The sequence below is a fragment of the Rhineura floridana genome, chromosome 1, assembly GCF_030035675.1.
Source record: "Rhineura floridana isolate rRhiFlo1 chromosome 1, rRhiFlo1.hap2, whole genome shotgun sequence".
NCBI lineage: Eukaryota > Metazoa > Chordata > Lepidosauria > Squamata > Rhineuridae > Rhineura > Rhineura floridana.
In genome coordinates, this window is record NC_084480.1 from 12508547 (window position 1) to 12747154 (window position 238608).

Consider the following 238608-nt stretch of genomic DNA (forward strand, 5'->3'; position numbering starts at 1 on the left):
TTACGATCTTCGTCACACCCCCTCCCTGACAGGTTTCCGCCAGGCCTTAAAGACCTGGCTATTCAGGCAGGCCTATGGGGTCTCCGGGGATAGGTCAGTTTTTAATGTTGTTTAGTGCTGTTTAATTTTAATTATTACATTTCTGGTTATATTGTATTTTATCATGATATTGTACGTCGCCTAGAGTGGCCGTTTATTTGGCCAGATAGGCGACTCACAAATAAAATTTTATTTATTTATTTAGAGCCAGGTTTAAGGTCCTTTTGTTGATTTACAAAGCCCTGAACAACTTAGGTCCAAGATATCTTAGGGACCGCCTGAACCCTTATATCCCAGCTTGATCCCTGAGATCATCTGCAGGAGTGGCTCTGCTCATCCCCCGAGGGCGAGGCTCGTTTAACATCGACACAAAATCGCACCTTCAGTGTCATTGGCCCAGTTCTCTGGAATGCTCTGCCAACAGAGATTCAGCAGGTGCCTTCTGTTTTAACTTTTAAACACCTCCTGGAAGCCTTTCTGTTCCACCAGGCTTATGCAGGCAATTAAGAAGATGCTTTTCTTCACAACAATTGACTTTCGTTTTTATTGTATTTTTCATGTTTTTATTCTACGGTGGTTGGCTTTTTTGTTAGCATGTTGTAAACCGCTTTGGTGCTTTTAACAAATAGCGGTACACAAATATTTTTATAAAATAAAATAAATAAAGATAAAACCGTGTATCACAGAAACATCACCAGCCTTCAGTGACCTTCATCCCAAACAAACCAGCACACACACACACACCACGTTTGGGACTCCAAGACCTCTCATCATTCAGGGATTCAGGTGTATACGCAAGACCTTCAACGTGTGCCTCTCAATTCATCCCTAAGTTGGGAAAACACCCTAGAAAAAGCTTCAGACATCTTTTCCCACAACAGATACACTGGAAGGCAGGGCCCCTCCAGACTGGTATTTTAGTGTGGATGTATTCTTCAGTGAGCTCTTGACACAACAGTAGTGCATTAGTGGTAGATTTCGTCTGCTTTAATTTGTTCTGCACAGTTTCCCTAATGCTACCATATTATTGCTGTCTGGAGGGGCGGCAGTTCAACAAAAGCAGGGCAAAAATAAACCATAACTTTTGTGGAACGAAAAGTGACAGGATTCCAGCAGGAAGTTACAAGATAGACCCTGACTGGAAATGAAGCAGAGTGACCACCCCCAAAACTTTTGCAAGTTTCTAAAGTGGGATCACGTGTGACCATCCCATAGCATTGTGAGCACAAAGCATCATGAATGTGCAATAAAAAAGCTATCTCCATTTCACTGTATCTCCTCCTCCCCACCCGCAACTTTTTACTCCCAGGATAACTAGCTTTCACATTGGCGTCTCACATTTCCTACAGAGTCCAGGACAACATAATGGGATCATCTCATTTAACCCTCACAACAACCCTGCAAAGTAAGGTCAGGTAGACAGATTGCAACTTGTCCAAGAACATCCAGTGATTTCCTCAATTATGTAACGATCTGTACTCAGGATTGACACACTCAAATCACTTGAGACGTGACACCCCATCAGCCGCTGAGCACTTAAGGGTATTTCTTCCCCTTTCCTTGAAATGAAAAGTTCCGTCAGTGGGATTTGTTGAAAGAAAGTTTTGTGCTGCTAGTTCTGTGCACATCCTCCATTGTGAATACAATCAACTCTTCTGTTAGTCTTGTTTTTAAAAAGTCCGGCCAAGAAGAAAACAAAATCATGAAGGGGGGTGGAAAAGGCCACAGCTTTTGATATGCTGTTATTTTCTTACTTGCTTTCCTCATGGAGGTAAAGTTGGGCAAAATGCTTCAAGTTCTAGAGAGAATGATATAATAGTGAGCAAAGTATAATGTATTTTATTTATTTATTTATTATTTGATTTATATCCTGCCCTTCCTCCCAGCAGGAGCCCAGGGCAGCAAACAGAAACGCTAGAAACACTTTAAAACATCATAAAAAGACCCCAAAATACATTAAAACGAAACAACGTTAAAAACATTTTTTAAAAAGCTTTAAAAACATCTTTTTTAAAAAAAGAAAAAAGGGTTAAAAAGTATTATTAAAGAAAACATATTAAAAGCAATTCTAACACAGACGCAGTATTCCCAATGTATTCCCAAAGGGCTCCTGTACTCGCAAGTACTGTTACGTTTCATTGCATCTAAACCAAATAAAATTTCTAAGCTTGTGTACAAATACCACCTATCAGACTCCTTCAAGCTTCACCTAGTGCAGAATGCTACAGCCCAGCCTCCTGGGGACTGCTGAGAGACAGGAACATATTCGACCCATTTGGTGCCAAATGAATTGGCTTCCAATTTGTTTCTGAGCCCAGCTGAAGGATTTATATACCCACATTGCAAATGGCAGAGGGGTGTGTGTGACAGAAAGTGAATTCACAGCTGTACTGAAATGTGATCCACAAACTACCCAGCTTAAAACATTTGCAGCTACTAGACATCTTGATTTCAAGAGCTGGCAAAAAAAAAAATCTTAGTATTTGAAATTTTATTTCTTTTTAGCTGCACCTTCACCCCAAAAAACGGATTTCAGGGTGGTGTACATAAGAATTTGAAATCTAAAATGCAATATTAAAACAAAAAAGGCTGCTCTTTGGAAGGCATTGTCTCTGATTTCACAGTCTACTTGACCCCCCAGTTTCAAGATGTGGGTGGAAGTCCCCCCCTCCCCACAGACAAGAACATTTATGAATGATGGGAAATAAACTGGGCCCAAAACAGTGGCAATCCCTCAGGCAGCCCACCCCAAAGAAGTCTCTTTTGGAATCTAGAAACTTACACTCTCCAGTTTAGGGATGATGTAGTAAACTATAACCATCCACGGTTGAATACTCAGGGTCCACTGAAAAATACCAGATGACAATAAATTAGCATTGCAAAAGATAAAAAGGTTATGTACACTTTGTTGTTGTTATGTGCCTTCAAGATGATTACGACTTATGGCGACCCTATGAATCAGCGACCTCCAAGAGCATCTGTTGTGAACCACCCTGTTCAGATCTTGTAAGTTCAGGTCTGTGGCTTCCTTGATGGAATCAATCCATCTCTTGTTTGGTCTTCCACTTTTTCTACTCCCTGCTGTTTTTCCCAGCATCATTGTCTTTTCTAGTGAATCATGTCTTCTCATGATGTGTCCAAAGTAGGATAACCTCAGTTTCATCATTTCAGCTTATAGTTCTGGTTTAATTCATTCTAACACCCAATTATTTGTCTTTTTCGCAGTCCATGGTATGCGCAAAGCTCTCCTCCAGCACCACATTTCAAATGAGTTGAGGTATGTACACTACAAACTTAAAATGGCACAACTGTCATGAATCCCCACCTCAGCTCAGGAATCTTGTAAATGCAGTTCTGAGAGAGGAATCTACTGGACTATAACAGAGGTTCCTCCCGATGACCTTTTTATGGAGGATTCATCCTGATTTGCTTATGCATTTATTGAGCATTTGTTTGGATTTGTTTGCGGGTAGGTTATACAACAATGACCATTCGTCCTGATTTGCTTTTGTGGCAGTTATACATCTTCCCAAAAAGAAATAATTCATTCTATACTTTTTAGGGCATTTCCCCGTCACCCTCCTAACCCTTTTTAACAAGTGGATTCATTGCACTAGTGCGACAGAGCACTTTTATTAACTTTTAATTGTGCAAACCCAAGTTTCCTGCATGCACTTGAATCCCTCCCACAAAATAGTGATTGTTTGGAGGCAACCAGAGAATTCCCAGCACCCTCATTCTGCAGAAGTTATGAGAGTTTCCAGGGAGGGGGAGGGAGGGAGAGAGCGGGGGAGTTGAGCTACAGAATATAGGATCATTTCACACATTGCACATCAACCAAGCTAGGTTTTCTATAAAGTACTCTTGTAACAAAGAGTCACAGCCAATCCTGGACTTCTGATTAACATGCCTATATATTGCACGCGTTTTCAAATGCCCACCTGCCACATTCACACTTAAATGTTTAGGTCCAAACTAGACATTACATGGCCGACTTTTTTTAATGAATGAAAAGCAGCTGCACAAGGTTCCAAGTTCAAGCAGGGAAAGGGGAGGAACAGTTTGACCAGCAGCAACCAGCATAGTGCCCTCGAGGTGTTTTGGACTACAACTCCCATCAACCACACTCAGCATGGCCAATCATCAGGGATGCTGGGAGCTGTAATCCAAAAATCTGGAGGGCACCATGTCGGATACCCCTTGTTTAACCACTCCCCTCGAGCTGTCTTTCCACTTCCCCCAATTTTTCCACACTGGGGAAACGATATAGTACCCTATCTCTGGGGTAGGCAGAAGATAGGCTGGGATCCACTGGTACATCTCTGGCTAATTTGGAGTAGATTCACCAGTTCTGACACCAAGTGGTTTTACAACAGCAGCAGCAACTAAGAGACTCTCCCTCCAATTATGCTGCTGAAATGAAGAAAGGAAGTAATCAGAAGAGGGTTTTTGTGTGGTGGGACACTTGGGTGAGCTCCATTCAGGTCTGGTTCTCAAAACAAAATCCTGGGCTCAGAACCCTTCAGTTCTAAGTGTGTGTCTTTTGCACCAATCTCCAGTTAGGGCATCTCAAAATGGAAATGGAAATGGATTGTCCCCAAGTCGATTCCGACTTATGGCGACCCTATGAATAGGGTTTTCATGGTAAGCGGTATTCAGAGGGGGTTTACCATTGCCTTCCTCTGAGGCTGAGAGGCAGTGACTGGCCCAAGGTCACCCAATGAGCTTCATGGCTGTGTGGGGATTTGAACCCTGGTCTCCCCTGTTGTAGTCCAATACTCAAACCACTATGCCAGACTGGAATGATTTCTCCTGACATAAATGATGCTGGCTTCCTACAGTTTGGATTGCTGTGCCCAAGGTCTTTTTCTTTTCTTTCAATTAACCTTTTGCACACACAGGTCTGCCCAATCTTATCTTCACAAGCAGGGGGCAGGGGAGAAACAGCTTATGGGGCTTTGAAGCAGAAAAATGACGGGGGAGGGAGTTGAGCTGCCCCTCCCCCTGCCACCACCTTTCTTCTGCCCAAGCACAGAGTCCATCACAGGTGCTTTTCACCAAGAACATCCGGAAAAGGTTGCTTACATCTGCGACAAAGTGCCTAGCTTGGCCTGTCAGAGTACACTTTTAAAAATGTTCTTGAGAGTCATTCAGGAATGGCAGGGCAGAAATGTCTTGATAAATAGTACAATGGCACTCTTAAATGGACTTAAACTGGCTTGAGTGTGCTACTATACTGCATCTCCTTTGATCAAGAGTGTCATCTCTACCATGTTCAAGGTTATTCTAACTCTAAATCCAGGATCACCCTTTTTTTTTTCCTTTAAAGATACATCAATCTTTCTCACCACTTACTCTTCCATTCTGGTGTACATGCAATATTTCAATATTTTTTTTTAAAAAAAATAGAAATTAGGAGAAATTAGAAATTAGGAAGGGCAGGATATAAATAAAATAAAATAAATAATGATAAATAAATGATCACACAGGAAGTACAAGGTCCTGGCGTAAGCAAGCAACGCAAAGGGCCATACTGGATAAGATGATGGAGATCCTTAACTGGACTTCCAAACATTTTTTATAAAAAGATGTGAGGGCAAGATTCAGATCTTGATTCACACAAAGGCATTTGGGTTGGACAATAACTGTTTGGTTGCTTACATGGTCCACTGGAAGGGATGGGTAACTGCGGCCTCCTGCAGAGAAGAAGAAAAAATACTTAACAAAACTCAGCGTTTGGGGGGGATGTTTCTGTCCAAAGTACGTGCAACTGAACTAGGGATGGGCAAATCTCTTAATTTTGATTTCTCTCCGTTTCCCATTTTTCCAGTCCTAAATTTGGTTCCCCAAATTTCCACAGCAGTTTGCATATTTATCGGGTTTTTTAAAAAAAGTTCTCATGAAAATTCATAAGCACTTCAGTGCTAATTAATCCTAATATACACAATTTTGTATACAATTTCTTCTAATATACATGTTTTTACAAAGCAGTTTGCTCTAGTATAATGCAATTTGTATATTAGCTTTACTAATATCGAATTTTTTATGCACACTTTACCCTACTATATGCATTTTTAGACACATTACTTGGTTGGAGAACTACATTGCAAAATTCAGAGAAGTGTGAATTTCTAAGGATAGCTGTGGCTTGGTTCTTTTATTGTTTCGGAAAGTGCAAATTATGTAGGTCCGCCTTTAAATCTGAACTGACTCGAATTTTCCCCCATCCCTTAACAGAACAGAATACTTCTGTCTTGTTTGTCCTCAATTCTCTTCCTGCTGTCCCAATATTACTTTTCCTGAGTGGAATTTTTGAAGTGTAAGCCCCTTGGGGCCAGGGCCTGCTGTTTTGTCCTTACTCTATAACAATCATCTGGGTTGTGAAGGAGTCGGATTTGCAGGCAGTTGGTGTTGGGTTTTTGGTTCAAATCAAAGTTTATTTGCGGTCAAAGACCCATAAAATTGGTGGTTAATATACAATATTTGGAAGTGTGCGAATAGAATTAAAAACAAAATAATAGCTAATACAGAGTTAATACAAGAGTATAAAAGGAATTTAAAGTATTTGTTACAAGAATAAACAAAATGGTTGTTCTCAAATATCATCAAGAAATCTGGTAATTAGAATTTCAATGTTAATACAATCACTTTAAAAGGTTTGAACGTTTAAGCTGAGCTACATACAGATATTTGGCTACTGCTCTCGTATATTGTTCGTTCAGACCGCTCAAGAGGCATATTATGAGCTCCCTAGAAGATTTACTAGAATATTTTTCTATAATTGGAAAAATATAGTCATGACGTTCCCAAGTATATAATGGGCAATCCAACAAGGTATGCGAAAGCGTTTCCAGTACCCCCTCATTACACAAACATAAGCGTTGATTATACGGAATTCGCTTATATCTGCCATCCATTATTGAAGAACTTAAGCAGTTAAATCTAGCTTTTATGAACATATGACAGTATTTAGGAATTAACTGATAATTAAGATAGCTCGGGTACTTAAGAGGATCAAAAGATAAAGCATGGGACAAGGGTGAGCAAGTTTTAAAGGCTGCTGCTGTATCAGTTTGTCTGTCTATATCTTTTAGTCTGGAGCATATGGTATTTCTGGCAGTAGTTATGTCAAGAGAAGCTAGATATTGTAAGGAGAGACCTAAATGGGAGAGTTTATCAGAGTAAGATGACATCCATCTGGAAGTGAACGAGTCTTCCCAGATTTTAGCTAAGTATCCTGGTATTTGGTTGTATGCAAGTTTACACCAATAATTAAAGGCTAGTATCCAGGCCTTACAGCCGATCGAATTTAAGCAAACTTCCAATCTCATCGCTGCACTCGGGACGCAATTTGGTAGTCCTAAAATTTGGCGCAGAAAGGTCGAAAGCACTGCTTCTAAGGATGGTTTAAAGGCAGCAATCCAAAGAGGGACCCCATATAACAATTGGGGAATGATCTTTGTATTAAACACTTGTATGGCCGCCAAAATACATTGTCCCCCTTTAGTGAAAAAGTATCGAATGATATTTTTTGTTGTGTTTCGGGCTGTCATCATTGCCCCTCGTATATGCGTAATCCAGGAGAGGTTTGACTGAAATGTAATGCCCAGATATTTATAAGAGGGTACCTGGGCAATTCTTTGCCCATCTATTAACCAGTTGAATATTTTTAGTGACTTGGAGAAGGCTACAATTTTTGTTTTACTATAGTTAATGGTTAGTTGGTTTTGTGCACAATATGCCATAAAAGCACGGAGCAAGCGTTTTAGGCCGATTCTGGAGAAGGATAGTAAGGCCGCATCATCAGCATAGAGCAATATTGGACATATATGCTCGCTAATCTTAGGAGAATGGAAGGAAGGGGAAAGACAACTATTTCTCATATCGTTAAGGAAAAGGTTGAAAAGCAGGGGCGCTAAAACACAACCCTGCCTTACACCTTTCATAATAGGGATGGAATTAGACAACCCTCCTTCTATGCCACAGCGAATTCTGAGGGAGGTGTTTTTGTGTAGATTGTAAATAAGAAAGAGCAGTCTTTTCTCGATCGTTGTACTTGCTAATTTGTTCCATAGGATATTCCTAGGTATCGAGTCAAAGGCCGCTCTTAGATCCACAAACGCTGTGTATAAGCCACTGCCCACTTGGTTCCTGTACTTTTCCGCCAGATGGAATAATAGGGCGCAGTGATCAATTACCGAGCGACCCCTTCTAAACCCAGCCTGTTCGCAGCCTAGAATGTTTTCTTCCTCTATCCATGAAACCAGTCTGTTTTTCAGATAGATAGCATATAATTTTCCTATAACGGAAAGCAAACTGATTGGTCTATAGTTATTAGGGTCTTCCCTGGGACCTTTTTTGTAGATTGGTATGATTATAGCTTCACTCCAAGCCGGAGGAATAAGTCCTGAATTGTTTATTAATGTAAATAGATTGGCCAAGACCGGAGCCCACCAATCTTGATGATTTTTAAGTAGCTCTGGCGGTAGGTTATCTCCTCCCGGTGCTTTTGACGCTTTAAGCTGAGAAATTAGGTCTATTATTTCAAGATGGGAGACTGGATTCCAAAGTGGCACCGATTTTAGATCAAAGATGAATGGGTTATTTGATGTTGTGTGTAGTTCATTTTTCTGCGTTGCTATATAGTGTTCTTCCCATATATAGGGGGGGATATTACAGGGAATGTAGTTTGTGGGCCTAAGGTTTCCCGATACTAAAGACCAAAACTTTTTTGTATTTTTAGATTTAACTGCTTGTATTAGAGAATTCCAGCCTGCCTTTTGGAATTGTCTCTTTTTGTTTGCTATTATTAATTTATATTCATTTTTGGCATTATAGTATTCCGAAGGAAGCTTTATTGAATTGCAGTGTCTGTATTGTAGGTATAATTGTTTTACATGTATTTTTGCTTGTTTGCATTCCTGGTCGAACCAGTGGGGCAAATGCATATTAGATTTCATTTTTTTACCATAGGAATTGGAGACAACGGAATTTAAAGTTTCCGTAAGTGAAGTATATGAAGATAGCGCCTTTAAGATACTAGTGGTATTGCTTAGTTGGGATTGTAGTGCCTGTGCAGGCAGGGAAACAAGAAACTCTGCTACTTTGGAAGCTACAAAAGAGGACCATTTGTGTCTTTTATGATATTGTTGTGCGGGATTAAATGACAGATTATAATTCCGCTCTAGTCTTATTTTCTCATTTATTCGAATTGCGCAGGTTAACGGGAGATGGTCACTGTCTTGCCTAGTGCCTATTGCAAAATTATCTATAGCCTTGAGAAGTCTGAGAGGAATTATTATGTAGTCTATGACACTACTTCCTCTGTTGGAAATAAATGTGAATTCATTAGAAGACCCCCAAGTTTCTAGTCCATTTAGTGTTACCAAATCACGATTCCCTACCATACGGGTTAAGCAAATGCCTGAATAGTTTACTCTGTTGTCTTTAGAGGATCTAGCTGGGTGGTTGACAAACCGTTCCTTATCCTCACACCCCCCCACAGTTTAGATGAGAATGAGGTATCATTATTGGAGCCAATTCTGGCATTAAAATCACCCATAAAAATTGTTAAAGCCTTCGGGTAGCGGATCTCCAATTTTAGTACATAGCTGTCTAGTTCTTCCCACATTTGATCAGTTTCTGCCCTTGCTGTGGAAGGGGGAATATAAACATTAAACAATAGCAGAGATAAAGACTGAAATGTAAGTATTACCGCTATAGCAATATTTTTACAGGGAGTTTGTTTAACAAATTGCATCTTGAGTGAGATAGAGAGTAGGATTACTAGGCCACCCTTTGCTCTGCCTTTTCCTTCCGCTGATGCGTGGTATGCTGGGAGTTCTATAGAAATGTATCCATCCAAGGTTATTGCTGACGTGATCCATGTTTCTTGGAGGCAAATGACATCAAATTTATGTAAATAGCTATTCATGTCAGGGTTGTTAAATTTTGAGGCCCAACCCGCAATGTTCCATGAGATACATTTTAGGGGTAAATCCGCCCCAGATCTTTTTCTAATAAAGAATGCAGAGGGAGGACTAGGAGATGGCATTAAGTTCTGTGGCCTAGCTGCTGTCTCTAAGGCGGGTCAATGCATTACTTCTATTTGCTCCAGGAAGCCAGTGTGATCAACAAATACTACTCCTGACTGGTTAACTGTATGTTGTTTGATGTTATTTCTTTCCTTTGCTTGCACTGGCATTATATCCGGTGAGCTGTGTGGGGACTGCCTCTGTGTTCCTATGCTATTCCTTTCATTTTGGTCACTCAAAAGATGATGAATTAATTGATAAAGTTTGTCAATGATCAGCGTGCGTTCAGTGGTTGGTAGCTGAGAATATAATTCCTTAAAATGTAGTTCCTCAGGGATTAATTCACTTAATAAAGAGGTTGGAGATTGGGGCACCGCAGGCAATACCGACGAAATTGGACTCAGTGTCTTATTATGTTGTCTGTGAGATCCCAAATTATCTGTAGTGATGGAGGAGACAGTCACAAGCGAAGAGTCTTGAGGAGAATTGATTTGTATTAGAGAAATAGGCGAAATTGAATTGATGTAATATCTCTGTAAATATAAACCTCTTTTTTCAAATTTTTCTCTTATTGAATATATCCGGTTGACATCTGCTGTAGAATGAAAGGTGATTAACATGCGAAGGTAGTCAGAGTCCGAAGATATATTAAGCAATGACCTAATGTAATTTGTATTGTGTAAAGGTTGCATCAGTTGGGAAAACCATTTATCCAAGAACGCTATACTTGGATTTATAAGGTTACCTCCTGAATATTTGCGCTTATAAGACGCTGCTAATTTGTTCCTTTGCAGAACTAGATTCCATGGTTGTGCTTGCGTATTAATAGAGAGTACTCTTGGGTATGTTCCTGGCATTTGGAGTGACGACTCCAGGGTGTTATCTGTGTTATCAGTTCTGTTCGGTGTGTCCGAGCTGATGTTATTGCTCTCTTGGGCAGTTATTTTCACAGTCTTATTTGAGTGACGTTTGTTAGAAGAAGTTGAACTTTTTGAGTCTATAAGTTTAAATAGTGGCTTAAAGTTCATTTTGTTGTTAAATGAAGATTTGGTATTTGTAATGTTCTTAGTTTTCTTAGTCTTTCTATTATGGTTTAAAGTTCCATTTTTAGTGTGCTTTTTCTTTGCTGACTTCTTGTCTTTTTCCTTTATGTCTTTCTGTTCTGGTCCCTGTTGTTTCAAGTTGTTAGCAGGAGATATTAAAGACCTCAGTCCGTTTTGCTCCTGGGAAAGATGAGGACTTAATGCATTCACTAACGTCGTAAGTAGGTTGTTTGTTTCAACGAGAACACCTTTGACAAGACGTAATTCTTCTGAGATGAGGGCATGCCAACCTAAAATGGCGTTCCTAGAAGCCGGGGGAGGGGGAGTAGATGATTGAATGTTTGCTTCAGGGCTCAATGTAGGCATGGATGTTAATTTGCTTTCAAGAGAGTCCAGAGTAATCATCTCTATTATTGAGCTCTCTGACCCCTCCTCTGAGACACATTTAAAACCAGCGTCATGAAGTTCGTCTGCTAAGGATTTGGCTGCTATCTCTGCTGCATATGCTTGCACTGAAAAGGTATTTCCTAACGTCCATTCATGTGGGACAGTTAAAGCAGGGTCGTTTTGTATAACTTTTTTAGTGGGAGCTGAAGTATAAGATACATCTTTTTCACAGATGAAATAGTCCGTAATTCCTGTTTGAGCATTACTCTTCATTTTATCACCCTCCATTACACTCCCACCTCCGTTGGTATTTCCTTAATGAGTTGTCTAGCCAGGGCTTATCAGCCTTTCGAGACTGAGTACAAGCTAAGAAAAGCAGTCTAAAGTTTGTTTGATATATATACTGGTGTGGCAAAAGCTACTAAAAGGAACCAGCTATAGAAAAAAGGTAACAGATTGCTGTCAGTAAAATTAATTAGCGAGTTATGTTGAGAATAACGGAGCAGCAGAAAAACGCCTCTTACCGGAAGAAGTACCGTTCAATATATATCGGGTTTTTGGTTGCAAAACTTGGGTTGTAAAATGGTTGCAGGAAGGTTTAAAGTACAAGGGGATGTTTTACTCAGGACGTTGTTCACGGGACGATCAAAGGTTCATCCCGGGAACCTGACAATCAAGGGGAAATAGAATCTTAAGCCCCAGACTCACCTTTCCTCCTAATTGGCTGGGACAGGAGGTAAAAATATTGTGCATACGCCAAAATCAGTGGTGGGACCCAGTGGAGGCTGGTTTGTTAGGGCGAACAGGGAACTGCCCCACCAGCCCCCATCTTCCTGCCTTCTTATTTACAACCAGGCCAGGGGGTAGCATTGCTTGATACCATTTTCCTCTTTATCTCTCAGTGTTGCTCCTTGTACAACTCATCAGGAAGGAGGATGTGGGCAAAGCTAGAATTAGTTGGCTCTGCCTGTCATTGATTGAGGCTCCATTTACTGTTTGGGGCTCCCTGCCTTCCCCCCCCTCCTGTCCCTATGGACACTAGCCAGCGCCAGTCAGATCCTAAAGTTCCCGGGTCACCCTCATCGTAGCATGCCCATGGGTCAGCCTGCAGGGCCTTGGGACGCACCCCTAATCTATGGTACACTTTGGGGTTTGAATGATAAACTGCTTTTGGAGCCAACCTTAGCTGAAAAGTGCCATATGGAATGAATGAATGAATGAATGAATGTGCAATCCCTTTAATCCTTACCTCCCAGTTACTGGTGGTTGATTTCTTCCCGGCACTGCATTCTTCTGCGAGTTATAATAGTTTTCATAGACCACTGGAGCTGGAGAAAGTGGGCAGAAGGCAGGCAGATTGTAAAGGGTTTGCGTTTTGTAAAATGTGCTGCAAAATCATTGCCAAAAGCCACTCGCTTCCTGGCCAAACATTGGGTGAGAGAGCAGCTACAATCATTATAGGTGGCATCCAGCAGAACATCTAGAGAAACTGCAGGACAATCTAGGCAAGAATCTGTTCGTGCAATTAGTAACTGTGTGAATATTAAGTAAATCACTGCTGAACGGAGGAGATCCAGATCAGGACTGTGGCATGGAAGGGGAGGCTTTGACCTTCTCCTCCCCACCCCCTATCTGCATCTGGGGGAAGGTTCTCTCCAATAAACCTCCTGTACATTTTGGCCATTACCGGCTGCCACATCCGGAATAATAAAGGTCAGAAACCTTGTTGTGAAGTAACACAGTTTGCTGGAAGTGGAAGTTGGGTTTTTCCTATGATAACAGCAGTCTTCACTTTGCTTAACCCAGTCTTTGGCAATCTGGTGCCCTCCAGATGTTTTGGACTACAACTCCCATCAGCCCCAGTTGGCATCCACATTGGCTGGGGCTGATGGGAGTTGTAGTCCAAAACATCTGGAGGGCACAAAGTTGGTGAAGGCTAGCTTAACAGATATTCCTCTGTCTGGTAACTGATTTTTGCAATTGAAATAATTCCATAATGGGCAGTGCTTGCTCAGGCTAAAGAAATTTAGGAACTTTTCATGGCTTCTTTGCACAAAAAAAGCAAAGAAGGGCCCACTCACCTCAGGCTGACTCACAAATAAGTTATTGGGGGGAGGCAGTGGAATCAGGAATAACTTTGGACAATAGCTTATTTTCTGAAAAATGATACCTATCTACTCTGCCACTCCTTCCCAAGCCCCAAAACTCGCTTTCTTCCAGAGCCCTGCTCTTTCAAACACCTTTCTCAACCCTGGTGCCCTCCAGATGTTGCCGAACTACAATCATCCCTGTTTTAAGGTGTAAGAGTGGTGGAAGCCTAGTCTTCCCACTAGGGCTGGGGGAGAAATTCAATTCAGTTTGCGTTTAAAGCCAAGTCTATCAAATTTGCACTTCCTAAAACAATATGAGAACCGAAACTCAGCCATCCTTCAAAATTTGTACTAATCCAAACTCTGCAATGCACCTCGCCAGCCAAACAGTATTTACAAAAATGCATATATTGGAGGAAGTGTGCATAAAAATGAAAATATTATTGAAAGTAACACAAAGATGCACTGTATAAGGAGAAATTGCTTGCAAAAATGCTTACCTTGTCAAAACTACATAGAAAAATGTGTTTATTAGGAGAATTTTGCACTAAAACACTGAAGAATTTTCTTTAAAAAAAAAAGGCAAATTGCTGCAAAAATTTGGAGAACTGAATTTAAGATTGGAAAGTGAGAAACAGAGAGAACCAAATTTGACAGATTCTTCTATCCCTACTTAGCACTCTAGTCTATCCCTCCAGGGGCTTTTTTCCTAGCCAGGCTCCAACACCAAAAGAGAGCCTGGTCAAAATGACAATGACTGGGGCAGGGGTGGAGAAGGTGCTGGGCAAAAACATGAATGGGGAGAGGCTCAGAACCTCTCCGCACCTGTGCAGCTTTTTGGCCCATTGACAGTCACATTCCCCAGCCCTCCCTTTACACATGAACGGGCACTGAAAAAAGACATAGATTAGCCCCCATACCCGTCTCCTTTGGGCTTCTGGAACCCAACAAGACAAAATTCTATTATAAAGGGGGCCGGCCACTTTAATTGTTTTGCTTTTTATTATACTGTGATTAAGAAATGAGCTGATTTGTTTAATCTATTGTGTTTAAAAATAAGCTTGTTTTAACTTTTCATTTTTTCCTCAGTTTATTATGCATATTATGGTTTTTTCCTTGTATTTCTTGTACTTAATTTTATATGCAATGTCTACATTGTATGTTGATACTAAAGCGGATGTTTGGTTCAGTGAATTGTATTTTATTGATGTTTTCTGTAGTTGATGTTTTGACTTCTTGTAAACCGCTTAGAATTTTATTTAAATATAAGCAGTATAGAAATGGTATAAATAAATAAATAAAACACAGGCCCACTTACCTGGGGGGACGGCGCCTGTTTTGCGGAAGTTTACAAAACACTCGATGTCCTTCTCGATGCTGCACTGCTCAAGGCTCTTGCGGATCTCCTCGTAATTCTGTAAAGTCAACAACAATAGGGACATTGAAAGCTGCCTTATATGTTGGAATAAGCAAGCTTGCATGCCGCCCCCTTTGATAGGGAGATGTTCCCTCTAACCCAGCCTTTCCCAACCAGTGTGCCTCCAGATGTTGTTGGACCACAACTCCCATCAGCCTCAGCCAGCATTGCCAATAGTCAAGGAGAGATGGGAATTGTGGTCCAACAACATCTGGAGGCACACTGGTTGGGAAAGGCTGCTCTAACCAATTTTGGGGATATCTCTATGTTTGTTTACCATGATGTAACTTCCTTAAAGGGTGGGGTTATTTAACTTCTTCTTCCTCCTCCTTTGTCAAGGGATTATATAAATTCCTGCATATTCTCCATTAACCTCTAGCAGAGGGAGCAGGCAGATGCTCCTTCCAGGAGCATCTTCACCAGTGACTGAAAATGAACTGAGACTTGCAGATTATTTCTGTCTAAGCTAGAGCCTATGTTGTCTTAAACATATGAAGGTCATGAGTAAATATTCTTTTATTCTTTTTACCTAAGAAGATTGTGAGTTATTTGATTAACAAATGTGTCTGAGGGAAGGTGTGGGACTGGTTATTCTCAAAATCCGCTGTTGCATTTATACTTTGCTTAGAAATAGGACTACATATTGTTCCTATTTCATTTAAACCAAACATTATGCTGAGTCAGAGCATTAGTCCATCTTGTGCTAGTCTTACTGGCAGTGTCCTTCCAGGTTTTTATACAAGGAAACTTCCCAGTTCTATCTGGAGATGCCGGGGACTTCCTGCACGCCAAGCAGATGCTCCGCCGTGAGCGATGGCCCCTCCCCCATTCCAATGACTCCAAACAAAGGTTCTAACAAGGGACTGGGAAGAGGAGAACGCACCTTCTCATCATCACAAGAGGATTTTCTTCTGGAAGGTCATAAGGAAACACCAAATTCTTTGGGGCCAATTTCAGCCCCTGGCAATGAATATCCATTGGGTTATATTTCCCATGAACACTTCTGATTCCACCAAGTTTTTTTAAAAAAAGCAACTTAAGAACATAACATAGGAAGAACCCTGCTGGATCAGGCCAGTGGCCCATCTAGTCCAGCATCCTGTTCTCACAGTGGCCAAACATGCGCCTTAATGAGAAGCCAGCAAGCACAACCTGAGCACAACAGCGCACTCCCCACTTGTGGTTCCCGGCAACTGCCATTCATATGGCAGCAGAGACAGAACACAGGCAGAACTTATTGGCACTGAACACCGATGAGCAAAGCAGACAGGATGCAGGGGTGCACAATTGTGATCTCTACACATTTTCCCCCTCCCACTGTAAGGGTGTTTAAATCATTAATGTCTTTCCTGCTTCCCCCCGTAGAGCTAACAGCCTTGAGAGGGCGGTAGAATTTAGATTAGGGAAATGACACCAGGATGGAAAGGTTTAACATCTCCTCCCCCAGCACCACTGCTCTGATCAAAACTGTGCCCTCCGTGGCAGATTTACTGTGAGCCCCGGGGCAGGTAAAAGGCTGGGAGAAACAGTCCTGGATTTCCCTCGTTGTGTCTGTTTGGGCTCTTTTGTTGAGATTCTCCTTTGAAATAAAACGATTTCCACCACCCCAGGAGGACAGTATGGAAAAAAGGCAGCTCTGCCCTCGTCATCCATTTCATTTCCCATCCCTCTATAATTGATCAGGACTCCAGGTATGCCTCACAAGAACCCAGGCAAGAGCCGGGTGCTATGGCAGGGGGAGACCCTCTGGCCGCCACATCGGGAGATTTATTTATTATTTCTTTATTACATTTCTACCCTGCCTTTCTTTTCATGATCGAAACCCAAGGCGGCTTACATATGGTTCCCAGGCGGTCTCCCATCCAGGCACTGACCAGAGCTGACCCTGCTTAGCTTCAGCAGGGAGCTGGATTCACGTGCCTTCAGACGATAACCTGGGACCTGGGATTTAAAAGTCATATGAAAGTTCTCCAGCTTTCAGTCTGGCAACCCCTCATGTAGCCTAACAAGAAGCAGATGTTGGGAGCACAAGAGACAGCCTCTCCAGCTTCCCACATCTGAGGCCCCTCCAGACATCCTTTATCTTGGGCGTTCATGATGATCTGTGCTCATGATCACAGGAGGCTAATTATAACTGATCTCACTTTCGACACTGTTCATGCCTGCAAAAGTTTCAGGGTGGACGTACTGTTCCATTTCCAATCGGGGCACGTCCCAAGCTTCCTGCTGAAGTCCTATAACTTTGCATACCATAAATGTCCCAGGCCAGAGGTTCTGGGTTGTCCCACTTGTGTTGCACCATAGCCCAAAAGTGCCCCTCCAGACAGTCATAATGCGATAACACCGAAAAAGCATCATGGGATGATTAATAAAGCGGAATGATGTGTGGATGGCCTGCTATAAATCCATCATGAATGCATTATTCCTGCATCAATAGCATGTTGCAGAACACACACACCCCACTCCGCAAAGCACCAGTGTGAAGGCCCTGACAGAAAAGCATAGTTGAGGCCACCATGAGGTCTTCAGGTAGCACAGGCAGCAAGGGAAGGCTGAAGAATGCAGGAAACTGAAATGATCAGGGCCAGGGCCAGTAATGGATTGATTCCATAAAGGAAGCCACAGACCTGAACTTACAAGATCTGAACAGGGTGGTTCATGACAGATGCTCTTGGAGGTCACTGATTCATAGGGTCGCCGTAAGTCATAATCGACTTAAAGGCACATAACAACAACAACAACAGGGCCAGTAAGGAGCATGCATGAGAGGCTGAGAGATGGATGTGGAGGAGACAAGACTGGATCAGACTGTTAGCAGTTAAACACAGAAAGAGAGACCTGGCTTTTATAAGATATCACACCAAAGCTTCCAGACTTGTAGGTTTCTTTGGCATAGGTCCAAAGCTTAAGACATTTCAAAGGATTGGGCCTTCGGAATAGGTCTGTTCTGTTCCTCCGTGCTTTCCTGATTACAGCCGCGGCTAGACATTACGATAGCCATGTGGTGTGGGCGTCTAGCTCGCCTCACCCCCTTCATAATCTTGGGCCAGTCACTATCTCTCAGCCTAACCTACCTCACAGGGTTGTTGTGGGGATGAAATTGAGAGGGAGGAGAAACACGTACGCCAGCTTGAGCTTCCTGGAGGAAAGGTAGGATGTGAATATAATAAAATAAATAAGTAAATCTAAGTCTAGATTCTCAACGGACCAATTTGGTTGCCTATTCTTCAAGGTTGCCTGGTTTACAAAGCCAGAGGCAGGCACCGGGGCCTTCTCCTTCTGTCCTCACAGGCCACTTCAGAGCTGATCCTGCCTTGCTAAGTGGCATTAAGCTCATGTCCTCATGTTTGGATGAAACAGGAAACTCTGGCTTATCAGAAGCCAGAAATTATGCTCCAAAGCAGCATGAGAGTTGAGGGGGAGTGTGCTTGGTCCTGACACTCCTCCCCACCTTCACAAACCAGTGATGGGGAATCTGTTGCCCTCCAGATATCGTTGGACTACAACTCCCATCACCCTAGCATGGGATGATTTGCATTTGGAGTTCAGCAACAAGGCAAAAGCCACAGGTTCCCCATCCCTGTTATAAGGAGACACTACTCATTAGATGTTACCAGATGAGTGTGGAAACTGTCCCAAGCAATGGTCCTTTGCCAGTAATGTACAAATTAGGCCTCAATTGAGGGATGGGGAGCCGGTGGCCCTCCAGATGTTGTTGGACTACAACTCCCATCATCCCTGATTACTGGCCACCTTGGCTGGGGCGGATGGGACTTGGGCTCCCCATTCCTGTCAAAAGCCATAACTTCAAATACTCCAAGTGACTGCCTGAACTGAGCACATATCTCCATGCCAAGGAGGGGCCTTTGGTCTGATCCAGCAGGCCCTCTTCTTATGTACCTTCACTTGCTGTACTGCTGCAGGGCAGGCTGCTTTCAAAAGGCACAAGAAAACACCAATTTAAAAAAAAAGGAAAGAAAGCTACCCCAAGTTGATATAATATGAACTTCTCAGAGCAGGGATTGGGAACCTGAGCCTCTCCCCCCACACTGCACCACCACCACCATCTGAGATGGTCCCGTCATCCTTGACCATTGGCCATGCTGGCTGGAGCTGATGGAAGCCAGAGTCCAACAACAACTAGGTCCCCAGCCCCATCCTAGAGACTGCAGAGAATGCCAGCCCTTTACTCACGTCGTCATTCTTGACACACTCCTGAGAGAGCTGGTTGACGTGGAGCCACAAGGCATTCCGGAAGTAGTTTATCCGTTCCGACTCTTGGCTCTCGAAGAACTGCGGGAAGAGCAGCAGGAGCAGAGGAAAGCATTGAAGCCAGAGGCAAAACAGGAGTATCAATTTTCTAAAAGACGTTTGCTTTATTCTTATTAATTCATTTTGGATATTGATAACCTTAATTATTATTATTATTATCTAAAATTTATTAGACGCCTATCTGGCAGGTAAATCCTGTCACTCTAGGCAACGTACAGTAAAAATAAAATACATATCAAAATACAAATTACAGCATACTAAAACAAATTACAGCATATAAATAAAACAACGTAAAAATCAGAATGAATTATGACAGCCAATCCACATCCTACACTGAATGGCTATAACAGATAACCCCACCAACTTAATCAAAAAGCCAGGTCTTCAGCTGCTTCCGAAAACACAAAAGTGATGGAGCTAGGCGAACGGCCACTGGCAGGGTATTCCATAATAGGGGAGCCGCAATAGAAAAGGCTTTGGACCTAGTGCCGGCTAGTTTAGCCACTCTAATTGAAGGAACCAGGAGAGATCTAGCTGCTGAAGATCTGGTACGACCACCTTCTCCGAGAAGAGAAAGTTTATTCTTCAAGTAAATCGGACCAGCATCAGAAAAAGACTTAAAGGTTATAACCAGTATTTTGAACTTCACCCTTGACACTATCGGAAGCCAATGTAGTTCCCGAAGGATTGGAGTGATATGTTCTCTCCAATGGCAACCCTTAATGAGTCGTGCCGCCGCATTCTGGACAAGTTGAAGTTTACGCACAGATCTCAAAGGTAAACCTACGTACAAAGCATTGCAATAGTCCAGGCGTGAAAGAACCAAGGCACTAACTACCGTCGGTAGAAGATGCCTGGGGAGGAATGGACAGATTTTACGAATAAGGGACAGATGATAAAGAGCGGTCCAACTTACGGCCGCTATCTGAGCCTCCATCGTCAGCTGAGAGTCCAAAATAACACCTAGACTATGGACTTGGTTACTCAAGGGTATAGAGACTTGATTAAAAGTCACATGAGTTATCCCTAAATTCGTCCGATCGCCTACCAGAAGGATTTCAGTTTTTTCAGGATTTAATCTCAATTTATTTTTAGACATCCATTCCCCTATTAACTCCAGCCCTTTGGTCAATTCAGTTACAGCAGCCTGTGGAGAGGATTTAAAAGACAAGTAGATCTGGGTGTCATCTGCATATTGATGGAATTGTAGGCCCGTACTCTGAATGAAATCACCCAGCGGTCTCAGATAGACATTAAAGAGCATTGGGGCAAGAATTGAGCTCTGTGGCACGCCACAATCCAGCGGCCAAGGCTCTGAAACCTCATCCCCTAGTGCTACTCTCTGAGTTCTCCCGCTGAGGTAGGAGCGAAACCAACATAGGACATTTCCTTGAATGCCCAAGGTCATTAATCGATCCAAAAGGATGTCATGATCGACCGTATCAAAGGCTGCAGACAAATCGAGAAGACCGAGGAAGGTATATTCTCCTCTATCTAAAGCTCTTCTCAAGTCATCGACCAATGCGACCAGGGCAACTTCAACCCCATGATTTGGCCTGAAGCCTGACTGAAAAATATCTAGATGTCTACCTTCATCCAAATAGGTTTGCAGTTGAATTGCCACTGCGCGCTCAGTCACCTTCCCCAGAAAGGGTAGGTTTGAGATCGGTCGATAGTTATTCAGAACCAGAGGGTCCAGGGCCGGTTTTTTTAGAATTGGAGACACCACAGCTTCTTTAAGTGCCATGGGCAGCAAGCCCTCTTCCAAAGAGGCATTAACTATATCCTTAATGTTATTGCCCAGATCAATTTTAGCATCCCTCACCAACCAAGATGGACAAGGGTCTAATAAACAAGAGGAAGGGTTGAGAGAGCCAAGAATATTATGAATTTCAACAAGGGTTAGAGGTTGAAAGTGATCCCAAGTAACAGCCGCATACTGATGGAACTCTGAGTCGGCAGCCGATGATGAAAAAGTGGGGATAGAGTCCTTTATCTTGCTGATCTTGTCCGCAAAGAAGTTTGCCAATTCATTACAATTTGCCTTTATTGATGTCACTGGGCGGGTGACAACAGCACCCGCAAGATTTCAAACCACTTGAAACAGTCTGCGAGAGCAGTCTTTGGCCGCCAAAATTGAGGTCGTAAAAAAAGTCCTTTTGGCTTTATTTAACTCCTTGCGATAAGTCCCCAATGCTGCCTTCAATTTTAAGCGCAGTAGGGGAGCGTGGAATTTTCGCGAGGATCGCTCCAGTTGTCTTACCAATTGGCGAAGTCCCCTCAGATGTGCGTTGAACCAAGAAGATCTGGTTCGAATTAAAGGAAGTGGGCGTCTTGGGGCTAAACGATCCAAAGCTTTCACAATCTCGGTATTCCATCCCTCCACTAATGATTCCACAGAGGATTCAGTCCTACCAGATAATGAGTTCCCAAGTTCACGAACAAGTAGGGTTGCCATATTGCCCGGTTAGCCGGGTTTTACCCAGATTCTTTGCATGCCACCCGGCGCCCGGCTAGCCCCGTAGGTGGCCCGGATTCTCACCTTTAATTTAAAAAAAAAAAAAAGTTTCTAGGTGGTCCGGTTCTGGAGATATACAGAAAAACATCAGCCGCTCCCCCGACTGTACTGTATACAGTACTATAGCACTTCGTAGCTTTAACCCCACCCGTTCAGCATTGCAGCCAATCAGAGAAGCCAGGATTGTTTCAGTTTCATTGACCTGAGGCAGTGTCTAGAAAACAAAATGGTGGTTCCCCCCCTCCTGTTTATCTGAAAATCTCATAAATTGGGTAAGTATATACATTTCAGTTTCTTTTCCTCTTGTGTGCAGGAGTCAGATCTTGGGCAGTGTTTTGAAAACCTTCCCAATACTTGCTTTTTGTAAAAGCAATGCTAATCCCATATGTTGCTTATCACTTGAGGTTGCATTTCTGTCCCTGTTTGAGTAGGCCCCACTGAATACACTGGGACTTGCTTCTGAATAAATAAACCTAGGATTGCACTATAAATATATTTACAGTTTGTGTAAATAATAAATATATTTGATAGTCATGCTTATATAAATATTTCTTCATTTATCATGTTTTTGGTTAGGAATCCTGACTGGTTGTGAGATGCTTAGTTTTCTGCCTTACTCATAGGAATCTTATGGTTGGTATGGTATTACATTTAGGAAAGTGATACTGCCTTTTGTGTTGTTGTTTTCCTATTTGCATTTCACTTATCTTTAACATCACTCCCTTACAGCCATAGAAGCAACAGCAGCATATGCAAGATAATTAACTCCCATTAGTGATAAGAGCAAGAATTTATAATTATTATTTCAATTAAAACAAGAGGCTTATCAATACTTTGAAGAGGACCAGATATTTATTTTCTTTCTGAACCCAGGACTGGGTCTTTCATGATGCCTGGTGGGGGGGTGGAGCAGGAGAGTAGTCGATAAGACAGACATCCTGGCATTGGTAATCTAATTAGCAAGGTATGTGTGGGGTTGTTGCACACTTCCAGGCCCAGTTTCATTTTGAGTATGGAGGTGGAACCTGTGTAGATGTGGTTGATCAAAGGGAGAAGAAATTTTGAGTTAAGCAAAGCTCTGCTTTTATAAAACCTAAGAAACATACAGATACTTTGAATGTCTGAGTGCCTGCACCAGTGGAATACTGGAGGAACTTGTAAAACTTGCTGCAACAATGTTTTGAACTGAGCATGTGGTGTGAAAGACTCCTTTTCCTAACATTTTGACTTCTTGTTTTTCTCCACCCACCACATCTTTGAAATATATCGTATATGGTTAACCGTACTGCTGCCCTGACTTACTTTATGTTTGTTGCTATTTTGTGTTTTTATTGTTTTTATATTGATTGTGTATTTTTATTGTTTTTATTATATTTGTAAGCTGTGCTGAGCTCTGTTTTTAACAGCAGAAGGACAGGATATAAATCCTCTTAATCAATCAATAAATACTCCATAGTGTTGGAAACTAGAGTCTAGGCATTTAAGGCTGAAAATGTTGCTTTTAAAAAAAAGATTTCTCACATCTTTCCCCAGTTTTTGGTGGTAATTCTTAGGCACAAAAACAAAACAACTGGACAATCCAAATATTAACATGCAAATAATATGCATAATATGCAAATAATATGCAAATAATTTGCCTAATATGCAAATTAGCCTGCCCGGATTTGTGGAACTGGAATATGGCAACCCTACGAACAAGCCCCGCCGAAGTCATCAATCGTCTGGGGCGGGAGAGCCGTAACAGACCTTTGGTTTCAAAAGGAGGCAAAAGAACCCCAATATCCACTTTCATGAGGTAATGATCCGTCCAAGAGATCGGTGTCAATTGTACATTTTCCAAAGATATGTTGGAGCCGTCTGCTGCAGAAACAAAAATCAGATCCAGAACATGACCCGCCACATGCGTAGACCCCATCTGTAATGGGAAAAGCTCCCAGTCCACCATCGTGGTCAAAAAATCCTTTTCTACTCCAGAGGAGGGGGCTTCAGCGTGCACATTGAAATCCCCAAGAACTATTAAGTTCGGGGAATGAGAGCGGGCTTCCAAGACTACATCCAACACCTCCAATAAAGACTCCAAGGCACATCTAGGAGGACAATAAACCAGAAGAAAACCCATTTTATTGTCCCGACTACTTTTACAAAACAAGCAGTCAATGATCTTAGTCTTTTGTAGAGGGTATCTGGTTAGACATAGAGACCGCCGGAAGATAAGTGCCAGTCCTCCACCTCTCCCTCCAGTTCTTGATTGAAAAATAAAAGTCAGAAGGGCACATAGCTGTTAAAGTGGGTGCAGCAGCAGCATCTAACCAGGTCTCCGTTGTGCCAATAGTATCCGCTTGTTCGGATAATCACAGAGATCCACGAGGGAGCTAATCATCATAATACGGGGGGGGGGAACATCTTTAAAATGTCAGCAAGTAAAGCAATCAGCATCAGAATTCAGAAATAGCATTGTTGTTGCTGTTATGTGCCTTCCAGTAGATTTCGATTTATGGTGACCTTATGAATCAGCGACCTCCAGTAGCATCTGGGTGTGTGGCTTGGGGATTATTATTTGTATTATTATTGAATGAATTTGTATCCCACCCCTCCTCCTGAAGGGGTCCAGGGCAGCAAACGTAAACAAAACAAGAAAAGCATTATTTGTTGTTGTTATGTGCCTTCAAGTTGACTACGACTTATGGCGACCCTATGAATCAGTGACCTCCAAGAGCATCTGTCATGAACCACCTTGTTCAGATCTTGTACGTTCAGGTCTGTGGCTTCCTTGATGGAATCAATCCATCTCTTGTTTGGCCTTCCTCTTTTTCTACTCCCTGCTGTTTTCCCCAGCATTATGGTCTTTTCTAGTGAATCATGTCTTCTCATGATGTGTCCAAAGTATGATAACCTCAGTTTCATCATTTTAGCTTCTAGTGATAGGTCTGGTTTCATTTGTTCTAACACCCAATTATTTGTCTTTTTCACCATCTATGTTATCCGCAAAGCTCTCCTCCAACACCACATTTCAAATGAGTTGATTTTTCTCTTATCCACTTTTTTCACTGTCCAACTTTCACATCCATACATAGAGATCGGGAATACCATGGTCTGAATGATCCTGACTTTAGTGTTCAGTGAGACATCTTTGCATTTGAGGACCTTTTCTAGTCCTCTTTTAGCTGTCCTCCCCAGTCCTATCCTTCTTCTAATTTCTTGACTAAGAAATAGCATTAGAATTCAAAAATGGCAGAATTCAGAAAGAGCAGAAAGTTGTAAATGTAACTTTTAAAACAATCCCAAAATTGTGCAAACAGCTGGAATTGCGCAGGTTCTGATGCTCATCACGCCTGTGATATCACGGTCAGTATGCAAAAGGTGCCCTGCGACACTATTGCGAGCACATTTCACACTCTACACACCAGCTCAACAGAAGCACCCACAAAACTTGCCAGACGGCCAATATTTTATTGGCCCAACCAGTAGAACTGTGCTACCAGAACTAACCAGAAGGGGGTAGTGAAGTACCAATTCCAGATTCTGAAGTGGCTCCACCCACAGCCTCTTTGATCTTAGCTCTGCTCCTGGCCTGAACTAGTTTTGTTTGTTTATTTATTTATCATTTATTTGTCCAAATAAATACTTAAGCAGTGAACAATCGTTTTTTTAAAAAAGTAACACTCAATACTGCATCCTGTGCAAAAAATACAACACTGAAGCCTGTGCAAATAAGAACATCTTCAGCAAACACCTAGAACACAATACATTCATTCATTCATTCATTTACTGAATGTATATCCCTCAAGTCCTCCATCCTGGCTCAACTAGGGCTCAGTCAGCCTACCAAAGCAAGTCCCCAAGAAAGGGGTGTGGCAGGGGCAGGGCGAGACTTACCCTTACCCAAACTCTGTTCAGCTCGGTCATGTGACCTGGCAACCCAGCACACCTTGACCCTGGCAAAAAGGGTGGTGCAGGTCAAACTCTATTTTAAAGGTTTGTTTCCCCTCTGCTAGGCTTGGGCCTGAATGGAATTTGGAATAAGGGTAAATCTTGTTCCGGAGAGCCTTTGGGAGGGACTGAAGGTAGAGCCTGACACTGATTTTATGCCTTCTACGTTAAATTTTACCTTTGTAGTCCCTTTAGTACCAATCCCTATATATATGTGTGTGTATGTGTGTGTGTGTATATATATTTTTGTTGTTATGTGCCTCCAAGTTGACTATGACTTATGGCGACCCTATGAACCAGCAACCTCCAAGAGCATCTGTCATGAACCACCCTGTTCAGATCTTGTACATTCAGGTTTGTGGCTTCCTTTATGGAATCAATCCATCTCTTGTTTGGCCTTCCTCTCTTTCTACTTCCTTCTGTTTTTCCAAGCATTATTGTCTTTTCTAGTGAATCATGTCTTCTCATGATGTGTCCAAAGTATGATAACCTCGTGTATATATATATATATATATTGTATTTTATGTATTCTATGTATTTTAATTTATTTTAATGTTTTTGTGATTTTACTGTTTACAATTTTATTATGTACATGTTTGATTTTATTTTTGTAAGCCGCCCTGAGTGCCCTATTATAGGGTAGAAGGGCAGGATAGAAATATTTAAATAAATAAATAAATGATACTGGCATAATTTATCCTGGGGCAAATGATGCTGGTTTCCTAGCACCTGGATTGCTCTGCCACACTATTTTCAGTCCCCTCGAAGGAGAATGCAGATATTCAAAACGCTCCTGAGAACCTGAGGGCATTTGGAAAACATTTTTTCCCCTCAACAAACTGTTTTCTTGCACCTCTTTTGACTTTGTTCACCGGTTGTCATTTTCCCACAGGGTACTGTGGGTCTCCTCCTGGTAGCTTTTCAAAGAAACCTCACCCGCTCAAGGAAGTAATTCTCAACCCACTGTTTCGTTACAGTTCGCGTGCAAATGGCAAGCCCACACCCAAACCCAAAGGGCAATCTAAAGGCTTTCACACAACGCTCAGAGATGAGGGAGGAAGTTTTCTCCATACAAATATTTCTACAATATAGCTGTTGCTGGCTCATCTGGACATCTTCCCCATTTTTCTTTTCTACATTAAATGTTCACAATTCGAACCCAGGATCCAATATTTAGAGTAAGGGCAGAGGACGTTTTTCAGACCAAGGACCGCATTCCCTTCTGTGCAACCTTCCGGGGGCCACGTGCCAGTGGTGAGCCAGACCAGGGGCAAGAGTGGGTGGAGCAATGCATGTAAATGTTACCTTTGTGCAGCAGGGCAGTTTCTACACACACTCACACACCCTCTCTATCCTCTGTCCAGACAAGCAAGAGGCATGATCCCAGTTCAAGGATCAGGGATGGGATCTGCAAATTTGCTGCTGCCACCCCCCTACCATTGTGGAGGAGACGGCAGGAGCGGAGAGGCCCCCAGGCTGAATGGCGGAGGAAGGAGAGGAACAGGAAGCAGAGATGCCCCACCGCAGCAGGGTGCAATGGGCGAATATCTGTTTAATTCCAACACACACACGCACAGTCGGAATTAAGCGGCTATTCACCCATCCCAGCCTGCAGCCTCGCTTTCCCCGTGGCGTTCTGAGAGTTCTGAGGGCCAGACAGAGAGATCTGAGTTTCTCCACCCTTGAGTTAAGGAAATGCAAATCTAACCCTGACAAAACATCCCCGTGAAAATGCCTCTCTCTGAGCAATACCGGCTGCCCCAGCGTTCCATCGCCCGAGGAGGGGCAGCTGAACCTTTAGCATTAGCGTTATTACCTCACACGCCTTGACATGCTCATTCTCCCATTCTTCCCTGATCTTCTCGAGAGCGCCGATGGTCATCTGATACACCCTGTCTGCAGTTGGATAAACAGAAAGAGTGACCAATCACATTTAGAGAAGGAGGGTTCCGCGTTCCAAACATACCCCTGGGAGGTCAATTCCCAAGCAAACGGCCTCAGAAACTAGAGTCAGCCCTAATGGTGAGGTGGTCCACCTCAAGAAGCAGACGCACAATGCCGCAAAAGGGAAGCAAAAGTTTGGTTATTTAATTGCATTGTTATTGATACGTTTTTACCACATTTAATTTTTCTGCCTTCTACACTACATGTGGGGAATCTTTGGCCCTCCAGAAGTTGCTGAACTACAGTTCCCATCAGCCCCAGCAAGCATGGCCAGTGGCCAGGGATGATGAGAGTTGTAACTCAGCAACAGCTGGAGGGCCAAAGGCTCCCCACACCTGTTCTACACCAAAATGTTTTGAGCTCTCTCCTGCTATAACTTTCAAAGCAGGGGTAAGGAACCTCAGGCCTAGGGACCCAATGTGGCCCTCAGGGCTCTCTCCAGGCCATTGACCTTGTTTTGTACCCTGAATAATTAACCTGGTTGGGATGTGTCCCCTGAACTCTGACAATGCTTGTTGCTTCTAGATGGAGAATAGAGAGGAGCTTGTGTAGATAGGCAACATTTGCATTTATTGCTCCACCCACTTTTGCCTCTCGCCCAACCCACCACTGTCATGTGGCCCCCAGAATGTTGTCCAGAAGGGAATTTGGCCCTCAGGCTGCAAAAGGTTCCCCACCCTTGTTTTAAAAGAGCAGGCACCATTTGGGGGACAAACCCCTTGCTTCTTTACCTAGCATGGCAAATGAACAGCAACGTCGGCAAAAGACAGGTCTAAATGTAAGCCAGGGTGTAGGGAAGAGGGCAGAGTCAAGGAGTCATAGTGGTTAGGAGTAGGGCAATGTGGATTCAAATCCTGATTTAGGGCACAATCCAACTCATGTTTCCCCCAGGCTAGGGGGATGCAGCGGGCCCCGGCTGAGCTTGCGGGTTTCCAGCACAACCAGGCTCCACCAGCAGAAGCCTCCCCTGCACCTGATCCATGCCACTGCAGCAAGCGGATGCCGCAGAGCTTTCTGCCAGCTCCTGCTCAGCCAGCCCCCAACTCCGCCGGCTTCCCATCATTTGGATTGCTCTGTTGGCCATGATGTTCACTGGTCGGCCATGAAGGCCAGTTACAACTACTATCTCACAGGGATGTTGTTGTGAGCATAAAAATGCCTGGGAAGACTTTGCTTTCCACTTCAGACTCCTTAGAGAAGAGATGGGATGCCAGGAAAAAGGGAGAAGTGCACCCACACACACACTGGGATTTTTAAAAACATGTAAATAAAAAAAGAATAGCTCTCAGCATCAGTTGTCCCTTACATACCTAAGGAATGCACCACCATTTAGGGTTGCCAGATGCCCAGATAGCAAGCTCTGGCTGGCTCTCATGCCTTTCACAGCAGTTCCATCTGTGTGAATTAGCCCTTTGTGGCATGGAGACGTCTGCTACCGTCTGCAGATCACGTTGTTGTTAAGGCAGAGGAGCAGAGGTCAGTGCAAATGTTGGCAACCTTACTCCACATGGGCAATGCAAGTTAACTCACCTGAGTCTTCTAGGGCTGTCTTTGTCTGAGCCAACTTTACAAACAGCTGGAAAGGAAGAAAATGAAGAGCACCCATTGTTAGACCGAGCAAGATAGCAACTCTCTGAAGAAGGGTTAGCCTAATGGGTTTCCAAACAGCCTGTCCGTCCATCCATCCATCTATTTCAGCCTTCTCCCCACAGACCACTTGAACATTGCTGATGATCTTGGTGGACCACCAGTAATGTAGTGGCAAATTCAGAAGAGCAGGGTTCCTTCATGTTGGTCACAGCCATGCACTTCCCGCCTTTTTGCTGCAGGGTTGAGAATGAGATCCTTGTTAATGCCTTCTTCCACAACAACAGACATCCCTATGAGCCAATATGCATTAAAGAGGAGAGTGTTAGCAACTGAGAAGAGTCTTCTCAGTGGCCGACTCACCTCCTTGCACTGTGATTGGCTCCAATCAGCAGGAATGGACAAAGAAGTATCTTGGAAGACTCTTCTCAGTGGCTCACACACTTCCCTTTCATGCCGATTGGCTTGTAGGATACTGGAGACATAGGGACTCTGCTGGGACCCTGCTCCCCAAAAAGTACGGGGTCTAAGCCCCCTGAGACCCTGGACAACTACACATCTGTGGACCACTTAAGATTCTTTTCCTGCCTGTTGTAGCAATTGTAATGCCCTGTGCTGGATGCTGTGTGATTTTTAATTCTGTTTCGATTGCTTCTTTCATTTCTTATGCTGATTTTTACTGTATTACAATTTGAATTCCATAGAATAATACAGAATTCACATTGGAAGGGTTCTTCACAGACATGCCGCAGACCACCTGAATGAGGCTCACGGACCACTGGTCCATCCAGTTCATCTACACTGACTGGCATCGGCTCTCCAGGATTTTAGACCAGGAGTCTCTCCCAGCCCTACCTGGAGACGTCAGGGACTGAACCTGCAACCTCTCATACACAAAGCAAGGGCTCTGCCCCTGAGCGGCAGACCTTCCTCTCCATTTCTGCATAAGGTCCCGCCTGTGCCTTGCCCAGGCCACCCACTCTGCGCCTTCGTCACCTTCTCCTGCTGCTTTTGCGTGACCAGGTTGGCACTCCGGTGGACCGCCTGCTCCGCCTCATCTTTGTCTCTGCACCGCTGTTCGTAGATCCTCTTGGCCTAAGGAAAAGGCACAACAAAACAGGTCACAAAGGATGCACCTCAAAATACTGCTACAAAACGGAGGAAAGATGTGCGAATTTGTTATTGTTAAGTCCCAGCGGGGAGGGTAGCCCTTCTGGTTGACAGGAATTGAGGAGACAGTTGGCATTTTTAAACTTGGAAGTAATTATAAAAGAAGTGAACAGTGAAGAAGTTATTATTATTATTACTTCTGAACCATTAATTTCTATGGCACATGAATAATCATTAAGAGTAACTTCTAAGCTTACAGCTAAAGACAAATCTCTCCATTTCTAAACCAGGAAACTTTTTCAGCCAAAGGGCCACATTCCCTTCTGGGCAGCCTGCCAAGGGCCAGTGGCAACAGTGGGCAGAGCAGCTTAATGTTACCTTTATAGAGTAGGATGGTTTACACACACACACCCGTCACCATCCTCCATCCAGGGAAGCAAGAGGCACGCGCAGAGTTCAAGGACATGTTCCAGCCAGGCGAAGCATTCAAGGGCCAGATACACAGGCTTTCTGATTTGTTTGCAGGGAGGTCAGACAATGGCCACATTCACACCAGACATTTAATTCCACTTTAAACACCCATGCCCTCCCCCAAGGAATCATGGGAAGTGTAGTTTGTGAAGAGTGCTGAGAATTGTTAGGAGACTCCTATTTTCCTCACAGAGCTACAGTTTTCCAGAGTGGGTTTAGCAGTCATTTCCTCTTCCTAGAAAACTCTGAGACTTGTAGCTCCATGAGAGAAACATGAGTCTTCAGAGCTAGGAAAAGTTACTTTTTTGAACTACAACTCCCATCAGCCCCAGCCAGCATGGCCACTGGATTGGGCTGATGGGAGTTGTTGTTCAAAAAAGAAACTTTTCCAAGCTCTGCTTCCAACAGCTTTCAGTACACTTCACAAACTACACTTCCCAGGATTCTTTGAAGGAAAGCATGACTGTTTAAAGTGGAATAATAGTGGAATAAATGCCTGATGTGAATGTGGCCAATGTTGCTTCAAAGCAAGCGCTATCCCACACTTTCCAGTGCATTTTCCTGTCACATTCCTGTTACTGCAAAAAGTCCAATCTTTGGGGGAAATGGGTTTATTGCACAAGGCCTCCCATTCCAGCCAAATTTGCTGGTATGTCATTAAATTCCACCCGAAAATAGCAGCAGCCTGGAAGTGCCCAGAGTCGAAAGAGGTCTGAGAGAGGATTTCTTTCCCATGAAGTCCACACATTGCTTTTTTCCCCCCTCACAGTTGTCTCTGGTCAAACAGGTTTTGAAGGCTTAAAAAAAACCCAACTTACAATACCTGTTTACCAGAAGCAGAAGGACAGAAAGGTAGGGGTAGGGGTGAAATTTGATTCAGTTTGCATTAAAAGGCAAACCTACATAATTTTCACTTTCCAAAACAACACGAGAACGAAAACACAGCCATCCTTCAAAATTTGCACTTCTCCCAAATTTTGCAATGCAGTTCTCCAGCCAAGTAGTGTGTGCAGAAAAATGGATATACTGAGGTAAAGTGTCCATAACAATGTACATATTCGTGAAAATAATATACAAAAATGCATTATGTCAAGGAAAATTGCATTGCAAAAATGTGTACATCAGGCAAAATGGCATACAAACATGTATATATTAGGAGAAATTTGCATTAAAATACTGATGAATGTCCACTGAGGACTTTCAAACAAAATTTCACGAACCGATGGGAAAACGTGAAGAACTGAATTTAAGATGAGAAATTGAGGGGAACCGAAATGGCCAGGTTCACTCCTCTCTTCTGAGCAGGTGATCCCTCTTTGAAACCGCTCTCAACTCTCTGGAGCAAAACAACAGCACGTTTCCTTTTGCTAGCCCTCACTGGTGTCTTGATAGAAGGTGGGAAGAGAATGAGGAAATGGAAGGTGAGCCTGCCTGTGCAAAGACTTGCACGGCTATGCCACGCAGCTGTTGGGTGATCTGCACTAGGGTTGCCAGGCTCAGGGCCTGATCCTGTATCTTTAGGAGAAGAGAAAGTCAGCCAAGTGCAGGTGTTCTTGCAACACTGTAATGGGAAAAACCACAAAGTGGGATTCTCCCTTCCCCCTGCACAACTTTTAAAGATACAGAAGACCCCTTGGTTGTCAGGCCCAGCCTCCAAGAGGTCTTCTGTATCTTTAAAAGTTGTGCATTGAGAAGGGAGAATTCCACCTTGTGGTTTTTCCCATTACAGGGTTGCAAGAACACCTGCACTTGGCTGACTTCCTCTTCTCCTAAAGATACAGGATCAGTCTCAGGCCCTGAACCTGGCAACCCTAATCTGCACAGATACAACAGCAATATTTTAAGAACCAGATGGGACAGATAACTCACTTCTAGGGTTTTCTTGTACTGCAAATTCCGGTTTTTATGAATAGCGTCCATCATAAGCTCAATCTGTGGAAAGAGTAGCAGGGTTAGCAGTCCATTTTGCTCTGCAGAAGGACAGGGAAGGAGAGAGGGAACTGTTTTCCCCTTCTAAAAATAGAAGGCCACACACACGTTAACAAGGAAAGGAAATATTGCGACAGTCTTCCACTTCATCTTGCCAAACAGAATCGTCACTTCTTTGCTACAGGCTTCTGAGCCAGACGTGCAAAGATTCTGATATCTGACAGAATCTGAATTCCACAGTGTTTCTGTTTTATTTTTTAAAGGGTTTATGGTTCATGACAACAGAAGCAGAGCACCAGGGCGGGACATTCAACCATGCACAGCGCAGCAATTCTACTTCACGTTCACAAGTATTGTGAAATAGCTCTGCAAACCCATTAGGGCTAGAAACTTGGTTTTGTTTAACAAAAACTGAGGTTCTGTGTAATCCAGGTTCTGCTCCAGATGGCAGGTCCTACATGGAATTCCACGTAGTATAGAACAGGATTGTTTTATAGGTTGCATATATCCAACTAAATCAGCATGCATGCAGAACAACCTCTGCAAGTACAACATCTCCTCACTCCTTGTGCCTCCCAAGTCTGCTCTGAGTTTTCCCCCAACCCTCTGGAAAGGATTTGGGGTCAGGTGTTGAGGCCACATGGGGGCAGGAGGAAAGGGACAGGAAGTCCAGTTGCATTCATGGAAGTTGTTCCAGGAGCGCTGTGACTCACTTGGCTAATATCTATGTTTTTCACAGGGAGGGGATAATCACTGTTGCTCTCAGCTTCTAACTGAAATTAACAAAGGTCTGCAATGCAAAACTACAAGCACGAAAGAAGGAGGCAGAATGGCCTATACCACAATTCCCTATGTGGTAAAAACACACTTTAAATTTTTAACACATGGATGAGGCAGCTGTAAAAGGAATGAGAAAATTAAAATACGCAGTCAAGAAACTCTGTCAGACTCGAAGGCTGCCTTGGAGGAGCTCAAGAGTTTAATAAAGCTGGGGGGGGGCATCTACTCTGAGCAATGAAGAAAGCTGTAACAGTTTACGGCTCATGAACACAATGGAAACAGGAATTGCCATATGTGGGGTGGAGTCCCAAATGTACAAGAGCACACTCCCCAGTACAACCTGTTATTTGTACCAAAAGACAGTGAAGATTGTTAGAAGGAACTGTATATCACATATTCACAATGAACGTATGTGCGCGTGTACGTGTGTATATGAAGGTATCTGAGTTCTGCAATCCTTGTGTTGTATGTGGACCTGTGTTTACTATCAGCCTGTCACATTACAATATATAGTTGACCTGTTGGTCACATGACATGTTGGACCAGGCTTCCCTAACTTGGTGCCCTCCAGAATATTTGGACTGAAACCTCCATCAGCCCCACCTGTCTGGGGCTGACGGGAACTGCAGTCCAAAACATCCAGAGGGCATCAGGTTGGGGAAAGCAGCCTTAGACTGACATACAGTGCCATGCAAAAGTAATCAGACCCCTGACCAATGCTCTCATATTACTGAATTACAGCACTGAATTTTGAGGGACGGCCTTTTCTTGGCCGTGCCTGGGTGGTGTGATGCAGCTTCCACTTCCTGATTATTGATCCAGCTGTGCTCACTGGGATATCCAAACACTTGGATATTAGTTTGTACCCTTTTCCTGATCTATGCATTTGTATTACATTATCTCTCACTTCTGTAGAATGCTCTTTGGTCTTCCTTTTCCTTCAGATGCACAGCCTGACCAATGATCCTTCAACAGAGGGGTTTTTGTCCTGACAATGTGACAGCAACTTTTAATGGTTCACAGGTGGAGGCCAATGGAAAGGTAACTGTGTCCTCGACAGAGCAATTTCTTTCATCTGTGTAAACTGGGAGCTTCCACAGCACAGGAGTTGAATACTTATGCAAGCAACATGTTTCAGTTTTTTACGTTTCTTACAAACATTTCCCATCATAAAACCAATGTCACCTTACAATTTTGAGTTTCAGTGTTTCAGAACAAAATATCATACAGAATGAAATTACAATGTACCATTTGTAATTCAGTAATATGAGAGCATTGGTCAGGGGTCAGATTACTTTTGCAAGGCACTGTAGCCTGCAGCTGACTTCAGGTGAGTGAAAAACCAGCTGCTTGATGGGAACCTAGAATGGAGGAATTTCAGGGATGGAGTCACTGAGTCTGCACAAACCGGGTTGCAAGGTTGCCCCAGCCAGACAGGAGCAATTGCACCTTTTATTGCCTACAGATCAAAAGACAGTAATTTTATGACTCATAAAGGAAAAGACTGTGTAACTTGGCACCTGGTTGGCCACTGTGAGAACAGGATGCTGGACTAGATGGGCCACTGGCCTGATCTAGCAGGCTCTTCTTATGTTCTTATGTTGGACAGCTGTTTTTACCTGGTTGAGGGATACTATAGGACATGTATGTCCATAATTAATGGGGACTATTCTGCCATTCTTTGCCTTTATTCTCCAGGGTGAAGTCCTTGAAATAAAGCTCATCCATTTTAACTGTAAAACCTGAAATCCCTGTATTTGTTCTTCCGTGAGGAAGGAATCCTCTGCTGAGCTGGAAGCCTTTGATCCTGGAGCAGGGATACCTGGATGTTGTTGGACTAAAACCCATGGAGAATAAGGCTACCAATGTCTACTAGCCATGATGGCTATGCTCTCCCTCCATAGTAGGGATGGGATCCATTGGCTGGTGCTGGTTCGACAGCATTCCATTGACTTAACACTCCATTGATTTGAGTTCGTCTTGTATCCACTAGCCACTGTTTTTACCGATCCATTTTTTCACTCAGAAAAACATCAATATTAATATTGATGTTTTTAAAGGAAATATCAGCATTTCCTTCACAAATATCAGCATTTTGAAGAAAATATATTTTGAAAAGAAATATCAATAAATCAGCATTCTTACAATCAATGTTTTAGAGGCAGATTTTTTTCAAAAACAGCCTGTTTTCAAAAACAGCTGCGGAAATTTGATACATTAAAATCAGATCCTCGGCAGTTGACAATAAGGAAATTAATGGAAAATTCGGTGCCAAATCCAGATTGGGTGGATTTCTAGAACATCCCTGCTCCATAGTCAGAGACAGAATGCTCCCGAGTACTAATTGCTGGAAACTGCAAAAGGAGAGAGTGCTCTTGTGCTGAGGTCCTGCTTGCAGACTTCCCATAAGCATCTCGTTGGCCACTGGGAGAACAGGATGCTGGACTATGATGGACCACTGGCCTGATCCAGTAAGGCTCTTATCTCTCATGTAAACTCTCATCTTCCCTGACCAATAGCCATTCTGACTGGGGCTGATGGGAGTTATAGTTCAAAACATTTGGAGAGCACCAAGTTGATACAGACTAGACCAGAGCAAGATATCACTCTCTTTTCTTTCTGATGTCCTGCACTTTTTAAGAAAACCAGATGTCCATCCCACATCAGAGATTAAAATGAACAAATATTGCCTCACATATTTTAAAATTTGCTTCCTATTACAGATATTCAGATTCTGTATCTTTTGTAGACACACACACATCTACCAAAATATTAAGCTCTCATCCCTCTGATAGGTTAAACATGGACTGGAATCCACAGGCCAGTTATGACAGAGCTTATATTGAAACCACTGAAGTTCTGTTGATAATACTCACGAGGGCCTGGTCCTCAAGTCCCTCTGCATTTTGGTTAGACATATACAACCCCACCAGAGCTTGGAAAAGTTATTTTTTTTGAACTACAACTCCCATCAGCCCAATCCAGTGGCCATGCTGGCTGGGGCTGATGGGAGTTGTAGTTTAAAAAAGTAACTTTTCCAAGCTCTGAACCCCACCATATATTTAAACCACATTTAAAGCACACTGCTTCCCTCAAAAAATCCTGGGAACTATAGTATACCCTTCACAGAGCTTCAGTTCCTAGATCCTTAACAAACTACAATTCCCAGGATTCAGGGAGAAGTAACCATGTGCTTGAAGTGTACGAGTTACCATGAACTTGAATTAGCTGCAGTTTAAAGCCAAGCACACGTTACCAAACCATTGCATTCATTCTGCTTCTACCAAGGATATTTCAGCCCCTCTCTTCCTCCTGACCTTTTTACGGTGGAATTTCTGCTTCTCCCTGAAATCCTCCATTTTCTTTGCTTCTTCACGCAACGTCTGGGCCAACTGGATATGGCTCTGACCTACACTGTCCACCTCTGAAAGCAAGAAACATTATAACCAAAGGATCACTGGAAGGAAACACAGATTGCAGCCTTTAATCCTTCTGGCCAACAGCTCTGGAAAGAATGTCACTTTATTGCCATTTTACAGAAAGGAAACTGAAGCTGAAACAACCACAACACCCGCAAGATCATCTAATAAGTCTGTGACTGAGGTGGAAGTTGATTCCCAGTCCAAAACTAACTCCCTGGCCAACCAATTGCACACATTACCTAACAGCACAACTTGGGAATATACTCTTAAGAGGAAGGACCATACATTTATTCCACTATTATTCCACTTTAAAAAGTCATAGCTTCCCCCAAAGAATCCTGGGAAGTGTAGTGGGTGAAGGGTGCTGGGAGTTGTTAGGAGACTCCTATTTTCCACACAGAGCTACAATTCTCAGAGTGGTTTAACAGTCAGTTCTTCCTAGGGAACTCTGGGAATTGTAGCTCTGTGAGGAGAATAGGAGTCTCTTAACAACTCTCAGCACCCTTCACAAATTATACTTCCCAGGATGCCTTAGGGGAAGCTATGACTTTTAAAGTGGAATAATAAATGTATGGTGTGAATGTGGCAGAAGTTGTGTCCAACCCCCTTTGATGAACGTACCTGCTGCTGTGTGAATCTCACTATTTGTTATGTTTCTAAACACACTGAAGAGGACCTGGCTGTCCTATCCTTAAGAAGAGACAGTAGCTACAGTAATGCAAAACAGTGAGATTCACAGAGCAGCAGCCAGAGAGGGGATCTAATGCCTAATCCGGAAGCCGCCGTGAGTTCCAATTTGGAAAAACGGTGGGGTATAAATAAAGTTAATAATAATAATAATAATAATAATAATAATAATAATAACAACACCCACAGCAGAGGTAACCAGTCAGCTGGGAAAGTCACATAAGTGCTCTTACACAGCACATCCGTTAAGGTGGAGGTTAGACAACATTGCATCAAGCATTTCTCCATCACTTTTCTTACTGCAAAATACCTGATTTTTCTGGAAGCGGGTTTACAGCACAAGAGCACCAAAAGAGAGATAAAGGTCAACTGTTTTAAGGAAATGTACTTGGAATCCATTTTAGATAACTGGACTGCTACTGGGAGAAAGGGTGGGATATAAATATAATAAATAAATAAATAAAAATAATTGTGGTAGAGATTCTGCATTTTAAAGATACACGTTCATTTTGACAAGTATCTCCCCTTTTCAGCTTTATTTTATTTTTATTTTTTTAGCAAACATATACATTTCATTTTTTATGTATACTTTTATGTGGCATTTAAATGTATTTCATTCTGCTCTCTTTGGATATGGTCTGCAGACTAAGGGTCCCTCCAAGCATCATTTTTACTGTACATTCATATCGATTTGTGCTCAGGATTAATTGTTGTAAACCGCCCAGAGAGCTTCGGCTATGGGGCGGTATACAAATGTAATAAATAAATAAATAAATGATGGTTTCAAGGTGGTTATACGTGATCCCGCTTTCAACCTTGTTTACACCTGCAAAAGTTTCAAGGCAGACCTACTGCTTTGTTTTCAATCAGTGCGTGTCCTATAACTTCCTGTTGAAATCCTGATACTTTTTATACTACTAATACTTTTTGGGAGGGGGGTATTTACGCCTGCTTTTGTTGCACTATAGTGCCAGAGTGCCTCTCCAAATGGCACTAATGAAACCATGTTGGGAAAGCACCGCAGAACAATTAACAAAGCAGAATGATGTGCGGATGGTCCAGTATAAATCCACCATTAATGCACTATTATCGAATCGACGACATGTTGCAAAACACGCATGCAAACAAAATCACCTGTCCGGAAGGGCCCTAATTCAATAAAATCCTATTCGAATACAACATCACAACAGGTCTCTGTCCATTCATACGCCTGATAAAAAAAATAAAAGAGTCCTTCCTTCCCACAGGACTTTCCTCATGCTTCCCAGTCATGTGTTCATCCTTGTTCACCAACTCTTCCCTGTGACGAACAAGGCAGGCCTGGGGAATTCCAGGCTCAGTCCAACTGACAGCAAAAACACCACCAAACTGGCAGGGTAGGAAACTCCCATGCCACATGCCCTAAGGTTGCCCGTAAAGCTGGCATCTTTCCAAGGCTGAGAATTTCCAGCAGCCCACAAATTGCACATTGCTAGCAACTCCGTTTCCTAGAAACCCACAGACCTCTGAGGAACTGCAGACCAGTCCCCACACACTCATTTTGAAATGCAAGCGTGACCACTGTTGCTTCACCCTCGTTCCAGCTAAGGACGCTTCCCAAATTCCAGTTTTTCTAGACATGCCTCTCATCACCTGTCAAGCATGGCATGGGTGTTTATTTTGCACTGCATCTCCAGGACAGAAAGTCAGGAGCAAGTCATCCTAAAAGGCCTGGTGGAGTCATCAGATAATCCAAGGCAACTGCAGAACCAGAGACTGTGCAGACTCATGCATAAAGCACCTTTGCCTTTCTGAAGATAGGTTGCCGCCTTACACCAAGTCAGTAGGTCACAGGGAAAGGCCACAACTGAGTGGCAAAGCACATGCTTGGCATGGGCAAGTTCCCCTATTGACTTCCTGTGCTGACATCTCCAGGTAGGGCTGGGAACGTCTGAAACCCTAATCTATTAAACCCCATGGGGGCTTGCATGGCTTGATCAGCAGGTACTGTTTGGACACCGTTCCACAATGCTCAGAATTATGTCAAGTTTGGGGAGCCTTTCATAAAATCCTCAAGCCCCACCTCCTGATCTCCTCCCCAGTTTTAGCTAAACCATAACCTTCTTGACAAATGAAAAAGGTTGCCTTCAAGTCAATCCCGACTTATGGCTACCCTATGAATAGGGTTTTCATGGTAAGCGGTATTCAGGGGTTTACCATTACCTCCCTCTGAGGCTAGTCCTCCCCAGCTGGCCAGGGCATGCTCAGCTTGCCACAGCTGCACAAGCCAGCCCCTTCCTTGTCCGCAGCTGCCAGCTGGGGGGCAACTGGGCTCCTTGGGACTATGCAGCTTGCCCACGGCTGCACAGGTGGCAGGGCACGTAACCCCTGAGCTACTCCCTGTGCGGGTGATCTTTAGCTGGCCCTTGTCACCCAGGAGACACAGCGGGGATTTGACCTCGCAGACTCTGGACTCCCAGCGAGGCTCTCCTCCCCCCTGTGCTATATCAGCTGTTTTACCTTCTAAAAACATATGCTAAGAGGGCTGCGATGAAAGGTAAAGGGGATGCTCCCTCCCCCATAATCTAAGCCCCACCTTTGGAAAAGTGTGGCAGTTCCCAACAGTGAAATGGGAAGGCCATTTCACGACTACCTGATTAGACTTTGCAATCCATTGTAATGCTTCTAAGGAGGAAATGGAGCAAAGGAAATCAAACTGCCAAAGAGATCAATACAGGGGGAGCGGAATAAAAAATAGATGACATTTTCCAAAGGTAACCTGCAAATATAAAAATATTCTGAACCAATGATTTCACTGTCCGCGTGTGTGCTTGTGTGCCTGTTCGCATTAGCTTCACACACAACCTAGAATTATTCTTGTACATTCCAGAGGCCATCAAGTTACTTACGTTGCTTAAAAACCTCAAGGGCTCTTCTCAGGGTGCTGGAAGAAAGAAAAACACAGAAGGGGAGAGAGAGAGAAAATAAGCACACAGTCAGAGTCTGGGAAACCTTGGAGGAAAAAAGTAATCAGCTTTATTTGATGTCACTGCAAGGTGAAAAACAAGACTTCCCTGTGAACTTGTAGAAACTGGTCTTGTTTTAACATCCAGTGACACAACCTTTGAAATCAAGGGCACAGAATTTGCAGCTGAGCATGAGGGCCTGTACTTTCTTCCATTGCCAGTGACCTGCTGAACAGTCATGGTGGCTGGGCAAAGATGCTAAGATTTCCCAACAGCGGCTGGCCCAAGACATTTTGGTGCCTGAGGCTCAAAATCCAAAAAGCAACCCCAGGGAAACAAACACACACACACACGTGGGTTGTACTCCATAGGTCAGATCCATCCATCTTCCATTCTGATGCTTGCAAACATAGCTGTTCTAAATGTGGGAGGGGAACACATGACCTTTTTGGCTCCACGGGCCAGGTCATTAGGATCGACCTTGCATGACAAATTTGACAGGTGAGCAGGGCCACTCACATGTCAATCAGCTGACATCACAATGACGTCAGATGCAAAGTGCTTTGAAGTCCCAAAGTTGGGACTTAAAAGCACCTTGCAAGCCACTGCTAAAATGGAGTGCTTTCCCCCGTTCATTTTACCAAGGGTTTCCATGCAAACCCCTTCCTGAATCAATTAAAACCTCCTCAGTTTGACTGCACACCCTGTTTCCTGCAAGATTTAACCCCACCCTCCTGCCAATCAGAAGGCATCACAAGTGATGTCAGCTGATGGGCATGGTTTAGGGAAAATGGCCTTGCCAGCCAACTTGGACCCTCTAGCAGGCCGAAGGCTCCCCACTCCTGGCCTAGATAGAAGCCAACCTAGATCTAGAAAGAGGAGATGGCTAAAAACGTTTTTGTTTAGGCACGCCTACCCAGACATGCAATTTTGTTATGTATGCTTGCTTTTTAAACAGTTGCTTTAATTTACATTTCAATAATTGTATTATGTCTACTGTTTGTAATCACTGTTTTAAAAAAAGAATCTTTGATACTACTTATGTAAACATCTTAGAAGGATGGTTGTCATTTTGATGAAGCGATATATAAATGAAACAGTGACAAATAAATTGTCGTACTGCTGCTATGGGTTTGTGGCAGCCACGTTAAACTTCCTTGAGATTGCCCTTGATAAAGGGTTGTTTCCACCTGAAACGCGTCGGGCAGTAAATAAAAACACTTGCGTTTCCACCTTTGGCTTTTCACTGGCAAGGCACTTTGAGGGTTCCCTCCTCTTCTTGTTACCGGTACTTTTGGGTGCCTCCCTCCTTGCTTTCCTGCTTGCCAAAATAAAGGACTTGATCGTGGTGCCCTCTGGAGAGCCGGTCACATGTGATGGAGAGCAGGTCACAGGGAAAGAACACCTGACAGCTCTTCCCATGGCCACCAACGTGTGCCCTGATGGTCACACAACTAGGCCCTAAGTACGCTAGAGATTAAAAATACAAGACAACCCAGAGAACATAAAAAGATCCTGCTGGATCAGGCCAGTGGCCCATCTAGTCCAGCATCCTGTTCTCACAGTGGCCAGCCTATTGCCCACGGAAGCCCACAAGCAGGACCTGAGTGCAAGAGCACTGTCCCCTCCTGTGGTTTCCAGCAACTGGTATTCAGAAGCAAACCGCCTCCACCTCCAAGGTGACGGACAACGGTTACAGGCACGTCTGAGCCCAGAGAAGCAAAGGAATTCCCACCCTCTTTTACCTACTGCTTACAAAGATGGCTGTCTCACTGTATGGTAACGCCACCCACTTGGAGCAAGTTAAAGCAGCCTCAACACCACGGACATAACAGAGTAAGTTTCGCCTAAGCTACAGCCGTTGCTCGTTATTTCCACTCAACCAGGAACTAAATTCTGGGCATGAGGAAGTTTGGTTACTGGCAGGGCCCACTTGAGCAGACTTGTAGGAAACTGGAGTTACACCACTCAGCTTTTATTCATCTCACTTTCACTACCGCTTTATGAACTGGGGGCAAACTCTCATCTGAATTCTAGACTAAAAAGAGATGTATCCAGCAAAGTCGCTCCGTTAGCGCAAGGGCTTCTGGCTGCGCAAGGGAACTTCCCCTCCCTCTCCTCTCCCTGCGAGTCCCCCACAATCTCCTCAGATTTAGGGGGCACAGAAAGATGCCCTGAGAGAGGGAAGGAGAGGAGACATTGTCTTGCGCAGCCAGGCGTCCTTGCACAAACAGAACCGCTTCAGTGGATGCTGCCCAGAATTTTATTTCAAACAGGTACAGAGGTCAAGTGAGAAAAAGGTTTTTAAAAATGCACAGTTCTAGCGACTGTGGTGACTCACTTCAGCTCCGTCTGTCCACAAGGTTTCTTCCGCGATAAGTTGATGAGGTCCTTTCCATATCTTTCTTCTATAGAAGCCCTGTTGCATTGGAAGAGAGAGGGTTGAAAGGAATCGGTGTCAAAGCAGGGAAGATCCACAGCATACATTTAAAGCACACCCAACGCACATATAAAGCACACAGCTTCGGATAGAGAATTCTGGGAGCTGTGGTTTTCCCCTCACGGAGCTACACATTCCCAGCACCCTTAACAAACTACAGTTCCCGGGATTCTTGGTGGGAAGTCATGAGCATTGGATGTGCTTTCAGTATATGGTGTGAACCTGGCCCAGAAAGGGGCATTTTGGTCTAAAAGTGGCCAAGCCGGACTGTGAAGCCTGAGGAGACCTCCTTGGAGGCAACTGGTTGCTATCTTGGTTGCCCTGAATCCAGCAGCAGCCTGCGGGACAGGGTGATGGCACTTACGTGACCTCCCGTCATCAGCATCACTGCGGCTTACTGGGAGAGGGCCAAGATGGCAGTGACGTCAACATGATGTAAATACACTGGCGGGAGCACCAGATTGGCTCTCTGATGCGATTTCACTGTGCTGACCTTACCACTGCCTCACCCCTCCTCCTCTCCCTCCTGGGAAACCACAGCAATGCTGATGGTGGGAGGTCAGCTAAGAGCCACTGCCCTGCCAACCGCTCCTCCCTGAGGACGTCGTCAGCACATGGGACGACTATAGCAAAGGGAGCCTGGAAGTGGTTTGTTTGTTTCTTACCAAAGCTAGCCAAGACCCAAGCAGGGAAGGGAACACACCAGTGGCGGAATGGAGCAGAGAGAAAGCATTACAGATGAACTGAGAACAATATTATCAACAAGACCAATTGTACTTCTAAGATCCACGTTAGGGCGGAACCTTTATGAGATCGACCAAAACACTGCAAAATATTGTGCAAGCTCCCAAGTTCTCCAGAACTCTCAATCAGGTGGCAAACAAAGCAAAGAGGAGGACAGGGGCAGAGGAAAAAAGTTGGGGATGGGGAAGTCTGCAGCCACATCCTCACTGTACATAAAAAGTCCTGTGATATCACTTCAAACAGTCGGGGCTTCCCTCAAAGAATCCTGGGAACAGTAGTTTGTGAAAGGTACTGAGAGTTGTCAGGAGACTCCTATTTCCCTGAGTGGTTTAACAGTCAGTCCCTCTCCCCTGGGGATTCTGGGAATGGTTATTTAAACTAATATATGCATTCGTATGCACATTTTCCACCAATATGCACATTCTGTTTGTTTGGAATCCTGCCTGGCAAAACTCAGAGAAGTGCAAATTTCAAAGGATGCCTGTACTTCAGTTTATGTATTATTTTGGGGAGTCCAAATTAAGAAAGCTTGCATTAAAACGCAAAGCAAACCCAAATTTCTCCTGCACCTCACAATGAAATACAAAGCTTAAGAAGGCCATGTCTCGCTGCAGAGCCAAACGTCCCTAGATGGCCTACTCAAAAGAAAGTGGTTTCCAGACTAATACGCCCTCCACCCCCTGCAGGACAAGTAAGCATGAAATGTGGCAGCCTAGGCCACAAGATCCCCCATTAAAATGTGGGGCGGGGGGATGAAGTGTGAAGCCCTCCAAAGAGAGATGAGGATCTTACTACATCTTCAGCCTCCATGGAAAAATCAAATGACAAGGTCGTTATTTCTCTCTCTTTCTCTCTCTGACCACTGATAAAAGTAACTATCACTTAGAGTTCTAGCAAAGTCTCTGGATCAAGAATATCTGAGAATGAAAACAAAACCGCAAGGAATCAACGGAGCTGGGCTGAAGCTGCACCTTTATTCCCAAGGTCCACCTACAACTATATTATTAGATGTTAAACCAGTCTGAAACTGAGAGAGGATCAAAGAGGCTTCTGTTCAAGCACAGAGAGTTATTGTGATCAAGGCTGACAGCCTTCAGCACAGACCTTTCCTTCAAGAAGTCTTCAAATTCCTTGCAGTTCTTCCTGCCATCGTTAAGGTGTTGGATGATACTGTCATATCCGACTGTGCTGATCAAATCTGTAGTCTGAGAAAAGGGTTTAAAAAAATTACTGAGAATAAATATAACCTTGGGGGGGGAAGCCCTCCAAAAAAAAGTCCAATGAGGACTGAGAAGTCTGGGTGGGTGCAGAATGCTGACTGACCATTGCTGCTATGGGGGGGGGGGAGATGATGGAAAAACAGGAAGGGAGATTGAATGGAGTGACTGGTAACTTGTGACAAGAGTACTCTAGGCTGCAAAACTTTGTTGCAGGTCCCAGTTGTATTATTAAAGCCCCAAACCCCTGAATTATAGAGATTCTGCTTCAAATCCACCCTTGCTTCCCACGCTCTCCAGGGCCACTGTCCATCTTCAAATATCAAATCTCCATCCAATCACTTTAACCACTGACTTTCAGTAGTCCTCTTACAGCAGGGGGTGGGGAAACATGTAGCCCTCCAGATGTGCAGAGCTTGGAAAAGTTACTTTTTTGAACTACAACTCCCATCAGCCCCAGCCAGCATGGCCACTGGATTGGGCTGATGGGAGTTGTAGTTCAAAAAAGTAACTTTTCCCAGCTCTGGATGTTGGTGGGTTGTAACTCCAATCAGCACCAGCCAACAAGGCCAACAGTCAGAGATGAAGGGAGCTGTAGCTTAGCAACATCTAGAGGGCCAGAGCTTCCCCCGTGCCTTTATTATATGGTCACTCCCAAAAAATATGAAGGAGATAGAATCATAGAACAGTAGAGTTGGAAGGTGCCTATGAGGCCATCTAGTCTAACCCCCTGCTCAGTGCAGGAATCCAAATCAAAGCATTCATGACAGATGGCTGTCCAGCTGCCTCTTGAATGCCTCCAGTGTCAGAGAGCCCACTACCTCTCTAGGTCATTGGTTCCATTGTCGTATGGCTCTAACAGTTAGGAAGTTTTTCCTGATGTTCAGTCGAAATCTGGCTTCCTGCAACTTGAGCCCGTTATTCTGTGTCCTGCACTCTGGGACGATCGAGAAGAGATGCCAGCCCTCCTTTGTGTGACAACCATTCATGTACTTGAAGAGTGCTATCGTATCTCCCCTCAGGCTTCTCTTCTCAAGGCTAAACATGCCCAGTTCTTTCGGTCTCACAAGGGTTTGTTTCCAGTCCCCTGATAATCTTCGTTGCCCTCCTCTGAGATTAGCACCCAACCAGATTTTATTCCAAAGAAGTCCAGCACATTTCAACCTGTAGGCACCTCTTCACCCAGGGAAAATTAAAATGCAAACACTCTGGATCCCAAAACTATGGCTGTGTAGTTACCATACCTTTAAAGCACATGGCTTTCCCAAAGGAGGAATCACTTCACAGAGCTACGATTCTCAGCACCTTAACAAACTCCAGTTCCCAGGATTCTTTGCGAGGGTGGAGAGTCATGCCTTTTAAATGTGCTTTAAAGGTATGGTGTGTACACAGACTCTGCGATGATTCAGAAGGCAACTCCTCCAAAAGGCAAAGGAAAGCTTGCCCCTGTCATCAGGGTGAGCAAACTCCAGCTGGTCAGCCCTGCTACTCCCTTGCCACAGAGGTCATCAATGATCTCTGCTGCCTAACAGGCACAGGCCGAAAGGCAACACCAGGGATGACCGCACCGACAAGGGCAGGAAATGCCACCTGAATAATCCTGGCACAATAGGGATCCCACATTATCTCTGTTCCCAGTGTCAAACTCGAATGAGATTTTTATTGTGAGAATCTTGTCCAAGTCGCTTTGAGAGTCTCTTGCGGCTATAACGTGGAATATGACAGACACAAGATAAAGGAAGAGGAGAAGTGGGCGCTGCTTCACACACGCACACACGAAAGGGATTTCAACACTGGAGATGCAAGTCAGCCTGGGAGGAGGAAGTGAAAGTCAGAGGTAGCGGAGACAGAAGAGACCTCTCAGGAATTTTCTCTAAAAATGATCTGGAGCGTATGCAGCGGACCTGCCAAAGGGCGAGGAGTACACATAGCAAGAGATGCAGGCACCCTGTTCAGCGCAGACCAAAGTGCTGGACATCCACACGGGAAAACCCCGCAGGCCTTCAGATTAACACTATATGGTTACATGGGAACGCAGGAAGTTGGAAGCAGCATGCTTCTGAATACCACTTGCTGGAAACCCCAGCGGGGAGGGAGTGCTCTTGCGCTCAGGCCCTGCATGTGGGCTTCCCACGCGCATCTGGTTAGCCACTGTGTGAACAGGATGCTGGACTAGATGGGCCACTGGCCTGATCCAGCAGGCTCTCCTTATGCTCTTATGCCTTCTAACAAGTCAGACCGTTGGTCCAACCTGCTCAGTATCGTTCACGCTGACTGGCTGTGGCTCTCCAGGGTTTCAGACAGGGGGACACTCCCTGCTCTGCCTGGTCACTGAACCTGGGGCCTTCTGCGTGCAAAACATGGGCTCTACCACTGAGCTGTTTTATTTGCCCTAAACATAAAGTAAGGTTCCAGTCCTCATGGTTCTGAATAAAGGGCTGGTTTAAACAGGAACTGAGGAAGCTGCCTTACATTGAGTCAGGCCCTTGGTTCAGCTAGATCGGCTCTACCTGGAGATGCCAGGGACTGCTGTTTTGAGCTGATATCACTCTGGCCGCCCTGAATACCTGAAGCCTCACCACACCACAAATGTCTTGGCTACGGCTTTGCTGCCTAACTCTAACACTCAGCTGGCAAAGAGGGGACTCACATAGGGATGCAACAGATTAGATGCAAGGCAAAGGGTGGCAAAGCTCCATGTCATTTCCTCCCTCGCAGGGCCTCTTCTGACTTTTGCCTTGACGCTTTGGCTAGAATCGCAAAATGAAAAGGACAAGTGGCACGTCTGAGCCTTTCCTTCCAGGCTTGTCGGTTTCATCTCCCACGAAAGTCCCCATAGGAGGGAGAGACCTCTCCCACTTTTGCACATCTGCGCGGAGCCGGCTCTACCATTAGGCAGAATAAAGCAATAGATTCTGGATGGACTGAAAGGGTAGGAAACTGTTGGGTATTTGATCTTTTTATTATTCTGCTTTTACCACCAGGAGAGGAAAAGGCTCCTGTGGGATTTTCTGCCTCAGGTGCCAAAGTAACTTAGTTGTCTTTAGGTATTTAGCTGGCACCTTGACTTAGGGGGAGGGACACCACGTGCTGCTCCACCTCAGACTGCAAAATGTGCTGGGCTGGCCCTGCGTTGAAGAACCCCAAATGCGTGGATGAAAGCGCAGTCAATTTGGATAATTTTTTCATGATAACTACACATCCACACCATGCATTTAAAGCACTCTTATTCCACTTTAAACAGCCATGGCTTCCCCAAAAGAATCCTGGGAACTGTAGTTTGTTAAGGGTGCTGAGAGTTAGGAGACTCCTAGAGTTCCTGGGGAAAGGGACTGACTGTTAAACCACTCTGGGGAATTTAGCTCTGTAAGAGGAATCGGGATCTCCTTGCAACTCTCAGCATGCTTCACAAATTACAGCTCCCAGGGTTCTTTGGGAGAAGCCACGCCTGTTTAAAGTGGTATAAGAGTGCTTTAAATGTATAGTGCAGATGGGGTCTAATTTGGAAATGACTCCCTTGAGTTCCTGAAGCTGCTACTCAAGCCCAGCCTGTAGAAAGACTGATGCCAGTACTACTGAATGGACTATGGGTCAGTTTGCACACGTGCTTGGCATTGTACTGTACATGTGGCAGATCACAGCAGTAAGCATCATGTACTTATAATCCACACACACACAAGACAAGGCGCATATGTGCATAGGGCAAGGGTGAGGGCCCTCAGGGCCAGGGGCCAAATGTGGCCCTCCAGGCCTCTCTATTTGGCCCTCAGGTCCAAGGCCTTGGCTCAGTGGTAGAGCATCAACGCCCAGCATCTCTAAGTATGGCTGGGAATGTCCCCTGCAGGGCCGGTTCTAAAGGGCGGCCAGGTGGGGCACTGGCCCGAGGGCCCCTGGAGCTACAGGAGGCCCTCCACTCTCCTTCCGCGATTCGCTAAAGCATCCGCGGACCGCCATCCCCCTGCTTTACCTACCTTTCTGTTGTTTTTTGCGGCGTGCAGATTTACCATCAATTAAGATGGCGGCTGAGGTTTCCTTAAGGGGCTGAAGCCTCTGCCACCATCTTTGCTGATGGTACGCATGCATGCTACACGCACGCATTGCTGCCATCAACAAAGATGGCAGCAGAGGCTTCAGCCCCTTAGGGAAACCTCGGCCGCCATCTTGATTGATGGCAAACCTGCATGCACCACAAAAAACAACGGAAAGGTAGGTGAAGCATGGGGATAGCAGGGGGATGGCGGGCGGCGCGCAAGCTCCTGTCTTGTGGTCCACGGATGCTTAAGTTCTGTGGATCGCGGAGGGGGAGCAGAGGGGCCCACGGCAGGCTGGTACCCACGGGCCCCGGCATGCCTGGGGCCGGCCCTGGTCCCCTGCCTGAAAACCTGGAGGGCAGCTGCCGGTCAGTGTAGACAATACTGGGCTAGATGGACCATTGGTCTGATTCAGTATCAGACAGCTTCCTCTGTTTCATACATTCATATCTGAATGTGCCCCACTCATGCGATCAATACAACATTTTAAAAAAGCAACCAATGTCTAAGACTTGATGTCATTTGGGGCAGGGCATACTCACACGTGAGTGCCTGCCCGTAAGTCTGAGTGCATGCAAAATGTTCTAGGTGTAGTGGAGAGGATGAGTCAGTTGGCTTTCCACCATGTAAAGCGGGGGGGGGGACTGCAGAGGTGGAGGACTTCAGGCCTGGAGATTGAATGTGCCCCTCCACTACTCTATCTGGCCACACCCCCTCTCCAGCAGCACCCTCTACTGGCCCTGCTGCTGTTCAAAGGGAAAATGCATATTTGTTGCTCTGGTCCTGCCCACCACTGGCGTGTGGCCCCCAGAAGATTGTCCTGGAGGGTGTGCGGCCCTCAGTCTGAAAACTGTTCCCGCCCCCTACCCAACTAATAAGCACACTGAGGATCTAAATTCTGCTAGTCCAAATAGACCAGCAGTGCCTTCAAGCAGCCTTTGCCAACCTGGTGCCCTTCAGATGGTTTAGACTACAACTCCCATCAGGTCGCGCTGGTGGGGGCTGATGGGAGTTGTAGTCCAAAACTTCTGGAGGGCAACTAGTTGGCAAAGGCTGCCTTAAAAGGCTAACAGATTTAGTGTAGCCTCGCTTGTTCCAGGCTACAGTCCCTCTCACAGGACAGGCAAATCCCACCGAGTGGTTCCTTTTAAAGCAGTCTAATTTCCTCAAACGCTTATGTAGGTGGGGTTGCTGCTTTATTCACTGTGCATCAAACCTGCTCTCTGGAGCATTCTCATGCCAGCGTCAGAAGCAGTGATTCCCTTCTCAATGTTATCTCAACGCGTCAATGATACAAAAGAACTCAAGGAAACTGGAACTCTTTTTGTAAGACAACATCCTGAGAAAAAGGCAGCCCTGTCCCAAATTCCTTTCTTTTAATGGCAAGGTCGTTTCTTGTTTGTTGTTATTGCAGAGTAGATGCACTGAGCTGCGCATGACGACGTACTAGACCTGCTGTTAAGCAGCGGTATTAACAAACTTGTTGGGAGCAACCATAGTCAACTGGCAGAGTCCATCCCTGACACGCAGAAGGCCCCAAGGGAAAGACCTCTGTCCTTAGACCTCAAAGGGCTGCTGCAAGTCAGACAGATGTTCCAACTCTGTATAAGTCAAGTTCATAAGGTAGGATACAATCACTGGCCAAAGACAGGAGTGTGTTGTGTTTCCCAACAGAGGATCTGGCTTTGACCAGGGAGACCAGGCTTCAAGTCCTTGCTCAGCCTGAAGTCAGATTGATGTGGTCAGGGGTGACACCAGAGATAGGCAGCATTGGGCTACCAAGTGTGTGCCAAGGTCCACACACCTGCAGGGGGGTCACAGCCGATCCCCAGAACCTCCAGGCTCAGCTGCTGATGCCGATGTCGATTCAGCTGCCCTCTCTGACAATGCAAGCAGTAACTCTCCCTCTGGGTCAAGGGTCACCAATCTAGCATCCCTAGATACCAGTGTGCCCACCAGGACCCCCTATGGTGCCCGTGAAAGGTCTCAGTAAATATCCACAATGCAAAACTCCACAATACATTACAGACTGTTCATTCTTCCTGCTCAGTTCCTGCTGAAGAACATAAGAAGAGCCTGCTGGATGAAGCCAATGGCCTATCATAGTTCCACGTCCTGTTCTCATAGCAGCCAACAAGATGCTTCTGGGAGGGAGGAGCTGAGTAAAACAGCACTCCCACCAGTTGCAATTTTGAGCAACCGGTTAAAAAAATCGAAAAAAATCACATATACATGGGGCCTGAAGTGGCAGCGACTGACCAGGAATGAGACCTTGGGATCGTGGTGAATATCTCAATGAAAATACTGACTCCGTGCGTGGTAGATGTGAAAATGACAGATTCCATGCCAGGGATCATTAGGGAAAGAATTAAAAATAAAACTGCCAGTATCATAATGCCATTATAAAAATCTATAGTGTGACCGCATTTGGAATACAGTATAGAGTTCTGGTCCCCTCACCTCAAAAAGGATATTGCAGAGATGGAAAAGGTTCAGAGAAGAGTAACCAAAATGATCAAGGGGATGGAGTGACTCCCCTATGACAAAAGGTTGTAACACATAATCAAACTATGGGATTCACTCCCACAGAAGGCAGGCTCTTCTTATGTTCTTAACTGAATCCTGAATATGCACACATGCAGTTATCCATGTTTCCTATTGTTACCACTACATAACCAATGACCAGGTGAACATCCACTGGGCTGTTTTATTGCATGGTAAACATTGGTGACACTGGACTGTACTCATCTTTCCAACATGGCTGTGTGAACTGGTCCTGAGACAGAAACACACGTCTTTCAGCTTTTTTTAAAAAAAGTACTACCAACAAAGCCATATTCACTCTTTGCTTGGCCCAGCTTTAAAGTTCGTGGGCAGACCAGGGAGTTCCTGATGGGGCTGCAGGAGTCAAGCGTCACAAAGCCCAGCATCACCCCAGCATTGCAGCGGCTTCTCACCAGGGCTGGAGGCAGAGCAGCCAGTGCAAGTGTTTGAGCATGGGATGCATCTAGGTCACCATCTGTGGCACAGCTATAAACAGGGGGGGGAAACCCAGAAAAGCTACGTGCAGGAATATCTGCGGAAAATGTAGCTAGGTCATTGCAAGGTGACAAGTCAGCAGCTGATGAGTCCTTAAGACGACTGTGCTGACTGGGCAGAACGGATGCCAATAGAAAACCAAATTCCAGATACTTTTCAGTAGGCATGCAGAGGGTTGTACTGTTAAGTCCCATTAAATTCAATGAGACTTACAGTGCATTGTTTTATCTGCATGGCTATTTAAACTGAGTTTGCAGTATTTTAAATGTTGTTAATGGTTTTAATATTTCAATAGTTTAGTTATATTTTAATGCAGATCTTTGTATGCTCTTAATTATGTGTACTTTTTATCTGGAAGCCGCCTTGAGTTCCAGTTTGGAAAAAGGGCGGGGTATAAATAAAGATAAAGATAACAACAACAACAACATTGGGTGGGATTCCAAACAACTCGTACTCAGAGTAGGCCCACTGAAGTCCTGCTGAATTCAGTGGGGCTTGAAAAAAAGGAAATGGACTGCCTTCAAGTCGATTCGGACTTATGGCAACCCTATGAATAGGGTTTTCATGGTAAGCGGTATTCAGAGGTGGTTTACCATTGCCTTCCTCTGAGGCTGAGAGGCAGTGACTGGCCCAAGGTCACCCAGTGAGCTTCATGGCTGTGTGGGGATTCGAACCCTGCTCTCCCAGGTCGCAGTTCACCTTAACCACTACACCACACTATTCCCAAGTAAGTGAGGCCTGAGTGCCCCCTCCCCTCAGTAAGTATATATAGCATTGCGGCCAAAGCTGTCCTTACACTTTTAATTCTGTTGTTCTGCAACAGGAAGCAGCACTGACCAGCAGGGCCACTGCAAGGGATTCTGTCTACATGTGGGGTTTTTGCTGCTCTGGGCAAATCAAAATGTTGCCAGCTGCCCGTCCCCTTTCAGTCTTCTTATACATGAAGCAACATTTACTCATGAAATGATCATGACTTGACTAAGATCCCTTTCTGTTGCTTTTCATTTTTCATTTCAGTAGCTCATCCGCCACATTCCTGTGCTCCACATTAAGTTTATCCGAGTTTACCTCCAAAGTCCTGGGCACCATCTCTAATACAGATCAGGGGCCCCCATTTGTCCTCTAATTATTCACTGACTAAATCCGGAAGGGCAGGCAGCGGCATTCCCTTTCCCTCTTCCCCAAGAAGGGCTGTAGCTCAGTGGCAGAACACCTGCGTTGCCTGCAGAAGGTCCCAGGGTCAGTGATTGTCCCCTCCCTGAACACGTGGACAGCCCCTGCCAGTCAGTGTAAACAACGCTGAGCTGGTTGGGCCAACGATCTGGCTCAGTGGAAGGCAGCTTTCTGCGTTCTTATGTTCCCGGCCCATTGGGAACAGTCCCTGCAACATGCAGAATTGTTATTCCCGTTTGATAGGTCAGCCTCCCTAACTGGGTGCAGCTGTTTTCTATCCATGGCTGTTGGTCATACCGGCTGGCTGGGGCTGATGGGAACTGTAGTCCAAACCTCAGGTTGGGGACAGATGCCCTAGACATTCCGCCACTTGGAAAGCTTCTGAACTACTGGAGACTTAGATCAAGGATGGGGAATTTGTGGCTCTCGAGATGTCGTTGGACTACAACTCCCATCGTCCCTGACCATTGGGGCTGATGGGAGTTGGAGTCCAAACCTCAGGTTGGGGACAGATGCCATAGACAGACCACCACTTGAAAAGCTTCTGAACTGGAGACTTAGATCAAGGATGGGGAACTTGTGGTTCTCAAGATGTTGTTCAACTACAACTCCCATCGTCCCTGACCACTGGGGCTGATGTGAGTTGGAGACCCAGAGGGGTCAGCAAAACAAATTGGCTGCTCTAGGTCCCATTTAGCAAGCATAACCTTTGACAAATGTTTTTGCCCAACTGGAATGCATCCTTGTGAACTCTGGCAATGTTTTTTGCATGTCTGCATGGAGGATAGAGAGGAGGGTGGGAATGCGTGTAGAAACCAGGTAAAATTTACAGAAAGTAAAATTAACATTCCTTGCTCAGCCCAGTTTTGCCCCTGGCATATGGCCCTCAGAAGGTTGCCCAGAATGCAATGTGGCCCTCAGCTGGGAAAATAGTTGCCCTTTCCTGCTTTAGGAAAAAAGAATTTTGAGATCAAATCAGAACGAGCCTCCATCTTGTTTAGTCCAGCCTCCCACAGCCCCCAGTTTCAGGAAACAAAGTTCAGGTTGCACTTTCAGCACAGTTTTGCAAGGCAACGAGGGAGAGGGAGAAGCTGGAAGGGAAGGAGGAAGTGAAAGATGCCATTTCAAAAGGGGCAAAGGAAAGAAAGTGAGAGCCAAAGGCAATGCAATTCTGGAAGCCCAGCTGCTTTTCTTCATCCGTAACACAAATTGTTGAGGCAAAGCCAACAAGGGCACCTTAAAAACAATGTATTATGCCATAAGGCAGGCATGGGGATCCTTCGGCTCTCCAGGTGCTGCTGAACGACAGCTCCCATCAGCCCCAGCCAGCATGGCCAGTGGCCAGGGATTATGGGAGTGGTCGTTCAGCAACATTGGGAGGGCCACAGGGTTGGCACACCGGGAATCAGGTTTGATGGGCTATAGAGTCGCCTTCATCAGTTGCAGGAAGTGTGCACATAGAGGAGGTGGGCCAATTGTGAGCAGCGAGGTCAGAGGGAAAAGCAATGCAAAAGTACATAGGTAGCTGCCTTATACAACATAGGACACTGCATTATACCAAGTCATACCATTGATCCATCCAGCTCAGTATTGTCTACACTGACTGGCAGCAGCTCTCCGGATTTTCAGGCAGGATTCTCTCCCAGCCCTACCTGGCGATGCCAAGGATTGAAGCTCAGACCTTCTGCGTGCAAGGCAGATGCTCTTCCACTGAGCTATGGCCCTTCCCTGCAGAGTCAGGCCATCCAGTTCAGTATTGCCTACACTGACTGGCAGAAGGGTTTCAGGCAGGGGTCTCCCCCAGCTATACCTAGAAATGCCAGGGATTGAACCTAGAAGCTTTTGCACGCAAAACAGATGTCCTCCCGCAGAGCTAAAAGCCCTTCCCCTAATTCCATAGTTCCATCCTCAAGCAATGAGACATCTTGGATTTTTCCAGACCTGACAAGCTATTTGCTAAAGTAACTTCGCAGTGCATCCTCCTTCTTGACAGAATTGCTCCTGTTCAAGGTCCCAGCCAGGCATTCTCTCTAAACTGGACATTCCACTCCCCATTCCTTTTGTTTCTTTTTAAGAAAAAGGCTTCGCATACCATGGCTAATAGTCATGCTCAGTGCTCATTGGGCTATGCTTTGGGAGGGTTGCCCCACTTGAATGCTTTCATTCTTTCTTTCAAAGACTTTTCTGCACTTCTGCAAACCAGGCTGTTCCCCCAAGCATACTCATATCTTTCTCTTGTTTCTTAGTGGTCGAATTTTGGATCTATTTCTGTTGGCACTCACCACCTCTGTTCACTATTAGCCTGAGTGATAGTATTTCTTATGATGCCGGCACTATCATTGTACTCTTTTAGACACCTGCTGAAAACTGTTGTTTTGGCAGGCCGATCCAGATGCATGATTTGGTTACATCTGTCCTTATGTTTGTTTTAGAATTTTCATTGTTTTTAGATGTTTTTTAATGTTTTAAATATGTTTTTAAATCTTTAATTCAATTTTTATTATAGATATGTTCACCGCCTTGGGCTCTGTTGGGAAGAAGGGCAGAGTATTAAGTTTAATAAATAAATAAATGTATAACGTTCCTCAATAGGTAAATGCCATACAGGAAATAGGAATGGAAAGATCTGTCCATTTCGGCTCTCTCAGTGTCTCATTTTTCCAGTCTTAAATTCAGTTCTCCACACTTCTGCATCAATTTGTGAATATTTTTTTTAAATCCCTCAAAAAAACTTTCCAGCATTTTTATGAAACTTTTTCATACTAAACCTATTTTCGTATGCAGTTTTGACTAACATACACAATTTTGCACACAAGTTCTAACCATATAATGCATTTTTGTATGTTATTTTCCTTCACATATTTATTTTTGAGCACTTTCTCCTAACATATGCATTTTTGTAAACATTGTTTGGTTGGTGAACTGCATTGCAAAATTCAAATCCGTGTGAATTTTGAAGAACGTCTGTGTTTTGGTTCCCATATTGGTTCAGACAGTGCAAATTTGATATATTCGGCTTCATATGTGAACCAAGTCAAATTTCTCGCCCATCCCTAGCAGGAAGTGCATGAAAAGGGAACAAATTCTGCCTACAGGCTTACATCTGGAGGGCAGCAGGTTGGCAAAGGCTGATCTAAAAGGGTGGTGAGTTCACTGGATGCTGATGGGGGTTGTAGTCCAAACCACCTGGAGGGGCCCAAATTGCCAAAGGCTGGAATAAGAGATGAAGCAAGCATATCTGCAGTTAGAAAGGATCAAGCATGAATATTTGCAAGTTCCCCACCATCACTATTTGCTGTTTTCTGAGAGTTGCTTCACACTTTTAAGTGGCATGGCAGAAGGGCAGGGGAAGAGGCAGGGGGAAATGATGCTTGCAATAGGAAAGAGTGAAAGTGAAACACAGGTCCTGGAACACTCAGAGACATGCAGAGCACATGCCCCAGAGATCCACAGCTGGCAGATGTTCCCTGACATATGGCCCCTGAGTGGTCTGAGACATGCAAAGCTTCCCCCCACCTTTCATATTCTCCAGAATCTCTTCTCGATCATCCCAGAGTGCAGGACATGGAATAATGGGCTCAAGTTATAGGAAGCCAGATTTCGGCTGAACATCAGGAAAAACTTCCTGTTTGAGCGGTACGACAATGGAACCAACGATCTAGGGAGGTGGTGGGCTCTGCAATACTAGAGACATTGAAGAGGCAACTGGACAGGCACCTGTCAGGCATGCTTTAAGCTGTATTCCTGCACTGAGAAGGGGGTTGGACTTGATAGCCTTATAGGCCCCTTCCCACCCTACGATTCTGTGATTACCACAGCAGACATGCTGATCATGCATCACTTTACTTGTGGTGCCACCCTGAGCGCTTTCCCCAAATAGTCAATGTGCTTTACATGCATCCTTTCAGCAGTCTGAACAACAAGCCTGCAGGGCAGGGCAGTACCATCATAATGTCAATGACAGGATTAGGGCTGACAAAGAGGCTTCCCGAGCCCCACCCAGTGAGTTCATGGCCAAGGCAAGATTTCGGTCAAGGATGTCCTAGTCCACCAAAGGGAGCCAATGTGGTGTCTTCCAGATGTTGCTGGATTCCAACTCCCATCAGACACAGCCAGAATGGCTAATGGTGAGAGACGATGGGAGTTGTGGTTGAACAACACCTGGAAGGCAGCACATTGGCTACCACTGGACTACGCTATCTTTAACTCTTGTTTGTTTATTTATTATTAGGTTTATATCCCACCCTTCCTCCCAGTAGGAGCCCAGGGCAGCTTATGTCTGGTGGACTCTAACTAAGCCTTGTTCCTCAGACATCTTTATTTTATTTGTAAATGCTGCAGGAGACACTTGCAATGCCAGGAATGCTGAAAAGGATGCAAACCGGAGGTGGTGCAAAAGATGAAGGATGCAACACGGGCAAGAACCAGGAATCGCTTTATCATTTCACCTCAGCCCCAACCTGGTGTATTTACACAGTGCAAGAAGACAACCTCGCTGAACTCTCTTGCTTGAGGCAGGAAGCCCAGAAGGAGAGGGCCTGTGACAGACGGCTGCCCAGCCTCAGCTTGAAAGCATCCAGCGAAGGAGGGACCCCCACTCCTCCAGCCTACACCAACCCGGTACCCCCCAAACATTTTGGACTACAACTCTCAATAGCCCCAGCAGTATGACTTACAGACAGACAGAAGAGAATGGCAACTGATCTGCAACACCAACGGGAGGAGAATGCGGGGACAGGGGGAGAGAGAAAGAGAAATGAAAGCATGAAAGAGGCCAAATTAGTTGCTATAGGAGGGGTGGGAAACCTCCAGCCCAGTAGCCCAATATGGCCCTCTAGACCTCTCTGTCTGGCTTGGGACTTTCCCCAGGCCACTCCCCCTCCCCAGCCATACCCTGGCTCTCTTTCACACCCTTCTCGAGTGCTTTGCCTGGCTCGAATGCATCCTTGAACCCCGGAAATGCCCCTTGCTCATCTGGATGCAGGAGAGAGAGGGGTGCATATAGAAACTACCCTGCTGTGAAAATGGAAATGGACTGCCTTCAAGTCGATACCGACTTATGGCAACCCTATGAATAGAGATTTCATGGTAAGCGGTGTTCAGAGGGGGTTTCCCATTGCCTCCCTCTGAGGCTAGTCCTCCACAGCTGGCTAGGGCCTACTCAGCTGGCCACAGCTGCACAAGCCACCCCCTTCCTTGTTCGCAACTGCCAGCTGGGGGGCAACTGGGCTCCTTGGGACTATGCCGCTTGCCCCCGGCTGCACAGGTGGCAGGGCACGTAACCCCTGAGCCGCTCACTGTGGGGCTGATCTTTAGCTGGCCCTTTACACCCAGGAGACACGAGCGGGGATTTGAACTCACAGACTCTGGACTCCTGGCCAGGCTCTTCTCCCCACCGTGCTATTCAAAGGTATAATTTACATTTGTTGCTCTGCCCATTTTTTCCCCTGGCCCTGCCCACCACAGGCATGTGGCGCCTGGAAAGTTGCCCAGAAGCATACATGGCCCTCAGGCTGAAAAATGTTCCTCACCTCTTTGTGACAAGGAAGCTCTCTTTGATTATTTAAGTGTCTTCCCTGCTCTTCTCATTCATATCCCATATGCGGAGAAGCTAAACCCTCACCTCTTTGATTCTCCCAACACCAGGCATAAGGCAGGCTGGGAGGAAAGGACATGATGTAATGTACACAATGAAATGAAACGAAATGGGCACCAAATCCCTATAGCCCCACTGTCACACTAGTTTCTCAGACACTTGAAGTTTCCAGAATTTCAAAATTCAATAACTTCACATTTTTATAACAGTTTTGAATGTTCGAAGAATCCACATACATTTTCTCCATAGAACAGCCCTGCAAGATAGGCCAGTTGCAAATCCATAGGAAGAGGTTGAAGAGAGAGACTGGCCTGCTTAACACTATCTAGCAAATTCATAATTGGGGCAAAACGTGAGCTGGGAAGTTTTCAACAGTTCCTACTCGATGCACACTTACTGGGAGTAAATCCTATTAATGAGTAAACACATCTAGGATTACAAAAGGCAAAGGGTAGCCACGTTGGTCTGTAAGGGGGAAAAAAACCCTCCAAAATCCACAGTTGGGCAATACGTTTTTTAGGATCAACCAATTTACATTCTAGCCATCCTAATTTGGAACAATTCTGTTCTATTTGGATTAAAACCTTGCGTCTCTCCTATTCTCTTAGCTGGTATAGCATAGGGGCCAGGGGTATACTCATCCAGGATTGCAGGGGGTCATAATTCCATTACTTTTTTGAGAGGTGCTTTCCTCCCAGCCTGCCTCATACCTGGTGTTGGGGAAATCAAACGTGCAAAGGGGTGAGGGTTATCTTCTCCCCCTATGGGATAGTGGTGCTCTTAGCCACTGTCAGTAGTACAGTGGCAAATTCAGAAGAGCAGGTTCCCCTCATGATAGTCACACCACACCCATTTCTCCTTTGCTCTCCCTGTCATCTCATGAGCCCTCACTCCACAACAGATGCCCCTAGGAGCCAATAAGCATGGAAGAGGAGGCTTTGTTAGCTACTGAGAAGAGTCTTCTCAGTGGCTGACTCACCTCCTTACACTTTGATTCCCTCCAATCAGCAGGAAAAGACAAGGAAGCATGTTAAAAGACTCTTAAGAACATAAGAACATAAGAAGAGCCTGCTGGATCAGGCCAGTGGCCCATCTAGTCCAGCATCCTGTTCTCACAGTGGCCAACCAGGTGCCTGGGGGAAGCCCGCAAGCAGGACCCGAGTGCAAGAACACTCTCCCCTCCTGAGGCTTCCGGCAACTGGTTTTCAGAAGCATGCTGCCTCTGACTAAGGTGGCAGAGCACAGCCATCATGGCTAGTAGCCATTGATAGCCCTGTCCTCCATGAATTTGTCTAATCTTCTTTTAAAGCCATCCAAGCTGGTGGCCATTACTGCATCTTGTGGGAGCAAATTCCATAGTTTAACTATGCGCTGAGTATAGTTACTGAGTATATGTGTCTGTCCTGAATCTGTCCTGAATCTTCCAACATTCAGCTTCTTTGAATGTCCACGAGTTCTAGTATTATGAGGGAGGGAGAAGAACTTTTCTCTATCCACTTTCTCAATGCCATGCATAATTTTATACACTTCTATCCTGTCTCCTCTGACCCGCCTTTTCTCTAAACTAAAAAGCCCCAAATGCTACAACCTTTCCTCGTAAGGGAGTCGCTCCATCCCCTTGATCATTCTGGTTGCCCTCTTCTGAACCTTTTCCAACTCTATAATATCCTTTCTGAGATGAGGCGACCAGAACTGTACACAGTATTTGAAATGCGGCCGCACCATAGATTTGTACAACGGCATTATGATATCGGCTGTTTTATTTTCAATACCTTTCCTAATTATCGCTAGCATGGAATTTGACTTTTTCACAGCTGCCGCACACTGGGTCGACATTTTCATCGTGCTGTCCACTACAACCCCGAGCTCTCTCTCCTGGTCGGTCACCGCCAGTTCAGACCCCATGAGCGTATATGTGAAATTCAGGTGTTTTGCTCCAATATGCATAATTTTACACTTGTTTATATTGAATTGCATTTGCCATTTTTCTGCCCATTCACTCAGTTTGGAGAGGTCTTTTTGGAGCTCTTCGCAATCCCTTTTTGTTTTAACAACCCTGAACAATTTAGTGTCATCAGCAAACTTGGCCACTTCACTGCTCACTCCTAATTCTAGGTCATTAATGAACAAGTTGAAAAGTACAGGTCCCAATACTGATCCTTGAGGGACTCCACTTTCTACAGCCCTCCATTGGGAGAACTGTCCGTTTATTCCTACTCTCTGCTTTCTGCTTCTTAACCAATCCCTTATCCACAAGAGGACCTCTCCTCTTATTCCATGACTGCTAAGCTTCCTCAGAAGTCTTTGGTGAGGTACCTTGTCAAATGATTTTTGAAAGTCTAAGTACACTATGTCCACTGGATCACCTCTATCTATATGCTTGTTGACACTCTCAAAGAATTCTAATAGGTTACTGAGACAGGACTTTCCCTTGCAGAAGCCATGCTGGCTCTGCTTCAGCAAGGCTTGTTCTTCTATGTGCTTAGTTAATCTAGCTTTAATAATACTTTCTACCAGTTTCCAGGGACAGAAGTTAAGCTAACTGGCCTGTAATTTCCGGGATCCCCTCTGGATCCCTTTTTGAAGATTGGTGTTACATTTGCCACTTTCCAGTCCTCAGGCACGGAGGAGGACCCGAGGGACAAGTTACATATTTTAGTTAGCAGATCAGCAATTTCACATCTGAGTTCTTTGAGAACTCTCGGGTGGATGCCATCCGGGCCCGGTGATTTGTCAGTTTTTATATTGTCCATTAAGCCTAGAACTTCCTCTCTCGTTACCACTATTTGTCTCAGTTCCTCAGAATCCCTTCCTGCAAATGTTAGTTCAGGTTCAGGGATCTGCCCTATATCTTCCACTGTGAAGACAGATGCAAAGAATTCATTTAGCTTCTCTGCAATCTCCTGATCGTTCTTTAGTACACCTTTGACTCCCTTATCATCCAAGGGTCCAATCGCCTCCCTAGATGGTCTCCTGCTTTGAATGTATTTATAGAATTTTTTGTTGTTGGTTTTTATGTTCTTAGCAATGTGCTCCTCAAATTCTTTTTTAGCATCCCTTATTGTCTTCTTGCATTTCTTTTGCCAGAGTTTGTGTTCCTTTTTATTTTCTTCATTCGGACAAGACTTCCATTTTCTGAAGGAAGACTTTTTGCCTCTAAGAGCTTCCTTGACTTTGCTCGTTAACCATACTGGCATCTTCTTGGCCCTGGCGGTACCTTTTCTGATCTGCAGTATGCACTCCGGTTGAACTTCTAATATAGTGTTTTTAAACAACTTCCAAGCATTTTCGAGTGATGTGACCCTCTGGACTTTGTTTTTCAGCTTTCTTTTTACCAATCCCCTCAGTTTTGTGAAGTTTCCTCTTTTGAAGTCAAATGTGACCGTGTTGGATTTTCTTGGCAATTGGCCATTTACATGTATGTTTAATTTAATAGCACTGTGGTCACTGCTCCCAATCGGTTCAACAACACTTACATCTCGCACCAGGTCCCGGTCCCCACTGAGGATTAAGTCCAGGGTTCCTCTGGTCGGTTCCATGACCAACTGGTCTAGGGAATAGTCATTTAGAATATCTAGAAACTTTGCTTCTTTGTCATGACTGGAACACATATGCAGCCAGTCTATGTCCGGGTAGTTGAAGTCACCCATTACTACCACATTTCCTAGTTTGGATGCTTCCTCAATTTCATATCTCATCTCAAGGTCTCCCTGAGCATTTTGATCAGGGGGACGATAGATCGTTTCCAGTATTAAGTCCCTCCTGGGGCATGGTATCACCACCCACAACGATTCTGTGGAGGAGTCCGCCTCTTTGGGGGTTTCGAGCTTGCTGGATTCAATGCCTTCTTTCACGTATAGAGCGACTCCGCCACCAATACGTCCTTCCCTGTCCTTCCGATATAGTTTATATCCAGGGATAAACGTATCCCACTGGTTTTCTCCATTCCACCAGGTCTCCGTTATGCTCACTATATCAATGCTCTCCTCTAAGACCAAGCACTCCAGTTCTCCCATCTTGGTTCGGAGGCTCCTAGCATTAGCGTACAGGCACTTGTAAGCAGTGTCTCTCTTCAAGTGTCTTTGGCACTTGTGGTTTGGCCTGTGGTAATTTTGCTCTTCTGAATTTATATCCTGTGCCCCTGCTCTCACAATGCCTACTTCTAGGCCTACCCCTTTTAAAATTTCATCATTTCTTTGGTTTTTATCCCAGGGGGGAGGTTTATTCTGAACCGGACCTTCCTCAGCTCCTGTCGGGTTTCCCCCCTCAGTCAGTTTAAAAGCTGCTCTGCCACCTTTTTAATATTAAGTGCCAGCAGTCTGGTTCCATTCTTCTCAGTTGCTAACACACTCCCCTTTCATGCGGATTCGCTCACATATAGGGAGCTGGCTGGGACTCTGCTCTCAAAAAAATAGCGGAAGTATGACCCACTACAACCCTGTACAACTACACCCCTGGCCCCTATGCTACACCAGCTGAGATATGGGAGTGATGCAAGATTCTAATGCACATAAACAGAATTGTTCCAAATTAGGATGGCTAGAAAGTATTCACTGCACAAATTTAGTGCATTCCATAAACCCATACACAGAATAAGATATGATGTTCATTGGCTGCAAGTTGGAGCATGAAGCTGGCAGTGGCTAATGTCAGAAATGAGAGATGTTATTATTTCAGCTTGCATGACCAGAAGCTTTTCCATCACTAATCCCAGAAACGTTTGGCCTGTCTGTGGATTACTCAGCAGCACAAGGAAAGCACTCTGCACATGCTGCTAAACATTCCCTTATTACAACAACTATTGAACCAAGGCTATTTCTGGCACCCAGAACAAAGGGGTTATGAAATACTCACTTAAAAACAGTTTTTAAAACTGGATGACTAGGCTTTAAAATAGGAAATGCAATCCAATGTACGCAAGTATAAACTGATGCACATTGGGGCAAAATAATTCTAACTTCACATCTACGCCCATGAGGTCTGAACTAGCAATGGCTGACCAGGACTGTGACCTTGGGGTTGTAGTGGATAAAATGTGAATCCAGTGAGAAGCAAGCTGTGGAAAAGGCAAATTCCATGTTAAGGATCATTAGAAATGGGATGGAGAATGAAATGCTGTTACACAAATCTGTGGTGCGATCGCACTTGGAGTACTGTGTACCGTTCTGGTCACCGCACCTCAAGAAGAATACTGTAGAGCCGTGAACAGGTTCAGAAATGGGCAACCAAAACCATCAAGCAGATCAGCCTTTCCCAACCAGTGTGCCTCCAGATGTTGTTGGACCACAACTCCCATCTTTCCTGACCATTGGCAATGCTGGCTGAGGCTGATGGGAGTTATGGTCCAACAACATCTGGAGGCACACTGGTTGGGAAAGGCTGAAGCAGATGGAGCAACTTCCGTCTCAACAGTTGAGACTTTTTAGCTTAAAAGAAAAAAAAGTTTAAGGGGAGGTGGGAAGGGGAACATGAGAGAAACATACATTATTCTGCACGGTGTGACGAGAAAGTAGAGAGATACATTTTTCTCCCTCTCTCATAGTGCTAGAAATTGGGATCATCCAACGAAGCTGAATGTTGGAAGATTCAGGACAGCCGAAAGAAAGGACTTCTTCACATAGTTAAACTATGGAATTCTCTCCCACCAGAGGCAGCGACAGCCACCAACTTGGATGGCTTCGAAAGAGGATTAGAGAAATTCTCAGAGGATGAGCCTATCGATGGCTACTAGCCACAATGGCTACGCTCCACCTCCACATCTGGAGGCAGCATACTTCTGAATATCAGTTGCAGGAAACTGCAGGAGGGGAGAGTGGTCTTGTGTGCTTCCCACAGGCATCTGGTCAGCCACTACGCTGGACTAGACGGACCACTGGCCTGATGCTACAGGGATGTTCCAAATCTGGAGGTTCAGCAGGGAAAGACAGATAGAAAAAGGAAAGCACACTAAAGCACCACAGATAACCCAAAGGCAGGGAGGACCCATTCCTCCTGGTAAGTTAGCGCCGTGAGACCTAGACAGCAATATCTAGAAACAGTGTTACTGATTCCAGACCCTTCAGAGACAAGCATACAACCGGTGACATCTTAAAATCTAACAGATTTTCCGTGGCATACACTTTTGGGGGATTGTACTTCCCTTCATCAGATCTAAATGTTGTTGTTGTTATGTGCCTTCAAGTCAATTACAACTTATGGCAACCCTATGAATCAGCGACCTCCTCCAAGAGCATCTGTTGTGAACCACCCTGTTCAGATCTTGTAAGTTCAGGTCTGTGGCTTCCTTTATGGAATCAATCCATCTCTTGTTTGGCCTTCCTCTTTTTCTACTCCCTTCTGGTTTTCCCAGCATTGTCTTTTTGAGTGAATTATGTTTTCTTCTTATGTCTCCAAAGTATGATAACCAGTTTCATCATTTTAGCTTCTAATGATAGTTCTGGTTTCATTTGTTCTAACACCCAACTATTTGTCTTTTTCACAGTCCACGGTATGCTCAAAACTCTCTTCCAACACCACATTTCAAATCAGTTGATTTTTCTCTGATCCACTTTTTTCACTGTCCAACTTTCACATCCATACATAGAGATCAGGAATACCATGGTCTGAATGATCCTGACTTCAGTGTTCAGTGATACTTCTTTGCATTTGAGGACCTTTTCTAGTTCTCTTGAGAGCCAGTGTGGCGTAGTGGTTAGAGTGTTGGACTACAACCTGGGAGACCAGGGTTCGGATCCCCACACAGCCATGAAGCTCATTGGGTCACCTTGGGCCAGTCACTGCCTCTCAGCCTCAGAGGGAGGCAATGGTAAACCCCCTCTGAATACCGCTCTCCATGAAAACCCTATTCATAGGGTCACCATAAGTCGGGATCGACTTGAAGACAGTCCATTTCCATTTTCTAGTTCTCTCAGAGCTGCCCCCCCCAGTCTTAGCCTTCTTTTGATTTCTTGACTGTTGTCCCCATCTTGATTAATGACTGTGCCAAGGTATTGATAATCCTTGACAAGTTCAGTGTCCTCATTGTCAACTTTAAAGTTACATAAATCTTCTGTTGTCATTACTTTAGTCTTCTTGAGGTTCAGCTGTAGTCCTGCTTTTGTGCTCTCCTCTTTAACTTTCATCAGCATTCGTTTCAAAACATTACTGGTTTCTGCTAGTAGTACGTTATTGTCTGCATATCTCGAATTATTGATATTTCTCCCTCCAGTTTTCACATCTCCTTCACGTGAACTCTAATCTCCAAAAACTTCTTCGGCACAATAAGCCGGGTGACCCTCAAGGTATCACAGGACGCTTCCCGCTCATGCAGGTAGCCCACCCTCACAGCGTCTCACCCTCGAAAACACCTCCTTGGGCCTTTAAGAACTGCGCGAAAGGAACAATGTGCCCCAGCTGCGCGTCCCTTCCTCCTCAAACAGCTGCATCAACAGGAGAACGCGCACCGGGTGGAATTCAGCCTGAAACCACCGCGTCTGCTTCTGTGTAGGTTTGCTCCTAGCATTCGGCGCGCACGCACACACCACTTCCCGCCCCATCCTATTACAGAATCATAGTAGCGCTGGAAGGGGCCCATAAGACCATCGAGTCCAACCCCCTGCGACTTGCTATAGCTAAGCCTTAAATCAGGATCTTACTTCCTCTCTCAGAGGTTGGACCCCCTCCTTACCCAGAAGTTGTCCTTGAACAGAGTCTCCCGCATTGTGGCTGTGGAGCGGTTGCAAGGCTTGAGGGTCCCCCCCGCCAGGCGCAAAAGTGCCGAGGGAAAAAGAGCGAGAGATTCCCGCGGAGGCTCGGCTCTGCCGGCCAGAGGAACTGCTCAACTCAAGTTCCTCAATTCTCGCTGCCTTCTCTGCTGGGTCCTAAAGCCCGACCGCAGGAAAAAAGAAGGAGGAGGAAAGAACCCATTTCCTTCCTCTGGAGCGTACGAAGTGGGGGGCGGGGGAGAGTACCAGGCCTCTTTCTATGTGGTTGGTGACCTCTAGCAAAGGACCTTTAAAAGTTGTGTAGAAGAGGGCTCTGTATGCCTCTCTGCGTGTGGCTTGTCATAGAGGGCTGAGAAAAACTATGCTAAATTTTTCTCTTTTTGCACAAATTGTAAGAATATAGAGGTTTTCTCTTTTTTTGCAGGAGCACTGAGACTGCAATCCTCTGGTTCGTGGCTACTGAGAAACAGAGTTCAATGGGGCTTTCTTCTAACTCAGTGTGTGGATAGGGTTGCAGCAACAGGTCCAATAATCAGTCAGTTTCTCCCTACACACACAGATGTACCTATATACCTGTAACTCAGGATAATGCTTCATACATCTGAGAAAATGAATTGTAATCCAAGAATGCTTATGCCGTAATAAATGTGTTAGTCTTCAAGGTGTCACGAGATTCTCTTGTTGGTTTTGCTGCAACAAAGAGGCTCCCTTCTGAAAAATCTTAACCATGCTTACTCAAAAGTAGCCCCCACTGATTTCAGTGTGCCTCACTTCCAAGAAACTGGTTTACAGTTTTACGATTATGGTCTAAAATTGCACTCTTTATGCACGTTTACTTTGACTTTTGTGAGACTTTCTCTTAAGCAAACATGCATAGGAGTGGGCTACACAGTTGTAATTGTTATGCACACGTCTTTCGGAGTAAGTCCCATTGGAAGTGGAAATTTGTATTCAGGCAAGGCAGCACTCCTGTGCACACTTACTGGCAAGTAAGCCACATTGAACTCCCTCAGATTCACTTCCAAATAAGCAAGCACAGCTACAGGTTCTTAGGCAATACTTATGTGTTTGCAAACCCCATTGAAATCAAGGAGGGATTACTTTAGAGTTAGGACTGGGGTGTTTGTGACAAGGATTGTGGTCTTTCAGATGTAGGTTTGATAGATACGTGGCACACATTCCACAAGTGGAGCTCTCCCTTGCTGGTGCCAGAAGAGGCTGCACCAGCTGAATTTCTGTGTGCTACACAGATGTAGGAGCCTTGCCAGACAGAAAGGTGGCAGCTCTATACATAGCTATAGAAGCCCCACCCAGCTACAGAGGTGTGTTTTTGTAGAGGGGGGAATCAGCTGGAATGTAGGTGACAGCAGTGAAGATTTGTAGGTGCTAATTAACTCCAGTTTCAGGTTGCTTGTTAAAAGGAAGAACACTTTCAGGTGCAGGAATGCACTGCGGAAAGAGGTGTTATGCTCTGAAAGAAGGGTGATTCCTGGCAAAGAGATGCTGTTAAAAGGAACGAGAACACTGATTGTTTTCACAATTACTTATCCCAGGGTGAAAAGAGAAGAGAGTGTAAAAAACCCTGTCCCTGATCTTGCAAGCCAGGTGACCAAATGCAAAAAGGGATATGATTCCATCCCACCCCTTTAAGAATTCTGGAACAGAGGGGATTTGAGCTAGTACAGCTTCTCAGGAAAGTCTCAGAAATGCTGCCCCTGCTGATCTTCCCTCTCTGTTGTTGATATTTAGTATATTTATATTTCACACACAGACCATGCTTCCAAGAAGTTGCAAGTGACATACATAGTTCTCTTCTGTATTTTATCCTCACAACAACCCTGCGAGGTAGGTTAGGCTGAGAGATGACTGGCGTGAAGACTCCCGGTGAGTGTCATGCCCAAGTGGACATTTGAACCCAGGTCTCCCTGGTCTTCATCTCTCACCATTACATCACCACCACACTGGGTTTATTTAACAAAATGATTTAAAAACAAAGAGGGGGCTGGTGGTGCTGGGGAGCAGCATTCTTCCTTTGCATTCTGGTCACTGTACTTGTAGGAAATAAAGTGATCGGATGCAAGGGAGGAACTACAGCTTACTGGCGGAGCACCTGCTTTCAGTGGAGATGGGTGGCTCTCATGCCAGTAGGGCAGTGAATCCACTCCTGGTTTTAATCTGAACTTTCGACGAGCTGTCCAAGGTGCTTAAACACCTTGGACAGCTCTTTGTGAGTTCAGACTAAAACTCGGAGCGGATTCACTTGTCCCACTGACATCAGAGCCATCAGCCTCCACTGCCTGTTTTTTATGCAGAAAGTTCTGGGTTCAGTTCCTGGCATCTCCAGTATGGCATCTCCAGTACTGAAAAAGGGAACAAGTAGCGGGTGATGGGAAAAGCCTTTCTTTGCTTGAGGCTCCGGAGAGAGATCTGAGATAGATGAACAGACTGTTTGACCAGGCAAAAGGGCGATTACCTATCTTCCCAAGAGGAAGATTTAGAGGGATTTCTCATTAGTTTTTAGCTGAGAAGTTATTCTTAAGGATGATTAATGAGTCATAGGAATTAATGATTCAGAAATAATAATAATTTCCCTTCATTGTTCGCTTCTTTTAATAATTACCCTCCAGCTTAATGGAGAGCCAGTGTGCTGAAGAGGGAATAACGACAACTATTTATTTCTAGCCAGCATGGTGTTAGTAGGGTTTAGACTCCAGCCATTAGAGCAGGGACACGGAACCTTTTCAGCCAAGGGCCAAATTCCCCTCTGGGTAACCTTCCGAGGGCGCATACCAGGGGTGGGTGGAGCCAGAGGCAAAAGTGGCTGGAGCAAGAGATGTAAATGTTTCTACGAACACTCACACACCCATCTCTATCCTCCAGCCAGCCAGGAAAGAATTCAAAAACCCTTGGGGGCTGAAGCAGGGCTAGTGAGGGCTGTGGTCTGAGGAGACGTGGGGGTGGCATAGGGAGAAGTAGTGCAGTACCAAATTCAGAAGCGCGGAGGCCCTTCACAGTCATACCCCCTCACTCGAATGCTTGCTCTCCTTCGCCATCTCCACACTCCTCAGTCCTATCCACGTGAGTCTTCTCCCACAGTAGAAAATGTCCCTCGGGGCCAACCCGCATGAAAGGGGAGTGTGTTAGATACTGAGAAGAGTCTTCGCAGTGGCTGATTCACCTCCTTTCACTCTGACTGGCTCCAGTCATCAGGAAAGGGCAAGGAAACACATTAGAAGGGTCTTCTCAGTGGCTAAGACACTTCTCTTTTATGCTGATTGGCTAGTAGGATGCTGGAGACATAGGGACCTGGCTGGGACCCTGCTCCCAAAAATGTAAGGGGTCTAAGACACACCTCTCCCCGAGACCCTGGGCGACTACACCCCTGCTAGGGAGAGTTCTAAGGCATTAGAGCGTTGGACTAGGACCCAAGAAACCTGGGTCCAAATCCCTACTTGGTCATGAAGCTCACCGGATGGACCATGGCAGCAGTCTACTTAGACTAGAGCCACTGAAATGAATGAATGCAAGTTAGCCATGTCTGTTAAATTCAGTGGGTCTACTCTGAGTGGGACTAGCATTGAATACCACTCATTATCTCTCAGCCGGACCTACCTCACAAGTTTGTTATGAGGATAAAACGGAGGACAATGTCTGTGGTGCCTCGAGCTCACTGGAGGAAACACAGGACATAAAGGGAATTCATAAATGAAGAGGACAAATCATCTGATCTGGGATCCCGCAGGCGCTTCTTCCTCCATGGATTCCTTGTACGTCTCTCCTCCTCGGCTGATGACTGGAAACGTTGCTCCTCACTTGGCTGAACTTCGGGGCCAAGGGGATGGTCAGTAATTACACAGGGGCAGCAGGGAGAAGGATCCAGAGGGCACAAAGAGAAAGGAAATTAGTGTTGCTGCCCTAGGTCAGCTGCCACTGGCCTACACTGACTGGCAGCAGCTCTCCTGGAGATGCCATGGACAGAATCTGGCCATTTCTGCATCCACAGCAGGTGCTCTGTTGCTGCATGCAATTGCACTGAGCAGCAGCCCTTCCGCAACTACTGGAAAAAATAAGAAGCAACTGCCTTGTATCAGGTCGGACTTGTTGGACCATCTGTTGTCTATACCGACTGGCAGAGGCTTTCCGAGGTTTCAGGCAGAGTTCTTTCCCATCCCCATCTGGAGATGCAGCCAGGGATTGAACCTGGGACTTTCTCTAGTAGATCAAAAAATGCAACTTGTCTAAGCCGAATTTTTTTTTCCATCACAGACTGCTGGAAAATTGCTGGGGGTCTTGGTAGACCACTTTGTGATTTTTCTACCTGTTGTAGCAATTGTAATTCCATCAGTAATGTAGTGGCAATTTCAGAAGTGCAGGATCCCATCATGATATTCACAGACACACACCCTCCCCCTTTTTTTCTTTTGCTGCTGGGTTGAGAATGAGATCTTTGTTAATGCCTTCTCCCACAACAGCAAACATCCCTAGGAGCCAATCAACATGAAAGGGGAGAGTGTTAGCTACTGAAGAGAGTCTTCTCAGTAGCTGACTCACCTCCTTTCACTCTGATTGACTCCAATCAGCAGGAAAGGACAAGGAAGCTAGAAAGCCCTTCTCACTGGCTAACTCTCCTTTCATGCTGATTGGCTCATAGGACACTGGAGACATAGAGACTCTGCTGGGACCCTGCTCCCAAAAATGTAAAGGATCTAAGACCCCTCCGAGACCCTGGACGTCTACACCCCTGAATTCCATAGAATTACAATTGTAATACAATAAAATACAATGTAAGAACTAAAAGAAGTGATACAAAGAAACCAGTATGAATATTCGAAGAGCCGGATGTGCAGCCTCCAGTGTCCAACCACAAACCGACAGACATGCTGCGGATCACCTGAAAGAAGCACACAGACCACTGGTGCTCCACGGACCACAGCGTGGGAACCGTTGGTCTAATATACTGTGAAGTTATTTCACATAGATGTGCCAAATGCTTTTCAAGTCATGGGTCCACCGGCCAGAAAACAGGAATCCAAAAGTACTGCACATTTTCCACTTGCGTGCTTTTGGGAAGTTGGAGACTAACAGTGCAACTGTATACAAGTCTACTCAGAAGTAAGTCCCATTGAGTTCAAGGGGACTTGCTCCCAGGTAAGTGGATATAGGATGGCTTCTTGTTTCTCTTAATCATGGTCCTGGCAAAATTCAAAAGTTCCAATGTGTTCCCCCCTCTTTTCTTTTTTAAAATAAAATATGATAGAGTGGGCAATGATTGGCTCATTAATTAACATTGAAAAAAATGGAAATGGCTTGCCTTCAAGTCAATCCTGACTTATGGTGACTCTACAAATAGGGTTTTTCATGGTAAGCGGTATTCAGAGGGGGTTTCCCCTTGCCTCCCTCAGAGGCTAGTCCTCCCCAGCTGGCTAGGGCCTGCTCAACTTGCCACAGCTGCACAAGCCAGCCCCTTCCTTGTCCGCAGCTGCCAGCTGGGGGGGCAAGTGGGCTCCTTGGGACTATGCAGCTTGCCCACAGCTGCACAGGTGGCAGGCCACGCAACCCCTGAGCCACTCACTGTGGGGTGATCTTTAGCTGGCCCTTTTTTTTTTAACATTAATTTTTATTCAAATTTTCAAAAACAAAACAAAAGAAAAAGAAAAAGAACAAATTAATAACTAATACAATAAAAACTATTGACTTCCGATTTATCGTAGATCAGCTATAGGTCTATAATATATAACAAACCTGTCTCTTAATAGATTATAAAATCACCTTCCTCCAGTGGTTATCTTAATTAGTATCAAATCTCATTAACATCATATCATTTTATTCTTTCCACAAAAAGTCAAAGAGAAGTTTCCAATCCTTGAGATATATATCCATCAATTTTTCTCCAAATAGACATGTCAATTGGTCCATCTCTTCAAGTCTACTAAGTCCAGTAATTTCAATATTTAGCTGGCCCTTGACACTCAGGAGACACAAGTGGGGATTTGAACTCACAGACTCTGGACTTCCAGCCAGGCTCTCCTCCCCACTGTGCTATACCAACTGATAGAGTGGGCAATGATTGGCTCATTAATTAACATTAATGTAATTAAAGTAATGTTAATTATATCTACATACTTGACACTATTTAATTATAATTAATCAATATTAAGTATTTTTAAGGTTGCCTTCCAGGGTCAAAATCCTCACAGAGCAGCTTATAAATGTATATGAAAATGCAAAAAAATTCATATAAAAAACACATACAAAAAATAGAGTAAAATCCAGCAAGTATTCAAAACACTGCATGCTGATGGCATATACATTATAATAGGCCAGCTAACGCACCTCCAACAGGGATACTCCCTCTGCACTGCTCATGCAAGGGTTGAAACAAGGCGCATTGCAACCCACAACATCACACTCATTGGCACAGAATGGAGACTCCACCTGTTCTTCTGGTTTTGCCCAGACTGACAGAGTTACTAAAAATACAGCTGAACAATGAGGAAGGTCGAACAGGATAATCTCTCGGTTTTGTTTCCATGTCATAACAATACGAAGGCAAGAGGAAGTCCCCAACTCCCCTCCCCGCTCTCTCATTGCTGACAGTGATCACTGAACCAAACGGGGAATGTTTCCAAAAAGGGGTCAGCAACAAGAAGCCCTTGAGACTTATCCGCCCTTCCCAAGAGATGCTCCTTGGCTTTCCTGCTTTGGCAGCCCAGAAGCAAAAGAGGGTAATGGAGTAAGTAAGTGCCTGTAGCAAAGGAACTTCCCTGCACACTGATTAGAGAGGAAGGGTGTTAAGGGAAGCTCAGGTGATCCACCTTTAACTTCCTCCGGGGAAACTTGTTCCTGATCAGGGCTCTAAGATGTTGCTAGCTGAAGGGATGAAGAATTCATATGAATGTAAGGAAAGAAGAAGGGTGTTTGGTCACACGCACGCAGGTTGTGCCTTAGTTCTGCTGGGAGTTGTTGGGAGGCCCCTATTCCGCTCACAGAACTACAATTCCCAGAGTTCCCTGGGAAGAGGGACTGATTGCTAAACCGCTCCGGGAAATTTTAACTATCAGCACCCTTCACTAACTACACTTCCCAGGATTCTTTGAGGGAAGCCATGACTATTTAAAGTGGAATAATGGTGGAATGAACTATGGTGTGAATGTGGCCTAAGTGTGCATACTGCAGTCTTAGAAATGAAACTGACTCATAATATAAACAGCTGGAAAGAGAAGGAAGGGCTGCATCCAATCCTAGTTCTATTCAAAGTAGATCCATTGAAATTAGAAGTCATCCCCCCATAACACTAGAACTCGGGGACAGTCAATAAGATGAATGTTGGAGGACTCAGTACAGACAAAAGAAAGGACTTCTCCACATGGCACATAGTTAAACTATGGAATTCCCTTCCATGGGAGGCAGTGATGGCCACCAAATGGAGTGGCTTTAAACGAGGGCAAATTCATGGAGCATAATGGCTGCTAGTCACAATGGCTATGTTCTAAATAAACCAGCCTTTCCCAACTAGTGGGCCACCAGGTGTTGTTGGACCACAATTCCCATCTTTCCTGACCATTGGCAATGCTGGCTGAGGCTGATGGAAGTTGTGGTCCAACAACATCTGGTGGCCCACTAGTTGAGAAAGGCTGACCTAAACTGTTGGAAGAAGTCTGCTTCTGAATACCAGTTGCTGGAAACCACAGCACAGGCTAGCTTTGGTGGGTCCCTGGCCTGATCCAGCAGGCTTTTCTTATGTTCTTATTCTGCCCCATGTTCGATCCAGCCACAGCTTACAATCATAGAAACACAGAATAATAGAGTTGGAAGGAGCCTACAAGGCCATCGAGTCCAACCCACTGCTCAATGCAGGAATACAACCCGACTGGTGGCTGTCCAGCTGCCTCTTGAATGCCGACAGTGTTGGAGAGCCCACCACCAACATTGTCATACTGCTCTAACTCTTAGGAAGTTTTACATTCTTCTCCTGCTGCCTTACTTTTTTGACTGGCTGAGCCAGGGATTAAATCTGAGCCATTCTGCCTGCGCAAAGTATGTGCTTATCAGATATAAATGCTATTACCCAACCCACGGTAAATGTTCAAAATGCCCTATATAAGCCCACAAGGTCATATAGCTAGGCCAGGAGTGAGGATCCTTTGGCCCTCCAGATGTTACTGAACTCCCATCCTCCTTGGCCATTGGTCATGCATGCTAGGGCTGATGGGATTTGTTGTTCAGCAACATCTAGAGGGCCAAAGGTTCCCACTCCTGAGACTCATGATAGAGATTAAAACTTTCATCCAAAATCACCTTTGCTTGCGTTTCTTCTCTAGGCATAGATTTCTTACCTTCTTTGGTGGAGATGTTTCTTTGAAGAACGTCTTTTCCACCGTAGAAAAAGCATTCCATATTAATTCCATGTGCCTTTCTGTCATTGTTGTCTTTTCTCCTCTCTCCTGCACCCAAGAAGGCTGGCTTGCTGTAACTTACGAACGAGCACAAGGAACAAGCCAGAATGAATGCACCTGTGTCCTGGGAGGATTTATCCACAAGCAAAATATTGCAGTAAGGAGATTTATGGAGCAAGACTGGAGGTGGGGAAAACACAAGCAGGAAGTATCATCTTGAAGTGTGTCCTTTTCTGGCAAGTTCTTCAGAAACCCACAGAGAGCTGCATGTAATAGAATCAAAAAGTAGCACCCCAAATCTAAGTGGGACATGGGACGATTGTACAAAAGTATAGCAAGATAAAGCCATTACTTCATCCCAAAACCAGGAACAATGCCAATGCTTCATTTGGCCATGTGTGTTTATTTTATTTTATTTTGTTATGGGGACGTCTACCCTAGCTGTTCTGCAAATTCCAAGGCTGATTGGCTGACCCTTTGTGTCAATCATGAGTCTCCCCTCCCATCCTTCTCAGAGCAGTTTTTAAACCAGGGATGGGGATAATCCCTCCAGATGTGGTTGAATTCCACTGCTCATCAGTCCCAGCAAGCATGGGCAATGGTCAGGGACGATGGGAGATGTGGCCCACCAACATCCGGAGGGACACAGGCTCCCTGTTCCGGCTTTAAAGTATATGCGTACCTATTACCCACTTAATGACCCTCTGTGGTACAGAGAGGTAAGCGGCGGTAACGCAGCCAAAGCTCTGCTCATGGCCGGAGTTCGATTCCAATGGAAGGAGGAAGTTGAATCTCGGGTAAAAGGCGTCAAGGTCCACTCAGCCTTTCATCCATCCGTGGTTGGTAAAATGAGTACCCGGCATATGCTGGGGGATAAAGAAAGGCCGGGGAAGGAACTGGCAATCCCACCCCATATATATGGTCTGCCTAGTAAAACGTCACAAGACGTCACTCTAAGAGTCGGAAACGACTCGCACTACAAGTGCGGGGACACCTTTAGCTTTATTACCCACTTACTCACTGAACTCAAAGAACACTTCTGACTAGACATGCATACGATTGCACTGTTGTTTTTTAAAAAAACTTTTTAAAAAGATGCTGAACATTTGAATCAATAAACAGTGTGGGACTTGAAGGCTGAATCTGTATCACTTCAGCAGTGGAAGTGGGCCAAAAGCACAATTTATCTGGCAACAGACAAATTGGTCTTGCTCCTCTTTCCAGGTGTGTTTGAATACAGACTTAAAAGTAAACTGTTTGGAGTATAGAACCGGAGACTGCTGTCAGACCCCTTCCTGTCAGGATCCCACCTCAGGTGCCACCTGCTAGGATCCCGCCCGTGGTCACCGCCTTGTCACGGTCCCACCTCAGGGTCCTGGTCTTTAAACAGTTCTCTCACTGGCTCTAGCAAAGATCTCTCAAGATCCCACTGCTAGGCAGCACCACCAGACACTCCCTGTAAAACAATATTGCCTTGAGACTGTGCCTTAGTCTCCTCCTGACTTATTGCTACTTTGTGTTTGGGTGCATTTGCAGGCCACAACCCCCCTGTATCTTTGTACCTATAAAGATTACAGCCCTGGGTTGCTCTGGATACCTGGTGATGTTACACTACCTCTTCACCGCTGCCACCATTGATACTGTTTCCCAACCTTGGTATGTGCCCTGCCCACCCTTCTGGTCTGTGTAAACCCAGCCAAGGATCAGGTGTTTTGGTAAACCAAGAACTATCTATTTATATACACAGGGAATAACAAGATTACTTAAAGGTTTAGTCAACAAGCGTGTGGTTTCATAAGATGCGTTACTCTTTATGTTTCTAGCTGTCAATAACCTATCTCATTACCCGCCTAATTCAATCCACCCTCCAAAACCCAGAACCAACTAACAAACTCCTAAACCCACCAACTAAAACCAAACAATAACCGAACCCTCTCTCTACTGTCATCCTCTCATTTATACCTTCAGACCCTCAAGCGCTCAGCCAATCATAATACAACATGCATCCAACCCATGTACTCCCCCCTCTCACTCAGTCCACTTACCTCATTTACTCTAATAAACCCACACTTACCATAGTTACAGTATTATAAATACAGGGGCATCACAACTGCCTCCAAGTTTAGTTTATCATTAGGGATCCTTGTCTATGTGCCTTCTCTGAGGGACACATGAAGCGTCCCAACAAGAGACAGAGCTTTTTCAGTGGTGGCTCCCTAAATACAGAACCATTTCTCCAGGGAAAATTGCCAGGCACCAACATTGTCCACCTTTTGGTGCTAGGCAAAAATATTCCTCTTTATCCAAGCTCGATCTTCATCATAATGTGGTATGATTCCAGGCCGGCTTGGTGTTCCCTTTTTAGTAGGATAGCATTCATCCTTTTTATTCTCGTTGAGGAATGAACCCTTTTATTATTCTTATGCATTATTCTGTGTTACAGATTTTAAATGTGCGGTGTTGTTCCGTAGTTTAATATTTTGTAAGTCGCTTTGAGCCATTTTGTAAAAAGCAATGAACAAAATATGCAAATAATGAGTCCAGAGAGATGTATGTTTGTGTGCCTCAACTATTAGAAATTTGATAAACTCTGCCCTAGATCAATCACAGGAGAAAAAAAACAACCCTGCAGGAAGATGGGAATTTAGGGTCCGCCTCCAGCTCTCCATACTAGCAATGAAATGGCCTATAGCAGCTTCAGTTTAGTCAGCGCTCACTGACTGGTGTCCAAGCCCAGTCCTGCAGCGCTAAGGGAGCCCCTTATCCAAGCGAGGTTGACAACAGGAACAAGATGGAAGAGTAACAGAGCATCATGGAACAGAAGGTGCCAAACTGGAACTTTCCCCAACCCCTCTCCGCAAGCTACGTCCCTCACTGGCTTTCCCTCGCACTCTTCTTTTTCCCCGGCTGGCTGGAAGCTAGAGGTATCTGTGTGTAAAAACTAACCTACTGTACAAAAGATAAAATCTACATTAGTTGCTCCACCCACCAGAGGTTTGCCCAGAAGTGGCCCTCAGGCTGAAAAAGATTCCCCACCCCTGCTGTATAGAGAAATGTATTAGGCAAGGCAGGCAGTCCAGGAAAGTTACCAGCAGGTGTCAAAGGATGCAAAGCTAGATCAGGGCCAATGTCCCAGGCTATGGTCTGAAGGCACATGAGGCCAGCATCCTGCTGAAGCTAAGCAGGGTCAGCTCTGGTTAGTGCCTGGATGGGAAACCGCCGGGAAACCATATGTAAGCCACCTTGGGTTTCGATCATGAAAAAGAAAGGCGGGGTATAAATGTAATAAATAAATAAAATAAATGAGCGAGCCAAGGAAACAGAGACAAGAAAACATGAGTGTGTGGGCTGAGAGAAGGGAGGGAAGGAAGACACAGAGGAACGGATACATGTGGGTCAAAGCCAGTTGAAAAAGATGGGTCTGTTACTTAGCCTATTTCTATGGCGATGTTTCCATACCTTCCACATTTGGTGGTCACTTTTTGGTACTAAAAATCTTGCCAGGAAAAGGCCTGGACTAGACATGCAGAAAAATGAGCTGGTAGGATAAACTGCACAACTGCATACTTAAGACAGGGAGGGGTGGGGATTACACTTTTGGATGCTCCCCTACCTTAAAAAACCTTCCTGAAAACAGGAAAAGGCCTGCATTAGAACCTTGTCTCCTAGATTTGCTTGTTTTCCCTTTGCAGGTTGTTTTGCAAGTTTGTTTTTAAACATGAGAAGACAGCTACTTTTACAAGCACTAGGACAGGCAGGGCATATTACATCAAACAGAACATCACCTGCAGGTCCTGCAATATAGTTTACATCATCGAGTGCAAAAGACCAGGATGTCATATCCAATACGGAGAAGAGACCACCACTGAACTACGCTTCTACGCATGCACTTCAGGAACCACAAGTCGGCAATCTTGACAAAAAAAGGGGAGCAACCAGTTGCAAAGCATTTTAACATTGAGAGTCACAGCCTGTTGGAGTTTTCCATAACAGCGATAGAGATGCCAGCAGATCCAGCAGCATTGACTAAAAGGGAGAACTTTTGGATATACTCTCTGGACACATTGGCACCACATGGCCTGAACCTGGAGGACCACCGCTACTTAGCTTCTGCCAATGAAGCCCCTCTGAGCATTCCATTCTCAAAGCTCTATAACTGCCACCTTGGTAACAGCATTTGTATATTAGCAGCTGATGAAGGAGGAAGCTGAAACGTTTTGTGAATACAATAAATATCTCTGTTTGGTTAATCACAATTACGTTCATACATATTTTTAGGTGATTAACGGAATCCTTATAGGGATCCAGAGCAAGCTTTATATATGTATATATAAAATTTGAAAAATCAGAGGTGGAATTAGCCGTATTAGGTTTATTAAGCACTTATATGACAGGCGGTGCCAAGGATAGCACGTACACAAATGATACAAAGGTAGAATACACACACATTTTCCATACTTAAAACAAACTGCCCAAACCATATTATAATGCCTTCTTTTTGGCTGGAACCTCCACCGTCATCTCCTGACAGGTAAAACTGTGTTGCATCCTTGTAAATACCCTTAAAGTAATCCTGGTTTTGGACCTGTTAGCTACTGAGATAAGGCAGATTCATAAATGAATTGTTATTGTATAGTAGACAAGAACTACTGACTCCTATGGAGAAACCACCATTGATACAGGGTGTAAGCAAGGAGCAAAGCATTCAGTGGTCTTTCAGCTTTTTTCTTTTCTTTTTTTTATTGTGGAGTGTCTGATGGGGAATCTGTGCAGCTGGAAAATGTTTTTTAAATCCCCTGGGCACATCCTGTGTTATCCAATCCTCTGTTGGCCAACTGAGGATTCTTGCCCACGCAATCTCACTGTTGGCTTCAGGTCAGAGCGGGCTGTTCCTTTCAATGCATTACATAAGATGCATTTATTTCCTGCATCACATCCTTAGACATTTCCAAAAGGGAACCAGGAACTTTTCCAGTTTTGCAAGCCACAGGACAGGTGAAAGAGATTCAGTGCTGTCTTGCCATCATAGAGGTGACTTGACATGGAAAAGCAAAGAAAACTTTGACTGCTGGGAAACGGAATGTACGTGTCAGGGTTTCTGTGGGTTATTTTGCAGGGTGGATGAACTCCAGGGCTTTTCCATGTGTGACTCCTGATCTTGTGCCTCTTAATGCATCACTTTATGATAATCTCCAAAGTGGCTCAAAGGACAGACCTTCTGGTCATTATTTCACTCCCAATACAGTCAAAATCGACTTGAAGGCACATAACAACAACAAAACACATGGGGAGAACACATGGATGTGGCTGTCCATCATAATCACCACCACCACCATTATTCAAGTTGTATCCTGCCCTTCCTCCCAAAAGAGCCCAGGGCAGCAAACACATTAATGATAAAACATTTTTTTAAAAAGGCTTTCTAAAAACATTCTCTCAACCAATGACCGCAGGGTTGACAGGAACAGTGTCTTCCAGACATCAAATGCCTGGGTAAACAGGAATGTTTTCAAATTCCTGCTGAAAGTTCAACAATGAGGGAAGATGTTTATTGTACTGTTTGGCAAATTGAGAAGGGCATTGAAGCTTTCTATAGGGGAGGGATGAGAAATTTACTCTCTATGGCTTAATTTGTACATGACTGGCGCAGAACTGTTGCATGAGACAGATTCCAAACTCCTCTGGTAAAGGCGGGAAGAAAGGTCTCACCTTAGAACAGGGATGGGAAACCTGTGACCCTCAGGATGTTAATGAACTACAACTCCCATCATCCTGTGCTGCAACAACTGGAGGGCTACATGTTCTCCAGTCAGCATTTCCCTGAGATGAAAAGGCGGGGAGAGCCTGCTAGATCAGTCCAAAGGAGGCCTATCTAGTCCAGCATCCTGTTCTCACAATGGCCAACCAGATGCCCCAAAGGGAAGCCCGCAAGCAGGACCTGAGCGCAAGAGCATTCTCTCCTCCTCTGGTTTCCAGCAACAGGTATTCAGAATACTGCCTCTGACTGTGGAAGCAGAACATAGCCATTGTGGCTAATAGCCATCAAAGCCTTTCCCTCCATGAATCTGTCTAATTTATTCAGCCACGAGAGTGGCTGTGTACTATAGCCAGCAAGGATTTTTCACATTCCGCAATCTTAAATTGAAAATATTCCCCATGCCATTCCCATAAGCTCATTTCAAAACAAAACCTTACCAAACGTACAGTCCTGGACCCAGAAACGCTTGCTTAACAACCCTCTCAATTTTCATGGCGATACACAAAATAGTCAAAGAATCGAGAGTTCAAAGTGTAAAAAGAGAGAGAAAAACCAGACCCCTTTTGGTCTTTTTTCTGTCAGTGTTCTCATAATTTGTTGACATTAATTAAAAATCAGCCATGTTCACTGAGTACCTGTAATCCTATTGCTGACCTTGCCCCATACTCTGACCTTCATCTTCTGCAGTTTAAAAGTTAAAAAAATGCATGTCCGATTTTTTAATTAATTTAAGAAATTTAGCAGTGAACTCAATGATAAGGTCAGGCATGCTCAGTAAGAACCAACTGTCAGTGTTGTAAAAGCCAGACTCCCAGCTGCAGGGTTTGCCTACCCAGGGAGCTACACCCATGCCAGACCTTTATTTCATTTGAGACAGTCATGGCTTCCCCCAAAGAATCCTGGGAAGTGTAGTGTGTGAAGGGTGCTGAGAGGAGATTCCTATTTCCCTGACAGAGATCCAGTCGCCAAAGTGGCTTAACAGTCAGCCACTCTGATTGTAGCTCTGTGAGGGGAAGAGAGTGTCTCCTAGCATCTCTCATATTTGGAGAAGGCAGGTGTTGCCACCACTCACCATATGCTCAGAGGAACGTTACCAAATTCTTCCAAGCTACACAAGAAGTGGATTGGACTGTGACAGACCAACCCAAATTGTGTTTGGATTTTGACAAATTTGTAGAGCAGTACAATATCTCAGAGAGGAGGTCAGGTCTGCTCCCCTGGTGCATTCACTGTTAACTACCCAATTTATTTCTTTATGTATATATTATTTGATTTATATCCCGCTCTTCCTCCCAGCAGGAGCCCTGGGTGGCAATTTCCGTTTTTTAGTTTGATAGAAATATCTGTTGGCTATAGGTATGTTTTTAACCTGCAAAGTTTTTTTGCCTATTAGTGAATTTTCTTTTAAATCTATCCAAGGTGGTGGGCATCAGTGTCTTGTGGGAGCCAATTCCATTGCTTAACCATGCACTGCATGAAGAAGTAGTTTCTTTTGATTGCCCTGAATCTTCCAATATTCAGCTTCATTGGATGTCAGTGACTTCTAGTGTTATGAGAAAAGGAGAACGTTTATCATGTCACCTCTTACTTGACTTTCCTCTAAACTGAAAAGCCCCAAATGCTGCAACTTTTCCCCCTAGGGGAGTTGCTCCATCTTCCCAATAATTTTGGTTGACCTTTTCTGAAGCTTTTCCAGCTCTACAATACCCTTTTTGAGGTAAGGCGACCAGAACTATACAGTGTTCCCAATGCAATTGCACCATAGATTTGCATAACAGCATTATATCAGCAATTCTAAGTACCTTTCCTAATGATCCCTAGTGTGGAATTTGCTGAAGAAGGCTAAGCAGAGATGAGCATGGAGTTCTATGGTCAGGAAACACAAACGTCAATCACAATCTTCCCCAGTCTATGTATTTATTTATTATTTGATTTATATCCCACCCTTCCGCCCAGGGCGGCAATGTAGTGTCATCCAGTCATTCTTGACTACGGTTATTCATTGGGAGCGTGGCGTCTCCAAGTAAAGTCTGTTATAGATAATGCCCAAAGAACTGCGAAGGCACTTCTTTCCTTTTATTTTACTAAAGGGGGCCAATACTTTCCTGCAGTTATCCAGGTCTTCGTGGCTAAAGTGGCACTCCAGTTTGCTCCTATACTACCTATGCCCCCTTTGAAATAATTCAAATGAAGTTTTTACGATCGGCACTTACCGTTCCATGTTGTGTTCCCAATTATATCCTACGCCTAGAAGCGGGGCTCCCCGCAATAGAGTCCCGTATTTGGCTTTGTAGAATTAATCTTTGGTTAAAAATGATATTTGCTTCAGTCGGTTTGGCTCTCTATACATTAACCGACGTCTTCCACTCCAAATGGCAGGAATCATTAAATGCCAAAATATTAAGTCTGGGGTTTTCTATTCCCATGATCCTCAATTTGGGCTATGCTAAGGCAAAAGAGAGTATTTCTAAACGAATCCTCGACAATGATTTTCAGAACCAGCGGTCGATGGCAACAAAATATAGATTAAATACAAGGTCATTCCTACCTGCCCATTATTTAACAAACTTGACTGTTCCAAAACTTAGAATAGCTTTTATGCTGGCCAGATTTAAAATCTTACCTTCGGCCCTCCTGGAGGGAAGATTTAATAATATAAGGAAAGGGTCTGTCCTTGTGGCGAGGGCGCAGTGGAAACAGTGGGCCATGTGTTGTTATCCTGCCCTTTTTACCGTGACCTTCGAACCAAGCTACTAATCCCAATTATATGAAACATTCCTGGTAGGGATGAGGCTTCTCATGTTGAATTTCTTTTACCGGACCAATTCCCACAGATTTCTCTCAAGGTAGCTAATTATTGTGCAGCAGCTATTTGCTGCAGAACACTGTTAAGCTGATTGAGTTTTAATGAGATTTTAACTGTCCAATGTGGTTTTGTATTGCTCATTCTATCTTTTTAACGATATTTATCTTATTTTATTCTGGTCTATGACTGTAATAAACTTATTGAATTGACTACAGTTTACCATTGTCTCTATTTGCTATGGCACCTAGGAGTGATGGGGACACCTCAAAGGAATCAGGTTGGGTAACGTCAAAATAGGAAGCAGGCTGAATCACAGGGGTGTTAGGCAATGATCCGAACATATAACACCTGTTCTGGCCCGTTTGCACTGGCTGCCTATATGTTTCCGGGCCAGATTCAAAGTGTTGGTTTTGACCTATAAAGTCTTACACGGCGCAGGCCTGCAATACCTGATGGAACGCCTCTCCCGATATGAAACTACCCGTACACTGCGTGCAACATCGAAGGCCCTCCTCCGGGTACCGACTCATAAAGAGGTCTGGAGGATGACGACAAGATCTAGGGCCTTCTCAGTGGTGGCCCCCGAACTATGGAATAGTCTCCTTGACGAGGTGCGCCTGGCGCCAACTTTGGTCTCTTTTTGGCGCCAGGTTAAAACGTACCTCTTTTCCCAGGCATTTTAATATTTTAATATTCTTAGTATATTTATTACATCTTAGTATACTAGAACAATTATGTAATATGTTTTTAGTCTTTGGAATTTTGTTATGTGTGTGGTATTGATATGTGATTTTATTATATTGTATTTTAAATTTATGCTGTTCACCGCCCAGAGAGCCGTTGGCTGTGGGTGTGACACCCCTCCCTGGCTCTCCCTGTCAGGTTCCTACCTGCTCGTGGTTACTGCCTGTCTCTAGGCACCACCAGGGACTCCACCAGTCCAGACTGTCCTTTTTTATGGTTTCTCTCCCCGCTCTAGCACAGATCTCAACAGATCCCCCTGCTAGGCAGCACCACCAGTCACGTCCTATAACCAGTAGTCCCAGAGACTCTGCCTGAATCTGTCTATCTGGTTACCTCTGTGACTGAGTGCTAAAGCTGTCCCCAATCCCTTTGTATCAATGCAGATAATCCTGGTTTGCTCTGAATACTTGTGGTGTTATTCTTCCCCGCTGCCACCATTTGTTTCCCTTCAGCCTTGGTATTTACCTTACCCTCCCTTCTGGTCTGTGAAACCCCAGCCAAGGATCAGGCCTTTGGTAAACCAAATATATATTTTTATTAAATATAACAAAGATAACAAGATTTCTTTATAAAGGCACTTAAGCATATGGTTTCATCTATTCCTGAGGTACTGGTCTTAGTATTAATCCGAACTCCACCCTCTCCTCACATCCACCAACTCTCCACACAATCTCCTCTCTTCAACCCACCAAAACAACCCACTAACATCCACCCAGATTTACCTGACATCCTTCCATTTATACTGTCAGCCATTTTAAACATTCAGCCAATCATCCAGCGTTCTACTGCCCATTCACTCCCCCTTCCTCTTTCATTCCACTTACCATGTATCTCCTATACAAACAGCACTTACCATATGTACACTAATAGAGGAACATCCCAGTGGGCGGTATAGAAATTGAATAAAATAATAATAATAATAATATAGATGGAATTGTAAGGGGAATGAGGAAACAGGATCCAAGAATGTTTTGTCCTTAACGTTTTGTCATTTATTTGCCCCCTGGGCCACTTCTGGGTGGGATAATTATCTCACGTTTATTATTTATTACACTTTTACCCCACCTTTCTCTCCATGATTGAAACCCAAGGCGGCTTACATATGGTTCCCAGGCGGTCTCCCATCCAGGCACCAACCACAACCGACCCTGTGCCGGCCTTATGTGCCTTCAGACTGCATAAGGTGTGAGGGCTGTTTGCTACTTTATTGCTGATACACAGGAGTTTGGGAAGGCAGACAACTGAGGGATAGCAAGGAGCTACAGAATAAAGTCCAAAGTAGCAGATGTGTGCAACTATTTGCTTGCAAAATGTCTAGGGTTTATGCGCATGTACTGCCCTCTTCTGGTCCATTCATTTACTTGTCTCTTGGCATTTTTCTTCTTCCAGATATCCACAGGAACTCTTCTAGGAAATCCAGATAGTCAGAGAGCACCAACTTTTTGCATCCACTGCACTCTCTAGCACTGGAGTGGGAAAGCTCCAGGCCATAAGGCCTAGTTAGGTCCACCAGGCCTCCTCCCATTTGGCCCATGAGGCCATTTCAGCCAATCCACACCTATCTTCCCTCATATACGATGTCAGATGTGGGGGCAGGCAAAAAGCCAGCTGAACTGAAAGGGGTTTTTGCAGGCTCAGTTGAATCTCTGGACCTTGCTTACAAGTTTTTCTAAGGCCATGGAGCTTGGAAGCCAATTGGAATGCAGTAACAATTTGAGGTTGCTTACCAACACTGGGGGCAAAAGTTTACTTCGCATGATCCATACTTCTGTAGACGTTTGCCTGAACTGGCCACATTTATTTTGAAGAAAAAGCAAACACAGGCTCCCCGATCTAGAATAGGCTTCCGCTCTAGCCTGGGACTCTGGACCAGTTTCTTGCTAGAACTTGCCACAAGCCCGTTGCTACTCCCACAGACATACATGAAAAATGTAACTGGAGGGGAGGCAGGAAAGGTTCAGGTGAAATGGTAGCATTGCAGTCCGGAAAGTTTATTCATTGGGCAAAGGCATCCTATGATTATATGGATAATACCAGTTTATGCCACAGGACTACAGAGATAGTGTAGATGAAGACAGCATTAAGTGTTGAGCCACCTTGCAACAGAGGACAGGCAGTTGCATTGCAAATTTGAAAGATTTGCAGGTTTGTAAATAACTACTTGTGTAGGAGTGCATACATGGCAAGGATAGTCTCACGCCAACAAGGCAGTACTGCATTGTTTAGGCATGCTCAGTGGGCTAGTTAACAAAATATGCTCTATAAATAGAGAGGCATATAGGAAAGTGCACCAGCTGGCACAGAATGCAGCCCCTTCCTTGTTCATGAGAAGGAACTACATCAGCAGGTAGAAGGCAGTAGAGGATTGTTTATAGCCTCAGGAGCAGCATATTGCAGGCTTGGGGCAAACTTACGACATGACTCAACATCTCCCTATCTTATACTAAACTTACCTATTGAGCACAACTAGCAACAAGAAATTCTGGAGTTACACATGCTTCAGCTGGCCCTCTTCCAGATTTCTGGATTTACAATGGTGCAGAGAAACCAAGGATCTAAGCTCATTTGGTGAAATTTCAAAGAACGGTCCCAGCTGCCTTGTATCGCAGATGAGACTCTATCAGTTAAATGTTACGTTAAATATTTTGTGTCTACAATAAGCCAACATGAACGCTAGCAAAGCTGAAATGTTTCAAATAAAATACCAACTACTAGATTCAGACCATGGTTGGTGTGGCAGTGCCCCAGCTGTGGGCGGGGGAAAAAAAAGATGATTCAGAGGTTCCAGGAGATCAATACAGCAATCTCCCCACAAGGAGAAATTGGTACTGGGGACTTACAGGGGCATGCTCACACACCCAATTTCAGTTAGAGGCACATTGGATTACAGTGCAGAAAATTATACCACCGCTGAACATTTGGAAACTGATTAAGCAGAGCTATGCCAACACACCTGTGTTAAGGTTTTATAAGGCTCCAAAGCACATTAAGATGTACATAGTGTGAATGACAGTCTGATTAAGAGTGCATATTGGTCACATATAGTCTTCTTCCTCAGACAGAGGTCATAGGAAAAACTATTCTTCCCATTCTCCAGCCCAACAGGATGTGTGTTAGTGCCAATAATAACAACGGCAGAGACACCTCTTCCCCACCTTCCAAGCTTGGAGCAGTGTTTGTGAAAACCTGCCAGAACCACTCTGAGTTGGGGAAGGAATCAGCGATGGGATCTGATGTTACGTCTCATTGAGGAATGAAGGCAGAATGAAGCAATGTTTTGAGATGCAGCAGAGAAACATAACTGACTTGTTTGCACATAGGCCTGGATACACTCATAGGAAAAAAATTAAGAGGGTTGTGTAGAGAAGTTTGTGTACCGGCATAAAAAGCAATATTAAAAGGACAAATGGCTTGTGTGTGTGCAAGTGAGCTTTAGGAGAAAGCTTTTGTTCTTGAATTGACAATATGATAAAAAGCATACTTTTCCATTGGGTTGTTAAAGTATTACTTTAGCAAAACACAGTATGGGATTCATTCACGGTTCACACCGATTTTATTTGCCATATAGTTCTGAACACAAACTTTGTTGGTTGGCAACGGGTCTCTGTCACAGTGAGGACTGCATCCACAAGACTTCTTTACACGAAACCTTTAATTCTCAATGATATCTGTACATTCAACCCACACATACCTTTTATCAAGTCTCTGGGGGGAAAATGGAACCAGAGTACTACAGCGTTCAGTGACAAAAGAACTGTTAAAGAGTTTATGCTTCAAACGTTGCCAGGAAATTTATGACTATCTCCTTCAGCTTGGCTTCTGTTTGTTCAGATATCTTCCCATCAGTCCTGTCAAGGCAAAATCAAACTGAATTTCAACTCTCATCCACAGCAGGCTGAGTAGCAACTATACATTTGCTTTAGCCCTTTTGCAGCCTCTTCTGCCACTATCTGCACCCCTAAACGCACACACCTGAGGTCACAGCATTGTTAAATACACACTACAGCAAACTAATAACATAAACGTCTGTTTTAAATGCAATGCTGAAAAAGGCAGCCTCTTGTAGCAGCTCTTCCTCAGGACTGTCTTTATGCAGAGTCATTGCTGTTCTGCGATAATGTAAAGAGCTATAAAGATTTTCAGTCATTAAGGCCACGGCCATTCAACAGAAATGAGCGACTGGCTCATACAAGTAACGTTTTGAACTGAAATCTCAGTCATCTTCCAGCCTACTATATTTTTACCTGATTGTGGAGAGAAGGGCCTGGTGCTGACTCAGAACATGAGCAAGGAAAGCCCTCTCAAATTTGGTGATCTTGCTGGGCTCCAGTTTGTCCAGGTGGCCTCTCACCCCAGCATAGATAACAGCCACTTGTTCCTCTATAGCCATGGGAACTGGAGAGAGAAAAACGCATGAACTTAGGTCAGAATGCTTGACCATTCGCTTCCTAAGAATCTAACATAGACATAGGTTTGCTGTCTCTTGTGAATTAAGGTAGGGGCAACAGAATTTGACACTGAAAGTTAAGGGCATTCCTCTCCTTAACAGAGGGGACCAAGTTATCACTCAAGACAGACAATTGCCTGTTCAAGGAATCTCCAGTCGCTGCAGAGAAACCTCTAAGATGACCAAGGTTCCCAGACAGCATCAGGAAAATCACATTTCTCTCAGAGACACGCAAACACCCACACATATATGCAGAGAGAAATGGATTTAATTTCCTGTTCATCCAATTAAGCATTTTACAGCCCAGAGAGCCTTTAAAGTAAATGAATGGAAAGGATTTTGCTAATTACTCCAATCTGCCAAGATGCAAAGCTCTGTTTAGCACCACCATATGCTGTAGTGGTGGCTTGAGGCAATGCTGCATCAAGAGCTCAGAAACGGAAGAATGCAATGAGATACTCTTCCTGTGGGGCCCTAACAGGGGTAACAAAGTCAGGAGAGGTTTCTGGCTACCCCAATTCTACATGTTCTTTGGTCTTAGAACATTAGGAAGCACCCACTTTATTTTTCTGCCGATTTTATGCTCAGCAAGATCTCAACTCAATCCAGGAATCCTAAAGATTCTACGGTCATTCAGCAAATGGTCACCTATTATATCAGGGGTGGGGAACCTCAAATCCAGGGGCCAAATGCAACCCTCTAACCCCCTCTCTCTGACCCTTGGAAAAAAAAACCCCACCACCTACAACTCTACTGGGCCTGCTTCAGACCCTTTCTAGGGTATCCTTCAACTCTCATAATGCCTCTTGCTTGCCTGGATGGAGGACAGAGAGGGGAACGCAAGTGTGTAGAAATCAGCCTCCTGTACCAATTACTGCTGCTCTGCTTACTTTGTGTCTGGCCCTGCCCACCCCCTAGCAAGGGCCCCCAGGAACGCTGCCCAGAGGGACTGTGGCCCTTGGGCTGGATAAAGGTTCCCCACTCCTGTACTACATGGTGAAGGAGTAGCAGAACAAGTTGCCAAAAAGGATTCTGACCGTATTGTCCCTGTTTAAGCAGCTCAGTCAGACGCACACCACGATTGAGCAGCTGTTGGGTAGCAGCGTCTAGATCTGATCCGAACTGGGCAAAAGCAGCTACTTCCCGGTACTGAGCCAGTTCCAGTTTCATGGTTCCGGCCACCTGCAGAAAGCAGAGGATAGATTTACTGGAGTCTAGGCAAGACATTCTGAGCACTCTGCACTGCCAGTTTGTGTAAACAATCACTGTTGTTTTACACTACAGGGGTAGTCACAGTTAGCTGTCTAGAATATGGCTTTCTCCAGGGTTGGTAGCTTAATAGCATGCTTCAGGCTTGTGCAATCCACTTGCTCACAATAATTTTCACACAAAAACTCATTCCTGGTTTTCCCCCACTCCCAATTTGTTCTTCATTTCAGCAGCCAAATTTAGAAGTGCCTTTTTGCTGTTAATCCATTGGTAAGAAACTGTTGCTAACATATTGCGAATGACTCAGAGATCACTCTTCTGCCCACCCTTGAATTACTATTCAAAGTTAAAGGAGTCAGGACTAGGAGGGGGAACAGCTGAACAAAAACAGGAATGGTCTAGAAGAGGTCTGGCATGTTATGCTATTGTTCAAGGTAATAGCTTATAAGACTGCCTGGATGTGTAAGTAATTTCCAACCTCAGTTTTGCTAAACTTGAAATAATATTTTACCCCTTATATACCTAGTCAATCACTGCACTATGAAGCTAAGGATCTCCTGTAGATACCATCTTATCAGGTCTGTTCTACACAACATATGAAGCAGACCTTTAAGTGTTGTGGCACCTACTCTTTGGAATTCCCTTCCCTTAAATATTAGACAGGCACCATCTATTATCTTTTTGGCGCCTTCTGAAGACCTTCCTCTTTCAACAAGCCTTTTAAGTAGAGACCGTATCCCAGTCTGCATCTATGGTGGAATTGCTTTTAAAGATGTTTTTAAGGATGTTCTGTTTAAAATATGTTTTCAGTGTTTTATCACTTGTTTGCTGCCCTGGACTCCTTCTGGCAGGAAGAACATCCACTTATACTTTTACCAAGCCCATTCCTGCAAAGACAGGGTTGCCTGGAATATGAGATTCCTTATGTTAACCAGAGAATTCTCATTTCCTTGTCACAAAGCTCTTTCTGTTTAGTCTCTTTTATTCCACAGTTCTATTTGAGGTAATAAAAAAGATGGAACAGAACCATACTGATGCTGGAATCCTGAATCCCAACGAAGTGAAGTGGATAGTGTTTTTTGAGCCAGATTCTCCATACACCAATCTTTTTACACTAACCTGTTTCATAGCCCTTGTCTGAGCAGCAGAACCAACACGTGACACAGACAGACCAACGTTGATGGCTGGGCGGATACCTTTGTAGAACAGTTCAGTTTCCAAGAAGATCTGCAGGAAAGACCAGTATATCATTTTACCTGACACTACTTTAATGTGACTAAAGTTCAACTGGGTCCAATAAAAACTTTAGGTTATCCCAAATCATTCCCACCTGCCCATCAGTTATAGAGATGACATTAGTTGGAATGTAGGCTGACACATCACCAGCTTGTGTCTCAATGACAGGAAGGGCAGTTAGAGAGCCACCTCCAAAGGAATCGTTCATCTTGGCTGCTCTTTCTAGAAGACGAGAGTGTAGGTAGAACACATCACCAGGGTAGGCCTCTCGGCCAGGGGGACGACGCAGCAACAGAGACATCTGGCGGTAGGCAACAGCCTGTTGATACAAGACAATGAAGCTGTTACTTCTGCCACAATGATTCCAAGAATATTCTTGGAAGCCACGTTTGTGTCCCCCAAATTGTGAAGCCAATAGCATGTTCAAACCTGCTTGGATAAGTCATCGTAGATGATCAAAGCATGTTTGCCATTGTCCCTGAAGTATTCACCCATGGAGCAGCCAGAATAAGGAGCCAAATACTGAAGAGGGGCGGCATCTGAGGCTGTAGCAGAGACTACAATAGTGTACTTCATGGCATCTGAAAAAGAACGGTTTCAACCATTTTTTGGTCAGAGTTTGTTTCTTCACATTAAATGAAAAATGGAAGCAAATTGGCTAATAGCAATTCAATTACTAGATTTCTCCAACCAAACCCTTCCACTTTCTCACAATATTTTGAGATAAGTGGGTGCCTTTTCTATGGTAATTGGCAGTCCACATAAGCGCACCATTTCTCTTATGTTTGTTCATTACTGCTTCCGCATATTCCATTTATAGATGTTCAACAGTCCTGGTGCACATTTGTTGTGTAGATTATGCAGGCTCACTGTGCTTGTTTGACCTAGGAGAGCAGCATATTTGTATCCACAGGAAGTGTGGCCCATTTTTCTCCTCACTGTCCTTATTCCAGCACACTGAATGTTGAGAGCAAGTTTGGCATTTGAGAGAAATAAAATCAAGCGGTTGTTTCAGGAAAGCAAAGCACATGTGTAACAAACCAGGGCTTAGGACCAAGATAACGGGAAACAAAACCTAGGAAGAATTCTGGTGTGGGACTACCCCAGGCTTCTATTACAAGAGCTCTTCTTGGCACATAAGAACATAAGAGCCTGCTGGATCCGGCCAGTGGCCCATCTAGTCAAGCATTCTGTGTTCAGAGTAGCCAACTACATGCTCCCATGGGAAGCCTGAAAGCAGCATCTGAGAGCAACAGCGCTCTCCCCACCTGCAATTCCCAGCAACTGGTATTCAGAGGCATGCTGTCCCCAACAGTGGATATAGCAGAGGCACCAACAGTATGGGTCAGTGAAGGAACTCAAAAATATTCAAGAGAAAACAAAGTATTGTTGAAACTTATTTAAACTGGCCTAATAAGGGAATAGGTTGTAGCTTTTATTCATCTCCGAATTGTTCCTGAATTGGATGCATGCTGATTTTCAAGGTGGTTTAATTAATTTCAACAGCTATCTCTGATTTGTCAGTGGTCCTGGGCCTCTCAACAAAAGGAGGAAAGCTCAATTAAACGGTCCTCTTAAGCAGCGTATTTGGGCCCCAGAATTAGTCTGCTTTATTCAAGAAATTTTATAAACCATTTTATCAAGAAAATCTAAGCAGTGTACATGAAACAAATATCAGTAACACAGATAAAACAAGAGTTTATACACAAGTGTTTATGCTATGCTTTTCCATGGGCAGGGCTTCTATGTAGGGAGGTCTGTTGCAAAATAAGTATCAATACCCGCATCAGTAAGCCTCTTCACCAGCTGGGCCACAGTGGATCTCTTCTGGCCAATTGCAACATAAATACAGTACAGCTTCTTCTTTTCATCAGTTCCTTCATTGAATCGTTTTTGGTTGATGATGGTATCAACAGCAATTGAAGTTTTGCTGCAAAGAGAATAGGAAAGCAGTCAGCATTGTTTTCTACAACCTTCCCAAAGCTCAAACTATATTTTGGGGGGCCCAGGGATTCCTCACTGAGGAAGGTAGTAATGGTGGACAAACTTCCCTGCCATTGCTAATGTTCTTTTACAGTGAGCTAGATAGGCACAGGAGTTCCTTTGCAGATCGCATAGAGCCAGTGCTCTGCCTGAACTGGACACACTAAAAAAAAACATGCCCCAAAGCCTTCTATAAGCTCAAGAGATTTGAGGTAGAAACATAAGGGTCCTCAGCCAACAAGTCAACATGGAAAAGGCTCTCTAAAAATAGATGAGAGGTCTCTAAATCCCAGGGTACTTTTGCATTTATAGACTTCCCTCACAGAAAATGCAAGAGTGGTTAGAAGAAAGCACTTTGAATAGCTGAGATGCTAGTTCCTTACCCAGTCTGCCTGTCTCCAATAATCAACTCGCGCTGACCACGACCAATCGGTACCAAGCTATCTACGGCCTTGATGCCAGTCTGCATGGGCTCACGCACAGAGATCCTAGGAATGATCCCAGGGGCCTTGAGGCCAACCCTCCTGCGGGTCTTGGAAGTGAGGGGACCCTTTAAAGCAAGATAACATTGTCATGTTTTCAGTCACTCACTGCTAATAACGAACACATGAAATCACGTATGATTGCAACATCTACCTTCCCATCAATGGCATTTCCCAGGGCATCGACAACACGTCCTAACAGCTCTTCACCAACTGGGACATCCACAATGGCTCCTGTCCTCTTCACAATGTCCCCTTCCTTAATCAACCTGTCATTACCAAATACAACAATACCAACGTTGTCAGGCTCCAAGTTCAGGGACATACCCTAGAAAGAGAGTAAGCTCATTTAAGGAGGATTGAAAAAGATGTACTCACAAGATACTCTAGTCAAATGAAGGCAAGGCAGATTCACACAACCAACTGAAGTGAAGCCTACCAAGCTATAAGGTTTGAGAACTATCCTGTTAAGACAATTCCCCCATCATCTTCACTAGCAGATCTTTAAGAACAGTACTAGCAGACAGATGACAGTTCCACACAAGATATATATAGCAGATGATCAGATTAGGCTAGAGCTCTCATGACAGAAGCAGCCTTAAAGCTCTTCAGCAAGCAAAGCACCTTCCTGACAAGTTGATTTTAAAACAGCATTCCCATTCCAAACATTACCAATATACTAAAGACGCCTTTCAGTGTATCTAATAGGCAGGAAGAGAGCTTCAAAAGAAGAAGCACAATCAAGTTTTATGTGAGCACTTAATACAAATATGGATGCAATGAGAAAAGAACTTGCCTTCAGCCCAGAAGAGAACTCAACCATTTCTTCTGCTTGAACATTCCTGAGGCCATATACACGGGCAATACCATCACCAATTGAAAGCACACGGCCAGTTTCTTCTAGCTCAGTAGAGGTATCAGCACCCAGAATACGCTCCTCAAGAATAGACGATACTTCAGCAGTGCCTGACAGAATTTAAAGCGACAATTACGTTTATTGTGCCATCTGGACGCTTGTTAGAATCTTAGCTCACTTTACATCAAATGGGGCATTTTTAATGTTCAGGGTTAGTCAGAATAGGTCTCAATTTCATTTATTTGCATTTATAAGCCCATCCGTCCCTGCATAGTCCCAAGACAGGTTACACACAGCTCAGTACAACTAAGCCGTGTAATCCAGAAGCATTAACTAGACCATAAACTCAACCAAACCCATCTATCTAGTCTAGTTGTCAATTTCTAGTCTAGCCAGTGGCAAGCAAGATGCTTGTTAGAGAGATAACATATCTAGGCTCACATAGCCAGAAAACGAAGCCTACTGTTTTATCTACCCTTGGTGGACCTATCGCACCCCTCACAGAGAGGGTTTTATGCATCTGAGTCACCTTCCTGCAAATTACTTATTGAAACTTGTAAGATTTAGGGCAAGTTGGATGCCTTTAATACTAAACTATTTGGAAGGGTAACCAGCCAGGTACAGTAGGGCCCCGCTTCCCAGCGTTCTGCTGATGCAGCGGCTTTCATTCCCCATTTTAAAGCCGCTTTTGTGGCATTTTTGCGTGACACACCCCATTATACTCAATGGGGTTCTGCTTTACGGCAATTTCCGCTTTACGGTGGGGTCCGGAACGGAGCCTGCCATATAAGCGGGGCCTGCCTGTAATGGCTACGCTATAGAAGTGGAACAGGGAGGACTCTGTTTTTATCCTGGATGGTACGAGATAGCCCAAAGTTCTCACTGCTACTGGACCCAGGAATCAAAGCAATAGTAGATAGATGCTCCCAGTGGCGCAGGAAGATTTTAAAGGCAAAACATCAAAGAAGCATTCAGGGAGAGGCAAGCAGCATAGTTATCAAAGGAATTACAAACAACAGCTATCACTACTTTATTCCCAGAGTTGAGTTTGCAGGTATTTGTTTTGACCTACCAGTTTTCTGTAGACTTGTTGTGGAGGCATGGAGGTTCCTTGTTGCAACAAATGCTGCACCCAAAGAATTCCGAGACACCTAGCGCAAAGAGAAAGCTTTGAGTTTTATGTTCAACACATCCTCTCTTCTTGAGAGTTATGAAACCACTCTTTTCCGGCATGGTTTTGCATTACGTAAGATCTTTCAGTACTGCTTGATCAAAGACCCCCTCTCATATTATAACAAAGCAGTATCTACCCGCAGAATCACACAGCAAGTTGTTACAGATACGCCCCACCCCCAATTTCTCCATAAGGCTGCTTACTAAATTCGCCTTGCCAGAAGTATTTTTGCTACTGATTCTTACAACCGTGCATGGGCAGTCTTGTTAAATGCCTTAAATTACTGGTATACAGTATCTGGAACAGATAACATGTTGCACAGTCCAATTCTAGTATGCCTGTTTACGTGGTATTCTACACCCACTGTATTTAATAGGGTTTACACTCAGGTAAAAGTGTATAGGACTGCCACTTTTAGATTCAGTACTGTTTAAAGTGACTTTAACTATAAAGGTTTTGACACCATTTGCACAAAGAAAAAAGATATAAACTCAATGATTTATACAGACTATTCATTGATTGGTGGCTGGAAGATATAAATCATCAGCCCACGACCCTGAATTTTAGCAGCACCCATCCCTTCCCTTCTGTAGTATCCTAGGTGAAGCAAGGAATCTTGCTCCCTGCCATCCAAAAAGTTTCATTAAAGCAGCTCTCACAGCTGTTGCATCTTGCACAAGTTTATTCACAGCACAGAAGAGGTGCCCACATAGACACTGTACTTTGAACAAGATATCAATCACCAAGATGTCCACTGCAACAGTTGGAGACATCTGCTTGGACAGAGATGCCCAGTTCTTCAAGCCCCTTCCCATGAGGCCTTGCATTTGAAATTGGTTGCAGATATTTGCTGTTCTTTTCTAGTGCTATATAGCACCTCAATATGGGTCTTCTGAAATGATTTAAGATGCCTTTCTAAAGACAAACCTTCAACACAACATACCAGGTATACAGCACACAGACTCTTTCAATAGTACTTGGTCAAAAGAATGACAAAGGCAAACATATCTTCATAAGGTCATAACGTACGGGAAGACGGGGGGGGGAGCCACAGCTTTGAATACTAGTTAAGTCCTCCACTAGATAAAATTTTATCTGAACCACCAAAATATTTTGGTAGAATGAATGAAAATTAAGCCTATTTTACAAAACTGATAAGTAAAATTCTAGGACTTTCCACCACCAAAAGGTTTTCAATGCAGGTGGCTCTACAGACGCAAAACTGGTACTTGCAATTGCAAACCCTGTATTAAAAAGCTTAAGTTGATTTTTAGTGAGGGGAACAAGATGTCAATCATTTATTTTAATCTCTAATCAAAGGAAAAATATGGGCAAAATCTAATGAGAACGACAGCTTCTAAGTGTTCCTAAATAAAACGAATTAGCCAGCACCAAGGGCTTTTCTACCTATAAGTCATCAAGGCCACAAATACCTAAAAACGAGAGGCTTGTGGTGGTGTCAAGTCAAACACACCTGTGACAACCACTTCCCCTCGCCAAGAGCTCCTGCCCTTCGTATAACTGCTGCATAACAGGCAGAAATGCAAGAGGTGCAGCACAATGTCAATGCAATGGGAAAAGATGCCCCAGTTGGATTCCTGCCCAACACACAGCTCAAAGCGGCTCTCACTATATACCTTTCAAAACCGTTGTTCTTAAAAGAGAAATTCTGGGAGAGCAATGCCTTGCAATGTCGCGCGCACCATTGCCTAACAAAAACGCACGTGTATAAAAACGGTTTTAAAAAAATGCACAGGAGTCCTCTGTTTTCCTTGCACGCACGCACGCTCACACATATATACATGCATCCATACAGCAGCTGCTGCTGAGGGGGATATTCCCCTACTAAAAAGAACGGGAGGGAGGAGAAGCTGCCAGCGCTGGGCATGACCTTGCTAGGCCAGGTCAGAAACCAGAGGGACAGCAGAGGGAAAGGGATCCCCGCCGGGTGGCAGGCCCAGGGCTGTTGAGAGGCGGCAGAAGAGGGCGGTGGAGGACAGCGAGCCCCGCAAAGTGGGAGGAGGAAGCCGCCACCTCAATGTCATCCCCCGGGCCCAAGATGGCGGCGCCGATGCCTCCCTGACAGACAAGACAGCCAGCCAACCCGCCTTCCTTCCCCGCAGCGTCTCTCACCAAGCCGGCCTGCCGGGGCAGGGCGCGAGCGAGGGCGGCGGCTACGCGCACGGACAGCATCGCGGCGAGAAGCTTTAGTCGGGGAAGCTGGACGAGAGGAAAAGACGCCACGGCCGCTTCTCTTTCTTATCACTACTGCCGCCGCAGCCGCCAGAGCACAGGGCACCCGCAGACAAAATGGCCGCCGCGATTGCCCCGCCCCCTTCAGGTGGACGCACGAGGAAACCACGCCCTTTCCCCTTCAGCCGTGAGGAGAAAAGAAAGTCACCTCGGCGACGACCCGGAACAGCTTCTCGTATTCCCCTCCCTCCTCCTCCTCCTCTAAATTAGTGTGTGAGAAAAAAAATCACTTTTTAAAATAACTAGGTCTGTTTATCTATGGTCATGGATGTACTTTTGGCTTTTAATTTATTTTTTTTTGGCCGTTGACTTTGAACGGGGATAGGGGAGCCTGTGACCCTGACGGACGTTGTTGGACTCTAAGCTCCCATCAGCCCCACAATACATGGCTAAGAGTTAGGGATGATGGGAGTTGGAGTCCAACAAGGGCAGGGAGGTCCTCAGAGTCCCCTTCCCTGCCCTTGAAAATGGCAAGGTATAAGTCGCAGAAGCACAGGCCACGCTCCCCCAAGCCTGCAGGGCTAACCCCACCCCTTGGTGAAAATGGACGGTGTTGAGCCAGGCAAGGTCCACGTGGCTTGCTGATGTCAAACTGCAGTAGTCTCCGGTGCCTTTTGAGTTGAGGATTAACAATCCTGAACGTTTCTCTGGTTTGCTTCAAGCTTTTTCCCTAGGGAGAAAAGTGCCTTTAAGCATGTGCAGAGTGCTATCGCTCTAACGCTAAGGTTCGGCTGCACACCTAATCCCACAATTCTGGGAATAACCTCAATTGAACCCAGTGGAATTTACCCCTGAGTAGGCATGATTAGCATTACAGCTTAAATTACCGTTACCAATAGCCTCTTCTAATAAGTCTTCGTCTCTATAGGGAGGGGGTCGGTGCTGAAGTACGCTTCCTCCTAAATCAAACTTCCTACGCAGACGTGGAATATATGGAGTGCGGGGCGGGGGCAGAAACAGCCTCGATGACATTGCTGTCGTCTGGTCTCGTCTCCCCATCCTTGCATGTTTTGTGCAGCGTCATCTTGGCTGACGAAGAGTTCTGAAGAACTCGAAAGCCTGCAAACATTTTGTCGGCCATTATTAAGATATTGCTCAGCTATGGGTTTATTTATTCATTCATGTATTGGTTTATCTGGTCGATAAAGCGCGGCTGCCTTTCCTTTTCGTGTGCTTTGGAGGAGTGTAGAGCCCACCCCTGGGGCTTACTTGGAGGCGACACGCATGGCCAACGGCTTGCCTATCTCTTCCGAAACAACTTATGCAACCCTTTCCTGCTTTTGTCCGAGCAGCGCGCCCTTGAACTGACGTGGGGGGAAGGAGTAGAAAAACTTTGCAGAAGGGGCTGGGTTTTAGTTCAATAGATGGAGGAGGCAGGTTAGGAGGGCCGCAGGACTACAACTCCCAAGAGGCCCTGTGCCCCGTGAGGTCATCGGTTCGCGACAAAGGAGAGCCAAGGAGAATAGCGGGAGGTTTTCAATGCAAAAGGAGTTCGCGGGAATGGAGGAGAAGCTCGAGAAGGTAAGCGAGGCTGGAGCAATTGCTGTCGTCTTTGTATTGCGGAGAGGTAGGGGTGAGTGGGAATGGGCAATTCTGGCTACACACGCACTCATTTCTCGGTCACGTTTTTATGTTCTGTGCTACTTAACCTTTACCTCCTGATTTTTGCAGCCAAAATAATCTAAAGCGGGTTAAAGTTCAGGTGACTTTTGGTCCCAGCTATCAGCTGGGTGACTACTGCCAGAAAACGGGGTACAGATTTGCACGTCCCAATTTATATTTATAGATTTAAGTGTAAAAATGGATGCTATAATTTAAAATTAGAATGCAGTACAGCTGACTATGGTGGGGGAGACTGTGACCAGGTGGTCTATGTACCTCCTCAGCCTACAGTCTCTTGGTGCTGACTGTTGGTAGGCGATCTCAAGGCCTCTCCTCTGCAGGTCTTTATCTTTAAATCAGACTTAGAAGAAATAATCCTATAAATTGAGAGTTATCCTCTGTGAACTAGGACTTGTGGCCACCCTATCCACCAACATTCACGGGGTCTGAAAAAAATCCCTTGTAGGATTGGCCCTGCTGTATGCGTTTGCTCAGAAACGTCTGTTTTTATCCCCATTCCTTGAATATTCAGGCTGCTGAAAAATTAGGCCTTGCATACTGTATTATGATTTCTCGTTGTATTTTGTAAAGATTGTGTTGCACCGCCATTCTGTAGAAATCCCATTTCATCCATAAGCATCTCTTGAAATTCTAGAAGATGGCCACTTTTTACCATTCCATGGCAGGGCTAATTGTGATACAGTGACTAACAAGAACAAGGCATAATCATAGCCTCTATAATTGCATTTTTTTTTTGCAGTATACTTGCTCTTTCTGGGCAGTGGATGTTATTCTGGATTATACAACTCCTGCCTTTGTAACAGACATTTTCAACTTTAAGGCCTTTTCATCTTTACTGTTTATAGGTGCTGTGAAATAGAAATGTATTTATTTATCTAATAATATTTTTATACCACTGATATTAGAGGAAACTTGTGGTTTACAAAAGTAAAATACGTATTAAAACAATTTTAAAATGGAGAAGTCATCATTGCAGATAATAGGGTACAGTACTACTAGTCTGGGAAATCCCAAGCAAACAAATAATTTTTTACTAAATGTTGGAAGCACCCACCTGAAAAATAGGGGGGATTACAGAGGATAGGGGCCACCATGGAGAAGACCCTGCTTCTTGGGCTGCTGCCAGATGATGCTTTATCACCAAGGCCTTGTCTGATGATTTTAGTGACCTGCATGCCTGTATTGGCGAAGGTGGTCCTTTGGCGTCCCCGGCACCAGAAATGCTTTTAATTGTCATATATAATTAAATAATTAGGTCATCATTTATAAATGTCATTCATACTTTATTTCTTTCCACTTTTCCTCTTAGGTTGCTTTGTGGTTGAAAAAGACGTTTGGGGATCAACCCATCCCCCCATACGAAGCAGATACACGAACTGTGGATATTTTGTACGAACTCGCAGAATGCAATGAGTCCAGAGATGGGGATGTCTGTCTTTTAATTGATGACATGAAGCAGAAAGCAGTAGAGTATGACTCTAATGGTGAGACCAAATACTTCAGTTTAGATGCTAAGCATCTCCTCTGCTTATTACAGTTGTTTAAAATATTGTACGTTATTTAGGTGAGGTTTTCCCTTCAGTCAAGTTGTCATGTTTTGAATAGTCCACCAAGTTCTTCCCTTATACCTGACAGGATTCATAGCGATTTATTTTTTGTTTTTAGGCACCTATCTACAGGATCTTCTGACCGAGAGTCTGAATCTTTCTTTCAGTAGCATGTCTAAGGGCAGCACCAGATATCTGAACACTTTAGTGGATGCAGCTTTAGCTCTTGAAACTAAAGACACTTCCCTTGCAAGGTAATGCCTGCCTTTGATTTTCTCTATCATTGGATCAGCTTGTTTTGCATGCTCAGCCTAGTCCAACATTTGCATGAGGAACTATAACAGTAGAACTGTTGAACTTAATGAACATGACTAATATGGTTTCATTGATTTGAATGCATCTAGTAGGGTTTGAATATAACTTAATATTTTTCACATCTCTATTCCTGCTGAGAGAGAAGAAAGAGGACTGTGTCCTGTTTTGGTTGGAATGTAACTTGTTTTCATAATTGTGGTATTTTAGCATTGGTATAGCTGTCTAATATTAATATTGTCACCTACCCTATGACATAATGAAGGGCATGTAAGAAATCTTATTAATAAATAACTACAAATAAATGTTCTACTACTCTGGAATGGATTGTTCGTATAAGTAGATCAAGACTGCAATCCTAAACATGCTTTCTAGAGTGTAAGCCCTATTAAAGACAGGGGGACTTTCATCCAAGTAAACATCCATACTTTGGTGCTGCTAGGAATATATTGTAAAAAAAGTGCTCTTTCTTTTTAAAGCAACCTTCCCCAACATGGTGCCCTCCAGATGTTGTTGACTACAACTCCTGTCAGGCCCAGTCAGCATGGCCAAAGGCCCATCTAGTCCAGCATCTTGTTCTCACAGTGGCCAAACATATTCCTATGGGAAACCTGCAAACAAGACATCATCAAGGACAATGGGAATTATAGCCTAAAACATCCGGAGGGTACCAGGTTAGGGAAGGCTGCTCTATCAAGAAGAAGAGAACATTGGGTTATGTATGCATGGCCTCAGTGGTACTGGTGTACAAAGGCTTGAATGGGCTTAAGACTTGAGTGTCTAAATGAACACCTAAATGAGGTACCAGCCAATCCAGGTTCTGAGATCTGTGGGGGAGGCCCTGATTGTGGTACCTTGGTGAGTGTGCTCTGTGGGACCACTACACAAGGCAGTGACACCCTGTTTATGTAGCTCCCAGTTACCCTCCAAATTGTGTTCAGGCAGAAGCTAAAGTCTTTCAGTTTCTACAGGCCTTTGGAACACAGTGGAATTGGCTTTACCTACGTTAATTATTGCTGGCTGTTTAATTCATTGTATTTTACTTCCGTTTTTAGTGTTGGATTTTTATGATTATTGTAAGCTAACCATGGTTCCTAGCAAAGGAAGAGAGAAGAGCATAACAAACAATAATAATTTTGCATAATAAACTGTGTCAGAAAAATTCAGCGTTGAGGTGCACCTTCTGTAATAATTCTTCCTAGTTCACAATATGGCTTGCTGTTCAGGTGAATACAGTCTAGGGTGGTTTCCATATAAAACAATCTCTCCAAACAGCGTATAATCAAATGGATTGCCCAGGAGATGCTTTTCAGAAGAATAAAACGGACAGAAGATATCTATAGATCAATATCTCTTGTGGTGCCCGTAAATAAATAAATATCACCTTAAGATCCAGCAGTATATGAAAGACTGCTTGTTCTTCCTGCTTAGTTCCTGTTTGCACTGGCTCAGAGTGTCCTACATTGGACATGTCTACATTTTGTCAGATGCCAGGATTGGACGCCCACCCTGCTATCTGTTCTGAACAGAGGACAGGAGCAAAGAGTTTCTCTCTGTTGGACAGTATGACAGTGGCTAATATAGGTGCCCTTTTTCCAATTGATGGGGGAGGGGGGGCCACACCATTTTGTCATCCTGTCTGTTTTACTCTCATTTAGATGTGGCTGCCATTTTGTGTTATGCCACACGCATACACTGACAGTCTTTCTGACTGGTGCCTATGGCACTTTTTCACTGGCCTGAAAAAGTTTGATGACCCCTGCCCTTCATGTGGATGAACTTTTCACAAACACTATATAACCCTAGGGTTCTTGTTAGCAGTTTGTGTCATCAAGCCAAAGAGAGAAGTCCCTCCCTGGCGTGACACTCTCCTAAGTACATTGATGGCAAGTAGTTGGGTCTCCATTGCAGCCCTGGAATCCAAATCCAAATTTCAAAAATTTGTACTCATCATGATCAATTTTCTCTAGCTTCATTCCTGCCATCAATGACTTGACTTCAGAGCTGGATGCCACAGAGTCCAAAAACAAAGAGATGGAAGTTGAATTGAGCACCCTGAGGAGAAAACTCACATCAGCGCTAGTGCTGGAAAAACGGCTTCAAGAGTAAGAGAAGTCCCCTTTATTCTTTCGTTTGCTGCAAAAAGCCAATCAGCTAACAGGGTTTAGCTCTTCACAGTTGAACTGCAGGCCATGCATTTAGACCTCATGGCTTATTCTCCTTAGAGTGCAATGTGGGTCACTCTGATTCAGGCCTGACTTCAACATGCAGCAGAACAAGGCGGTAGAATCCTGTGGGTGTAGAAAAGATTATGCCACTTCAGTGCGGGTGGGAGGATACAATTTTTATTTATTTATAAGACTTCCTGGGCACCCTTTACCATAAGGTCCCAAGGTGGATTACAGCAGTATTATAAACAGTTATAAAAACAAATAAAATAGTTGCAGTTTGAATGTACTAGCACCTAAATACCTCCCTGCAAGTAACAAGTTAAAAAATAGAGTTCTAGCTCCGGGCTGGTCCTGTTGCACTAGTTTTCTACTTACAGGGAGTTGTTTACATAGGAGAGCATTCATCAATGCAATCCTCTTGTAGTTTGAAGCAGTACATTCCTTTAAAGCTGCATGGCTGCATTGCTGCATAGCTAAGGGATGGTAATTGCTCTCACCTTTCTAACTTGTAGTCTGCTCTGTCTGTGTATGTCAAGGTGCTTCTTAAAGGGAAGATATGTCCCTGATGTGCAAACAAGGCCTTTTGGTCAATTGCTCTGATTTCATACTGGCTGTGAAAACTGGAGCCTTTAGGGAATGGTAAATCTGGTCCATGGAGCACGGTCAGGTGAGAGTGTGATTCTTCATCCACTCAGGGCTAAAAACAGGTGCTACCAAGGGTATAGGCAGCCTGGCGGTACAGCTGGTTGCTGTGCTGAGTTCTCCAAGTGTTTGATGCCTTTGGGTGGTAAATTGTTTTCAGCCTAAGCTCCACATTTGCTTCTGGGCAACCTTCCAAGGTCATATGCTTTGGGGAGGGGGGTGAGGCCAGAGGCAAAAATGGTCAGAGTAGCCAATATCAATTTTGCCTTTCTACAGCAGCCTAGTTTCTACATACACTTGCCAACCAACCCATCCTCCATGCAGACAATCAAAAGGCACTATCAGAATTCAAGGACATGTCCCAGCCAGGCAAAAATACTCAGTGTATGAAGCAGAGCCAGTGAGGGATATGGTTTAGGGAGAGTTGTGAGGTCCAGATAGAAATACCTGGAGGACACATTTGGCCCTTGGACCCAAGGTTCCCCACTACTGCCTTCAGGGAAATCTTCCAAACCTATTGTGATGTGGACAGCTGTTGGACAGTTTTGCCGGAGTTTTGCTGGTTTCTTTTCTTGGGCTCTATTAAGCTTCAGGTAGGTGGTATTGCGGATTTCAGCTTCTAGAACGAAGGCCTCTTTTTCTTTTTTTCTTGCCTTCTACACATTGTTTGTGATCCTGATGACAGAGCTGACTTCAGTCCAAATATTGTGGAATGGGGTTGGCTGTGGCAGTGTAGATTCCAAGTCCCGTAGCACAGTAGCCTTGTGCTATGGAGCTCGTACTTGAAGCTCTTGAGCTGTTCCTGGAACAGCCGGGCAGTTTGGCTTTTGGCCTCCTCAGAGAGGTTGTGTGCATTTGCTAAGACGTTTTGTTACTAAAAAGAAATCTTTCCTGGTGCAGTGACCTTAAGAAAACTGAAGAACTTCTGGTAATGGAAAAAGCAAAAGCTGATAGCCGAACCCAGAATATGAAGTTCCTGAAGGACAAATCTGAGGATTTCAAATTCAGAATCAAGGCAGCGGAGGTTAGTACAAAGAGGCCTCTGTCAGTGTTGCTGCAGCAAAGACCTGTTAAAATGGAAACCTTTTAAACCAATTCTTTTTTAACTATAGCACCATCGATGTACCTACTGTTTTACAAAGTGTTATACCAAAAGAGACAAGCCTCTGTCCCAAGGAGCTTAGAGTCTGAATTTGATAGAGGGGGAGACAAAAGGAGATGCATGGGTAACAGTGGGTAAATATGAACAAGTGCAGTTGTACTTACTTAACTGCAAAATAATAGGATAACCATATTGAGGTTGTAAATTAGTTGTCTGGGCTGTGCCACTTCAGACTCACGTGGGTTTCACATAAGAACATAAGAAGAGCCTGCTGGATCAGGCCAGTGGCCCATCTAGTCCAGCATCCTGTTCTCACAGTGGCCAACCAGGTGCCTGGGGGAAGCCCGCAAGCAGGACCCGAGTGCAAGAACACTCTCCCCTCCTGAGGCTTCCAGCAACTGGTTTTCAGAAGCATGCTGCCTCTGACTAAGGTGGCAGAGCACAGCCATCACAGCTAGTAGCCATTGATAGCCCTGTCCTCCATGAATTTGTCTAATCTTCTTTTAAAGCCATCCAAGCTGGTGGCCATTACTGCATCTTGTGGGAGCAAATTCCATAGTTTAACTATGCGCTGAGTAAAGAAGTACTTCCTTTTGTCTGTCCTGAATCTTCCAACATTCAGCTTCTTTGAATGTCCAAGAGTTCTAGTATTATGAGAGAGGGAGAAGAACTTTTCTCTATCCGCTTTCTCAATGCCATGCATAATTTTATACACTTCTATCATGTCTCCTCTGACCCGCCTTTTCTCTAAACTAAAAAGCCCCAAATGCTGCAACCTTTCCTCGTAAGGGAGTCGCTCCATCCCCTTGATCATTCTGGTTGCCCTCTTCTGAACCTTTTCCAACTCTATAATATCCTTTTTGAGATGAGGCGACCAGAACTGTACACAGTATTCCAAATGCGGCCACACCATAGATTTATACAACGGCATTATGATATCGGCTGTTTTATTTTCAATACCTTTCCTAATTATGGCTAGCATGGAATTTGCCTTTTTCACAGCTGCCGCACTCTGGGTCGACATTTTCATCGTGCTGTCCACTACAACCCCGAGGTCTCTCTCCTGGTTGGTCACCGCCAGTTCAGACCCCATGAGCGTATATGTGAAATTAAGATTTTTTGCTCCAATATGCATAATTTTACACCTGTTTATATTGAATTGCATTTGCCATTTTTCTGCCCATTCACTCAGTTTGGAGAGGTCTTTTTGGAGCTCTTCGCAATCCCTTTTTGTTTTAACAACCCTGAACAATTTAGTGTCATCAGCAAACTTGGCCACTTCACTGCTCACTCCTAATTCTAGGTCATTAATGAACAAGTTGAAAAGTACAGGTCCCAATACCGATCCTTGAGGGACTCCACTTTCTACAGCCCTCCACTGGGAGAACTGTCCGTTTATTCCTACTCTCTGCTTTCTGCTTCTTAACCAATTCCTTATCCACAAGAGGACCTCTCCTCTTATTCCATGACTGCTAAGCTTCCTCAGAAGTCTTTGGTGAGGTACCTTGTCAAACGCTTTTTGAAAGTCTAAGTACACTATGTCCACTGGATCACCTCTATCTATATGCTTGTTGACACTCTCAAAGAATTCTAATAGGTTACTGAGACAGGACTTTCCCTTGCAGAAGCCATGCTGGCTCTGCTTCAGCAAGGCTTGTTCTTCTATGTGCTTAGTTAATCTAGCTTTAATAATACTTTCTACCAGTTTTCCAGGGACAGAAGTTAAGCTAACTGGCCTGTAATTTCCGGGATCCCCTCTGGATCCCTTTTTGAAGATTGGCGTTACATTTGCCACTTTCCAGTCCTCAAGCATGGAGGAGGACCCAAGGGACAAGTTACATATTTTAGTTAGCAGATCAGCAATTTCACATTTGAGTGCTTTGAGAACTCTCGGGTGGATGCCATCCGGGCCCGGTGATTTGTCAGTTTTTATATTGTCCATTAAGCTTAGAACTTCCTCTCTCGTTACCACTATTTGTCTTAGTTCCTCAGAATCCCTTCCTGCAAATGTTAGTTCAGGTTCAGGGATCTGCCCTATATCTTCCACTGTGAAGACAGATGCAAAGAATTCATTTAGCTTTTCTGCAATCTCCTGATCGTTCTTTAGTACACCTTTGACTCCCTTATCATCCAAGGGTCCAATCGCCTCCCTAGATGGTCTCCTGCTTTGAATGTATTTATAGAATTTTTTGTTGTTGGTTTTTATGTTCTTAGCAATGTGCTCCTCAAATTCTTTTTTAGCATCCCTTATTGTCTTCTTGCATTTCTTTTGCCAGAGTTTGTGTTCTTTTTTATTTTCTCCATTCGGACAAGACTTCCATTTTCTGAAGGAAGACTTTTTGCCTCTAAGAGCTTCCTTGACTTTGCTCGTTAACCATGCTGGCATGATAAGATGCTCATGCATACAATAAAACACCTTCAGCATAGGAAAAGTAGCATTTTAGAGAGAAAGCCCGGCTAGACCCCTCCTCCCTGATACTCTGATCTTCTGTATAGAGGGAAGTTTCGTGTATTGAGAAGCATTTGTTCATGTAGCCTGAAGTGGTAAAGCCCAGACAGAGGTTTACCACCAGCTCTGCTATTTGGGACTTGTGGGAGTTATAGGCTAGAACATCTGGAAAGTGCCAGGTTGGGAAGGCTGGCTTAAGACATTACCCAGTGCTTGGTACAACATAACACAGCAGCTAATGTGCATTGTGGGGAATTTGCAGATTATTGCACTGCAACAGGTTGCATATTCTGGTTGCATATGCAGCGTATTGTTCAATCAAGACCTGGTTGCAGGTGGAAAGCACCATTAATGTGCTTGGGGAAGGGCCTTAGCTTATTGTTCAAATGTCTGCTTTGCACGTAGATGGTTCCAGGTTCAATCCCTGGTATTTGCAGGTAGGACTGGGAATGACCCCTATCTAAAACCATGTAGAGCCACTGCCAGTCAATGTAGACAATGCTGAAGAGACCTGATGTAAAAGCAGCTTTCATATGTTCATGAAGCAGACTGGGTTTCCTGCTGTTTTTAATTAGACTGGAACTTGCAAAGCTCTTCACGCTTTGTCTTTTTCCTGTGGGTAATCCTATAGTGCATACTGTCTGATTTCATTGATAAATGGTAGTCATTGCATGCCGCCCCCCTCATGTTGTTGGTTTTTATCTCCTGGCAGGAACAACTTTCTGCAAGTGGGATGGATGCTTCCTTGACTCATGAGTCTCTAGTTAATCTTTCAGAGGTGGGTGTTCTGCCGCGGATGTTGACGGTGTTCTAAAATGGCATACACTGGTTGGCATTTAACCTGGATGATTGGGAGGAAATGACATTTACCCAGATGGTACTTGGATATGAGTTTGCTTTTGAATGCCATTTATTGCAGAGAGTGAGGGTAAAAAGTGTATAGCTAAATTTTGCTTTTTTTTTCTGATGGGAGAACTATAGAGCCAATGTGTGGATGATTCGTTTTGTGTTTCTCTTTACAGAAACTAGCAGAATTAAAGAAGCAGGCAGCGCCTTTGAAGAAGAAACTTGAGTCGTATCTGGACCTTACACCTGTAATTTCCTCCCCATGCCCTTCTTTAAGACCTATCCAAGAACTGTGTATAAGCTAAGGACCTTTCTCCAACCTGGTGCTGTCCAGATGCTGTAAACTCCAACTCCCATTAGTGTCAGCTTTTCACTGAGACAGCAGTGTCGGTGGGGGTGCAGGCAGGGCTGGAGATTCCTTGGTAATTGCTAGGCTGTAAGTCCTCAGCCGGCAGCTTGGCTATAAATCTGCCAGGCTAGCAAGGAGGAAGCAAGATAAGGGCAGGGGCCGTTCCAAGCTTACGTGCCAAGCCAGAAATCCAGAAGAGACGTCCGTGAAGGTCTGGGTCTAGTTTGCCGAGAGATCAGTCCAAGTCAAGGTTCAGGGGATAGGAAGACACACAGTGGTCACGCCTGATGTAGTCAGCAACACGCTGAAGCCAGGGTCTGTCTTTTAAAGAACACCTCTGCAGACAGGTAGGAACAATCACCCCTCTGGCTTCTGCAAGCATGCCAGCCTTAAACAGACAGGCTGGCCCCTCTGCTGCCTGACTTTCTGTTGTCTTTGCTCTGCAGGTGGGAGGGGAGGCTCCTGGTCACTGTCTGACTCTGGCTGAAGAGCTTCAGCTGTGTCTTGGATGCTCTCCAGCTGAGGGGGAGTAGGAGCTGCATTCTCAGGAGTTTCCTGTTTCCCCTTCTGGGTCTGTGGCTGTTACTCCTGAGTCGTCCTCATCTGACGAGTCCTCCGAAGGGGCCATGACACTTAGCCCCAGCCAGTGTGGCTAATGGTCAGGGACAATCGGAGTTGCAGTCAAAAATATATGGAGAGCACCTGGTTGGAGAAGGCTAGTTTAAAGTATTGGCATGTACTATCTGAGCAAAGGCTCATTATACTTTCACAAGTTCAACGTGATGTGAGGGTTGCCGATTACGTGACGTGACAGCACCTTAATGCATGCTAGCAGAGTTTTCTTTCCTGCCAAAGCTGTAGAATTGCTATTATTTATATATTGTGTGTGTATATGCACAGAGTGCTTTTTTTAAAAAAAAATGGGGTGCTGGTACTCATATCTTGATAAAAGTGCCATGGGTGCAAGCACAAAATGGCTGCCATGGGTAGCAAAAAAAAGGTGCTGGTACTCTCTACCCATGAGTAGTGTCACAGAAAAGGCCTGTGTGTGTATGTGCAGGTGTGTACACACTAAAAATGTGTTTTAAAATAAGCTGGTAAAAGATCTTGTCTGATCTCGGAAGCTAAGCAGGGTCAGGTCTGGTTAGTACTTGGTTTGGAGACCGCCTGGGAATACTGGGTGAATATATCCAAAAAAATTCATAGGGTCACTGTAAGTCATAATTCGACTTATTAGTCGCTTATCTGGCTGAATTGTCAGCCACTCTAAGCGACGTACAAAGCAGAACATGCAAACATCAAAACATTAAGAGACTAACAATAAAAGCTAACAATAACGGAAAAGCTAAAAAAACAGGAACAGCAAACCAAAAACATTCCTCTTCCTGGTAAAGGACAGTCCCCAAACAAATGTCACTAAGAGCAGGGGTGGGGGGCAAGGCAGGTGGAAATGCTTGCCCCTTGATGGTCCCAGCACAGTCTCATCCCTGCAGCAGCACGACTCAGCCTGCAGCTTCTCCTGATAAGGCCCAGGCAGAGGGGTGGGGCAAGGCAGGTGGAAATGCTTGCCCCTTGATGGTCCCAGCACAGTCTCATCCCTGCAGCAGCCAATCAACTTGAAGGCATATAACAGCAATATATTGCAGCCCTCTGGGTTGTCAGGGAGGCTGTTTCAGACATAAGCATCAGGAAGAGAAAGAGCAGAGTTGTTCTTCATTCCATTACAGTATATTTCAAGGAAAGATTTTTGATGGGTTTGGAGCATGTGCTGAATAAATGTACTTTTAAAGCTTTTTTATCTCTATGGACCTTTTGCTTGATTTCAAAAATTCAGATGGGAGTGTGGGAAACTTGTACATCTGCTTAAATGTCTATATGTTGTCATTTTCAGAGTCCTTCTCTTGCACGAGTGAAGATTGAAGAAGCAAAGAGGGAACTGGTGGGTGCTTTTGTTGGTGTGAATAAATTATCCTAATTGTACTGGTGAACAGGCTGATATTCTGGTCTATTTGGTACATTTTTCTTGTGCAGGGTTGTTTAGGAGGGGTAGAGGTACTGCATGGGATGGAACAGATCTCTTTTAGTCTGCATGATAAATTGCCACTTCCCTATGCAACCTAAAGCCATTGTCTGTCTCAGCCTTGTCGGAAAGTGCTTTGTGCTTGTCACTAGACAGAAAGTGATGGAGAAGATCCTGCAATCTAATCATTTGCAACACTGCTCCTTTAATTTCTCACTTTATTAGGTCTTGTGTGCCAGCATAAAAGCATATTGGTGTAGTGACCAAAATTTATGGTCCTCCAGATGTTGCTGAGCTAGAATATCCCTGACCTTGGCAGCTTGCCATGCTGGCTGGAGAAGATGGGAGTTGGGAGTCCTAACAATATCTAGAGGGGGCCATGTTCCCCACCTAGGGTTGCCAGGTTGAGGGCCTGATCCTGATCCTGTATCTTTAGGAGAAGAGAACGTCAGCCAAGTTCAGGTGTTCTAATGGGAAGAACCACAAGGTGAAATTCTCCCTTCCCCCTGCACAACTTTTAAAGATACAGAAGACCTCTTGGGGGCTGGGCCTGGCAACCAAGAGGTCTTCTGTATCTTTAAAAGTTGTGCAGGGGGAAGGGAGAATTCCACCTTGTGGTTTTTCCCATTACAGTGTTGCAAGAACACCTGCACTTGGCTGACTTTCTCTTCTCCTAAAGATACAGGATCAGTCTCAGGCCAAGAACCTGGCAACCCTATCCCCACCCCTATCCAAAAGCCTGAACTATAGAGTGAGCATATTGGTACCTGAGCGGATAGCAGGAATCCAGAGTTGTGCAGAAGTAATGACAGTGATGATGATGGAAATTTATTATGCTCCTAAAAAGTGGGAGATAAATCTATTGGATAAGCAGGTTAATAATAAAGGGGAGCACACATATAATCCCAATTCACTGCAATTTTTGTTGGGTTTCAATTTTTAGCAACCATCTATACACAAAGTGCCATAGTGTGGGTGAGTGACTGGGTCCTCCTCTAATCCAACTGCTAAGTATACTAACTGATGTTTCTCTTTCTTTTTTTAGGAAGCTTTTGAGGCCGAGTTTTCAGCAAAGGTGGACATGACAGCACTTTCAGTACCTTTATCTACTAAACATCAATTTTCCTAATGACCCTGGTGTAGAGAGAAAAGGACACTTGTTATTTATTGTAAACTTTGTGGCTGTTGGTATGTCTGGCTTATCTTCACATGATGTTTTCCTGTGTCCTTCACCTTCATTTCTCCACCTTTTTTTAAAAAAATGTACAACTTTATATTTTGTACATATTTCTGTCCCCCCCCCATGAACATGAACAATAAAACAATCTTTCTGAACCATCTTTTACAATCAGCATTTGTAGCAATCTGATTTGAGAGCTGTCCCCAAGGTGGTGCTCTTAATAGGTAACAAGAGCAGAATGAATTCAAGGTTTGATTACATAGGAACATAGTAAGCCACCTTATACTGAGTCAGACCATTGGTGCATCTAGCTCAGTAGTGTCTTCTCTGACTGGCAGCAGCTCTCCAAGATTTCAGGCAGGGAGTCTCTCCTTGCCCTACCTAGAGATGCCAGGGATTGAAGTAGGAACCTTCTGCATGCAAAGCAGACACTCTACCACTGAACTACAGCTCTTCCCAGACAAACATTTTCTTTGCTAAAAATGCCACTTAGAGACGTTCAGCTTTGTTTTTATCCTGCCAGGCCTCCAGACCTTGCTATTCATGGTAATGGCTAGTCAGACCCAGTGTCTGCACCTGCCATCTTTGGAGACCTGATGAGCACCAAACCGGACAATGCTGAAGTCTGCCCTAGACCTCCTGTGGCAGGGGCCTACCAGTCACCATAACACCCCAGACCATCTATTATAATGTTGCTTCAAAGTATTCTGGGAAATTTAAATGACAGCACCTCATTTCTGGCGCATTGTGGTTGTCAGAAGCCGCTGGTCCTGTGTACAGTTCCCTCTGTGTGATAAACTACTGGACTGCAAGTAGCAGCCACAGTGAATTGCCTTCATACCCTAGATTGACTGCCCCCAGACTTGTCATTGGCTGTTTCTGGGCAGGAAGAAGTATAAAGGGCATCCTGCTCCAGCTGAGTCTTGCTTGAGCAACAAGGTCTGAGCTCTGGTGTGTTCCTGTAGCTGTCTTTTGGTTCTGATTTCAGAGACTTGCCCTTTTGGCCCTAGCTAGCTTGTCCATGACTTTTGGTTCTTGGTTCACCTCTGACTGCTGCTCATGGCTCAGCTTTGATAGGAGCATTCTGGGAAATTAAAACATGGTGGCCCATAGTTTCCCACAGCCACCACTAGGTAAACTGTGGGCAGGGGCTGCTGTAGCAAGGGGTCCCATAGATGGCACTTTGCTGAGGGCCTCGTAAGATCTCTACCTGGCCTTGTTGCTAGGACCTTGAGCATTTACAGCTGTATGCATTTGAAGTTTGTTCTTAGCGTGTGTTCAGACAGTCTCTGAATCCAGAGATTTCTCTGAAGAAGGTTTAAGACCTTGTCCAGATGGTGCATCATGTGTATGTGACTTATAATAATATGCAGTGTTATTGGGAAACACGGCTGCTGGACTGGAATGCCATCAATCACCATGAGCAGAAGGCAAAGTTATTGAGGAAATGAGGGAAAGAGGACTGGGCTTGATGTGACTTACAGCCCTCTACTAAAGAATGTGCTTAAAAGAAGTGGATTTTGCTAAAAGAGAGTTAGGGTTGTGTTTCCCACCCATGCGTTAAAATGTTTTGTTCTTAAAAACCATGAGGAGTATTCGCTTCTCAAGCAAAGTGGGTCAGATCTGATATTAAACCTCTCAAATACAGATTCATTTCGGTGATTTATAACCTGATCTTCATTGAAATGAATCCCAGAACATATAATGCATAATCAAAGTTTTTAAAATGTGTTCCAAGAGAGCCATTGGGCACTGGTGCACCTTAACCAATCATGTATCTGCCTTTTAAGATATTAAAATTTGGGATCAATCTGACTGCTGTTACCCATGGCAAGGTAACGCTGGTTGTCTCCATAAATTTAATTATGGCCTTTCTGTTTTTGAACAACATGTTCTCTGCTACATGACAAAACCCTGTGCAGCTTAGTGACAGCAGAGCAGAACACACTGGCAAAGCAAGGTGGCTGCATTCAATAGGGACTTTTTAATTTTTGCTTCCCCCCACACCCTTTGTGACAGTTGCAGTCTGGAGGATTAAACAAATCAGACAAACAGGATTAGACAAATTCATGAAGGATAAGGCTGTTGCTGGCTATGATTTCCCTCCACGGTTGGAGGCTGCATGCATCTGAGTATCAGTTGCTGGAAACCTCAGGAGAGGAGATTGCTCTTGTGCTCAGGTCCTCCTTATGGACTTCCCATTGGGGCATCTGGTTGGCCACTGAGAACAGGATGCTGAACTATATGGGCCATTGGCCTGATCCAGCAGGACTTTTCTTGTGGATTGTGCTACAACACGTATTGGTGGCAGTGGATTTGAACAGCCATTCCATGTGCTTTTAGAGCTGGGATGGCTAACCTGTGGCCATCCACATGTTGCTAAACTATATAACTCCCATCCTCCCTACCCACTGGCCATGCTGGCTGGGGCTGATGGAAGTTGGGAGTCCAAAACATCTGAGGGACCACAGTCTAGTCACTCTTGTTTTAGGGGTAGCCAATGTGGTGCCCTCCAGATGTTGCTGGCCTCAATCTCATCGGTGCCAGCCTACATGGCCAATTGTCAGGGATGATAGGACTTGTAGTCCAACAGCATCTGTATTGGCAGCCCTTTGAACCAGGGCTGGAAACCTGCTTGAATAGCCCCATGTCCTCCTTCTCCTGCACCACCTCGCAAGTCCTCGGCCATCACAATTAACCGATAACTTCATTGGCCCCTATAGGTGCCTGCCTTTCCCACCACCACAATTGGTACCTGGGATAGACTAATTCAGAATAATTAATGCACTGAACACATTCAAAAACCTCTGAGTTACACCTGAAAGTAGCTCCTATAACTTCTGCATGAGCTGAAAGTGAATTAAGTTCCTTTTGCGGTGGATTTTTAATTCAATTTTAATTTTGAGTGATTCCTATTTATTAGGGGTGTCGTCTCACTCAACTCTTGTGTTTGATTGGAACCATTGCATTCACTATTGTTTTAATCTGAAATGTGATGCTGCTGTTTAAACTTAAAGATTGTAATTTGTTGGGGAGGGGGACTTAAACAATTGTTCACATCACAGTTGGTGTGTTTTGATGTCAGGTATATTTTGTGTTTTAGTGGACCACGTGAGTGAATCGAATTGGCTCCTTTTTAGAGGGGTGAACTGGAACCAATTCCTTTTCAAACTGAACTTTCCAAGCATTGGCCACAACACACCCTCACCCCACAAGCTGTGTGGTGGAGGCGAAGGCAGAGCTTGGAAGTTACTTTTTTTGAACTACAACTCCCATCAGCCCCAGCCAACATGGCCACTGGATTGGGTTGATGGGAGTTGTAGTTCAAAAAAAGTAACTTTTCCAAAACTCATTGAGGTTGTTTTTTAAAAACTGCATTTTCTTCGGTTTTTAGCTTTAGTTCCCCCCCCTTTTGCTGTCTTGGAGGGGGGAGCAGGGTTCTCATGTTTTTGTTTTAAAGAAAAAAAATCTATGCTGTGTGGATTTATTCATGCTTCTAATACACCACTCTGATATCTTTGGAGGAAGGAAGGTGAAGAAACATTTGCCCTTCCACCGTCCCCCTGCCACTCCCCCGTTCTACCTCTACTACAGTGTGTAAAAGCCAGGAGCGAAGAGACCAGTTTTGCCTTCGCGGCTCTGAGGGAAGCCAGTTTGAAAGAGCAGAAGCGGCTGGGTGGGGCTTCGTTACTAGCGTTCCGTTTTCCCTCCCAATTCCCTCCCTCCTGCAGGGCGCCCTACAGGATCCGCTAGAGGGCGCTGCGGAGGCTGCCTCGTACGTCAGCCGTTCTTTCCGGCCGGCTTCCTTCCTCCTCGCTGACTTCGCCGCCGCCACCGCTCCCGCCTCCTCGTCGCCGGCAACGCCGCTGATGCTCCCGGAAGTGACGCTGGAGGGAGCTCGAGCCGAGGCGAGCCCCACGGCCTCTCCTCCCTGCGGTGACATTTTCCCTCCCTTCCTGCTGGGCCGAGGAGGAGGCGGCAGAAGAAGAACTGGTGGCGGCGACGACGGCGGCACAGCAGGAGGAGGGAGGAGACCCGGCCCCTCATGCTCGACCTGGTCCCTTCCGCGGGGCCTGAGGCCGGGAGGAGCGGCGGCGGTTGCGGTGGTGGTGGCGGCTGCGGTGGTGGTGGCGGCGGCCCTGGTTAGTGACCCTCTTCTTCTTCTTAATCGGGGGTGGGGGGCTTTGGTCTCCTCGAGAATCTACCTCAGAGTGGAATCCGTTCCCCAGTGGAGCGAAGGAAGGTGAGTTACGAGGCTCTCGCCCTTAGTTGGCGGCGGCGGCGGAGGGGTGGTCTCGCTTTCGTTTTGTCGCCTGGCAACCCCCTTCCCCCCACAAACCTGGGTGTAAAGAGAGGGGCAAGTCGAGAGGAAGCACTCTTTTCCTTCCCCCGCCCCCAAACTTCTTTCCTTGTTGGCCGGTCTGCCCCCACTCCCTCTTCCAACCCCTTGTGGTGCAAGCGCCGTGGTCGCTACAGTGGCGTGAGCGGCGTGTTTCTGCCCTTCGCATAGCTGTCATGGCGGGGTGGAGGGGGCAGGGCAGGGTCCGAGGTCCAGTCTGGTCAGGTTCCTTTTTAAAGGAAGGGTATGGCCGTCTAATCCTGGACTGGGTTGAGAAATGGGGTTGTGTGTGTGGGAAACAAGGGCCCATTTTAGGTCTGCACCTGATGCAGAGCGATCTAGCCATGCCTCTGCTGCTGTCTCTTTCCCGCTCATCGACTCCATGCCTTGTATTTATGCAATACATTGAAACGGGGAAATATGGAGAGGGAGGTCTTTTATCTCTCCTTCCCCCTTCTGTGCTTTCAAGATAACTTTAGAAAGAAGGGCAGGTGGCTACTCCTTTCATTCAGTGGGACGATGGTTTTGTCTCCTGTGCCAGATTCTCCCATGATTTTTGCTTAACACCAAGGACACGCAGGTTGCCTCCACCTAGTATGCAGTGTGCACACAACTTAAATAGTTTGAGAAGTAAGTTCTTCTCCATTCAGTGGTACTTGTCGTAGCATTGTATGCTTAGTGCTTATGTAAAGGCAGTAAATTTGAGAAGTTGTTCTCATTAGAAAGAGAAAGCCCAGTGAAGTAGCTGTGAGAGGTCATAACAGTGAAGTAGGGATGTGGAACCTATGGCCCTCCATATGTTGGACTCCAGCTTCCATCAGCCCCAGCCAACATGGGTAGTGGTCTGGGATGATAAGAAATGTAGTCGAACAATAGCTGGAGGGCCACAGTTTCACCCTTCTCGTGTGGTAAAGATAAGCTATGGGCCCTCTCCTCTGTGGTTAAACATGAAATCTTTAAGGATAGAAGAGGAAGAAGTAGGAACACCTCTTTTCCTTTTGGCTGATAATTTAATGTACTAGACAGTGTGGGGAACTATTGGCCCTCCAGATGTTGCTGAAACTCCCATTATCTCTGGTAATTGGTTATGTTTGCTGGGCTGATGGGAGTTGTAGTGTGAGCAACATCTGGAGGGCCAAAGATTCTGCACACCTGTACTAGAGTGGCTGCTACCCCAGAAACCAAACTGCCATAGATATTGTGTGTGTGCATAGTGGGAAGAGAGGTAGAGTTTGTTTAGATACTTTCTGTCGGTCTCCTACAGGGTTGTAGTTTTTCATATACAGTTGCAGGGCAAAATCCATTAAGAGATGTCAGACACAGAATGAAATATAGCCTTTTCACTAAGGCAAGTTCAAGCATACATGCATTGGCCTGGTCCACGTGTTACTTTAAACTGTAGTTTAAAATATACTATGATAAAGGGGAACTAGCAGCATCCTCCTCATCTCTCCTGTCAAACCACAGGTGGCAAGACAATAACAAACCTTGGTTTGCTGCTTGTGGTTTATGTGGGTGAAAGAAACCATAAGCACAGGTTTGCATGTAATGTGAAGCCAGCCTCCGATTTGTTTCCTCACTGATGTGCTGGAGATGGGGAGCAGCGAAGTGTGATCTTTTGAGCAGTATGCTGCTTGTTCGTCTTAAACAATATTTTATTTTAATCTGGTTTTAAGTGACATGCAGACTGGGCCATTCTTGTTAATCTGTTCTGATCCACCTCTTCCAATTCAAAGTTATTCCACATTGTATATTGGTTATTATTTCCTTTGCGGCAGGATGATTTGATCTATATTGAACTGCCATTCCTTTATAAGGCTGCAAATATATTAGGTGTTAAAACTTTCCCCCCTGTCCTCCTCTCTCTTCCTCTGCCTTCATCCTTTGAATATTTTATCTGCCACTGTTAGTGAAGGTGGAAACAAGCCAGAGGTGTAACTGAAATACAACTGTCTGGCTTCAAGTAAAGAATTCCTTTCAGCTGGGTTAATGACAGTGAATGATAAATATAGCTGCTTTGAATTTCTGTGACCTGACACATTGCTTTAGCAAAGTTTTAATTTGTAGGTTTAGCAGCTATCTTTACAAGCTGTATGGGCTGTTGGGTAGGAATAATGGTTGCTGTAGATCACTTAATCAGGAACATTCATAATGTTGGGGGACATCCGTTTTTTATGCTTAGAGCAAAGTGTATGAAGTTATTGATGAGCTTGTAATGCAGCGTCAGTAAATCATTCAAAGCAAAGGACTTCTCTTAATAGCCAGAGGACCAGTACAGGCTTAGTTTTGTAGAACATATTCAAATTCAGCTAAGAGTTTACTATTTTGCAATTGACTACAGGCCAGATGCCCATGGGCATGTTGCTTAATTTTACATTGGTGAGAGCTTTGACCTAACAAAGCAGCAGGAATAGATGGGATCGTCTTGCAAGAATTATGGAAATATTATCTTCATTTGATTTTTGATTAAATTTTTACCTTAACTTTAACTCATTTTACATTAGTTGAAAATTAAGAAAGCTTTATAACATTTGCTGCTGTTCATTCACAAAGGCAAAAAGCCATATACTTTGAGAACGTCATTTTTCTTTTGGTAGTTAGGGCACACAGCGAATGAAGGAATAGGAGTATCCATTTATTTGAATAATCAGTTTTTATAATTGCTGGTGAATCCACATGCAGTTTAATAGTTTTCTTTTGTGAGTCCATCTATGTGGCTTAACTAAATGTTTAGGGCATGACTTAATATTTGCTAATAAATATTTTGTTTAATACTGGTGGAACCCTATTTACTTCCTGGTGAAAAGTACATCTTTGATGGTAGGGTAATTAAAAGGTTTATGTAGCATTGGTCCAGTATAGGTTCTTGAAATGAGTAATGTGCATGTACACTGATCTTTCGCCACAGCCATGTATTGCATCAAATGTTGTTGTAGAGCAGCCTTTCCCAACTAGTGGGCCACCAGATGTTGTTGGACCACAACTCCCATCAGCCTCAGCCAGCATTGCCAATGGCCAGGAAAGATGCGAATTGTGGTCCAACAACATCTGGTGGCCCACTAGTTGGGAAAGGCTGTTCTAGAGCATGTCTTGACTTTCAAGAGCAGTTTTTTGAGGAATGCAAGATGATATAGTGGGAAGGAGGGCTGGAAAATCTCTTGTGGATCGAGTGGGACGTTGTGACTGCAGAATGTTGCAGTAGGTTAGAATCCCAAAGGCAAATGAAGAGCCTCTTTGTTTCACTATATATAATATTTTCTTTTTATCTAGGATTGACCGTTCCTGAGCTGTAACTTTCTCCTAATTGGGCAGGGACATAACAACTAGTCTGAAATGTTGTCAGATAGTGCTGCCCCTGTGGTTCCCCAGTGCTTGAATGACATTGGTTCAGTTATTTAAAAGTATTACTGTGTACTTTCTGAGAGAGAGTTATATAAGTGTGAATGTTGATGTTTTGCAAATACTGTAGAGCAGAGTGACTAACCTGCCCCCCCATCACCCATGTTGTTGAACTTCAACAAATGAGAATTGTAATTCACCAACATCTGCGCCCTATACGGCCCAGGTCCAGGCTATTGGTCAGACTGTATCTCCCTATACGAGCCTGCCCGGGCCCTGAGATCTTCAGGAGAGGCCCTTCTCTCAGTCCCAACACCCTCGCAAGTGCGATTGGTGGGGACGCAAGATAGGGCCTTCTCGGTGGCTGCTCCTAGTTTCTGGAACTTCCTTCCTAGGGAGGCACAAATGGCCCCCTCCTTGCCATCCTTCCGTCGGCAGGTAAAGACTTTTTTATTCCGACAGGCTTTTGGGATAGAAGGTATTTAGGATTGGGCTTTACAAGGCTTGTTTTATTGTTTTATATTATTATTTGTATTATTTTAAATTGTTTTTAGATTTTTAAGTGCCTTTTACGGTTTTAAAGTTGTGCATAGTTCAATTGTATTTTAATTGTATGTTTTTCTATGTTTTTAACTACATGTAGTTCTATTTGTAAGCCGCCCTGAGTTCCAGTTTGGAAAAAGGGCGGGGTAAAAATAAAGTTTCAATTCAACATCTGGAGGGTCATAAGTTATCCACCCTTGCTGTAGGAAAATGAGAACTTTTCCTCCTATCTATGTAAGGTTTAAAATGATCAATAGTTCTTTTAAAACATATTGCAGCACTGGAGGATCTAGTCTGTGCAGACATTTAGATTCGATTTGCGGTTGATAACATGCTCTGCATAAAATAAATTGTATAAATGACTCTTCTGTTGTCTATTTGTTAGGTGATAACAAATGTACCTTAGTCTTCTTTCATTCCAGCAGAAATATTTTTCTGTCTCGAGAGGAGTTCTCAGGTGATCTATTCAAGAATGACTGAGCAATATACATGAGTGATACTCTCATGGTTCTACCATAGCTGGAGGAGTTGTTGGTGTTTGTGTACAAGGAACAGAGTATTAACCCTGAAATATAGAAGGCTGTGCAAAACATAGCTGCAAAATTATCTATCACTGTATGATGATAAAAAAAATGGAAATGGACTGCCTACAAGTCAATTCCGACTTAGGGCGACCCTATGAATAGGGTTTTCATGGTAAGCGGTATTCAGAGGGGGTTTACCATTGCCTCCCTCTGAGGGTGAGAGGCAGTGACTGGCCCAAGGTCACCCACTGAGCTTCATGGCTGTATGGTGATTCAAACCCTGGTCTCCCAGGTCATAGTCCATCCCTTAACCACTACACCACACTGGCGCTGTATGAAGATAGCTGCTGTGTGTTAATATTTTACCAAGATCAGCGGTGATGGATGTTCGATATCAGTTTTTACAAAGTGCCTATACTGTGTTGGGAGTACTTAGGCAAATATTTCAGAGTACATGCTTGTTCTAGCTAATAAAATGGAAAACTATTAAAGGTAAAGCGAAAATAAAGCGTCTTTCTGTCTTAGAATATCTAAATATAGTAAAGGATGCTGCTTAAATGGTTCTGAAACCTGACAGTTTTCCTTTTTAAATTATTTAAACTTTTGTTTCTTCAGGTTCTAATTCTGGGACATCTCAACTACACAGGCAGTTGAAATAAAATAGAGAGGAGCAGAATAGGTGTACTTTTAACCATCACTGAGAAGGGCAGTGGATTCAAATGCTAAAAGTGGCATCTGAAAAAAAATGCACCTCAGTCCCTTTCCTGTTTTGTAGTTTTTATTATTATTATTGGGAAAAGGTCAAAGAAACACACAGGTAATTTCCTTGCAAGTACCCATATTACTTCGCAAGGTACATGCTTTACTTGCCATTTATCAGAGTTGCTTGTAGAGTGTGATTGCTTGAAGTGGAGATACCAAGTAAAGGGTCTCGTACCTATTCTGAGCAATATAACTGACTTGCTTATGGTACTGCTTCTCAAACATGTTGTTTATCTACATGGTCAGTGATCTGAGGATGTTGTGTACTGACACGGGAAACTGATCCAGAGTGGATTTTTATTACTTGGAGACTTCAAGTGTAATTTTATCAGCTCTAGTTAACGGAGCAAGTTTACCAGATGTGTGTGTGTGCTTTTTTTCCCCCAGAGGGGCGGAGAGAGATGAACTGTGAGGTAAGGTCATAAAGAAAAAATGTGGGATAATCTGGTGACATGTAGTTAGGTGAATCAAAATTCCCATCTGCCCTTTAAAATTTACAAGGGTAAAAAACCCCAAGCTCTTACAGGTGGAAGTGCAGATTACATTGGCTGTTTAGCTAGGTTCTAGCTCCTAGGGGTACTGGGCTTCTGTTAGAGGATCAGGATTACATTGTATTTGACAGTACACAGAAACAAGCTTTTCTTCAACACATTTGCTTATTTCAGAAGATGGTTGTGGGTGTAACAAGTATAAGCAAGAGCTAAGCAATATATAGTGATGATTCTGAACATTGTATGCCATTCATCAAAAGAGTTGCCTTGTAGAAGAAGTCTTGGTGATGCTAATTTGATATAATGGTGTAGATAAAAGTGAGCTTGGATTATGTCCAGTAAGGTGTGTATAAATGAGTAGCATAGTTGGGCATGGGGAGTTGAGTAGAATAGGTACTCATTACTGTCTCACAAGGTAGCAATGAGATCCAGCAAAGACTGTGCTTTTTCTGGGATGTGTTGAATGCATCTGTTCTGTCTCGGTCTTTCTGCATTTTTCTATTTTTAATTATTTTTTCTTCTTACCTTATGCTATCAGTTTCTCAATAATAGGCTTATTATTAATACTCTACTGACCTTATGGAAGCAACCTCTGACCAGTTGCAAACTGGTGACTGACTGGCATAGAGTTTGAGGTGTTCTCTTATATTTGAGTGCTCTTTGAACATGCCCAGTTCACATCCCAAACTACACTTAGTGTGCCACTGTTTGCTCCATTTTTGATAGTTTTCTGGTGGCACGTCTGCGTTGATTTACTGGAGAGTTCCATGGTTACTTCATTATGTCTAAGATTTTATTAAATAAAAATAAATTACATAGTCCCACTCAGCTAGCCTTCACAGTTTGCTAGTTTGGCTATGTAAAGCAACCCATGGTTTGTATTCGGTGGTTGATGCAGTGCTATGAAAAATGTGGTTTTGAGAAAGAAGGATTGTACCAAGAGGTAGGGTCTCAACCATGAACAATTTATGGTTGAAAGGATTTTGGGAATTGGTCTTTAAAAACAGCAAAACACCTATGACCTAATGGATTATGAAACATTTTTTTTATACAGTAGATCTAAAAAAACCCCTATATTCCATAGCATTTGACTTCTTGTAGAAAGGGTCCACATATAATTCTTCAAACATCATTGTGAAAATAGATGACAGTGTTTAAGACTTCTTTTCTTCCTATCTTTAGATTGTGTCACTCTCAACGTAGGGGAATGAGTAGGGTGTTGGATCTGGATATACAAGACCCGGGTCACTGGAAAGCCTGGGCCCATTTGCTATCTCTCAGCCTTGCATACCTCAAAGGTGTTAGTGAAGATAAAAATAAAAATTCTATGTAGGCCATTTTGAGCTTTTTTGATGGAAGAGTGGAATACAGTAGGGCCCCGCTCATACGGCGAGTTCTGTTCCGGACCCCCGCCGTAAAGCGGAAATCGCCATAAAGCGAAACCCATTGACGATAATGGGATGCGTCGTGGAAAAATGACGTCAAAATGACGCGCGACGGAAAAAAACTGCCGTAAAAACGGAACAAGCGCCTTAATGCGGGGACTTTCCCTAATTGAAAGCTGTCCCATTATCGTCAATGGATTTCGCTTTACAGCGATTTCCGCTTTACGGCGGGGGTCTGGAACGGAACCCGCCATATGAGCGGGGCCCTACTGTACACTTGTAACAAACTGGGGTGTGGAAAGAGTGAATGTACTTTCAGTTTCATGTTTACCTATCTGTTTCTAGTTTTTTAAAGTTCAGTAAAGTGTACATTTAAAAAAGCAGAGCAAATGTGACAGAAGTTTGTGCCAAACTATGAAGCTGAAGGAATTATTTCAAATCTCTGTTAAATGTCTGTCTTATGAATACTCTGAGGAACTGTCAAATTTATTTGTCGTACTTCGGCATTGCTGATCTGTAGCTGTTCTTCCTACTGGTACAAATTCCTGTGTTTTTCTCCAATGTGTAAAGCAAGAGTGGTAACTGGGGTAATAGCTGGCAGAGGAATAGTTAGGCAATCCCCTCCCCTTTCTGCCCATGCCTTGCCCCCTATAAATGCCTTCCTCTACTTTCTACATCAGCACCAAACACAAGATTTGAAATCCCATAGTTACCACCAAGTCTCTGATTTCACTGAGCTGAATAAATAGTATGGTTTTTACACCTGTGCAGCCCAACCCCATGTGGGGTTATGCAAGAGTAAGGCTGCAATCTGACATACGTCTACTCCCAAGTAAGCTCTGTCGGGTTCAGTGGGACTTATTTCCAGGTAAGTGTGCATTGGACTGCAGCCTAACTCACTGAGTTCAGTGGGACTTACCTTTGAGTAAGTGTGTTTGGTTTGGAGTTCAGCCTTAGAAAGGAAGAATAATTGAATTTGTGAAATTCTTAGTGCAGCCAATTGTCCTTTCAACTGAGGTGTTTTTTTAAAAAGTCGCGTTTTTTTAGTTTCAGCTTGTGCTTTTCCCCCAGACCCTTCAATTTAGGACAGAGTTTTAGTATTTCTCTTTGGGGTTTTTGATAAAGCTAAGGATTAGAGTTGCTTCTCCATGGGTCTCACAGCTATGAAATATCATCCCCAGTGTATTTATAGTTTGTTTTCAAAAGTGAACTAACAAAAGCAGATGATAAAAAACATTTGCTAGTGTAGCTGCTTATCTACATTAGTAAAGTTTTTTAAAAATTAGTTCCAATATAGAAGTCATGTTTTTAATAGAACTCTTGTTTCTCACGTTGTGAGGGAAAGCTTTTAATACAAACATGACAGCAATAAATGTCTAACTGTAGACATTGTCCCTTGTCTTAGAAGAAAAAACAACACAATTTATCTTGGGATGTAAGGTGATGCCCCTCACTTCTGCACCAGCATAAACTGAGCCATAGGCCAGCTTTAAGTTAGAGTGCATATACTTTACAAATGCAGATTTTGGGGGTGGGGAGATGATTTGGATCACAAATACTAAATACATTTTCCTATGTCAGACACAAGAATGCATAGAGAAGGACAGTGCAGTCTACTGTAATAATCCAAAATTTCTAGATAGTATTGATTGTGTTCAGTAAATTGAAAGATTTTGTATGGATTTCCTTTCTGAGAGGAAGTGGTCAAGTAGAGAGAATTCCCATGTGTTTCTGTCTGTTGTCATTTGCATTTGCTGCTTTGTAGATGCTGAAACATCCGGCTGGGTCTGATGTATTGTCTGAAATAGGAACGTTTTAATAAATATACAGTGTTTTTACACTGACTGAAAAAATGTTGTAGACTGCTTTGCCTGGACCTCTGTCTAGGGTTCTGTGTCACTGGAAAGCTTGCATGCTTCTGCATGACAAATGATTATGTGTTAAGACTTTCCTAATTTTATATTCTTAGAATGTGGCAAAAACAACCTTATTAATGATGATTAAAATGGAAAAGCTCAGCAACCATAATCAAACTACAAAATGTTGCTTTTTTAAAATAAAAAGAAATGCTGAAATTGTAAGTGGTGCAATTGGGGCTATCTTCACCAGACATCTAAACTCCAGGGAACCTTTATTTATTTGATTTATATCCTGCCCTTCCAGCAGGAGCCCAGGGTGGCAAACAAAAACGCTAAAATCACTTTAAAACATCATAAAAAGACCTTAAAATACATCAAAACAAAACAACGTTAAAACATTTTTTAAAAAAGGGTTAAAAACATTATTAAAGAAAACATATTAAAAGCAGTTCTAACACAGACGCAGACTGGAATACGCCTCAACTTCAAAGGCTTATTGAAAGAGGAAAGTCTTCAAAAGGCGCCGAAAAGATAGCAGAGATGGTGCCTGCCTAATATTTAAGGGGAGGGAATTCCACAGGGTAGGTGCCGCCACACTAAAGGTCCGTTTCCTATATTGTGCAGAACGAACCTCCTGATAAAATGGTATCTGCAGGAGGCCTTTACCTGCAGAGCGCAGTGACTGACTGGGTATATAAGGGGTAAGACGCTCTTTCAGGTATCCTGGTCCCAAGCTGTATAGGGCTTTGTACACCAAAACTAGAACCTTGAACTTGGCCCAGTAGCAAATGGGCAGCCAGTGCAATTCTTTCAGCAGCAGGGTGACATGTTGGCGATACCTTGCCCCAGTGAGCAGTCTCCCCACTGCATTTTGCACCAGCTGCAGCTTCCGGACCAACCTCAAGGGCAGCCCCACATAGAGCGCATTACAGTAATCCAGCCTGGAGGTTACCAGTGCGTGGACAACAGTGGTCAGGCTATCCCGGTCCAGAAACGGCCGCAGCTGTCTTATCAGCCGAAGCTGGTAAAAGGCACTCCTAGGCACTCCTGCTTTGTTTAAAAGTACATCCTTTCCCCTTTGTTTACCTAAGGACATGACAAGTCTGCTCTGAATTGCAGATTAGAGGCGTCGGCCATATATTTAAAAGCAGCTGTGGCAGTAGAATAGTCACTATGGCCCTCCTTTCTTGGATTGATGAGCATACCTCTCTAACAATTATTTTGTATGAAGTGGTTTATTTAGTTGATATTAGTTTTGATTTAGTTGGACAGCCTACCAATACTGTTGCCGTTCATCAGAGAGTAGATTCTCATGCAGAGACTACCTTCCACTCCCAATAGTATCAGCAGGGAAGGTTACAGCAGAGATGGTCCAGGAGCCAATGAGGCTAGGGTAAGGAAGCCTGCGTAGGTCTCCCTCCAGAACATCCATAGCAGCAGAGTCTGGCTTTCTTCTCATCCCTTTCTGCACAGGACTCAGGGGGAGGGAGTCTACTTGTTTTCAGTAACCCATAAGGACTTTCCAGGGCCAGTATGATTCTAAAGTTTTAAAGGGTCAGCACACCCAGAGACAGTCTTGAGATTTTAGCAATCTCAAGAGCTAAAATAAAGAAACTTCTTGTGAACAGAGCTATAGAAGAAGGCCACAACAGAATGAGTGTGTACTCCATTCCTTTTTTGGACCCCAAGAACGATGGATGTGCAGTACTTCTCTTTGATCGGAAAAGACTGAGGGTTGTGTTCAATGTAGCACTAGGGAGATTGTTCTGTTCTGGGGAGTCTCCTGACCTTCTGGAGCGGGAGGAGGGGGGAAGTCCTGTTGCACTAGCAGGAATTCTTGCAGTGGCTTCTGCTGCACATTTTCACATGGAAACCTAAACCTTATCCTTAACTATTGCTGCAGTAGATACCAGAGGCTTCATGGATCTGAAGTATATGTAACTTCATCTACCCAGAAGAAAGTCGCACTGAAGGTATTTCAGATTTTGCTTCAACAAGAGAGATTACTAATATGGAGACGTCAGGCATCCATAAAAGTCTTGGTGATGTTGATGATCCGTCTAAGAGAAGGTGGCATTCATGTATTTGCTTACCCTGGTCATCTGTGTAACTTTGCTGGGTAGCAAACAAGTCAGAAATTCTATTATTGTGAATTTTCATAGCATTCTAGTAAATTAGAATGAAAAGCTTTCAGTATTGTGGTGTCAATATCATAGAATTACGTAGGATTTTTCTCCAGACAGGAAGTCCAAGATTTGGTTTCATTTCTACCAGCTCAGGAGAAGAGCATTTTTGAAAATGAAACCTTTGACCAAGTGCTGTGATCATTGATACCCTGCATGGTATCATTCTCTCTCTGCTTTAATCACTTTCAGCATTGTTTCTAGCAGCAGCAACATGGACCTGCAGCCATTGCATTTGAATTCTGGATCATGTGAAGCACTGTTCTTCAACCTTGAGTCCCCAAAATACAGCTCCCATCAACCCCAGCCAGCTTAGCGAATGGCCAAAGATGATGATAGTTGTAGTCTAACAACATCTGGGGACCCAAGGTTGAAGAACAGTGTTGTGAAGGACTCAGTTAATGGGAGGGTAGAATCAATGGTGGGGACTCAGACTGGGTTCCCACCGGCAGAATCTAGCAGATTGATTCTTATAACAACACATTCCTGCAAGGATGGAATACTTTGCTAGAGCTGGAGTGGTGTTTTCCAGAGAAGAGAAGTCTTGTGTTAGAACCTCCTAGTGCTATGAGCCATTCATTTGATGCAAACTTCTTTTCGTTGATAGATTCAGTGGGGCAGAAATACAGGTCCAGTCTAACAATATCAGAGCGGTTTCTCACATTGGCAATAAAGGGTTTGGCTCTGACAAGTGTACTTCCGTGTGACCACCCAAGGAACAGTTTTACTCATCTGTAATCCTCGTTTGCCTCAGACCATGTGCCCTTGTATACCACTGGAGATAAATGGACTCCCTGCTTGGAACAAAAACACTGGTCTTTGCCAAATCACTGTTTGAGCCTCTTCATCAATTTTAATATTTCCCTTTCTTAAAGGTTCCTCTCTAGTTACCATAAAATTTACTTGAAAGTCCCTGAGTTAGGAGTGTGCTATCTACAGAAGGTAGGTGGTCTGTGGTTAGTTCTAATTTCTATAGGACTCTGGAGTCAGTCCTACCAGTTTTCTATCCAAATTCTAGTCATCGAAAGGAGAAGGTTTGTCTTTTTTGTGGATGTTAGGACCCTGAAAATCAGGACAAGAGCTTCTGTGACATCTGTTTCTACTGGGCTTTCATTATGGGGGCTTGCATAGTAATGAGGACATTATTTGCAGAAAATATATTGGCCCACTTTGGTTAGCTTTGACTGAATCTTTTTTGTCTCAACCAGGCAGTCTGTTCTTATTTGGCTGTATTTCAAATGTATTCTTCTCAACTGTGCTTGTGTGTACTATCTAGTCTGGAATGGCATTGTTTTGCTGCCATCTTTTGTTGGAACAAAAAGAGCAAATTTCTGTATACTTCACTGATGGCAAGAGATAAGCATTTTTGTTTTGAAAGATTGTCTTCTTATTTTGTACCTAGGACTTATGTAATGACTTTACCAGATGACTGTGCTCTTGTAATTGAGTTTTATTATTTTCTTTCATACTGTTTTGCCAGGGGGGTGGGGGGGTGGATAGTCCATGTTTTATGGGTGTAGAAACCGTTCTTGTTGGTGAGATACTTTGTGATAATTCTTTTTCAAGTAGTTTGTGTCACTGTTATAGGAAGCTCTGAGATAACTCATCTAGAGCTTGAAAGGGGAGATGGGTCCTAAGGAGTACAGGAGTACATTTGAGAAAATGATTTGATATTGTCTACCTCCTCCTAGAAGGGAACAGTTCCAAATTTAGTGCAAGGCTGTAACAATCACAGGACAACTTGCAGATAAGAACCTACTTGGCTGTTTTCTCAATGTTGTGAAACTGTTGGAGTTATCACTGTATTGGACAGGAAGTGAATGAAATGAAAATTGAACCAAGGGAGTGTCTCTGTCCTGATCTCTGCTCTACAAATGCTATTCTGTTGGCTCAAACAACTAAGTAATCTGTGCTTGGAAAAAAATTTAATTGCATGAGACTATAGAACTATACAGTGCAGTGATAATGCTTATTTAAAGTTAGCAGGACTTCATTGACTTGACATTCCAGTTTCAACAGGCAATTTAATGTCATCTGCCATCACTTTCCAATCCACCCCTTTCCTTTGCCAGTTCTGTCTAGCTTTTTAAGTAACATACTCCTGGGCAAGGTACAGTATCTGTTTTAAGGTAGTCAGTGCAGTGGATGAGAAAAGGGTTGTGTTTTTTTTACGTGATGATTGAGAACAGAGTTAATAGTTTAATGCACATCACCTCAGTGCAGTTACCTCCATTAACCTCCGGAATCCAAAATGTCAGTTCTTTGAGGATATTTAAGGTGCGAACTTGAACTGGGCCTTCTGTTTTCATGCAGAGCTTCTTTCCCTTTTGATGACAATTGATACAAGCTTAGTGCTAAGCCACAGGAGAAAAGTTGTAACTTTAAAACTTTAACTTTGATTTAAACTGTAGACATACTCTGCAATTTGATTTAAAGGAACCTGAAAAATACTCTGTAGCCTGAAGTAACGTTATGGATCCCCTACTGAGTTCCTTATGTAGTTGCTCTTTGGACAAAATCCACCAAGAGTTTTTTGTCTTAAGTACCCTCTATGAATTTATAATTAATTATGAATTCTGGGTTCAGTGATGCCCAGTTTTGAAAATGAACTTAAACTAGGTGCTAGGCCACTGCTTGTGAATATGTTACACTTGTTCAGTAATTCGGATACATAGTGTAGAATTCTTTGAACTCTTTAATATAGACTTAGAAAGTATAATTTGGATTTCATTCACCTCATTATATTGAGCTCCTTTATTGTAATTGTGTGTTTGGAATTATGTGAGTTTTTTCTTTCTGTCATGTCCTTAAACTTCAGTTTGTTAAAATCTTTCCTTTAATTTTTTAAAATCATACAAAAACAAGCAATTGAACAAAAAGCATAGGCAGAGATAGGATGGGGATGGGGCACTTGCAACCCTCTAGATCAGCGTTACCCAACCTTTTTTGACCGAACACCCCTTTGCGAAATCTTTTTGTGCCCAATGCCCCCCTCAGATTAAGTATATGCCAATGCTTCCTATTCTTCCCTTAAAATATGAGTAATGCATAAAAGGTATTTTCAATTATTATTACTGATAGTTTTTATCATGCCTTTTTATTGCACTTAGATTACACATTGAATTCTTAGTATGAACCAATAGACATACTATGTCAGTATGAACCAACAGAATACACTGTGTTACTTAACAACAAACTCATTCAGTTTACCAGCATTGTTTCGTTAAACAAGTTCATTTAAACATCACAGAAACAACGGGTAGTGAGTGTGACCCATTCCTGAAGAAAACCAGCGAATAACTGACTGTCTGTGTCACCCATTTGCACGCGGCACTCATCCGTTGGAAGAATGCACCCTCCACCAATACACCCAGTTTATCAAACTCTCGTGATTGGTTCCAACATCCGTCAAGACAGCATCGGAACATTACCTAGTGCCGGGGTGTGGCTAATATCCCCATTCCTTGATATGACACTGGCCGCCATTCAGAATTTCTTTACTAAAGAGCACACACTATTTATAGTGTTATTTCCATGAATTGAGACTATTAAATACATTCTAACTGGGGACGAAACAGTTTAAAAATTAATGATTTGTGTATTAAATAAAATTAAACTTAAATGCTTCAACTGTCGCATCAGACCACCAAATGTCAACGCCCCCCAATGAACCCAAATGCCTCCCTAAAGTTTGTAGTCATGCGAACGCCTCCCTGAAAGGCTGTAACACCCCCCAGGGGGACACTACCGCCCACTTTGGGAATCGCTGCTCTAGATGTTGCTGGACTCCAGCTGTCATCGTTCCTCACTCTTGGTCTTGCTGTCAGGGGCTGATGAGAGTATAGTGCAACAAAACTGGAGAGCCACCAGTTTTCCTTCCTTGGCACAGGCTATATTTTGCTCAGTTCTTTCGTCCCGCTTCTATGTTAACATGTTTTCTGCGGTCTGATGAACTGATTACCCTTCTTTCCTGCTGTATATTTCTTCTTTACTGGGGTTTTTGAAACCATCAACATCATAACTGGAAACCAAAGAGAAATGACAGCTCTTTCTGCTTCAACAAAGGCTTAAGGATGAGTATCTAATAAGAACGAGCATGTTGACTTACTAAGTGTCCATTTAGCTATCGGTTGGTGTGTTAATTTTGTAACATGCAAAGAAATGAAATGCATTAGTTGAATGACTCCCAATTATTTGAGTTTCAGAAACAGTTCATTTTCCTGAATCACCCAATAAAAATGTACTATTTTAAAGAATGAATTTGTGTTTTAAAAAAAATGTGGATCTGTTTATTCTTAACCACAACAAAAAACTGTGCTGACAAAGCTCCAAGACATGTGTAATTATTTGTGGTGTCTTTACACTGACAGGTAAACATTTACCTATTTTATATTACAGACTTAGGTAAATGTTCACCTGTCAGTTAGTAGCATTTCAACTATCAGAATTTTCTGGAGAATAATCCAACACAGAGATGAATAATTCTCTGCTGCCATTCATTGAGACTTAACAGCATGCTGATAAAATCTTAATAGCTTAGAGTAGAATATACACAAAGGATTGGTGTCATCAGGTATTACCCTGAGGTAAAAGCTTATGCAATAGTGCTGCCACTTAAACGCAACAGGTCAAGTAGAATATAGGTAGGATATGACAGCTACTAGCTGTAACCTTACAAAAGGGGTCTCAGAATCTTTGAATTCTACTTGTGTTGCTGGAAATCTTGGGAAGAATGCCTAAAATGCCGATTGAGGTATTGGCTCTAGGGATGCAGACAGAGACACTCAAATGCCATTTCAGTAATATTTGGTGTCCTTAAAATAACTTTTTTCCTGTAGAGATCTTAATAGTTTAACAATCCAGACATTGGGAGGGGAGATGTAGAACATTGCAATGTTAATATTGCAGAATTGTTTGAGTTGGTCAGTTGTAATTACAGGAAATGCTTCATTTCATAGCTGTTGTAAAAAAGGACAAATAAATACACCTCCCTCCCACTGCATTTTCCCTCTTCAGCCTGCACTGCCTTTCCAGCCTTGAAGTGGAATACCTCCATTGCATTGGTAAGGCATTGCTAGTGTAGTGTAATGTCTAGATTTGGGCCAGGGAGATCTGACTGATTCATTTTGGTAAGTTTGCCTGTTACAGAACATTTTGAGTGGACACAGACAAAACAAGGAGTTATTGGTGGCCACTTGGAATGGGATGTGGAGATTCAAGGTTCAAGTTCCACTCTCAGTGGCATTCTATCAAATCCAGATATCACCACTCTTCTTACCTGGCCAGCAGTGTCAGATGGAACAGAGAATGCCTTTCTCTTGGAGAAGTGGTGTACCAGCAGTTCCAAGAATAGGATCCCTTTTTTGCTCACCTTTGGCTTTATCTGTGTGTTCCTCAGAGCCCAGGGTAGGTTGGCATAAGGACGTAATGTTGTGAGCCCTGCTGGATCAGTCTGAGGAGCCATCCAGTCCAGCATTCTTTTTCCAACGATAGCTGGCCAAATGTACCCTGGAAAGTGTACAAGTATGGCATGGAAGCAGTGGTCCTTGCCTGTTGTTCTGGCCCCAGCATCTCATGCTCAGAGTTATATGGTCTCTAAACAAGGAGATTCCATTTAGCTATTATGACTAATTCCAGTCAGTAGACCCTTTCCTCCTTGATGATTGTCAATAGAGGAATCTCCAAATATGGGGAGGAAATGCGGGATATAAATTTAATAAATAAATAATAAAATAATAAATAAGTACTGGTTCACACTACTCACAAGCAACTTACAGAATTCATATGTGCTAATGCCCACTAGCTTAGATGGCTCTAAATTAGAAGTTAGAAAAATTCATCAAGGAGGGAAGGGTCTTCTGATGTAGATTATTAAGACATTTTTCTCTCTATCTACTCTTTCCATGTTGTTTATCTGTTTGTGTGTGTGTTTTAAAAAAATCTCTACAGTGTCCCCCATAATGATTTTCCCCTTCTAAATTAAATTAAATAGCAAAGACTTTTAAGCCTTTTTTCATAGGGAAAATTCTCCAAACTCTTGATTTATTTTTTTTGTCCTTTCCCTCACTTTTTCCAGTAGTAAGATATCCTTTTTGAGATGGACTAAGTGGAATTGTCCACATTACATTCCAAATGAAGTTCCACCAAAGTTTTTTCCCCCCTAGCCTGAATTGAGTATTTGACTTGCTTGGCAATAACCTGTGCTTAGAGCTTCCTATATTGTGTGCACTCCTTTTACATTTTAATGGGCAGCATTCAATGCCATGCCAGTGACTGTGATGAAACTTCCCCTTCTCCTGTTCTCTCCCCCCCATCTGTTCAGGGGATCCCTCAGCCCTCCAGAGCAGATTTTGGGGGTGTGTGGGGGGGCTGCTGGTGAGAGGAGGGGAAGAGTAAATGCTGTTTCCGCAAGTGGAAATCGTTACTCCGTGGTGTCCCACTTGCGTTATTGCCCTATGTTTCCACCTTCACAAACCTCTACTGAATATGTTGTAGCTGTCAAAAATGCACAGGATGTTCTACAGACAGTAATAAAGATACTTCCCCTCCTCTTAGTACTGGTTTGGATATATTGTCTGCTTAGCACTAAATAGAACCAGTCTGTTTTCTTAACCCTCATTTGTTTATGCATAGCTAGCTGAAACAGTGCTCTAATTTCACCTTTTCGTCTCTTGTTTCACTCTTCATCCTAGTTGGACAGAGTAGAGCCTACTGCATCTAGGGTGGCTGCTCAGGATAATTTATTGATTGGTGAAGTGCCAAAGTAATTTCCTAGAGCTTTAGGTAGAACAGGCAATGGGCTATAATGGAGCATTTCCTCCCTTAAAAATCTAGCTTCTATAATCAGCCTTTCTTAAACTTGCCATGTGAAAATAGTGGCTTTTTGTGAAACATTATAAACTGTGTGGAAAGCTATAGGTTAAAATTCCATCACAAGCGATTCCACTGTCTTGAGTAAGAGTGGAATTCTCTTCTGTTAGATGTTTACAGAGATGGATATTACTTTACAGGCAGATTTTAAAAAGCAAAGGTTTAGAACGAGACACACCTTTGCATCCACATCCAGTGGAGGAGGGGTCCAAGGCAATTTTTTGAGAGCAGATTTTTTGGAGGTAATTTTTGAGCCAATTCTCCCCTACCCCCTAGCACCACCTCCCACCCGGTTTTGGAGCTTCATGTCTCCAACTATCAGGAGTGGACTTGAGGAAAGGAAGAACCAGTAAAAATCCCTCCCCCCCTTTCTGTCCATAAAAGTATCCCTTTAGTGGAACTTTGTCATGGTTTACCTGGGTGAAGCCCAATGTCTTTGAAATAACTTTTATCCTTCACTTTAAATCAGATCAAGAGTGGAAAAAATGACTGTGGTGGATACGAAGAAAAGTGCTTACACGTTCTCCTCACCTCCCACTTTCCACCCTGAGGACTTCTTTCAATACTTTATTTATTTATTAAATTAATATCCTGCCCTTCCTTCCAGAATGAGCCCAGGGCAGCATGGATATTTTCCAATGGAAAATGTGGGAGAAACTAATAACTCATGGAATCTTTCCTTTTTAAAAAAAATAGTGGAATGCTCTACTCATGCAGTATGTGTAGTGTGTCTTACATACAAATCTTCCTCCTACAACATTAGAAGATATTAATTCCTCTGTATATTGTAAGATGGGGTTCCCAAACTATGGTCCATGGACCACCAGTGGTCACAGGCTTCATTTGAATGGTCTGTAGCATGTCCCCATTAAATATTCATATTGATTTTTAATTGTGTTTTTATTGCTCCTTTTCTTTCTTATATTGTATTTTCTTGTGTTATATTTTGAATTCTGTGGAGTGCAAATTGTGACGCAATAAAAAATATAAGAAACAAAAGAAGCAATAAAAATACAATTAAAGATCATACAACACCTAGCACCACAAATTTGAAATTTGATACAACACCTAGCACCACACATTTCAGTTGTTACAATAGGCATCAGGGCCGGCACCAGACTGCAGTGGGCCCTTGAAGAAGATGGCAGCGGCAACACGGCAGCACTGCTGCTGCCGGGGTCTTAAATAGGCCAGGTCCAATCAGCAGATTAGAACACTGCATGCATATGCCTGCCATCACCCCTAAAGGCAGCGGGGCTGTGTTGATGCCCCCGCCACCATCTTCAGTGAAGGCAAGTATGTGCATAGTGCGTTGACATGGCAGTGCAAGAAGTGACATGGCCAGCTCGTGCTGGTGAGTGAGTGGGTGTTGCCTTGGAGGGAGGCTCCTACTCCCTTATCTGCATCAGCATCGGGTTGCAGGGCGTGCACTCCATGACCAGAAGGTAGCACAGAATGTGGAGGAGGAGCTACACCCACCCAGCAGCAGGGGCCCTTGTCAGCCATAGGGCCCCTCAGCCACTGCCTAACCTGGCCACCTGCTGGTGCCTGGTCTGATAGGCAGCAAGATAATTAAGTGGTCCACCAAGATGCTTAGCAAATTTCAGCAGTCTGTGTGAAAAGAAGTTTGGGAACCACTGTAGTAAGACATATGCAACACACAAATCTATTAATATTGTAATATTTCTGTCCGTTACTAGTTTTGAAAGAATTATGACGCTTCTGTTCCTCCAGTTGCTTAAGAGTCTACCTCAATTGCCTTCACTGCAGTTGGATTTGCCTGCATTTGCAGCATGAGAAACATCCTGCTTTGTACCCACAGCACACAAGTGCAGACATTGACTTTGAAGCTTGAGGCAGCAGTATCCATATTGGTTCTCAGCAGTCACCGACTTTTCTCCAGTTGTGTTTGGCAGGACTGGGTACCTATGCCATCATGTTTGGAGTAAATATTAGAATACAAAAACACAAAACAGAAGTATGTGAAAACATGAGGGACTAAGCCGAATAATAATACAATAATATCTGTCTCTCACCTCAGGTTGTGGATTTGCGACTTGGCTCCAGATGCACATACACACACTCCTTCGTGGGCAGCCCATTTAGTATGGAGGTAAAGTGCATCCTCTATTGGGGGAATTCCCTCTAGCTGCCTGCCTTTCTTGATGAAGACTCATCCTGCACTCATTCACAGTGTCCACATTGCTGGTCCTGTCACACTTGCGCACAACAAACTTCTGGACCACACTTATTGCCTTGTCAACTGTGCCTCTTGCCATGGTCAGAAACCCTGATGTAGACTCAGGACAAGCTTTCCATTTTTCCCAGGCCATCTTCTTGCCCTTGCTGCTAAACTGCGGCACAGTGTCACAGCCAGTAAAGGCATGGAACATGGGGAATGCAGCTGACTTCTCTGGGACCAAGGCTGCCAAAAACTCAGTCTGCTGATGTTTCCCCATGCCAGTGAACACCCATAGCTCTTCCACGCTCTGAAGGTGATTCACCAAAGGTACTGTGGGAACAAGAATGTTGGTATCCATGGTTCTGACTGAGGTTTTGGAGCAGCCTCAAGATGCAGCGCCTACAGCATGGACTATTAGTCTTGTATCAACCTCTTTATGTTCACCAGGGCATAAACTTACCGTATCTTTACCATTTGAAGAGGTGAGTACATTTGAGTCCAATGCAGTGTACACCTCATCAGAAATTGTACCCAGCTGGATGGTGTTTTCCCCATGGTATTTGAAGAGTTCTTTCTTGTTTTCACAGTCAGAGAATTTTGCCAACTAGAAGGGATTTTTGTAGAACTTGTCGTGTATATTCTTGCTCTACTGCCTCATTTAACCCATGTAATATTCTTGAGGCTGTCTAGAGTATACCTATCTCACATGATGTCAAGTGTCTGAGTTGACTCGCCTCTGAGGTAGGATATGTAGATATCATCCACATAATCCTGGAATGTGCATGCATCTCTGGGCTGGAGCATGTGAATAACTATGGCTCCATCCAGCAGAATTGCATTGACTGTGGGCAATGGAGAGACAGTTTCTTGCTCAGTTGTAGTAAGAAGGCAGTTATATCAGATCAGATTTTGAGGAGCATGAACTGATGTTACCAGTGACTGAAAGTGGTGGTGGGTGTGGATGCTTGTCATGGATGAAGAATTATTCAAGATCACCACATCATGTCTGGCATGCTGTGTACAATTTACTGAAGAGAGCAATAATTTTTCAACCCTACATATTTTTGCATCTGCTTTATTCTGTAGATTTTGCTTGCTGAATGTGGGAAAGTTGTTGAAACTGATGGTTTCCATTACACCCTTAGAACACTCTTGCAGCATTTACTTCACAAACTTGTCATGTTGCAGTTTCCCATCTACCTCACTTCTTTGGACCACCTTCACAACAGCAATATCTGTCCCCTGCTTTGAGTATATGTTGTACAGATTAGTGCTCTCTTCCAAAAAAGGATTTTCTTGGCTCTCCAGAAAAGAATCAAAAATTTTTACGCCTTTTAAAAATTGTTCCTGGGGTGATTTGTTGTCCTGATGATGCCTGCCTGTCTCAGGATCTGGATCAGCTGACACAGATTAAAACTTCTGAACCGTGGCACCCAATTCTGGGCTGGCCAGGATCCATTTCTAAAAGGATTTTGAATTCTCAGTGATTCCAACTATGCTCCATTTCCTTTTATGAGAGCACTAACCTGTTCATGGGTTTGATCTAAAGCAATACTAGAGGATGGTCTTCCAGTTTTCCTTGCTGCAAATGTGCCTGATCTAAATTGAGTTGCAATATTGGGATGCATCTCTGCCAGGTTCACCATGTCCCTGATGTGAATAGCAAGTGCGCATAGTGGGTATGATCCAGGGCAAAGAACCATGGCAACAATATGCTCATCCCCTCTAGATATTTCTGAAAATTTGCCTGATGAATAGCATGAATGAACTGCAGAATTATAAGCTCCAGCTGCATCACTGAGCTCTGGAATTCATGCTGGGGATAGAGTCTGAACCTTTCTTTATCCCATTCTTCAAGAATTAAGGTGACATGGAGCATCACCTGGTGAGGACCATGGGCCCTTTAAGGCAGGATATAAATTTTTAATATACAAACACACACAAAAAATACTGACAAACAGGAACAAAGCCCCAAATAATCATGATAATTGTAGTATGACACAACAGAGAGATGGGTTAGTCCTGTGCTGCAGCTGCTGTTGTAACTGAGTCCACCATGTGAGCCTGTCAATATTTTCTGGTACTGGTGGCTGACGTGGGGCTGAGCTCCACAGGGGGAACGGGGGGCTTGAATCTCACAATTCAACTAAGCTTATACCTAGTTTCTCAAACAGGAGAAATGTATCCGGGTGAAACAGTATATCCAAGTTTTCAGTATTGTAAAATACCAAGTGGGCTACTGGCGTTGGGGTGTGTGTGTGTTGTGTACCACTATTTCTCTCACAACTGGCATTCAAAATGTCAAATTTTGAGACCAGAATCATTGTTTCTCAAATAAGGGCAAAGTTACAGGGGAAAAAACTATGTCTGAGTTTTCAGTATTGTGAAATTTCAATGGGAAGTTACTCCCCCTCCCAGGGAGGGTGATGGAGTGGCTTCACTTCTAAAATCATTCAGGAAGGTCTAAAGATGCTTGCTTTTCTTACAAAGTGCGAGGTTAAGTCAATTTGTGGCTCTTAACCCTCACACTAGATGCCCATGGAGGGGGTACGATTGGAGTGGGTAGTTTGGAGAACTCATGCTCCCCAAAGCCCTCTTCTACACTAAAAATGTTCACTAGAGAACATTTGACTCAACCATAGTTTTTTAAAAAGATAGTTATAAGTTGAAGATGTGTCCTGTCAACGTTAAGTAGAGAGAGGGAATACAGAGACATCTAAATGTGTGAAATATTTTAATAGAAAACAAAATGGAAATGTTGAGATTGCTCAGAATGAAGTGACATGAAAGAATTAATTGGAATAAGAATAGTATGATAGGCACACTTTCTCCTTTTCTGGGTAAATTTTTGCTATTTAATTCTAGCAAAATTGGTATTATATGTAAGTGTTGTAGCTTTCTTTGTGTATGAGATAATTTTGACTAGATACGTACTTTCCCATGGCCAATATAATATTTCAAGGTCTGAGTGAGAGCATATACCTAGGTGTTTTGGCTAGAATCCTGACTCTGCAGCTGTGGATGCAAAGCATATTGAGGGAGAAAATGTGATTGCAGTATAGAATCACGGTGTGGAGATGCATCATGTTACTGCACCCCCCTTTGGCAGGGATCAGGGAGCCTCTGTCCCTTCAGATGTTGCTGGTCTCCATAAGTCCCAGCCAGCATGCCCAATGGCCAAGGATGGTGAGAGTTGCAGTCCAGCAATATCGGGCGGAACACAGGTTTCCCATCTCTGATTCTAATGCAAACTTTTATGTAAATGTAGGCCTGCCCAACTAATAGCTTGTGTTCCTTCCTCAGCTTATGCAGTTCAGAGTGTTAGCAGGTAGAGGGCAAATCTACAAATTCCTTTATTCAAGTATAACATGTAGTTCCAGATTCAGTGATGTTTCTTCACCCCTGCAAATGATTTGACTCAAGAAAAATACAAACTCATAAAGATTCATAGACCACATAGTAATCCCAAATTTGATGTCAGGGCTATTTTGTGATTTTAAAGAGAGACTTACAAGTTTGAGTATCGGGAGCCACCAATGTCGGGCTATTATTCAGCATGGTGAAGTACTTGTTTTCAAGATGATATTCTTTAATATGTCACAAATTGCAAAAAAAAAAAATACATAACCGTACCTACTTTGAATAGTCATTCTTTCCCTTTTTGCTGGTTGACATCAGGTAATGTGGATGTGGCTTGTCGTCAAAAATAGGCAAGACCTGCTTGGGAAGGCTTGACAAGAAAATTCCAGTTCCACCCTATTATTTAGATTAGCACTCCACTCAAAATGTTTTGTCTGTGCTAACCTTCAACTGAAATTTCTGTGGTTTCTCTCTGTTTATGACCTAAAAAAATTACTTTGACTTTTTTTACTTTGAAGCTGCAGAAATGTGTTAAATAAAGAAACTTTAACTAACCATGGCCTGGTGCATCGTTGTAATATATTTGTGCCTATTTTAGGGATAGTGTGGTGTAATGGTTAGAGTGTTGGACTATGACCTAGGAGACCAGGGTTCGAATCCCCACACAGCCATGGAGCTCATTGGATAACCTTGGGCCAGTCATTACCTCTCAGCCTCAGAGGAAGGCAATGGCAAACCATACCACTTATCATGAAAACCCTATTCATAGGGTTGCTATAAGTCGGGATCAACTTGAAGGCAGTCCAGTAGCCCTAGACAGATGTTCACTCCTCATGTGATGACCGTCATGCAAAGGGATCACTCCAGTCATAGAGCAGGATCCTTGCTTCGGACCTTCTGTCACCCTGCATGCACATGGTGGGGTGGGGGAGAGCAAGCAGAGTCCTGCTCTTCATGAGGAGTGAATGCCTATATAGGGCTAGTGAGAGTGTCAGTTTTATGTTCATAATGCAGCTTTTCAGGTTGGTCTATGAATGCTACTGGTGCACATACTTTTTATAAGGCTGCCAGCACTTATCTGTGTGGCACTTTGGCCTGTAAGAAAAGCCAAAGCTTCATCACGTAACTGCCTGAAGTCAATTCCTAAATTTGGTTCAGATGTTGATTGCAATAACCTTATATTGAATTATATATTTGTGTGGCCTCAAGAAACAACTTACTTACCAAGAATGAAGGCATAGTTGGCTTGGCTGCCATCATAGTTGATCTCATTAGAATATGCTGTGGCTCATCCTGGATAACCTAGCAAGTAGCTATTTACTGCCAATTTTAATAAATACATATAAATGAATAAGTATTGTGTTGCCTTCAGTACTCTCACTTCAGTTTCTGTCATTGTGTTCTTGCTGAGACAGTAATTTAAAGCTGTTAGAGTTTAAGTTTAAGAGTGGCTAACTATTGCCCAGATAACACATATCGTCTATACAAAAATGCAAACCTTAAACTAAATTACGTAACATGCTTTATCTGCATATGAAAAGACTTTGTAAAATTCTAGTTGGGGGTCACCAGTGGTCTTTAGTGTATCTTCAGATGGCCACTAAAACCACAGTGAAGAAAAACTGAGGCTTGTAACCAACTCACAGTGCAATCCACAGTTTTTTCCACCACAGTTTTTTTCCCCTTGTCAAATGAATTTGTCTGTTATGCCTTGCCATTCTGAAATTGACATCTGTACATATCTAAGAGTGAAATATCCTTATCCACACTGGCCACACTGCAATAAATAATTTTCTTCTAATTAATTAAAGTAAAAGAGGAGAGAACCCTTTGTGAAGACAACTACTCTGCATAGATAACTACATTAACTTCCTAACTTTTCCAGAAAATTACCAACTTGAGTTAAATTTCTCCAGAGCACCTCTTCTGTTACAGAGGTTCTTTTTTTTTTTAGTTAAATCTAAGAGCTCCTAAACCGAGTGGCTATCTTAACGTCAGTTGCTGCTGTATAATATGCATAGCTGCAAATGAAGCTGTGGTAATCCATAACTTAGTGGTTTTACGAAGTATCCACATTGATGGGAGATAGCTGGAATTAAATGTTATTTTTGCACATAATATGAGATAAACACTCAATATTACCTCTTTACAAGTACAAGTAGCTGCAGTGGAGAAGAACCCTCTCTCCTTCCACAGTGTGCAAGTGTCCCCTGTATACGCATATAACTCCATTTGATTATGGCCACAGATGGCAAAACCAACAGCAGTTGGTTTTTAATTCAGAAGCCTTTCAGATATCCATTCATTTAATAGTAGACAGTAAGAGAATATGGTTTACTAAAATAGGTCTCAATACAAAGTTTAATGACCACTGGTATAAGGAAAATAAATGAATATGCCATTATCTAAAGGTCATACACTTGCTTCAAAGGAAACCCCCATTGAAATTATGGTACTGACCTTTGATTAAACATTTGTAGGATTAAGTAGCAAGTATCTTGTAAAAATTTCATTCATTGGTTGATTGCTGATGGGTCAGCAGAGAGAGAGATGGTCAGGCATACCTTGCTGTCCCTTGTTTCCAAGAACTAAATATGACCAGGCTTCCAAAAAAAAGGCATTCTTTTCCTAATATTTTACCATCATCCTGAGGTCAATATCTCACTCAGGGGCACTTTTAATTCTGCAATTTACACATAAGTAGACTTACATGGTAGTCCTAGGATATTGTAACAAACTGTCAGTCTTACAACAACTCTAAATTTCAGCCAGTTACTGCTTGCTGTTTTCCTTCTGAAAATAAAAAAAACCCAGGAATGCATTGAATTTTGCCATGGAGTCTATTTTGACCCCAGCCAACGTTAGCGAATGAGTGTCGAAAAAGCCACTAATAAGCTGGGTTGCCTTCCACAGTGTTTGGAGTATCTTTGTTCAGCAGCTTGCCCTCTTTTACACTCCAGGAGCAGGCCTGATTTTTGTGGGTGAGCAGCTGGTTGCATTTAGGGGTCGATGCCTCTTCAGGCAGTACATGCCAAGCAAACCAGAGAAGTATGGCATTAAGATATGGTGGTGCTGTGATGCCACAGCAGCACTCCTTTTAAAGCATAGCATCTACCTTGGCAGGCAGACTGGAGAGACACGGGAAACCCAGCTTAGGAAGCTGTCATACTGAGTTAGATCATTGCTCCATGTAGCTCAGCATTGTCTACACTGACTGGCAGTAGCTCTCCAGGATTTCAGGAAGGCTTCTCTCCCCGCCCTACTAACTGGAGATGAATCTGGGACCTTCTGCATGCAAAGCAGATGCTCTACCACTGAGCTGTGGCCCTTTCTCTTAGGTTATTACCAAACTGGTAGAACCATGGTACAAAACTGATAGAAATGTAGTTGGGGCAAGTTCTTTACCAGCGTTGAATTTGCTGAACATTTGAAAAGAAAAGCAGTCCTTATACTATGTACCATGCATCATGTACAAATGGCTCCTGTAATTGCAGTTGTAATTACAATATGACATACTCATAATCCAGAAGGTCAGCTGCTGGCTTACGAATGAGAAAAATGCATTTGTTTTCATATTCTCCCCACAGACAACACAAAGGAGAGAATCTTTAGAAATATAGGTCATGCTCATGGATATATTCTGAATTGTATATCATGAGGAGAACCTCCTTATTCTGTGTCACCTTTCTTGAAAATTTAATTAGATACAGTTATATACATCTAGGGTTTAGGTAGTGCTCATAAGAATCTGATAGCCTTGATGCTGTTGCTATATTTTTTTACTCTATTTTAAAAATGAATTTTTATTTGCATTTTGTAGTGAATTTGGTCGTGAAACACAGCCAGAATGACAACTTTGGATACCCAAGTCTTCTGTCCACAGAACAGGTACAGCAGTGACAGCAGTAGCTGAAGGGTGAGTCCACATATTATGCTGTTCATGTAACAGCAGCTCTTGTGATCATCTGAACATTGAGCAGTCATGAACATCCATAAGAAATCCATTTTATTGTTACAGATAAGAAGCAATTACCCTATCAAATAACTACTCAGCAAAAAAATTGAGCTTGTAAGTAATATTTCCTGTCTTGTATTGGCTATCACTTAGATTGAATGGGTTGTATCCAACATTAGTTGTACTCAGAGTAGACCCATTGAAATTAATGGACACGACTAACTTAGGTACATTAATTTAAATGCCTCTATCCTGAGTAGAACTTAGTTGGCTACAGCCCCATTTGTGTGAATTTTCCCTGAGCATTTCTATGCCACTGTGTTGGTGGAATGAAGTCAATGCTCCTCTGTTAGCCACTGAACAGAAATTGCTCATTTTTTCATTTTCTTGCTTTTGGGCACTTAAACTGCCAAAGCTTTATGCTTTCCCATCGAATAGTCACTTAAGCCTATTGACATTAGCTATTCTGTGACTTAGAACTGTCACATACTAACTTTATAAATGTATATTGTAAGCAAAAGTCTCTATATGCTGCTTACTACTAAATGATAAATACTATCCTTCACAGGAAGGCTGATAGGGGAACTGTGTGTAATTAGTGTTTTCTTTTTCTTTTCTGCAGCAGTATTAGTGTTAGACCCCTGCTCTTAAAAAAAAAAAACTTTTGTGCATAGCGGCCTAACTTGTGGGAAGATCTCCAAAGATGCAATTCAGTTTGGACACTTAGGGCCCATCCATAATATAGTAGTTCATCAAAAGTGAAAGAAGCATCATGGGAGAGACTGAGTGCCTCTCCTGGAATACCTCCATGTACCACTGGAAGCCACTGTGCAAACTGCTGAACATTTACCGGTTCCACTGTTTTCCCACATAAGAGGGGTAAGGGGTGGACTTGCCTAGGCTGCTCGCACTCTCCTCACTTTGGGTGTACTGAAACATCATACATGAATGCATCTGAGCCATATGCAGTCTTCGCAGGCTCACTAAGTAACTCCTCCTAGTCTCCCCATATGTTTCCACTAAATGCTAACACTGTGCTGTAGTGTAATGTTGTGCTTCCCTCCGTGCCACAGGGTTGATACATAGCCCAGATGGAAGATGGAACCCCAACATCAGGTAGAACCAAGGAACATTAGGGAACAAAGACCCAAAATCTTAGTTCTACTTTTATGGGGGGAAACCCAGCAACAGCCAGGAATTAATTAGCCAATCAGGGGGCTTTCTGATGATGAAATCTTCCAGAGATTTTGCACCTAATGGTCACATGCGTCTCTAGCCTTCCCAGGCCTGTGGCCTTGAGATACCAGTCTCAGGCTGATAAGCAGGTGTTCTTACTCACTGCCTAATTAATTGGATTCAATTAATTGTGGGAACTGAAGTCTCATGGCCTTCTAGAGGCCTTAATTCAGGCAACATGTTCCCCACACAATTCCTTGCCACAGAACCATTTTAGTTAACAGCCTTAACAAACCAGGTATTCTTGACATTGACAATCTAGCCCAGCATCTGTGACAATATATTAATGCACTTTTAACGGGTAAACTCATCTCTGTGTCAGCCTGGATGCTGTAGTTTTGGCAAAACCTAGTGAGGTAATAAATGCAATGTATTCCAGTATTGAGGATGCGGACAAGACATTTGCATCTGTGCGACTCACTACCACTGGCTACTTACAGCAAGCTGGTATCATCCAGTAACCAATATCCCATTCCTCAGGTTGGTGCTGAGAGAGTGGTGCAGCTCAGCTCCAGATGCTCTTGGATGGAGCTGATTGACTGAATGTATCTGGGCTCTTGTCTAGTTTAGTCTCAGGCCTTGCTGTGGAACACAACCATCAGCCTTGGTTGCCCTGATTGATGACAAGTATCAGGAGAGGAATGGGGAGTGTGGCCCTGTTGATTTTCTTAGATCTCTGAGGCTTTTGATACCATTGGCCATAGCATCCTCTTGGACTGGTTCCCTGTGTTGGGGCTCAAGGGCATTGTATTATCATGGTTCCTTTCCTTCCTTCAGGACTGTTTCAAGAGAATAGCATTGGGTGACTGTACCTTGGCTCCTTAACTACATGGAGCCATTGGAAGTGGTCACAGTGGAAGCTAGTCCAAGCGGGGAGCTGCCCCATCAACCTCAGTGTGCTCTCAGGCAGCTCCTACCTGCCTGCCTTCTTACTTTCATCCAGTCTAGAAGATGGCCCTAGTTGTCAGGAAACTTCCTCTTTCTCCATAGTCTCAATGTTGCCCTTGTAGAACTCAGGAGGGAAGATGATAGAGGCAAAACTAGAATCGGTTAGCCCTGCCTTTCATTGGCTGTGGCACCGCCTACTGATGGGGTTCCCTGCATTCAGCCTCGCCAGTCCCAATGGGCACCAGCCATCACTAGATGGTCATTAGGAAATTTAGCCAAAATATTAATATATTGATAAAAAGAAAATAAAGGGGAAAAACAGGAGCCAGGCATGAGTAAAGTGATGTTATTGAGAACTTACACAGGGAAGTAAAACAAGCTGATTACCAAATAAACATCCATAAAATATTCAACAAGTAAGGCCAGCTGAAAAGCTTCCAATTAAACATCCATAAATGAGGCACTTCAGTCATTCCAGTTATTAATTAGCTGTCAATTTCACGTGAATGAAGCACTCCACATATTCCAGTTGTTACTGAGATCTCCTGGATTGAATCCCATTTCATGCTTTCTCAGATGGAAAATGGAGACTATACAGGGATGGCAGTCTCTTAATCTCCTATTCTCTCAAAAATTTATCTGACACATTTCTTTCTTCAGGAAATGCCCTGAGATTAAATCCTGAAACTACGTAGCATGTAAACAATCAAGTAGTTTATGGCAAAATGTCAATAATATGCTACATTTACCTGTTGTCAGTCTGCATCTACCATACAGACATGAGAGGCTAACTTCAATAGTTATTTCCTTATAGAATAGTAGAATTGGAAGGGGCCTATAAGGCCATTGAGTCCAAGTCCTGATCCGCTGTGATAAATAAAATATAAAACATAAATTAATATCAGGTAATGAACTATATAAAAAAATGGTGATGGGTTAATACAAATCATAATCCAGAGAATGAAATTTACACAAGAAAAAGAATTTCAATACTGCCTGAAGAAGTAATTTGACTGAGGCTTTACACAGGAGGTAAGAAGCCACTCGTGGTACTGACAACAGCTGTATATCTCAGCAATCAAATTACTGGCTCTAAAATACAGCACCAATTAAAGAGAAACAGATTTAATGAACTAACAAGGTAAATAAGTGCACAAATACAATAATATGTAACATAAGAATATATGGCAGATGTGCAAAATATTCTATATTTACAAAACTTACAGAAATATTTACAAAGTACTTACAGAAATACGGACAGATGGATTTTAACATTCAAGCCAGCTAGAGACTTTGTATTTAAGATGTATATCCAAAAAACCTCCTTACATGACAGTAACAGATCTAATGAGAAACTCTTGTAAGGAACTTACATCGTAGAATCATAGAACAGTAGAACTGGAAGAGGCCTATAAGCCATTGAGTCTTAACTCCTGCTCCTTAAAGCATACCCAACAGATGGCTGTCCGACTGCCTCTCGAATGTCTTCAGTGTTGTAGAGAGCACCACCTCCCTAGGTAATTGGTTCCATTGTCGTACTGATCTAACAGGAAGTTTTGTCTGATGTTCAGCTGAAGTCTGGCTTCCTGTATCCTGAGCCCATTATTCCGTGTCCTGCACTCTGAGATGATCAAGGAGAGATCCTAGCCCTCGTTTATATGGCAACCTTTCAAGTACTTGCAGAGTGCTATCATATCTCCCCTCAGTCTTCTTTTCTCAAGGCTAAACATGCCCATTTCTTTGAATCTTTTCTATAACAAAGAGCATTAAATCGGTAGGTTTCTGATTATTCTCCAAAAGATGTGTAGTCAAAGGAGCTTCTAAATTATAACTACGAATCTTAAGACTTGTGTTCTGTGATTCTCACTCTAAGTGGTCTGGTGGTTTGACTAATATATAATTTAACATAAATGACATAGTATGAATTGCAGTCACTGAAGGACTTCAGTATAAATTCCTTGTCAACCGGATAAATGAATTCCTTAATTTCCAAAGTCTGACTACAACAGGCACAATGGCCTTACTTATAATGTCCAATGGGGTCATGTGGATGAAGTGGCAAACAAAATACCTGAGTGGACTAGTTTGTCTGTAAGGTTATGGATCTTGCAAAATTCAACTAAAGGGGGTTGTTGACATCCTGATTTTTTTCCCTTTCTGTTTTGTTCATATATTGGGAACCTTCTTCTTTGCTTGATCAGTATGTTGATGACACTCAGCTCTATTTCTCTGTTTCATCTCAGCCAGGAGAGGTTGTGCAGTTGCCTGGTTAGTGTCTGGATGAGGCTGAATCTTTATAAGATGGATGCATTGTGGGTGGTTCCCATGTAAGGGAATTGGGCAAGTTACTTGTTTTGGATGGGCATGCGTTCTCCCTTAAGGAATGGGTTCATAGCCTGGGGATGCTCCTTGATCCAGCACTGTAAGCACTGTACATTTGTTGTTTATCCAAGCTCAAGGTGCTTGCTATGACATATAAGCGCTACACAGCTTAGGACCTAGATACTTGATAGGCCACACGCTCCCATATAGCACCTTCCCAGAGTTTGGGTTGAATCCAGAAAAGTCGTTCCACTTGTGCAAGAGTCTCTGCTTGTGCAATGGAAATTCCCTGCCTTTCATGCCTCTCTGTACCCCCCACTCTGTTCTGGGGGCCCTCAAACCCTCCAGAGCAGATTGGGGGGGACACAGGGAGAGGAGAGAGATGGAGAAAAAGTTCCCTTGTAGAAGTCCTTGAGCGAATGGGATGACTTCGTTGGATGCAACCTGTTATGATCAGATGGGGATGCCCTGTTAATGGTACCATAGTTACTGAATGAGAGAACTCATGAGAGAGTTCTCAGTGTTGTCACTCTGTTTGTGGAATGCCCTCCCCTCACAGGTTTGAGTGGTGCTGACCCTGCTTTCCCAGTTCTCTGGCTAGATTGGTTGTGGAACTGGGCAAGTTGCCCTTATTGACTTCTGAACTATTGAAATTGTTACTGATTTCATGCTTTATTGGTTTTATGTACTTTTGTTTTATTGTGTATCCTGTATCTGTTTTTAAACTATAGCCTGCTCTGGGTTTGTTTTAATTATCAGTGGGTTATAAGTCTTCCAAACAAATACTGTTGACATAGTAAGTTTAGCATGACTGAAGAGCTGAGTGCAGAAATATATTTGTTTGTTTTACATGCTTCTTCATATTTCAGTAGAAAACTCAAAGCGGTTTGCATTCCCTAACAAAGGGAATCGATTCAAGACATTGAATACAAATTCCACATTAAATACAGCCAGTGTAAGGTTTTAGTGTTTATCAAAGCCTGGAAGCAATGTAAGTAGGGCTGTATTCAACTTAGTCCTGTGCAGAGTAGTCCCACTGAAATTAATGAACTTTTTAGTCATGTCAATTCACTTCAGTGGGTCTGCTCTGAGTAGGACTAGCATAGAATACCACCCAAGGAATTTAAATGATAATGCTGTCGAGCAGGTGTTCTACGTAAGATATTTAGGTATACAAATACAGAGTGCTCACTTCTGGTCTTAACAATATATTATTGTTGTTGTTGTTGTTGTTATTTTACCCCGCCCTATTTTCCAAACTGGAACGCAAGGTGGCTTCCAGATAAAAATACATATAATTAAGAACATACAATAGTCTAAAATAAATAGAATTAAACTATTTGCAATATTAAAACTGTTCAAACATACACTTAATAAATCATAAGCAGGCAATTGTTTCAGCAAATTTCAGCCAGTAGGTTATTTCAGAAATTTTCTTCATGTAAGGTGGTCGCTTTATTCCTTCCGCTAATCAAGTCTATAAAGCTAAGTCCTTGGCCCAAATCACATATGGTATTCCCATCTGAAATTCTGGGTTTAACCTTCCGGTGAAAAGAGTTAAATCTCCTTTTCTTTGGAAAATGTCAAGTTTACCACCTTCTCTATAGAATGCAGCTATTTTTGGGGGGAAGTGTGTATTCAATCAGTTGCATGCAAAGTGTGGATTGGTATTCTGATATGATGGTTACTTTTGCACTTTTCTGCAGTTCCTGCTAGTTATATTTCCTGGAACTTTTTTGTTAGTCAGTGGATGAGACCAATGGAGAATATGATCTTTAGAATGATTTTCACTTCTGAAGTTTGGGCAACTATGAAGGCCCAACTCTTTGTTATACAGAGATTAGTGGACTTGGATCTGCATTATTTAAGAACTGCAGCTGACAAGTGCTGTTCTCCATTGCTCCTGAATAACTCTCCAAATTATGAAAGAGTTCCATATTTGTATACATTAACTGTCTCCGAATATAGGAGAACGTTTATGTTCGCTTGTTTCAGTGTGTGTGGATGATTTAACAAGAACCCAGTTAACAATTTTTTTAAAGCTGGAGCAATAATCTTTTGATCATGCTTTTTTGCACTGTAACTTGTGCAGTGAGTGTAGAGAGAGACTAATTATCCATGTATTAAAACTATCCCAGGAAGTTCTTCTGAAGATATGGAATTTTGTTTAAGGGATGCTTCTTCCCAGATTACTGAGAGTTGGAAAAAAAATTGACTTCAGTGAAGATCAGAATTTTTTGTTGCCTTCTTAGGGAAGACATACTGTATATTTATATGTATTTGTTTTTAACTGTTTTAACTACCTGTATGTTTTATTTGTATATCTAATTTTATTTGTCTGTGATTATAAGAAGTAATTCATTTATTTAAATTCCACATGCAAGATAAAATAACAATAATTATAATTCCACATTTTAAGTCACATAATTAAACAAAAATAACTATCTGTAAACAATATACATAATATGTACGTTATATGCACTTCCTAGAGATGATCAGCTGAAAAAAAAGTTAATTGCAACTTTAGTATAGATTCTACTGGTGTTCCAGTTGCCTAACTTGACTTGTATTTTCATTGATTATGTTACTAATTTTATGAAACAATACATTTCTAAAAATGGAAAACTTACCATTTCAGAAAATACAGCACTTCTTGCTCTTTGATTTCAGTGAGATAAATCAACAGTTAGAATCTAGTGCATGGTGCTTTTAGAGTTGGAATTGATATTTAAGGAGTTTAATCTGCTAGTCAAAAGTTGCTCAAGTGGTGGAAGTGGAAGCTCACACTTCCACTGACTTGGAACTTGTGTTGCGAAGTAAGTCTGTGTGTGTGTGTGTGTGTCTGTCACTATTGAACTTAAGACTTCATAGTTCTGTCCCATCCACATAATTGAACTCTTGCTTGTGCATTCCTTTTACCCTTCTGGGTGTTCTGCAGAAGACTTTGGCTAACTATTGCGTAGAATCTTTTAAAGTGCCTTAGCTTCAGCCATATATGTCCAGTGTTTGTGTTTGGCTGTAGCTCACTAATACAACACATGTTTTGCATGCAGAAGATCAAAGTTTAAGTTCCCAGTGTTAATCAGGAGATCCAATCAGGGCCCGTGCACGTCATACCAAATTCTTACCTATGCATGAGCCTTCAGTGGATCCTTCAATCCTAGCTCAATTTCCTTACAGACCTCAGAGCACATGTGTAACTGAAAGAGCTAACAACCCGATTAAAGATGCACTGACACAACAATTAATTGATAAGGGGGAAGGTCAATGGGTGAAATATCTTCCTATGATCTTAATGACCATAAGATCTCCAGATCGATCGATCTTGCTTGCTTTGCCTAAGCTGAAGACCATAAGACCTAAATGGGCCTCAGCATCTGCTTCAAATAGGTAATTATGATTTTTTTTTTCTTGATTTGACATACCCACGTAGTGGGACTGGAGGAAGCTAGGTGGACAATTTTATCATTATCATTATTTATTTGTATGCCGCCTTTCCACAGCTGAGCTCAAGGCGGCTTACAACATCGAAAAATTACATGATTCATTCTAACAGTTACAAAAATAAAACAAAATATAGTCAAACCACAGTCATAAGCAATAAACTAATGAAAACATCTCTATAAATATACAATAAAATTAAGCAATCTCCACATACTTCATAATAATGTCTAACAATAAAAATACAAAGCTATTCTCCCTACAACAGCAAAAGTGCACCTTTAAAATTAAATCTTAACCACCAAAAAAACTCCTTAAAATTTTTATCATTTCCCAGTATCTCCAGAGCTGGGAAAGACACTGAATTCTTGAAAAGTTAGTGCCAGTCACGGTAGACCAGGGATGGGGGACCTTTTTCAAGCCAAAGACCACACTCATTTGTAGAGAACCTTCTAGCAGAGCAGTGTTAGGTGTGGCCAGAGGTGAAAGTGGTAGAGCAATGACTGTGAGCCCTACTTTTGCATGACAGGGTGCACCCCAGCCTTGAAAAAGTCAAGGTTTTTACATCCACACACATCTTCCCATCCTCCATTCAAGCAAGCCAGTTAAAGGGCCCATTCCAGTCAGGCAAAAACATGGAGGATGCAGAGCAGGACTGTTGAGGAGTGTGGCCTGGGAGATGTCTGGAGGGTGTTCTCTGACCCCTGGGCCTGTGGTTCCACATCCAGCATTGACCTAGATCAGCCTTTCCCAACTAGTGAGCCACCAGATGTTATTGGACCACAACTCCCATCAACCTCAGCCAGCATTGCCAAGGGTCAGGAAAGATGGGAATTGTGGTCCAACAACATCTGGTGGCCCACTAGTTGGGAAACGCTGACCTAGATGGACTAGTGGTTTGACTCTGTGCGGCAAATTCCAGTGTTCCTAAATAATGACACATATGTTGGTAACATTGAGGCTTGATTACTGTAATGCACTCTGCGTGGGGCTGCCTTTGAAAACGATTTGGAAACTACAGTTGGATCAAAATGCAGCACCCAGAATGTTCACTGCAGTACGGTGCGGGGAGCATATTACCTCTGTGCTTTATCGTCTCCACTGGCTTGCAATTTGTTTCCTGGCCCAATTCAAAGTGCTGGTTTTGACCTTTAAAGGCCTTGGACCAGTGTACCTAAGGGACTGCTTATGTCCATATGCTCCTACCCTGGATTTAAGATCATCTTCCTCTGGTCTCCTCAGCGTGCCTGGAATGAAAGAAGTTAGATTGACGGGCATGCAGGAGAGAGACTTTTCAATTGTGGCTCCCAGACTTTGGAATTCCCTGCCCCAAGAAGCCTGTTTTGCTCCCTTCCTGCTGGTTTTCCGGAAACTTGTAAGGACTATTTTGTTCCGGATAGCCTTTGGTTGGGACTGACGGGTCAGCCTGACATTGTTTTTTTCTTTTATTTTTATCTTTTAAGTTCATTGATTCTCACTCCCTCATATGTCTATGCACATATATACATGTATGTGTGTTTGTGTGTGTATGCATAATGCATTGTATGTATTTTAGTTGTATTCTGTGCATTTTAATTTACTGTAATGTTGGTGTTTTTATTGTGTATTTTATTATATATGTGTGCAATTTTATTGTAGTTGCCCTGAGTGCCCTATTGTAGGGTAGAAGGGCGGGATAGAAATATTTTAAATAAATAAAATAAATAAGTAATCCAGAAATAGTTAAAGGTGAGCATGTTGCATTGGAGAGGAAATTTTTTAAATAAACATAAAGCATAAGATTTTCAGAACAAGCACAGATGCTGTGCTCATCAATTCCTAATTAAACTACTCTCTCTACTAACCAGGGCTTGAAGTAAAGCATAAAACTGGGGCTGAGACTTCGCAGGGACAGAAAACGTTTTTCTTGCCTTTCAGTTGTATTTCTTAGATTCTTTCTTATATATTTCTTATACCAATTCCACTGGCAGTTTTACAGGTTTATCTGGGTCAGGCTAGGCCAGTTCTTGTAAATGAGACCTTAGAGAAGAACCTGAATGTTGCATGAAGTAATGATAGCAATGCACCCTGAGAGGCACACTTACTTCTAAACAAGTATTAAGCTGGCCTTGTTGCATAGCAAGCCAGCAGCATACTTCTGATTATAAAGGAAAAAAATGCTCATTAATACTTTTTATAGCGGTGAAGTAAAATTTATTTATTTTATTTATTTAATTACACTTTTAAACCGCCCTATAGCAACAAGCTCTCAGGGCGGTTTACAACAAGATAAAACCACATTTAAAATACGAACAAGTGTGGATTACAGCATACAATTATAAAACATATTTAAAAACAAAATTAGAATACAAATTAAAACAAAATTACAATTACAGTTAAGTTTAAAATTAAAATTAAATTTAAGCTTAAAATGCCTGGGCAAAGAGGTAGGTTTTTACCTGGCGCCGAAAAGATAACAAGGAAGGCGCCAGGCGTATCTCATCTGGGAGGGCATTCCATAGTTCGGGGGCCACCACTGAAAAGGCCCTAGATCTAGTTGCTGTTCTCCGGGCCTCCCTATGAGTTGGGACCCGGAGAAGGGCCTTAGATGTCGAGCGCAGTGAACGGGTAGGTACATAGCGAGAGAGGCGTTCCATCAGATATTGCGGTCCGATGCCGTTAAGGGCTTTATAGGTAAGAACCAACACTTTGAATCTGGCCCGGAAACATATTGGTAGCCAGTGCAGTTGGGCCAGAATAGGTGTTATATGGTTGAATTTTTTCGTCCCAGTAAGAACTCTGGCCGCAGCATTCTGCAGTAGCTGAAGTTTCCGAATCGTCTTCAAAGGTAACCCTACGTAGAGTGCATTACAGTAATCCAATCTAGAGGTTACCAGAGCGTGAATAACTGAAGCGAGATTCTCCCTGTCCAGATAGGGTCGTAGTTGGGTTACCAGCCGAAGCTGGTAGAACGCATTCCGTACCACCGAGGCTACCTGAGACTCAAGTGATAGGAGCGGATCTAATAAGACCCCCAAACTACGGACCTGCTCTTTTAGGGGGAGTGTAACCCCATCCAGGGCAGATCTAACATCAACCATCTGGGCAGAGTGCCCCCCCACCAACAGCATCTCAGTCTTGTCAGGATTGAGTTTCAGTTTATTAGCTCTCATCCAGTCCATTATCGCGGCCAGGCAGCGGTTCAGTACATTGACAGCCTCACCTGAGGAAGATGAAAAGGAGAAGTAGAGTTGCGTATCATCAGCATATTGCTGAAAACGCACTCCAAAACTCCTGATGACCTCACCCAGTGGCTTCATATAGATATTAAAGAGCATGGGGGACAGAACTGAACCCTGCGGGACCCCATATTGGAGTACCCAGGGACTCGAGTAATGCTCCCCAAGCACCACCTTCTGGAGACGATTCTCGAGGTAGGAGCACAGCCACTGCCAAGCAGTGCCTCCGATTCCTAAATCCGTGAGTCGCCCCAGAAGGATACCATGGTCGATGGTATCAAAAGTCGCCGAGAGATCAAGGAGAACCAACAGAGTTACACTCCCTCTGTCTTTCTCCTGACAGAGGTCATCATACAGGGCGACCAAGGCCGTTTCTGCACCAAACCCCGGCCAAAAGCCCAATTGAAATGGATCCAGATAATCAGTTTCATCCAAGAGAGCCTGGAGTTGGCGAGCAACCACGCGCTCTAGGACCTTGCCCAGAAATGGAACATTTGCTACCGGTCTATAGTTGTTAAAATTATCGGGGTCCAAGGAGGGCTTTTTTAGGAGCGGTCTCACCACCGCCTGTTTCAGGCAGAGTGGGACCACTCCCTCTCGTAAAGAGGCATTAATCACCTCCTTGGCCCAACCGGCTGTTCCATTCCTGCTAGCTTTTATTAGCCACGAGGGGCAAGGATCCAGAGCAGAAGTGGTCGCCCGCACCTGTCCAAGCACCTTGTCCACATCCTCGAGCTGTACCAACTGAAACTCATCCAATAAAACCGGACAGGACTGTGTTCTGGACACCTCATTAGGTTCAACTGCTACAATATTGGAGTCAAGGTCCCGGCGGATGTTCGTGAGCTTATCTTGGAAGTGCCTCGCGAACTCATTACAGCGGGCTATTGATGGTTGTATTGCATCCGGAGGACCAGAGTGTAAAAGTCCCCGGACAACTTTATAAAGTTCCACTGGGCGGTTACACGATGACTGAATGGAGGCAGCAAAGTACTGCTTCTTTGCTGTCCTCACCGCCTTCACATAACGTTTGGTAGAGGCCTTCACAAGTGCATAATTACAGCCGTCGGGAGTTCGCCTCCATTTTGGGAGGCATTTATATTGCAGACACCAACTTTTGTCGTGGAGATGTTCACTGAAAGATTATTTTATATTCTGTAGATATTTCTCTTTCACTTTTCGATGAAGTGATCCTTTCCATGTAATTAGTTTCAGGCATAATAAGTGTAGAATAATTTATAATTGGCATCCTCTCTGAAGTATAGTTTTAGCTTTCCTATACATATTTCTTACATTGTTGCTCAGTGTACAAAAGACCCCCTACAACCTCCAGCATCTTCAGGTGGGGCTGGGAAAGGCTGCTGTCTGACACCTGGATGAGTTGCAGCCAGTTATACTGAGGTGGATGGAGTGATGGTATGACTTTGTATAAAGCATCTTCCTGTGTTTCCAGCACAACCTTTAAACTTGTTTATGCCCCACTGAAATCAGGGGGACTTCTGTACAGTGTTCTAGAATCTAAATAGTGATGTTTGCCATTTTCCATCTGTGGGTTACCACCAGCTTGGTTGAAGTTCTTGTCTCTAGTAAGCACATACAATATAAACATAACTGACATATTTTCTTCAGTATTGCTGTGCATGAAAATATCTGAAGAGCCTCATGACCACACAAACCCTGATAACATGTAACAGTTCGTAGGATTCTGAATGTCTTTTTTAAAATAGACTGCTGCAAATTTGAGAGATGTGCTTTTTCCGGGGCATCTCCCTTTATCTTCAGGTGATCGTTTCTGTAATACTTCTCAGTGTTCAAAGTGATTCCTGTTCTCTTTGCTTATCCTCTCACCTTTAATCTCCCACCCACCTAGGGAAGGGAATCTCAACTTCAGTGTCTCACAAACAGTGCTTTGTCCACTGACCCACACTTTCCCTTATAAACATATAATGTTGGGAAGAGCAATATGTGTATTGGCTGGGGTGTGTGTGGAGATGTAGACAGCAGAATGATTCATCGTTGTGCCTCCTCTGAAAAAGGTGCTTGTATTTCTTTATAGCATATTTTTATGCATGTTATATTTAAATGTAATGTAAGAAGCATATTTGAGCATTTTAAAGAGAGCTGCATAGTGTCACTGTGGGGAAACATTTTGTCAAATGGACAGTATCTGCATAAAAGTCTCAGAAACCAGATAGTAGGCTCCAAATCCATATTTGATGGCTGCTGTAATACGTAAGTTGGCATGAAAATGATTTCAGTTTCTTTAGTGGAGCGGAGGCAGAGATGATACTAATAATAAAATTGTACAGAGTTTAATCTATGAAATCTGACCATGAAAAACAAATGGCTAAAAGGGGTTCATAAAGAAAAATATTAATTTAGGCATAGGAAGCCATGGGTTAGGGTCCAGTGCCATGCTAAACGTTTGATAGAATATTAAAATTAAGTCCTGACATGGGCTAAACTTACAACAGCTGATATAGTCTAAATCTGCCTGTCATATATTCATTTTGAAAAATTAAGTCCAGCCTGACCTCCCAACCTCATTGTTGTGAATGTGAGCAGCCATCATCAACCTTTGCACTTAAGTAGTAATAATTTAGTCTTGGGTGAAGTATCATTTCAAATGTTGTTACATTTCAAGGCCACCACGCACACATCTGGGTCTCATGGCAGGCCCCAGTTCATTTTCCTACCACTGCTGTAGTCCAAAATTGACTTGTTAGTGATGGAATGAGGAAGATTAACCTTCATGAACCCTAGAAGTTGGAAATCTGACTTTACTGAGGAAAAGGGAATTAATCTGTTTACTTTCTATGTGCAATGATCTGGAAGCCATGCAAGAAGCAGGCCTTTGCCTGGAGGGGTGTGTGTGTCCAAATTTCTTGAGTGAGTGGCCATTATTATGCTTTGATTCCTGGGTATAGGGAGGAATTTTCCATTCTTATCCCAGTGCTGCTTCCCAGCTCTGACATATCCCAAAATTGCTAGCAAGAAGACTTGGGCTGAAACTCTTTTATGAATCTAAATGTGTTCATTAGTTGGGTCTTATATTTGAAGCAAACCTTGTCTAACAAAAGTCTCCAAGAGGTAATTTTTTTGGCTCTTCAGTACAACTTGATCTGGGAGTGGGGAAACTGAAATTTGGGTGTTGGTTGAGCCCCAACTGAGTTGCTATTTTAAAATAAAAGGGCCTTGATAGATTTGCCCCTTTCTTCATTATAGCGAGCACTCTTCCAAGGTTATTTCAAATTCTCCATAGAGTAATTTTGCTACTTGAATGTGGTATTACTGCCAACCTGTTCATTTGCTCTGTGTGTTCTCCTTCAGGTTGCTTTCCTGCTGAAGCCCTTGGCTAGTTTGTGCTGTCCGCTAGACACTGTGCTCCATGCTTTGAGACCAGGAGAGATTTAAAATTCTGAAATGAAGATGGAGGCAGCAGACAAAGTAGAAGAACCCATTGACCCAGAAGTTCCATCAAAACTCCCTGAAAAACAAGAAGCAGCTCTGGGTGAAGAGGGATCTGTAGAATTAGAAATGCATACACAGAAAGAGAGCGGAGCTGCTGTAGAGGATTCAACAGTGCTTGCCTCAATGCCATGCTTGCTGATGGAACTGAGACGAGACTCATCAGAATCTCAGCTAGCATCAACAGAAAGTGACAAACCAACAGCTGGTCGTGTTTACGAGAGTGACTCTTCCAATCATTGCATGCTATCCCCTTCTTCCAGCGGGCACTTGGCTGATTCAGACACTTTGTCTTCCGCTGAAGAGAATGAGCCCAGGCAAGCTGAAGCAACTACAGAGGGAGATGCTTCTGCAATGTCAGGGTCTACTCTTGGGAGGAAATCCAGGCGGTCAAGGTCAGAGAGTGAAACCTCAACAATGGCTGCAAAGAAAAACCGGCAGTCTAGTGATAAGCAGAACGGTCGTGTTGCTAAGGTCAAAGGTCACCGGAGCCAAAAGCACAAAGAGAGAATTCGATTACTGAGGCAGAAACGAGAGGCGGCTGCCCGCAAGAAATACAACCTGCTGCAGGACAGCAGTACCAGTGATAGTGACCTGACCTGTGACTCAAGCACGAGTTCATCAGATGATGATGAAGAAGTTTCAGGGAGCAGCAAGACAATCACTGCAGAGATACCAGGTAGAGGATGTTTTTTAAACTGAACTGATAAAGCTCCTACCATTATTTCTCAGCTGTCCTGCCAAATTTAGAGGAGCGACACTTGAGAAAATATGAATGATAAACTAGGAGAACTGCAGCTCTATATAAATTTGAGGGCTGCAGTGTGTTAAACAATTTAAAGGTGGGTTATGGGGGGTCCTGAACATTCTTATTTGCAGAATTGCAAGTTTTAAAAAAACTGGTAATGGTGAGATAAGTTCCAGTCCCTGCTTTCTGTCCCCCCACCAGTTAACAGTGTGGCTTAGATGGTAATATATAAAACAGCCTAGTTTGCAGCTATTTTATTACAAATGGATTATCCTTTTAAAATACTGCAATTGCTCCTGTATCTATATCTGAGACATCATGGGGCATCTTTCTGCTGTTGGAGAAGACCCCATTCTCTCCAATACATCATTGGCCTGGTTGGCCACTGTGAGAACAGGATGCTGGACTAGATGGGCCACTGGCCTGATCCAGCAGGCTCTTCTTATGTTCTTATTTAATACTGCACTTTCCAACTTCATTTCAATGCATGATAAGTTGGTTCAGCCTTGCTGTGAGTTACGATTAGGTAAGCTGGTTACTGCAGAGCGTATATGAAGAATATTTTGCACATAGATTGCAAATTGCTAGCCTCCACGCTGCCCCTCAGTTTCAGAAACAAGAGAGCTACATTGTCCTCTGTTGCATGGATTGCACAATTACTAATATTTCTTCCTGCTGCATCCATATTGTCTGACTGAGAGGTGAAACATAGTGGCCATTCTTATGATAAAATATTGGAAGGTGCATTTTGGAAAATTTTCCATCTGTTTAGGCCTGCATTATTCCTTTAACCCAAATAGCATGATCAGGAATATGTGTCATCTACTTGACGTATGGTACTTAAAACAACTGCATTTTATAGCAACCTTAAAATAAAATACTATTTGAAAAGCTTTTGGTTTGCCAATCTTTTATGGGTGAACATAACATTTGTTTCTTTGCACAAGAAATAAGGTTTGTAATTAAAATCTGTGTTCTAAGTAAAGCTATTTTTGTACTACGTGGGAAGACTTAAAACTAAAATGCTGTGTTCACAGCTTGACCCTTCAAGTGTTCGTTCTACCAGTGGTAACCTTTCTATGTTTAGTGGATTCTGCCTTTGCCAAATTCCCTGATGTTTTGCTCTAACCATCATGTATGTTTAAAAACAATGCTTAGAGGTGCAGGTTAGTCTTGATACAGTGATTGTGTACATTCTGAGGTAAAAGGGACTCTGAGCCTAAACAGACTGCCTCTTTTGCTGGGCTGCACCATTTCATGTCAAGTAAGTGACGTGCTTCTTCACATAAAATTCTGTTTACTCAAAAAAAACTGGCATGCTGGGAAGAAGGAGTATAGCTCAGTGGTAGAGCATCTGCCTTGCATGCAGACGGTACCAGGTTCAGTCCCCAGCATCTCCAGGTAGAGCTGAGAAGGACTCCTTGTTTGAAACCCTAGAGAGCCACTGGTAGTCACTGCAGACAATACTGAGCTAGATGCACCAACGGTCTGGCTTGGTGTAAGGTAGTTTCCTATGTTTCTACGAAAACCCAGAGAGCCAGTGCCAGTCATTGTAGAATGAAGTTTAGATGGGCCAATTGTCTGAGACAGCTTCATGCGTCCCTAAGTATCCAAACTAGCCCTTTTTCATGACATTCTAGTTTTGAACAGAAAATATTTTATGAGGGGTAGCACTATTTATTCATTTATTAGGTTTATATCCCATCCTTTCTTGCAGTAGGAGCCCCGGGCAGCATTACACCCACGATCTGAAACAATACAGTCTCACAACAGATATATTACAAAGTGGGGCATTCTGCTAGTCTGGCTTAGAGCTAACACAGTGTGGCATTAACTTAAAATCTGTGGGGCAAGCTAGCTCATTCCATTGACTTGTTGCCCATATGCTATCTTGCAAGGGAACATGTGGCCAGGTGTAAAGTACTGGCAGGCAGCAGAGAACTTTGGGAGCAATGGAGATAGATGTTTAATGTCAGCTGCCTAAAGTAAGGAGGTCTCTAGTACGAACTGTTCTGTGCTGTCTAAACCAGTGGTTTCCAAACCTTCCCCCCCCCCCACACGGTCCACTTGACAATTGCTGAGGGTCTTGGCGGACCACTTAATGATTTTTCTGCCCATTGTGGCAATTTCACTGCGCCATGGTAGATGCTGCATGATTTTTAATTGTCTTTATTTGCATCTTTTCTTTCTTGTATATTTTATTGTATTGTATAGAATTTAGATTGCAATATAATAAAATGCAATATAAGAAGCAAGAGAAGCAATTAAAAATCAGTTAAAATCAATATGAATATTTACTTTGATGGATGTGCTGTCTCCTGTCTTCAACCACAAATCCACAGACATGCCACGGACAACCTGAATGAAGTCCATGGACCACAGTTTGGGAACCAACCCTTGCTCTAAACCATCCTTGGTAGGACACAGAATACTGAAGGGCCATCTCATTCAAATGTTTCTAGACAAGCTCTTAAGTTAGCTTCTTCCTGCTGAAGGATATGGAAGAGTAGCAAGTTCACATCACAGCCTCTTCACAGCGATGGTGTGATATGGCCTCCATTAACAGAGCTTCTATCTGACACATGTTGCTATAGGTATATTGATTGGTTGGCACTTACTATGAAGCAAAGCAATTCAGTCTAGACAAGTGAAGATTCCTCCTCCCTCTGTGCCTTTGCAGTTTGAGATGCAGTCCCTTTGCCTTGCTTATTCTATAAATATGAAAACTACTAAGAGAATGGAATAGTGGTTCTCTAGGAAAGTGTGACTGTCAGTCTAAGGGCAGAGGTTTTTCCCCATTACATTTCTGTTTTAGAGAACCAACTGGGTCAAGTATTGGAGGTTACAAATCTCATGAGCGGAAGCAGTGCTCAAATGATAGTATCAGAAACCTGCAGAACATCTTTGCACTTTTTTTTAAGCCTAGGAGAGAGTCTCTCAATTTAAAGGGAGACAAGAAACAAAAAAAGAGAGAAATGGAATAGCTGAGTGAAAAGTACATAATATGTACCTGCTTGTCTACATTTTAGATAGTTTTGGCTGTAAATAGGAGACCAATAGTGTACCCTAAAATAAGTTGGAAAACATTTAGTATTACTCTGCATAGTACTTAGAAGAAATTGTTGTAAATAATATGCACATGGGGTTGTGGATCCTAGTGCTTTGCCTTATGTTCAGTCGCATGTATTTGATTTCATTTATATCCCCTAAAAATATCAAGACCACCTTTGTAAAGATGAGACCTAGGCAGAGTTACAACAATGTCAGTTTGTATACGCACTGTTTGTATTGAGCAGTTTTCCATTTCTTAATTTTAAGCTAGGTTTAGTGGCCTGCAAAGCCATCAGTAAAAGTGGAGATGAGTAAGAATCAGGGTTCAGACTGAGGCCTGTTAACAGTGCAGCACCAAGTAAAAATACATTTTCAGATTATTCAAACTGCAAAAAAGAATGTCTGAAATTCACTGACAGTGTCCTTTGGAAATTTGAATGAATGCAGCTTCTGCTTAAAAAGCATTAACTATACCTTAGGGTTTTTGCCTGCCTTTCTGTAGCTACTATACCAGATATTCTTGTTTAAATTGGAAATTAATTTCTTCCCTTAATCTATCAGTACTGCAAACCATTTTGGGGAAAAAATAATCTTCAGCCATATTAGCAGGGTTTAACAATCTTGCCAGTGGCAAGCTGGATGGGCCTTAGGTGTAGTTCCAGTGCTGGAGCTACAAAGGGGTGGTGGTGATCCCTGCCCCTCCCAGCCCCAAGCATAGACAAAAGTCTATAGTTTTGTTTTAGTTACATTTGTGTTGGGCACAAGCAGCAAACTACTCCTCTCCTCTTTGGCTCCAAGCTGGAGGTTGATAGTGCTGCAGACATATTGATTTGTGTCTTCTGGAACTTAGCCCTCCAGCTACCAAAAGGCATAGAGGCTTGTGTCTGTACTTTTTGGGTAGCTGGAGCTCCAGCTGCCCAGTAGAGGCAGAGAGAGCTTGCATGCCTTCACCATCCCTCACCTGCTCCAAGCTGGAGAAGAACAGCAGAGCTTTGTGAAACATAGCATGAGGTCATGGACAAGATTCCATCCCTTGGGGCTGTGGTGTGTCTTGGCAGAATTTGGTTGATTGCCAAAGCCCTTCAGAATATGTTAATTCCTGCATTTTAGGTCCATCTACTGGGATAATTCAGAGGAACTTTATCCTTTGTGTGTGTGTGTGTTTGTGCATGTGTGCATATATGTGCATACATGCTCAAAAATGGAAAGAGGAAAAGGAAATATGTGACCAAGATTTTATTATTTATTTATAATATTTTCATGCCATCTGTAAAGGTAAGAATCCCAAGACATTTCACAAAATGTAGAATAGACAAAGAGCTATGTGTACCTTATGCAACAGGGCATTCCATAGGGATGGGGCCACCACAGAAAATGCCCGGTCTCCCATCTATGCAAACCTGGTAGATCTTACTGACAGGTACCTGAGGAGGTCATCTGTCGTCAATCTTAGGTCCATACAGTCAGTTTCATATAGGTGCATGTGGTCTTTTAAATAACCTGATCCTATCTGTTCAGGGCTTTAACAGTAATCACCAGGACTTTAAACTGGACCCAGAAATATACCAGCAATCAATGTAGCTGGTACAGGATCAGTGTTATATATTCTGTTCTCTTAGACCCCCACAAGCAACCGAGCGGCTATATTCTACACTAGCTGAAGCTTCCAAACCATCTTAAAGATAGTAGAGCAAGTTAAGTTAGTCTAGTCTGGATGCAAGCAGGGCATGAATGACTGTAGCAGGGTTTACTTTCTCCAGATGGGAATGCAGCTGGTGAAGCGACTGAAACTGATATTAGGCACCCCTAGTAACCGATGTCACCTGTGCCTTCTTAGATACTGCCAAGTCCATGAGCACCTAAGCTGAAAACTTAGTACTTCAGGGGAAGTGCAACTCCATATAGCACCAGTCTCACATTTCCATTCTCATCACCAGGTTTTTCTGCCCATGGTACCTCAGTTTTGTCTGCATTAAGCCTTAACTTGTTTGCCCTAGAATCATAGAATAGTAGAGTTGGAAGGGGCCTACAAGGCCATTGAGTCCAACCCCCTGCTCAATGCAGGAATCCAAATCAAAGCATTCCCGACAGATGGCTGTCCAGCTGCCTCTTGAATGCCTCCAATGTCGGAGAGCCCACTACCTCTCTAGGGAATTGGTTCCATTAGCGTATGGCTCTAACAGTTAGGAAGTTTTTCCTGATGTCCAGTCGAAATCTGGCTTCCTGCAACTTGAGCCCATTATTCCGTGTCCTGCACTCTGGGACGATTGAGAAGAGATCCCGGCCCTCCTCTATGTGACAACCTTTCATGTACTTGAAGAGTGCTATCATATCTCCCCTCAGTCTTCTCTTCTCCAGGCTAAACATGCACAGTTCTTTCAGCCTCTCCTCATAGGGCTTTGTCCAGTTTTTCTGCATCCTTGAAGTATGGAGACCAGAACTGGACACAGTACTCAAGATGAGGCCTAACCAGTGCTGAATAGAGGGGAACTAGTACTTCACGTGATTTGGAAACTATACTTCTGTTAATGCAGCCAATATAGCATTTGCTTTTTTTGCAGCCACATCACACTGTTGGCTCATATTCAGCTTGTGATCAATGACACAAGCATGCATTCCAAAACTTTCTACAGGTACCTGTTTAGACTGTTCACAACCATAAACTCCCTGGGACTATTTGGAAGAAATGAAAGGTGGAGCTGCATGTTGTCTGCATATTGATGATGCTGTAACCCAAGCATACAGATTACTTCTTCAGACAGCTTTGTTTATTTATTTAAAGCATTTATATACTGCTTAACCATTTGCACTTCTAAGTGATGTACATTAAAAATGAACAAAAACACCAGTACTACAGTCACACAACTGGAGAAATGATGTATACACAAATACATGATTTATGGAGACACCTAAACAGCCAGCAAAGTACAGAACTAGTACATAGCAAATGTTAATGAAAATTTAACAAATAGGCACTAAGATTAAAACATGCTATGTTAGACACCACATTAATAGATATGCTGTATACAGAGAAGTAGACATAGATCATGATGTGAACATAGATCTTAGCATAGATCGTTACAGGATGCTGGTATAATCCGGGATCCAAAGCGCTTGTTCAAAAATTAAAGATCTTTCTAGTACAATCTCAGCAACTGTAAAAAATGGTATATACCCTATTTAAAGTTACACATTTCAACTATAAACATGTTTTATAATGTTAGTACAAATACTTAAATGGACAATGGGAGGTGTCAATTTAGAAGTTGTGTACACTCACCACCCCAGAAACAATACACATCTCATACAGTGTGTGTTGTTTTTGAGGCAGTGAGCTTGCAAAACTTTTAAACTGATATCTCTCATTTTCCATTTTAGTATTCATACTAAAGCCATAAAATAGGTTTATACTGGAAATGTATAGCTTCGTATGGGGTATATGTCATTTTTTACAGTTACTGAGATTGTACTAGAAAGATTGTTAAATTCTGAAGAAGCACTCATTGCAAAACAGGATTGTTAGACACCTTTGGAGGATCCCCCAATCTTTCAGAGCAGGCTTTGTGGTGGCATAGGGGGCTATGGGGGTAAAGGAGGAATTATGGAATTGCCCCTTTCACCCATTATGAATTCGGAAGTCCTTTATCTCTGGTAAATCAACATCATCAATATCTGGACCACTTGGGGGTTTTGTTGATTGAGCAGTTTTGAAGCCTATTGATGAGAAGGATCAGAAGACACTTGTTGGTTCTGTAATTTTATGAAGTACTGGCTCATCCCACTTTTGCTCCACATGTGTAATCTTGTAAATCATGGCAGATTAGTGTAGTTTTTTTGTGTTTCAAAGAAAGGGCAGAGCTTGGAAAAGTTACTTTTTTGAACTACAACTCCCATCAGCCCAATCCAGTGGCCATGCTGGCTGGGGCTGATGGGAGTTGTAGTTCAAAAAAGTAACTTTTCCAGGCTCTGAAGGAAGTGCCCCTTTGTCCCTGTTCTCATCCTGGCTTTACAGGTTCCCTTAAAAGCCCGAAGAATCCTTTTTCTGAAAAGCTGGGAGGAGGTTGTTCCTTGTTAAGTAGAACTTTTGAGTTGTCTGGAGCAATAATTCTTCTGTATTCCTAGCACAGAACAGGGGGAGGAGGAGAGGAGAGAAGATGGGCCAGACCTGAGAAGAAATCTGAACCAAGCGTTTCACTTCAAAAGCAGCTGCTGCTGTTATAGAATGCCAGATTTGTGAGAATAAGCCGAAAGACAGGTCTCCCTATGTATAGTTTGCCTCTGATCTTTCTAGTCTTTGTAGCATCTCACCCTGAAAGTAGAGACACATTACTTCAATGTAATGAATGCCTCCTATAATAAAACTCTAGATGTTTTGTTCCTATAAGGATAGTAGGTGTAGGTTTTGAACATTTTAACATATGGCTTCAAGAAAAAGCAATTTTTTGGATTTCATGTCATACTCTTATTGTTTGCCACTGAAAAAGAACTCAAAAGCTAGTCTACACACTATAATTCCTCAGTGAAGGTATCCCCATTATGTTCTTGTGATAGGTCCCCCCGTAGCGCCAGATTAATGAGTGATGCCCCTCCCCATGCTCTAGCAAACTCAGCTAGGGACTTTTGAATCAAGTGAGAAGCTCCAGTATTCTTCACTTACTGTCAGTTCACAGTGTCAGAATGGATGCCCAGTTGAATTCCTAAATTTATATTTCCCCCAAAATGTGCAGGCAAGTCCCAAACCAATAATATTTTGCTGATTCCTTGCCACTCACGATTAGAAATTCTCCATGGTTCGCCTATGCCTCTCAGTCTTTCCTTTCTCAGGCTTACATCCCCTTCCTATATTTAACTTGTGTCACCTCATTCTTCGCCAAAATATTTTGAATTCTTTGATAACCTATGTACTACCATTAGAATACAGAATGGAAATTGCATTTACACAAACTTAACATGAGTTGTAAGGGTTTTCCTTGAGCATGCTTGGGATCTTCTCATTGCTGCTTAGAGTTGTGGTTCTGACTACCTGCGGGAGCAATTTTTCACCCACAAGGTCCACATACAGGTCTCTATGTTTCGGGATTTCCCCCTTAAAACAGGATAAGCAAAAGACCCAGATATCTCCCTCTGAATGGAAGGGCTCTTTCCATTTGCAGATGAGTCTCTGATCTAGCAGAGGCTCCCACTGTCCTAACTCAACGCTCCTTGAGATGGAATACAAGAAGGTAGTTTTCACCAGAGCTTCCCTTCTGCGGCAGCCCCCCCCCCACTACCTCTCACATTCCTTTGGAGGATCCCCCAATCTTTCAGAGCAGGCTTTGTGGTGGCATAGGGGGCTATGGGGGTAAAGGAGGAATTATGGAATTGCCCCTTTCACCCATGGAAGCATTACCAGAGTTCTGTAGACAAGTCTGGTTCCAGCCCTGTTTCTCTTTGGCATAATCAGTTGTGTTTCCCCTTCTACCCTCAGCAGTTAATGATAAGATTATATCAAGGTAATTCAAATTGATAGAATCAAGTCCATAGAGGTTTCCCAAAATCTAGTAGCCATGAGAGAGGAACAGAATCATAGAATAGTAGAGTTGGAAGGGGCCTGTAAGGCCATCAAGTCCAACCCCCTGCTCAATGCAGGAATCCAAATCAAAGCATTCCTGACAGATGGCTGTCCAGGTGCCTCTTGAATGCCTCCAGTGTCAGAGAAACCACTACCTCTCTAGGTAATTGGTTCCATTGTTGTATGGAATCTTTATGCCCAGAGGCAGTAGATATATCTGATTACCAGATGATGTAAACCAGGGGTTGCCAACATTTTTGGACCAGAGGGCACATTTCACATTTTGAGGCCTGGGGATGCCAGTCACAAAATAGCTACCATGTAGGCATGGCATAACACAAAAATAGGGAGAAGTCATGGTGACATTTTCCCCACAATTGTATTTCTATATTAGAAAAGGCTTGACCTGTTAAAATTCTACCTGTTGAATTTCTGCCTGCAATACAGATGTTAAATGCACAACAATTCCGTTTTTGCCCAATACCAACCTTAAACCAAAGCCTAGGCTGCCAGCCTGTATCCGCTTACCTGGAAGTAAGTCCCATTAAACACAAAGGCTTACTTCTGAGTAGAAGTACAATGTATCCCATTGTACTGTAAGTTAACTATAGAGTGAATTCTTAATGAGTCCTGGGTCTTTAGCTCCTGCAAAACAGATGTGCCTAAGCCTCTTTGCAAAGTTTTCACATGTTCCTTCTTGGGGGGGAGGCAGATTCTTTAACATTCACCCACACTTACTGTGTAGTAGTATTTGCAGACAATAACTTCTCGGCACTATCTGATCTCTGGATCAGCACAGGAAACATGCACCTTGGTTGTTAGGGGAAAAGGAAGGGCAAACTGTAGTGATTCCAATGACTAGAAAAAAAGACAGAAGCAGGAAAGTTGTACTAAGACACAGGGCAAAACAGCAGCTCTTTAGGACCCTAGGGATTCCTACAACTCACTTATCAATCACAGCTCTGACTTCACTCATTGGCTGATAATACTGACAGGCAGGAACAACCAGGTTGGTTCATTTCACAGAAATCACTTAGAAGGATGCTTGTACATTTTCCTCCAAAATGTTCTTTCTAGGAGGACTAGAGACTTTATAAAATGAAAGCTAAGATTCTGGGTTATCTGCTAGGGGCCCCACTGAAGGCCTTTGTGGGTGCCGTGGTACCCATGGGTGACCCTGATGTAGAGAGACAGTCAGGAATAGCCATCACCATATTACCTGGCTTGTGAGATCCCGGATTGGAAACAGAATGCTGAACTAGATAGACCATGGTCTAATCCAGCAAGACCGCTCTTGTATTCTTACATGATACTTAGGTGAAATCTGCATAAAATTAATTTGAGTGTTAATAATATTAATATAAAATAAGATTCTGATTCTTACAAAGTTATGCTACTTTGGCTTTTGTTCAACAGTGAAGACACCAAAGTTATCTATAGGAATGGGATTGGCTTCACTTCTTGAAAAACATTTTGAAAGCCAAAAGAGTCTAGCAATCATGTTGGAGGTGTGTGGGTGGCTTATGAACGTGCATTTGGGCACTACTTGTCTGGGATTGTATATACCTGACCAGTTAGAGCAAGTATATAGCTTGTTCATGCTCGCATGCCTTAATGTCTGGATATGATTATCTTTTCTTTAATGATGTCTTATGCAATGGCCTCAATGTCTTTAAAGCTGGCTTCAGTCGTGCTGGGGGATCTGGAGGAGCGACCAGGGAAATTCCAGGATTGCTTGACAGGGGCACCGTGTGGGATAGGAACTGCATAGGCAGTGTCCTGGAAGAGGCCATGAACTGCTTTGCCGAGATGCAGAGGCAGACAGAGGAGAAGTTTCGCATGTGGATAGAAAAGTTAACCCGCCTTGACACAGATGAAGAAAGCAAGCAGCAACTGGAACCCAGGGAACCTAAAGTACAATTAGCTGGCCAAAGAATCTCCCCAGCTACTCAGGCAGGGGTATTTATGCAGGTGCCTGATAGCCAAGTGCTTCCGCAGCCGTCCTTTAATTCTTACATCAGCTGTCAAAGTGCAGATGCGACAACTTTTAATAACAATTTCCCAACTGTCTTTCCTGAAAATGGGAATATCACAGAACCCAACTTGAATCAATCACAAACTTAACATGGTTCCCAGACCTTTGCTGTTGACCTTTATTGAACTGCAAAAGCTGACATTTGTGTTCCATATGAGTTTTTGGTTCCTTGCTTAGACTCTTTAACAAGCCAATGTTGGTTTTTTTAAAAAGACAACCACAGATATGTACTTGGGTTGCCATTAAAATGCTTCTCTCCAGCTTACCATCACCAAAGCTTATCAAGATACAATTTTAGCAATCTTTTTGTGTGTGTCTTACTGTAGGAGCAATCAATGTATTCCTTTGTATGCTCCTTTTGCATGCCAAAAGTGTTTATATGTGGAAATACAAATTTGGAATTGAAAACAGCCTTATGTACCCAGCCAGTATGTCCTGTGAATATTTTTTTAAACTAATGCTAGTATCTAGATTGTGCAGCTTAAACAGGATTATTATATATTGCTCGTCATATTTTATTGTTTTTCCTCCAATCCTATTGGTCTGAAATTGACCACTCTATGAACTGAATAGATTTGATAAGCCAATATTCATATCCCCTTTTTAGCTTTTATTTTTCTCACACAAGTGTTTGTGTTTGCAACATTTAAGAAGCGTGTGTTTTAGTAAAAACTCATATTACCTAATGACCACAGGTTCTGAGAGAGAGTTAGAAGCAACAGGTCTGTCTACCTTGGGTCACACTAACTTTTAGGAAATTGGAAGTTTTGAATAAAAGAAGTTGAATAAGGTTTTATTGTACAAGCATGCTTGCTTTAAACTTATATCACCTATCCAAACAAACAGAAAAATAGTGCTCTGTGTGTGTGTGTTTATATATGACCAGACCGCATTTTCATGCTTCCACTAAGCTCCAGAGTCTGTATTGAACAAAAATTAGGTTAAGGGGCTTTTGACTTCTACCACGAATAAAGAATCAAAGCTCATTGACCGCAATCCAGATAGTCACTTTAGGCAGCACATGCAAGTTCTTGTGTATGAGCATCCAATCAGCTTTTCCTCCAATCAGCAGCTCCTTGTGCTGTGTGACACTTTTTTTTAAACTCACCTGCATACCATGCTTGCCTTCCTAATCCTGAAGCTAGACTACTGAATGGCTTGTTCTAGTGACAGTGCAAAAGCTTCAGGTGGGCAAAATGCTGTAGTCTGCTGACAGTGGGGACAGTGGAAGCACATTGTGCCACTGCTCTGGATCCCAGTTGGGTTCAATTCATGGTGATGACTAAAGCCTGAAACATTCTGGATCTAGTATCCCTAAGAGACAACGTTCTTCTTTATTTCCCACTACTGTATTTAAGGGGTTGGAACCCCTCCATGTACCAAGTCAGAACTGCAGGATGCAGTTTGGCATTCGTGGTGATTGCCTCTCAGCTTTTGAATTCTCTTCCCCTTGAGACTCACCCAAGCCTGTTTGTCTTCTGGAACCTGTATAAGCCATTTTTATTCAAACTAGGTCTTGGTGGCTAGGGATATGGTAGAATTCGTACATCTTACCTGCTCTATGCTCTTTGGATGAGAGAGACTGTATCTCCTAAAAATGTAAATTTAACGGGGCAGGGGGTGCGCGCACATGTTGAAAGCTCCAGTATGTGGTGTGTGTTGCATGACTTTCTGGATGGTGGCCATTGTTTTAATCCATGTTTCAGTTAAAGCATTTTCAAAACCACCCTCTAAGGAATCACTGAACAATATGCCTAACCTCCTCTGGTTGGGAATCTCTAAGCATTATTTCAGATATTGTAATTTGCAGATTTGGGAACTTGTATCTGGGAAATCTGTGTTGAGTAATGAAGCTTATAAATTTGGTGGTTAGATGAGCTTTGTTCTCATCATAGAAATGGAAAGTTTTCAGTGTTCTTTCTGCGGTTGGGCGTTCACATGGAAATAATTTATGTTGCTTACAAAATGTACATGTAGCTCTGCATCACCCCTTCCCTTGTGATGAAGGCAGACAAAGATCAAAATAATATTGCTTGTAGTTTGAATTATCTAATAAGTAATCTGAGCAAAAGATTGAGCATCTGTTTTAGATTCGCAGTGTAAACCTGAGCATGTTTACTCAGAAATAAATCCCACTAAGATCAGTAGAACTTTCAAATAATTGTGCTTAGGACTGCCACTTTAAAATTGCAATTGCAGACCTTGGCCACGATCCAAAGGACAGTGTGACTATTTCTGCATGGCAAAAGACTGTTTTTCTCCAACAGTTCCTTCCTGTACCCCATGGCAAACTACTCATGGAATTCAAGGGCCTTTTAAAAGCTGGTTGTGATGTGACATGCTGTTCAAGGACAAACATTCAAAAATCACAGTAGACATATCCAAGACCTTGGGTGGCTAGAGTAATTCTTTGGATCCCTGCGTTTTATTGCAGTTTCCACCTATCGTGGTTGAAACTAGGACCTTTTAATTTCTTTCGGAGGTACATCAATGTGTCTGCTCATTGTCCTTTCCCCTTTTCTAATGTCACATCTGATTTTATGAAAGTAAAATGACTTTTACAAACATGTATGTGTATTTTCTGCCCTATCTTCTACACAATGTCTTCTAAGGAGAAAAGTTGCTTTTAAAAAGCTGTATTTTCAGGGTAACTGTTGAAAGGCTATGCAGGATGTAATTTTATGTAAAAGCAAATATGAATGGTTTCTAAAGCAATTTTGGTGTTAAATCTTTCCATGTATAACTTTTATATAAGTGTTTTCATGTAAATTTGATATCTTCCTAATATGAAATCATGTGTATACTTAATGGGATTGTTTTCAAACAGTAGGGTAATTTTATTATGACACATCTTTTTCCTTTCTTTTTGTTTTTTGCCTCGAATAAAATGTTATGAATTTTCCCTTACCTGCTTTAAAAGTTAAGAAATTACTGTGATTATTTTGTTGAAGTTAATATGTACCCCCTTTCTAATATTGATAGACATCTAAGCATTTAGAAATATGTTCAGAACTGCATGCCAACTTTACAGGGCTTTCCAAGCATGCAGGGGCTACTTTTTTATGTAGAGCATCATCGCCTCAAGCATGCTCTAAAGAAGATTTTTTAAATGAATGATACAGGTGTTTTAGAAACTTAGTTCTGAGTCAGGTTCTGCCATAGATTTCTTACAGTGTAGTAGTTTTGAATAGATTCTAAAATAATCGTAACTGTCTAAAATCCTGTTAACAGAATGTTTATTTTATTTTTATGCTCTAACCAATCCCTAGAAATCTTTCAAAAATTAATATTGAAAATAGATGGAGTTTTACTGAAGACCCTCAAGTCTTTTGATGATTATGAATAATTATGTTTAGAGTTCTGTTGATGCATTACTTGTGCAAAGCATAATCACATTTGTTTTCTGTAAAATCTTGTGGTTTCTCTACAGTGTCACCATTTGGTGGCATGGTAGTACTTTTTGTTAAAACTCAGTGTGTGATCAGAGACTATAATTTGGTGGCCACTGAGTCAGTAAGATGTAATGCCATTTCCTTATTAGGCATGGTTAAGAGATCAGAAGGCAGCTTACCTTCTCAGAAGCAACCCCCCTTTCCCTTGCCACATTAATTGTGGTTAAGGGAAATGCCACAACTGATCACAGCCATGGGTACTCTAATTACAGTTTAATACTGCTATCAGATCCTGGTTCAACAGGAACTGTGGCTCGTGTTAACCAGGAGTAAGACTGGTGACATCTTCATTGCCCGTAATTGAGGCAAGAAGAGGGAATTTGCTCCTCTGGAAAGAGTGGGAAGGAAGGAGTGCCCACATTCACAACTGTCTCCTGATCCCTTAAGCATGGTTAAGAGGGAACTAACTTTTCTCTCTGCTCTTCTTCAATCGGACCAGTGAGTATCTTTGCCACCAATTGCAAAGTGTTATGTGGAGCTGCTAGCATCCACCAGGAATTTGTGTGGGGGGGTTAACCTGTGTGTTTATCTCTTTTTATCTGTAAGGTTTTGTGAAAATAAAAAATATTATTAGTAATGCAATAGATGGAATATGTCCTGATGGTGTATTAGAAACAAAGGAGCAGCTTGAAAATTTGGCACCCAAATAATTTGTGAGAAACCTTATTTCTAGACAAATATGTAATTACTTGTTTCAGGTTTTCATTCCTGCCCGTTTATGTGTGAAGCAAGTGACATCTTACACAAGGGCTTTTTATGCTGATTTCATAGTATGTAAATTCAGTAAATAAAGGCAACATTTTAATCTGTAGTGTAGGAAAGGTGCTAGGTTAGCTGCAGCTCTGGCAGAACACTATTGGCATCAGAACCACATTTAACCAACCTCTCTGCCACCCCCTTCACTCTCTCCTTGTATATTTACCTTTGTCTTTATCTTTTGTGGAAGCTACTTCAGTATATGTCACTCTGGTAATGTCAGATGTTCTAGGCCACCTGTGGTCCTCCAGATACTGTTGCACTACAGCTCCCATCAGCTCCAGCCAGCATGGCCAATGGTCCACAACGATGGGCTTGTAATCCAGCAGCAGTTGGAGAGCTGTCGGTTAGCCATGTCTGATCTAAGCCGTGTGGGAGAAGCCCATGATGCTGTGCTTTTCCAGGCTAATGTTGCCTTACTGGGGACTGGGAGAATGCTGGTATGGGAAGGAACCACAGTTTGGCCTCATCCCATGTGCCTTCTGTCATTACTAGACAGCTGCCTGCTGCTGCTATCACCTGTACACACGTAGCTTGGAGTAAGCCTAATTGAACTAAATGGGCCTTGTCTCTGAGTACATATGTATAGGATTGCATTGTAAGTCACAAGTGTGGAGAGCCGCACTGAAACAATTCCTTGATGACTGGAAATATTCAAAAAGGGCAAACCCTCTGATGGCATGAGTAAGCATAATTTTATTGGTGTGGGCGTTGTGAGCGCATCCACTTGAACCATATGACCGACAATGTGGAATGGATGAGGAAGGAGCATCAGAACTCTGGCAATTGGTGACCAGCTTGATCTGGCAACCAGAGCCCAAGAAAGCTGCTGCCTGGGTATGTCTTGAAACAGCTGTAAGTGATCCCATACGTGGCCCCCTAGAAACAAAATTGCTCATCTGGTAACTAGAACGAGCAAGGAAAAGGGAGACTGGTAGGACACATGTCTGGCTGGGGAAAGAGATGCAGAGGCCTGGAAAGGAGGGGGCCATGCCCAAAGGGAGATGTAACCTCCCAGTTGTCTTATTGTCAGGTCCTGCTAGCCCCTTACAGGCTTTGATGAGGGGAGGCCTTATATTTTCAGGGCAGCTTTTCAGATCCCCATACGAGGCAATAGTGGTTCAGCATCCAGTAGTTTAAATGTGTTGCATTGTATCTGCAGACCATGCCCTGTGAGCCCCAGCAAGTGACTTTAAGTTTCAGCTTGTACATTAATTTGGTTATATTGTGAAATGAAATGGACTGCCTTCAAGTCGATTCCGACTTATGGCGACCCTATGAATAGGGTTTCCATGGTAAGCGGTATTCAGAGGCGGTTTACCATTGCCTTCCTCTGAGGATGAGAGGCAGTGACTAGCCCAAGGTCACCCATTAAGCTTCACGGCTGTGTGGGGATTTGAACCCTGGTCTCCCAGGTCATAGTCCAACACTCTAACCGCTACGCCATACTTGCTCCCGATACTACCATTACTACAGATTAAAGGGTGAGTGACCTGTCCCATGTTCTGATTTTGAATACTGATTTTGCAAAATAGTTGAATCTTGTCTTCAAAATGCTTCTGAACAATAAAAATACTGTTTATTCCCATTGCAGTTATCCATTATTATGGCTCTCGCGGTCGGCATTTCTTAAAATCTTTGGATTGAAATCAAATTATCAGGCTGAACATTTTTTTTCTGAGTGACAAACTAAACATGCAAGATTGTTTACATTATTTTACCCCTTGTCCTGTAATTTGAATAGACCAGTTGGAATAGAATTTGAATAGACCAGAATAGATGGGGTTTAGCATCAGCCTTGGTGAAGACAAAATGTTACTCAGAGTTAGCTTTGAAAAGGGTAAGGAGGAGGAAGGTGAGAACATTAATTTCTAAGGGGCACTCTCATCTCTTAACCATGGTTAAATAATCAGCCAGGAAACATACAAGTCACTCTGTGTAGTTTGGGTTCCCATACCCTGCTCACACATTGAGTCCTTGATGCAATGCATGGGTAAATTATGAAAGATTACATTGCTGAACAACCTGTGGAATTAGCTCAGAAGTTGCTTCTTTAACCTTCCTGATGTGTATGGCAACTTTTTCGTGGTCTTGTCCTATGTTGTGAGACCAGGGGGTTATTCCCATTGTACAGGTTAGTTTACAAGAGGAGTGGAAGTGATGATTTTGTCCAGGTGCCTACATAAATCGTAGACATTTCAATTCAGTGTCCCAACATCATTTCCAACATACCCGGCCCCTCATGTCTGTCGAGAGTGAAAAAATTTCTCCCCAATTTGTTGAATGGCATGAAGTGATTAGTTGCTGAACTTTGATTTATTTTTAGGAAAAGGAGTAATTAACTTGAATTGTTTCTTATTAGATGATATTCAGCTATGCCATACTCTGAGCAGACCTATTGAAATAAATGGACTTGCATAACTTATGACACTAACATTGGATATATTATCTTTGTAATTTTGTTTGTTTTCATACATAGCTTAGATCTAGTATAAGTGACTTGCATCAGATTTGTAGTCCTCCCCCCATCTTAAAAAAAAGCCTTGTGGAATTAAAGGTGAAATATGAGGTCCTGTTAATTTATCTTATAATTCTACTTACTTTATGATTTTGGAGAGAATATGGTTATGCTATTCTTTAATTGTATTTATAAATGTGTGTCATTTGCCAAACTGTATATATTCAGAAGTGTAACTACTGTAATCTAGAACTAATATAGATGTTAATAAAAATTCTTACTACAATACAAATGTAAAGTTAACCTCTTTTTTTGGTGAGGTTTATTTTAAAGTCTAGCTAATCTAGTTCGGGTATGGCTTGGTGCACATTCACATTGTTCTCTTCCCCTTTCCAAATGTGTGCATCTTTTTCTTCTATCATTACTTCCACCCAACGCGCCACCCAGCTCCTGCTCTGTATCCCAGATGGTGCAGCTTCATTCCCTGCTGGGCTGCTACAACCCCCCTTGCTATTTTATCTCCCTGTTCCCTACATATCCCTTCTTCCCAAGTCACTTTTTTGTTTGTTTGTAAACTACACTGGACATGAAAAAAAAGGAGTGGGTTACATCAGAGGGTGGTAAGCAGTGCTCTCATTCTGCTAGCACAAGAGACACATACTATTGGAATAGGACATTCCACTCCTTTCTTCTCTGCAGCCCCCCATAAGCCCTCAAAATCAGCTCCAGAGCATTAGGGGATCCTCCGGAGAAGATTTGGGGGGCACACGGGAGGAGAAGGAACGCAAGTGCTGTTCATACACCAGTGGAACTTTGCTGGCGTTGCTTCAATAGGACCCAAAGGCTTTAGAGTAGTCTCCTCCAACCTGGTACCCTCCAGATGTTGTTGTACGTTGCTGCCCTCAACCCCACCCATCCTGGCCAATGGGAGTTATTGTCCAGCAACATCTGGAGGGCACCAAGTTGGGGAAGGCTGTTCTAATCCCTCTGACGTAGCCCACTCCTTTTTTTATTCATGGCCAATGTTGTTTAGATAAAATAAAAATGTTAAAAAATTGTATTCTTTATTGACAAAGGATTTGAGTAAGCAAATGCAGAGAAGAGAAAAATATAAGAGGCTGAAGCTTCTTCTAAGAGCCAACATATGTGCGTGCAAAGGTTTATAATGGTATGGAAATGAAAAGAATTTTTAACTCACCACTAGTAGTGACAATAATAGCAGCTGCCTTTGTGCTATTTGGCTGTATTTGTTTTACTTCTGACTGGATTTTTTTTTTATCACTCTTGTCATCATCAGCCACCTTTGTAAGGCTGGATTTAGTGGTAACAAGTGGGACCTGTAACAAAATCTAGCAATATGTCCTCACCTAATAGGAGTGCTCCTGTTCTGGGCTACAATCATCAGAGCTAGATGGGATCTATTCTGTCTACTCCAATGTGTTTACCACATTGGATTATAGCTACCTGTGCAAGCAGGGATCGAAGGAACAGGTTCCTGTGGGCTGGGGGAGTTGAGAAAAATAAATCCAGAATGGTCCAAACAAGAGATTGGTTCAGGTGAAAATGGATAAAAATGTTTAAAATAGGAAGAGTGAAGCCTGAGCCTTCCAAGGATTTTGAAGGGGGGATAAAAACCCAATTAAAAACTGCATTTTATTTATTTTATTAAATTTATATCCCACCCTTCCAGCAGGAGCCCAGGGCAGCAAACAAAAGCACTAAAAACACTTTAAACCACCATAAAAACAGACTTTAAAATATATTAAAACAAAAGCATCCTTAAAAACATATTAACACATCTTTAAAAATATTTTGAAAAAAGCTTTACAAACATCTTTTTAAAAAGGTTTAAAAGCATCTTAAAAAGCAATTTTAAAGCAAAGTGACATGAATTCACTGGTCCTGGACTTACATACAGAACTGAATGTAGCTATCAATCAGATTGTGCACTTCTCTGATTTTTGTGATGCAGCTTCGTTTTTTAAAAAATGCACACAAAAATGTTTATTTGTATGAGGAAATGCACACAAAATTGCATATATAGGAGGAAATGTACTGAAAGTATAAAAACATTATTTTAGGGAATGAACACATGCAAAATGCATATAAACTTAAATGTGAAACTTTTTTGGGGGGGAATCTGCAAAAACCAGGAGTGAATGGACTTAAGGGCATGCAAAACTGTCATGGCATAGAAATAGCTGATTGATCCATCCCTTCTTCCATGTACATGTGCACACTGTAAATGAGCCTGGCTGGCAGTGATCACACAAGTGAGGGCAGTTCATTTCTCTGCACATGTGTCCTTGCACGTCACAGCTCTTCTTTCACACATTCCTACTCACTGCGACAATGAGCACGTTCCCAGCAGTCATCATCATCATCCATACTATGGTGGTATGGAGAGCCACTATGGCAGTGATTCTCAAACGGTGCGCCCAGGCACACTGGTGCGCCCTAAGAGGTGGCTAGGTGTGCCTCAAATATTATGAAAGTATATTTTAAAAATGAGAAGAAACCCATTTGTATAGTGTAAGTAATAGTTTTATATAGTTTAAGTTATTTTTATTCATAGTTTAAAATATCTTAATATATTTTTAATTTTGTACATGAAGTGCGCCAGAAAATTTTTATGTTTTACAGTGCGCCGCAAACCAAAAAAGTTTGAGAACCACTGCACTGTGGTGGTTAAAGCGTCAGACTGGTGCCTGGGAGACCAGAGTGGAAATACCCGCTCAGGCATGAAGCTCACTGGGTGACTCCGGGACAGTCACTGCCTCTCAACCTAACCATCCTGACAGGATTGCATCTATTCAAAACTGTTCATGAGCTAAATACTAAGGTCTAAAAAGGCCGGCTCAGAAAGAATGGCCAGGGGTTATTTATGTATTTATTCCATTTCCATCCTACCTTTCCTCCAAGGACCTCAAGGTGACATACAAACATGTTGCTCCCCCTCCTGATTTTATCCTCACAACAACCTTGTGAGGTAGTTTAGGCTGTGAGACAGTCAGCCAGTGGCTTAAAAACTGAGGGAGGGACCTGCTCAAAACAAGAAGACCCTTCTCCCCCAGAGAAGGCAATCTGAGCTCCAAAAGTTCCCAGAGCAAGTAAAAATCTCCTAGCCAAAAGCAAAAGCCACCTAAGCAATGTGATCAAAATCAAGTGAAGCATGGAAGTGAGGCCTAGCACTGAGGTGCAGTTTTATATGGATCAACATCCTGACACACACGTTTTTTCTTCCTTCTGATTCGTTCATTTCTCTCCCTCCACTTTTTCTCACTAAAATTTAATCCTTTATATGGCGAAGGACAGGCCAAGGGGCAGGCACCTGCAAAAACCTGTTTCCATTGTTTTAGGAAACTGACGTGTCCTCAGGGAGACTCATGAAGGTCACTCGGAGCTGCTAAGATATAGGAGAACAAATCTTGTATCTTGTTCATGAGTGGTATATTGTTTTAGCTCAACTTAAGGGCCTTGTCAGCATTTCTTATACCCACATGCCAGAGTCTAGGCGGAAACATTTCCACGCTTGAGAAAGTCAGTGAGGCCTGTTTAAGCCATGAGCCCGAGTTTCTTGAACAGAATTCTTTCCATTCCACTCCTTGCAGATTGCCACCCGCACCCCAAATGACTAGAGAAATATCTATCAGCAAGCCATGCCTTTCTCTGGGATTTTATAAGCTGTTGGAGCGCAAGCAAACAAATTCACTCCCTCCACTCCTGGTTTTCTTTTCCAACAGCCCATGGACCACAGAGCATGCACAGTCCTACTGTGGGGGGGGGGGGAGAGGCTGCTCCCTTTTGTGGGTGGTGGTGGTTTAGATTTTTTTTTTGTACTTCTCCAAACCTCAGAGTTCATCCAAACATACTAACAACCTCCTCTTGTTTTTCATTGCCCCTGTTCTAGCTATGATAGCCAATTGGCTCCTCGGTATTAATATATAATGTGCCCTTTTAGTACCCGATGCCAGGACAGACATTCACAATAATGTCCTGCTTGTGAGCATCTAGAAGCATTTGTCTGTCATGCACAAGATCTTAGGTTCAGTCCTGACATCACCACTTGAAAGGATCTCAACTGTTAGTGCTAGGAATGGGCCCTTCCACATATCTTAAAAGAACTGCTGCCAATCAGGCAAGACAAGGGTCAAGGGTCTGATGGGCCGTCTGACTCTGTATAAAGCAGCTTCATGTGTTTGCCTTTGGAAATATGTTGTTGTTGTTATGTGCCTTCAAGTCGATCACTACTTATGGTGACCCTATGAATCAGTGACTTAAAAAATGCAATTCTTAATGTGGCAGAATTTGGCAGCCCCCTCACTGTGCATTCTGAAGTTGCAGATGTGAAAGCTTTATACTGAGTGTTACTTTTCCATATCATTTTCCAATGAAGATGCCTCTTTGTGCTGTTAACCAAGCAGGTCCTCAAACTGTGCTGCAGAGACTTACCTGCCAAGGCTGATATATTCACACCAGCTTGGATGTGAACATCATTTAACTGGATGAATTGTGTGCAATTTAGTAGCAATAGATTCAGGACAAACAAGATAAAGTATTAGTTTATACAACATATAACTTATGGAATTCACTTCCGCAAGATGTAGTAGTAGCTAGTAGCTTAATCCCTTTTTTTTTTAAAAGAAGATTAGACAAATTCAATCTACCAATTTAGCATGATACATATATGGAGCTTGCATGTTCAGAAGCAATATACCACTGAATACTTCTTGTTGGGAAGCTGAAGCAGTGGAGGCCTACTGCCTTCATGCACTTCTCATGTGCTGCTGGGATGTGTCAGGTTTGCTATTGAGCGAAGGAAGGTGGTGGACTAGCTGGGCCTGTAGTCTGACTAATCAGGGCTTTTCTTATGTTTTTATAATATTTCCCTCTTTTGGATCTGGCAATCTTTAGGTAATTTGTTTCTCAACACTGTGTTTATATGGAACTTATTTCTTCTACCACTCTTTCCCCAATGCATTTATATTTAAAGCTTTGTTTCCCATACCTTCCATTTGGCTGGGATGTGTAGCGTTGCCTGCCCACAAGGGCTTCCCCTATTCGTTTCTGTGAAGGTGGCAGCTTCCAGTCAGCTATTTGCCAGAGGCAAAGTGAATGGGGAGCCGTCATGCACAGGAGTACGGTTTGCTCACTGAGATGTGTACAGGGCTCTGTGCCAGCTGTAACAAGGTTGGGAAGAAACTTTCCTAGAATCCCCTGATCAGTGTTACGGGCACTAGTCCCATGCAGGGATGGGGAAATGGTTGGCTTTCCGGGGCACCAGGATGAGATTCTTGAATCTCTTCCAACCCTGATCATAGCCTTACATTCTGCCATGAAAATGAATGCTTGCCACTACCCCAGCCTTTCCCAACTAGTGGGCCACCAGATGTTGTTGGACCACAACTCCCGTCAGCCTCAGCCAGCATTGCCAATGGTCAGGAAAGATGGGAATTGTGGTCCAACAACATCTGGTGGCCCACTAGTTGGGAAAGGCTGCACTACCCCATCCAATTCTGTGTAATCCAGAAGCAAATAGCCAAAGGACAGGTCATGATTGCAGGCTTCACACATCGAGGATAATGGGAACGTTGCAGAAAATTGCTTTCTGAATTGCCTAATGGGATAAAGATTTAGCTGGGGCCTAGCCAAAACATTTTGGTGCCACATAACCCAATCCTGTATTTATCCCTATGTACGTATGCAAAGGACTGAGGCAGAAAATATATAACCCACACACATACACCAGCTAACAAAGGGGTCAATCCACCAATTTTATTTCCCTGTACAGGTCTCATTGAACTATGTCTTTGTATGGCTCCCCTTAACTCCAGTAGGGCTCGTGCAGAACGTCCACTCAAAGCATCCTACTTTGACTTCCCCTCTCCTGTCCATGGTCTGCGTAGTTTGCTTCATGCCAGGGCCCCCTCTGGTTTTAGATATGCATGGGAATTTGCCTTTTCCAAATCTCATTTGAGAGTCGAGAGTAATCAAAACAGCACAACTCTTCCATTGATCACTTGAGGGCATTTGACTTGTGCCAGTGTTTCTTTTTTCTTGTTTTAAAGAGACCTAGTTTTATTTTTTTCCCATAATTGACAAATGTTGATTATTGCTCAGCATGTAAACTATCGCTGTCTGTTTCATGTATGCTAAAAATTTAAGCTAAGTTATAAGGTGTGCTGTTTGGAAGTGTGGAAGATACAGGAGTTGGAGCTACAGATAGCAAGTTTATGCTTGTATTTCCTACTGATGAAGACTTTCACCCAAGTTATTATCTGGGTAGGTGATAAGAATATCACTCTGCATGTATATACATTTATTATACATTTTGCATGATTATACATGTAGGAGTGGTACAATTTTGACTTGACTCCAATCATTGTCTAAATATAATTTGGCCTCTTTAGACCTGTCCAATTCTACTCCTAACAATATTATTGATAATTAAAGCAAAACCATTTGCAAAACACAAAAAGGAATTAATTACGAGTAGCTCCTTAATTGGCTAGATAAGAAATAGTCAATATTGTACTTGACCCTCGTATCTTCTGCACTCAAAACTTTTTTTATTGACCATGTAATGTTAATTGATACCACGTTGCACTGAACACTGGTGATCATGTGGGGAGAAAAAATATGCCTTTGCTTAATTCTGCATGCCAATTAGTGTTGTAATGCCTACTCCCACCTAAAAAAAATCTCACCTTTGTGTATAATGTATAAAGTCTGTAGCCTCATTTTCAGCAACAAATGTCAATCTACAACTCGGTAGGATTTCTCCCTGCTTTACAGTCATCAGTGTTTAGTGCTGGATTATTGTCCCCTTTGTACATACTAGCATTCAACCATTCCATTTACCATTATTGAGTCTCTCTTAATTTTTGGAACTCTGACATTATTTCAGGAAGCAGCTGTTATTTGGTTCAGGTTTCACCTGAATCTTCTATACATTTCATTAATGTAGTTTGCAGAATTGATATCGGATATCTTTAACTGTCATTAGTTCCTTGGAACAGAATTAAAAATTGCCTTGGTAAATTACCTTATGTACCTATTTAACTATATGAGAAACCAGATCGAAAATCTCCCAAAAACGATTGGAATTAATGAACTGTAGACTAAACTTTTGGTGATGTTTTTTATTTGATAACTAAGTGGAACTTCTGTATTTAGAAGCAATGTGTCTCTGAATACCAGGGCTTTTTGGGGGGAGTGCAAAGAGTTGGGGAGGGCTGTCCTGATTTTAGTTTTTTTAGGAACATGGTTGGCCACTGCTGCAAACTTTTGATCTGGTCCAAAGTTGGGCTCTCATATTCTTAAAACTTTATTTCCCATAATATAATACATCCTTCTCATACTGTATCTGATTACATTGGGCTGGTGTGATGTGCATGATAGCTAGCAGCCATTTTATGTTAGAAAAGAGCTGCTTTTATACTGAATCGTATTATTACTCCATGTTCACAGGAGTATATCTCTGAATATCAGTTTCTGGATAGCAAGAGCAGAGGAGGCTATTGCCTTCATTCACAGTTTGTTGGCTTCACAAAGACATTTGGTTGGCAGCTGAAAGAAGCAAAATGCTGGACTTAGTTGGACCTTTGGTCTGAGCCAGCAGGCTGCTCTCACATTTATATAATCCAAAGATCAATTTAACTAGTTTGTGGGGCCCCACACACATACATGCTTCATGGCAAAAGACATTTGAAATGAAGAGAAATAGCAAAACTGTGATATGACATTGGGAGAGGGGGTAGGGGATCTGCTGTTCATTGCAAACGCTTTTTTAAAAGACCCTCCTAAGATTGTATTAAAATAATTCCCTGTCAGTTTGAGCATAACTAATCTCCCAGATGAGTCTCTGAACCACAGAATTAAAAGACAGCGTCTGTGTTTTTCTGTATTGTAATTATTCATGCCTAGATAATGTATGTCTGTATGGACTTGTGTGGTATTGGCTCAGTTCTGATGAAACACAAGCCACAAATCAGCTGCCAGAAACATACTCCAAGCTTGCACATGCTAGTTCCCTTCTGCGCTTCCCCAGTTATGGTACCCTTAAATTGTTGTGATGCTGATCACAGTTTGTCTCTAAATCAGAGTTGGAAACCCACTTCAGAGATATTATAGCACTCTTCAAGTACACGAAAGGTTGTCACACAGAGGAGGGCCGGGATCTCTTCTCGATCGTCCCAGAGTGCAGGACACGGAATAATGGGCTCAAGTTGCAGGAAGCCAGATTTCAATTGAACATCAGGAAAAACTTCCCAACTGTTAGAGCCATATGACAGTGGAACCAATTACCTAGAGACATAGTAGGGTCTCCTACACTGGAGGCATTCAAAAGGCCATCTGGACAGCCATCTGTCAGGAATGCTTTGATTTGGATTCCTGCATTGAGCAGGGGGGTGGACTTGATGGCCTTATAGGCCCCTTCGAACTTTATGATTCTATTATTCAGACCACGGCGTCTGATTCCGTTTGGGACAAACTATAATTAGTGGTTCCTATAGTTTGTCTAATTTAGACATGAAGGCAAAATATGATTCCTAGAAACCAGGATGTGTAGGAGCGGAAAAGAGAGCAGATGCACATGGAGCACACTTCTGACAGACAGAATCATGATTTGCCTAACTTGAACCATTGACTTTTCAATCTACATAGTCACTGCTTCTTCCGTTCCCTTCCTCTACACTTTCATAGGAATAGATTGTTGTTTCCAGAGCAGCTATATTGAGATCAAACTTTTTGTGCTTTGCTTACAGCCCATCTGGAGTTCTTTTCCCCCCTCTTTCCTCTTACTTGGCAACAAAAATACCTTGCTGTAATTTTGAAAATAATTTGATACAAATTCTTTCATCATTGTTGTTTATTGAGTGATTAGAAAATGAGGATTTGTCCTCGTTTACTCCCCTCCCCCAGTTGTAAGTTGCCAGATGAAAGTCATTGAATCTTTTCATCAGCTCATTGGTAGAATACATGCTTTGCATTGGAGTACTTGGCATCGCCAGTAAAGTGTCTCAGGAAACAGGACATTTCCCCAGCTCTAGGAGAGCCAGTGTCAGTCAAAAAGTGCTAGGCAACATGGACTAATGATAATCAGACTCAGTATAACGGAGCTTCATACGTTCATACACATACATTTCTGCACCACTTTTTCCCACAGCACCTTTGGTTTTTAAATTCTTCAGAAGCGCAGAATAGCAAATTTAGGAAAAAAATGTTAACCACTTAATAAAAATAAATAAATCTCTAAGCGGTGTACATAAAATGCTATAAAATATTTTTCCATATGACAGAGATAAAACATTTGAAAAAATATTTTTTTAAAAATATTTTTAAAATACTAATGTATATCAGGTTGTCGGGAGGAAAATCATTTTAGTAGGCATCTAAAACAATACAGCAACGGTGACTTGCCTTATGTTAATAGGCAGGGAGTTCCAAGGTTTAGATGCTGCCATGCTGAAAGATCGATTCCTAACAGATGTTGAACTAATATTCTACGGCACTTATAAAAGTGCAAGCTCTATTGATCAATGTGGTCAAGTAGGCATGTAGGTTGCAAGGTGATCCCTCAAGCAAACTGGTCCAAAAGCTGTTAAACAAACAGTAAAACCTTGAACTTGGCCTGGTAGCACATCAGCAGCCAGTACAGACTTTTGAACCCAGTTGTAATATGCTGGTAGGATCTCACTCTGTCAGCAATTGCACTGCAGCGTTCTGCCCTAACTACAGTTTCCAGACCAAATGCAAGGGAAGCCCCACACAGATATATAAATTTCAGTTAAAAGGGAAAACTAGGGCAAATCTGCCTAATCTACACAAAGTTGTCCAATGACAGAATTGCAGGTCTCTTGCTTTGTACTTGGCTTCATTGGTGGGAGATATAGAGTATCTTTTGTTAGCCATAATATTTTGGGTGGTCATCTGTTACGTGTTGTGTAAAGCATTTTTTCACATATTGTAACAAACCATGTTTATGTTCCCTATCAGCCTTCGCCAACCTGGTGCCCCAGCATGTTTTGGATTACTACTCCCATTAGCTCTGTGGTGGCTGGGGCTGATATGAGTTGTAGTGCAAAACATCTAGAGGGCATCAAGTTGAAGAAAGCTAGTCTGCGCCACTGAATGAATGAACAACGTTTACAGTTGCATCACTACTTTGATTCATTTGAGATTCAAATGCTAACAAAGTGAAGTTAGTGTGTTTAAGTGGCCTCCAAGATGCATGCAATCTAATGTCTGTGGATTTTCTTTCCTTCCCAGATGGAGCTCCGGTTGTAGCCCATTATGATATCTCGGACACCAACTCTGACCCAGAAGTGGTGAATGTGGACAATCTATTGGCAGCTGCAGTAGTTCAAGAGCACAACAGTTCTGTCGTTAACCAGGACACTGGGCCTACTTGGAGGACGAAAGGGCTGCTAGAGGAGCTGAATGTCAAGACAGGTGAGTAGGAGAAAGCTGTGTGAAGTGCTTTATCAATTTTTATGTGATCACCTCACAGGAACATAAGAGGAGCCTGATGGATCAGGCCAATGGCCCGTCTCATCCAGCATTTTCTCAACTGCCAACCAGATGCCTATGGGAATACAATCAGGGTCTGTGCACAACCGCTCTCCCTGTCCTGTGGTTTCTCGCAACTGTTATTCAGAAGCATACTGCCTCCAGCAGTGGAGGCAGAACATGGGTTAGTAGCCACTGATAGTCGCTTTTAAAGCCATCCAAGTTGCTGGTCATCGCTGCCTCTTATGGAAGCAAATTCCATTATTTTAACTAGGGAATCAAACAATTCTACTAAACTCCTCAGGGCTTTCATACCTTCACAACCTGCAAACCTCATTGTCCTAGGCCAGCTCCTGCATCCTGCTTTACACTGCTGCCCCCACCCATAGCCTGAAGTCACCGGACCTGCAGCAGCCAGACTTGCAAACCCACTTTTTCCAGTCAGCAGTCCCACTTGGAAACTCTGAGGCTTGCCCATTTATAAGCCTGAACGGTGGTGAAAAATGGTTTTGAGCCCCTTTGTTCAATATTCCCATGGTTCTTCTCCCTTTCTGCCCCATCCCTTTGGGAAACATTGAACCCCCTATGCACATGCTGCTGCGATGCACTCCTGCACAGCTATTGTATACAGGTAATACTACAATATGTGGGCAAGGCTTATAAATGCGGCTATTTCTCCACCAGTTGCCCTCCCCCCACGCACACCCAATGGGAGAGCAGTGGACAAGCGGGAAAGACTCATAATGATGCATGTGTGGTTGCACTAATGAAAAGTGGCTCCCTCCGACAGTAAGCGTATGTGCATGAATGGGCCCTGACCCCTGTATTCAATCCAGCGACTGTAAACAAGACTGCACAAGCACTCCTTACTGACAGAGGCCAACATATGGAGCGTGTTTTCTTTTACTGGAGGTGTGCTCCTACCTGCCAGTGGCCTAATAGTTCCATCTGCAGCCCTGTATCCATTCTCTTGTAATGTCAGCTGCTGTTAGGCCTGTCAGGTTATAGAGCACAGGGTGGAGAATGTTTCCAAGTGAATCCTGTCATCCCACCACAGTCCCTGATGCTGGCATGCTGTGGGCTTTGCCCCCCTCCCAGAAATGGCCTTTTCTTGCCTTTGCCTTTCAGTCAGTACTGCTGAGAAGCAACCAGCAAAGAGAAATAACCTTGCAGCTTACAAGGAGGAAAAAAAATGCTCGGGGACACTGGTAGTATTTTGAGTGGAATCCAATGAAGAAGTATTGAATGAGCAAATGTGTGAGCAAAATGGAATTCAAGAGGGCCTGTTGTACGTAAGGAGGGAACCACGTGACAAATTCACCCGCTGTTCCCTCTTTCCTTGTATTATAATTGTTGCTCTTATGGGCCTTCAAGTTGATTACGACTTATGGCGACCCTATGAATCAGCGACCTCCAAGAGCATCTGTCATGAACCACCCTGTTCAGATCTTGTAAGTTCAGGTCTGTGGCTTCCTTTGTGGAATCAACCCATCTCTTGTTTGGCCTTCCTCTTTTTCTACTCCCTTCTGTTTTTCCCAGCATTACTGTCTTTTCTAGAGAATCAAGTCTTCTCATTATGTGAGAAGTATATTAAGAAATAATTAAAGTATAATAACCTCAGTTTCATCATTCTGGCTTCTAATGATCATTCTGGTTTAATTTGTTCTAACACACAATTATTTGTCTTATTCACAGTCCATGGTATCTGCAAGGCTGTCCTCCAACACCACATTTCAAATGAGTTTATTTTTCTCTTACCTGCTTTTTTAACTGTCCAACTTTCACACCCGTACATAGAGATCGGAAATGCCATGGTCTGAATGATCCTGACTTTAGTGTTCAGTGATACATCTTTGCATTTGAGGACCTTTTCTAGTTCTCTCACAGCTGCCCTCCCGAGTCCTAGCCTTCTTCTGATTTCTTGACTATTGTCTCCATTTTGGTTAATGATCGTGCCGAGGTATTGATAATCCCTGACAAGTTCAATGTCCTCATTGTCAACTTTAAAGTTACATAAATCTTCTGTTGTCATTACTTTAGTCTTTTTCTGTATACCATTCCCAATCATGCCTTTGGCTGGGTCTCCTGTCAGCCAATAGGCTGGTCTACCTTGGTTCTCCCACCCCACCCCACCCCATCCCATCCCATCCCATCCCATCCCATGTGCTAAAGTGGCTGCTATAGTTTTGGGAGCCTGGTCCTGCAAAGAAAAAAAGAAAAAGAATCACTCAAGATTAAATATATTAACAGCTACATGAGCTGTTTGTTTGGATTATTGTCTGGATTCCAGTATTGTTTTCAAGTGCCCACTTCCTGTAACTAGTGCATTTCCTTGTTGTACAAATGGCACATGAATTTATGTGCTTCAGCCAGGATGGTTTTCTGCTTCCTTTATATATGTGCTTTGAGATACGTTTCTGGTACCTCAGGATTCAGCTTTGCTCCTGGTGGATGTCTAGGTAGTAACACCGTCCACAAGTGCATTTTACCAGTATCTATCAGCTGTGCCCACATCAAGGACCTGGCTGTTGTCATCCATGCTCTTGTAGCTCTACTGCTTGAACTAGTCCTGAATGCAGCAGCCCATCTGTTGTTGGGTGTGGCAGTACCAGTTCTCAAACAGATGCACTTCCTCTACCATATCCTTGAGAGCACTTCCCTCCTTTATGTTTCCCTTCCTCTGGTATGGTATTGGGCCCTGCTCTGTGTTTCTGCTTCACGTGGTGCTTGGAGCAGGGCCTTTTCTGTTTTGGCACTAAGGCTGTAGAACTTATTTTTATCAGAGCAACTCACCAGTCCTCATTTCCTTTAGCGTTTAAAAAGCAAGTAAGAGCACACCCTTATTTTCAGAAGCCCTTTAACAACTGAATGTGGCTGGTTTTATCTTTCTTTATATACTCTTCTATCTTTTTGATCTATGATGGTTTTGGATTCATGCCAGGGCCAACATCAAGAATCAGCATGGTTGGGCATCTGCTGAGAGCCTACACCCCACCAGGGGCTCACTGGACTTGCTCCTTCTCTTCACTTTTGTAACTTTGCTGGGCCTCTCATTCTGGTGGTGGTGTGAAAGAGGGTCAGTCGATGCACTTCCTCACTGGCTCTTTGCCTGGCAAGCAGGCAAACAGGTGGAAGCAATCAATGATGAGGAAGAGGAGGAGGAGCAGCTAGTGATAATGGCAGTGAGGAGGTAGGCTCGCTGAGGAAGGAGGGAGTGCATGTATATCTTGGGAAAAGGGAGGGGAGAAGCCCCAAGATCCAAGATGCCAAGAGGAAAGGAACGCAGATATTAAAATTCCAAATGAATTTATTGAAAAAATATATATACAAAAATATATATTCCCAACGCGTTTTGGCCACATAAACCTCAGCCTTTTAATATCTGCATTCCTTTCCTCTTGGCATTTTGGGGCTTCTCCCCTCCCTTTTCCCATCTCTTTGTATACCAGTCACTTCTGCTACCTGTTGATATCTTGGCCAAGGACCCTGCAAAACCTGGAACTGGCATTGATTCATGTTCCAGTTGCTCCATTTCATTCTGTTTGTAAAGCACCATTGGTACAAAATAGATGGGCAGGGTGTATTTTTTTTTTAATGGTGACAATATAACTGGTACAGCAATACCTTTAGTCAGGCCTTGTCTCACCTGCTGAAGACTAATGCAGTAAATTTTCTTCCCTCCGGTCTCTGTCCCAAAATCATAAATGTGCAAGAATGTTCCTCATTTTGCATAATTTCCACGACAGAATGGATGTTCTGTTGTATCTTTTATATCTTGCTTTGTAGAAAAATGAAACATTTATTTGTAGAACTTGTTTTTTGTGTAATTTTGGCCAAGGTGTACTCGGCATACAGGAATGCTTGCTATATGTGTCAAAACATGTATGTGGTAAAGGTAGATTGTGTCACTGGCCATCTTTCTACTCCTTCACTGCTCACTATTAGAAAACCTAAATTGCACATTGGAAATTCTGTGCAAACAAACATTGCTGTCTAGAGAACCTGTGATTGACCACTTCTCTGAAACTCCACAACAGATAGTTATCCGTTCTTTTATTCCCCCAAAAACCATTCTGAGCTTAATCCTTTTTAAACAAAAACACTTCAGCTAGTTGAAACTAGCCAGTCCTTTTATCATGCATGTCGAGAGATTTAAGATCATGTGCAGAGTCTCTTGCAGAAGATACATTCAGAAAGAGAGAGCGAGAGCATCTTTGAACTTCCAGTTAATGGTTCCAAGGAATCAAAGAATGTGAGTGAAGCCTAATATTATTATGGGGACCCAAGGCCAGTAAAAGCCAGCCTCTTGACAAATACCCCGTCTGCTCCAACAGGTGAAATGTAACTAGCTTGGCTTGACTTTTTGATTTTTATTTGCAAGTCTTTGCGGGTGATTTTGTTGCCTTCCCTTTTCCTTCCTTTTCCCCATCTTTTTTCTCAAACAACATTCTATATTCTCTGACATTTTGCTTCAGTGGTTTAAAAAGGTAATTCTCAGGAAGTTCTCGTTAAAATCTTCCCTGTGCACTAAGACTGCACAACTGTCAAGAGACACCTTCATATTGCCTAAGGATCTTTCACAACATTTTGTTAAATTCTGGGTCCTTTCGGCTTTGGGAAAGTAAAACCAAAGCTTCTTTCTCTTTGTGTTTACTTTTTCCTAGAGCTGGTCTGATGGAAGGGACCCTTTGCAGTGGGACTCAGAAGCTTTCCAAGCTGCTGTTCGGCTGGCAGTATTCTTCAGCCATGAGTCCCCAGATGTAGTTGGACTACAAATTCCATCATCCCTGGCCATTCGTTATGCTGACTGGGGATAATGGAAGTTGTAGTCCAACAACATCTGGAGACCCAGGGTTGAAGAATACTGGCCTGGAGTGTTGTCAGGTTCATCCTGGTGGCAGCCTATCATCATCATCATCATCGTTATTATTATTGTTATTGTTATTATTATTATTGGAGGGGGAGCCATTATACAAAAAGGGTGTCTGCCAGTAAGGAAAGTCCTTGCCCCAATTCCTGATCTATAGCAGTTTGATGAATGAAGATGTTTAAGATAGGACCTCATAAGGTCTGTTGTATTGTTCTGTGGTCCTATTCTTAGTGTTTTAGATTGTCTTAGTATCTTAAGTGTATGTTTCATGGTTTAATTCTATTTTAATTGTATATTTTTGTATGTTTTTTTTTTTTTACCTATGTGTAGTTTTTATTTGTAAGCCGCCCTGAGTTCCAGTTTTGGAAAAAGGGCGGGGTAAAAATAAAGATTCGTTCATTCATGAATGGGTCTTTGATCCATGTGGGTCATATCAGAAATGGCTTCCTGCTAAGGACTTACAAGGATGATCAAGCTCTGAATCTCAGGATGGGTTTGCCTTTTGCCTTTTCTTGTACAGATCACTTGGATGCTGGATTCCTGGCAAGCGACAAAACCCCCACCAGCAACACCCACCAGGTCAATGAAGAAATTAATATTGCGTCATCAGATAGCGAAGTGGAAATTGTGGGAGTTCAGGAACATGCAAGGTGCTCATTTCCCTTTTTACTCTGAGTCCAGTTAAATACCTGGAATAAATTTTTAAAATGAGAAAAATGCAGATTAATTGGTCTTGTTACCTTTTTTTTTGTCTCCTGCAGGTAGGTTATTTCCCCCCCACCCTCTGTTAATATGAGTTGCCTTTCCCAGCTTAACCCCAGAAGGGCATAAAAATTAAATATGTACCTAATGTCAAATACATGTTCAATATTTGTATAATAAGGTATTTATTTATTCACAATAGCACTTGAAATATTGTGAACTCATAAGTGCAGAAAGTGCCCCCTCTCCACATGGTGCGTTCATAAACATGGACAATCGCTACGAACCGCTGAAAGTTTGTTTTTAAATAAAACAGAAATTATAAGAGAGCAAAGCAAGAGAAAAACCAAGTATTAAGAAATCTTTTTTTAAACAGGAAAGAAGTGTGGCAAACAGCAGGGGAAAACGGAATTCCAGGCATAGGGAGAAGTGAAGTGAAAGCAGAGAAAGCCAGTGAGATGACAAAAGGAAAGGCAAGCAGCGAAAATGAAGAACCCTTTGAGCAAAGGTGCAGAGCCAAACTATCCCTCAGTTTCCAGTGTAAAGCCAGACCTATAAAATGATGCTCCCTCCAAACCTCCCCAGGCATTGGCCTTTTAGGGGACCACAAGGAAGCATGCACGACATCTGGCCACTGACAATTGATGTAGTCCTGGTTTAAAGGAGAGAAAACAAGAGGCGGGTGGCCACGGAGGCTGATTCCCAACCAGAGAGAGTAACCCTTCAGTTACTCTGCAGTACCTTCTGGCTACCGGCCCTTGATGTCGTCCTGGTTCCAGGTTTCTCCATCCAGGGCAGATTCACCTTTTAAATACTAAATTCACCTTTTAAATACTGAAACATTTCTTGGGAATTTGGAAGTAGAAACCTTGCTCAGAGGTATTAGCAGGTCTACAAACTTACATGAAAAGCAGTAAAGGCAGGTGGCTGGAAATCCTGCTGTGTCATGAAAAAGAAAAGTGGCACAGGATGATATTTTCCATAGGCTTGATGCTGTTGAGCATGGGTGCATTCCAAGGGACTCAAGAGGCCCTTGTTTTCCCTGATATGCCCTCCCCTCCCACAAGCAGCTTAGAGGGCACTGTAGGAAATGTCAGGTCTGTAAGTGCCTCCTATATCCTCACCCAGCCCTCTCTCAGCGTGTCATGCAACTTATGCTACGGAGTAAGCAATTTGAAGATACTAATGGAATTATATTCCCATATTATTAACTATTTCAGCATAAAAGAGCACTGTTTCTCTAAGTATCCTGTAATAATCCAATCCTTGTAACATTTTCCATATCTCAGGATTCCCTAGATATTGTTCTAAACTCACTAGGCTCTAGGCCAGCCTCCCTTCTCTGTGCCTAAATCCCCCAACCTTGTCATATCAGGATGATAATACTGTCCTTGGCATGCCTGTTGCGTGGGTTGCTGAGATAATGTATGTGAAGTGCTGTAAACACACTCAAGTGCTGTATACGCTGTAATGATGGTTCATGAAGTTCATCCCTCAAAATGACGTTACATTTTAAAATATCATTTATATCCTGCTAACACGTTTTAACCAATACCTACTCGTAACCTTTCTGCCTTTCTCTCCCTGCTTTGATTTGAGACGTTTATTCCGGGTAGCCCTTTGCTAAAGCTGTTAGGCAATGGAGCTTGTGTGAACCACTCCTTCAGCTCTTACAGGGAGGCTTGACTGGCATGTTCACGCTGTTTCTCCCCTTTGCTTTCCCACAGATGTGTCCATCCTCGGGGAGGAGTGATTCAAAGTGTGTCTTCCCGAAAACACGGCTCAGGCCTGCAGTGCACCCGGCAATCAGAACCATGGACAGGTGTGCCCCCCCCACAGAATTGGTCTTCACCACCTGAAGTGGTGGATCTCACGCTAGACGAGGACAGCAGGCGCAAATACCTACTGTAATGCAATTTCACTGTGTTTTTAGTCACTTAGCCCCCTCCCCTTTTGTGGCACAGAGGTTCCTGGTTATCTCCTTGCTGTTCAAAGCCTCTGCTCCTGGCATTCTGGAATTCAGACTCCTCCGGGAGAATTTCCTCCTCTCCCAAAGTCCACCCCCCAACCCCCCCATTAAAACTGCATTGTAATTTCAGAACTTGCCATGAGATATTGACACCTCCATAGTCCAAGGGAGCTTTCCCTGTTAGGGAAAACTTAGTGGCACTGAACTTCAATAACAACTTCCAGGTTTTCCATTGTGTGTTATTAATTTAGCGCATTTGTTGACATAAGCACACCTTCCCACCCATGTGCTTTAGAGAGCCGTACAGATTCTTTAATTCACCACTAAAATGGATGCCGCTGGTGCAGGTAGAGTTTTATTTTCATTCTCCCTTGCAGCACTAAGCATTTTAAAAAATACCACTGGCCTGATTTGTTCATAGCTCTGAATGATTGTTGTTTAACTGTGGGAGCTTAGAAGTGTTGAGTGTGACTAGGGGAATTCATAGCCCCGAGTTGATTTGGTTACAAAACCAGCAGGACTTGATCACAAAAGGTCTATAAACATGCACTGAGCAGCTTTATTTAAAACTCTAAAGATGATCCTGAACATCATTTGTAGCTTGTACACTGCTCAGTGCTTAGTCTTCTAATATGCATTTTATTTTTCTCTAGACTACTGTACTGTTATTGGTCATTTGGCCCAGATTGTTACAGCTTTTTTTTCATCCAAAACAAAGAAAAGCACAAGGAAGTGAAGCATCACAAAAGACATCAGTACCTAATTCTGATCTCAGGTGTGCTTTTCATGTCAGGTCTGGGTGCAGCCTAACCCATATCTCTGTGTTTGGAGATAGGTAAAAGTGGAGCATGCACGCTGGAGTTGGATCTTTCTGGCTTGGGCTGCATTCATACACATGAATTTCAGTTTTCAACAAACCCTTAACACTCTATGCTTCCTGTTTTATTCCCAGCAAGAGAAGAATTAGAGGAGGCTGCAGGGATACAGACTCCTCTTCCACGAGAAGTATTTTCTCTGCCGTGTGAATGTTACCAGAGTAGGCTTGGTTCAATCTCTTCTCAGGATGGCTGATACTTCCTCTGTTTAAAGCAGAGCAAGAAAACTCAGAGAGTGAGCCTCGTGTTGCTTCTCTGAATATTACCTTCGGGAAAACATGAGGTTCTGTATGCAAAGCATGTGTGATCAAAAATAGAACATGTCCTGTTGTATAGCCCCTACAGAATTAGCCAATGCTGCTTTGCCTTTATCCATTTGAATGCTGTCTCAGAAAGAGGGATGAACTCTGTAACAGCAACCGATGTTTTGCCATATGTATAGATCGCTTCATGAAGAGCAGGTGTGAGGAGGCTTTGGCCTTCCAGATGTGACTAAACTACAACTCCCATCATCCATGGGCACTGGCTGTGCTTGCTGGGGTTGATGTGAGTTGTAGTCCAACAACAACTGGAGGATCAAAGGTTGACCATACCTGATGTAGAGGTGGAAAAATGGGGACAATTGAGTTTCATTTTTTACACATCTTCAGAGACGAGGTATTGACTTATAAGTGTATGTAACATGAGAAACAGCCCCTTTTACTTAAGTCTCTTAAATGTTTCGATCTTCTTTTGAAATCTTGACTGCTGGACTTCACCAGCTCTTGGATTTGTGCCTCTTGGCTTCCTGGTCCAGATTCCTTCTTCAAGTCCTGCCATTTGCTGCAAGCTAAGATTCTGACCATCCTTCCCCCATGCCTTCTGTTCTCATGCAAGGGATGGTAGGAGTTACACTGCACCGTAATGGCAGCTGGACCCGTTGGGGATGTGAGATTTTCACGTTTGTCCAATGAGCCTTCATTGTAGAGTCCACTGTAAATCCAGACAAAGTTCTTCTGCTTGATTCCTGATCAGTGGTGGCCTCAAATGTAAGCAGACCTAGGGGAATTTCTGAATAATATGTGGGTGCTGCCCTTTGCTCCTAAAACTCCTTGAGTGTCTTGACAGTTCAGATGACCAGGTTATTCACGCAGTGCTTTCAGTTCTGTGACTGGTCCTCAGAAAATATTCTCTCCCTCCCTCCCTCTCTCTCTTTCTCCCTCCCTCCCTCCCTCCCTCCCTCCCTCCCTCCCTCCCTCCCTCTCTCTCTCCCCCTCTCTCCCTCCCTCCCTGTCTCTCTCTCTCTCCCCCCTCCCTGTCTCGCTCTCCCCCCTCTCCCTCCCCCCTCTCCCTCCCCCTCTCCCCCTCTCCCTCCCTCCCTCTCCCTCTCTCTCTCTCTCTCTCTCTCCCTCTCTTTCTCTCTCTCTCTCTCTCTCTCTGTGCATGGGCAATAGCTGTCTGTGGACCAAACCTTTGCATATGGGCAGGATTCTCACTGTGTGTCTGGGTTATTAAAGTATGGGAATATTCTAGGACACTCACAAGTTGAGGAAGAGCTTCAATTCATGCATAACCTTGTAAGAATAGAAGAGGAATGTCATTGCATTCATCCAGGTGGGGTTATTCCATGCATTCCTGGGGGCAAGGGGCAGATCTAGCCCTATTGATGTTTGCTCAAAGGCAAACCAAGAGACTTCAATAATCATTTACACTAGAGTAGATCCAGTCTGTTAAAGGAACATGCATTTAATGGTTAATGACACAAAGCCAGTTTTCAGTTAAAATCTGTTAATTGTGCAATGCCTGTTTGTGTTTTTATACTGAATTGAACATCATTTACTCTTCCAAGAGAGTTTTTATGCCCGCTAGGTTATACTGTACATGCTAAAAAGGCCTTTCTCAGTCCCCATCTGTGATTGGTCATATGAAGGCCAGCATGGAGCTTGTTCACCCTTCTCAGGTTGGTTCAGTGGGCAAGAGGTTTTTGTTTTTCCCTGGATGCCAGTCCATCCCATGAGTAGTAGTCTGCCATCTGGCATTCAAGGACAGGAAATGCACTGAAGCCTGTGGCTGAGGAAGTAGTTGGGCGTCACTCGCTTGCAGACCCCAGTTCATTTCCTGTCCTGGTCCAAGGCAGATGTTCTTAGTCCTACTCCATGAGTTTTTTCTATCTAACTTCTCCCTTTTTTGAATTTACCTTTCCTGTTTTTCTGCTTATTCTCTTCCCTGGTGGTGGGGTTGGGATCTTTGCTCCCCCTTTACCTCCCCCACCGGGATTACCAAGCAGGGGGAGCTCGTTAGAGCTCTATAGACTCTTCCCCCCCTTTTTCTCTTTTTTAGTTAACCGGCTTCTGGGAAACTTAATCTGCTTCAGCCGGACCTACTCCTCTACTCTTCCTCTCCGATCCGAAGAAGGGTAAAAGAGTCCTTTTTTTACCCCTAGGAGGGGTTTTTCTCCCTCTTTTTCAATGTTGGTGTGAATGGGCACCATTTTTTCTTCTTGCTCCTGCCATTACCTGGGCTCCCACGGGACCATTCAGCAGTTCTGCAGATGTGGCTGGTATTTAAGGTTGCTCTTGAGGCCAACTATGGGTAGTTTTGTGGCTTTATGAAGTCAGAAGGATGCAATTGCACGTCAGAGAACAACTAGATAACAGGTTCCTGCAGAGTAGTAGAGTGATCCTTCCCTAACCCTTCCTTGATTACAACAAGGTGGACCTGGACACTGGGAGTTGGATTGTGCTTGGGAGCTACAGGAAGCCAGGGCTTGACTTGTTGCAGCAGGTAACATATTGTATATTATAGTTCCTGTTGAGATTGCCAGCTTCTGACCTGGAGACGGCACCTGTTGCTTTAACAGCTCCGAGGTGGTGATGCCTTATTTCAGACTGAAGCCAAAGGAAGTGCATGTTCCAGTGCTCTGCCCTATTAAAAATATCCTGGCATGCAGAAAACAAGGTGGCTGGAGAGAAGACTAGGCTGGAACCCCCTCCCTGACATGGTAGCTGTCAGTGTAGAGGAAGATTTGGGAAAGTATTTGTACATGCAATTTCCCCCACATTCAGTTTGCAATGTTTGACATCGTGTTGGGACCGACGTCTCCTTCACCCGAGCTGAAACTGGCCTTTTGTGAAGTCGGAGTCCTGCTTCCTGCAGGAGGGAAAGCAGCAGAGTGGGTGGATGGACTGCTGGTGCACAACCAGCACAGGCAGTAGCAGCAGGCAGAGCAAGGTGCTTCACAACACAGAGGTCGCTGCCAGGAACCAAGAGGGGAAGAGGCCGGGAGGTCAGCACCGTGCAGCCGCAGCAGCGGAGCCAACTTGGCACTCCCGATGCTGCGGCTGCACCAACCTCCCCTCTGTCTTTCCTCTCCTTCTCAGTTACCAGCAGCAACCTCTGCCGGGAAGCCAGGTGAACAGCCCCACCCACTGCTACTGTGCACAGAAGACATAGGGCCCTTAAACAATGTCTTCACCTACAATCCAAGGTTGTTAAAAACAATCAGTGGTGCCTGCAGATCAGCAGCTCCCAACCCAAAGGCCATCTCTTCTTTTGCTCTTCACGTGTCGATTCCATTGCTCTCACGTTGCTTTGCTAAATGAGCACCAGACTAAGGGCACCTTCACGCTCACCCATGGGTGCTCGAGAACTACTTTCCTGTGGTGCTGTCCTATGCGATTGGTGTGTTGAGGGCATGGCGAGTCACTTAGTTCTTCCCCACTTGGCTATGACGTGGTGGTGATCAGGTGGGAAGGACCCACACAGTTGGCTTGTCCGTGCATCTCCAGTATTCATATGCATGAGAGCTTCATGGATTGCATCATGGTAAAGCAGCTGTGATGGAGGCATGTGTGAAAGCGGGGAGTGGGGCAGGCTTACCACACAACATTTGGCCTAGTGCAGCTGCTTTGCAACTATTTTCAATGGAGTTGTTCCAAAACGTGAGCATTGGCTTTTTAGAGAGGCTGTGAGTCTAACTGATCTGGTAGGCCCAGTATCCTATCTGTTATGGTGGCCAGTACCAGAAGCATCAAAGGAACACACCCAGTGATCCTTTCTTTTAAAAAAGCAGCCGCAGCAGAAAGGGTTTGTTTGTATATGCTGTGACTTCCAAGTACATTTACAAATTTGACTGCATTCTAACCAAACTTCCTCTGATTGAACGCTGTGTTTGTTTTAAAGGAATCATGAATTTTTAGTTTAGTAGCCAGTTTATCTCTCTTTTTTATTTAAAAACACTACGTTTCTTTTGCTCTCTTGAAGAATTTTTAAAAGAGAGAGAAAGGAAAAAATTCAAACCACAATCACTGGATAGCTAATAATTTTTTTCCTTTCTTTTTCGGGGGGGTGGGTGGGTCTTTTTTGTCTGAGAGAGCAAAAGGTCCCTGAGATCAGTTTGCTCTTTTCTCAATTGATAATTGAAATTGTAGCCATCGTGTGGCTAAGAACCAATGCACTTGCTCGTTCTCATGTAGGCCTGTGAAAAATGCACCCATCCTGGCTTGCAAGTCATGCCTTGCAGCCATTTGGATCGTGGATAAAAACATGGCATTTGCAGCCACACACACACAAAAAGAGGATTCCACCAAGCATCTTGGCAAGCTGTGACGCCTGCTTTCTTTACAGGCCTGCTGCTAGCAGCTATATTCTTGCTGGAGCTCAAACTCAGAATCTTCCACAGGGGAGACAAAATGGACAAACAAAATCGCTTAGAATGTATTGTTTTCAAATGTGTAACTCTTGTGTTTAAAAAAGAAAAAAATCCCACAAAAATGTTCTTTCTAACACTCATTCTCGTTTCCATTTAGTATTTAATGGTCTTTGGAGAGAAAAAATTAATAATAAAACAGAGTGTTATAAAATATATATATTTTTTGGTGCAAGATGAGACTTTCTGTTTTTTTGTTTTTGGAAACAAGTCTGTAGCATAAAGTTTAAACTATTTTAAGACAAAATAAAATAGAGTGGATTATTTAAACAATATCTTACTTTGTAGCGTGTGGGGCTTTTGGGGGGGGGATTCTCTTACGTTTTATACGGTAATGCTTACCACAGCTGTTTTCAAATTATCACTAGCCCGTCATGCTTCCGATGCAGATGAAGCAGAGAGGATGGAGGCGGGAGTTTAAAACCTGCAGGTTTGTGTTCCTCACCCTAGAGATGCAGTGTCTCTGCCCCTGTCTGTTGGAGGTGCCGCCCCAGGTCTCTCCCAGACCTACCCGGAAGGAAGTTCTAGGGATTGACTCAGGGAGCTTCTCCAGGCAGAGCGTTCACCTCTGCATGTTGGAGCAGCAGAGGTAGCAGGGGAGGGCCATGTGGCACACACAACTCTATCCTCCAACAGAAAGGAACATCTGGAGACTCGGGAGGAACAGCAGGGCACAAGGGGACGGAGCTGCCGTAGCCACCCAGCCTCAGCCGCCTGAGGGCTGGCCCTGGATAATCTTGAGTTTAATGTGCTGCTTTGCAGTCAACTTGGTGTCTTTCCAACTCATCCAAGGTTAATCTGTGTCTTGTTAACTGACACGGGGTGTGCGTGTGTGTGTGTCTTTGTGTTTGTGTGTGCATACCAGCAACGTTAGATATCTGCTCCAAACAACACTGTTAAGGTAGCCTTCCATTGCCCCTTTGCTTTTGTTACATGATTCCCCACCAGGTGCTCTAAGACTAGCCAGCCCTTCCCAACTCTCACCTGAGCTATCTGCTTTTAAAAAATAAAACCTATTTGCAAATAGCTCAACAGTTGTGATGCTCTTCCATAGCCCAGTGGCTTCGCTTCTCAGATGACTGGCTGTCTCAGTCTCCCACCTGTTACACACCATGATTTTGAGCCTTAAGGATATTGTGGCCTTTTGGACTTCTAGTTTTGCCAAAGCATGTCTAGTTTTTGTTTCTTTTTTTTAAAAGGTGCAGTCACCTTTTGCCCCCGAAAGGTGGCACATGGTCACTGGGGCTTGTTATCTGGCACAGATGGACTGAAGGAAGGGACTGTCTTTTTTATCTGTCTGGAAGACTGTCTCTTCTATCTCCAAATCAGATTTAAGAGGTCACTGGGAGTCTCTAGAAGTTGAAACAATTCTCCCTTTTACTACTCATCTGAGGCTCATTTTCCCCTAATTTTGGTTACTCTTATAACTGTCTTTTTTGTCTAGTCTGAGACAACCAGACCAGACGCTGTACTGTATGATGCAACAATGACAAATTCTGGGGCAGCATAAACCCACATCCTGAGCTGAATTCTGTAACTGGAATAAATTATGCAGACTGGGTGACTTTGCATAATTTATCTTAATTTGCATAATTCTAGATTTGCTAATTGTGGGGAGGGGCAAGGAGCTATACCAGGCACTGGATCCTTGCTCTCTAATCACTGAAAAATTTATTTTGCAGCTTCTCTGCCCTCTGAGATTTATATACATTCAAGCAACAATGAGGGCTGGAAAATTGTTTTAATAACAAACAAGCAGACATTCTCAGAAAGTGGCCGTCTCCACCCAGTACTATGTTCTTTGACTCCTGTGTGTCCACCAAATCATGACTCTTACACAAACCCGTATTCTACCTTGAGAGAATGCACAGAAAAATAACCTACACAAGACGGATGGGGATGGATTGTAGAAAGGTTTGATTCTCTAGGTCAGGACATGTACAACATTTTGAACTCCTTGGATATGCAAATGCATCTATTAATACTGATTAGTCTTTTGTCTTTTGTTTGTTAATTGTGGGAGGGACACATTTCATTCCCAGTTTAATGATTCCCGTGAGAGTGCAAAGTTTTCATGTTGGAATGGGGAAGGGATTTATAGCACGGACATGAAAAGTGCCCTTCTTTCACATATAAAAGAGAGAGGCAGGCAAGCCAAGACAACATCAGTGCCTGTTCCAGACAGACTGTCCTGTACTTGCCACAGGACCAGCAGACGCCCTATGCCATGAATAATGAAAAATGCTGCCCACCTGCTCTTTCCCTCTTCCTGCTCCCCCACCCCATAATGCCCCAGACTGATGTAACATCCAGGGCATCATTGGGGGAAAACAAAATGGCAGCTGCTAGTCAACTTGCTCAGTCCTCCAATGGGGAGGTGTCCATGGCAAGCAGCAGAGCAGTGGGCCCTGCTGGGCACTGAAGACTTGGCAGGTGCCTGAGGGCATAAGCATGTGGGACCTCACCTACTGAACAGCCAAATTTGCTCCCACAAATTGTGGGAATAGCCACCCACTCGGATGGCTTTAAAAGAGGATTAAACAAATTCACAGAGGATAAGACTATCAATGGCTACTATGTCCTACCTCCACTGTCAAGAGACTGTATGTCTCTGAATACCAGTTGCTGGGAATGTGCAGAGAGTGGTCTTGCACTCCCTGCTTGTGGGCTCCCCAGAGGCATCTGGTTGGCCACTGTGAGAACAGGATGCTGGACTCGATGGGCCTCCTTTGGCCTGATCCAGCTGTGGGTCTCTTGATTGGCAGTAGAAAGAGACACACAAGAATCCCTCCCACACAAGAATTGTTGTCAGCACTGAATTACTAGAAGCCAACATGGCTTTATCAAAAATCTTGTCAGACTCAGGGCCACATTATGACTTTCGTGGGCCCTAGGCACATTTTCCTTCATGGGTCCCTTCCTCCATAATATCAATATGAAAAATTATTTTTGATATAACTTTAAATACTTCAACTTTTTTTTCTGTTTTAGGCAAAATTTAATAGATTTTCGTGGGCCCTAAAAATTTCATTTTTTTCTGATGTGAGAAAAAAATTAAAAGATTTTCTTCGACCCTAAAAGTTCGTTTTTTTCTTCTGATTTTAAAAGAAATTAAAACATTTTCATGGGCCCCCAAAAGTATCATGGGCCCTAGGCACTGTGCCTACTGTGCCTAATGGATAAGTCAGCCCTGGTCAGACTATTATCTCATTTTGTTTTCCTGATAACCTCCCTGGTAGTCTGTGGGAATTCTGTGAACATAATATTTGTTTGTTTGTTTATTATTTGATTTATATCCCACCCTTCCAGCAGGAGGTGGCAAACAACACTAAAAACACTTTAAAACATCATAAATATAATAGCAAAGCTTTTGACAATGTGCCCCACAATATTCTGATTGGCAAGCTAGCTAAATGTGGGCTGGATGGCGCAACTATCAGGTGGATCCATAGTTGGATACAGAATTGTACTCAAAGACTGCTTATCAATGGTTCCTTCTCAAACTGGGAGGAAGTAACGAGTGGGGTACCACAGGGCTTGGTCCTGGGCCCCATGCCCTTCAATATTTTTATTAACGACTTGGATGAGGAGGTACAGGCATGCTTATCAAATTTGCAGATGATACAAAATTGGGGGGCACAGCTAATACCGTGGAAGACAGAAACAAAATTCAAAGGGACTTTGATAGGCTGGAGCATTGGGCTGAAAACAACAGAATGAAATTCAACAGGGATAAATGCAAAGTTCTGTACTTAGGAAAAAGAAACCGAATGCCCAGTTATAAGATGGGGGATAGCTCAGCAACATGACATGTGAGAAGGATCTTGGAATTGTCGTTGATCACAAGCTGAATATGAGCCAACAGTGTGATGTGGCTGCAAAAAAGGCAAATGCTATATTAGGCTGCATTAACAGAAGTATAGTTTCCAAATCACATGAAGTATTAGTTCCCCTCTATTCAGCACTGGTTAGGCCTCATCTTGAATACTGATCCAGTTCTGGACACTGCACTTTAAGAAGGATGCAGACAAACTGGAACAGTCTCAGAGGAGGGCAACAAGAATGATCAGGGGACTGGAAACAAAGCTCTATAAGGAGAACTGGGCATATTTAGCCTTCAGACAAGAAGACTGAGGGAAGATAGGATAGCACTCTTCAAACATTTGAAAGGTTTCCACACAGGAGGGCCAGGATCTCTTCTCAATTGTCCCAGAGTGCAGGACACAAAATAATAGGCTCAAGTTAGAGGAAGCCAGATTTCAACTAAATATCAGGAAAAACTTCCTAAGAGCAGAATGACAATGGAGCCAATGACCTAGGGAGGTGGTGGGCTCTCCAGCACTAGAGACATTCAGCAGGCAGCACCTGTCAGGTTTGCTTTAATTTGGATTCCTGCATTGAGCAGGGGGTTGGACTCGATGGCCTTGTAGGCCCCTTCCAACTACTGTTTTACTGCCTCCAGTACTGGAGGTGGTCGTGCCTCTGGACACCAGCAGCTGGGAATTACAAGTGGGGAGAGTGCTATTGTGCTCATGTCCTGGTTGTGGGTTTCCCTGAGGCATCTGGTTAGCCACTGTGCGAACTGCTGGACTCTGGTCTCATCCAAAGGGCTTTCCTTATGTGTTCATCATATAGGCCCAATCTGGCCGTGGAGCTACATGAGCAACCTCCGTTCTTGAAAAACCAGTCCCTGTTATTTGTACATGTATAGGGCAAAGAGGTGGGAAACATTTTCCAGCACACATTCTTTCGTGGCCAACAATATTCTAGTCCGGTAGACAGGCATGGGGCATGGCCAAAACACTGGTGGGTTTGGTCAAAGCAGGCAATGCCAGGGATGGCACAGGTACAGCATACACATATAAACACACATATACACTTAAGGATACACAATATACATTAAGGATATGAAAAGCTGGGAAATGTTAGGACTTTGAGGAAGGATAGAAGAAGGGATGTGGAGGAATTTGATTCTGTTCACCTTTAAAGGTGGACCTACCTCATTTGCACTTTCCAAAACAATATGTGAACTGAACCACGGCCATCCTTTGAAATTCACATTTCTCTGAATTTTGCAGTGCAGTTCTCCAGACAAGTAATGGGGTAAAGCCTGCATAAAAATGTATATATGAGTGAAAATAATGTGCTGTGTTAGGGGAAATTGAGTTGCAAAAATGCGTCAGGCAAAACTGTATACTGCATCGAGGGCTCTGAGTGCCCTATTATAGAGTAGACGGGCAAGATAGAAATATTTTAAAGAAATAAATAGATATTAGGAGAAATTTACATTAAAACTGGTGGATTTTCATGAGGGTTTTAAAAAAAATCCACAAGCTCATCTGGAAATGTGGATTTAAGATAGGAAAAATGAGAAACCCAAACTGACAGATTCATGCATCGCTGGATGGAAAAGCGGCGATATCTGATTTCTTTGCTTTCTTTGTGGTAGGTTTGCAGTATGCTTTTCAGCCCCTGAATTGTTTACCCAGCAAATGTTTGCAGGTGATGAACAGATTTTCCAGCATACTCTTATCTGTTCCCCACATGGAGCAGGGCTCTGGCACAGACAAAGCTCTAGAAGAGAAGGCTGGTTAATGCTTGCACTGTGTGGCATCGCATCCAGCCAGCTGATGGTCCTAGCACTACTAGGCCAGCTGGCTCAGGAGACAGATAACAGACCACAAGATCAGCCCTTCAGACAGCCTTCCCTCCCAGCCTGAACGTCACTGGATTTGGTATCTTGGCTTCCTCTGCAAGAAAAGTCCTGGTTTGCGTTCTATTTATAGCAGAGTGGCTATAGCATTTCTTGTTACAACTAAGCTCACTAGGTGGCGCCAAAGTTAACTGCAAAGCTTGAAATACTACCCAAAACAGAAAAATCCAGTACAGGAAAAAATGGAAATGAACTCCCTTCAAGTCTATTCCAATGTATGGCGACCCTATAAATAAGGTTTTCATGGTAAGCAGTATTGAGGTGGTTTTACCATTGCCTTCCTGTGAGGCTGAGAGGCAGTGACCGGCCCAAGGTCACCCAGCGAGTTTCTTTTTTTTTTTTTTTCAATAATTTTTATTCAGATTTTCATAAAACATACAAGACGAAATCATAAAACATTCAAAGACAAAAAACAAAATCAAAAATAGTTAAACAAAAAGAAAAAAGAAAAAAAAAACAAAAATAAAAAATAAAGAGTAAAATATTGACTTCCCATTTGTCAAAGATCAAATCAGTTATAAGTCTATAATATATAACAATCCTGTCTCTTAAGTCATATTATAAAATCACTTTCCTCCAGTAGTTATCTTACTTAATCATCAAATCTCATAAACATTACTTTATTCTTTCCACAAAAAGTCAAAGAGAGGTTTCAATTCTTTAAGAAATATATCTATCAATTTTTTTTTTCCAGATAAGCATATCGATTAATCCATCTCATTACTAATTATGATAATCTTATTGTCATAACCATAGTCAAAATAAACATTTCAATTAATCCATCACATCAGAATCTGTTAGGTTCAGTAATTTCAGTAGCCATTGTTCTATTATCCCTATTAGTTCCATTTTCCATCTTCCATCTTCAGTAGTCTTGTTAAGTCCAGTAATTTCAGTATCCAATCTTCCATTATCAGTATTCCATAATAATCTTGCTGTCAAAGCCATAGTCATATAGTAAGAGTCTGATGGGAATTACCTCTATCCCAAATATTTTCTTGCCATCCATTCTGAATAGGTTGCTGAAATACTGCTGTAAAATCATATCTCTGTTCTTTTTTTCAAAATACACTGGGTCATCTCTTGAAAGTTTTTCCATTGTCACATGGCTGCAGTTAATTCCATAGATTTTCTCTATATTGGGCTCCATCACATCATTCCAGTCCAGAAGATTATCCATGCCATTGATAACTTTATCTCTAGAATCTTCATTAATTTCTTCAGAGATAACATTGAGTTCCAAACAATAGATTTTATTTCTAAAGTCCATAGACTCCAAATCTTGTTCCTGTTCCACGTTTGTTCCAATCTCCGGGATCTCCTCTCTCACAGGGACCCCTGTTCCAGTCTCCAGGGTCTCCTCTCTCACAGGGACCCCTGTTCCAGTCTCCAGGGTCTCCTCTCTCACAAGGACCCCTATGTCTTTAATCTCCTGTGTCTCCAAACAATAGATTTTGTTTCTAAAGTCCATAGACTCCAAATCTTTTTCCTGTTCCACGTTTGTTCCAATCTCCGGGGTCTCCTCTCTCACAGGGACCCCTTCCAGGGTCACCTCTCTCACAGGGACCCCTATATCTTTAATCTCCTGCTTCATTTTACTCAATTCAATTTTCAGCTCCTTACAACCCTGTCGCAGGTTTTGTTTCGTTATCTCAATCTCATCCATTATTTTCTGAAACATAGTTATTTCCAGATTCTCAGCCACTTTCTTAATTGCCATTTTAAAAGAAAAATATAGGAAAACCACTTCTTATTTCAGCAACAATTGGGTTAATACTCCAAACTTGGTGACATCACAGTATAAACAGAGCAGACAGCCTTATCTCTCCATGCTTAAGTAAACAAAATGCAGTTCCCAGGATCGAAACAATTAATGGCGGTCGTCAGGAAACAGATTCGTCAAAATAAAATAGACCAAAAAGAGAGTAGTCTCAGACAATATAATATTCTTCAAAATAAAAATCTGGAATAGAAATCCCTCTTCTGTGTATATCTTTAGAATGCAAATCCAGGACAGCTTTTTGCAACAAAAACAGAGATAAGCTATTAATTAGTGAGTAGCAGAGAGAAGTTATGGCTCCCCAGTGAGATGTCAAAAACCGATCAATCTGGCAAATCTCTTTTAAACAGCAACAATTTAAGTCAAGTAAAAGAAAAATATAGAAAGAAGGGTGCTTGCCTGTTAGTGCGTTCTCTCTTAGAAGATAAGATGAACGTTCGCTTTATCAGATAGAGCTTGTTGTTGAAAATCCGTCCCACCTTCGTCGGCTGGACCTCGTCCCATAAATTAATGAGATCTGGTCGTCCCAACAAAAATAGGCTTTGAGGTTAATCTCTTCGTTTCTCCCTACCCGGGAGAAGTTTAATCAGTCAAAAAAAAAAAAATCTGACTGATATATCTGAATAAGCTTCTTTTGAGGCAGGAGCCCGTCTCAAAAGCAGGCACAGGCTAAGTCACCCTTCCCGGAAGTCCGGTCACCCAGCGAGTTTCATGGCTCTGTGGGGATTCGAACCCTCTTGTAGTCCGACACCTTAACCACTACACCACAAAATGCTTCTTTAAAACCACTGTGGTTCTCTTAGAAGGTGGGTAGAGGCATCATCTACTGCAGGATGCATATATGTTTCCCTTGCCCTGCTATTGTTGCTGCTCAAACAGGGCCTCCAGGTTTTTGAAGCAATGTGAAAACCTGCAGAGCCTGTTTGACCGAAAATGAGAATGGGACAGAAAAACAAACACATACAAATAAAGAAATTGTGCACATGTATATCACCTCCAATTCTCTGATTCCAGCCTAAGTCTATCCTCAGTTTTAAAACTTCAGCTAAATTTAAAACCTTTTTGAAATGCTCCTTTGTTTCTGAAAGTGTGAAAAGATAAATCCAGATTAAGGGTGCTTCCAGACTGTCGCTATTTTGGGTTGGATTCAATTATATACCAGCAAATTCAGGTTGTGCAATTGCAGTTGATTGGGAGGTCTTGCATATACTTTGTGCAATAAGGCAAGTGACCAGGAAATGCACAAGAGAGTGCAGGATAACACTTGCTTTGTCACAACATCATCTAACATCCCTGGAAGCAAATCATAATGAATGCACATTAATTAATCAGTGTTGTCTATTCTCCCTGTAAACAAGTCAGGATGAATGCTCATCTGAAGGTGCCCTAAATGAGGAAAAATATGGGCTAGCATTTTGATGCCAATGACATCCTGTGGTTGCTGCAAAAAAAAAAAATCATCATACTTGCATGAGGAGCACCGATCCCACAGGAAGCACCTGTCTCAACACACCCTAAGAGTGCTTAAACCATTTGCCTCCACCTAGGCTTTGCTTGTGTATTTGTAAATAGACCAAGGGTCCTCCAGACAACCTGTTTATTCATCCTGATTTGATTGCCAAAAGCATACACAGAGGTTTGACTATTGATCATATACACTATTGAACATTCGTTCTGATTTGTTTGTAGGGTGGTTATACAAGAATGAGTATCCATCCTGATTTGTCTGTGCGGTGTTTATACATCTTCCTTTTCCAGTGCATTTTCCCATCACTTTGCTAACTGCAGAAAAATCTGCCTTTTTTTCTTTTTAAAGTGGATTTCTCACACAAGGATGACAGAGTGCTTTAATTCACTTTAATTGCACAGACCTCAATTGCCAGTATGCTCTCAAATCCCTCCCCCAAAATACCAACAGTTCAGAGGTGACCTAAATAATACAAAGACACCCCAAGTCTCCAGTGAGGTGACCTAAATAATACAAAGACACCCCAAGTCTCCAGTGACCTCTCCTCCAAAATGAAGCCACACCCTGGCAAGCATTGCCCTTGGAATCCTTCAGTGTTCGGTGGGGAGATGTCACAGTATTCTGTCCCCAGCATCGCATGTATTCCCTCTTCAGTAATTCCTAGCATCCTTCTGGTTCCAAAAAGTGCTGCTGCTACAGCTGCAACCCAGAGATTGACAGCAGAGCAGCCTTTCTCAAACGTTGGGTCCCCAGATGTTGCTGGACTACAATTCCCATCATTCCTGACCATTGGCCATGCTGGTTGTAGTCCAACAACATCTGGGGACCCAGAGGTTGGGAAATGCTGCAGTACACCTTTAACTTCACTGAAACAGGTGGAGATCAATTATCAATGGTGTCTCCTGCCTGCTCCTCCCCTTGTCCTGTGACTTGCCCTCCTCCTCTCCACACCTGCTCCCTGGCACACCTGGAGTTCTTGCTGAGCCAAGCAGGGGGAAGACCAGGTGGAAACAAGCAGGAGAGACCACAGCTGCTACCTCCCACTTCAGCGGAGGATTGGAAGGTATGCTGTCAATCTGTAGGTCACAACCTTGCAATTCTACTTGTTACAGTTGCCATGGAGTGAACATGAGTGTACCGCCAGCGCAGGCAATACATTTCTCTGATGCTCTACTTCGTGATGGACAAATCTGTCAATTTCATTTTCTCTCAACTTCTCATTTTCCCAAGCTGAAATTCCGTTCTCCACAATTTCCGCTGCAGGTTGTGAATTTCATTTCTAACAAATCCTCATGGGGATTTGTCAGCATTTTTGTGCAAATTTCGCCCTGACACACACATTTTTGTATGGAGGTTTGACTAATATTTACATTTTTGCAGGAAACATCCTCTAATATGCATTTTTGTTTATTGGGCTCCTGCTGGGGGGAAGGGCGGGATATAAATTAAATAATAAATAATATATATATACATTTTTATGCACACTTTCCCCTAACATATACATTTTTGTATGCATTATTTGGTTGGAGAACTGCACTGCAAATTTCAGAGATGTGTGGCTTTCAAAGGATAATTGTGTTTTCATTTCTATACTATATTGGTTCCAGAAGTGTGAATTAGGTAGTCTCTCAAACAGAATCAAATTTCTCCCCTACCCTTAGTGGCACCCAGGGACAAAATCTCACAGAGCACATGAGTTCATATCCGCACCATATGTTTAAATCACATGCCTTTCCCCCAAAGAATCCTGGGAACTGTAGTTTACCCCTAAGAAAGCTGCAGTTCCCAGCACCCTTAACAAACTATAGTGGTTTGTGGGAAGCTGTGTGCTTTAAATGTATGGTGTGGATGTGACCACATGCTGCTTGATTGTGTGAAGCAGTTTTCTGTCCAAAATAAATCCTATATACATTGGGGAAAAGATAAAAGTGCCTCTTTGACAGCACCAATCTTAACCTGCCCTTCTGAAGCACAATACCGTTCAGCAGCCAAAAAGCTTTTGGGTTTTTTTTTTTTTTTTAAAGGGCTCCATGATGGTGAGGCAAGGTGGCCAGCAGTTCTGCCTTGGTCCTTTTTATCCGACCCTAGAGAGGCTGTTAAGATCAAAACAGGCGATGAAATTGTTAAGTCCCGTCACAAGGGAAACATAAAACGAATCTCTGGCCATCAAACCTGCTTTAGATCTGGTGAGCCTTTTGAAGACTGGGGCAGAGAGGAGAAAGGCAGGCAGCTGATGGCAAGGACATTTTAATGCTTCTAACCCAAGGTGCGGTCTTCTGCTGAACAATGGGCATTCCACAGAAGACTTCATCTGCTGCATAAATAAACACCATATGCTCCAATCATATTGAATGAAGGGGAAGATCCCAGTCAAATGTAATCAGACAGGCTAATCGCAAACTCGGATGATAAAATCGTGGCTGATAAAATAGCAAACAATTATGTGGTAAAGGGAAGAAATGGAAGCGAATCAACTTTGGAGAATTTGTGGAAGCTTTTTTGTTTAATCATGCGTCCAGATTTCAGCCTGTTCCCCTGGATTTCTAGAAATTAAAGCTGAAATCCTATGCACATTTATTTATTTATTTATTTAATTTATTTATTATTGCATTTACATCCAGCCTTCCCTGCAAGGCACTCATGGTGGGCAGTGTACATGATTCCCCTCCTCCCCATTTTATCCTGCAGGTTTATCACAATGGATTCTGGCAGCCAGATTCCAAACTGTAATGGAATCAATTTGCCCATTACTAATTTAGCATATCTTTCTTTCTTCCTTTTTTTTCTTTTCAGAATTCTGTTCTGTACATATATTTTGTTTTTGGTTTTGAAGAAGCAATATTTCCAGTTTAGGCCCATAGAATTAGCCCTAGCCCTAGCTAGCTAGAGATATTTGTTTTATTTATTTATTTAACTAAATTTATATATTGTCTGATTGCAATAAAACCTTTAAGTCCTTTAAAATAACACCTTTAAAGGGGTTAAAAATATTACAATTACTTTAAAAAACAGATAAAAGTAAGTAATTAAGACATACGAAAGATAATTAAAATTGGCAGTAAGGTAAAAAAGCGATTAAGACATGTCGTCATCTATTTGTCTGGATAGGCTTTTCTAAACAAAAATGTTTTAAGCAGGTGCTGCAAAGGTGCCTGCCTGATGTCATTAGGCAGGCAGTTCCAAAGTGTAGGTGGTGCCACACTAAAAAGTTGGTTTCTTACAGGTACAAAATCATTATAGAAAACTTAGGAAGAAGAGGCCCCGCCAGGGCCAAGAAGATGCCAGCATGGTTAACGAGCAAAGTCAAGGAAGCTCTTAGAGGCAAAAAGTCTTCCTTCAGAAAATGGAAGTCTTGTCCGAATGAAGAAAATAAAAAGGAACACAAACTCTGGCAAAAGAAGTGCAAGAAGACAATAAGGGATGCTAAAAAAGAATTTGAGGAGCACATTGCTAAGAACATAAAAACCAACAACAAAAAATTCTATAAATACATTCAAAGCAGGAAACCATCTAGGGAGGCGATTGGACCCTTGGATGATAAGGGAGTCAAAGGTGTACTAAAGAACAATCAGGAGATCGCAGAGAAGCTAAATGAATTCTTTGCATCTATCTTCACAGTGGAAGATATAGGGCAGATCCCTGAACCTGAACTAACATTTGCAGGAAGGGATTCTGAGGAACTGAGACAAATAGTGGTAACGAGAGAGGAAGTTCTAGGCTTAATGGACAATATAAAAACTGACAAATCACCGGGCCCGGATGGCATCCACCCGAGAGTTCTCAAAGAACTCAGATGTGAAATTGCTGATCTGCTAACTAAAATATGTAACTTGTCCCTCGGGTCCTCCTCCGTGCCTGAGGACTGGAAAGTGGCAAATGTAACGCCAATCTTCAAAAAGGGATCCAGAGGGGATCCCGGAAATTACAGGCCAGTTAGCTTAACTTCTGTCCCTGGAAAACTGGTAGAAAGTATTATTAAAGCTAGATTAACTAAGCACATAGAAGAACAAGCCTTGCTGAAGCAGAGCCAGCATGGCTTCTGCAAGGGAAAGTCCTGTCTCAGTAACCTATTAGAATTCTTTGAGAGTGTCAACAAGCATATAGATAGAGGTGATCCAGTGGACATAGTGTACTTAGACTTTCAAAAAGCTTTTGACAAGGTACCTCACCAAAGACTTCTGAGGAAGCTTAGCAGTCATGGAATAAGAGGAGAGGTCCTCTTGTGGATAAGGAATTGGTTAAGAAGCAGAAAGCAGAGAGTAGGAATAAACGGACAGTTCTCCCAATGGAGGGCTGTAGAAAGTGGAGTCCCTCAAGGATCTGTATTGGGTCCTGTACTTTTCAACTTGTTCACTAATGACCTAGAATCAGGAGTGAGCAGTCAAGTGGCCAAGTTTGCTGACGACACTAAATTGTTCAGGGTTGTTAAAACAAAAAGGGATTGCAAAGAGCTCCAAAAAGACCTCTCCAAACTGAGTGAATGGGCGGGAAAATGGCAAATGCAATTCAATATAAACAAGTGTAAAATTATGCATATTGGAGCAAAAAATCTTAATTTCACATATAGGCTCATGGGGTCTGAACTGGCGGTGACCGATCAGGAGAGAGACCTCGGGGTTGTAGTGGACAGCACGATGAAAATGTCGACCCAGTGTGCGGCAGCTGTGAAAAAGGCAAATTCCATGCTAGTGATAATTAGGAAAGGTATTGAAAATAAAACAGCCGACATCATAATGCCGTTGTATAAATCTATGGTGCGGCCGCATTTGGAATACTGTGTACAGTTCTGGTCGCCTCATCTCAAAAAGGATATTATAGAGTTGGAAAAGGTTCAGAAGAGGGCAACCAGAATGATCAAGGGGATGGAGTGACTCCCTTATGAGGAAAGGTTGCAGCATTTGGGGCTTTTTAGTTTAGAGAAAAGGTGGGTCAGAGGAGACATGATAGAAGTGTATAAAATTATGCATGGCATTGAGAAAGTGGATAGAGAAAAGTTATTCTCCCTCTCTCATAATACTAGAACTCGTGGACATTCAAAGAAGCTGAATGTTGGAAGATTCAGGACAGACAAAAGGAAGTACTTCTTTACTCAGCGCATAGTTAAACTATGGAATTTGCTCCCACAAGATGCAGTAATGGCCACCAGCTTGATTGGCTTTAAAAGAAGATTGGACAAATTCATGGAGGACAGGGCTATTGATGGCTACTAGCCATGATGGCTGTGCTCTGCCACCCTAGTCAGAGGCAGCATGCTTCTGAAAACCAGTTGCTGGAAGCCTCAGGAGGGGAGAGTGTTCTTGCACTCGGGTCCTGCTTGCGGGCTTCCCCCAGGCACCTGGTTGGCCACTGTGAGAACAGGATGCTAGACTAGATGGGCCACTGGCCTGATCCAGCAGGCTCTCCTTATGTTCTTAAGAGACCAAATCACCTTTGAAAAGGAAAGCCGTGATCCAGACAAAAGGTAAGTGCTGTTAAAGCCCACTGATGTCAATGGGAGACATTTAAGCCAAGTGTGTTCTTCATGCAAACCACTAGTAAGGAAAACAGTTTATCCTTCTCTGGGTCCTCCTCCATTTCCACCACCACTTACCCGCCTCCAGACAAGGCACCTACATTTTATTTATTTTATACATTTTAAAATTAAATTTAATCATATTAAATTAATAGGCTGCCTTTATGAGTCAATCTTTTTAGGAAGTCAAATTTTTAGAAAGACCCAATCAATTTCCTCCTTCCATTTATTCTTTGTGTGTGTGTGACATATCCCAAGGTGGTCTTATCCAAGTATCAACAAACTAACGTTTTGGCTACAAAAATCTGGACTCAGTGTTCTGTCAGGCTTTTGTGTAAGTTCTGTCTTGTTTGTTTAATTTCTGGGAATGATTCTGAAAAACCAGCCATTTATTATGAGCAATTTGCCCGGGCCAGGTTCAGGCGAGGCTGAATAGTTCTGCCTCCAAAGACAGCTGCAAGCTCAGGAACATAAAGAAATTTGATTCCAAGTCGCAAGAAATCTATTGCAAATCTGTTCCAGTAGTGTATCCACTTTCAACCACAGAAAGAGCCCCTCTGTGGGCATTTTGAATTTGCTTTTTGTTTGGAGAGGCAGCAGTTCAGAAAGCTTTTCAGTTTCTCTCTCTCTCTCTCTCTCTGAAACACACACACTCACATGCACAAAGGCACATGGACAACCCCTTTTCTTCCATCTGCCTGAAGCGAAAAGCTTTATTTCTTTTAAAAAATTATTTATATATTTATTCCCTGCATTCTTATTTTTTATTATTTTCATACAATCATGCATCTAGTTATGATTACAGAGGCAGTTAAGCAAGCGAACAACACAAAGAACGTGATAAAAATACAGCAGTTGAACAAAATATACACAACTGGAGTCCCAGGGTCACTGCCTTATTTATTGTTCTGTAACGGTGGAGGGGGGGGGAGAGATAGGGTTGAACAGTGTCTTGAAAGTTTTTTGTTCCAAAAGTTAAAAAAGATGTATTTTTTATTCTGTGAGTTTTGCTGGGCTCTTGAACAATTAGTCCATTTTGTAAGCATAGCAATTTCTTGTATTTCTTTTTAAACATTCTGTTTTAAAAGTGGCTTACATTAACTTAACAAATGCAAATATTCATTCCTAGACTGATTAATTTCTTTTTTAAAAAGAACAGGGGAGGGACAGAGGGGGGAAGGGGAGAGAGAGAAATGTCAAATATCAGTTAATCCTGAGTAAGGCCTGGATGTGATTATTTCAGGATGGGCTAGGCACTTTGTGCGACCTCAGAGGCATTTAATTTCTTATTACCTTTCCCAATCATTGGGGAAGGCATTACTCCTTCTTAGCATTTATATAGAGCTTTGCAGTGTTCAAGATACGTGGCATTCATTTTCTCAGGAATCTTTACCACAACTCTGAACGGCATGGCAGTTTGAAAAAAAATGTATCAGGAGGTAATTTGTCTCCCTCTCTCAAAATACTAAAAGGGTCATCCACTGAAGTGAATGGTGGGAGATTCAGGACAGACAAAGGGAAGTACCTCTTCACACAGTGCAGTTAGTCTGTGGAACTAGCTATCACAAGAAGTAATGATGGCTACCAACTTGAAGGGCTTTAAGAGGGGATTGGACTAATTCACTAAGGAAAAGGCTATCTATGTCCAAACCAGAATCAGGTTTACTTAGTTATCTGGGTTTTAGCCAGATTCTAGCCATGCCACCCAGTGCCCACTTAGCCCACTAGGTGGGCCGGATTCCCAACTTTCATTTTTTTCCAAAAAGCAAGTCTCTCATCCTTGTGGATCCAGAGATACAAGGAAAAATGTGGAGGCAGTTTTCTTCCTACTCCTGCCTTCCGTTGTTCTTAGCCAGCGATGGTCTCCACAGCTGTCCTGGGAAAATAAAGAATTCAGCCAGCCAGCCTCTTGCATATGCAGAATTTAGCAGTTTAGAAAACTGTGCATTCTCACTTGATCAACAAGTGCAGCTCCACTCTTTATCCATAGGCTTTCTGGTTGAGTCAGCAAGGAGAAGCAGCCTTCTTCTCAATTGCCTCTGTGTTTTCCGGAGTGTGTCTCAAGTGATGAATGCACTGGGAGTGTCTGCCTGCCAGCATGGAGGATGGAGTAAAGCAGTCTGAATCCACCAAATGCTCCCTCCCCTGAACAAATACAAGATATAAAAGTAGGCCTCTCTTTAGAAAAGGCTGAGGTATTAGCATCTGCATTATTCAGCCCTGCTCCACCCTGTTAAATGGTGCTTACTCCCAAGTAAAGGTACATTGGAATGCAGCCTCGCTCATCCTGTTGCCTGGAAGAACCTTTGTTCAGCAATTAGAAAAGACTAAAAAGTATTTTTTAAAATACGTATCCTTCTTCAAATTGACTGGCAGGCATCTCCCCAACAAGGATCACCCTACTTCATTTCCTTCCCAGGAGTGGATGGATGTGTGTGTGTGTTGCGTGTGAAAGAGATATATAGATATAGATATATACACATATTCACATACACCACATATATACATACACAAGGCATTCAATGCAGTGATGTAGTGGGGGGGGTGACAGCCAGTGTGATGTAGTGGTTAAGGTGTTGGGCTATGACTTGGGAGACCAGGGTTCGAATCTCCACACAGCCATGAAGCTCACTGGGTGACCTTGGGCCAGTCACTGTCTCTCAGCCTCAGAGGGAGGCAATGGTAAAACCACCTCTGAACACCGCTTACCATTAAAACCTTATTTATAGAGTCACCCATAAGTCAGAATCAACTTGAAGGCAGTCCATTTCATTTTTCAGTGGGGGGCGGTGCAACCTTCCCCCCCCTTAAGAATAGGAAGGGAACCATTCATCCCACACTCACCATCCTGGGAAAAGTTATTTGCTTACTACACAATATTTTTTCCTCCTGGTGATACGTGTTTACCCCCTGGCAGTGGCTGAAACCCCTTATTCCGAATGCTAAATTAGTACAGGCAAGCTTAGAATTTAGTGGTGAAAAATGCACTCAGCACATATTTAGAGGATCCATTTTCTTTATTAATATTTTGCATATTTAAAGCCCAATTCTTGTTTTTGCAAGGACTGGGAAGAATTTCCCTTAGTTAAAAATTAACATGAAAATGATTAGTTTGTTGCAGTCTTATTTTATACAGTCACATTTTAAACATTATATATTTTGCTAGGTAAACCACTTTAAGTGGTATATAAATATTTTTAGTACTACTATGATGACGACTGCGACTACTACTACATTTGGCAGGACTCCATATAGACTGTATGCTCAAAATGCTCTGAAATTCAGGCAAACCTTAAGAACATAAGAAGAGCCTGCTGGATCAGGCCAGTGGCCCATCTAGTCCAGCATCCTGTTCTCACAGTGGCCAACCAGGTGCCTGGGGGAAGCCCGCAAGCAGGACCCGAGTGCAAGAACACTCTCCCCTCCTGAGGCTTCCGGCAACTGGTTTTCAGAAGCATGCTGCCTCTGACTAGGGTGGCAGAGCACAGCCATCACAGCTAGTAGCCATTGATAGCCCTGTCCTCCATGAATTTGTCTAATCTTCTTTTAAAGCCATCCAAGCTGGTGGCCATTACTGCATCTTGTGGGAGCAAATTCCATAGTTTAACTATGCGCTGAGTAAAGAAGTACTTCCTTGCTGTACACCAATATTTTGTTCTTCCTAGTGGCTGATTAAATACTCTAAAGATAGAATATATCATTCCTATTTACTTACTGATCTTCAATTTACTGCTCAACATAAGTATAATCATAAGCATAAGCTTGGATATGTTTACGTTCTTCAAACTTGGGGGGGGCAGGAGTGTAGTGTGGTGTTGGAAAGGAGTCTGACATCACTGCTTGTTTTGAAGTATGTTATAGAGCCACGAGAGTGGCTCTATACTATAGTCAGCATGGATTTTTCACATTCCGCAATGTTAAATTGAAAATACCCCCATGCCATTCTGATGCTTCCCATAAGCTCATTTCAAAGCAAAACCTTACAAAACTTATAGTTCTGAACTCAGAAACACTTGCTTAACAACCCTCTCAATTTTCATGGTGATACACAAAACAGACAGAGAAAATTCAGAGTTCAAAGAGTAAAAAGAGAGAGAGAAAAAAACAGACCCACTTTTGGACTTTTTTCTCCCAGAGTTCTCATAATTTCTTGAAATTAATGAAAAATCAGCCATGTTCACAGAGTACTTGTAATCCTATTACTGACCTTGCCCTATACTCTGACCTTCATCTTTTGCAGTTTAAAAGTTAGAAAATATGCCTGGCTGATTTTTAATTAATTTAAGAAATTTAGCACTGAACTCAATGATAACATTGGGCATGCTCAGATATTGAACTCAATAAGCATGCAAATGATCAAACTTCCCCTCCCCTCCTCCCTCTCATCACCTTCCTTTTGCCCCTTCCCTCCCTATTCCTTTACCCCTCCCCCTCCCAATCCCCTCCTTCCCCTCCCCTTCCTAATCCCCTCCTTCCCCCTCCCCCTCCTTCTGCTCCCCTCTCCCCCTCCTTCTGCTCCCCTCTCCCCCATTCCTCCTTCCCTCTACTCTCCCCTCCCCCTCCTCCCCCCATGGTCAGTTTTACCTATCCTAGTCATGATTGCATGGGAGTAAATCCCACTGAACTCAATAAGCATGCAAATGATCAGATCTGCCTTTCCCCTCCTTCCCCTCTCCTCTCCCTTCCTCCTCCCTTCTTCCTCCCCTCCCCTCTTCCTTCTTCCTCCTCCCCTGCCCACTCCAGGCCTCCTTCCCCATGGTCAGTTTTACCTATCCTAAACATGTTTGCACGGGAGTAAATCTCACTGAACTCAATAAGCATGCAAATGATCAAACCTGCCCTCCTCCTCCCCCTCCTGCCTGCTCCCATCCCCCTCCTCCCTTCCCCATCCCCTGTGGTCAATTTCACCTATCCTAAGCATGATGGCAGGGAAGTAAATCCCACTGAACTCAATAAGCACGCAAATGATCAATTCATAGCAAACTTGCACAGGATCCCATTTCTTACCTCCCAGATTAAAAAGCAGAGAAATTCACTAATAGGCAAAAAACCTTGGGGTCAGAGGCACATGTTACCAAATTCTTCCAAGCTACACAGGAAGTGGATTGGACTGTGAAAGACCAACCCAAATTGTGTTTGCATTTTGACAAATTTGTACGGCAGTACAATATCAGAGAGGAGGTCAGGTTTGCTGCTGCCCTGGTGCATTCACTATAGCTGCCCAATTTCCCTGCTTTTTAAAGTTTGATAGAAATATCTGTTGGCTATAGGTAGGTTCTGAAACCGCAAGGTTTTTTGCATATTAGTGAATTAAATACGATTATTGACTGAACTGATAACTGAAACCTTGATTTCTGTCTGCATTACAGGTTGTAGTAGTGTGTTCATTTCACATTTCCTAACTGTTGGAACAGACAACCTCTTGGTCACAACGTTGCTTTTAACTGAGATTTTGCTGGTTTTTTCTTTTGTGCTGGATTTTTATACTGCTGCCTGACCTGTTTTATGTTTGTTTCTATTTTGTGCTTTTATTTTTTACATATTGTGTATTTTTATTGTTTTTATTATGTTTATATGCTGTCCTGAGCTCTGTTTTTAACAGTGGAAGGGAAGGATATAAATCCTCTTAAAAAACAAACAAACAAACAAATAAACCATATTGTTGGAAATGAGAGTCTAGGCATTTAAGACTGAAAACGTAAATTATTTTTTAAAAAAAAAATCCTCACATCCTCTACCCGTCTTTGGTGGTAATTACTAGGCACAAAATCACAACTGGCCAATGCAACCATTTATATGCTTAATTTGCATAATATGCAAATCAGCCTAGCCTAGATTTGAGGAACTGGAATATGGCAACCCTAGGTTTACTTAACCTGTGGAATTTGTTGCCACAAGTTGCAATAGTCACCAGCCTCATTGGATTTGAAAAGAGGTTGGATAAGCGATGGAGGCTAAAGTGATCAGGGGCTCCTAGCCATGATGGCTTCATCTAGGATCAGCGGTAGCTTCTGAGGAACAACAGAGGGAGACAGCAGTTCGCTCATGCCCTGCTTGTGGACTTCCCAAGAGTATTTGGTTGGTCACCATGGCAAACATAATACAGGACAAGATAGGTCTTTGGTCTGTTTCAGCAGGGCTCTCCTTTGGTGGGATGGGGGATGGGGTGAGGAAAACCCTGAGGCAGGAAGTGCATATTTTGCCTCAATTCATAGAGCTCTCAGTTTCTCGTTTTTCCAATCTTAAATTCAATTTTCTAAATTTCCACATCAGTTTGTGAACTTTTTTCATCAGCATTTTAGTGTGAATTCCTCCTAATATACACATTTGTATGCAATTTTTGCCTAATATGCTTTTTTGCAATGCAATTTCCTCTAATGTAACCCATTAATGTGTGTTGTTGTTATTTGCTAATATAGGCACCTTTGTGCACACTTTGCCCTGCCTATGCTTTTTTATACACATGGCTTGGCTGGAAAACTGCATTGCAAAATTGGGAGGAGTGCAAATTTCAAAGGGTAGCCGTATTTTCGTTCCCATATCATTTTGGAAAGTGCAAATTGGGCAGGTTCATTTTTCCATGTCAACTGAATCAAGTCTCTCCCCCATCCCTGTATTCATGCTCATTGTTTATATCCCACATCTCAGGATACAAACCCTCTCCAGGAGGCTTCCAAGTAACATCAAAATATATGAATAAAATCACAATACCAAAACATAACAAGTCACTGGGATCTTCTTATATACTGGGCAGATGGTAAAAGAATAGGCAGGGGTAGTTCAGCAGGAGCAGAATCTGAAGGGTTCTTGCCTGCCTGCCTCCCTCTCTGCACCCCCGATCATTGTACCAGCTCCAGGCTGGCACAGAGATTTGCCTGCCCCCCACCTTCTGCCCTGGCTGGGGTGGGCAGCAGGGCTGTGGCTGTGGAAGAAATACAAGGGTACCGTAAAGAGTTCTCCCACCCCTTTATTCTCACAACAACCCTGTGGGTAGGTTAGGTTAAAAGGGACTAACTGGCCCAAAATCACTCAGAGAGCTTCATGGCTGAGTGGGGATTTGAACCTGGGTTTGACAAGCACTAGTCTGGCCCCCTAACCATTACACTGCACTGCCTCTCTAATCCTGTAATATGGAATTCCATCAAATAAGCCAAGGTCTGAATGAAGATCAGTCAGCTGTCTTTGAGTGGCACAAACAGAAGTTTAAAGATGCTCAACACTTTCTGTTTGAGTTCTCCCCCAATTTGCCGGATAGGCAAAGCATGAAAAGTGAACAACTCAGCTTTGATTTGTTCAAGATGGTTTCAAAAGAGAAACAAAGCAAAGTGGAAATTTGCAAAACCCTGCAGTTATACAAGGAATTGCCAGCACTTATTAATACATGACAATTTTTGAAACGGAATGAAAAAAAGCATTTGAAATCCCACTAAGTAACCCTTCCAGAGAGAAAGGGAGGGAGGGCGGAGAAATCTGACTGTAATTAAAATTGTTGTGGGATTCCAAGGAGGCAAAAATTTAATTACATACATTGGAAATTATCCAGGCATTCATACTAAATGCCTGTAACCTTGTGAAAAGTGACATGGAATTTTTAATCTTCAAGATAAACATTAAGGATTTGGGCACACCATCCAATGAGCTCCAGGATATGCCAGTTCTTGATATAAAAATATTTGGGGTTAAGGTGGGGCCTCAGGTTGGGGCTAAAGCAAGGTCAGTGGTGAAATGGGTATGCACTGGGTACGCATGTGTGGAACCCACCAGTTTCTGGCAATTTCAGGGCAGGAGCCCAGTACAAGCATGGTCTATGTACCTAAGGCAGGTGCGGGGGGGGGGATGGGGCAATCCATGGCTCTCCATATGTTGCTGAACTACAACTCCCATCAGCCCCAGTAAACATGGCCAATGATCAGGGATGATGGGAGTTGTAGTTCAGCAACATCTGGTGAGCCGCAGATTCCCCATCCCTGAGTCAAGTCTCAGTTCAGAAGTTTTCCAAGGGATGGTCTGTCTAGAACAGCCATCTCCAACCTAGTGTCCTCCAGATGTTTTGGACTACAATTCCTATCAGCTCCAGCCAGCATTCAATAGTCAGGGATGCTGGGAGTTGTAGTCTAGCAACATCTTAAGAGCTACAGGTTCCATACCCCTAGCCTAAGGGTACAGTTAAAAATACTTGGGAGTAGAAATCTTGAACTTTAATTTCCTGGTAACTGGTCAGTTTCTAAGCAAAACCCCCCAAAAGAATAGCCAGGATGGGTTCTTTTGGGGGTAGATCTTTTAATGAATGTGGGGATGTTGAAACAGGCTTGTGAATGCATCCACATGTTTCTAAATTACGGGCCCATCCATACCTAACCACAAAATCCACGTTTTCCATATTTGGTTGGTGGCCTCAAGATACATAAATGTCCTGTTTGTGGTCAGATTACTGTGAAAATCTGATTATCAAGCATTCATAAGTGTGGGCACTTTTTTTGGTCTCAACTTTCTTAGCATTGGCCACTCCCCTAAGTCCACCTCTTTTCCGTGATTGGTCCATAATGGTAGTTCACTTTTTGTGTGCTTTTTCTGAAGAGCGCAGAAGCATATATCTTTTTTTTTAAATTCCCACTCGTGCTCAGGTTTGTAGATGTGCTGTTGGGTGGGAAGGAGACAAGAGGCTCAGCATATGACGGAGGAACGCCCATGGACTGCCCACTGCAGGAAAGTCCATGGCATTGCGTCCGAGCGCACAAACATTAATGCAATTAATTACCAATACAGGAAAGCATATTGGGTTTTGGTGGTATTTTTAATGCAGATTTGTGAATGCAAAGATCCATACTAGCTTGCAACATCATATGGACGATGGTGACTTAATGAGGACACAAAGCAGTAACATTGCAGATTACACAGTTGTATGGATGGGCCCTGCAATTCAACACATCATCCACTTTTCACGCAAGAGAAATCTGGAAACACCAGTGCATTCAAAAGACCCATTCAAGATGCCAGAATCCTAATGTGTTTCCTCAGCACAAGGACAAGAGAACGATTTGAGGACAACGTCATGTAGGTTCCTCATAAAAAAGAAGTGAATGAGGAGTGCAATTCCAGAGTAAACATGTAAAGGGGAAGCACCCTTAGAAGATGCCTCCGATCTCAAAATCTGTCACACTCTGAAGATCCTAGTTCCCCTATTCCCTGGATTCACACAAGCCAATTAAAATAGCCAAAGTATGTGGATTTAATTACATCTCCATTTCTGAGTGATCCATTTCTTTGCTTTGGAGCATGGAAACATCAGAGTGTAGTGTCTCATGCTAGGCAAAAAGAGAAGTGTGAATTGTAGGCATCAGGAACAGTAGGCTAGATGAAACGTCTGTTACCTATTCTGTTTTGATGGGGCTTGGGGCATGCTGGGGAAGAGGTAACAACACCACAGCCTTTTCAGGTCAGGGCAGACAGAACCCTGGGCAGTTTCCAGCGGGCCCTGCTGGCTGAACTTTAGAAGATGTTGTTTCAGAAAAGGACCAGCATCATCTGAAGGCTTAACAAGGGTGGCCAGGCCTTTTTTCCTGGTGGCTCTTTCCGTGAGAAGAGCTATCTGCAATCCTTAAGAGGCCTGTAATTTATTCTGCACATTGACTGTATGTGCAGCAGGAGAAGCTACAAGGGAGTCACTCCCGGAGTCTGAGGATGGGCGCTTCCAGGCTATTTTCGGGTGTGATTCAATCACATACAGGCAAATTCAGGTTTCTCTTACATTTCTCTTGTCCTGCTGTTGTCATTGCTCAAACAGGTCCGGCAGGTTTTTGAAGCCTGCAGAGCCTGTTTGACCAAAGAGAGTGGGCCAGAAAAACAAACAAACAAACCATATCACCTCATATGACCTCCAGCCTAAATCTATCCTCAGTTTTACAATTTCAGGGGAACTTAAAACCCTTTTTGAATGGACCTCTGTTTCTGAAAGTGTAAAAGGGTCAATCCAGACGAAGGATGCCTCCAGACTGCTGCTATTTTTGGATTGGATTCAATTACATACTTGCAAATTCAGGTTGTGCGATTATAATTAATGGGGGGTTCTTACAACAAACCCACTTCCTCAAAAGACCTGACTTTTTGCGATAAGGAAAGTGACAGGAAAATGCACTGAAAGTATGGGATAACACTTGTTTTGAAGCAATGTCGCCTAACCTCCCTACAAACAAGCACGAATGAATGTGCATTAAATAGCCAACATAATCTAATATCCCTGCAAACAAATCAGGGTGAATGCTCAATAAACAGGTCATTGGACGCGCTCTCAGTAATCCCTGAGGAACAGACCAGGAGCTTGAGGAGAAAGAGGAAAGCATGAGTGAGAAGAAGAGTGGCAGGAGGGAAATGGAGGATCAGGGCCAGCACCAGGCATTTTGGGCACCAGCCTGCCCTGGGCCCTGGCACACACATGCATGCACGACCTACTTCTCCCTGAAGGGCCCCTCTTTAGGGTGGGTAGGGTGTGCTTCCTTCCATGGTGTGTGATGCGGATCATGGGAGGGAGCTCCCAGGCACCCCCCGACTGCTGCGCAGGCCCACAATGGCTGCCTGCAACATGCTCCACCTACCTCTCCCTTGAGGTAAATGCTGGTTGCCAGGGCCGGCGCGCTGAGGTTTGTTGCGCTGCGGGCGCAAGCCTGCCATCAAGCAAAATGGCAGCTGAGGTTCCCCTAAGGGCCTGATGCCTCTGCTATCATCTTGGCTGATGGCATGCATGTGTGCTATGCACCCTCGCACCCATGTCTGCCATCAACCAAGATGGTGGTAGGGGCATCAGCCCCTTAAAGAAGCCTCCACCACCATCTTGGTTGATGGCAGCCCTGCGCATGAAGCACGCACAGCAGCAGGAGACAGGAGAGAGAGGTAGGTGGAGCGAGTGAACGGGCGGGTGGCTTGGAAGCTCCCTCCCTGCGATCCATGGCAGGGAGCCTGCTGTGGATTGCGGAAGGAGAACGCTACTCTCCCACCCTAATGAGGGGCCCTTTAGGAGCCCCTGTGGGTCAGGGGGCCCTCAGCCAGGGCCTGATCTGGCCGCCCTTTGGCACCAGCCCTGTGGAGGAGGCAGAAGCCTACAGAAATAGGTTCATTTAGCAGGACAGAGCAAGTATCTAAAATTAATGAAGTCTGAAAGACCACAAGACACACCACACATGGTCAGAAGCATGAGAACATGAGCAAAGTCAGTGAAGGAAAAATGTTATCAAAGGCTGAGAAGGGAAAGGCTACTGAGAATGTGGAAGAGACAGATCATGATGGCAAAATGTTTATTGGAACAAAGCATCAGGAGAACCAGGAGAAGAAAAAGGGTCTCTCATAAGAGAAGAAACTGAATCCTTATTTATTGACAGATAATCATGCAAAAGAATTACCGGAGGAGGAGGTGGTGGAGATAGAGAGTGAAAAAGCATGAAAAGGAACAAAAAGAAGGAAATTGTTAAACTGAGAAAGAAGAACAGCTGACAGACTGGGGGTGGGGGGAGCAGGATGATATAATAAGAGGGAGGGTGTGTTTGCCTTGATGTGCAGGAATTGTCACAGGGCACTTCCACATAGCAGTTCAGTGTGGATTGGCTGCTGCTCGTGCATGTAGGTTTTGCGCAGTGTCCACATGACAGCATCCTCATCCTAAATGCTGTCTCATGTTCAAGAACCTAAGAAGAGCCTGCTGCTGGATCAGGCCAGTGGCCCATCTAGTCCAGCATCCTGTTCTCACAGTCGCCAACCAAATGCCCAAATGGGAAGGCCACAAGCAGGACCTGAGCGCAAGAGCACTCCCTTCCCCCCCCCACACACTTTCTGGCAAATTTCCTCCCCTTTAATCTGGATTAATCCAATATCTCCACCCCCAACCTTGCATTTCGATGAGGACAATGTTGTATGGCACTATGTGAAAGTCACCTGCCCGAGCAGCAGCAAGTCTACTGCCTTATGGACGGATCTGTCAATTCCACGTCTCTCAGTTTCTCATTTTTTCCACTTTTAAATTCAGTTCTCTCCACATTTCTGCAGCAATTTGCATTTTTTTTTAAAAAAAAATCCTCATGAAAATTCCTCAACATTTTAGTGTGGATTTCATCTCATAAACACATTTTTTTTATATGTGGTTTTGACTAATGTGCACATTTTCACAAGCAATTTCTCCTAATATGATGCAGTTTTGTATGTCTTTTTCTACAAGGTATTCATTTTTATGCATGCTTTCCTCTAACATATGCATGCTTGTAAACACTGTTTGGACAACTGCATCACAAAATGCAGAGAGGTGTGAATTTCAAAGGATGGCTGAGTTTTGGCTCTCATATTGTTTTGGAAAGTGCAAATTTGATAGATTTGGCTTTAAATGTGAACCAAATCAAATCTCTCTCCCATTCGTAGGAAGTGCTTGCAGGGAAGAGAGAAGTTGAAGGAACTAAGATCAGCAAATGGAACATGGTGAATAACCAGAAGAGAAGATGAAAGAGTAAGATAGAGCCAGAAGGAAAGAGGGAGACCAGGGGGACGATAAACAGAAGGACATCAAAGAGGAAATTGATATGAAAGAGCAAACAGAAGAGACAAAGGCTGTTGGAAGGGACGGGTGAATCAGTCTCATCTTTCCAGTTTTAAGTTCATTTCTCCACATTGCCACATCAGTTTGCAATTTTTAAAAAAATCCTCGTGAAAAGCTATCCACGTTTTAGTGCAAATTTCTCCTGATATACACATTTTGTTTGCAATTTTGCCTAATGTACACATTTTCAGAAAGCAATTTCCCCTAATATAATGTACGTCTGTATGTTATTTTCACTACTTTATGCATTTCCATGCACATTTTACCCTAGCATTTTTGAACACAACCTGGCCGGAAAACTGCATTGCAAAATTTGGAGAAGTGTGAGGTTTGAAGGATGGCTAGGTTTCGGTTCACATATTGTTTTGCAAAGTGTGAATTAGGTAGGTCTGCTTTGAAAGGTGAAATGAACTGAATATCTCCCCCATTCCTAGCTGTTAGTAACCTTTCTTCTGCAGCCCCACCTCCATGCCTAGCGATATGGGGAGAATGAGTCACAGGAAGGGAACCATAAGGCAAAGTGGAGAGGGGGTGGTGTTGCTGCTGCAGAGTTAAAAGGCGCAATCCAAATCTCCAAAGGCTATGGGCTTGTCAGGTGGCCTCTTTATTGCTCATTAAATCTGCAGATGGTACTCGGCTTTTGTGGGTCACTCAACTTTCTTTCTGTAAGACAGCAGCCCTTTTGCACAGAAAACGGCATTTTCCTAGGACAAAAGCCACAATGCTTTGCTGGTGTGGGAAAGCCAGGACAGATTCCAGCAAGAATGAGAGCCAAATGCGACATATGATCAAGACATTTATTTTATTTTATTTTTTAAAAACGTGCACAGGTACAGAATGCATGAATGCCCAGAATGGGGGGGGGGAAGTAGGAGGCTTGAGGAGAAGTGATTGAGGGGAGGGACATAAAAATATATCCCAGACAGCGGTAGCTAGTGGATCCATGTTAGTGGGGCAGTGGAATCTGCCGTGGGTTTTAGTCTGAACTTTCAAGGAGCTATCCAAGGTGCACCAGATTCCACTGCCCCACTGACATGGCATCACCAGCTGCCACTGATCCCAGATGCGTTCTGTCAAGCTTTGTTGACTTTGTTTCTGGTGTGGACAGCGTGGTGGAAAAATAGGAATGTGTGGAAGCGAATGTGCCCATTGTGCATGCACGCACACACACACACACACTACTTGGGCCTGAATGACCTGTTGGTGATATAAAAAGTCCCCATCTGAAAGGGTCTTTAATCCTTGCACTCTCTAGAAGCAAACCTTAGGGGGAGGGTGTAAGAATAGAAGCTGGCTTCCATTTTAACATCTGGGTGCTTCCAGACTATCACTATTTTGGAGTGGATTTCAATCACATACCTATAAATTTAGCATGCTCTTGTGCTTCCTCCAAAATCAAAGTTTTGGTGGTAAGGAAAGTGATGGGGAAATGCAGTGGGCAGTGTGACATAATGGCTTGATGCAATGTTGGCCCCTCCAAACATCCTTTTTGCTTTCCTGATTATTTGTGCTCCAGATGGAATCTGGACAGTTCCATGGGATCCTGTTTTCAATACTGGTTGCACCTGCAAATATTTTGAGATGGACATATTGCTCCAATCAGTGCATGTCCCTTAGCTTCCTGCTGAAATCCTATAACTTTATATGCCACGAATGTTCAGAGTTGATCTTTGTCCTATTTTTGTTACGCTGTAGGGCAAGAATGTCCCTCCATGCAGCAATAATAAATACAGTATTATTCAGGAAGCATGGCAGAATAACTAATAAAGCAGAATGATTTGCGGATCGTCTAGTATAAATCCACCACTAATGCACTGTTATTGCATCAGTGACATGTTGTAGAACACACCCACAAAAAAACCCACCAGTTTGTAGAGGCCCACTGAAAAACCTCCCTGCAAATAAATCAAATAATGCTCAATAAACACTCATCATCTAACACCCCCTCCCGGCAAACTTTGTAGAAGCAAATGAGAATGAATGATCATTGAACAGGTTGTCTAAAATGGGGATGGAAAGATTTGTCAATTTCGATTGTCTCAGTTTCTCATTTTTCCAATGGTAAATTCAGTTCTCCACATTTCTGTAGCAATTTGCCATTAAAAAAATCCTCATGAAAATCCTCCAGCATTTTAGTATGAATTTCTCCTAATAACCACATTTTTGTAGGCAGTCTTTGCAAGCCATTTCTCGTCATATAATGCATTTCCATATGTTATTTTTACTCTTATATTCATTTTTAGGCATACTTCCCCCTAATATTTGCATTTCTGTAAACATTGGTTGGCTGGCAAAGTGCATTGCAAAATTCGAATAAGTGAAGGTTTCAACGGATGGCTGGGTTTCGGTTCTCATATTGTTTCGGAAGGCACAGATTTGATAGATTTGGCTTGGAATGCAAATGTAATCAAATGTTATCCCCCATCTCGAGTCGGGAAGTGACCTCTGAAAAGAATGTCCTTCAGCTATTAGAGGTTTGTTGCGTAGTTGCTGTGCCGGGTCCTCATTGAATCCAGATAGCTTCTGAAGGAGGCTGTCTAGCTGCTGTTCCAAAGAGTTGATTTGCAGACTGGGCAGGGCCTACAGGAGGAACGACTGGGGGGCTAATTTTAACCAAAATCTGTGCCTTTGGCATCTGAATGAAATTTAAAGCCACCTCGAAGGCTCAGATTGCAGACCGAGAGCATGCACAGATGAAAACTGGAAGGAGGGGGGAAAGCCCACAAGAGGAAGCCTGAGAATGAGTGTCCTCTGAGATACCCAAGACAACTGATACTGCAACAAGAGGGTGTCTGAAGTGGCTGCGAAGCACGGGGGCTCCTGGCAGTGGGCCATTAAGAAGGAAGGAAGGGCACACAGACGCTGATCAAGCCAGCAGGTGTCATTAGGCATCTGAGGAGAAGCAAGTGTCCAAATGTGTCAAAAGGCAGCTGTGGAGGATGACAGTGCAGGCAAGTGTAGCATGCGTGTGTGGGACATGTAGCAGAGTGGTCATGGCCCAGGATTCCAGGACCGGCCTAGAAGCCTTGCTTCAGAGAAAGGAGCGCCGGAGGCACGAAACGAGGGCAAGGGCTGCGGTTCAGTGGCACAGCATCTGCTCAGCATGCACAAGGTCCCAGGTTCAATTCCTGGCATCTCCAGGTAGGGCTGGGAGAATCTGAAGCCCTGGAGAGCCACTGCCAGTCCGTGTAGATAATACTGAACTAGAACCAGATGAATCAATGGAAATGGAATGGACTGCCTTCAAGTCGATCCCGACTTATGGCAACCCTATGAATAGGGTTTTCATGGTAAGTGGTATTCAGAGGGGGTTTACCATTGCCTTCCTCTGAGGCTGAGAGGCAGTGACTGGCCCAAGGTCACCCAGTGAGCTTCATGGCTGTGTGAGGATTCAAACCCTGGTCTCCCAGGTCCTAGTGCAACACCTTAACCACTACCCCACACTGGTTCAATAACCAAGACTTCTCTAAGTATGCTCAAAGACAGCAAAGTCAGGCTGCAGAACAAGGGAGCTGGTGAATGGAGACACTAGTGGGGCTCTTTAATGGCCTACTTTGTCATTACCCCAAAGACAAGTTGTTCAGAAGAGGAGCCAGGATCAGTGAAACTTCATTGCACTAACAACTGGGGGCACATCCATGGACTACCTTCAAGTCGATCCTGACTTATGGTGACCCTATGAATAGGGTTTTCATGGTAAGCAGTGTTCAGAGGGTTTCATGGTAAGCGGTGCTCTGAGGCTAGTCCTCCCCAGCTGGCTAGGGCCTGCTCAGCTTGCCACAGCTGCACAAGCCAGCCCCTTCCTTGTCTGCGACTGCCAGCTGGAGGGCAACTGGGCTCCTTGGGACTATGCAGCTTGCCCACGGCTGCACAGGTGGCAGGGCACATAACCCCTGAGCCGCTCACTGTGCGGGTGATCTTTAACTGGCCCTTGACACCCAGGAGACATGAGCGGGGAGTTGAACTCACAAACTCTGGACTCCCAGCCAGGCTCTCCTCCCCGCCGTGCTATACCAGCTTCCTAGATAAATCAATAGTCTGACTCAATATAAGACAGCCTCCTATGGTCCTAAAGGCAGTGCAGAAATTACAATAATGCCGGCTTTGGTGTAGGCTCGCAGATTCCACAGCAGAAAACAGAGATCACACTACAGCGGCCAATAAAAGCCTGTGAGGAAATTTAGCAAAGTGGGTGGCTCCATTGTCTAGTATCCACTGAGTAGAAACTAGTGGCATACCTGCCAATATTTAGTAGCCATAGTTGCAGTAGCAGTAGTAAATGATATAATCCTGTATAATTAGTGAACTCATTCTCCAAGTGTGGTATCCTTAGATACTTGAAATGGCACAACAAGGAGATATCAGCAAGCTTGAGGAGTGAGAAGGTTTGCGGAACTATAAATAGCTTTACAAAAAAACTCCTAGACAGCCCATGAGGATTGAGTATGCTCAGAGGCCCAGAATGTTGAGCAGGGGGTGGGGTGGGGGATGGAAAACCAGAAGGGAGAGAGAGGAGAATGGAATAGAGCATCCTGGAGGAGGGCACAGCTGGCTGACTGGTTGGCTGAAACATGCTGCAATATTTTGTTGAAGGTCCCACTTGCAATAATAGTAACAACCACATCATCATCGTTGTCCAGTGTTGTCCAGTGGTTAGAGTGCTGGCTTTGGAAGAGGGAATCGGGACTCAATCCCCCACTCAGTCATTAAGGTCACTGTGAGAATGACTTTCCTCTCAGCCTGCCTCAAAGAGGTGTTGTGAGACTCAGTGGAGGAGGGTCATGTGCACCATCCTGAACTTCTCAGGGAACAGGCCGGATAAGAGAACAGTAATAATAAGAATTAAACTCCTAAACAATAGCTAGTCATGACAGTCACACAGAACGATGAAACAAATGGCCCAGCAGAGACTTCCTTCCCATCTATTTAAAAAAAAATCAGAAAGAACATGAATAATACTTGATTATAATATGGTGGGGGCTGAACTAGTCCATCTCCCCACACCCAAAAAAACCGCCCAACCTCTCAATTCTCTCCTGTATCTAAGATGCCCCCAAACTCAGAGCTGCACTTGTGGAAGGGGAATGTATGGCCTGGATTTCTGGAGCTCATCCAGAATGTCACTATTTTCAGGTGGGATTCAATCACACTGGCACAATCAGGTTACACAGTGAAAGTTGACTGGGAAGACTTTTTTGCAATAAGGAAAGTGACAGGGAAACAATTCAGAATGAATGCTCTCTAAATAGCCAGCATTGTTTAATCTCCCTGCAAACAAATCAGATTGAATGCTCAATAAATAGCTTGTCTGGAAGTGACCTTAGGACCATCCAAACCAAAGATCCACTGGGATGAGTGGAGTTTGGAATAGGCGGATCTCCAGGTGAGTCAGGGCTAGCCACCGGCTGAAGTCCTCCACCCTGGCTCAACCACGGCTCAGCTGAGCTGAGGCCAAGGTAAGTCCCCAAAAAGAGGCATTCCAGGGGCATGGTGGGGACAAGACACTGGGAGACTGACCATCCCAAACTCCATTCACCTTGGTCACATGACCTGGCAACCCAATAAAAGGTACACAGGCAAAAAGGGTGGTATAAGTCGGTTTGTTTTCTCTCTGCCAAGCCCCGGGGCTGGCTCTGCTCCTGACAGGGGTTTGGAATGGGGTAAGTTATACCTGCATGATTAAAAAATTTAAATGTACTGCCTTCAAGTCAATTCTGACTTATGGTGACCCTATGAATAGGGGTTTCATGGTAAGCGGTATTCAGAGGGGGTTTACCATTGCCTCCCTCTGAGGCTGAGAGGCGGTGACTGGCCCAAGGTCACCCAGTGAGCTTCATGGCTGTGTGGGGATTCGAACCCTGGTCTCCCAGGACATAGTCCAACACTCTAACCACTACACCACACTGGCATGATTTATCCTGGCATAAATGATGCTGGCTTCCTATAGTTTGGATTGCTGTGGCCAATGTCTTTTCCTTTTCTTTCAATTAACCTTTTGCACACCCAGCTGAAAATTACCTTTTCTCCCTCTCCACCTCACCCCGCCCTGCTCCAGTGGAACGTGAATCAGACATAAGGAAAAGTTTGGAATCATTGTTCTCACCAGTGGAACAGCAAGATCTGTGCTGTAAATGGAGCATGCCAGATTAACCTCAGCCTGTTTCCCTCACAGAGGTACAGTTCCCAAGAGTTGCTTAGCAGTCAGTCCCTCTTTCTAGAGATCTCTGGCAATTGTACCTCTCTGAAGGGAACAGTAGTCTCCTAACAACTCTGAGCACCCATAATAAACTACAGTTCCCAGGATTCCTTTGGGGACAACATGACTGTTTCCAAGTGGTATGATGCTGCTTTCAGATCTTCTGATGGGTCTCCCATGTCTCTGAAGTTTGGTCTCCTTTTACCAGGCACCAGACCTTTCCTGTGGCAGGCCCTGCTCTGTGAAACTCCTTCCCAATAGAACCCCTGCTTTGTTGTAGATGTCTTCTTTAAAAACTGCGTTGTCAGGCCTTTGGAATGTGAAATTTTGACACCAGCAGCCAGTTTTTACTGATGCTATCGTATGTTTGTTTGTTTATTAGATTTATATCCCACCCTTCCTCCCAGTAGGAGCCCAGTTATTGTATTGTATTGATGTTTTTCTGTTGTGACACACACACACTGAATGTGCAGTTTTAATTAATTAAAAATATAGACAAGCAACCTTTTGGCCCTCAAAAGGGGTCCCACAGCAGTTTGCAGCCATCACCATTCGTCTTAATAAATAAAAACAGAGAGCAATAATTTTTTTTAAAAAAAACAGTATCTTAAAAGACAGCGTTAAAAAAAGGATTAGTAAGCCATTTAAAAAACAGTTAAAAGCCTGATGGAATAGTATGTTTTGTTTGCCCATCTCAAAGCCATCGAAGACAGGGTCAATTGAACAGCCTTTGGGAGAGAGTTCCATCCTTGGCACTGGAACGCAGAGCAGGACTTCTGATGATGACCATAACTGAAGGGCAGTTTCCTACGAGAGGAAGCGGTCTTTCAGATATCCTGGCCCAAGCCATTTAGAGCAGGGGTCCCCAACCTTTGTGGGCCAGTGGGCATATTTGGAATGTTGAGAAAGTGCCGTTGGTGCCAGTCACAAAATGGCTGTCATGGGGGCATGGAATAACACAAAATGGTTGTCATGGGGGCATGGCATAACACCCAATGGCTGCAACATCTAAGAGCAGAATAAGGGACAGGACCACAAAATGGTGTGGGCATGCCCCTCCATCATAAACCACCTCATCAATGAGAAAAAGGCACCTACATTAGCGATTGCTTTCCTTGGTCACAGACAGAAGTTCTTTGCATCTGTTCTTCATTCATTCAGAATGAAAAGGAGGGAGGTGGCCAATCCTGGCATCCAATGAAATGTGGGCATGTTTAAGGAGCTGTGTTCAATGTTGAAAAGGCTGAGCCAATCCAAGCAGGAAATGAGCAGGAAGAATAGTTAGTCTCTTCTGCATTGTGGATTTTGAGACCTTTTATGGGCACCATAGAAGGTACCAGCAGGCACAGTGGTGTTCGTGGGCACTACATTGGTGATTCCTGATTTAGACCTGATTTAGGTTCTTTCTTTTAGGTGCCAGGTTAAGACCTGGCTATACTCCCAGGCATTTTAATGTTTAATGCTTTATGCTTAATGTTTTTAGTTTAATGTGTTCCTTTGTTACTGATTTTATTCTATATTGTATTTTAATCTCGTTTTGTACACCGCCCAGAGAGCTATTAGCTATGGGCGGTCTAGAAATGAAAATAAATAAATAAAATAAATAAATAATAGATAATAAACAACACCTTGAACTGAATCCAGAAAGAAACAGAAAGCCAGTGCAGATGAAACAGGATCTGTGTAATATGAACTGAACAGTGAGGCCTGGCAGCATTCTGGCTACTGCACTTTTCACACTTCATTCTCCATCTGCATGATTTTAGATAAAGTTTGCAAGAGCCAATGTTGTTCAGGGCATAGACTTCACATCTCCAAATATATGGTGCAATCTTAAGGCGTGGACAAGGGGGGGCACATTTTGCCCTCCATTCAGAAGCTGTTTTCCTCCTTTCTCGAAAAGCCAGCTATCCCAAATGCTTCAATTGCTTTCTGAATTTCCTTGCCTCTGGTGACAAGCCACAATGCGGGGAACAGTCTTTCCTTTCCAAAACTAAAGTTTTGATGCGTCCTTGTGTGTTACAAGAAAAAGTCAGTTCTTTGTCCCTGCACAGAAAATCAGGTATTTGTCAGGAAGCATGGTTTTCAAATGCAAATTATGATTTTTGCTGGTGGGTACTGTGTGAGAAGGGCTAGTCAGAATGATTTTACAAATTCACCCCCTTTTAATATGAAGATTGGGGGGGGGGGGCAGAGGAAAGAAGTATAATCCAGATAAAGCAATCCATACTGCACACCGTGTATTAGGAGACTGGTATGCTGCTTAAATCTTTCAGATTTAAGAGAATTTCTGCCAGTTAAAATAAAACAAGCAAGCAAGCCCACTCTCTTTTCCTGAGGGAAAGGGCCACAGCTCAGTGATAGAGCACATGCATTGTGTGTGAAACAACCTCCGGTTCAGTCCCCAGCATCTCCAGATGGGGTTTGGGAAGAGCCAGATGGGCTTTTCTTATGTGAAGGTCCGTCTGATCCAAGGCTACTTTAAAGATAACCCTGAGAATGAAGAGCAGGAGGGGGTCTTGAAGTGAACCTTCAACAGTTAGCATCATTACAGCAGATTGAGCAGACAGATGTTGTCAGCTGCTGGTCACAGACTATGCAGAGGTGTCCTGTATTTTTAAGAAAATCAGGGCCATTGTTTCTAAATGTGCATCTAGACATAAATTAGAACACACAAATTTTATGCAAATTAATTGCCTAATTTGTTCTGGTTTTTGGTAATGCATATGTGGTCCCTGTGCTCACAAGCTGTTTCTGCTCTGTGTCATGTGCTTCATGCAAGGTGGTTGGGGGTACCTAAGGACAATGTTTCTGTCTGAATGTTCTCCTTTAAAGCTGAAAAGCTTTAGCTTTACATAAGATCTAAACAAAAGCAGAGGCCAAAGCCCCAACGCCTCCCTGCCCCTGCCCCGACATTTTCAGTAGGGGGTGTTTGATTTAAGCTTGTGGAGGTCCCTAGACATTTTCCAAAGAGAGCCGCACCCACCCACCCATGGGAATTCCTGTGCCCACATTTGGTACAGAACCTAACCATCGGTTGGCTGTGTGAACCTTACAGCAGCCCTACAAAAATTCACATGTTGGTTTTCATTTTCCAGATGTGAAATCCTGGGAGCGGAACCTTCGCTTCAGTATTGATTGCAAGCAATGGGAACTGCAACAAAATGTTGCAGTGTTTCCTCACCCTCTCAGAGGAATGTGGAGGGCTCCACTTAAATTGGGGCAGCTGGCTTATACTGTTGCTCAGCTGTCGTGGAGGAAGTGGGAGTGGGGAAGAAGTGAGGAATGGGGTTGGAGGGATTTTTTGTGTTGATTTTCCAACTTCCTGTCAGTCCAGAATCTCAGTAGCAGGATTCACAGGGGGATTGTGGGCTACTCCTTCTTCCCCCCAATGCATATCACAGCCTTGCCTCCCTCATCTGTGCCAACATGGTGTCATCCAGATGTTATGGACCACAACTCCCATCAGCCCTAGCAGCATGGCCAGGGGTCAGGAAAGATGGGAATTGTGGTCTAACACCTTATGGAGGGTGCCATGATGTACGAGTGACATCACACAGCCCCAATTGGAGGAACTGTAGAGCCACATCACAATTTTGAATTTGCATGAAGCCAGAGCACAGCCCCCACTGGAAGATTTGTTGCGCCTCATCATAATCCTGGATCTGCACAAAATCAGCGTGGGGCAGAGAAGCAAGAGAGAAGGCAGGTTGCAAAACAACAGTGGCCATGGCATGGGAGTGAGAAGGGAGGGACACTGACAGGTGGCTTAAAAGAACGAAAGAGGTCTGAATAGCAGGGGGAGGAAGGATAATTGAGGGTCTTTAAAAAAAGGGGGTTTAACAAGGACAAACAGGAGAGATGGGTACAGCACACAGTCTAATCCAACAGAGCTTTTCCCATCACCCTTCTCATTGTACTCACAACCACCATTTTTCTCTGTGTCCCTAAGACCCTGCTTCATTCAAACCTCTTGCCATTGTCTACCGCTATTTTCCTCAGCGCCCCTTCTATCCCTGCTTCACTCAAACCCCTGCCACTGTTTAAGACAGCCATTTTTTCCCCTTTCAGGGACAGCAACGTATGTCATCATGGGTGTGTGTGCAAAGGGGGCTGCCAAACAGGCATAGAAATGGCTGTGGTCTGTATGCAAGGGGGAGTTGAGAAAAGGAGGCGAAGGAGGTAGGGAAAGGGGGTGAAGGTGGAAATGGGGTGGATGTGCAAAGAACTGCAGAATAGGAGAGGGAGAGGAGGCATGGAAATGGGGTGGCCTGTGTGCAAGGGGGTGTTGAAAAATAGGAAGGAGACATGGGAATAGGGGTGAAAATTAAAGTGGGGGTACAAAAAGGGCTGCAGAATAGAAGGGGATGGTGGCTTCATTATTGAGTGGAAGGTGGAAAGGGTGCTTAGTAGTTGCAATGTGTGGGAGAAGGAAGATGCAGATTACCACGAGGTGGTTTATGTGTTGCACAAAAGGAGGGGGAGAGGGAGGCCTGGACATGGGGGTGATGGTGAAAACAGGGGTGCAAAGCAGGGCTCCAGAATAGAAGTGGCTTCAGAAATCAGGTTGGGAAGGTGAAAAGAGAGCTTAGTAGTTGCATGGGGTGGGAAGGGGAAGTTCTAGCCGGTTAATGTGGGAGAGGACCTGATGAACGGAGTGAGCAGGGGGGCAGACCCTAGTATTTATTATACTTCCCCTTTCTTCCATAACAAAGCTCAAGACACAGAATTCCCAGGCAGTCTTCCATCCAAGTACCAACAGACCCAGACATGTTGTTTCAGGATGCTTGCTACATCAGTTGCCTTCAGACCACGCCCTCGGAACTCCAAGCCATGCTGAATGGAAAGCAATCAGAGGAAGACGCCACAAGGAGGAATCTTCTATTTAAAGTTGCAAGGGTCCTTTGCCCAATGGGACATACTTCCGAGTAAACACTATGGAAGGATGTGGGCCATGGGAATAATACAGCACAAGATTAAGTGCCATGTGGAACTGCCGTTTTAATTCCGCTTCCTGCTGACTGCAGAAAAGCAATCAGCACAGGTGGAGCATCCTAAAGTGGAAGCACTCATAGATTCTTTTGGTAGGGAAACATCTAAGCTCTGTATTTTCACGTGTGTGCTAAACATGCCCCTGTGTGTATCTTTAGCATTGTGAGTTTGTTGTCTGATTTCTGTGAATGTGTCTGGCCCTATGATTT

At 43.3% G+C, this 238608-nt stretch overlaps 4 protein-coding genes across 12 annotated transcripts; 2 read left to right on the plus strand and 2 right to left on the minus strand.

Moving 5' to 3' along the window:
• Nucleotides 1–554: 554 nt before the first annotated feature.
• PSTPIP2 (proline-serine-threonine phosphatase interacting protein 2) lies at nucleotides 555–66691 on the minus strand. 2 transcript variants are annotated; one of them, XM_061613618.1, is made up of 15 exons: nucleotides 66512–66691; nucleotides 44894–44994; nucleotides 42947–43024; nucleotides 40549–40583; nucleotides 36869–36975; nucleotides 32712–32774; nucleotides 30258–30356; nucleotides 29205–29250; nucleotides 27547–27626; nucleotides 19205–19303; nucleotides 14912–15008; nucleotides 12753–12831; nucleotides 5701–5735; nucleotides 2822–2884; nucleotides 555–1837 (listed from the first exon to the last, which is right to left on the minus strand). In XM_061613618.1, exons 1-14 carry the CDS (start codon nucleotides 66542–66544, stop codon nucleotides 2832–2834), a joined length of 1005 nt encoding a protein of 334 aa, XP_061469602.1. In that variant the 5' UTR covers nucleotides 66545–66691; the 3' UTR covers nucleotides 555–1837; nucleotides 2822–2831. The 2 variants fall into 2 exon arrangements, with proteins under 2 accessions (XP_061469602.1, XP_061469610.1); XM_061613626.1 differs by lacking the exon at nucleotides 32712–32774.
• A 21091-nt stretch (nucleotides 66692–87782) lies between these two features.
• Nucleotides 87783–97996, minus strand: ATP5F1A (ATP synthase F1 subunit alpha). Its single transcript, XM_061613635.1, has 12 exons — nucleotides 97773–97996; nucleotides 95538–95616; nucleotides 94406–94575; nucleotides 93764–93937; nucleotides 93511–93677; nucleotides 92926–93074; nucleotides 91574–91725; nucleotides 91239–91463; nucleotides 91028–91135; nucleotides 89737–89881; nucleotides 88497–88647; nucleotides 87783–88100 (listed from the first exon to the last, which is right to left on the minus strand). The coding sequence occupies exons 1-12, from the start codon at nucleotides 97830–97832 to the stop codon at nucleotides 88019–88021; spliced, it is 1662 nt and encodes a 553-aa protein (XP_061469619.1). The 5' UTR covers nucleotides 97833–97996; the 3' UTR covers nucleotides 87783–88018.
• Nucleotides 97997–98387: 391 nt separating this feature from the next.
• Nucleotides 98388–112288, plus strand: HAUS1 (HAUS augmin like complex subunit 1). 3 transcript variants are annotated; one of them, XM_061613658.1, is made up of 9 exons: nucleotides 98391–99459; nucleotides 100825–100999; nucleotides 101181–101316; nucleotides 103345–103479; nucleotides 105088–105211; nucleotides 108451–108516; nucleotides 108761–108832; nucleotides 110825–110872; nucleotides 111999–112288. In XM_061613658.1, exons 2-9 carry the CDS (start codon nucleotides 100966–100968, stop codon nucleotides 112080–112082), a joined length of 699 nt encoding a protein of 232 aa, XP_061469642.1. In that variant the 5' UTR covers nucleotides 98391–99459; nucleotides 100825–100965; the 3' UTR covers nucleotides 112083–112288. The 3 variants fall into 3 exon arrangements, with proteins under 3 accessions (XP_061469636.1, XP_061469642.1, XP_061469628.1); XM_061613644.1 differs by having other exon boundaries at nucleotides 98391–99413; XM_061613652.1 differs by lacking the exon at nucleotides 103345–103479 and having other exon boundaries at nucleotides 98388–99413.
• Nucleotides 112289–115940: 3652 nt separating this feature from the next.
• Nucleotides 115941–199799, plus strand: ARK2N (arkadia (RNF111) N-terminal like PKA signaling regulator 2N). 6 transcript variants are annotated; one of them, XM_061613677.1, is made up of 8 exons: nucleotides 115947–116275; nucleotides 143791–143886; nucleotides 143989–144039; nucleotides 158361–159177; nucleotides 186822–187004; nucleotides 192452–192581; nucleotides 193010–193141; nucleotides 194361–199799. In XM_061613677.1, the coding sequence occupies exons 4-8, from the start codon at nucleotides 158454–158456 to the stop codon at nucleotides 194542–194544; spliced, it is 1353 nt and encodes a 450-aa protein (XP_061469661.1). In that variant the 5' UTR covers nucleotides 115947–116275; nucleotides 143791–143886; nucleotides 143989–144039; nucleotides 158361–158453; the 3' UTR covers nucleotides 194545–199799. The 6 variants fall into 6 exon arrangements, with proteins under 6 accessions (XP_061469688.1, XP_061469661.1, XP_061469667.1 ...); XM_061613683.1 differs by having other exon boundaries at nucleotides 143791–143858; XM_061613669.1 differs by lacking the exon at nucleotides 143989–144039.
• Nucleotides 199800–238608: the final 38809 nt, after the last annotated feature.

Coding starts and splice junctions, on each gene's coding strand:
- HAUS1 (XM_061613644.1), top strand. CDS start 99,372: ATGCAAAAGGAGTTCGCGGGAATGGAGGAGAAGCTCGAGAAG. Junction 108,833..110,824: donor CGTATCTGGACCTTACACCT/GTAATTTCCTCC, acceptor TGTCATTTTCAG/AGTCCTTCTCTTGCACGAGT. Junction 110,873..111,998: donor AAGAAGCAAAGAGGGAACTG/GTGGGTGCTTTT, acceptor TTCTTTTTTTAG/GAAGCTTTTGAGGCCGAGTT.
- ATP5F1A (XM_061613635.1), bottom strand. CDS start 97,832: ATGCTGTCCGTGCGCGTAGCCGCCGCCCTCGCTCGCGCCCTGCCCCGG. Junction 91,726..92,925: donor GAAGAGGCTTACTGATGCGG/GTATTGATACTT, acceptor GTTCTTTTTCAG/ATGCCATGAAGTACACTATT. Junction 89,882..91,027: donor AGACAAGGGCTATGAAACAG/GTTAGTGTAAAA, acceptor TGCTTTCTGCAG/GTGGCCGGAACCATGAAACT.
- ARK2N (XM_061613677.1), top strand. CDS start 158,454: ATGAAGATGGAGGCAGCAGACAAAGTAGAAGAACCCATTGACCCAGAA. Junction 187,005..192,451: donor GGAGCTGAATGTCAAGACAG/GTGAGTAGGAGA, acceptor TTTCTTGTACAG/ATCACTTGGATGCTGGATTC. Junction 192,582..193,009: donor GGAGTTCAGGAACATGCAAG/GTGCTCATTTCC, acceptor TTTTTTAAACAG/GAAAGAAGTGTGGCAAACAG.
- PSTPIP2 (XM_061613618.1), bottom strand. CDS start 66,544: ATGCGGGAGACTCTGTTCAAGGACAACTTCTGG. Junction 29,251..30,257: donor CGCAAAAGCAGCAGGAGAAG/GTGACGAAGGCG, acceptor CTTCCTTTCCAG/CTGTTTGTAAAGTTGGCTCA. Junction 5,736..12,752: donor CAACCACCAGTAACTGGGAG/GTAAGGATTAAA, acceptor TCTTCTCTGCAG/GAGGCCGCAGTTACCCATCC.